Genomic DNA, 231,858 nt, shown 5'->3' on the forward strand with positions numbered 1-231,858 from the left:
TGGAGAGTACAAGTGCTATCTTCAAGCAATAAGAGTAAAACACATTAGTAATGTGAACCTCAACCTTCATCCCTTTATCAAATTCATCTCACAATCCTTTAAAATGATGACTGGACTTTTTGGTAGAGGTCAAGAAAGGTTTAGCTGACTGAAGTAACTGACACTAATAATATAATCATCTTACATTTTTATCTGGGGAATTGCAGATGTTGCACATCGAGGTATTCTTGTTAGCTCGTGATTAACAAGGTGACATACCTGAAGCAACAAGTTCAGCAAAATTCTAAAAATAAAGTTTAAAGAGTACTGTGTCAACAGCAAAAGCATTTACTTGATGCTTTCAGTTGTTTTTGTTTTCTGTCATTGATGGTTTTCAATTTGAGGATTTTGTGGGTTTCCCCCCCAAACACATTCCAGATTGTACACATAATCCACAGTATTAGCCACAATTATAGCCAATTTATTACAGATATTATTTCCCTGATATTGAAGTGTTATATATAAGCATTTCTACAATTAACACATGCAAAATAAGTCATAGAAGTCTGAATAAAGAATGACTAAACTTACAAAAGTGACAAATTGTGAACCTTCCAATACTTGCAGTTAGAATTATCAAACTATTCCAGCTCCAATCCCCATCTGTGAAAAAGTTCTCACCATCATTTTCTGCTTTGCACAGAAAAATCTGTCAATATCATTAATCAATTATATTTTTAATATGCTCACAGGAAATAGATTTTTTTCAATCCATTTTACACATTGTATGAAACTTAAGTCTTTGTTTAAAGGAGTAGTAATACCACAAAAGAGGATTTTCAAGTCCCATGCACAATAAATTGTTGATATACCAATCTAACTTAAGTAGGAGAAGGCAGAGGCGAAGCATTAGTGCCTGTCTTTTATCCTGCAACTTCTGCAGGTCTCTTCATAAAAAGTGACAGCAATATATAAATGAGTGGATCTACAGCATGTAATAGAGACAAAAGTAGCTTGCATAATACTGTTTTTAAGAAAGGGAAATAAAAATTGGCCAAGTTTCTTTATTTCATATTTCACATCTTCACTCAATACTGTTACTGAATGTTTGAAAAATTGTCCTGTACACCATGAATATACAAAATTTACCTGAAGCATTAAGTCTGTAAAAATACAAACAATCCAGTCGGACCAAGCGTAACTGAAGACACAGCAGACATTAAAGGGATTGCTTATCTGGGCTGAAGATAAAGTCAAAGGAAGACTTATCTAAAAGAATCACAAATTATTAAAGAAATACAACTATGTAAATTAAGATGTTACCACTTTGTTGGAAGAGAGAAGAGAAAACTGATGGATTTTATTTTTTAACTCAATAAACAATGTCACTTTTTAGAGACACCTTGGCGGTCAAATTACATACAACTAGAAAACTCACTGCCTTCAGGCACCCTCATACCAAGTGCAAATCTGCGCAGTTATAGAATATATTTATAAAATATACTATATGCAAACATCTTTACAGAGCTTTAAATCAAGCCAAAAAGTAAATATACTTAATGGTACAACAGAAAAAAATGAAGAGATCCAAAACTTGGGTAGTATGATCATGGCCCTTTAAAGCCAGAAGAAACCAATTTGTCTGCAACAAAAAGGAGATGGGATTTGCACCTTAAAACTTGAATGCTAACAAAAACGAAGAAAATATCCTCTGTGCTTCTACAAATGAAAATAAAATTAGCTTTCAACTGACATTTTATGCATTGTCATTACCTTAAAATACCTTCTAAAGCACAATGTCAACCCCTTAGTAATCCAATAACCAATCACATAATTGAAAGGGGCTAAAATGAAATTATAAACTACATAATTCTAAGGAGTGCAGTGCTCTGGAGAAAGCTTTAAATTAAAATCATTTACTCATAAAGCTAGTGTTAGGCTTTTAGTAAGAAGAAGAAAACTGGAAGCAAGAAAGCTGCAAGAGTACAAATGGCAAAATCGTTCCAGATACACCAAGTGTAAGAGTGAATTACCCACTGTTGCAGACAGATACATCCATTTGCTACATTATTCACTTCCTTACTTCATTCCATCGCATGTACACACAGCTTAAGTATTAAAATGCAGGATAATAAATAAAACGGCTCAGATTACTAGCAAAGGGCAAAACACAATCCATAGTTGTGCTCTATTTTTGTTTCAGCAGTCTTTTCTCTTGTAGTTTGTAAGAAAAATCAGTCAGACTTCCAAAAAGAGTCATTCTTTTGTATCAGAAACTCAAGTTCATTTGCCTAGGTTTATAACCCAAGAGGTTTCTGTGAAGGAAGCACAGTGCAAATTATATGATACTAATAAAACTTGCTTACATAGAAAGAAGTTTACTTGGTTATTGTTAATTGGTGTCCCTATGAAATACATTGTAAAACAAAGATTAAATAAAAGGACAAGATTTGTTTTATTTTCTCAGAGCCTTTTTTTGTTTGCTTTTTTTTCCTCTAATCCCTCCTTTGGAAAGCTTACTGAGTTACAAAAAATCTTAATAAAGTTCCAGTCTTCAGCAGCTAACTATTATAAATGCTGCCAATCGATGCCAACTAGTGTTTGATTTGCTTCTTGTGCATGTCCAATCTCCTCTGTGATACTGTGCTGCTGCCAGAGTTTTTGAATCTTTTTAAATCGTTCTTTGCACAGATGTAAGGGGTTCCCACGTCTGAAAAGGAGATAACACTTATCAGGAATGATAAAACACAGCAACTAGCACACACAGTCAGACACTACACTACACACCCAGATAACCCTTATAACACTGTTCTCTTATCATGCCAAATCAACACACAACATTTTAATAAGGGTATTTTTGGGCACTGATGTCTCCCTTCCTTCCCCACTCAAGGTTCCCCACAGCCCTGGGGAATCTCATGCGCAGTTCACCTAAGTGTGAATATAGATTTTCAGCAAACTTTCCATGCCAAACTAACACTGCATGCTTTTGACAAAACTCAAGTTCGTAAGTATTTAGATATTAATGCCTCTAATTGTTCTCTCATAGGAAACAGACAAATTCAGACACAGAACAAATCACTTGCAATAATGTCACAGTATCTTCACTAAATTAACAGAAACAACAACACAAAAAAACCACACTCCTTATAAACACTCCTTATAAACACAGTTTTCTGCAGTATTTTCTAGGAAACTTCACAAACAAGAAATATTTAAGGTTCCACATTTTAGGACGACTCCTTATAACCAGAAAGAGATCTACCGTTATGTTTTTAACATTAATACACATGGTAACATTAAAATCTTTGAAGATATCAGACAACAGCAATATCAAAATATCAATTAAAGTAACAGGGTTTATTTTATAAGCTCTTAAGACTTCCTTTACTAAATACATATATACATACATATATACACTTTAAATATTTACCTGAGACCCTGGTCTGTCTCTCCATAGTCATCAAGGTAAGGAGGAGGATAAAAGCAGCCCTTGGTTTTTCCAGCTAAAAATAGCACCTGACATTCTCGTACTCTAGACAGACACACAGAGAACATTTGAGCCATTGATTTTAATGGAATAGTTTCTCATGCTTTCATGGATGCTGCTGTTCTATTTCTCAACTACCTTCATTTTGTATAATAGGCACATATAGTTCAAGGGTAATTTTTTGAATTAGAGACCTTACTTGCTAATGCTAGTTAAATCAAGATAGTTCCACATGTCCTCTATTATTTGCCATCTGTGTAAATTACTCTACAAAACCACCACAAGAAAATACAATTTCATTTTTCACTGCTCTTTGCCAAGGTGAAAGCATACAACATCTAACCTCCTCTTGCATACATACAACACAACCTACGAGAAAATTATGAGAAAACGTAACATTATGATCTGACACATTTGAGATAATTGTGGATTAAATCTTCTAGGGAAAACAACTAAAATTCTCACATTTTCAAAGGAAAAAAAAAACAAGGAATTTAGCTTCACTATTTTGTAATACTTCAGTAGAAATAAAAAGCACATATAGAAGACATATCCTGCTTAATATGAGATTCGAATTTTCCATGATCTTCCCTTTAGAGAAACAAGGTCAGAATACGCTGAAGCGTAAGGAAGACAAATACACTCTAGTTTTTAAGAAATCCTGCTACACTAGTAAATCATTTGCTAGTGTAACTTCCTTCACAAAAAGGCCCCCCCACAATTCCCTTCTGGAATGAACTATTTTATGTCTGCCCACACTATCTACCTTAGCAACATCGGGAGAGATGTTCAGCTCCTTACCTCAGGAATATGCCCACGCCGGAACCGCAAGTGTACGTGTGTGCAGTGCAGGCTCCAACATCTTCTCCTTCTAATTCGGTTTGACAACAGTAGCTCTGAGAACACAGCATAGTCCCACACACAAGGCACAACGTTGGGGCTCTGCTTTTATCACCACCTGATTTCGGACACCTTTTGTTAAGCAAAAACAGAAAATCCACTGTACGCATACTCTCTAAACAGTAGGCAGATGCAAAAGCATTTTTGAAAAACTATACAGAGTTTATATGCTGCAATTTTTGTTTCACAGAAACACACAGATTTTTTTGCTAGAAAAAATGACAATCCATAATTGCCATTAACTCCATGAGGCTATAAACAGTCTTTGTGAGGGTTTCAGGCTAGGGCACTTTCCAGTTCATCAGAAACAACAAAAGGCTTTAGGGGTCTTCATTATAATTGCATACAACTTACGAGAAATTAGATGCTTGATTAATGAGACAGCTGTAGTCATCTGGAAGGTCTATTAATTTGTTGGATTCTCTTGCATAGCTAAAATGAAAACAATCAAATTAACCACTCAAAGTTCAACAAATAACACACACTGATTTCAAACTCATTCATGACTTCCTAAGTGTCATCTAAACAGCATCTGTGAGTAATTAAGACTTTAAATTTAAGCTTTGACATCTTTCTTAATTTTTTTCAATGCCAGTATAGGACTCCTCAGCTGTAACAAAATAAATATAAAGCTACTGTGGTACAATGGACCCTAAAAATTCGTATACTTTGAATTAGAATACATTTATAATGATTATTTACTAATCTTTGTTATTTCCTAGTATTTTTTACTGAGCATACTGGGAATATTTCGACCAGGGTAAATTCACAGACCAAACTGTGAAGAAATTTTTGCAAATACCTATTAGCTCTCTGAATCATACAAGCCAAATAGCAGAAGATTTTCAAGGCAGAGAATGTCACTGATAAGGTACCATCGATCCCTTCAAGTACTAGTCACTGGGAGGGGTAGGGGAAGCTTTTTAAAATTTTCCTCTTCTCTGCTATCTACAGGAAAACACTGACAAATATGTTTCTAAATATTACAAAAGGAGTACATGCTCATCTAGCGCACACCAATCTTGTCTTACATTATGTTGCATTTGTTACAAATTTTGGAGAATAAACATAGGTAGAACATCAAAACAACATGCCATATCCGTGCTTTTAGCAATGCCTGATAATGAAATTACCATGTTTAACTTATTATTTGCCAATAAAAAACTGTATTTGTAACTGAAAACTGCAGCATTAAAGCTTCTACCTCTTTCCTATTTAGGATATCTCCATGTTTACCTGATAGCATGTCTCTTGCCTTCCAGGTATCTTGTTACTTCACTGTTACTACACCAACTGTAAGAAAAATGGAATTTTAGCTTCAACAAATAATACTTTCTCAAAAGAAATATGTAAAAAAAAAATCTTAGGTGCATCTACTCAATACTTAAAAGACATTATTTCAAAACATCCCTTTTTCCCCCGCCCCCACACTTGTCAAATTTTATCATTCATTTCCACATATGCACTCCTGGGAAAATACTTGTATTACTACGTAACACAGAATTAGTTATATTTAAACGAAACATGAAAAGCTGGCTTACCTTTCTATTAAGGTGTTCATAATGTCACTATTTTCTTGAAAAAGGCAAGTGAGGTTGTTTGGCAAGGAGAGATAGCTACATAAATGTTCAAATTGGTTTGTTCCACTGACTGCAAATAAAGAAAGAAACGTGTAATTCTTTTTTATATTATGCTTACACAAAAAAGTATATTTTTCCATTTATTAAACACCAATCCACAGTAAATGCAGTAAATGCACTGCATGCCTAAGTGGAACAACCATCCATTTTAATATATATATATATTTTCTTTTGTTTAACTGTATCCCTCCCCATTCAAAACATGTCATGAGGGAGTGCTGGTCAAGGCCCCAGACTACATTTGCAGTACAACTGCAGGCAGTGGCAACAAGCACCTTCAAGCCTTCCCTCGTAGCAATCTTCAAGTCTGGTGAGAAAAGCAGCACAGCAGAGGGCTCAATGGCCTCTACAACTCAGTATGTTTTCCTTTTAATGTAAATTAAATGGCTACTTCATGTCCTTGGTCTCCAATTTTGTCATGGGCTACATGCTCAGGCAGCTGCCATCTTGCCCTCTCCATGATCAGAGAATCATAGAATCGTTAAGGTTGGAAGGGACCTCTAGAGGTCATCTAGTCCAACCCCCTGCACACGCAGGGTCACCTAGAGCACGTGGCACAGGACTGCGTCCAAGTGGGTTTTGAAGATCTCCAGAGAAGGAGACTCCACAACCTCTCTGGGCAGCCTGTTCCAGGGCTCTGTCACCCTCACTGTTAAGAAATTTTTTCCTTAAGTTCCTGTGGAACTTTAGGTGTTTCCGGCCATTTCCTCTAGTTCTGTCGGTGGCCACCAGTGAAAAGAGGCCAGCACCATCCTCCTCACTGCCTCCCTTCCTTGAGGTACTTATAGACACTGATCAGGTCCCCTCTCAGCCTTCTCTTCTCCAGGCTGAACAGGCCCAGCTCCCTCAGCCTCTCCTCATAGGGCAGATGTTCCAGGCCCCTGATCATCCTCGTGGCCCTGAGCTGGACTCTCTCCAGCAGCTCCACATCCCTCTTGTACTGTGGAGCCCAGAACTGGACACAATACTCCAGATGTGGCCTCACCAGGGCTGAGTAGAGGGCCAGGATCACCTCCCCCGACCTGCTGGAGACGCTCTTCTTAATGCACCCCAGGATCCCATTGGCCTTCTTGGCCACGAGGGCACACTGCTGCCTCATGGTCAACTTGTCATCCACCGTGACACCCAGGTCTTTCTCTGCAGAGCTGCTCTCCAGAAGGTCAATCCCCAGCCTGTACTGGTGTCTGGGGTTATTCCTCCCCAGGTGCAGGACCTTGCACTTGGCCTTGTTGAATTGCATGAGGTTTTTCACCGCCCAGTTGTCCAGTCTGTCCAGGTCCCTCTGGATGGCAGCACAGCCCTCTGGGGTATCAGCTACTCCTCCCAGTTTGGTATCATCAGCAAACTTGCTGAGGGAGCACTCTGTGCCTTCATCCAGGTCATTGATGAATAAATTGAACAGGACTGGACTGAGGACCGACCCCTGGGGGACACCGCTAACTACAGGCCTCCAACTAGACTCTGCACCGCTGATCACCACCCTCTGAGCTCTGCCATCCAGCCAATAATGCTTGCCCCCTGGTTTGACTCCTGGGCCTCAGCTCCCACCTTCCAGGACAAGGAGTCCCAGTGCCTCTTCTGAGGGAAACTCTTTTGCTCCAGAATAACAGAGTGAGGAAAACCAAGAGGAAAGCTGTGCCCCTCACCCTCCTCCCATGGTCAACAGGAATCCCTTCATGCCACCCTCTCCCCAAAGCCTAAGATGGGTGCAGAGGGCAGCCCTGGGGTCAGTAGTGGGGCTGGGGAGTGCAGAGGAAAAGCAAGACCCCCTGGGACACCTTGGCCTTGCAGCCAGAGTGTGGACCATCGCTCAGGGAGGAGACCTGCCAGGCAAGCCAAGGCCCTGGGATTCAGGCATTGCAGCAGTGAGGCAACACCTCCCTCTGCTACAAACGACTCGCTAAAGCCCCACTGAGCATACAACGATGGGAAAAAAGGACTGCTTTCATGTCAGCTCAGCCAAGTTTCATGATTAGTTTTAAAATGGGAAGCCTGAAGCATGCAAATCTGCTTATGTGATATTTTAATTATGATCAAAATCTCCAGATTTATATTCAGGCCCTGCATAAGCATATGTGGAACACAGTAAAGAAAGCAAGCCACTAACACAGACTATTTATAGTATAATGTAGCATTTGGGTATCTGAAGATTTCCAAGAAATTCATTCAAGTAAAAGCAAGTCTCATTTCAAAACAGTAATCACCAGGAAATTTGATATAATTGGTATTTCTCAAAGTCAATTATTGTTTTAAGTCGTCTTAGATGATGGAAACCTGTGTTTGGTCTGTACATGTCTTTTAAAACTTTTTTTTTTTGCCTTTTAAATGCAGATACAATTCTGCAGTGGTAGCAATTCAAGATTTATTCAATTCAGCTTCCTGAGTTTACATGCAATTTTGTCAACTAATCCTTGTGTCTTTTGAAAAGCTGAGTTAGTAGCATTAGTACAAATAAGCAGACAGTACCTTCCATTTCTGAGGGTGCTGGGACTCCATTTAAGTAGTGAAAAAACAAAGCAGAACATCTCAAGAAAGGCATGATTCCAGCTTTTAGATTCTTCCACAGGTGCCAGCCCGAGGAAATTTCTTTCAAGGCACTTAAAAAAATGATAATGAAAAACTCTGATTTTATTTAATGGTTTCAGTTTGAACACTCTAGGTTCAAACTCCAAGTATATTTCATAATAAACAACTTAGCTGAAACAAGCATTATGTAGTGTTTACATCAACACTAAGACTAAGAACACAACTGAATTAGAGATTTCTAACAACATATGACACAACTGATAACAAATTTAAAAAAACTTTACATGGGCATTTTACATCGTAAGAAGTGCTCTGAACTCGAGATACGACCAATTTCAGATTCATGCACATTTGCAAACTGACTGAAAAATATCATTACAGAGCATAGTGCTGGACTCAGAAGTTACAGGATCAGTCGCTAGGAAGGCTATCTAGAAGCAGTGTGTAGGGAACAGGATGCAGAAGTTAGTGTTAGAATCTAAGCTTTGACAGCATTAGTATACAGAATTCTGTTTGTGGTTGGTGTTGAGTCCAGGAGGGAAAAATATTATCAAATATCATCTGAACATTTCATTTTACCTTCCTGTACACTGGCAAAGAAATTTATACAGCGTAAGCACAGCTACTTCTTCTTCACTGCTAGTGTTTTCTTGATCCATGCCATTCTCTTCTGAAGAGTAAAGGAGTAATAAATTACTTCCACAGTTTGTACACCAAGAATGTAATTTTTCCAGTTTTGAAAAAGGCCAAAACTAAGTGACATATTTCACTGGAAAGCTCAGGCTATGGTACAGCATCCAGGAATAAGTTATTCTGCTGCACACCTAACTGCCAGCTCCAGTGAGGCACTGGTTTGCTGGGCTGGGGTCTTTTTGACACACTACAGTTTATCCAGTTCCTCTTGCCAGAAGATGCATCGATTCTCTTCGTTAACTACAATCTATTCACCATGCAAAGCACAGACTAAGCTTTGGCTTTCAGGTACCTCTACACAAGCGAGAAAGCTAGGATTTTGACTAGCTATGCCACAAAAAGCCTCCAGTGCAAAAAATAATGACAGAGTGAACTTTCATGAATACCATTTATCAACAGTTTCTGGTGAATGAAAAAAGGAAAACAAACAATATCATTTTGCCAGTGTAAACTGCATGTATTCGCTAATAGCACCTTAGTGTTTTCCGAGTAAAGATTTGAGTAGACATTTGAATAAAATTGAAAGTTAGTTACCTATTGATGAGGTAAGTAAAATCTGTATTATGTGTGCCATAGTGACGAGACGGAACAAATGAAGATCTCCAGTGCCAAGACTAACACCTGAAAAATCCTGACAATGTATGGCAGGGAAAGAGAGCACCAAGTTTACCTGCAGAAGAAAACAAAGAAGCAAGTGCATTCCTTTTCCTTTTGAATCTCCTGATCTTCTCTTAGTGCTGCAGCTATGCCCTTTTGGGGAGGATACTTAATAGGGGTAATTCTGAAAATAACTGCCAATCACAGCTAGTTATTTCTAATCCCGAGTTAAACAGAACGTTTGCTATTAGATGGTTGACACACATTTAGGATGTTGCATATAGGATCAAAATATTAATACATGTCATGGACAACTTACCAGCAAGTGAAACATATCAATGTCAAGTATGCATGGAAGATTTCCATTTTTTTCATTAGGCACCAGTGCTGAATATTTTATAGAGAGAGGAAAAAAAATTATACATGAAAAGATTTTAATATATTTCAGTTACAAAATGAGACACATCTTTTACTAACATGCTTATAACACTTAATATAGAAATGTGAAATTTTTAGCCAGAAATACGTGAATACAAGTGTTGTTCAACATGACCAGAGAAGACCCTTGCCCTTCTTGAGCATACTGTACCGAAATGAAGCAAAATCTAAATACCTTACAGTAAAGCAAGCACTCCTTTTTCCTCTACTACTATCTGTCTTTTATTGCTTATGTTTGCAGAAGGAAAAAAAGAAACAGAAAATTGTATTGTTTTCTGAATTCTGACCCACAAAAAAGCTCCAGTCTTGGGTCGCTAAACTGAAACTTTTTTTTTTCTTTTTTTTTTTTTTTCTGTGCAGCTGCTCAGAAGAAACTTCTGCAATTGTCATTACTCCCTCAATTTGCTTCATGTATATGGACTCAAAAATCCATTGCTATCAAGTTCTTTACCATTTTGCTTCTCTTCCAATTAAGACAGAGAACGCATCTCTGTTGCATTCATATTCTAAATATGCATCTCTGTTGCATTCATATTCTAAATATAAACGCAAAAATTTTGAAAATATTAGCGCATACTTAAAACGCCCAAGAAGAGTCAAATACCTCTCTTCAAGCAAGAAAATTTCATTTACAATAGAAGTTTTTAATTTGAAGCTATGAGAATAGTTTTACAACGTGGGTAAACACATTAAGCAGCCAAGTTTAAAAACACTGCTTCAGTTACACCATCAGTCTTGTATTATCATAGCTCATACCTTTGAGGGACATAGAAGTTTGCAGACATGTTACAAACCTCTACAAAGACCCTATTTTCTTCCAATACTATTTTAAGCAATTTCCTCCCTTTTGAAGTTTAAGGCATTATTTTGGGTTTTTTTGAAAGACTACTTGCCCTTTCCTCTGCCCTACGTATTCGTCCTACAGAAGCAGGGATACAAATGCTGGTGAGAATCAATAGATTTCCTTCACAGCAAAACACCCATGCTTTTCCTGAAATTTATCTTGGAATTGCAGACTAAAAGTAATGCTGTTTTTCCATGCTGCAATGAAATATGTATAGCAGCTAGAGGTAAAAATACCAGCACTTTGTGTTTTAGTTAAAGCCTCTATATCCTCCATAAATCTGTGTGATCTTTTGGTTATCAGGACTGTAACGGTTTTTCCATAATTACATTTCTCTGTCCATATCTTCGGAAAAAAACAGAATAAGATAGAAAACTTACATGCTAAGAGAGTACAAAAGTGACCCTGTACTGCGGAAAGAGATGAAACTGTCCAATGAGCTGCTGCAAATCTTGTCAATGATGTAAGGCAGTCATCCTTCAAAAACAAAACAGAGACACTGCCACAGTTAAATATGGCCTTCAACATGAAAAGGTCTTTTCCCCCTTATGTTCATGCCACTTTGTTGCAAGTTTATGGGAGCAGAGAGTGTCTGCAATGTGACAAAAACACACATGTGTTTGCAAACATCTGAGTTTCTCTTAGTCTTCTTTTGATTGTCACCATGAGAAACTCTGGCCTTACTAAACTACACATGCATTTTATTTTTAAATAGATTGATTAAAAACAGATACCAGCTGGCTAAGTAATGGGATCCAAGGAGAACTGCCAAATAAATTGTAAGACTTCAGACACTGCATTGAAGATATACAGTTCCTGCTGTTCACTGATCCTCACCTGTCGGCAAGGTAATTGGCCAAATAATGGTTTGTCTTCATCAGCTAAAATCCGCTCTGAAAAAAGAAAAAGACATTTCAGTACTGTTAATTGAACTAAAGTCTGAAAACAAACATAAAGCGGGAAAATGAATGCATTTTTACCTATTGTCTGTATTGTATAAGCACAGCTTCCCCAGCACATTATAGGTACCCGTGGATCTTCTTCATTAGGATGAACTTTCAAGCCTACTTTGTATGTTGCTGTACCAAAAGTTGTTAACATTTCTTTAATGCTCTCAGAATAAGGATTTCTGAAGAAAAAAAAATATATATATTACTAATGCCTTATTCCTCTCACTGCCAGACTAGACTTCTGCAGATGAGTATATGCCCCATTCCTGATGCCCCAATTTTATAATTTAAGTGAGAATTTCAGTATCTTACTTCGAATCTACTATTCAAGAACTTCTTTTCCTGTGCCAGATACTCTCACAATTATTCATTACTGGGTTGAAACTGGTTCCCTTTGTTAGCTTTAAGAACATCCGGCTCACCCAGATCTGGTTAAGACTAAGAGAACTGCATGTGACTGAAAGCAAATTCTGTCATTAACTGGAATAGGTGTCCTGAGGTTGTGTGTGCAGTTGGCTAACGTCTGCCAATACCATGCAATTAAATTGTATCACTTTTTCTTTAAGACACGAACAGAAACATTCCAGAACATCTGAAATTACGTATTAATATACTCTCCATTTCACAGTCTTTGTTAACATACTTTTAGTGCTGAGCTGTAACTGTGAATCCTTAACTCAGTTGTAAGAGGGGTAAAATTCTTAATCATGACAGTGAAGTTATTTAAATAAAAAAAGGTCCTGTTGGCACACTTATGAACCACATCTGCCCCTGGAATTATATTGTGTTAATTAATATTCAAGGACTGGTCTTCAATATTTTTGCAATAACAGAAACAGATTTTCTAGTTAAATTAAAATTCATATTTTTGCCATAATTATTGAAATATTATAATAGCAAAGAAACATTTTAATGTATAATTTGATGATAAATTTTCCTGATGTATTAAGATACAAAAAACATACTTCGGTTGGAAGTCAGGTCTAAATCCTTCAGGTAACTGCAGCTCATCCATTTTTTCTGAACTACCAGAGTTACCTATATAAACAAAAGTAATGTACACTGATTATTCATCTATATGTAGTTTTCATATTATAAAAAGTTGTAGGCTCAGAACACTAGAAACTGAAACTCCAAGTTGTTCTCACCACTTTTGTCACCATCTCTGAACTCCATTGTAGTAGAAAAATAATACTGGGTCTGTTTCAGGAACGTTTTAACATTTTCACAGACAGATACACACAGTTCTTTCGACTTACTTGCACAGTCTTCATCTCTAAGTAAATATAGTGCTTTTATTTGTTGGCATACTGTTTTGATCCAATGAGCTAGGTTTGGTTGACCTGAAAAGTCTAACCTGTCCAAAAACATAAATGGAATACACCCATTATTTAAAAAGAAACTATAGTACAGGAATTATAAAAATTCTATCTGCTTAACACCTCTTGTCAAACTATAGGCAGATGACTGTGGGTAGAAGAAGAAAGGTGCAGAAGTACAAGAGGAGGCATCTAAGCCACCTTCAGAGACATTAAGTCTAGTTTCCTGCTCCAAAAAAGGTAAAAATATAGTTATAACTATCACATACTGTAAGGAAAGTGAAGTGACTACTAATCTGCTGCAAGATTGACTGGCTTACAGCTTCAGGAACTTCTCTTGTGAAAACCCATTTATTCCTTGATAGACACAATATTCCCCTGGTTTAAAGGGCCATTCAGACCACCAATTATATGGCTCTACTGAGGGACAGAATTTGTTTATTCTCCTCTTATAGTACTAATAAAACCCACGCAATTTTTTACTGTTATCCTAATTAACGGAAGCTAAAAGCTTGTAAAACTGAAGATAATTTTTTTAAAAAATTCATTTTTAAAAGTTTTTGAACTATAATTTATTTGCCCCCTTATCGTACAAGTTAATTCACTTATTTTCACTATAAAATATATATTGCAAAAATGTTTATTGGCTAGTATGCAATTACCATGATGAAATCTGAACATTCAAAAGAAGAAACTTCATCCTCGTAACACACGTAATTGCAACGGAATTTGCACTGACTTAAGTAAATATTTGTAATGTGGCATTTGATCTCTGGTAATAACTCTGATGTGGAGCTTCATTTTGAGGATTATTCTTATAGATGAAACCACAAATATACATTAGGATATCCTAGACCTTTATCTTTATTGAGTGTTTATAAGGCAAACAGACCTGTTGAATAAAACTCTTGGTGGAGGAAGCAGAGGAATAACAGTGTTGCTTAAACATTCACAAAGCGGGCAAAGAAATTCACCATTTTCTACATCGTAACTTGTGTGTACTCGTAATCTTTGCTGTCTTCGTTGCTCTTTTGCTTGGACAGCATCAAAATACCTTTAAGAAAAAAAAAGATATTAATGACTAATGATTAATCTGAAGGGAATGAGAATTGCCTCAGATTTTCTCATCTCAGTGAGACGTTAGTAAATGAAAATTATGTAACTCTCTACTATAACCCGCTTCTAGTTTTCTTTTAACCCAGAAAGCTTTCATTGCTTCATGACAATCCTTTTAAAATTTACTAGGTATTAATGCTACTTTTAATGGCAGAATTATCAGTACACTGATGGCACTGATGGCTGACACGCTATTTGAACTGAAAACCTCAATACAGCTTTTTACCTTTGCCAGCAATGGGCATGCATAATATGTCCACAGCTTCCTGTGTGTGTTCCACACGACAGATCGGGGTGCATGAATAAGGGGTCATATTTTTCTGTATTAACAAAAAACAAAACCCAACACTGACATAAGCATTTGTTTATCAGAAAGCTTAACTGCAGATAAACAATACTACATTATATGCATTATTAAAAACTTTAATGCTCTGTAGAAGTATTATTCACTTGATGAAAAATAAATGATATTTTTAATGCATAACGATTCTATCTGTTAAGCTGTGTAAAAAAAAAATAAAAGCTATATCATTTTGTACTGAGCATGTGAATTATATTTAAACTTCAAATAAAATATTTCAAGGTGCCAAGTCCCAGCAGTAGTCACCAACATTTACCTGCAGTTTTTATTGTTCAGCACCATTACGAATGCGACTAATAACATTTATCTTCAATATCAGAATGCAAAATGACTTGATGCAATATTTTCTATGTTTTAGTGTGAATAGCACTTACCTGGGTCTGGAATAGTTTTGTTTCTGTTTTTAGATAGCACAGTTGATCTTTGAATAAATGCTGCCAAGACCATAGCCCTGCTGTCCACTTTAACTTCTTGTTCTTCTTGACACAATATACACATGACAACCTGCCTGTGTTCAGCCACTCTGGTTTGCTCTGGTCCCAAAGCTGTGAGTTTTGCATCTGACATTACGGGGCTGGAATATTCAGAGAAGACTAATTAGCACAGTATTAAAACAAACAAGCTATACCTTAAGTGTCCTTCATACACATTTATAGGTTTATGTTAAATCACAGAATCCCAGAATGGGTGAGGTTGGAAGGGACCTCTCAAGATCATCTAGTCCAAGCCCCCCTGCTCCAGCAGGGACACGCACAGCACGTGGCACAGGGTGGCATCCAGGTGGGTTTGGAAGATCTCCAGAGAAGGAGACTCCACAGCCTCTCTGGGCAGCCTGTTCCAGGGCTCTGTCACCCTCACGAGAAATAAGTTCTTCCTCACATGGAGGTGGAACTTCCTGTGTTTCAACTTACACCCGTTACCCCTCGTCCTGTCACTGGCCACCACCGAGAAGAGTTTGACCCCCTCCTCCCTACAATCACCCCTCAGGTACTTGAACATGTTGATCAAGTCTCCTCTCTGCCTTCTTTTCTCCAGACTAAACAGGTCCAGCTCGCTTAGTCTTTCCTCATATGACAAATCCTCCAGTCCCCTAATCATCTTGGTGGCTCTAAATACTCAGACAAAAATATTTTCGTTGAGTATATAACTATATCCGTGTCCACCAAAATAGTTATGATTTTTTTTTTTTTTTAGGAAAACCCTTTCAGTAGTGCCCTATGCTTCATATCCTTATTTCTTAAGTTATATTTTAACAATTGTACTTATTCTAACAATTTTATTTATCATGCAAAGATGACAAGAATGCATCAATTAGTTTGTATTTAGTATGTTTGACAATGTTATCTCTTCACAAAAAAATTGCCTTTTCTTCATTTTCTCTTCTTACCACATTAAGAATTTTACTGGATAGCTTGAAAGGAAAAAGTTATTCATCTGTTTACACTGATCATTACAAAGATGAGAGAAGGGAGAAATCAGTATTTATCCTTCAATCTTGACAGTAAATAGAAGGCAGCATCTCCATTTACAGATCCTGTTTTAGTTTCAAGTTTTTGAATAGCCCTCTATCAAGTATAAGAAACAGTTGTTTGATTCAAACAGTAACAATAAGACAGCATGATGTAAAAGCTAGTAAAGTCTCATTTTAATTTTCCTTTACCTATTATCACGTACGCCAGAAGCTGAAGTGTCTAGTTCCTCCAGTGTCTGCTGAAAGAGCTCCTTATTTTCATTAATGAAGTGCCGCTGCATCTCGGACATCTGGGCCATGATCTTCTCCCTGCGCAACCTGGCGATCTCGGCTTTCCGCTTTCTCTCAGCTTTGTCTTTGTCACGGGAACTCTGAAATGGCATTGATCATTTAAAGCCTCGTTAAAACAATTTAATGTTATGCACAGCAGTAGGTAACAAACACTTAGCAATTGGAATCTCGAAGAGACAAAGATCCCAAACAACCAAGTTTTTGTCCTCTTTGCTTTAGCTCCTGATAAACCCCACGTAGAACCACAGAATCAAGAGTTCATTCTTTTCCCTCCCCATTTCATGCTTCTTCTCTCTGTGGGGCATGCATAATATGAAAAAGGAAAGAAAATAACAGGTTGCTAGGGCTGCTCTCCCTCCATCTACACTGGTTCTATTCTTAATGCACTCTGAGGTCTTGGGGTAACATCTAGAACATCATGTCAAGCTAAACAAAACAAGAGTTTATACGGAACGACCTGCAACATAAAAGAAATAGAGTCTGCAGAGCTTCCCATACAGTCTGAAATGATGGGATGAGCAGAGTCTTTAAGTGCTATAATAGTAAGAAGCAAACTTGCCAGAGTTTTGGAGGCTGCATCTAGTAGAGCAAAGCAGGGAGGGAGGAAGGGAGAAGTGGAGGAGCTGAGGGACTCTACCACTAGTAGTTCCTTCCAAAAAAGACTATTGGACTAAGCTACAAGAATTTCTCGTCTTTGACTTAATGCAGCAATTAGAAACATAAATTCATTGCTGGTCACACCCCACACCAGCTTCAGATAAAGTAACAACTAGAACTTTTTACCTCCTCCATAATATTTCCTTCTGTCTCTGCCACAGGACTTGTAGAGGAGCTTTCTCTTAGCTTCTTAATAGCATTGAAAGTCTGTAAAAAGAAACAAAAACAGAAAAATCCTTCTTAATTAGTTTCACATATGAATATATAAAAATTGTGCTTACTATCATATTGACCAGATAATGGATAATGGTGGGTTTCAGACAAGAAAACAAGTAGGGACAACAAACCAACATGGGAAATACCAACACCACAGTGTAGTGAGTCAAGTTTCAGAAATCTTCCTTCCAAGATGTTCATAAACTAGATAAAACAGATTTACCTTCAATATCCATCTGATCATGTCCTTGTGCACTTCCAGATGAGGTGCATTTTGCAGTGTTTCTAGCATAGCTAGTATACTAGGGGAATTGTTGGGTGCCTCTCCTGGTCCTGAGGAAAAAAGCAAACAAAAAGACAGTTACACCTGGCAATCCAGTCACTCATCAAAACTGAAAAAAGAAGCTTGCATAAATTTAACAGGTGAAGAATCTCTTCAACAAATATGGACAAGTGTATGTCTTTCATTCCCCTCAAATATTTACTTAAGTACTCTCTCAATATTGAAAAAATAGAGGGAATGGTCTTTTAAAAGTCCTGCTTGATGAGTCTTTTTTTCAAGACCACATAGCCCTTTGGCAGCCTCCATTTACAACTTGGAATATTTTATCTCCCACCTATTTTCAAAGGAAGTCTCATCAACATTCATGTTTTCCCAAAACTACAGGAACTAATCAGAAAATGCATGCGAGAGTCATGATTAAATAACTACTTAAGAATACAGCTATGATTTTTGCAACTGTCATGTTCCCCCATGTATTTCATGATGGCAGCAATCTTTGTTGAGATATTTCTTTACAAAAGACACTAAGAATTTGTTGGAAATTATTCCACTTTGATTTCTTTTCTCCCCTAAAATAAGGCATTCTGCTTTCTCCCCTAAAACAAGGCTCTCTGCTACTAGTAGAGTCTACACATATATGCAAAGTACATATACATAATGTTTTTCTTTTTGTAGAATTTGAGAATTCTCTTTTGCACACTAAGCTATAACAGTAATTTCTTTTTTGATTGGTAAACATGTTTTTGGCAAATGCTGTCTCAGAAGAAAATAACATATACTGGCATTTTCAGTTGTTTTAAGTTTGCTATACATTTAAAAAGACAGGCATACTTGATATTTTCTGAGTGAAGGTAAATGTTACGACATTCTCCTCACTGAGATTCTCTAGATGTTGTTTTTCTTCTTGTAGTGCCATTCCAAGCAAGTGCAAAACCTAAGTAAAAATTATCAGTTTTAGTCATTTTCTTAAAACACACATATATATAGCTTGAGTAATTCATTAATATACAGAGAAGTTTTACAGCAAAATTAAAATAACAAGAACATAAAGTACTTTCATAGCTAAATTTGTGACAACATGTGTTCAAAAATTCTTGAAATTTCATCAGCCTAAAGCATTTCACTGCTCATATGTCTTCCCTTGCTGTCCTTGCTCACTCACTATGAACTCTGTGCTTGGGGATAAGTTTCATTAGTTTCCCATATTTGTCAAATATCCCTAGTAAAGGCAAGCTACTATTACAACTCTGGACAGAAGCACAACGATATTTTGTTTGTGCTTGCAAATGCAATCGTGTATATTTAGCCATGTACAAATTTAATTCACGAAAAAATATTAAACCAATTTTAACACTCTAAAAGGTTTTTTAAATAAATAAAAAAGAATATTGACTTAACATTTAGATCAGTAAAAAGCTACAACTTTTTATTTTTAAAATACGATTACCTATCATGCCCCAAAATAGCCTGAGTGGCAATTTAAAACTGAAATACTTAAATGTAGTGGTTCACTCTCATACTGAATCAACTACCTTCATTATGACAAAAAAATCTGCCAGGACACCCCAGATAAAAAGCCTTATTGAATCCCTGGAATTACCAGCGTAGGAAGTTAAGCGCTAGAAAATCCCCCCAGCAAAACTGGAATGAAACACCCCAAGAAAATTAAGGTATCCATATACACACACAAAACAAAAAAAAACCCTGAATTTTCCTCTTGGAGGGTTTTTTTTTTTTTTTTTTTTTTTTTTTTTTTTTGAAGTGCCAGGCAGTTTTTCCTAGCTTCTCACCTGGCTAACAGCCTCAGCAGATGGAGGCCACCTCTCCCAGATGCCTCCTGTCAACCTGTACGTGGGGCACCCAAGCTCAGTGGCTTATGCAAGAAAATCCACAGCACCAGCGAACACGAAGCTCTGAGCAAATGCCAGATCCTTCTCGAATCCTCAGTTTGCAGAGCAATACAGAGGCACCCAAATGGCTGGGCAGCTTTTAGCTCAGATGCAAAATACCTTAAGCTACTCAAGTACTTATTTTAAAGTTTAACGTTCTTATGCTACTGAAATATGAGTTCATTTTCCTTTTTTTTTCCTCCTATGACTTATAACAACGACATACCTTTTTTCAAAAAAAAAAAAAAAAAAAACCAACAAAAAAAAGTATTTTGTATAGATTTCATGTCGATTTAAATTTAGCTAAAATACAATGAGTATTCACAGCTGGGACTTCACTTCCAGAAAAAATCTCTCTCAACATTTTCCAAAAGTTTGGTTCTGGAGGCCAAACATCAATCCCTACGATATGAACAGCCCCCTGGATGGCAGCTCGCCTTTAGCTAACACCTTTTGCACAACATCCGAGGACAAGGACCATCATAGATAACAAAACCTAGAGTAGCTCTCCTTGTTTCTAAAGATTATAAACGCTGAGGAACAAACAGTTCAGTTTACCTTTGCAATACTGAAACACTGTTACAAAGTCTTTTCCTGTTAAAAAAATCTTTTCTGTATTTTATGATTTTTTTTCTAAAATAGTCTACATTGAAAATAAGAAAACAACTATCTCCTCAAAAAGGGCTCTATTCTCTTCAAATTCAACACGTGACTACTCTGTTTGGGTTTGCTGTCACAGCATGCTAAAATTTCACTTGATCTGAGCAAAATTCTTCCTTCTTCTCTGCGACTGTTAGAAATTTACTTCTGTCTTCAATAAACTTTTAAAAATAAATTGCACTGGAAGCAGAGAGGTCTCCCCAGCCTGTATCTGATCATTTTCTATCAGAAAACACCACTTACTACTCAAACGTACATACATTCTATACATGTTAATACACCAAATAAACAACACACACAGTAATCAAAAATTTGAAACTGAAAAATAAATAACAATACTAAAAAAACTATAGATATTAAAATGCTGCAATACACATGCCTTCTTCAGCATAAGTCTATCACAGAACACAGAAACATACCCTTTGCAGCATGGATTCCGACCAGGCGTAGCCATTGTGCTCTACTGCCCACTGCAGTATAGTCCCCATAATGCACAACATGACATCAGACTGCAGGATATTAACCAGGCTTGCAAAAAGTGGGCAGAAGGGAGGCAGAGCAGGGGGAGGAAGTGCTGAAAGGGAAATTCGTGTTTCTCACATTTGAACATCTCTATTTGCATTACAAATAAGCATCCTGCAACATTCAGCATTGCTTGCACTTAACATAAAAGCTGAAGGAATAAGCTACTCAAAGCAGGTTCCAGGACATATTAAATTCCCATCTGGAACGAAGACAACGGGGGGAAAATTACTACATTTTCACCAATTTCTAGCTAGCCCAAGAACAGTCAGTCTAAAAGTGTCAGGGCAATAGGCACAGTTGTTCCCTTCTCCTCTCCTCCCTTAGAGAGGTTGTACCTGTATCTTCTCTGTTCTGTTTTCTCAGCTTTCTCTGTGCTTCCTCTGCCTGAAATAGAGGAATTATGTCCATTTTACTCAATATTGGTACAAATACAAGACTAATAAAAACAACATTTTTATTATATTGTTACAGATTCCTCTTCCTTTTCTCTAGTCTTCAATAATTCTAGCAAGCTTACATACTCTTTCAGTTTGTGTTACATCCTACCTGGAAATACCTCATACTGTTTGCATCTTCAGAAAATACCTTTTATCTTAAGACAGCCTGAATTCTTTCTAGTATATAATCAGAAGCCAAATCTGAGCTAAAACAGTAATTTCCACAAAAAGGAAATACTGTCAGTTAAAAAACTTTCAGTAAAATAAAGTCTAACAAAACCTAGAAGTTTTATATAGACAAATTCCTGAAGCCTCACTGATTTCTGTAGTTCTGTATAGGGTGCTATGTCTGATGGTACAGAAATTACTGCAAAGCCTCAGCTAAATTTTGTCAATATTCTCTGATATTAACCCCTTTTTAAAAAAAAAAAAAAAAAGAAAAAAGAAAAAAAAGCTGACTCATAATATTCCTTCACAAACTTGTTTCAAAAACAGAAAACACAAGGAAAATGAAAAGGAGAAAGTTAAATTACTAGTCACCTTTGATTGTTCTGCCCTTGAAAAGTGATAGAAATACAGATTGAAGTTCCTGGTACATTCTGGTTTTAGTTCATACAGCCCTCTGCCTGTTAGTCCGGGTTTTCTGCAAAGAAAAAATGAAGATGTATAAAAGTCATTATGTGCTCAGTGTTATAGCTATTGTTATGCTGAAATGTTAAACTAGAACAACTAAGAAATGTTGCTCAAGAGACAACCTAGAAATCAAATATGCAATAGATAGTATTTTGAGTGATGTACACAAGTTATGGGGAAAACAGTGACCTAGCCCCCTTCTGTCTTTTCTTTTTTACTAGTATAGGTATTTGGCTTTTAAAGCTGTAATAATAAAGTAAAACATACTTAAAACAGGCAACTTCTTCGATCACACTTTCCATTCCCGTTTCCCTGTTCTCCTGCATAGAATAAAAAGAGGCAAGATATGTAAGTATCAAAAATACCTTGTCTTCAAACGTATTTCTAATTATGTTAATCTTTTACTGTTTTTCCCTACCCTAGCAAACTTAGACGTAATAGAAAGAGAAATTTTAGTTTACTCAATATATATATGAGGTATGTGTAAGTCAATATTTCTGTTTCCTAAACTAAAATAAATACAGGAAAGTGTTAAAGAGTCACAGAAAAAATGACAAAGCCACAAAACAAAAGGTAGCACGAGAAATTAGCTCCAATATGTAACAAATTGACAATTTTAAATCACATCCCTTTCATACAATACACATTTGCAGCAGTTAATAGTTCAGGCAAAGTGTATTTTAGACTGACAATGGGATTAATTTAGAATTCTAGCATAAAATGTTTTCTTTCATCCAACTCTAAAACATATTTTTGTAAAAGATAGTTTAAGTTTCGATTTTTGATTCTATACTTTCTCCTTGAATCATGTTAAAAGTTTACCCTTTTTTAAATAATGACCTTTTGAAGTCATCTTGCCCATCTTACACAAGGATAGCACATAAAGAGAACTACAGAGGACTACAGATGATTTCACACAAATTTCATATGAACAAATCATTTATGTAACACTATGAAGCATCTTTGCTATAAGTTATTATATTGTGCCCAGTATTTTCAACCACTTTTAGGCTTCATAATAACAAAGTTGATATTTTTAAACAGCTCTGGCAACAAACTTCCATCTTTTCACTCAGGACTTATTATCAGAATACAGAGACTGACGGCCAGGAGACTTGATAAGAAATAGTATTAAAAAGAGGAAAGCAGCTCTCATATCTTAACATCTGAACGACGCAAGAGCCTTCTCCTTCTATTCTTCTTTCCTACCTCTTCCTGACAACTATTAATCTGTACCTGCACTAATCTTACTTTTCTTATAATCATGCTGCTCCCAGTCCTCATTTAAGTGCATAAAAATATTTAAGACAGACATTTGCGGTAATATAATAAGGCTGAAGTTACATTTTTTCCAAGTAACTTACATCTTCGGGTAATGCCTTTACCAATTCACTGTGAGCCATAGGCCTGATGCTCAGCTGATGGATGATCTCTCGTTTGATTTCATCTGTTGCATTTACCTGCCCTATTCCTGGGCTGAATCGCTCTCCTGTGAACAAAAGGTAACAGGAGCTTTAAGACTTTTAAAATACTACTTTCTTTTCTGTTCTTTTGCCACTTAAAAGAAAAGAGTAGAAAACAAATATTTTGGGGGAAATCCCACCCATTCACCCAACAGCACTCACAAATATCATTGAATTAATTTAAGCTAGTTTCAAGGCCCTAACATCTTTTTTTTCCACAAGCAGAATGAATTTGCAGGACTGATACTTGTACCTTAAAGGAATTAAAATTGAACTAAATTCTGCAAGTCTTTCCACATGGGAAAGTAGTTTAGGCTGCATTGAATATGGAACCGAATGAAATATGCTCATTCTATACCATTAAACAAATTGAGAAAAGGAAAAAAATGATTCAAAACTTACCAACAATCATTATAATGAGGTATAGCATTTCTTCTATAAGAGTGTTATTTTGTTGAACAACATCCTGATTTAATATAAAAAAAACATAAAAAACATTCATGCAAGAATAAAGAAATATTATTCCGTAAGCTGAAAATAGTATCTGTTTTGAAAATATTATCATTTTTCCACACTTACACTTCAAAATTTAAATTTATGAAATGCAGTCACAATTGCCTTAAAATTCTTGAATAATGCTACAATTATACATCAGTTTCTTACATCTATCATTTCAACATCTATATATATTTAGGCAAATTTCAAATTGTGAAACTAACATAAGGTATGGTTACTTCTCTATTTTTGTCAAGAAATCACACAAAGCTAACGCAACCGATTACGACATATTTTCAAAACCAAGGTAACAAATTTTCTATAATGGCAATATAAATACTACCTTGTTAGTATTCTCTGTGCTAAATCTTTTGCCATAGTCTGGAGTACTGAATATCTGATAAAGTTCAAATCGACTCAACATTATCATCAGGAAATGATTTGGATCCATCATAGATACACCTGTCTGTTAAATCAGGAGAAAAAGAGATTGGTTATTATAAATGGTGTTATAATACCTGGGGTTATTAAAGTATATATATATGTATTCCTTTCATTCACAGTATATTCCTTACGATAGTCATTTTTCTCCCTCTGTCCTAGCCCTATATATTTAACTACTTAAGCTTACCCTCATAGGGCTTCAATAATGCAAGTGACACCATTCATTTGAATAAACACCATTCTCTGCTTTATGAAGTTGATGCCCTTGCAAGTGTAAAATATTCAGGGTAATTCTTTACATCCCAAACAAAATTCACAAAAAAGTTTTTGGTTTTCTTCCACTACTCTTCCTGCTATCCCAGCTCCTGAGGGGCATATTAAATATGTGTTTAGCACTTAATATATACCATGTACTGGTTAAAAACAAAACAAAAAAAATATAAACCCTCACAGATTCTAAGTTGCAACTTTCACAACATTAGGAAGACTTTCCAAACTTTCCTGGAAAGAATACTACTGATTTTTAAATCATGTCATGCATTCGCTTCCATTTCTGAAAAATGAACTATTAATAACTGGCTAATTCAGCTATATTGCTACTCAACAGGTAAGATTTTAGCAAGTTTTTTTTTTTTGTAATATTTTAGCAAGTATTTTTTTCTTACTCATAACAGGAATATCTTGAGAGAATAATTTCTCACAAAAATGCTTATATCCACGTGATGGTGAACATCACAAATCAGGGATAGATCAAACCTTTGTGAAATACGTCTGACACCAACACACACACATTGTGCTGGGCAGAGCTAAGTCTAAGTAAGATTTGGAGGTCCTCTTGCGAAAGAGTTTTCTGTATTGGTCACTTGCAAATCTTCAGCTGTAATAGTTTTCATCAATTCAATTTAGATATAAAGCATCAGATCTTCTTGGGTCAAGACTAAATGCACCCTCAGTTTTGGGTTTCAGCAGAAATTTTACAATATAGCAAAACTGGCAAAACACTGTATGCACTTCTACCTTCTATCCAGAATTTTAAAGGTCAGTTTTGATGGAAAGAGAAAAACTGAGAAGGGGGTAACACAAGCAACGAACCCAATATTGAAGACTCATATAACTGCCAGTACAGCATCATCTGCTGGTTAAAATATTACATTTTTAAAGGATGCAGTATCACATAGCCATTACACAAGAAGTTTTACACTTTCTGCAGAATGTTTAAAAAAAACATACACAAGCAACAAATGAAGAACAGAAGTTCATCCACAAAAAAAATGACTTTTTTTCCTTGCCATTAAAGGCTTTTGATGTAGCTGTACACATACACACAAACCCTTAAAATGCCCAATAAAAAGGCAAGTTGGTTGGTATACGTGGTTACCTGAAGCATGACTATGTCCTTGTCAAACATCTCCCTTCTACACTTCACATTATGATAGTAATAAATCTGGAAAAAAAAAAAAACACAATATTTAATGAATACTATAAATATTTAGCAACTATTATATTTTTCCAAACTTTCTTTCTGGAAAGAAAACTCTCTTACCATATAGTATTAGTGACTCAAGATATATTAAAAGCCTGTAAAATTTATTTTGTTATGTTTGTATACAAAAGTATTTGTATTGTACTCAAGTATAATTTTCAAGCATCTGAAATTCATGGGAGTAAAAGACCGTGCAAGTGTTCTTTCTTTGCTGCACAAAATGCTCTTCCATGAGCTAAGACCAAATCTTTCAGGAGTTGCCAGTTTCAGAATAATGTTACAGTAGCAATTAGAGGAGAAAAAAAAAAAAAAAAAACACACACACAAAACAAACAAACAAACACAACAACCACCCACCACCATGAAATCTCTCACACACCAAAAAAATTAAAGAACACACCCAAAAAACACACCAAACAAGACACCACACAGGCTGCAAAGTTTCTAGGTAGGACTGAGTACTATCTCCGGTACGCTCTACCTTCCTTGAGTGAGTGGAAGGAAGTTTCTCATCACTTCTGACAAATATTACGTCAATTAGACAGCAGAGCTTGCCCTCTCTTCCTCCAAAAGCAAATCCACAAGCAAATACCCATCCCTATCTTCTCGGAAGGAAGGCTACAGTATGTTTCTGAACATGAGTTTTCTATAGTCAATGGAAAGAAAAACGCTTTTCTAGACCACAGAAGTCACTGTGCTCTAGTTTAGTCATTCTCTTAAATTTAAGATTCCCAAAATCAAGGGAAGTTAACACAGAAAGTATTTATTTCTCCATCAGATGTTGAAATTTCACAGTTCATATGTGTTTATAGTAGCATGGATGTTGTTATAGTGGTATATAGCACGGTTTTTGCTTTAAAAATGAAAACGAAAATATCACCTTATAAGAACATATTCTTTAGGTTAAAAGGCAAGAGTGACAGATTTTAAGCTGTGCACACAAGCTGATTTCAGCCTCCAAGTACACAGAAATTGCAGCTGTCTGATGAAGATGGAGACTTGTGGGAGGGAAAGAATATTTTCACACTTAAATCAAGCTAACACCTCACAGAACTAAACTCTATTTCTGTTATGATTTGTCTTGCTAAGTCACTTACCATCACCACCCTGGTGGGTGGCAACAACACTACAGAATCCATCCTAGAGCTGTGGTACTCAAAACACTCAGGACCTCGTTCTTACAAAGGCAGGGGAAAAAAGAAGTCCAAAAAGGCTAGTCTCCAGAAGCATGTGCTCGCTCGCTCTTCCTCTCCAGAGAGGGAAAAGAGAAGAACCACTGTTTCTAGCATGAACTTAATGCTTTTTTACTATGTGATTTAAGGATTATAATTGCCTTGGAAATAGTAGTACCATCTTACCTCAGAGGTGTGTATTTATATGTTTGAGGCATTTTTTTTACGGGAAGATGATGAATGCATTACCAAAGAAATACCAGTCCAGCGCAGCACTTTTGCCACTGTTGCTGGACAGCGCGCAGTAAACAAGGTGGGGAGTATTCACTGCACTATACTTAAAAGTGTCTTTACGAGCAGAGGGTTAAGTTCACTGAACACTGCAGTAGTACCAAGATTAAAAAAAAAAAAAAAAAAAAAAAAAAAAAGCAACTGCTGACCAAGAAACCAAAGATCAGTTTAAAAGTCTAAGCATTCAAGTAATCCAAGCGTCTCACTCCCACTGCCCTTCCACAACCAGATTTGGAAGTCCACATTGGGTTTTGGGGGTTTTTTTCCTCAATACAGCAAGAGAAGCTCTTGAGGTCCAAAATCACCATTTATAAACTTATCAGAAAAGAGAGATTATAGAGCTATTAAGTACTTACCTGATTAACAAGAGAGAATCCATTTCTTCTCCACATTCCTGCATGCACTTGAGCACAGAGGACTAGGCATCGTAGAGGATGTTCTATCAACATAGGCGGGCTAAGTTCACTCTGCATTAGAGACATAATATTTTCATATAAATAGAGAAAAGTTAAAGGAAATGGGGTCAAAATAGCAGAGAAGAGAGAACATTTTAGTCATTAAATAATTTCAGGAACATAAAAAAGCAGCATGTTCAAAACACATATTACAACCATTTGATAAGACTGTTTAGCTGGGTTATATGGGTTTAACAAATCTGATATTTAACTTGCTCCAAAAGTACTCTGTGTGGACTTAATTCCTTAGTACTTTTCATGTTTCAATCCAGTAACTGATATTTTAATTTTTCTTTCATTTAAAGATTAATCTTTCAAAACACATTTTGTCAGTTCTGTTCTATCCTTTCTATATATTTTGCTCTTTTTAACACTCCCTCCCACTCCCCGTTAAAGGAGCAGTGTAGGAACATGCAGGAAGAAAGAAAAAACTGGGGAACAAAACTTGGAACTCCAAAGCCCAAGGTGAAAGTAGGAGGTTATGCCAGCAGATATTAAAAAAAAAAAAAAAAAAAAAAAATCTACTGTGAAAAAAGAAGGTAATGCATGAAACAAAATAGAAATCTTCTGAGTCTTAAATTATTTAAGAGGGCAATATTGACTGCTGAATGCCTAGCCATGACCACCTATTCATCCTTCAACAGGCAATTCTACCCACTACACAAGATTACTTCCCTAAACAGAATTTACAGCAGAAAGATAATTGTTATTTTTAATAATATTTACTTTTACATACTCAATTTCCCTTTCATGATATTAAAAGTATTAATTTGATATATTGAATAATTTCCACTTAATTACATACCAGGGGCAGCAGCTCAGGAAATTTATACGCCACTTCGGTTTTACTCAGCAAAACATGCAAGCCTATACGAACACATAGAACACAGACATTACATAGCATGCAATATTTTACATAATTTCAGTAGGATAAAAAAAATCCAATTTCATTGCAGAGAATCTGCAAACTTATTCTACTGTCGGGTGACTTTGCTTCCATTTGAACAAAAATTCAATCTTTTTGAACACAACTGTTGGACAAGTTAACCACAATACAAGGGAAAAGATTTTTTTTTAATATATGCCTAATTTTCTAGTGACACCTTGGTTTGTTATCAGTAGATATTCGATAGACCTGCTCTATAACCGGACTGTCAAGTAGTTTATTCAGTCTTACAGCTAACCATATCTCAAAGGAATCTGTTAACTACAGATTCTGTTTTGTTTGACTCTCTTTGAATCAGGCACATGACACAAAAGGAACATGAGCTGCCTGGAGCATCCCCTGTTGGGGCTTACACAGCCATGAGAACTTCCCCCAGGCCTGAAACCACAACAACTTCTCCAAGGCTTAGGAGCATTTTGCCTCAAGGCTGTCCAACAGCTAGCAAAGGTCTCAAGTACACTCTGCTCAGGCTGTCCACAACTGGTGTATAGTTCCTTATGTCCACATAAGTTTCAGGTACGTTTAGACAATGTTTTGGTTACCTGAAATATTTTAAATGAAACACTGTAAGCTAGTTCATACCTGCAAGTAAACGGGAAACTGGCAGATGAATGCTAACTTTTTCCTGAGAAACGCAGTATCTGATGGTCTCAACAGAGTGGCCACACATACTGAGGACGATCGGCTGCTCGCCATCGGTAAAGCCACTGTGACACTGCATCAGCACGGTCAGGCATTTCTTGTAAGCTTCAATTAATACTTTCTCCTGCAAGAGAGATTGTGGTTTATGCAGATTATGAAGGAAACAGAGCTCTGCAAAAACAACATAGCCATTATACAGAGATATCTGTATCTGATAGTTTTGATACAGTATTTTCAATTTTACCTTTATTAACAGTCCTAGAAGATCATGACTCCAACATAAGCTGAATCATTAAGAAGGACATAGATATTGAAACTTCTCTAGGTTTATCTGCTTAAGGAAAGGCTCACTAGCACATTTCTTTAACTGGTACCATAAAACCTTCTGAGCAATGATCATGTTCTGTCAACAAAACATACAAGCTGACTAAAAGAGACAGATTAAGGCCAGTTTGAATCTCCAGACTTTCTAGGGTCACCTGCCTGTTCCATGGCAATAATTTACTGTGCTGAAGCTCTACATGTAATAAAGTTTGAAGCATTTATGATATAGAAACACAATTTACAGTCAGGCAGCATAGGTAGATCCAGGGCCTGGTCCTCTACTCCCTACCTTCTCTAGCAATTATAATCTAATAGTGTTTAGACAGACAACCAAACACTAGGATGTTTGACAGAGCTTTCAGCAGTATTTCTGCAAAGGGCTTCTACAGACACACACACACACACAGCACTGGCTTACAAGGAAAGATTTTTGGCTGGTGGTACACTTATGCATTTTATTCCATTGTTAACATATATTACTTTCAACATATATTATTAAGTTTCATCTTTTCTCACATATCAATAAGGAAAAGATAACCCAGAAGAAACTTACATCCAAAGCACACCAGTCCTGCATCATTGAAATAACAAGTGTTAACTTCATCTGCAGTGTAAATGCTGCTTCCCATTCTGGTTCCATTTCAATGTGCTGTCCTACTTGACGAGTTATTGGATCCATGCCCTGAAACCAAAAGAATTATGCATTTCAATAACATACCAGTGAAAAACCCCGACAACATTACATGAAGACAGGGCAGTGGCTATCTATTCTTATTTACACACATTGCTACAACATGAAAAAGAAAATTGAGCACCTTCTGAAAGGAACCAAATAGGTTTAAAACAACAAGGAAATTAAATGGGAAGTTGAGCAGGTATGAATACCAGGACAAGAAAAGTTTCAGATCTATTTATTACTACTTTTAACACTGGGGAAAATTTGCCATCATGAGCAATCATTCCTTTTTGCAGAGACTCCTACATATAAGCATCAATGTGAAAAGACATCTCACTTTTCAAAAATGTATTTTCTAGAGACATGCAGATAAGTACTAAAGACCAAATACTAACATGCCTAACGCAGATAAGAACTGACTAAAGACCGAGCACTAACGTGCCTAATCGGATCTGGGCCCAATAAGATAAACACGACGTGTTCTGATAGTTGCTACTTTTGAATATACTGCAGTTACCTTTAATAGACTAACAAAAGATAGGTATTAAGAAGTATGTTCTAGCCAGTAAAAGCCCCAATGCTTTTCAAATAAAAGCCCCAAATGCATTCAACATAATTCTTAATGTAATACAGGGCATTAAAAAGCTGAAAAAAGACCACAGTGAAGATGCCTACTTAGATGTCAGGAGATTGTATTCCTTAACACGAACTGCAACTCTGCTGACACTAAAGCAGTATCTTGAGCACGCATGAAGAAAGAATGTTAGTTAAGATGGATAAGATTTGAACAATTAAATGCATCTTTTATGCCTGTACAGCTGCAAAACATGACCAATTTCACATGTTTCTATTTGAACTGATTTTCCTTTTTATTGAATTCAAGTTATCATAAAATAGAAGTTATATTAAATTTCATCAATTTCTAAATCATGAAAGCTAATCTCTTGTTATAAAAGAAAAAGTTCTGCGTATTTCGTACTTTATAGATTTACATACCTGCATACATTTGAGTAACTCTAAGAAGGCATCAAAACCCTCTAGAAACTTGTGCCTCAAGTCATCTGACCACTCAGTTGGCTTACTTATCAACACATACCTGAGTGCATTAGAAACAAATACAAATGTTAGTTCCTTTTTTTTTTTTTTTTCTTTTTTTTAATTTATCAATTTAGCACACAATTAGTATACTTACTTGAGATCCAAAATAAGGCTCTGAACACGTCTGAATTTGAAAGCCTGTAGAGCAGTGTATCGTTCAAACTGAAACCTGCCTTGGATATCACGGTGCCTTAAGTGGTCCATAAAAGTTTTGATGATAGTGGTCATGAGATTTTCTTCCGTTATCAACATTCGAGCCTATGCCAAAGTAGATTGAAATTTGCTGTAATTCAAACATACTGGTAACAAGAATAAGTTTCATACATGACATTTTATCCAAAACAGTGGTAATGTCAGTATGCTCCGTTTTAATTATCAAAAGTCAAGCTTGCAAACATTCACTGAAAAAAAATCTAACCAAAAATCAACATAATTCAAGATCTCTTTTGTAACTATTTTGATGAAGAAAAATTCTACAGAAGTTCAGCTATTGTCAGGCTGTTGCTAATCTACTGTATCATTGTTAACTTGTACCTTCCTTTAAGTAACTGTTGCCTCCTAATAATTTAAGTACAAGTTCTTTATGACAGGGACATCTCTTCTGTTTTCTGTCCATCACCTATCAAGCCCAATGGCAAAAAGCCCGAGCCTCCCACATTCCTAAGAAACTGCACAGCTGGATTTCCACAAGAAAATTATGCAAGATGCCCTATGATTCCTATGGGGGGGGGCTACAACACACGTCCATGTGCTGCAGGAAGGGGCCAGCAGGCACCGCAGAAGCTGACGTTGCGGGACTGTCTCCTGTGCCCTGCCTAAGGCAACCCAACCCTGCAGCAGAACAGGGCGCCCCGAGGAACCCACTGCTATCTCCTGTGGAGGAGCACTTCCAGAAATCCTCCCTTCTGTTGGCTCTCCAAGGAAAACGAGATGGGTCTTGTGGCGCTCAGGGCCAGTGGAGATTTTATTACATGGCTGGTAAATTCAAGATTGGCCCCCTTGATCTAGCACAATGCTACTGTGGTTGTTGACTGCAGCTTCTGGACTCTACACTTGCTAATGACACTCCAGACTAAGGTTCTGGAATGCTCAGGGTAGGGCAGGATACAGGGAAAGAAGAGGAGGAGGAATCTAATGCTTAACATAAAAAGGGAACAAAACACCCTCTAAGACAACTGCCACAAAGCCAACAACATCAGTTGATTTAAGAGTTAGCTGTTAAGCAAGTAAATAATTTTTAAAATGCTGAAAATGGTATGGGGCGGAAAGTTTTAAATAATTTCAAGAGCCTAGTAAAAAGGGAACAAAAGTGCTCCTATATAAATACTACAATCATTATGAAAGCCCTGAAAAATACCCAGGTTGTCTGTATTATTACACATCTGCTAGACATGTGTAATAAAGCAAATCTAGAAAACAGCACCATCTAGAAAAAAGTACTTTGCTCAGTAGCATAATTGCTATGTTATCAGTCAATTATAGATTTCAATATTTGAAAGATTCAGAGGCACTCATTTTGAAACATTTCTCACTACAAAATTGTATTTTCACTTCCAAAATCTCCACCTCTCCAAAAAAAAAAAAAACAAAAAAAAAACAAAAAAAAAAAAAAACACAACTGTGTAGTTAGTATTACTGGGTAAGAAAGACTTATTTGGAGGTTGGAAGGAAAAAAGGGCTTTCCCAAACACATATAAGCTGGTGAAAGACCAGCAGACCTAGTGAACATAGCCTGAAGCCCTGAAACAAAAACTAAACAGAAGCATGAAAGGAGGTTGTTCTGAGTCTGTAAGCACCACAGGAAGTAATACCATAAAAATAAGCCTCATGCCCACAGTTAACCGCACCAGGATGGTATGCTCTGAAACTGTAGCATGCAAGTTACATGGTCTTATTTCTACAGATAGTAACTGTGACCTATTATGAACAGAAATTAAAGCATTATGTGTGTGACCATGCATAAATATTTAATACCTTAAAAATAAAATCTCAAAACTGCTTTAGGAAGGCGGATTCAAAACTTCATGACACTCACGTACTTAGCCTTGTAATCCACAGCAAACTGTGAACAGTTTGACTACTGCAATGTCCTGCTTTTCCATTGCAATAATGTTAGAGAATGCTCTCTGGGTTCAGTAGCCTCACGTGGCTTTCAACAGAAAAAGATTTCCTTTTTTTTCTTTGGTCTTTCAGTACTTACAAGAGAAGGCACTGTGAATATCTGTATCGAGAGGTCAGCAATTGAGAACTCTCTGTCGTGGTCATCTTTCATAAAATCACTCTGCAATCGCTCATAGTTCTATTAAGGAGGCAAAAAAAGGCAAGGAGTGCCAACTATCAGTTTTTAAAAGAAAGACAGGTACTACTCACCAGAGTAGGTACAGTGAAGAGTTGGACAGACAGAGCAGCCACCGATACTGCCCGTTCGTGATCATCCTCCATATAATCTCTCTGCAACTGCCGGTAATTCTAAACAACAAGGGGAAATTCACCTCTAATCCACACTGACCTGATTTTTTTATTTAAGGGTGTGCTCTGGGAAACTAATGCTGTGATAAAGGGACAAGTAACTCTATTATTGAAATACGTTATATAAAGAACATGACACCTATCCAGCTTAGGCATGGGATCTACTCACTCTGGTTTTCTTAAGTAGCAAGTAAAATACGAGCCTTTACTGTGAAAAAGTTATTTTTAGCAGTGAATACAATTCCGCAGTGCTGACAAAGCATTTCAATACGAGTTACTGCAGAAATACTAATCAGCATTACTGCATTTCAAACACTATTTCCAAGCACTGCTGGGACAGATTGCACCTCAACAGTGGGGAACAATTAGCTCTCAAGAAGTGGCATCCTATATTGACTACAAAAACAAAAAGTACATCTCAACTGCCTTAATTCTGGGGAACTTGTAAAGCTCATGTTCTTCCTGAGAGGTGAAAGGCTGGCATAACAAAGGTTTTGAGGACAGAAATAAAGCAGCCAGAATTTAATTTCAATTTATCACCCCTCCCGCCAAAAAAAGTTCTGGATAGCAGCTCCCTTGAGGCTCTGCATACTGACTAAACTCTCTTGGCTGAACTGTTTAAGCTTTCAATGTCTTTTTAAGAAAAATACTTACTCGTGCAAAGCGGATGGCAAAAAGTTTCTTGTATTTCAAGTCCATAAGCAGACTGCTCATAAATAACTGATGATAAACATTTCTAGCACCTATCAATAAAAATGAAAGACTATGAACAACCGCTTTGTCGGAACATCATGGCAACACTTACAAATACGAATTCTTACTACATGAATGAAGTCTGCAATTCAGAGCTGCTCTGATTTCTGGCAGCTGGTAGTAAAAGACGAAGAGCAGCACTTAGAGACAACATGCAGGAGTGAGCAAGAGCCCACCAAAGTGCTTGAAAAAGAGTGCAAGAGAATGGGCCCCGTGGCAAGAGAGCACAAGAAAGCGAGAGGAAGGGCATGCATGCATGTGAGAAAGGGCGCTTGTACAAGAGCGATGATGCATGATCTAGATACTGAGACCTTGTAAAGCAAATTCACTTTGCTATTCACTGGCATTTTCACCTGCATATCAAATTAGGTCAGAAATTCATGCTATGAAAAATTGGATACAGAAAAGCTCCAAACAGCATCCTTATGTTTTTGTCCTCAATATATTTTGAAATTCACAATGAAGGGACAAATTATAATTATACAGGCAATTTCATCTCCAATGTACCATAGCAAAAATGATCAAACTTTGACAGATGCAGCAAATGGAAAATATCGTGCATAATATCACTCAGCATTTTCCTGAACTTGGAGTAAACTTACCTTTCCACAGTTTAGAATCACTCAGCATCAGCTTATCCACAAGAGAAGAATTCTCACCATCTGGCCCTTCCTGTAAGCCAACCTGACACAGTATTCGACGAAGGCCATCTTATCAAAAAGAAATAATTAAACAAATTTAAAGTTAATTATACCTTCAAATAAATAGTACATTATTTTGATATACTGCAAATTTTCATAGTACACAATATGCATATTGGTGAACATTTTAGTTCAACAAACTTTTTTAATTTTTGAATTGCCTCTCACAAGAAGAGCAAGAGACGCACCATACTAATAATAAGCAATAAATCAGGTCAGGGAGGGGAAATCATCAAAAAATGCGTATAAGATAAGAGACTTTCCTCATTAGGAATGAGAGAGGATTTGGTTATTGGTTTTAAGTCAGGAGATTCCTAATCTGCAGATACCTGCTATCTGGAATTTCATGAGTACACTCTGTTTCTTATGAATACTGTAATTGAAAGATATTGACCAAAACTGATGTTCAACACTCGCTCTTTAACCCATATTTTGGCAACCAGATGGATGTATGTAGGCTTTTTGGAAAAAAAACAGTTAAGTCCCACCAAAATTGCTAAGTATTACACAGCTTCATGATACTTTTTGGATATTTTGAAAACAGATGAGTTTTACATTGCATATATGACTCATGTTAAAAAAAAATAATGTGTCAGCTTAGTCAATGAGGATACTATATAAAGGCTAGACAGGGCCTTTCAGCAAACATTTCAAATGCGAGAATTGTTACACGGTGCACTTTGTCATGTGTGCTATTGCAAAGAAGCCAAAGCACTCCACCAAAACCATGCACTATCAACTCTGAGAAGTTTCAAAAGCTTGAAATGGGAAAACTCTGTTGCCTCTGTCACACACATGTATAAATATCATCCACTTACGCAGAAGAAAGTATTCCTTTCTAAAATTTTCTAATACATGGCTAAACATGTTAATAGTAAGTTGGATGACCATGAGGAAACCTCCTAAAGCAAACACTTTACTCATAACTGCTTCACCTATATGTGTACAAAATCCTGAACATCAAAATAAACAATGCAATGAATGCAGAGTACGAATGCTCTTTCTCATGGCTCTGTTGTAAAGGAAGCCACAAACCCTTTTCCTATATCTGACTGACTAGTAAAGCAAATATAACTAGCGTTTAGCCTGGACAGTTCTGCACTGCTTGGTACAATGCTACATGTATATTCTGTGAAATCTTACTCTTACTTTGCCTTCAGAGTTCAGATTCAAATCTTTTCCTGCTGTTAACAGAGACCCTGCCACATTCTTCAACAAATGGTAAAGAGACCCTTTTTCACAAAGAACTGGTATTTGCTATCAAGGATGCCACAGTCAAGCTTGTGACAAAAACCCCATAGTAGAGTTTTCCCTTTATTCACTGTCAAGAGTTTAACATTAATTTCTCCTACCAGTATGTCAAAACAAAATGCAAATATCCCACTGGCCAGGATTTACAGAGCACGTTTCCTTTAGCTCATCTTCCAGAAGAACAGACTGGTTAAAAACAGCCTGGATGGCCTGGTGGTTTGTTACCATTTGTCAAAAGATATTTCTTTTTTCCCCCCAGAAGTATATTTCACTTCAAAGTATGTTGAAAGACTCTATCCCAAGGTGCACAAGGCAGTTAAAGCAGCCGGGCACGTAGGTCACAGATGTAAGCACACAAGCATAATGCTTACCATCAAACACTTTCTTGCCCTTCTGAATCATAAAGGAAACCAAATTTAATGAAGTGAACTCTACAGAATTTTAGAAACATCACACACAGATGAAGCAAACTGAATTCAGTGTTTTCATTAGCAAGTTCAAATTGCCTTTTCACAGTGTTAATTAGGTGTTGAAAATCAGTGACTTGAGTAGCAGCACAAATGACTTGGCACAAAACTGTATCCAAAGAAAATTAGAAAGACTGGGCCTGGCTGAAAGGCACATCAAAAGGAAAACTTACCTCAGAAATGAAGTATCCTCATGTCTCTCCTTTATGCTCATATATACTAAATTTATATACAGCAACACCTGCTTGAATAAACTGCTACTGTATTTTCTCAACTTCTCAAAAAATGTTAACTTATACAAATATAAATTACCTATCTTTCACAAAAAACCTCATACAGAGACCCTGCACCTGTCACCCTGGCTAGTTCTTCAGCTACAAGCCTAATATACAATAAACTCTGAACAAACATTGTACCTTCGCAGGAGGATGCATATACAATGTTACAGTGAGATTCCTCCACTGATAATTCTTAGCAACACTTACAGCTGCACAACAACATTAAGTGCTTTGGAACTGTATCTGCACTGATACATTTTCCTTTTGTTTCTCCTCAAGGTCTGTGCCTCTGCAACTTCATAATTCCTAAGGACAAAGGAGGACTCAAAACCAAACTAACATGTAGCCTAAACACACATTTTGATTCCTTCACAGAAGCCTCTTTATAAATATCAATTAACACCTCATTGGCTTTATATTTTTCCAAAAGCCATAATGTCCTTTTGTTTTCTCTGCTGTTCCACTTAACACTGCAGCAAATCTGAAATGTTCACTTTCAACGTCATTCTTCAACTAACTTCTGAATAATTTTTTTTTTATCTATGCAGACTAGTTATTTTTAGCTTACTGCATTCATTTAAAAAGGACTAAGGGCTGAGAACTATCTTGCCAGCGTAGAGCATTTGACAGCAATTCTCAAACAGATTCTGCTCAACATCACTTAAGCACAAAGCAGCAACTGAGCACAGAAAGCAGGATGGGCACCACTTTCCAATGGAATTTAGAGCTCAGAACAGCACTCCATAAGCAGAAAACAGAACGAAACTTGACAAGATATTAATAGCTTAGCTTTATGCATATCACATATTTGAAGTAAGTACTTGAGACACTACTTGAAGTCAGCTTGCCTCACACACCTTCTCTAGCTTGTCTTGACAAAGTTCAAGTTTGCCTACCTGAATATCCTATAATACTGCCAAGCCAAGTTAGGAGCTTCAGACCAAAGCTCTGGTGGGCAACAATAGACGAATGCATAACTTGAACCTTCAGTGGCTTTGTCTGACGACTAGTATTTCTCTTAAAAAGAAAAGGAAAAAGGTATTAATGTTTACATGAGTAAGGGCTAGCACACATTACTGCACAGCAATACAGTATTCCTGTAATTAATCTAAGTATTTTTAATATTAATACACACTCATTCTAATAACAAACATCACTACTGAGAACAAAACAAAACCAAAAAGTCTTACTTCTGTCCTTTGAAGGACATTATTAGTCAATATTTAGGCCAAACCATTTCCCACCCCCATCCTCTTATCAGCGTACACATAGATCTACTCTGTGTTACCAATAAGCAGCCTCATGCCCAGCTTAAGGGACCCATGTACATTTGCTCGTCACAACGTGATACACAAGTGACACAGCTGTCTAAGAAGGAAAAACTGCTCATCTATGCAGGGTTTCCAGAAATAAACAGTTAAAGCATGAAAGCATGGAATGAAATGGAATGTAGTAAAACTGAAATAGAAGAATTCTGTCACAGGCAAGTATTATGAATATATATAATGAATTTTTTTTTTTTTTTTTTTTTTTTTTTTTTAAGTTTCACATTTGGATTCTACCAGCACATCAAAGCTTGTGACTGCCATAAGAAGGCAACCAAATTATATTACAGGGAAAAAAGAAAGCAAGCAGCTTAATTTCATTGATCTGAACTGGCATGCAGTTACAGAGGCTCACATTTGGAACTCCTGCTCAATGTCGGAGACTCCTAAATTAATGAGACATGGCAAGCTATATATTTTTAAAGCATTTATCAGGACTTCACTGGAAAAGGTTTAGAGAAGCAACGTTATAATTCAAACCCTGATTTAACTTTTTTTCCATTAAATGCTATTTAAAAAAAACTATACGAAAACATCTCTGTTACAGTAGCTCATAGGTATTACAAATATTTATACAAAAACATTTGTTTGTAAATCTGTTTGTAAACATCTCTACTTGTAAATATGAAGTATTGTTTTATTAAACTGACAAACGATATCAAAACAGAAAAAATACCTACGAGCTACTGTAAACCATTTTGACCCCCAGCATTTTTTTTATTATGAAGAGTCAAGGGTAAAAAAAAATTAAGAAAAAGTTGTAAAACCTTTTTTTAAGATGAGACAAAAAAGTATTACTTACCACTATTACAGATTTTGCTTGATCACAGTACTGAAAGTCTCCATACCGAACAGATCTGCGCCCCTTTAGATTTATAAAGTAGCAATATTACCACCAACTTCCTAACAAGCAGTTCAAATAATATCTTTTACCTTACCATAAAATATAAGGTAAAAGTTTCAGATACAAGCTAATATTGTTTCTATTCCATTTTCAGAAGTACTGTATATAGCTATACACCTGGCTTCCCAAAAAGCAACCTCTACACTTCGTTTCATACATGACAGTATCTTTTTTAAAAGATGGCACTAAAGCTGAGTGGCCTTCTTATCTGACATAAGTAATTACCTAGTTTGTTTCAAAATTGGAAATTTTCACATTCTGCAAGTCTTTCCATACTGCCAATACATATGCTGAAGCATAGATAATTATTTTATTTATGCAGTACTATATGCACACCATAGCTTACTCAAGCTTTAGCTCTAGTCTGATGCCAAAACATAATTTCAGGCAGTATCTTTTCATTTATTTTCAATAAACAAACTTAGAAGTAGTAGAGAGATCTATTGTAAAGAAGTATCTCTTGGTCTCCAACGTGCAACCTACGATGAAGACCATCAAATCCAGCTAGCACACAATGAGGGAACAGTAGGAAAAGTTATAAATATTTACTAATATCACAGACAAATTAGTGATTGTACACAAAAAAAAATAATGGAGTACTAAGCAACATAAAGCACTTATTTTCCATCTACTTCCTTCATTTTAACTCTTAAAATTACAAAACGATGGTCATATTCCATTTAAAAAAATCTTCTCCAAAAACATTAACCACAAGCAAACAAGATCTTAAAGGACATTCAGTTTCAGAGCAGCTGCTTACAGGCTCATGCGTAAATAATAAAAACTAGTTGGGCTTTCAAAGTTGTCCGGAAGGAAAGTGGCCTCTTCTTAAAAACACACACAAGCTAGAAGACAGCTGGCAGACTTTTTTTGTTTGTTTTTTGTTTAAACTAACATGCTAGTTAAAACTATATTGAGTACATAGTGGTTTTGCACTCAATGTTCTTTTTATATGTAAGAAATGCTTTACCTCTTCCTGCCATCTTCTAAGAAATATCGGGGGGAAGCTAGATTAGAAACCACATAACAAGAAGTTCTACGAGCACTGGAACGAAAGCAGCTCATTATGGATTTTTCCTTTTACAGTTGTCTGGTATTATTGTTTGAGAAGCTCTTCCCATGCTTGCAGCCCATGCAGGCTCTCTTCCAGGTTAAACTCTTGGGTGTATAGTAAGGGATGAGCTAAGGTTGCTGGTCTGTCCTTGGTTAAAAAAAGGAGGTGGGGGAGACACCTTGTCATCCACCCTCTCTGGAGCACAGCTGCACTGACACACGGTACCACTGCACTGACACACGCACCCTGTATTAACTCTGGTCCGAATGGGCCAATGAACTACAGGATTTCAGGACGGCCCGACACGCAGGGCGTGCTTGCATAAACCACACTCCTTTGGCACACAGACTAGAGTAAGTGTAGTCATAAAATAAACATTAAGTTTAATTAAAGGTTCCAGCATGGTATTTACTTACATCTCTATCTACGGTTGTTGCAAAGCCAATAGCTTCTTTCTGTGTGCAGTTGACAGCTTTCTGAAGAGTATATATAACTTGTTCATAGGTGTGGACTTCATCATTAAAAAGCATGCAGTAGTAAGTGTCACTCTTCTCGCTTCAAAGCGAAATTAAATACAAAATAAGCAAAAACCTCATGGCATTAGTGCAACAGTTTAGCATAAGCATTACTTTGGAACATTGGTCAATTCTGAATATGTTGTTTCCCACTACGGAAAACAGATTTCCTTGTAGCATATTCAATGTTTCCCAAAACCCCTGAAACGTTCTACTGATCTACATTTGCTTCCCCAATCCTACATAAAGGTCTCTATTAAACAACAACAACAAAAAATTTGGAAGTCTTAAAAAGCCTCAAAATCATTGTTTAAACTTAAATAGATTTCAGTGCTATTTTCAATGCAATCTTTTGAGTCCCATTATTTTTATACATAGTGCTGTTCTTCACACATCAAAGTTACTAGCAGAACACCACAAGTGCACCCATTTTAGCTATGCTGCTACAATACACCTCAATCTTCTATCTAGTATCTAATAAATGGATCACTGAAGTGTAAGACATTTTGACCATCATAATTTCAACAATTTTGACTGGTCACAAGAAATTGACCTTCCACTTGTTTTGGGCAATTGCAACTTATTAAAGCTTCTCTTAGATTATTAAGAAAAAGAAGGTATCAGAGACAGTTTCACCACTACAAAGAGAAAGGGGTTGTGAAGACACAAGATAACGGAAAAATAAATTAGAAATGATTTTAGACTATGTCTAAAACATACTTGCAATGGAATTTTAGGAAAGACAGAAAATATGCTTGAAATAAGAATTTACACTTCTATTGTAAACACCTACAAGCCTTGCAAAGGCAGAATACAAATATTATACTTACGTCATCTCTAGACCAGGCAATTCGTTTTCTTTTTCCCATGTTAGTATATCGACTGCATATTTAAATGTAATAGCAAAAATATTATAAGCTCTTGCTACCATATCTTCTGATAAGTGCACAAGGGGATCCTGAAAAATAGCAGTTGAGAAATGAAATGGCTCTCGATGGAAACTTTGTCAAATCTATAACTCCTTTTGTTAAAGATGATATAAGCATCTTCAGTGATGTATTTCTTTGAATAACTTCACATTTGATAAGACATAATAGGATCAATGATCAAACATTTTCCCCTAGTTCTTCACTGACAAACATCAAGCATAGAACCCAGCATTCAGTATCTAAACGCTGACCTTCCTCTGATCACTCAACTTTTCAAACACCATCATGTTTTCACTTTCATGGTTCCCACTTCCACACACATTGCAAGAGATTTTGCTTTCAACGCTCATTTGCATCTAAACCTGTTTTGTCTGTGCCTTCAAAAACATATTTTGAAACCACTGTATCTTTTATTTCACTTACCAATATTAATATACAGCAGAGTAGAAGAAAATATTGCCTTGTTTTATATTTAACATAAAACTTGGGGACAGGAATCCTATCTGACCTTGTACAACACCTGTCTTGTGATAATGATTTATGATGCAAGTTCAAAGGTGCAGTGATACATAAATCATTAAATGCATGCAAATATTTCATAATGATGAACCTGTGTTTCAGTCTTGTTCACAGATAATTGTTACCCTGTCACATGGGGAGCACACATCCCATTATGTGGATTTTGCACCTTCCAGGACACCCTCCACCCAGAGCTACAGCAGCAGCCACTAAAAAAGGTCACGCTTCTCTCCCTGCTGCAACATAGTAGCTACTGCCATTTCTCTCTCTCTCTTTTCTTTATTTAAAATGTACTTCAGATACCCAGAGCCATCAATAAAAAAAAAAAAAAAAACCCCATCTGATCCTCCTTCTTTTTTTTTTAAAAAAAAAAAAAGTGTTTTAGACATATCTCAATGGTTATTACCTCTTCTTCTGCAGTCTCTGAAGTGTTGATTTCATGCTTTTTACAATAAGGACCTTCTTTCCAAGCTTCTGTATCACCACAGTCGCAGAACCCTCCTCCACCTGACGTGGTCATCTATAGTTATTTAAAAACAAACCAGTTATGTGAATATATCTAAAAATGTATGGTTTAAATGTGGCTACTCATAGGCTAACATAAAAGCACAATCACAAGTTTAACATCTGACCTAAACATTTTTGCTATACCAGATTCCCATGTTTTAAATTAGAACAAAGACAAATCATTTCATGCAGCAGTGCTGTATAATGAGGAAAAGATGTGTTGTTTGTAAGAACAGGAGTTAACAGACAGAACTTACAAGTTTTCCACGTTATCAGTTTTAGTAATCATAGAAAAAAGTATCTAGATAATGCAATTATATATTTACACTGTTTCAATAAAATTGAATTTTAAAGCTAAGAACACCTGAAGGCAATAAATGTAATAATTCGGAACAAAAACTATTAAGTAATTCAGAGAAAGGTGTTTTTTTTCCACCTATTTTTGGCAAACAGGTACATATCATCTTACTATCAATCAACAAAACCAGATGGGCATTAGAGAACATTTTCTCATACTTTTGAATGTCAGCTAGTCTTGTTAATTCACTAAGCAGGCAGACTAAGAACCTCCAAGAGGTACCAGTAAATCATGTCAGGGAATTCAGAGAAGAGGGGGAGTTGCACTGGGTTTCTCCAGGGCCTTTTTTGTTTTTTTTTTTCCTTTCTTCCTCCTCTCCTTCATTCTAACATTTACTGTAATTATGCAGTGTTTTATATTTGCAACAGGGCAATAAAATATTGTCAAACAAATATACCAAAAAACTCACAGATTTATGGAAAGCCTGTAAAAAGCCTGAGCATTTCTACTTATCTTCCTAACTTATAAATACAACAAGCTCCTTGCATTTTTGTCCCTACTACTAATAATCTATACTATTGTTAGTAGCACAAACTAGTAAAACAAACATCTAAAGCTTTATAAACTTCTTTCACATTTACAAAAAAACCTCACTATTATACAAAGCTAATAATGATGTAGTTAAAGGAAGTTTTTAATATAAGTAGTTTCTTCAACATTTTTTCTATACCTTTTAAAATAGTTAAATATTAGAAGTTGTTTACATCCTTAAATTACAAGCAATGAATTTTGTACAAACATAAAATAACTAGCAACTACATTGTAGATTTAAATCACATTACTAACCCTGTATCGATGGTCTTTATGAATACTTCCAAGAAAGCACTCCATGCACAACACACAAGTTGGGTCAACTGCACAGTCTCTGAAAACAGTAAGGAAAAGGTATTAAAACAAATATTTTCACCTTTATTCCATATTTTACAATAGGTAATTTTCAAGCAGCCCCAATGTGAGTTTTTTGACAAACATATATATTATTCTGAAGATGAAATGGAGGGTTTCCACAGAGAAAGCAGTCTGGAAATGAAGAAAAGAAAATTCTGTTCTCAACTCCTGGAGGGGGGGGGCGGAGCAGGGCTATAAAATAAACGCTTGACTAACACACTGTGGGACAGGTATATAAGCAAAGAAATAACTGAATTATAGAACAATGTACAAATTAACTGTAAAAGCTCAAGCAATTTCTCTTAAGAACAGAGTACAAGCATTGCCACGTTTTAACTAATCAGAATACATATTTTCACTGAATATTGGGAAAAAACTGCATGCAACAGACTACATCAACCTTTCACTTCTAAGTTTAGCCCTATACACTCTCTGAAGAGGGGACAAAATTTCTTCAACCAGGAGGCCAGGGAGCATAAGAAGGTTCAATCTATAAGCACACCTGTAGTTAGAGAGAAGCAGCAAAAGGGGCAGAAAGAATCAGTGGAAATTATGCATTACGTGTAGATGCCTACCCAAGAAATATTGAAAAAACATAGCTTCTGTAAGGCAACTGATTTCAATAGTCTAAAAGTTGAATAGTCTAATAGACTGTATTCTTCCTTGTTTTCATCATACTTGAGGATACACTTCAAATAAAGATCTGCTGATCTTGAAAAAGCAGGTGTTTAGAAGATAAAAACAGAATTCCCACAACTTCATCAGTTCAAACAAAGTGCATTTAATACTTAACATATCATTACTTCTATGCTGGGATGCAGTTGGACTTGCATTAGAATTGTAGTTTCAAGGTTTGTTTTTCAGTTCTTTAGGTCCAGATTAAAAAAAAGAAAAAAGTAGAAATTCCTTTCAGTCTCTGATACCTTCAGCCTTCAATCTCAAAAGGAAGAGAAATATGTAGCTAATGATATCTAGATCTCTCTACTCTTCTTCACATTGTGAAGGAAGCACCTGAGAACGCGTATGCGAACAAAGTGAAGAGCTTTCTTGGCAGTTGCAGGCATCTATGGCATGCCATCAATTCAAGATCATTTACCTCAGGCCGAGAGGCTTCAAAAAATTTCCAATACTACTACTACTTCTGACTGCTGAAATGGAAATGCAGGAGAGGCAACTTGATGAATAAGTATCTTAAGTCCATTCTCACCCAGAGCTTCAGTCAATAACACCTGGTATCAAGTTTCTAAAAAGAGAGAGCACTAGAGTAAACTTCTTCTACAGGTATACCCCCCCCTTCTAAATGAAGGGAATGAATAGAATCCAGCAAAAGCACCGAAAGCAGGAAAATAAACCTTCAAAATAAGACAGAGGTCTCACCCACACCAAAACCTCAGCTCTCTGAAAAAGGAAAGACAGAAAATGAAAGAAAAAGGCTCACTATCAGAAGTAAAAATTATTATTATTGTTGGAGTTCAAGAATCGAAGAGCATGACAAAAAGCACACAGGACAAGAAAAGGCTGCGCTAGAGGGGGCACAAGCTAAATGTATCAAACTACTGAAGGTTCAAGAAAGGAAGAATAAAGAGATTACTGTACATTAGTAATAAAAATCTTATTTTTAAGCCAGTATAAAACACCTGCAATTGATTAGTAACTTACAGTACTCTTCAAATTGTATATGCTTTTGAGAAAAATGGTACTTTGGGGAGAGCTAGAGAAAGGGACAAGGCAAGATAAGCTGATAAAACTGTTTCAGCATCCAGTGTATTAGTTGAACAGGTCAAGGAAAGAGATCCATATCACAGGATCAACTCTAATAGCTAATATTAAACACCTTAATTTATATGCACATGTACCTGCCCACTTATTTTTGATCGACACCATGTAATCGCATTGACAGTTCACCCAGCTGCTTTCTTCATCTTGCATTTCTTTTGTACAGAAAACACTCTATATTAAAACACTACAGATTTGTGAACAGAAAGGTACTAGTTGGTTTAATTTTCCTTTAATCCCACCCTCCACAAAGCATTGTAAGGTAGCTATAAAGATACATTCGTGCTATGAACATTTTTTTTTTTTTTTTTAAGGACAGTATTTTCATCTAAACCTGCTCGCAAATTAGAAATGCTGAGTCTACCTGCAAGAGTATGTAGGTTCTCCCACTTTAAAGACACGGCCACAGAGATGGGAAGGTTTGTTTGCTTGCTCAAGCTTTGGAAAGCCAAACGCAGGATCTTCACCACAAAGATACCACTCCATTGGTCCCAGCAAAACTTGTTGTGCCAGCAGGTCTTCTCTTTGAGGGGCAGGGTTAGGACCTCTGCAGTATATTTTTGGTACATAATAGGCCAGGTGCTGGTATACTTCTTTCTGAAGGTCATTTGTTTGCAGCCATTTCTTTTAAGTTAAAACAAAAGAATAAAGAGTTTATTCGTTAATAGAAATAGAAACAGCAACCACAACTCTATATGAAGAAGCATTTCTTGCCATGCTTTGCTCTGTAAAGGTTAAACCTACAAAATCATGCAAGACAAACAGTAGGAAAGGAATCATTTGTTAACCAGCTTGGACATTTTATCCTTTTGGCATACAAAACCAAAAAATTAAGAGACCAAATTCTTAAAAATTCCTGTAGAATGCACTACCCGGAAAATGCCCCAACATTAGCAGCACTTGTAAAGTGAGGTCAAAACCCACACGGGTTGTATTTATTTGCACTGCAAACTGCTGCTGCCAGCTGGGCTCTCAGAGAGGAAAGGGAAGCCTGGAGCTGGCAAGGGACAGGAAGAGACAGAAGGCACAAAGGGATCAGCAAACACACCATTATGGGACATGCCACAGCCCCTTGGTTTCAACAAACTTATCTAAGAAAATGTGGGGGAGGGAGGGGACACTTCAGGGGAGTTGTTTCTCCTACCTCAAAAATAACTTACATTATCTGAATTTTATTATTTTAGGAATGACATTAGATCTATGAATTAGTCGATTTAAAGAGAATTTGTGCTGACATCAAGTTTTTAAAAAGCCAAACTAATCTACCTGCTGTAAGCCACCAGAAAACTCAGACCTTTGTTTTCTCCCCCCTGCATGTGTACACATACACTCACACATAGAGAGTAAAAAAATAATATTCAAAATAATATTTCAGCTGTGTGCATTACAATTTTATGAAGGCCTAAATTGTCAATTAAGCCTACTAGCTTTCTATAATATGGGAGCAAACACATCTTGCAAAGGTGCAGTGACTAAAACACCTTACATAAACAGCCTCAGCCTGCTAATTTTACTATAAACATGACAACATGACATGAATGGCAAGTAAAGATTCAAATATCAAAGTAAAACTATACATGAAAAGGAAGATTTAGTTATACCAAAATAAATAGTTTTGGTAATCAAATGTTACAGCTTAATTTACAACTTAAGAACTTTTATATGAGAAGACACGATTGTGGTAATTCCTTGAAGATACAGGCACAGAGTTTGCACAGCATTTGCACCATTTAATACTTCTTAAGTATACATATACATACATATATATATATATTTTAAAATCTACAAGACTACTTTCTCTAAGTCAGAATTTTGTACCAAAAAAAGCTTATGTGTCAATACAGCTCTTAGACAATGGAATAAAATGCCTCCCTCATTTCCCTTTCCCTAAATTTAAAAACATAATCTAGTAACTGTTTTTGAATTGATTAGCTTTGATGCTTACAAAACTAAGTTTTTTTTTCCAAACAAACCCACGGAAAATGGTTTGTTTTTTTTTTTCCTAAGAACCAAGAAGTTTACAGTTAATCCCAATGTGGACTAATCTCACACCAGGATTATGAGAATACTCCATTTACACCTTTTTTCCTATCTCATGAATCTTTTTGTCTTTCCATCACACTTGTGCCAAGGCTACCACTGCATGAGGAACTGACCTAATTGCAGTGGAACCAGCTTAGTCTCTTCCATAATCTCTCTTCAATTGCATCATTTTTGGATCATTTTCTAGAGCACACATAAGTTACAATGTTTGCAGTTTTTGAAAAATGTCTTTAATTTCAAACTTTTAAATCTGTAGCACACTGGCAGTTCTATCTAGAAAATACCTAATGCTTATGAGTTTCACTACAAGCTCAGTCAAATATCTAGCCAGAGACACTTCTTGTTCCTCAGGTAAACAGCTTTCCCTTCCCAAAAATTTCTGGGAGTACTTGCCTGAAAGTTAGGTGTGGCAACACTGAATGTCATCACACCACAGTCTCCTTGCAAATAGAGCTCTATATCTGCGCATACTGTCCTGAATACTAAATCCTAGCTAAAGGAATAAATACCAAGAGAAAAGAAACATTGACAGGCAGGACAAGGTTCCTGATACCTCTTAGGGAGCATGTAAACCTGAAACAAACAAACACCAACCCAAATCACACACACATATATATGCTATGCTAACTTACTACAGGATGGATGGATGGATGCCTATGAGGCACTAAAACTTCGTTTAAAAGCAAACAAACAAACAAAAAAACACTCAAAATGTTGCAATTTGTTCTCTGACATAGGTTTTTCCTGCTCAGACAAGTTCTCAGTTAGTATTCGTCTATCTTCTATCCTAAATTCACACATAAGGAAAACTGGTGTTCTACTCTCTCATAAGATTCTTTTAATAAGAAGGAAGAATGCTCCTTCATTTCTTCCCCTTGACTTACTCTCCTGCAAACAACTTTTGAGTGCTCCCCCTAAAGAAAGCCCAAAAAGCATTTTTCCAATAATATTTATGTAAATAAATATCAAATGATCCATCAGAGTTTCCATTAAATCATATTTAACTAAGAAACAAAATAGCTGGGAAGAAAAAAGAATAATTTAAAAAAGTCATGAAACAAGCTACCATTCCAGAGCTAAAAGGCATAGTTATTGTATTTATGGGTTTGGTTAGTTATATACATTAATATCTGAAACGGGCTTATATTCTGTTACAGCAGGCAGTAATTTTTCCTTTTGCTATTGTTCTCTGGAGTTTTGCAGTTATATTATTGCAATATATAACTATTGCTTCCAACAGACATTTATTTTGTTAGCATTGTGCTATCAGCAAAGTAATGAGAATGGCCAAGAAGGGAGAAACACGGTGCTAAAGACCAACTCTGCTGTTTACTTTTGCATTTAGAGGGAGTGCCAGGAGCACTGAACTGCTGGCGCACTGTGGATGTGGAAACAGCTCCTGTCCAAACTGTAGCTTATGCTGGTGATTATGAGGATTTAAAATATGAGAAAGAACTAAGTTTAAGGAAGAACTTGTCCCTTTGGCAAGTACCTAGATGTGAGCTATTTGGTGCATCTTTATCTCAAGTTTATCCACACTGTGACCCAGAAAAAGGGCAGCCGCTGCACACCAAGGCGTCCAGTTAGAAGCTGGCTGGGGCTCAGCTGGGGCCATTTCATGATGCATTTGATGGAATTACTGGGTTTGCAGAACCTGCACTGCTACCCACGCTGTACTAAGCTAGCTAGGGTATAGCCAAATATGCAATTTGCCTACCTAATCATACCTTTACCTGCACCATGCATATAACCATCATAAGATCTGAGGATAACCTGAGTCATAATATTGTCCTTTATTTTTTTGGGAAAAGAGACACTATAGTTCTTATTAAAATACACCAAATATCTTTAACATCTTAGTCCACAGATATGCTCACAAAATATCCCACTGTGTTCCAAAATACAAACATGCAGCTCCCCAAATGCACAAGTGCCTGTAAGCTCAAGTAGCTACCTCAGAAACAAAATAAATAAACAAACAAAAATGTTTCCCTGAAAACTTTACCCTGAAGACTCCCCTTCTCTGACCTTCCTGCTACTCCCCACAAACGAAGGAAGAGCCTGTGCAGGAGAAGGAGACGATCTCAAACATTAGCTCTATTTCACCTGTTATTTAACCTATGTGCTGCCACCCCAACAGCACCTAATTTAACTGGGACACGCTTCTACCAGGTCTGCCTGTTACGGACGACGGGACAGTGGGAAGACAGAAAAAAATAAGGGAAAGGGAGCAGCGGGAAGAAGGAAATAAAGCCTCGACTTCGCAAATACAGGCCGAGATTCCTTCCCCGCCGCTGCCGGGCAAGGCCTCTCTGCTGTGGCACCCCGGCGCAGGCCCCGAGGGCGCTCCGGCCTCACCGCGGCGAGCTCCTCGGCGGAGCACTCCAGCAGGCTCCGCTCAAACGCCGGCACCTCCGCCTCCAGCTCCGCCGCCATCTTCTCCCCCTCCTCCGCCTCGGCGACCGCCACCGCCGCCGCTGCTCAAGGGACACCCGGAACCGGGCCCGGCCGCCGGCCCTGCCACAAGAGCCCACTTCCGCCCCGCCCGCCGCTGCGTCAGCGCCTCTCCGCCGCCCGGGGCACTCTGGGAGTTGTAGTTTCCGCGCGCCGCCTCCCCGTCTCCTAGGAGACGACGGCGGCGTGGCCTGGAGCGGGCCCGGGCCGCGGGCCCAGAGCGGGGCCCCGGGGCGCAGCTCGCGCAGCCTCGCCGGGCTCGGCCCAGCGCTCCGGTCCCGGCCCGCACGCACATTAAAAACACTGCTTGGTTTTATTTGCTTTCTGGCAAGGCTTTTTTTTTTTTTTTTTTTTTTCCAAATGTACTTTGGTCATCTCTGGCAGGCAGTTGCCATACAGAGGGAAAAAAAAAGGCTTTATTAAAAAAAAATCTAATAAATCTGCAATTTGCACAAAGCTGCAAACCGCTCTGCTCACTGCTCCCAGCTGTCTTGGGTCTCCGGGTCGCTGCCAGCAGCCAGGCCGCAGCCCCGTCGGCCCCTCTTGTGGGGCCGCAGCCCCGTGTTGGCAACTCAGATGCAGCCCCCACCAAGGTAGCATCCCACAGCAAGCCCATTTTATGGGAACCAGCAAAGGTGCTCCGCTCCCGGCAGGGCCCCTGCTGCCACACGCATGGGCATGGCCGGAATCCCCCCGGCTGCGGGGTGATATTTCCCCCGTGCCGGCTGTGCAAACACAGGACCAGCCTGCAAGAAGCACCATGTCCGGGCAGCCTCCGCTTCGGATGCTGTGCACGGACAAACGCGGAGCACAGGAAGGGAGTGGGAAGGCAAACGGCACCGTACTGGCATGAGGCATTAGTCGGAGATGGTCATAAGCGCTGCCATCACCAGATGATAGTGGTTTGCAGCAAAAGCAAGCATTGAAAGTGGACTCTAAATAGCAGCCTGTACACACTAACGACTTTCAGAAACGGCCTGGAACATTTGTCCTGTTGTTTTCTCTCTTTGCCTCTTTTTATTTTTCTTCCTCCTCTCCTTATTCCTCTCCCAACTAATAATTTAAATATTGAGCTACCAGGATACAGACATTACCTTATCTCTGTCTAAACAGTAACAAATACGCTTACAGCCAAACACGAGTGAAAGGAAGGGCCAGGGCAGCGTGCCCTTGGCTGGCGGCCCGGAGCAGATGCAACATTCCCTGCATCAGGGGGCAGCAGTGCTTGCTCGCATGGTAGCCATGCTGCACAAGCACTTGTTGCTGAAACCTCGGGGATTTGGTAATCACAGCCTTTGCTTGCATACCCCCATTTGTTTCTGAACTGGGGTTAGCTTGTGGGGCAAGAGGAGCATACACCTCTGGAGAGACTGTTTGCAAGAACTGAAAAATATGTTTGTAGCAAGAGCTGCAAGAGAATCATAAAAGCATAGCCTTTAGAATAATAATTTCACCTTCTAATATTCTAAGGATAGTCGTAATTTCCTTTTGTCGGACTGTATCTTTACGATATAAAGAGTATGCCTTTTTGCTGCATTTATTTTTATATTGTTTGCCACTTTTTGTGTAATTGTTCTTAGAACACAGAAAATTATTATGTATTCCTCAGAAGATAATAAGATCTTCACTGCTTCTTATTCATGTGCTGTTGATGCATAAGGAATGCAGAAAATAATACTTCCCTAAAAGAAAGTAGAGGGTGAAAGAAAACCATATGATTTAATGGTCTCATGGGATGCATGTAAAAAATATTAGGAAAAAAAAATTAAAAAAATACATTTGGTTGTCATGTGAAAGGTACCTTGTTTTACTTAGAAGGAGGGTGACTCAAAAAGAAATTAAATTTGCAAAGCCATTATTCCAACCTAACAACTTCCTGAGTATAATTTTTTATAACTTCATATACAATTTTTCATAACTTTTAGTCTGTGCCAGTAACTTCATAATGCTTAGATATTATTCATGTTCAGGAACAATAATTAAAGTTGAGGAGCCATGCTGCCTTTATCTTCTGCCAAAAACCCCGACTCTTCCCAGGGTTATTATCAGATAGAAACTGAAGAAAGTAAATCCACTGGGTTTAATGTTAACAGAGTTATTATTAAATTTTCATAGCATTTTCCCCACTTTCAGTGATATATTTCTGGATTGCATCTTGCTCTCAGCACACAAGATAGTCCACTGAACATTATAGAATCTGGACTTGAACGATGCAGATATGTGCTATATGTCTGTGATCTTCTAATGTACCTGAGGAAGCACTAGCTCTGCCATAAAAAAAAAAGGTCACCAACGGCTGACCCCCCAATCATATATTCCAGCATTTTTAATAAAAGCTGCATTCATTAAAAACAATTTAAATACATGCAATTTATTATATAACAATAATTATGCAACATTAATTATGGCAGTAGAGACTGGCAGTCCCTATCTAAAAGCTGTTTTTGACACTAAAAAGCTGCCCCTTTAGTGTAACAGAACCACCAGCAGCGGCCAAATTGAAATCTCGCTGTTTTGAAACAGAAAGGGCCTCCAGTAGAGCATGCTCTGAAGAGCTGCTGCAGCTACAGAACTTACTGTCTGCCTGGGAGAATATTCCTCGAGCCTGAACGTTTTCAGGGCACATGGCAACGCGCCCTCCACGGCATCTGAGAACAGGAATGGAAGAAGTCATAAGGTAAAGAGATGTTGGATGGAATTTTTAAGTGGCTGGTTTTGCAGTATTTTGACTGTGCCTTAAATGCAGTCATTTTAATCTCGCTGTATTCATTTGAATGTAGATAGGTAAATGTGCATCCAGACTGTAGGGATAGATGTGTTCTTTATAGACCCAGACCATCTTTTCCATATTGATGGATTCTTAGGGCTATCATTACAAACCTTAAATACTGAGAGATGGACAGGGAATCACACTCTATTCAGTTTGAGAGGTTAATCTCCCGGGACATCAAAAAGATATTCAAAAAATGTATTTGTCTACTCTTTAAAGCAATGCTGTAGCTGTAAGATAATTTTGAAGGTTAACTATTAAAGCAAACGATCAGCATTTTGTTGCTTTATTACATACCTATATCTAAGAGCATAACCTTGAAAAGACGTTTGTATCTCCTTAAACTTCCATATGTCGGCAGCCCTTTCCAGCAAGTAAAGCATGAGTCTAAGAGTAGGATTCAGGCTTCTGTTTTCAGTAACACTAATTTTGATAGAACAGTTTGCTTAACAGATACTGAATGGCCAAAGCACTGATTTTTACATTGCAAACATACAACTTTTAAAAGCCAAAGTCATTTACACGGTTTCCCGCCCTTCCTCTTTAGTGCCAGTTAAGGTAGCCTGGTAGTAGTCACCATCTCCTACGCTGCATTCAGATAACTTCAGAAGGTAATTCTTTTATTTCTGTACTGCCAGTTCCTCTGACAAATTACACTGACCAAAATAGAATTTCACCCGTGATACTGTTAATTAAAAGATGAATTGTGAATGAGGCGAACAATGACACCCAGCACTTGGTGGATTGATGAGATGCTATTCACTAATAAAGACATTATTCAGAACAAATGGCCACATGGTGATCTGCAAACACAGGTTATTTTAAAAAAATTCGTTCAAAATTAGAATATTAAAAACACTACATGGCAATCTGTGTAGGTGACACTTTATTTCTTGGAGGCAATAATGCTGTGGTATCAGTCTGTTCAGCATTAAATCAGAATAAGCATATTTCTCTACTTTGTCTTTGCAAGGCTATGATCATAGATATTGGTGTGTAATATTTTAAGTATGCTCTAAGAATCGACAAAGAATAAAACGCTCGATATTAAGAGCAGAGTATATTACATATAGCAGTGAACAGGAGATACAGTGGAAATCACAAAGATACTGCAGCCATCCTGCCGTCTGGTGAATGTTCCATGAATGTCTAGCAAAGGCAGTTACATAACTGATTTTTATTGTATTAGGCAACAGCAGTATTGCTAAGCAAACTGATGTGCAGAATTAGAAAGCCTCTCCCACAGAGAAAATGAGGGGAAAAAAACAAAGACAGTGGAAATGTTCTCAATATCCAGCAAGAGGGTAGCATAAAAGGGGGTGAATCTTCATTAATGTATCACATCAGAGTGGCACATGAATATGATTTACTGATATCATGTCTTTAAAAAATACAGTGCGAACTCAGGCCATAGTAATTTTGCTGCTTTCTGCAATTTAATATGCCAACAATGTACAGCTTGAGCTGGTAAGTTAAAATGGAACCTCTGCAAGAGATTTAGCAGAGGCTAAGTTAATAACAGGCAAAGAGTTATATGGGGGCGGGGGGAGAATTAACATAGAAGTGAAGGAAAAAATACATACAAAAAAACATGCCTGATCTCAACTGTTTTCACTGTAAAATCATAACAACACTAACAGATATTAGACATACTAGTAAAATAAACAGCTCCAAGAGCTGGTGCTAGGAAAACCTCAGTTTGTTTCTCACAGGTAATCAACACCTTAAAAGGTGCAAGCTCCACTCAGCACGTTTAATGCAGCTAATGCCTTTTTCCCCTGCTTACTCCCTGATACCTAAGAACATACTGGTTTACATCGCAACCTTTCCCCTGGCAGGCCTTCCTTTTCTGTAGCTGACTTTTTCAAGATCACACCAACTTCATTACCCTTGAGACTCCTACCAAGGTCACGAGCAAGGCAAACCAGCAGTTACCAGAAGGAGGGTATGTGGGCAAGTATTTGCCTTAAGACTCCACTTTTTAAAAGCCCTCTGTGCTAGAAGAAAGAAAGAAAAAGCACATATTCGGCACGGGTGCTCAAAGCAGGTGGCAGTGAAGGCTCTAAGCGGGGCGAGCTAAGCTGCAACCCCGCACGGCAGGCAGGACTAAAGGCGGCTCCAAGAGCCCAGGAGCTGCTCCAGGGGAGGAGGATGCTGTGACTTGCGGCCTCTTTGGTGGCCACCGTGGAGGCCGCCTCCCGGGAAGGAGTTTCACCCTGATCACAGGGAATTCTTGCCTTTCCGTATCAGTAGCACTAGGTGGCAATACCTTGCGCGGCCGTTTCCGTGCGGCCGCTTCCAGTCCGAGGCCTCGCGGCTCCCGCTCGCTCCAGCCTGGGCCGGAAGGGTGTGGGTGGTGGCACTGGAGCTGCCACCCGCTTCAGATCTACTCTCAGTTCGGGCTTTAACCGCTTACTGTCTGGAGCTAAGAAAGTTAAAGGCACTTTTGGAATGAGTCAGGCAGTAGTAGGAGGAGAAGCGCCTTGTGTAATCGCCAGGGCCGGCAGACAGGGCCTTGGGCAGCAGGGAGCAGGGCCAGCCTAGAGGCACCTCCGCTGCACAGGCCCTGATCCAGCAGCGCAGAGGAGCCCGCAGCGGACGCGGGAGCACCCAAGACACGCGAATGAGACCACACCGTGATGGTGACGCTCAGCCCCATCGCCCGCTCCCGGCCGATAGGGCTGCGAACTGGCCCTGAGCTGGTGGATGAGGCGCGCTCGGCTCTCACTACGCGTTTGTGCAGTTACGCAGGGGATGCGCAGAGGAAACGGGAATGCTGCAGCCCACAAGCAACGGCGCGTAGATGAAATATTTACTACGTGAACATTTTAGACAAACTAATTCTCCATTTTACCCATTTTCCTTTCATTTACACAACAGAGGCATTTTGAATGAGAACAGGTTATAAACAGATTTAATTTAGATCACCATGGCGCTTAGTGTAATGCTACTGCATTTTCTAGCTTATCTTTCCCCCTGATTTTTAAGAGCTAAATAGTTTTTAAATTGTGAATGTGTAATAGAATGCAAGGCTGCTGGATGGTCCTACCCAATTAGCAGATTTTTGCTGCAACATGATTAATTTTGTTAGATAAAACTCCTGAAATACAACTGAAGGTAGAAATAAAAAGCATTTAAGTACTGCACGTCCCTGATTTACTCTTCAGAGATGCATTTAATGCTGTCTCCAGCAGAACAGCTTCATCCATTTTCCAAACATTCATTTGTTTATTTCAAGATTAGTCTCAGTTATAAACAGACATTAAATCACCTCCAGGCCCTAATACATTGTAATGAAGTATTGTAAACCATGTAGTATGTTGGTTTAAACAATGTAATCAAAAAGCAACAAACCCATTTTCTTCCAGCCCTCGCTGGCTCCCTGACTCGGCCCAGCGGCTCAAAGAAAAAGTGCTTTCTAGTTTGCAAATGTCAAGGTCGACCAGGGGTCAAGTTCGTGCTTTTGAGCCATGGCTCCTTTCAGGTTATTGGCTTTGTTTTATTGCTGAAAGGAACCATCCATTGGGGCACATGGAGCAAAGAAGTCATGTAATCCTATTAAACACAAAACCAACATGTACAAATAATGGTGAGGGCTTGACAATCGCACAAAAGCCCCCTTTTTTTTCCTGCCCCCGGTTAAGCCTGCACCGAGTAATTAATGGGCCTTCTATGAGCCAGCCCACACTGGGAAAACTGCCCAACTAGTCTCCAAATGGGTGCCCGCTAAACCTGGTTAGAAACACAGCCAAGAGCCGCTTGCAGGCAGCCTGGCTCGGACCCACTACAAACCCAGGAATGGGGCACGAGAGGCTACCTGTCAGGTGTCACCTCCGAGCAGAAAACGGGAATGGGCACGGAAGGAGACAAGCGAAATCCTCGGCAAGGGATGCTTGAAAGGAAAGGGAGAGACTTGAATTAACAAGGAAGAAGAATGGAAGCATCTGTGGAGAGTTAAGGATAAAAGGAGGTATTTGAAATTACTAGCAAATAAACTTGCTTTGCTGGCAGCAGAGAGAAGAAGTGGAAAGCTGGAATTATGGCATGCAAGTTGAGATGTAACTAGATCATTATGTACTGGGCACAAAATCTAAGACATAAAAAATTAACTGCAAATATCACACAATTTCCTTAGTAAGAACGTTTGTGCATAGTACAAAGTGAGTAGAGAAAAAAAAAGGGGGATGATGAAAGAAGGTATAATCAGTGGTAAAACTGGAGCAAAGGCAGCATAGGTTAATTTAAAGAAAAATCACGCTCCCAGTGTTATCTACACAAAGGTAACTGAGAGAAGTCCTAAAGATTTTCATGTTTGATTAATTATGATCAGATAGATCATTCCCCACCTCCCAAAAAAAAGGGATTAAAACACTGAGTTCTACTCATCACTTCTTTGAGGACAACGAAATACAGTATGTGAAAAGTACAAAAACTATTTTAAAAAGAAGTTATCATAAACAACATTCATAAAATTGCTTTCAGATCCCTTAGGCAGATACATAGGTTATCACCATCTTAAAATCTGTGTGCTGGCAAGGCAAGACGTTACCATCCTCGAGCGTTGCACTCAAAGCGTATGAACTGCCTGCATCTATTACTAATAAAAAGAGATGAGCTGATTGAGAGGGCAGATAGCAATCGCAGATAAGACGAAGAACTAGATGAAAAATATAGAAACCAACACCAAATGTGCAATCGAACATAATAAACATTACCGAGGTGGAAATGGGAAGCGGAGTAATCTGTGTTACCCAGATTGTGATACAAGTCTTACAGAAGAGCAGACAGAAAAAGTTTCTGGGCTATCATATTGCAAGGTCATATAGACAACAAAGATGCTTGAAGTTTGTAAGTGTGGAGCTGGCCAAGAAGTTAATATAGCCTTGTAACAGGAAGGGAAAGGCACTGGCCCACGGGTAGGAAAGCACACGACTCACCCTTACCCACCAACTCGGGAGGTTGCAGCAGACCCTTCAACAAGATCAGCTCAAATGGCACAAGCTTAAAACAGGTCTGGTGCCTCACACAACCCTGGGTTCACTCCCTCCGTTGAGTGTATTTTAAGACGGTCACAGGTTCAAAATTAATAATCAAGAGTTGATTTTTGTCCTCTTTGGTTCCCAGTTTGGTTCCCAGCATCACTCAGCTTGGGCAAAGAAAGTGAAATACACCCACAACTCCCCACGAGGGGATTTCCTCAACTGACAGGCAGCGACAGGAGGTTAAATTAGCTCTTTTGCCTCTCCTTGCGGTTCAGAGAAATTATCAATGTCTCAGTCTTCACCTATCACTAGCCTAGAGATTATTCAACTGGCGTGGGACTTAGAAGAAGAAAGTCATGGAGTTGTACCTGATCTTCTGCGGGCGTATGGGAGGTGCTTGCAGAGTCTGAGGACATAACTGCTGCAAAATACATACCCTTAAAAATGGACATGTATGTTGCTATTGTTGAATGAAGTAGATTCCACAGATAACTCACCAACTAAGGGAATTTTTAATCTGAGAAATCTCTTTTCCTTCTCCTGTGCACCTCCCTATATTTCCCCAAGGCTTTCTAGCAAGCTGGCAACCCTATGGGTACCACAGACTAGAAGATGTCCCCAGTCTTCACTGGTGGCTTTGCAGGGTACTCGCACATACATCTCAACAGGAGGGCAAGTTAGTACTACACATGGCTAGAAGAAAAGCTTGGAGACTTTACAGGAAAATTCCACACTATAGCAGCCTAGAAAAGAGTCTATTTTTCTCTCCTCTGAAAAGAATCACATTCCCAACTTGCATCATTAGTTCTCAGCAAATAGACTTAAAAGTCTAAGAGATTAATTCCTACAGACCTAAGATTGCCCCAGTCTTTCACATCTGGAGCTCTACACAGAAATTGTTTGGGGGAATCCTGTGTTTAATATCCAAACTTCCATATTGGCTTGGGGAGTTACAGGCCATTCACGTAAGAAGGAAGTATTTTCTTCATCTTTAGAAGCAAAATTTGTCCATCATGAAACATAAGACTCCGTATATTTACTTATCTGTGCATTTATTTGTCATCTGTTGCCCTTTGGCTACTGCTGGCAAAACTTCCACAATTACAAATCAAAAGATTTTTCACCTACTATTAATTAATTATCTAAACCTGCTTTATAGGGCTCCCTTGGAGTTCCCAGTCTCCCTGCAGCTATAAAGTAGCTCCCTCACATTTTCTGCTTTCTGTTTTCCAATGTAGTTCCCAGTTCCTTAAGTGTTTTGGAGTGAACAAACAAGAACACTGACACAGAAATGTAAAAGGGCCTAAATGCATTTCCATCACTATAAAAATATGTGAAACAATACAGCTTATTTCAACTTGATGATGCCTAGTGCCTTATAACACTATAAACAGAATGTATTGTATATATAATGAATACACAATTAGTCTAGCCATGTTAGCTGATAGGTTTTCTTTTTAATTATGACAGCTGTATCCTTACATTTTAATGTGTATTTGCTTGTAGTGACATACGTAAGAAACAAATAAGTTGAGTAAGAAGCAGCAAGACCTAAAGCTGACCAGTATATATGACTATAGCAAACTTCTGTAAAAATTCTGGTCACAGGTCTCTGAATAGCAAAGTTCAGAGCAGAACACAGTGCTGTTTTCTTTTAAACTCTCTCAAAAAATCCTACCTAAAGCACATTCAAATTTATGCAGAATCAGCAAAGTCATTTTCTTGTTCTGTGTTCCTCAGCACAGAAGTAAAACAATAAAATGTTGAGGGAAGGATGCTATAATTATTGTGATAGCTCTGCTGAGATGGCCTCAGCATGTGGTGTGCTATATGCAGTATAGCACAATATAGAACACACCTCTGATGGGCAAAACCTGGGAAATAATGCTGCTGTGTTTGCACTGAAGTTCATTATATTTGAAAGAAGTTTAATCTTGATCTCACCTATCAGCATGGACTTGGATGTGTTACACATTGAGAGGAACCACTATGGCTTAATCATACCTATATTTTGGTATTATCTTTCTATTAGAGGAAATAACTTGGATTCACTGCAACTTCAACTAAGATGTCAGTCCTGTTCCCATCATCCATCTTTTCCATAACTGCTTACCTTCTTTTTTTTCCTGCAGATAATCTGTGTAATTGTCCCTTCCTTCACTCAAAAGGATCATTTCTCTCATTCAACAAACCTTATGAATTAGTAGAGCTCTGTGTAACATGCTGTAATAAAGTCTCTGATTATCACTTTTTTTTTTTTTTAAGCTAGGCAAACATAATTCACAACGAGTGACAGGGGAATTCAACAGAAGTCATAGGAAGCACTAGGCTACATCTATTGTTATATTTCAGTAAATTTCAGCTTGATAGTGTCTCTGCAAAGGCAGTTTCCACTGGATGAGCAGTACAAGGCAAGGACATTTAGAAGATGGTGCGTTTCTTCCTGCAGCACTTTTACCACCAGGAGCTCACACAGATGGATAACATTTACTCTTCACATGTCTGTCAAAGCCCCAAGAACTTTGCGATGGGCATATAAATATAGAAAAGACTAATCTGAAAAATAATGGCCTCTCTTCGAGGCAGAGTCTGGTGCCAAGACTTCAGGGATTTGGCTTCTTGTTTTAACTTGGCTGCTAGTTTTCTGAATGGTCTTTGACAACTCCAGCTCCCCAGTTTACCCATCTTTAACATGGGGACAGTATTACTGCCTTGAAGTTTAGGACAGCTGAAACAACATCATCAATTTAAAATTTGAAAAGCATTTTTAAAAAATAGATGAGATTTTCATTTAGTTTCACTTCACAGAGATTAGTGTGCATTATGTAATTGTTTAAAATTTATAAACTCGTATTTAATATATAATTACCATACATTTATATATTTTATATGTATTATAAATACATATTTGTGTATTTTTACATACATTTTATGTACATGTGCTTATATATTTTGCAAGTTAACCATTTTCTCTTTTCCAGTGTGTGGAAAAGCCACACAAGCTAGAGAGCTACCCACCAGAGCCCGATCCTACAGGATGGCCCCCGTCATCAGCCCCTTCTATGGGCATGTGCCTGCCCACGTGTTATTCCTGACAGCAGGGTTTTAGGAATGATTCTCCCAACAGAAAAGGGAGCTGACACAAACCAAGCAAAACTGGAAGAAAATAAAACAGGAATTTAAGAAGTGAATGCCTCTAGCCCATCTTCCCCGCTACGTACTTGCAGAACAGAGCAATAAGGTCCTTGGAAGAAGGGGAGGAGGAGAAAAAAAAAAAAAAAAAAAAGGCACTCTGACTCAGCTCTATTTCTAATTTGCATATCTGCAGCTTCTTTACCAAAACGTTTTTAAGTGCCCGGCAGGCTTCGTTTCACAGTCCCCTCGCACAGCAGCGTTATAAGCCTTTGCAGAGAAGGGATTCAGGACACAGGCAGGTTAAGCCCAGGCTCTGCCAAGAGCTGCTAAGTGCTCCTATCACAGCTCCCTGACTCAATCACCCCTCCTTCAAAGGCCAGGGTGCTGCTCAGGCACCTCTTTCCACTACCAGAAAAACAGCTGAGCAACATAACTAACATACAAACAGCTCTTCACCATGCTTTTATTTTTTTTCCCCCCCTTTTATTTTTTTAACCTTCCCACCTATGATTTAAGTGAATTTAAAACTAGAACTTTTCAACTCACAAAACCAACCAAAGCAGGCTGTATTTAGGGGTGCTGAGGGCTCCACTCCCTTTCCTTCTCCTTTTCTATGGTAGCAACTTACTTCCTGGGCTGACCTTGTTAAAGAGCATCTTATCTGCCCAAAGTGATAGCAGCTGCAGTTTCACAACCACTAAAGGCAATTTAAAGGGGTGCTGCACCAAATCTTACTTTTGGGTACCCAACAGTGTCTTCTTAGCTCTGTTCCTCATCTGACTGTGAAGCAATTTGGTGCAAAATTAAAAAGACTTTCTACAAGGTACATATGCTGGTCTAGCTCTACAGGGAACCTAGATAAGTGTCAGTGCTAATTGGAGGCAAAAAACTGTTGCTAGAGGAAGTAACTTGTGAAAGGTGTATGGGACTATAGCTACCTAATTTAATTTGGTTTTGGGCATCTTGGAAAGGCACCTGCAGGGCAGGGCTTTCGCATTTGAATGACTGTAGCATGGGTTTGTACTCCTTTCTCCTCCTTGCATGCTGTGCTATGCAATCAACACACTGATTTTTGACTTATAATTAAAAAAAGGGTTTTACTTCTATTGTTGGTTTTCAAATGACAGCACAATTTGAGACCAGGTTAGGCCGCTGTGACTTCCCCACACAACTCTGCTCCATCCTCACATCTCCAGCCAGAGCAGCAGCTGAGATAAGCAAGTCTGAGACCACTGCTGGTCCTGTGTGGGTCTGCCCCTTACCGAGAGGACTTCTTCCCTATACATTTCCATTAGAAGTTATTCAGCTCCATTTCAAACTTGACTGTTTTCCTAAACTGCAATGGAAGTACCAAGAACTGACACCAAAGAGTCAACGCTGTTTTATCCTAGAAGCTCTCAGAGACCTTTGCTTACTGGCGAGAGGTGGAAAGAGTGAGAAACCCTGAGTTTTGGCACAAATGAAGACAAGCACGAGAGAAGGGTTGTGCACGCTGCCTCCAGGCAAAGCGAAGAAACAGAGTTTCTTGAGCACAGGGGTAACTGGAACTTCTCCAAGCAAAAACATCACCAGCACCCATTTATTTTTCCCATATTTAGGGATACAGGGTGCTGCGGATACTTCCATTATGACACACTGTGAGCAATTACAGAAAACACGCCTTCTACTTCGTAAACTATTCTTAGCCTATTAGCATCAATCAGTAAGGCACCAGTGGTCCTTATTTAGCTTATCAAGGCTACTAAACGAATCCAGGAGAGAAAGGACAGCAGAACTATGCAAGAAAACCAACAAATGAGAATGAAAAACCTAGTCTAAATACTTAACCATGAGGTCATCAACAATTAGATTAAAGCAACCAGTAGCAGGAGGCGCATTCGCCATTTCTCGAAACCTACGCATTGACTGCCTTTCTTCTGGGAAGGAGGCGTTAAGCAAGCTCCAGTCTTTGTTAAAGATATTACGGTCCATGTTTTGGAGGAGGTCAGACCCTGCAACTGAAATTTCTTTTGATCTTAATTCCTGCAGTAGACACGGCATGGACCAAAAGGCCCATATTGAAACTCAGCTAAAGCTATGGTGAGTTTTGTCCAACCAATTTGATAATGGAAGCCTGATTTATTAACTTTTTATTAACTTTTTAAAGTATAACATATGTCCACAATTTGAAATTCTGTGCGGAAGCAGGCGTCCAATACTGAGAAAGTGGATGGACAGCCATATTTTAGCTGTCCATTTGACCACTAAACCACTTAAAATACATTTCATTAAGGAACCTTAAAGGATTTTATTTTAACTGCTGCAGGTATTGAACAAAGTTATGTTGCCTTCTACCACAGTCTTATGTTTTCTTCAGCATCATCTTCCTTGGAAATCCCACAGATTCGAGGGGAAATCCTTCTAAGAAAAAAATAAGCTGGCCAGGGTATTTGGGAACATAAAGACAACAATCCTGTATCAGAAAGGAGTTAACCAGAAGGGTGATCAGAGACCTCTGTCATTTCTAGACTTCTGTAATGCTTTCATTTCTAAAGCAACCCTGCTCAATAAAAAAAAAAAAAATCAGTAATCTCTAACAAAAATCTGACAGAGCGATGGCAGTTACCATAAGATGTTCACTGCTTTACTGGTACTTGTAAGTGGTGGGAGGTTTCGGGAGACAGCGCAGCCAACGTGACGGTTCGCTGGTGCTGCGAGAGGCTGTGTCCCTGTCCTCCCCCGTTCCGCTCCCAGCTCCCTGCTGCTGACCCTGGTGCTCAGCCCATCACTGAAGCGGCTCCACATTAACCCAGAAAGAAACGGAGCCGGAGCAGAGAGGAGCATCGTTGGGAGGGCTGGGCAAGGAGCGTGAACCTCCCCTCCAGACAGCAGCAGCTCAGCCAGTTTTGGGCTTCACCCGTGGTGCCGGGCTCCTGGCACATGCATTTGCCTTCAGTTACCATTACCAACATTTTGTTAAGCAAAATCATGACTGAGACACGGAGTTATTCTGAGTTTTAATGTGGTAAATAATAACCTCATTTGTTATTCAAAACCGGGAAGCCTGATGCTCAAATTCTCGAAGATTACAAGAAGGATCAGAAAAATTGAGAACATAAATTGAAGCTTCTTGCTTTTGATGAAGAGCAATTCATAAATTACAGAAGAACAAAGAATGTAGTCTAGCTCTAGTCAGCCCCCACGTTTTTCTCGAAATATTGCCCAATGCTAAGAAACTACCTCATACAGAAGAGATTTGTGTACCTAAATGAGCTATGGCAGAATAACACGGGTAGAATTTGTAGCTTGTCGCAAAGCTGCTTGATAAGGGCTCTTTGTTCAAGTTGAGACTATATGACACATTTGCTTCTATTCTGAACATTGCAACAAAACCCTGCATATTTTAGGTAATTCAAATACCAGCATCAGCCCGACCAACATAGACCTGTCTGTATTGATTAGCCGAGATGTTGAGGGAAACCCATTAAAAACTGTGTTAATTTATATTGCTTATTCTCAAAGGTCATTTTGGAAATCACAAGCAAGGCAGGCTATTCTGGGTTTCAAACTAGGCACATACACACACACAATCAGGAGGCAAGGCACAAGTTGAGCTGTGGTTTTAATTCTATTTTCAATGTAGTTTACATGTCTTTGGATGCCAGCAAGCAAACACGTCTCCCATTGAATCCCAAACAGCACCAATTCTGCACAGCTCAGCACAAAGAGGTTACAATATCCAAATGGTATTTTTCACTTAAGTAAAAATAAAATTAGAAAATGACTGGTTGCCTGGGGAAAAAGAAAAAAAAAATGAAAGAAAAATCTTTCTCCGAACACTTTAAACAAGGGTGACCTTTGCATACAGCAGAGCAGTTAAATGGGCAGTTGCGCGATGGGCAGAGCTTCCTCGCTCTGATCCATACTGTAAATCAAAACAATCTCATAAAAGGTTAAATTACTAAAAGCAGTGGCCCAAGGGAAGTGCCATGCAACCAGGAAACCAGCATGACCATAAAAAGAAAAGGAGGGCGACGGTAACTGTCGTAATGCAGGTCCGAATCAGGAACGCCAACACCAAGGACTTGCTCCTGCTCAAGTTATAACCCCTTGTGGTGTTTGCCTGCCCTTTCTCAATTTTTCCCTCACATTTTTGAAGGTACAAGTAGGCCCCGCGTCCAGCCCTGTTTCAGTTTCTCTCTCTCCAGCTAGGGTTTCTGACAGCAAACTTGTCAGTAGCGTGGGGAGAGCGTCGGGCATCCACATATCTGCCCCAAGATGCAAAGCCCTGCCCTGCAAGAGGCCGTTTTGCCGCAACCCGAGTCACATTCTTAGCTCCGCGGAGGCAGAAGCAATGAAGAAGGGAGCCCCAAAACATCTGCAGAATTAAAAGAAAATGAAAGGAGGGGGGCACACAGCCCGAGGCGGTCCAGGGCGAAGCCCCGCGGCCGCCGGAGCAAGTTCCCACCCGGCTCCCCCCCGCACGGCGGATCCAACTTCCACAGCGGCCCCGGGCGCCGCGGGGCTCGTCCCGGGCGGCGGCGCCTCGCCGGGAGGCCCGGCCTCGCCCCGCTCCCCACGGCTCTAACGGTCGCGGCGCCGCGCCCCCGCCCCCCTGCCCGCCGGTGCCCGCGCCATGGGGCGCCCCGCGGCCGCGCTGCTGACAGCTCCTCGCGGCGGCGCCGGCACCTGCGCCCGCAGCCCTCAGAGGAGGGGCCGCCGCGGCCACCGGCGGCGGCGGAGGAGGAGGAGCGGCAGCAGGAGGAGGGGGCGGCGGCGGCGGCCGGGGGCGGCGGGCGCCCCTCGCCCCGCGGCGGGGCCGGGCGGCCGCGGCGCCGCCGATACCGCCACCGCCACCTTACTTCCTGCTCCGTGCCCGGGGCAGGGGCGGCGCGGCGGAGGGATCCCGGCGCCGCCGGCAGCCTCCTCCCCCTTCTGCTTCTGCTTTTTCATTTTTTTCCTCCTCTTCCCTCCTCTCTCTCTCTCTTTTGCAAGAAAATAATTTGACAGGGATTTGCTGACACTGGGATTTTTTTTCCTCTTTATTTATTTATTTTTTTCCGCGTCGCGGGCGGGGCGGAGCGCCGAGCCCCCCGCGGGAGCGCCGCGCCGGAGGCCGAGCCCGAGGTAAGCGCCGTGCCCGGGGCCGCCCCCACCCGCCCCGCGTGCCGGTGCCGCCGCACCGGGGGGGCCCGTGCTGGGGGGGATGAGGGAAGCGTGTTTCCTGGCGGAGCGATATTTGTTTACAGGATGGGCGCCCTACTGTAAGTAAAGTAGCACCGAGCGAGGGCAAGCTCCGGAATACGTTAATTTTGCAATTGGCTCCAGCAGCGCCGCAAAAAAAAAAAAAAAAAAAAAAAAATCCATACGTGCATAGGTGTAGAGATATCTATCTGGCGCCCGGCCCCGCCAGGTCCCGGCTCCCGGCTGCTGCGTGCACTTGTTGCAGACTTACCGCCAGGTAGGCGAGCGCTTGACGAGTTTCGTTTTTGCATTAGCTGGGGCTTCGCTTAAAGAAAAATTTGGAGAAAAAAAAAAAAGGGGGGGGGGGAAAAAGTTTGCAGCTACTTTCGGTCTGCAGCGCCGAGCAGGCGAGGCGAGGCCCGGCTGCCGCCGGCCCCGAGCGCGCCGCGGCCCCGGGGCGCCCCGCTGTGAGCGGGGCGCGTGGGGGAGCCGCTCCCGCGTGGCCGCGTCCCCCGCAGCCCGCGTGGAGTGACTGCGGGGCAGAGCCCGGGGGCTGTCCCGGGGCCGCCTCCGCCCGGCGCTGCTGCGCGTGGCCTTGTGGCAGTGAGAAATTCCCCCTCCCCTCCTATCCCCTTCCCCGGCGAGGAGTGCATGGGGCGCAGTTAAGCACCCCAGCGCAGACAACTTAGTTTTCTCTTTCCTTTCCCTCCCCCTCCCAGCCCCCTTCGAAATACGTGGGATAACGAACAAAAAACTGTTAGGGAGATGTTTGAATGCCAGGGAGGTGCTTTGCAAGTGAAATTAATTGGCAGTTAACTGGTTAATAAATGGATAATGCCTACTCATCCTTGTGCTGACTTCACAGAGCGCATTCTCGGGTCTACCACTCGACTACCTGGGCTTGAATAGGCAAAATGTAAACTTACTGTGTATTGATCTGATAAAATCTGACCTGTTCTTGCTGTCTCCATCCACAAACACTGACAAGATTCCTCTAGCTGCTGTTGGGGCTCATGGATCCTTACAGACTAAAACAGTAGCAGCAGAAGTACTAGCAAATACGATGACCCATAACCAAACTATTTACGGAAAAATGTTGCAAAGTTCTCAACTGCATAATTAATGCTGTGATCCCCAGTGATTACCCGCTTAAAGTTTTCTATCTATATCCAGCTGTAATTTTCCTGCAAGTATCTAATGGGGGAGTTCCCTCAGCAGGCCAGGGCTGCCGCGCTGGCCGTGCGTGTCCAGCCCGTGGGCCTGCCGCACTGCTGCAACGGGGTGGCCTGTCCCCCCAGCGCTGGTGCAGCTGCGAGTCGCTGCTGCGTGTGCCTTTGGTGTGCGTGGCTGTTGGCCGTGGTTAGGGATGAACTTGGAGGCATCTTGTCTTGGTGCTCAATTGGATCAGAATGGAGCCACGTCTTTAATAAGATGGAAGATACAGGTGCATGCTAAAGATTCACAGTGCTACTTCGTGCAGGCTCCATGAACACGCATATGGCACAGTGCAACTTTGTACCAAACAAAAATATGCAATGGTAAATAGGCTTATTCACAAGTAATGCGAGTTCAGATAAGTAGCTTTTCCTTTTTGCATGGAAAGAACACAGGCCTTACATGTTCTCTTCTTATATAACATAGCCTGGCGGTTTCTATTACATGTCTACTTTGGAAAAACTAAATGCTTGCATGTACCATACGTACAGATTTTAGCACAATTAAGTACTTTTATGATCCTTCCCCCTATGATTGATAAGCAGCTTATGTTTCTGGAGTTGGGAGACTCCCAAGAAGGAACTGAGCAGCATTGTCAGTGCAGTAGTCAAACCAGTGCCTCTTGAAAAGCCAAAAAACCCTCAAATGCAAGTAATAAGATTTTAATGGAGAAAGCAAGTAAATAAAAATTGTGCCCGATGCGTGATCAGGCCCTCGGTGCACTGAAGTGTCCTGGTAGGAGCATGTGCAGCCACCGCTCCGCAGGGGAGGGCCGGGGTGAGGGGAGCGAGGAAGGGTCCGGCCTCTGCCGCCGTCTGCATCACTTGCAAATGGGCCAATGGCAGCATAAATAACCCACAACATGACTAACCTCTCTATCTGGTACTGACTCATGTTGAGATAGACTCAACAAGTCTTCATTGCCTATCCATTTAATTTTCTCGACCTTTATGTTGCTATTGATCACATGTCTCTGAGAGTATTATGGGGCGTATTTTAGGCCATAAAACCAGTCCTCCTTTCAGGTTAGTTTGACTTTTGTGCAGCACTCCCCAAGCCTAGGCAAGAAGAAAGAATTCCTGGGTTTAACTCTAAATTCTGTTACTTTCACTTCTCAGGTCATTTCTCCATTTTTCCAGTAGTTAAGTGGTTTGCTGTTATAAATTGAGATTATAATTTAGCATTGGGTCGGGAGTATGAGAAAAGCATAAGAGCAGCACTACTGTAATGCACCATGGACTTCATAAAGCTGTATGAGATAATATTTTGCTAGGAATGTTTTAAAACATTAATATCGTGTTTGTTTTAATCTACCAGGAAATGGGTCGTTTAAAGACTTGGCTGCAAAGTGTTTGAGAACATTTTCTTTTCCCTTTCCCAGTTCTGTAGTGGGACAGTAACAAACCAAAGAAGACAGAGCCTGGGATCTGTAATGTCATCATAAGATTATGGTGTTGGAGGGTGATTTTACGTCTCTCTGTGATGTGTCATAATAATTTGCAAGATAAGGTAGTTTCATTTCAGCTTCCTTTTTTTTTTTTTTTTTAAATCAACAAGTGTTTTGTAGATATAAACTAATGGTTGATATGGAAACAATATTTTCCCCCTGCCCTTCAAATGGAAAATTAGATCAGAATTGTAATTTTTTTCTGTATGAAAAATACTCTAAAATACTGTTAGATTCTTTTCCCTGTCCTCCACCGGTCTGGTGCAGATTGCACCATCTCTGAGTGCATCAATTCCGTCTGCTGTTGCTTGCAAGCGCTCAATTACTTACATAAGTCGAGCAGCATGAGTAGTTACATTGACTTCCAGGGCACTATTTAGAAGAGTAGACTTAGTGTGCATTTGAATATTTGTAGGATGAAGGGGTCAGATTTGCAACAAAAGAATTAAGGCAGCAAATTCCGTATGTTTTGCTGCATACTGAGATAGAAAAACCTCTTCTGAACTTATCTGGCCCTGAGAAACGTACTTTTGTAATCAATTGCAGGGCTGTGAGGGGAAATCAGGCCTTCTAAGATAAAGACAAAAATAGCACATTCAAATATATTTTAAGAAAGACTGCTCTTCCTTCAAAGACTGTGTCTGAGCAGAGTTCAAAGAACAGTGGCAAAAAAAATCTCCTTTCCCCCCCCCCCCCCCCTTCTATGCTTAAAACCAAGTAGATTGAAGAGATGCATTGGATTTGCTTTTGAATGGCATGTGCTTGTGCACAGCGTGGTTATCCAGCAGTATTTGGGAGGGTCTCCTGGGATCCCTTTGCTCCGAAGTGCTGAGCGCCTTGCACCCTGTCCTTGCATCTGTAGTCTGCAGTCTGGAGGATGAATTAGGTAATGTGCTCAGCCAGTAAGTCGTAGTGCTACTTGTTCATGTTGGCTGTTAGTTGCCATATGCAGAAAGAGCAAAACATTTGTCATGGCTGTGTGTTTTCTCTGCTTCTACCCTGGCTGCCATGTTATGGGCTCCCAGAGCGAGGCCTTGAGTGGTGCCCAGGGGGGTTGGGTTCTCCTAGGCCCACTTGAGGACGGGGCCTCAAAACAGCATCAGCCCCCTTGTTCAGTGCCGAGCTCCTCTAGACAAGCACAAAATAGACCCCCAATTCTGATTAATAGTTTATCCTGTAAAAATATGTACCTAGTATCGATCAAAAGAATCGACTTAAGTCCAGTGACATTTTCCTGCTTTTTTAAAAATTCTGTTTCTGAGAGCACTATGTACAGGACTGTTAAAAGAAGAAAGACATTGATTTGTTTGAAGGAAAGCTAGAAAATGTGATGAGGTCACAACCTGCTGCTTTAAAAACTAGAAGGCAAATCTGGCGTTTGTGTTACTTTCTCCTGAAGAGAAAAATGATCTGGGTGATCCTGGTGCATGCTTCTAATGTGTGCGATATTGATGGTTTTATAGAGTGTTTTTTTTTTTTTTTTTTTTTTTAAATTAACCTGTACATACTACAGTGAGGATGTTGGAACGTTTTGGGTGATTTCTGTAGTGTTAGGTATATTTTGAGGTTCTGAGTGAAGTGAGTCTTGTGGTTTTAGCTCTGTAACAAAGTGTAATATGTCTCATACAAGCAGCCCACCTAAGTTTTCATAATTGATGGATAAATTGCTCTGGAAAGACCCAAGATGCTGATACGATGTAGACTCAAAAAGTTGTTGATCTTTTTAGTTTGTCTTTCTCCAATTTACAGTTCACAATTTGTTAGAATTTTTTTCTCAGGTCCCTGATCTTGTTTGTTGTACCACTGCGTGTGCTGATGGCTTGCAAGGCACATGAACGCAAATACTGAATTTACCTGCCCCTCCACTAAACATTTATGAAATAGCCATTGCGGGACTTATTTTGGGACAGCTAGAAAATGGTTGCTCTCTCTCCCCTCCTCCCCCCTGCTCAACTGCTTGCTGTAAGATTTTTGATAGAGCCTGCACTGTGATGTGTCCTTGAAGCGCTGTGCTGAGAGCTTCTGTTTTGCTTTTGTTCTTCCTTCATGTTTAGACTTCTCTGCCTCCATAGCAAAGCAGATTGTTCAAATGTCTTTGCTAATGAGGAAGAGCTTCGTCTCGGATATGTTAAAACTACAAAAATAGGGATTGGGGAAAGATTTCCCCAGCCAAACAGGTACATGTGAAAAATGTTAAACTATCAGCAACTCTCTCTTAAAAGATGTCTGATGGTGAGAGATTTTTTTGTTCACGTTGTCTAGTTAGAATGAGTCCTGTCAGGACTCTTAAAGGATTGGACCTTCTTGCATTGCAGAACTCATATCAGTTACTTTCTCTTTAAGCAGATAAATTCCTAAATAATTTCAGAGTGGGGCTGTGAAAAACAAATCTTACCCAACCTATGTAGCAAGGGGATATTTAATTTAAAATTTGATAATGATCAGAGTTTTCTACCTTAACAAACAAACAAAAATATTGTTTGACTCTTAGTTGGCTATAACAGATACTGTGCAGACCCACTTTTGCCTTTGGTCTCTCCCCCCCTCCCTTTTCATTGATGGGGAAGTTTCATTTCCTTTATTTATATATTTTTAGTGTGTAGGTTTGGGGGCTGGGGGAAGGGATGGAGGGAAACTTGTGTTCTCGTTCATATATTTAAAAGAAAAAAAAATCATGTTATGTATTTAAGCATGGCCTTAAATACATTCTCCCCTTTAAACCAAAAATTCTTCTGGTAAAACAGTTCATGTTAGGAGGGTATGGTGTTTTGCAGCAGTTTTGTGTGGGTAAGAGTCCTCTCTGAGCTCCAGTTATACTGGCAGAGTGTGCTCTTCCCAGTATTGTCATGTTTTGCTTGCCAAATCCAAACTAGAAATGATTTTTCCTGGAAGGGGCTCTATTTACACTTGAAGATAAGGTTATGTCTATTACAACTGTATGAATAAAACTTTTTAAAAATTCCTACACTTGATGTCAATATTAACTTCTTTCTCTTTCTTAGCAGAACACCCACTACAAACTTTGCAGGTACTTTTGGACAGATCAGTGTGGTAAACACTGTGGTCCTATGGTAGAAATGTATATGGGCACTCCTGTGGGATTAGGAGATTCTTATGTTCTTAACCAAGTCCTGGTGAAATGAATGCTGGTATTGATCAAGTTTTCCATGGGTTGAAATAGCCCTCTGCTCTCCCTGCAGAATTAAATACAACTTATCGGTGAGCAGGAAGTACGTTATAAAGTAAACTGTTTATATGCTAAGCTATTTTTTCTTAATTAGTGATCCTATGCACTTTCATTTTGCAACAATTTTAAAATCCTGCAGGTAAGGAAATAGAAAATTAATTGGTGAAAGTTTGGAGGCATGAAAGAGGTTGCGGTTGCTATTAATATTAATTTTGGTCACAGCCAAATATTATTTTTTCTCTTTGGACAATCTAGCAGCAATGCATGAAGAAGGAACAGGTAAAGGGGACCTTTTTTTGAAAGAATACATCACTCCTAACTATTTCAATAGGATCTTGTGATAGGATTGTTGCTACCAGTTTTGAAAATTGAACTTGTACCATCAATACTACATCTTTACTACTCTGCTGTCTCATTTTCTGGTGATAGGGAAGATAAAGTGGTGGAAGACCCTGTCTGTACCAGAAAAAAAAAAACGAGTAAATAATATCATAGTTATTTCACATTCCTAGCAAATTTCCTCTTTATTTACTTGTTTTATGAAGTTAGAATTTGCTTTGTTAGCAACAATAGTAGTTTGTTAAATAAAAAATAGATGCTGACGACTCTTGAAGTAATTCCCATCTGCTACAAGAATTAGTACTGCCATCCTCCAATGCTTTGGGCGCCTGCTTTGAGTTCCTTCATCGTCTTCCAGCTGTCTCTCGTTGTCCTGCTTGGTTGCATTTGGTCCTGCCCGGAGCATCAGAGGCGGCCGTGCCTTGCGGAGAAGCGGCCCCCTTGGAGCTGGGTGCAGGTCGCTGTTAGCAGACACAGCGGTGCATGTTACACTCTTTCTGAAGGCTGAAGTGTCACCTTTGCAATGGTACCTTGATTACAGCGAATCTTTAAATAAATACGAATTCTGTGGCCTTGACCAAAGCTATATCTGCTAAGTATAGGAAGCTATAATCATCTGAACCACAAGTTTGCATTATGTGTAGCTCAGCATTTAGCACTGCTGTTTTCTTGCTGCTTATACCCCAGTGTATCAGAGAGGGAAGAGGAAAGCAGTTCCATGGCTAAACCATTCACTCCTTTGGTGCTTCTCATTTATTTGTTTATTTATTTATTGTTACTTTTCAAAAGCTTATACTCCATGTTGCCAAGGAGCCCTTATGTGTTCTGATAGAGCAAAATAAATGCTTAACGTTACTGTGCGTTGAATGGTGCGGCTTTGCAGGAGCACTGGTGCTTCACGTGGCTCTTCGGCATGCCGTGCAGCTCAAATTCAAGCAAAGGTCTCCCACGTGGGGATTTGCATGTGTCCTCCTATCTCTGTTTTGTATCTGCAATTTCAGTATGCGCTTCCAGAATTATTTCTGTGCATTTCCAATCATTCTTCAAAGATAACTGGTAAAAACCAACAGGCTGGTTGTGATTTTACAGTAGAAGGGAGACAACTTTGATCTCCTTGTTAAATGAATTTTCTTCATGTGTGGGCTGGGCGTGTAGTGTGTTGATTTAGTTTTTATTGATCAGTGTAAAAACGTGAATTCAGCATCACAGCAATGATAATAAACAAGGACTTGTAGATATTCTAATGAGTTCCTGGCAAAAATAGGGCAGAAAACCATCTCCAGAGATTGATATGCTTTAATGGTGAGGTGCTGAACCAGGATACTTTATATAAGAAAATCGAGTGAAATCGTTTGAAGTTTTTATTTTTTTTGGCAACACAACTGAAGTAAGTGGTAGCAAGTCAGGCAGGGCTTTTATCTTTTATAGCCATTCAGGTGGCGGAAATGGCACTCTTGCCTCTGTCCACCATCCCGTTCATGGATGGACTTCCACCATCCCATTCATTGCAACATAGGGCACATTGTAGGAACCACTTGTGTCCCTGAACACAAGCAACAAAAGCCCTAATTTCCTTTCAGACTTTGTGTATAGGAGGGTCCTGCAAACCATCCACGCGTGTTCAAGCCTCATGGCAAAGCAGCAGGTACAGTGGGGAGCGGGACGTGAGCAGATCACATGTACCTGGAAAGGCGAGATTCATATTCATAACTATGTTAAACCTGTATTTGATTGTGATGGGGACATATCTCCATTCAGGAAGGCAATAGTACTTCTAAACTAAAATGCTTGTAGAAACACAGGCAGGTAGCTTCTCCCACATTGATGCTGTGTGTTTGCAAGGCTGGAGGAGACTTCTGCCTGATGGTGATGGACAGTAATTCTCTATGTTTTTTCGTCAGATAAACTTGCTTTATGCTGTCAGAGTTCAGTAAAATATCTGAGCTGCATGGAGCATGATGAAAAAGTACTGCTGCCCATGTATGTGTTTGATAAGTGAGAAGCAGGATATACCTGAAAGAAGAAAAGTATTTTTCAGGAATATGAAATTTTGAAAGAGCTACATTATAATGAACTTCAATAATTTTCAAAAGGTACTGCTATTATAATGAAAAAGCATGAATAAGAGAATATGCCTTGCAGGTAAAGTGGAAAAAAAGCTTCCCCATTTAGGTGCTTGAAAACCAAAGATGCATTGCAGAGGATGAATTTTACCCTTCATTTTGCTTGTAGTAAAAATTAGCCTTTGAAGTTAGAAACAGCTTTAGATTTAAAGAAATAATACACCTAAAAATGGAGGTGCACAGCAAAAAACTATGATGATAAAACCAGTTTTGTTAATGAAAAGTCCCTATGTTGAGCCAAATATGGTTACCTATATAGTGAGGTACTACTAAATATGAACAGGGGTGATAAAATAAGGCTGTTGCAGATTTTCGTTTCAATCATTTTCAAATTGCAGAAGAAATTTTAATCTGAATATGGAATGCACTTACATAAATGATAGACTAATACCACAGAATTAGAATGACTAATGAAAGGAACGATATTTTCTTGCTGAAGATCTCTTCGCATCCCTAGGCTAACTACATGATCGTTAGTTAAAGTAGGGGTTCATTAAAATGACATGGGCTCATCGGGTTTTGAAGACTAGCTCTCGGCCAGTGTACGATGCTCCAAAACTAACAGGGTTGCAATGCAGACTTTGTGGCAATAGTGTGTATATTATTGCCTTACTGTGATTCTTGGAAAGGCTTGCGTTGGAATAAGTGCACTATGTATTGGGCCAGATTTTTCAATTTTAAGTCATCTGTGGTGATGTCTGTTCATACTATGGACAGTTGAACTACTTGTGTGACTATTTGGGAGGCAGTACAAGATGGAATCTTGGTACTGATAATCTCTTAGCTTTAATTATATTCCCTAATTCTTGTATTTGGCTATTCAAAAATTTTTAATCACAAAGTGGACAATGTGCTTCAGTCATGTAAAGAAAATCCTTATATTTAAGCCTATGAATTTAAAACATAACTTTTTTTTTCAGGTAGAACTTTTACTTTTTGGTTATTTCTAGAAAATCCATACTGCTAATTATGTAAATTGCAAGAAATGAAAAAAGAGAACAAAAGTACCAGGCAATTTATTTTAATGTTTCCTCACATGTGAAGTCAAATGTGCTCATTCCTGTTATCTGTAGTATGTGCCTGTGTTGTTCTGCTGCTGTTTTTGTTACCAGTAAACCAGATCACTTAAACTTGTCATTTCTTGCCCTCTTTCTGCAGTCAGATTGCCCGACCATCAGCCAAATGTGGGAACTGGGAAGTTTTCTCAATAGCAGGGTCAGTTTGTGCCTACTGGGAAGACTGTCTTTGCAGGCTGCTTCCTTGGAAACAAAAATTCGTGGTGAACGAAAGTGTGGGGTGTGTGTTTGTTCTAATTTTTATGGTGCTGTGTAGGCAAGTCGCTTTTGTTTTAGGTCAGTACTGCACAATTGCACCAAGTTCTTACCTGCACCTATTACCTATTAAAGCGATAAGAATTTCTCCTTGAATTAAGTGAAGCTGGATTTCTGATCTGTCTACAGATCAGAACGAAGAGAATGGAAGATGAAGTGGTGCTCAAGTGAATGAACAACTTTCAAGCTGACTCACTGATGCACGTATAGTATACGCCGTGCAGATTAGTCACCACTTACTGTAAATCTCTCTTTATGGTGCTTGGAGGACGTGTAGCTCCACCAAAGAGCAGTTAGCTGCCTTTGTAGACTGGGAATTCAGGTGAATGTTATTTCCACCGTGTTCACACATTAAACAACAACAAAAACATAAAACCTGAAGACATGTAAATTACTGAGCTAAGGGCAAAAGGAGTCTTTTAGTTATCTCATGGTGTTGCTATCTTTCTTAATCTGTGAAACTAGTAGGAAAGTGAATAAATTATGCAACAACTTTTTTTTTTTTTTTTTTTTTTTTTTTAAACAAGCCTGTGCTTACATGTTAGCAGTACTAAACAGTGTTCTGCCCTGTTCTGTGCAGGTTTTATTTATTTATTATGCTTTTTTCCCATTATTTCCATTTCATTTTTTTTCCTTTTCAAGCTGCATTGGCGTAAAGCACCAATTTACATTATGGTAAAAGAATAACAATTACAGGGAGGGATATTTATCTATTAAAAGCTCTATTTTCATTTGCCAAGCAAAAAACTTATGGAAAATTACCCTCCAGGTTGAATTTTCTCATAAAAGTTCTCAAAGTTCTCAAATTATTTACTGGCATAATAGGTATGCGTAGCACTTAAGGCAGAGTTCGTATTTAAGAAGTTACTTTGGAGGGGGAGGAAAAGTGGGATTTGTAAAGACTCGGTGCAGCCTTTTCTCAGTATCCAAATAAAGTAACCATATATTTTGTGCTTTCTATCTTTTCTTTCAGTGGCTTCTTTTCTATTTGACTGAAGTTTATTTCCCTTTTTAATTCTTAGATACCTTTCCTCTCTGATCTTAACCTGTTTCGGTTGACTCTTTTTAGGTGTCCTGGGAGAATTGTTACTTTCAGGCGCAATTGTACCCAAATTCCTTTGGAGCTGTTACAGCAAGTTGGTTTTTTTTTTTTTTTTTTTTTTTTGATAGTTTGTTTAAAATTACTTCCTCCCAAAAGAGAAAAGAAAGGAGCCTCTTCTCGGTGCCGAGTGAGAACCAGACCGTGCTGGCACTGCTGGGTGGGTCTCCGCCGAGGCTACGTGCCTCTACAAGTGGTTTGGCTCTGTGTTTGTAGAATGATCTGATCCGAAGTAGTGCTCAAGTCCTCTGAAGAGCAGGAATGAAGGCTGAGAGTTATTAAATTTCAGATTATCTCACACCGTTTATTTGAAATGGAGGCCAAGCAGTTTGCATATCTCTGTATCTTGGATCTGAAAAAAAAGGTTTTTTTCCCTTCCCCTAGCCTTTGTATGGAAATGACATCACGGTTTATGTCAGCCAGGCTAAATTCAGACCTATTTCTCCTCCCTGCAGGATTTTTAACAGAGTATTAGCTCTGTGCTATGGTTCTTTCCCTGCTGATTCTGACACATTGATAACTTCATCTGAAATGCAGTTATGGACTTCTGAGTTATGTAGAATGAAATGTGAGAAATACATTTCTGCTCTAAAGCCTTTTGAAATCAATGGGAATGTAATTTAATTCATTTCTACGTCAGAGCCCCCAGATGGAGAGCATATATGGCAGGGACCCTGAGTTGTCTTTTTGCAGATTTGTTGGCCAGGTGATGTGATCTTGAGCTTGCTGTGTTGTCGTGTGGGTAAGAAATTCCTGTATGAGGCTGGACTAGTTTTTGAACTAAAGCTAATACTCCTAGATTTTGTCTCTATTTTTGCATATAGCAATATGCAAAACCAGGCTCTATAATCTGGAGTTAGTTCTGCCACATCTCCACAAAAAAACAAGAGTGTTTTCAGGTTTCTTTCTGGGATGCAGACTATGGCTGCAGCTGTGGCACGCATGAAATGGAGACATGAGGGGTTTCTGAAGTAGTTTGAGGAGCTGGGAGGAGGGAAACAGATCAGTTTGAAGTAGACGTTTTAAGATGATGATTGCTACCTTTTTTATTCAAAAAGCCATTTTTAAAATAAATCACTTTCAATAGAGAAATAAATATATTAAGAAAAGGGAGAAGTATGATGTTAATGTTATATACTCTCATGTAGCAGGTTTGGTGCTAGGATGATGATAGTACCAAACGCACGCAGAGACAAAGTAAATGAGTAATGATCATCCTGGCTTTCATGCGTCTAAAATTCCTGTTATAGTGTCCTATATGTGGAATGTCTTTATCCTAACTGTTTGGGGAGTCCTAAAACAGTAAGGGGGAGACTGATCCAAAATACAGTGAAAATAAAACATCCAGGGCTACAATGGGCATGGAAAGATTTCCTTTCACTTTCTGGGTTTCACCAGCTGTGCTCCACTGTGGGAGGAGGAGGAAGAGAAGGAGGAGTCTTCCTCCTTCAGGAGTCTTCAAGTCTTGCTCAGTACGAAGGGTTGCCACGAATGGTTTTGGATCAGGCTCTTGGTATACAAAGGTTATGGATATCCATTCATGTGCTTTGTATTTTTGGATGTCTTTTCTTGACTAGCTTTTCTTCTGTAATAGTCACCTAGAAATGTCTGCAAAGGGAAGTATGGAGAGATGTCCATGAGAGAGGAGGAGTGTGCACGTGCACTCAGCTGAATACCAGAACCTGGCACTGCCCTGGAAGAAATCTAGGCCACGTGCTGCCCATAGCCCGTGTGTTTGCTTGAGTGGGAAGTGATCACGCATGCTGTGGGTTGGCCTGCTAGAAAAATCTGGTAATAATAATTGTCTCTTACGGAGTTTGAAAGCAACACTTCACCGCTTCAGTTGTTTGTAGAGCCATATGCTATTCCTTGTTTCTTACATATGTTCTCCTAGTTGTCAGTAGCAGGTGCTTGCTGGTTGAGGTAAAGCAGTGTTTAAAAATCAGACTTCTACTTGGGGGAAAAAATTGCATGAATTTAGTGCCAGCAAAAAGGTCAGGTTGAATATTTTGGCCTGTAAAGTTCATGTTTGTCACAGAACAGAAACACAGTTGGTGGCAGTGCAGGTTCAGCTGCAGCAATGTGACTTTTGAGAAAGAGTGGGTACTTCTGGTTTGGGGTCTATGTACCTGGTTTGGCGGAGGTTGGGACAAAGCTAGAGGAGCCGTTTTGCACGCACGCTCGCCACTGCTAGTGCCTCCTGGTACGGGTGGCTGGGAGACATGAAATGAAATCTCTTGTTCTAGTGTCTGCCACTGCTTGACCCTGCTGCTTTCTGCATGCGTAGGCGAGCGGCCTGATGCGTTTTGGTCCTATTCCCAGTTGCCATTGCAGGGTGTGTGCCTGTGTTAGACCACCATTGGTTACCACCATGGTTGTGACTTTTGATCTTGCTTCTCTTTCACCATCTGAAAAAACAACCACAGAGAGGCTGCTGGTTGCTGCACTCTTGCAGGAGTGCAGCTGTGTTCCCTGAAAATCATATTTGGGTATTCTGCGTCCTGAATCCTCCAGTATCCCTGATATTTTTGTCACACTGTCTTCATGTCTCCATAAACAGCTCTCTTAATAGTCATTCCCTCTGAAAATTACTTGGAGAAATTTTTGCCAGGTGTTAACAGATTTCTAGCAGACAATTCAGAGGTGAAGTATGTTATGTTTCAGTGTGTCAGGCACACAGTACCCTTAAGAATCTTCTTTGTTGTGTGTGTGTGTGTGGGTTTTTTTTTTTTTTTTTTCATTTCTGGTTAAGAACTAGTAAAATATAGAGCACATATGGAAATGGCAGACCTTGTTGTTGGGGTTTGGAATTTTTTTTTATTGTCCTTGTTTCTAAAATTAAGCACCCAGGAGTTCGCAGGATCCTGCAGAGAATTCAAATTATATTGTGTAGTTATGTACTCAAGGAATCTTTTTAATCTAGTCATATATTTATAAGGATCAGAATCCATATATATATATATATATATATATATATATGTATGTTGTAGGAAGGAAAGATGAACCAAATGGGATAAAAACATAATATTTCTAAATATCTACTTTTGTAGTGAGTGAAATGTCTAGGTTTTGCTGCCTGCATTCTATTGTGCTTCCGTTTTTTCCCGGTTGTCCTTCTTGTTCTTTCCTATGTAAGAAAATATCTTGTGGAAGAAGCCATTCTGCTTAACCTTAGAAATATGTTGGTAACAGAAAATTGGATCCCATGACTGAAGTATTCTCTCTCTGTGTTAGAAAAATAGGAGTGTCTTTTGTGTGTAGGTGGATTAGAAATCCATCGCAGTTGCATCCATTTACACGAGTAGTGGAATTATTATTCCGACAGTGCAATATGTTTCTGAATGCAGTTGTAGAAGGAGTAGTGATCTTACAGCTTGACCACAAGTGTTTTGGGTGATATTCACACGGGCGCAGTTGGTTACTGAAATTGGGTCAGCAGAACGATTTGCTGATGAGCTGTCTGACACGGGACTGTAGAGGCTCTAGGGCTTGCTAGCCATATTATGTTATGTTAGCTGTTGCTGTATTCACCACTTAAAAACCATGACAAATGTACTGAATGATTTTACATTTTAGTCTTTTTAGCCTAGACCTTAAACTGCTCCAGGACTTGCTCCCTTTTGAGATAATTTTGGTGGCATGTCCCATACCATTCTACAGCAAGTTTATTCCACTCAGACACTAAAGTTTATGCTTTGTAACTAAAAACGATGTACAGCATGTGGCATACTTGTATTTGATATTTCTGTAGTTACTTCTGACAGTAAATCTTTTAATATGTATGTTCTATAAAATATTTACATTTTATGTATATAAAATATATACATATACCTTGCAGGTATGAAAAACAATGTACACAGATATGGATTATTGCAATAGTTTCCCTCTCTTTTTGTGTGTGTTATTGTTGTCCCTCTCACGAATTGTGAACCTGTAATTTTTCATGTGCTGTTCTTTGGCCCTTTCTGCCAGAGAGGCTCAATCTATCATGTTAAAAAAAATCAATAAAAAGTCTAGAGGTTTATTTATAAAGTAGAGTATGGAGACAGGGTGCAAAAAATCCATTAAAATGGCCGTTGAGCAGTAGCTATATCTCTTTGGGACTAAGCTCATGATATTTTAAACTTAAACTATTAAAATTGTTACAAGAGTACTTTTAAAATACCACAAATCGCAGCAAAGCTTTCCAGTTCAAACTTGCCTTTATATAGTGCACTAGAATTCAGCTTTTGTATGTTTTTGGAATGTTTGATGCTGGCCTCAAACTCCATTTTAACATCCATTTTAGAGTTTTGTTATAGTAATCATACAAGTTTTTGCTCAAAAGAAAATGCAGCGATATAACAAGTCAGAATTTATTTTCCTTCAGAAGGGTGAATGTGTGTATGTCTCTGTGCATTTGTAGCTCTGTGTAAATTAATTATTTCTGAGAAGTCTATAAGTTTCTATTGTAATTCATCAGAATTGCTTGGCTTGGCACACAGTACTTTGTTAGAGAAACTTATGGGTTATTTTATTTCATAGCAGTTCTCACCAGTGATATGGTGGTCATCTACTTCATGTTTCCTATTGCAAAGAAATAAATGTGCTCCTATGCCCATAAATGTGATGATGAAGGGTTTATGGGATAGTTTATGAAATTGTATCTGGATTAAACCTCTCAAATATTAGAAGCAGTGTACCTGAAGTATATCCTCCAGCCTGCCAAGACTGATCTTGAAACTACTGAGTTTTAAATAAAAAAGGCTGTACGTGGGTTTGTGTTGTGGCAATGTTTTTTTTTTTTTTTTTCTTGGGGTGGGGAGAATTGTATCTAATGTAAAATACCCATTGTTTAATTCAAACAAAAACAAAGCAACCCCCCCAGCCCCTTCTCCTCAAAACCCTAGCTGAGCAAACATGTCTCTGAGGTATAAGCATGTGCCCTGTCACATGGTGGCATCCCTGCATACAACTGAATTGCCCAATCCATCATTTCTGCATTATTCATTCATCAGTGTTTTCATAGTAATTCCCAGTCTAGTACCTCACTGTTTGTCTGCCTTTGCTTGTGTATGTTTTCTCTTTCTTTTCTGTACTGAGTTGGAGCAAAGTAATGGTTCCAGACAACTCAGAAAAAAATATTAACATGGCTCTTTTGCTGTTAAGTAGCATGGGGATTTTAATCTGTGTAATTACCATGTGGTAGGAAACTGTGGAAAATTCCTGCTGGTGTTTGGGAAGTGGAGACTTTAAAAGGAAGACCATTAAATCTTGAAAAACATGAATATTTTTCTGCCCATTTTTTTTTAAGTGAAGGAAGTTAAAATCTATTCCGTAAGGTGTTTCTCCATTTGAAAAGGAAAGAGTTTAGCTGTGTTGTACAACTTGGAGTATAAATGATAGGAGAACATGAGAGACAGTAACACAACCAAGTATTGGGCTGAGAGCTTCCCAATGCAGTCACTAGGCCAGGGTGCTGCAGGGCTCTGCTATCACCCAGGATAATTTGGGAAGGATGATGTTCCAGAAGGGAAATCACGGTGGTCTTCTCTCCTCTAGGAATCCTGCAGCACACTTTCTCTACCCTCAGGACTCTCTTAGAAGTCCTTCCCCTCTCTACTCTTCCAGCTGATCAGTTGGCAGAGTAGCCATCTGCTAAGCTGTTAACACATTGTGTTTCAGAGCATTAATTTCTGTTTCTCCTCTTTTTCTTGTGTGTGGACACGCGTTTGTTCTAGCAGTGGGATTTCTTGCATGGTTTCCTCACAGTTTCATGGGTTTCTTTCTTTTTTTTTTTTTTTTTCTGTTACTGTTTTACGTGAGCAATACGGAGGTGTGAGGAAGGTGGTCTTTCATAAAACGTTTGCACTGGAGTTGACCTGCTGGGCCCTGTGCAGGACAGCACGCGGTGCGCCGGTGCCGCAGCGCCGCTTCAGGAGCGGGTCCTCTTTTTCCCGTAGCAGCCGCTGCTTTGCTCCACTCCTTTCAGCAGGCAGGCCTCAGTGCCGTGTGGCTGTGGCGCTCCTTTTCTCTCTGTGCCTGCAGTTGTGGTGTCTCTTTCCTGCCTCTTCCTCCCTGGCGCGACATGTGGGACGCATTGAATACGGAGAGTCTGGGCAGCTTGTTGTGCCTACTATGGCCTGAAAAACTGCCATCCCAGGGCTTTGTTCGTGTTGGGAAGCTGGGCAAGCCTGGCAGGGAGCAAAGGAAGTCCAAACGGCCCATGAGGGAAAAGGTGCTGCTTGCCTCCTTGCCTGCAGGACTGGCCGTTTGCAAGTGGTTCTGCCTGGACACGGGTTGCTCGCATGTGGTCGCTGTGGAGAACAGGCTTGCGAGGGGTGCGGGCCCAGCGCTGTGAGGAGCCAGCCCCTGCCTTCTGCACTCGGAAAATCTTGTGGATTAGAGTTGGGCAGCTCTGATTTAGCTCTGGATCAGAGCCAAAAGGAGCACTTCAGGTTCACCTGTCAGGGAGCTAGCAATGGCTTTAGCTTCTGAAATTCCTTCAGGAACAGTGTGGCCTTTTGCTTGCTGCCCACAGGGCTATCCACCATAAACCACGTCACCCTTCACTAGTTACAGTATTGCAAGCAGATGACAAATCTGCGGTATATGGAAGGAAGCTTGTCTGTAGCAACTATGCCTGACAACTGCTGTTTGTGCATCTTGCACTTCATTTATGTTGTTTTGGCCCTGTACTTTGGGAGAGGCAGCAAAAGAGTTGTTATCCTTCCTTAGCCATTGCTGCACTGTCTGGCTACTCAGTCCTTGTCATTTCCTTTCAAAGGATCAACAGATACCCCACAAGCGGGGACAAGATGATGAATGAGGTGTACGGATACTTTCAGTGGTGTTGGTTTCTCTAGCTCAAGCACTGAAGTCCACTGATTTTTTCTCCTCTCCCTTACTTTCAGATTTGATATCAAAATAAGATACCTCAAAGACAGGGACTTTGACTTGATTTCTATTTCACTGCATAGTCTTACTTTCTAGGGTGGAGGCATGGTCTGGCGCCTAGAGAAGTTGACTGTTCCACTAGCAATTTGTCTTACTACAGAGGTTTGGAACATGGTGATTCCCTGGATCTCTTCTGCTTTCTTGGTATGAAAAACAGTGTTTTTTGTTGTTTGTTTGTTTGTTTGTTTTGTGGCTTTTCTGTAGGCGGGTTGTGCGTGCCAAGATGTTCTATTCTGTGTTTTTTTATTTTTTTTTTAGTGGGCCTTGATGCTCTCTGGACCCTCATGAACTACCCAGGTATCACACAGTAGCTGGTGACTGCAAAGGTCCAACCCTGTCATAGTCTGAGCCCTTCTAGATCTGTGTTTTTATTTTTGTGGCACAGACTCTGCAAGACATTTGATAAAGTCACTGTTTAACCAAACTAGTGAAGCTCTGTTTCTGATTTTGGGGAGTTTCCCTCACCAAATCTGCTTGTTTTGCCACTTTTCCCAGTTGTGCATCTGCACCAGCACTGGCTCTCTGCTACATCTAGGGCCAAGTCTGCACAAGCAACACAGGACTCTGTAGCCTATGTATATGTATATGTGTGTGTGTGTGTGTGTATGCATATATATATATATATACATATATATACACACATATATATATGTACCTTTTTTTTTTTTTTCTGAAGAGAGGAAGTGGTAGATGCCGATCTTTCTGTCTCACACATCCTTCCAGGCACATCTTGCTGGTGGCCACCCAAACTGTCCCCTTGAGATGCTATTCCACAGTGACTAATTTCCTGGCTTTTAGTTTGCCAACGTAGTCATCAAAGCCCGCACAGATCAGCTGATGCAAGTTCCATTCTGCTTTGTGTAAGAAAACCTAGAAAGCGAGTTCTGGGAAGAGGTACTGGAGATGTGTTTTGTGATAGAAAGATGAGGAGGGAGGGAGAACATTCCCCTGGAATAGGTGCTCCTCGTCTTTTAAACTTGCTAAGCCTGAGAATCTGATAGTTTGGGATTTCTTCAGTTTTGTTAAGTTTTTTGAGCTGCTTTTGTATGTACAAATGGAAAATTCTGGTATTGCTTCATACGTGTACTCAAGGTCTAGAACACTGTGGCATAACATAAAACCAATTCTTTGGTCTTGAATCGGTCTCAGAAGGGGAGAGAAGTGAATATTCAGGGCTTTAATAATTTAATGGGTGTGTCTTGATTAGAGAATGAAGACTGAGTGCACTGGGAATAGTAGATGCACTCTCTGCCAAGTATGAAGACTAGCCGAGACTGTAATTGTTAAAAATATGTGCTTTTAATTATAATTCCATAAATCCTCTGTGTCTGATTTGCGAGGTGATCCACCTACATAATAAATATTGCCATATCTTTCTGTTGCTTATAATACAAATGTTTGCATTGGTAGCTTTGTGGATGCTATTCTTTCTGGACTATGCATCTTAGATATAACTCTGTTGGTTAAACTTTCTTGAAGAAATACTTCAACTGACAGAAATAGATCCTAACACATGAATTTATCCATTTCTTGGGCATTGTTTTCCCAGTTATAAAATACTCATGTTAAGAAAAATATTAATTCTTCTCAGAAATTAACTACTACTCCAAGAAAGTGTTTCTTTTTTCCTTTATTCTTGTTCCCTTTTGTTTCTTTGTTTTTAGGAAAACTACAGACTGAATAAAAATCCTTATTTGAAATGCTAGTGATTTGGTAATGTAGTATCAGGTATTATGTTTGCTTTAACATGTGCTGCTTGTTTAAAAACAAAAGCCTCATCCACATTTGGTACATGTGCAACTGTAGATGCTGCAAAGCACAAGGCACTGTGCAGGGCAGCAAAAGTAAAAGTTTATTTACTAAAGCAAACTTTTACTTTGTTTTTGTAAGTTTGCAAAAGTAAACCTCAATAGATGCTCTCAATTAAGTGAGGTGACTGAGGAAAGGAACGTGATGAGTGCCTCCCTAAAGTCTTGGCAGTTCATAAGGTGGCAGAAGTCTACTAGAAGCATCTTTTAAGGCTGGTACAACTTCAATATTTGAAGACCTTTGTTAGTGAGATTTGCATTTATTGACAAAACTGTAAATGCAAACAATTCTGCTGCACTTCATGGAGTTAATTCTGATCTCCATCAGGCCCAAGAGCTCTCTGTGGAAGTGAGTAGAGCTTTACTGATTGGAAATGCCAACATGGTTCTTAAAAACAGTGGGGGAAATGAGCTGTGCATTAATCTCAAATAACTGAATTCTTATTAAAAAACAAAACCCCAAACCCTCCTATTCAGACAGATTGTTTCCTAGGAATTCTAAGAGAAATGAGAAATGGTTAAATAAAGGGCTTCCTGTTACCAATCTTATTAGTCTTAGCATTTGACTACGACAAAACAAAACAAAGCCCACTAGCCTCTTAGAAGCCCGAGCAAATCCTTCAGATAGCCTCTGCTTTACTGCAGTTACCCTAATATAAACAAGAGTAAATGAAGTTCAGATTTTCAGACTTCTGGAGCAAAAAAAATCCTTAGGATTTTGGAAACTGAAAAAAAAAGGCGGGCGGGGGAACTGCTGTTTCAGTGTGGGAACTGAAAGAGAAGCAAAAGGATTTGTTCTGAGAAGGGGGTCAGTAAGTTTCTTGAGCCTTTGATAGTTCAAAAGTAGCTTTCTTGCAGTGAACAGATTTAAAAAAGCTTAGCTCTTTAGGAACTGGTCCCTATCATTGAATGTGAGGGAGAAGTTAGTAAGTCAGTAACTTAAACCACCATTTTGTTAAAGCCCTATGCCAGTGTAAAATATTTTAACTGTTTAAAAGGGGTGGAAGAAGCAGTTAATATTTTTTTTCTTCTTTTTTGCTAAAAACTGCCTTGCAGAGATATGACAGGAGGCTGTGCAATGGTTGCAATATTTACTATCTTGACTTGAGGCTGTATCGAGATTCCACTGCAGGGAGTGCAACCATGTGATAAGCTACCTAGTCAAATATTTCTTAATTGCAGCATACTGGATTTAGAAGCTTTCTGAGGCATTCTCTTGGTGAGATACTTTGTAGGATCATTATCCATAACCATGCATTATTTTCTTAATATACTATCAGTGATCCATGCCTGAATAAAGAAAAAAAAAAATTACATGCATACCCCTAGAGGCATAGCAAAATAAAAAAGGTACCTTTCATTTTAACTATTGGCAGTATAGGTTTTATGAAGTCTCACCCAGGCCGTTCAACAGCAATTCAAACAAACACGTCCAAACTTCCTCCAATTATCCCAACACCTACATGCCGTAATGCTAGTAAAGTATTTCTTTGAGAAAAGTAGAGAGGCAGCAGGAAGTGAGGATGTAAATGGCATATACTTCTGAGGAACAAAAAGAAAATGACATGACTGTTTTTTTCTGACTTCAAGCAATCTTAAAATTATGTAGCAGCTTTTGCTATATGAATTTCATGAAGGAAAAAATGTATTATGTCCCACAGGATTGATGTGGTCATATTTCTAACTTTTTACAGTGATGCTTTATACAGACACATTATAATAACTACTTTGAAATTATTTCTGTTGTATTAAAGACCTGAATAGCTAGCAAGGACTGGAAATTATACATTTTAATAACATCAAGTACTGGCAGTATTTCTTTTTTTCCCTGACCATTTAAGTATCTTCTGTTTTCTTTTATTTATTTTCATGTGAACTTTGTGTGTGTATTATTCCCTAAAATCTTAGTTGTAATTTAGCATTTTTTGTAGCAATCTATTTCAGCAAAAGTGCTGTGATTATTTTTATCATTTAGAAGTAAGCAAAATAAATGTTCTAAGTGTCCTGAGTCTGGAATCCCATTATTTTTCTTTTCAAGAGGATCTGCTTCTTTCTGAAAAAAATGATGCTCAGTGAATATCATGGGATAATACAGAGCCTTTGTAAGATGTGTACTGACCTATCTAAGAAACCCAGGAGAGATAATTACAACCTTTCTTTCTCTACATGCAAATGCTCTTTACAAACATTTTTTTTCCATACAAAGAATCTGAACCAGTTACATTTTGGAAACTATAGGCAAATGGAAAATGGGCTGTAAAATAGAAGCCTATTTCAGGAGATTTTTGAAGAGTTCCAGATATAAGACAAATATATAATTTATATTATATGTATATCATATTAAATCATTAGGCATCTTTACTAGTGTGTAAGGAAGATTTATGCTGTAATGAAATACTGCTGTAACCTAATTTAAAACTTGACAAATCTGGTTTTATAGGGCCGAATTATAAGGGATACCTCATTATTAGAGGGGAAAGCTTTTATTGTTATTTTTGGCATCCTGTTCTCCTCTGTGCTTGGGCCGTGCTGTGCGGGAGCTGCTTTGGGCAAGAAATCTCAGCTGATCCTTTTTCAAGGGGACTGTGCAGGATGGAGTCATAATGAAGGATCACATCCTGGCAGGCCTTCCTTACCACATGTGGTCACTGATTTCGAGTTAAATGCTTACAGTCCCCGTTGCTCTGCTGGACAAGAAATGTACATCTTTGAAAAGGCACCAAATTTGACTTTATGCTCAGATATATCTTAATAATGCTCTATATTATCATCAGTAGCACACAGAATTTTGCTACACAAAATGAGATGTGTGTTGTCTAAAAACAATCCTTCCTTCTGAAAACAGATCTCTTGATTGCCTCTCATTTTAAACCTCTCATCCTAAAATATTCTAAGTATGACCTCACTGGGACTTGCAGCACACAGTAGGGAACATTACAAGAAAATGTTATTTACTAAATTTAGGAAGCCAACACAGAATTTTGGTAGCAAATACCTCTTTGAACATCTTTTAAGACAGTCTGCATTACTGCTGTGCTGCTGTTTACAGGTATTATCGCAACTGAGAAGCAAAACTGAAAACAGAAGTTGTGCACTTAGCTGAAGTAAATAGCAAATTTTAGCTGGAAGTAATATTCCTTTATAGAGAAATGAGTTTCTTGTGTGCAGGTTGTTGTTTCCCCTGCTGCCCTGGCAAAGAAAGTGGTTGACTTCAAGCAAATTGCACCTCCTTGAAACTACAACCATATATGCACACATAAGAGAGCATGTGACAAAGGAAAACAAGATGTGCAGTTCAAACTCAGCCAGTAAATCTTTTCTGAAGCCTTTTCTCCCCCTTCCTAGGAGAGGAAAGTTTGGAGCTGTGATGCTGTCCGTGTTCCCTGTGACTCCTCGGCACTCCTCCCTGTGGTTGCTTATCGAGTGGGAGGAGGGAAGCGCTGCCACATCATTTATGTGATCAGCTCTTAAGCAGTGAATTGAATGTTTACATTAAAAGGAATATTCCGAATAACTTGCTCGTAAGCAAAGGTTTAGAAGTCCGAATATAAGCAAAAACACTCGGTTTGGTGTGCAGTGAATGTGTGCGATGTTAGTTATGTGATTAGCTTTAGCTATAAACCATTTGCTGAATTTTAGTGACCCTGATGTTTAGTCTTTGCCCCCCTCCCCCCCCCGTTTAGACATCAGTAGCCAAGTGTTTTGCCTCTGTATTTAGCCTTAGATTGCTCTTTTTTTTCCTGATGTAGTCACCAGATCAAATTATTTATAAAATGAGGACATCCTTTTGGATTTCATATGTAAACAGTCTTAAATATGAGCACAGGCAAAGAAATTCTTGTCTGTTTATCGATGGTTGAAGCACAGATATTAACAAATAGTGCATCTTCCTCTCAAATAATTAATGTGCTTTCTCCTCAGACTTTAATCTTAAAGTTTTCTCTTCAAGGCTCAGGCTTCTTCTCCAGATGCCTTGCAGCAGTATTTCCCCCTTGGCCTTGATCAAGCTCTTAGTTGCAGCCTCTGTCAATAGGTTGTTTGCTGTGAGCCAGGGCATGGGGTGAATTCTTCCTGCATGGCTCCTGCCAGGCTGGTAGTTGCTCAGTCAAAACCGTGGCCATGTTGCTGTCACTGGCGTTTGAGGACAGGGTCTGTTCTCCTTCCCTTAGGGTGATAGGATGGCTCTGGGTCTCAGTTTTGGAACTACTGGTAAAAGCCAGGAGCCTGCTGCCAGCCTAGCTGGGGCCTCTCAAACCTGGGAGCTGTTTTGGTGTTACGCCTGCGGAGCCCTGCTTGCCTCAGGCACCCACCGAGTGCCCTCCTGCCCTCGGGAGGGAGCTGCTCACGGGCCCCAGGCCGCTGCGCCGTGGGCGCTCGTGTTGCTCCTTCTGCCGCATCTCCGTGGACGGGAAGCGCTGCCGGCCTGCGCGGTACCCGGCAGCAAGGCTGCGTGCGGGAGGACAGGCTGTGGGATACTGTGGCACGGGGGCTGGGAAACGTGCACCTTAGGAAGGTCTTAAAGGCACTGGCTGCTGCCCGGGCAGCTTCACCTCTGTGGTAGTGTCCGTTCAGGCTTTTCCTTTATAACCAGACTCCAAACAACCTTTTGGCCAATGCCAGCAAGGTTTGCAAATCAAAACTAAATCTGAGCACAGCACTACGCTCGAGTGAGCCGTGCTGATGTACAGCGAGCGTCTGTTTCCTGCCCCGTGCTTTCGTTTGGTGCGTGTACAGCACTGCCTGCTGAAGGGCACTTTTTAGGAAGGAATTAGTTAAAAAAAAATATCTGGTAGCCCCTGTCCGAGCTCACTGTTTTGGGCTGATAATTGAGAGAGAGTAAAACCTACTAGGGTTTTGAACTTAGCTGCTTGGAGTCATGCAGATTACGGGAAAGAGTCTGTTGTTTTTGAGTTAAAATCTAGACTAGATTTTGTGTCCTTTCTGGATGTCACATGAATTTCTGTAATCAGGCAACAAATTTCATCTGTCAATAATAATCATAATAATATATAATAAAATATGCCTTTTCTTTCATAGAGGAAGTCATAAAGTGCAAGTAGCGCTTGCAATGTGTAAGCTGAATGTGTTATGTAGCAAATAGGTTAAAACATATTTAAACAGTTACAATCCAGAATAGTCCAGCTCAGCTGCTTGCTTAAAAGCAGCCCTTAAAGATGCTGTGGTCTGGTCTTCCCCCAGGAAATCAGCGACTGCCTTGCACTTTCCTCACAGCAAGGGAACTGCAATAGAAGGGAACTCACCACCAGCTCTGAATCTGCTTTATTTTCCACACACTTTGGCCTCCACACATTGTATGGCCTCCCTTTTCTCTGCGTGGGAGAGCACAAACTGCTGCTGGAGGCAAGGAGGAGACATTAACATTCATCCGTTCTTTTCTCACTCTCCCTCCCGTGGGCACGGGGGAATTATGAATGTGCCGCTCCTTCAGGGAGCCTTTCTCCTCGTGGCCCTGATGAGCAGACCACAGAGGAACTGATAAGGCCGTGAGCGCTGCTGGTTAGAGGCACGCGGGAAAGCCGAGCATGGGCTCCTCGGAAGAAATCCGAGTGGAAGATGGAAGGACTGACACAAGTCTGCTGTGGTTGGAGGAGGACTTCTCTTGGGTCCCTGCAAGAGTGGGAGCACTAGCTGGCCTATCCCCTTCTCCAGAGTCTGTGCATGTGGAGGGCTTAATGCAAAGTTTGTCTCTTCACCAGTCTCTGATGAAAAGTGGTATAAGATTATTTTGTGTGAGCTCCGATTTAAGCAGAGGTATTTGCTTCTTTGGTTCCAACTTTGATTTACTGCTGCATATATACGCAGAAATACTGATGACAATGCATTTCAGAAACAGAATATATTTATTTAGCTATTCGTTTTTAAGTCTTTACTGGCATAGAAACTAAAGCTCACTGTCGCAATTGATAAGACTTGATTACAAGACCAAGAGATTTTAGTTTCGTTTTGTGGGGCTGCCGGGGCCGGGAAAGGTCTCTCAAATACATAGTGTTCCACGTCATGTTTCTGCAGGGGGGGCAGGCTTTCAGCCTGCATTGCCCCTCAAAATCCTTTTACTTCAACAGGAGGCAGATACTAAGGTGCGTGCACCCTGTAAAGGGGGATGTATCTGCAAACGGCTGCTTCTTCCTGCACAAGCTCACTGATACCCAAATTGCCCGACAGAAGCAGTGATAGCTCACTGTGCCCAGGCTCTCCTGGTGCTGTCAAAATCATCACATTTATCTCAATTATCAGCCACACATTTGTTCTTTCCCCCCCTTTCTCAAGTCCTGATCGGAAGCAGTTAATAGTTCGCATTTCCTTATCCAGGAATCTGGGAGACTTGTCTCCTGACTCAGGAGCTCTCAGTCCTGCTGTGGTCAGTGGGCCCTGCATTGGGAATAAGAGAGGCCTCCTGTCTGTGTCAGCTAAGGTGGGCAAACACCATGAGGGCCGGGATGCTCTGGATAAGCTGCTGCATTCCCAGGTGGACCATGGTTGTGAGAACCACAGAATTTGGCAAGTCTGGTGTGCATGCAAGTAGCATCTTGTCTGAGGTGGCCCACAAAAGCTGTAGCTTTGGAGGGATGTGGCAAGGCTTTACCCAGAGGATAGCGTGTGTATTCCTGACAGTGGCAGGGAATTTTTACGGAGTTCCTTGTTAAGTTTGGAAGAATGTTGCTAATAAGAGTCAAATGTGGCGAGGTCAGTACGAGAGGAAGAAAACCTCCACTCGGACAAAAGCAGGGGAAGGGAAACATTACCACGCATGGGACTTATTCGGAACAGGCCTTGCAGTAGTTTCTCTAGCTGTTCCACAGTGTATTATGTCGGTTGAACTTTTCATCTCAGTCACCACACTATTTAGGAACCTTGAAGATATAAGTGCCTCAGTGAAACAGGCATGGAGTAGCTAGGAGCTGCTGCATTGCCAACAGGCAAAAAGATAGTCTGAGCCTTCTTTGCTTGTAGCCTGGTCATTGGGCTGTTTTGGAAACTGTTTCGGTTGTGGTTTGCTGTAAGTTGGCTATTAAAATAGGTCCACTCTTGTGGCAAGAGCTAGCGTGAGCCCTTAGCCTGATACAGGAAATGAGCGGACTTGTTTTTCTGTCATTCTCCTCCTCCTGGATCCCACCCAGCAAATATCCACTCACTTTTGATTTATTTATGAATGTGCCTTTTTGAAGCTAATCTGTCTTTCTGTTGTACTTCTCTGCCTTCTTTTCCCTTCCTCCTCCTGCCCCTCGCTATAGACATCAAGTGCTAATTTCTGCTTTCCCAGAGCTCTATGAATGTGAACGCTAGTAGGGCAACAGAGAGTTAAAAAAAAATTCATTAATTAAAAATATTTACATTGGAAGCTGCAAAACATTTACTCTTTGAGTAAAACAAACTTCCCCATTGTTCTTGTCCGATTGCTGCAGTTTCTCTGAAAACAGCCCAGGAAGAGGTTGTGCTCTGAGGAATTTTACTGGGCTGGCAGGGGAATAGGCGTGTGGGAGAGCTCGACTGCTGCCTTGGGCAGGGCTTCCATTCAGTGGCTCTGTCTCTCAAATCTTTCTGTCACGTGGTCGGAAGATCTCGTCTTCATATGGAAAAGCAGAATGGTGTAACATTGCGACGGTCTTTCTGGTAACGCCAAAAAAAGAAATGATCCATGGGTTTACAAGTGAAGGCGTTCCTGAATGAAACAAACTGCAACTAAAAAGAGGAAATAACAAGAGTGAGTAAATTGTGTCAGTGGAAGATGAGGAAATGGTATTTGCTATATGAAACTTTTTGTTTTAGCACTTAAAATGCACACTAACGTACACTGCAAAGCATTCTACAAAATGCTTTTAAGAAGCCAGCTCTCTCGGCAGCTCTTCTGGATAGGTAAATGTGCCCTAGTGTTCCCATTTTGGTGGGAAGACTGCAGCGTGGCTTGGTGAAGGATCTAACCTCCTCCTAACCTAATTGCCGAGCACCCGCAATTCCCATTAGGGTCCACTGGAACCGCGGATGCTCTGTGCCTGAGCAGAAATGAAGCAAGACTAAAAATCAGAGACCCACGTCTGACCCTCTGTAGTCTGTGCACAGGAACACTCTTTGTAGTGTCACTACAAGAAAAATAAGTAAACATGAAAATAATCTGCTTTAAATCTTTTCATTCCTGCCATATCTTCCACAGATAACTGGGTTGAAAAATGAAGATTAAAAAAATATATAGTGTGGTCTCAGTGTCCTATTTCAGTTAAGAAGTTCTGGTCTGACAGTGGCTTCTGGGTCTTTTGGGTAGAATGCTGAACTCCTTGAGATAAAAGGCTGTGTGGAGATAGCAGATCTTTTACTTAGTATCATAGAAAAAAAAGTGTTCTTTCAAGCCCAAGTTTATCATGACTTCGTATTTTTTTTTGTTAACGGTTTCAGAGTTGCAGTTTTGTTAGTCAGATGCTTAGCACGTTTTCCTGTCATTCTGTATACGCTAAACTGTTACTGCTACAACAAAAGCCTTTGTTCCATTCAAAGTTTGGTTTGCTAAGGTCCTGAAAAATTAAATGTGCTTGATCAGGGTAGGCATAATTTAAACTTGTGCATGAGAGCCTCGTGTCATCCATTTCTAGCATGCTTTAACCATATTTAACAAAGACTGTTTGGTGACAGTTTCTTGGCCTAGGGATGAAAGGTGCTGTATTTCCAGGTTTGATATGCTGACAGAAAATCGTCTCCACAATGTATAGCACTGCTATGATTACTTATAGCTATTACCATTGGTCTCATCTTACAACCATTCCCATTATATAATTTGATGTTCATTCAATTTAATGAGGGGATGCTGCAGACTTATTTATGACTCAGGTCAACCTGTACAGTTTGGCCAAAGTGCAACTTTGGCCATGTTATCCATTGCAAAAGAGGAAGAGATTTTTTTAATTCATTTATAAAACATATTGCAGCCTCTTGTATCCCAGTTTCCCAGATGACTGCAGACAAGAGGATGACTTGTCTAGGGTATAGATTGTAATGAATTGGGAGTAGAAATTTAACTTTTTTCTTGAAGTTGTAATTAACTTTTTTGTTGTAAGCTTATCAGGCAATATTAATGTAGTTTTCTTTTTATTGCAGATGGAATTTTATGACTTGTTGGATTCTGAATAGAGTGAGGAAATGCATCTGATAAGGTAAGAGAGATGGTAAGATAAAAATGTTCTTGCACAAAATACAGTCTTGTTTGGTTTCTTCTGAATGAAAGCACCTATTTCTTTGCCTGCCTGATGGAACCCTGTGAAGAACTGAGATATTTATTTGTATGTTACATCTGTCTCTGATCCTCAGAATGAACAGTTGGGTATTGGCTCTACTCTGCATAGCTTCTGTCCCAATCCTCTCTGCCGATGAATTACAATGCACAAAGTCTAGGGGACAAAAACATCTTGCAGATCTTTCAAGCCACTATTTTAACCAGATGGGTAGACTTATCCTAGCATCACAAGGGTTTGTTAAAGTAACAGATGAGTTAAAAGATTTTTGGGAGGCGGGGGGGGGGTGGGAGGGACGGATTTTTTTTTTTTCCCCGAGACATTTGAAAAGGGAAAAGGTCTTTGAGATCCTTTAGTTTCTGTGCTTTCAAACCCGTTTTTCTTGTTTCAGTTTTCTCAGGTTTGAATTTGAAACCTGTATTTACTGTCATAAATGTGCTCAAGGAGGTCTAATCTTTGCTGATTTTTTAATAGCAATGTTTTTAAAAGGCAGTGTTCTGATAACTGCTTCATTTCTCTTTCAGTGTCTGATTCAGGCACTTCCATGGGCTGAAAGCAGATTGGAGTAGCCTTATTGAAATGGCAAACAGTTAGAAGCAGTGTAGTATGATGTAGATATTAAGAAGACTGTCACTGTAGAGCGAGTCTGTCACTCTCCAACTCTATCATTTATTTCATTTTGTGCCTTGTCCACCTCAACACTGGCATGTACAGGACTCAGAACTTCCTATTGTTCTCTTGTGTTGTGGGCTGGTATATGTGGTAAGAATATACATTGTGTCATTGTATGCAAATGCATTAGGTCATTGTATGAGGATCGGGAATGAAAGCCACTTTTCCTTGGATCCAGTCTTGCAGACAGTTTGGAGATTGTTTTTCATTTCAGGTTAGTTTGCTTAATAGGGTTGCCCTTTGAAGGGTGGCTATCCAAGCAAGAACTGGAAACTTAAATGCCACTCAGTACTGCGTTGATTATACAAGAGCTAAACACCTGCTTGCTGCTTAATTTTTCACAAGTGATAGGCGTTCTCCCATTTATCCATTCAAACTTCCCTCTCGCTTTTGTTGAATTCTGTTATGAATATTTTATTTAATGCTTTACCCACTATCCAAACATGGCCTTGTATGTATATGACTTTTAAAATAAAGCTCTTCAGGTGAGAGGTCTTGTAATCTAAAGTGCTATTATATAAAGCATCTCACATGCATACCTCGCTCATTATGTAAACGACCTTGTTCACTTGCACGTGTTCGAACCGGTCCCCATATGTTCTGGGCGCTCTTAATGGAAATTACTTTTGGGAGCCCTGTGCACGTGCCCAGGCTGTGCTGAGGTGCTTCAGCTACGGCTCGTCACGCGCTGGTGCGCTTCCTCGCGCGCTGCCTCGGGGCTGCGAAGGAGCCGCCGCGGTGCTGCTGCTGTTGGACGTTGTTGGTGTGTTATGTGCTGTCACCTAACATCAGCATGGGATGCGGGCTGAGCTGAAATTGCTTGTGCTCGGACTAGATTGGTATCGTGGGTTCTGTCAATTGAAAAGAATGTGTTAATGTGATATAAACACAACTTCTTGGCATGCTCATGGAGCAGCACCTTAGTGTTTGTTGAGCTGCTGATACTTTTCCGAAGACGTTAGTCCTCATAATTATTTGATTTGCCTGACCAAGTAGTTTCATTTTGTTCAGGTATTGTTGTGCTTTGCTGTGAAGCGCGTATTCATAAACCTGTGTGCTTTAACATGGACAGTTTTTTTGTAGTTCAGCAGCTAGTTCCTATTTTACAGCCTTTGACAGGGTGAGCTCATTCTCTCCTTATCTCATAAAACAACCACCTAGGGAGCTCTGCATCTTGAGCAAATTCTGTGCTTAAGGACTCAACACCTCTCTAGCTATGGCGTTGAGATTTTTGCCAGCCCAAGGCACGTACAGATCATGAATCAAATCCCTAGAAATCACAGGACTGGATATAAAAGGAGATTTGAAGACGAAGAAGTGGGTGGGTTTTTTTGTTTGTTTCTTTTTGTTTTTTCACACTGGCTCTTGCCTTTCGCCTTTAGAAGAAGAGATTCTGTCCTTGTTTTGTGTGAGATCATTTCAGGGTTGAAGTTAATCCTGAGCTATGAATATATATTTCATATGTTCTGTTTTTTTCAGCGTTCAGAGGGGATTCTGTTTTCTCTTTCTGTCGTGGCGTGGTGGGGAGAAGTGCCCTCGTCTCGCTCACTCTCCCCTTGTGGAGCAGGAGAAGCTGATGTCCAGTTTATGGTCTTCCCAAGGCCGCAAACTGTTGAGTGTCTCTATGTCCACCTACCCCTTGCTACCTCGGCAGTACTCTCCCCTTTCCCCGCAACCTTCTTCTCCATTTTTGCATTCCCCCTCTTCTTTCACACTTGGATTCTCATCCTTCTGGGCTCAGTCTGGAGCCTGCCCCAATCTTGCCCAGAAGCCTTGGATTGTGTTTGGACCTCATGCTCCAAGTATTCCCCTGGTTGTCTACAGTTGTGGTTGTTTCTTGACCCATTCCCATGGCTTCTTTCTGTGGAATTGGACTTCTGAAACATCTGAATGTTTATTGGTGCCATTGTGGTAAAAGGGATTCTAGCTTTTAGTCTCATTTAAAGCAATGAAAGATGATCCTGTCTTTGCAGGGAATAATCTTGCTTTAATCCAACAAAGATTAGTCATGGTGACCGTCTTGTAGTGGCCAGCTTTGGGCTAAAATCCTGTTGTTCATGTGACAGCTTTGAACTTTAAAAAAAAAAAAAAAAAAAAAAAAAGCTGTTTTACTATGCCCAAAGACTAATGATGAAATTGCGAGACTTGGCAAGTTTGCACTGATCTCTCACCCAGCACTTACTTTTCCTTACCCTGTATTTACCTGGGCCTTTGTCCTATTTTCCTTTAAGAAAGTGGGGCCCTTACGAACTACAAGTCAAGTTTCACATAGGATGTGTCTGATAAGTTGGCTCATAAATACAAAATCATTCTGTAAGATCTGATCTTTTTTCAGAGATACATTTATGCGATGAAAATTATTTGATCACTGAAATGTCATTATGTCCTTTTGGAAGGAAAAGACAAGAAAGTAACTGTTTTCAGGCCTATTTTGTACCCCTTGTTTCCTTAGACCTCATGATTTGCAGCTCCAAGGTCACCTGTCTTAACAGGTCCAATTAGATTGCCAATTAATATCAATTATTGGAAAAGCAGTACATTGATGTATATTCTATTATTAATGACCAGGGCATGCTATGTTAATGCATTTTATAATAGCAATCTGCTTTGCAAACATTTCCTGGTTGTTCTTTTTCAATGAGTCTTGGCAGTGAAAATACCATTTTAATACCTTCTGAGCTACAGAAACTCGTTGAAGGTTTTTTCTTTTCTTTCTTTTTTTTTTTTAACTGGTAATAACACTACTGATTTCAATGAGACCAACTTGAGGCTTAGTCAAAGAATGACTTCTGTCTAAACTGGTGCGTTGTGGCTTCTTGTTATTTTAATACAAACAAGTGCACAGTTCTTCTGTCACCATTGTATTAGTTTTAATAATTTTCTTCAGCAATGCATATCTATATTCTTGCTTCCACAGAAGCCATCTTAGAAAGGCCTTCAAAGTAAGAATTCTTATTTCAGTTAAGAACTAGCAAGTAATTTCAGGGTTTTTTTCTGGTAGTTTGTCAGAGTAGGGGGAAAGTAAAGTACCTGGAAAACATTAGGAAAGAAAAAGGGAGTCATGGGAATCATTCATGGATATGGAGAAGCCTTCAGATAGCAAAGCTTGCAGAAGGTGTAGCTGGTTGAAGAGAAGGTCTGCCTAAGAGTAGATATTAAAGTGAATGCTTTCTTTTCTTATTTTTTTCCCTTTCCTCCAGAAAATGGAGCACATTCTGATGTTGCAAGTCATAAATGCCTAACATTTCTGAAAGAATAAATTACCTCACTGCCTAAATGTGTAGATAACTGTCAGCCTCAGAGGATCAAGTGAGTAAGAAGGAATGTTTGAAGAACTCCAAGTTAACATTAGGCAGATCATAGGAAGTAGGGGAATAGATTGAACTAATATAACAAAGATCTAGATGTGAGTTTATAATTAAAGCTAATCAAGATATGAAAACAGAATTTCTTTGGTTCTGCTTTTAATGTAAAAGTGGAATACTCACTTCCCTGTTGCCATCTTTGTTGCACTAGGTTTCCCAAGCTTGATGTTATAAGAATTGTGCTTTTTTTCTATAAAAGTCACGATGGAAAATTAACCTGGGTAATACTTGTCAAACTGTTTTTACAGAAAGGCCAACTTTCTCTGTGGGTTGTCCAGTCTGGCTACACTGTGAACTGCTTGGTTGTGTAAGATATATGCAGCTCGTTTGCGCTCTTGGCCAAGGACTTAGAGAAACCGAAATCAGCATTGTACAACACGCAGTTAGCGCGTGGGGCTGGAACAGAGAAAGTCGCTCTTACAGAGTGAACTGATGTGCAGTTCCCCTCTGAGTACCTAGAACACAAACAAGGAAGGGTGTAGTTTAGCATCGCAGTCTCCAGGATCACGTCACCCAACTCTCACCCCACCCCAGTACCAGCTCTGCTGCCCCTCTGGCCTCGCCTGCAGCCTGTGACCCCCACACAACTCCTAGCTTTCCCTTTTCCTCGGAGATAGATATCTGGACTGAGCTCCCTGGGCTCCCCGGGCTGGCAGACACAGGGGAAGCCCATGGGGAGCCCTGTGGGTGCATCCACAGGACGGCGTGGGTCTCAGCCTGCAGTGTCCCCAGGCCTGACCAGCCGTTTGCACCTGCCGCTCCAGCAGCACGCGCGGTGACTCTGTAATTCAAGTGTTCGAAGTAGGAGTTGTATAAATACATTTATCTTTTCCATCTGATGTTGCTGCTGTGACTGGAGGTGCAGAAGAAGCTGTGGGTCGTTTTGCAGAGCTGGGAGGAATCAGAGGGTGGTCTCAGGCAGCGAGGCTGTCCGTGAGAAGCAGGTGACCGTCCTACCTGGCCCACGTGTGGTGGGGATCACCTCTGCGGCTGTAAAGAGGCAGAGAATTTCAGTGGATTGAAAATGAAGTTGGAAGCCAGGAACTTGTGACTTCTAACTGCAGCTCTGCTAATGACTAGCCTGTGGTTTTGGGCAACTCCCTTAGTCCTCTTTGAGTCAGCTCTTCTGTCAGTAAAAAGGGGATAATACTCCTTTCTTTGTAACTTGTTGTAAAAATGATTAATTATTGTGCAAAGTGCTTCAAACTTCAAGATTCTGTCATGTAGTGTTGCTTTTAGTATAGAGAGACCTATTTAAATTTCTGTTAAACTGTAGGTCCAAAAGCAAAAAACAGATTTTGGGGGTTGGGGTTCTCCTCCCCTCTCCCTTCCCCTCCCGTCCGCTCCCCTCCCCTTTTCTTCCTTTTAATTTTTGAGGCAAATCAGGTCGACTATACCAAAGTGTTAACCACCAATGCCAACCATTTGGAGAGCGCCTTCTTCCTCTCCCCATCTCCTTCCTCAGTGCGGCCCCTTTCTTTACTCTTCGTATCAGCCCCTTCCTAAATAAACTAAGGAGAAGGTAATGAGGAGTTGAAAGGGAAATTGTATTTGAAATGGAAGGTGAAATCCTAAGCTAAGTCTTTCCTGAGGGTGGAGAGATATGTTCTGCCTTTTTTTTTATTAAATACTCATTCCGTATTGATTCTGCCCTTAAAAATACAGCTTGCAAGGTATGGCTTCTGTTTTGAGGTTGAGATTGCTTAAATGTACCAGTAACCTACTGGCTGCAACAACAAGAACAGCAAAGATTTCTAAAAGTAGTGCAGAAGATGCAGAAGGAAGACCAATAAATAAAAATGTTAAAATTTGCGTAGAAGATTAAACTCAACTTTAAAAAGTGGATATTTATTTTAAAAGATATTTAAATTAAAAGAAATATTACCTAAGATACCCAGCTGAGTTTATGTATGTCTGAAAAAAAAAAAAAAGGCTTGTTTTTTTTTCTGTTAGTCTTGCACAAAGCGCGACTGACCCAGTGTTGCATGTGGTGATTTCCTGCCTTTGGTTAAAGTGCTGGTGCTTTAGGGAGCTGAGGGCTCTCCCCGTGCCGCAGATGTGGGCCGTGGGGCTGCGCAGGGTGGGCAGCCGTCACCTCCTCACTGGGAGAGCTACTGTGCCGGCCGTCAGGGAGGCAAAACTAACTATGCCTTTTGGTTACTGGCTGGTCATCATCTTGGTACCCCGCTCATGTGCTGTGCAATTTCAGAGGTTATTGGTGATTGTTGGAATTCCTAAGCCTCCAAGAATGGGCTTGCATTTTGGAGAAACCATTCTGTGAAATACATTTGTAGGTGTTTGCCCCCAGAAAGATCCTTTGTTATCTGCTCAACCCATCTTGTTAGTGTAGGCCTTAAACTGTCACTTGGAAATTTCTACAGTAAGTCCTTGACTTCTGTTGTCACATTACCCAGATGCCCATTCTTGTCTGTTACTGACATAGAATGCAACTCGTTCCAGGTGTAAATTGCTTTCTCTTCCCTCCAGGAGAAATTCAACCATGCAATTTTGTGCTGTGTAATTTCTTACATCGTGGTTACGGTGGTGGCAGTGGAGGGTTTTGTCAAGAGTGACAGAGCACTGTGGGCAGCAGCGTGTGCTTCTGAAGAGACGTGTTCCAGGAGCTCTGCTGGCTGCGCTGACCTGCATCAAAACGTTTGCGTTTTCAAATGGATTGCATGGCTGCAACGTGGTGAAGGTGTAAATAGCTAAGGGGATGGGTACATTTTTAGTCAGTTGGATAAGATAGCAAGTGGATTCTGCGTTTTGCAAGCTTTCTGTCAACCAGTTTCAAGCATATTGCACATCTTATCAATCAAGTGTGGCTATGTACAGTCTGACAAGGAGATTTATTCTGAACTCTTCACAAGGTTTTGCTCTGCCCAGTAGCATATTTGCGGGGCAGAGTTTTGGCTAAGTGTGTCTTATCTTCCAAGTACGCTTGTGAAGGGATGTTGAGCCATTTTGTAAGTCTTTGATCAGCCAAACAGGCTGACTTTTTGACTTGCCGAAGTATGCTGGGTTTTCTGCAATTTTAGCTGTTTTTGTGGTGTTTTCTGAAGTGAAGGGATCAGAAATAGATGTCATTTTCCAATAATGGTCTTGCTGTTACTGTTTGTAGCTAATAGTCTCCCTCCCTGCCTCATACCAAATTATGTTCTTATCCATCCAGAGGCTGCATTTCCTCACTCAGCTGCAGAATCACACAGGAAGTTTGCTCTCTAGATGCTGCCTGCCATGACCCACGGTCATTTTTAAAGACTGTTACCTTCCAGAAGGCAATCCTCCAAGTGATTCTTTTTATTCCTAGATGTTTGTGACTTTGCGTTATTGCAGTATTAAAATCAGTTGCTGAGATAAATTATACTTTGCAAAAAATACAACTATAAAGTAATCTGCTTCACTTCTTTTATTTTTTTATTTTTTGCTGTAGCTCTGGATCTTGTATTCTGTGCAGGTTACGTAAGAAATGATTGCATATTTTCATTGGTATTGATTATTATATTTATTATTATTCTATTGCATACATCATTGTCAGTTATCATTCATCCTTGGAAAAGCTTATGGAAAGATGAGGTAGGGTACATGGGTCACTAGAGATCATTCTTAACGGGTTTCTTGTTCAATTTAGGTGTGGGTTTGTGCAAATGACATAATTGCAGCTATAAAATCTTGCTTTTAAATATTGTGTTTATGTATGCTTATGTATAGTTTTTTGTTTGTTTGTTTTGCCAAATAACATTTTTCTAGGGAGCTGGATTCATATCATTTGGAGGCTTTTCATTGTTTAAGGTATAATTTAATGTTGATAACTTCTTTTTTTGTCTAGTTATTATATGGTGATTAAGTACCAGACAGTTGCATATTACTTTCAGTTGAGAGTAAAAAGGAGCAGTTTGGCAAAGACCAAAGACTTGGCTAAAAATAAATGAATGTATTTCAATTTCCTGTGGGGCTTTTTTGTGCTGCTTAATAACGAGGAGGAATAGAACTTTTTTTTTTTTTTTTTTTTTTTTTTTTTGCTTCTGCTATAGATGTATTTCTTATTTTTATACCATTGACATTATCAAGAAAAATGCTAAAGAAAAATAATAAACTGTTAAAACACTTTTTTTTTACCTGTTAAGTATGCATACTAGTATTTTTTTTCTCCTCTATTTTATCAGCGAAAAAAAGTAGGCTATTACTTTGCTACTGTGTAAGATTTTTGCTTTCAAATGCAGGGCTTAATGTACTTATTTCTTGCTTCATTATTCATTATTTTATGCTAACAGTTCTCTGTAAGTATAGTATTTGAACACGTTTTAGACATTAAAAAGGTCAAACCTTTAACTTCCTTAGGGATGTTGTACACATCCCCATTTTATGCACTGGTAAAATGCTCTGCTCATTTGTAAAGTGACTTGAAAACTGCCTAAGGCAGCCCAGGAAGTCTTTGAGAACTGCAGGTAATGGTGCCTTCCCACCAAAGCCATCTTCCCATCGCTGTTGAATACTTTCCTTTGGGGTTAAATGCTAGTGGTGTCACTTTGGTCCTAGGAGTATTATAATACTTGCATGCTTTTTCCTCTGCAAAGGAGAATTGTGTGCTCACTGTCCCTTACCATAATCCATGTTATTAAGAAAAGACAGACAAACCAGGGGACTTAATTTGTTCCTTCAAATTATCTACTCAGTAAATGCATAAGAAGATCAAAGGGGACACATATCATCTCCTGCCTGTTTTTTGTCTAAGCCTTTTTCTGCTAGCTCGCAGCTCAAAATATCATCCCCTTTGGAACTTTAAGAGGGGGTGATGAAGTCTTCTCCCAAAGTGTTCTCTGAAGTGGAAGCAGTTACACCCTCAGTCCCACTAACAAATCTCAGATGAAGTAGAGCTCTTTGACACAGGCTTTCGCAGACTGAAAAAAATGTGGAAAATGTGCATGGAATGTGCCTCTTCAGTTCATGACGCAACTCTTGGCTCTTCTTTTGGATGGACTGTGCTACCCAGGAAACTTCCACATTATGCCAAGGTGCAATTGGAAGCTTTTGCAGAAGCCTTCGGAGTCATCAGCGTTCCCTCTCCAGCAGTGAATGCCTGCTCCACATATGAGGAAGCATTTCTGCAGCTCCACAAATGCTACTCAGAAACCAGCCATTCTTGAGTTTTGGGTTGAGGATGGGATCTAGGTTAGGCTATTCTTGTTTCTCTGATTTCTGGGCATAGTGCTAGGGAATGAGAGAGCTAAAATGACTTACGCTGAATATCTCAGGGAAGACTGGAGTCTTGAGCTGCTTTGTGCCTCCAAGACCACTCGAGAGGCAAAAGGAAGTGAAACCTGTTTTTCAGTTCAGATTGGAGAGGTGCTTACGGGTCATCTGAAGAATGACATGAAGTTCAACCAGTAGTTTCTAAATACTGTTATTGCATGAGGTTTGGATAGAAGTGGTGATGGGCACCCGTTCAGCAAAGCCATAGCTGGAAGTTGTTAATGACAAGATAGTCTCTTGGATATTAAAGTACTTGCCATTGAATGGAGAGCTCTGTGTACAGGTGTCGTGACGATGGATCGCAGTGTGATAGTCTAAACCAGTAACGAGTCACGCAGAGCTAGAAGCTCCAGTGCTTCAGGTCTGCCAGAGACTTCAGTGAGTGTGGTAAGAGAAGACAAAAGGGATGACTTTTTCTCCGAAGTTGAATGTGGGGCTTGAGTGTTGGCCCAGAAATGCCGAAGCACAGAATGAACTTGGGGAGGCAGGACGTGGGTTCTCCTCCTGGTTGGACCAATGACTGCTGTGCCTCTGAGCTTCTGCCTCTGTGGAATGAATTATAACATATGCCTCAGAATTATTGTGAAGGTGCTAAATTAATGCTTTCAGTGGAAGATCACAGAATGCTTTGAATAAAGCTTTATAAGGTGCAGAGTGTTCTTACTATTAATACCAAATAGTTTGTGTGCATCTCTTAAATGACAAGGAAAATGAAATGTGCCAGATTTGTGGAGCTGGAGAAATGTTTGCTCATTATTTTCAAAGAGCTAGAGAGTGCAGATGGAGAAGGGAGGGTTGAAATCTAGGTACGGAGGAAAAATCCCGTATACTGTCATCACAGAGGTTATTTTGAAATCCTTCATCTTGTTGCCTCCTATCTGTAAATCCGTTTTGTAGATGGCTCCGTTTTTCTGCGTATGGTAAAAGGGAACAGAATGTTCACCAATATAGAATAATACATCATAGAGGAAGCTGCTGCTGAAACTTTTTATTTGAAGAAAATGTAACAAACCAGGAACTGGTATAGTCCTTTTTTTAAATAGGAAATACATGAAACCACAGAGACAAGTGCAGTGCTAAGTGACTGGCTGGAACCTGTATTAGAAATTCAGCATTAGAAGAGGCAGTCCCATGGCCTACTTTGTCAATAGGATCCTACTTCAAAAAAAAAAAAAAAAAAAGGCCAGTATGTAACCTGCCAGCAGAAAAACAATTAGCAGCATTTTGAGCTGTTCCATTTATGTGCTCCACTTCTAAGCTGTGTCCACTCCTTTTGAGTCATGCCTATCTGCTCTGCTCTGTGAAACTGAAGTTCAGACACTCTGTGTAGCAAAGAGCAAAGAGGGACCTTTGCTGTCCTGAGTCTGGCCAGAGACATCCCCCTTTCCAGAATTTCTTTTTCTTTCCAGAAATTCAGAAGCACCTTGCTCAGACTCTGCTTTTCCTTTGCTTTGGGCTTGGTGTTGTTTTAGTGGTACCATTGTGTTCATTTGAAACCAGACTGTAGAGAAGGGCAGAGATGAACATTGTTTCAGATGGCTGGAGCTCCTTCTTGCCTTTCAGTTATTTTAGTTACAGTGAGGTGTGAACTTTCAGTGAGCAGGTGAGAATTAGACTCCCTGACTTTTTCTTGCTTTGCATACTAGCACATTCAGAAATGAGGAAACTGTTACCCTCTAGCTTTATGATGGAGAGCAGAACAACAACAAAAAAAACCTCTTTCTTAGAGAAGCAAGTCCTTTTCTTGGCTCTGTATGAATTGCTGCATGATGATCTAGGGGTTCTTCTGACTGGCAAGTTGGTGATCCTCTGAACTATGTTCAGTTCTGATTAATATGGTTTTAATGACTTCTAGTAGGCTTGTTCTTAGGTAGTCAGTCGAATGGCCTAGGGAAGGTTCTGTGGCTAGCAATTAATTCCCCTAGTCCAAAGACCTGCCCTGGTTTAACTTCTGCGGTGCAACCTGAGAAGATTCATTGAAACCTGTTTGACCTTTGCTAAAAATCTAAAGCTCTGTTAAAATTTGACCTAGGAAAAGAACACTTCTATCTCTACATTATGATGTTAAGTCATTGTGATGACTTAAATAAAACAAGGTGGGCAAAACAACACCAGGCGCTTGAGTCTTGACTCTAGATCCCAGCTCTTTCAGGGAATCATGTCAGGTAGCCTGTAACATCAGCTGACTTTAAATTCGTTGTAGCTGTGAATTTGTACTTTCTGCTCCTCCTTATCTACGTGTTTTCTAGTGCAATATTGCATAGGTGGTGCCATTTGTCTAGTAAGTTTTCTTACCATAGAAAACCATGAAAAGGATAACCCTCCTTTTCTGAGCCAAAAGCATGGGTTTTGACAAGTTGCTCTGACTTGTATCACAGATTTTTTTTTAATATTCGTAAATTCAGTATTTTTTTAAAAAAGACATTTTTATATTAGAAGAATGAGTATCTGAGAAGACAGCAGAGAGCAAAAGTTTATTATGCATATAAAGATGAAATAAGTTAACTTGTTTAAAGTGTATTGTAGATACAGTGCTCCCTCATTTGAAGAAGTTTCATGACTCCACGTAACTATATCAACATGTTTCCATAATTAATTTCCAGCCTACAATTGTATTATCTTTTGTCTAATGGAACATCATCATATTAAGTAAACTAATAACCATAATGTTAATGTTGCTGATGCTTTATTAGATACTAAGAAAAAAAAATAAAACACAACAAAAAACAAACAACAAACCACAATCCTACATTCACTTAACCAGGATATATTTTAACTGATGAAGCTTTTGTGTGAGGGGAAAGTAAACATAGTATTTAAATACTGTATCCAGTGCTCAAAATGGGCCAGGATACCACAGAACGCCATGCTGCTGCCCGTGGGGCCGTCAGACACAGCGGTGCCCTTCAGCTCTCCTCTGCAGCGGGGACCGAGTGCCAGAGCAGCTCTTCTGCCACGTGTGCCTATGTCTACATGTATGAGAAAGCAGGAAAGTAGTGGCCGTGAGTACAAATGGGTATTGAAGCAATCTAATTATTGGAAAAGGCAGGGAGAAGTAACTGCAAGCCTTTGGCTGGTAGAACTGAGATCATTTTATTTGAGAATCACCACTAGTCATGCTGAAAAAGGTTGCTTGTTAAATTTGCAAATGGCACCAAAAATAATGGACGTGGCAGATAATTAGGTTATTTCTGCCACAGAGACTGGATTTCTTTTTTTTAAATATGTTTATTGGAGTGAAACAAATGTTAGCACAGACCAATGCAAAGAGTTCTGCATTCTGGGAGCAACTTATATTGGGGTTGGGGTGATGTTTTTTTTTAAAAAAGATAGCAATATATACTTAGCAAAAGCTAAATATGCCCTGCAGATGTATATAGTATTACCAGTGTATGATGGCACAAAATTCTTACTGGAATACTGAGTCCAGCTCTTATGTGCCTGCTTTAGAAGAAATGCTAAAAGAGGAAAAACGTTTGGAAGTGAGCTGAGAGATCTACGACAATTTGAAATCCTGTTTTACTGTGATTTTTTTTTAATAGTATACTTATTTAAATAAAGTTGTAAGGTTGTATTTTACGAATTCTTCTAGAGGGGAAGAGAAGGCATAGAGCTTTTCAGTTTAGGAGAAGGTATAATGAAACCGAATAGCTGGAAGTCAAAACCAGATGCATTTCAGCTAGTTGTAACACTTATATTATTAAATAGAATAAATTACTACTGAAACAACTCCCTTTGGATATAATGGATTCTTGATCATTTGCTTGTGAAATGGAACTAAATGTTTTTAACTAGGGAGATTATTGCTAATGTATATGTTCTGGACTTGAACAAATAATATATCTGCATGCAGTTCCATGGTGCACAGTGTGAAAGAGGTCAGAACGGTGATTTAATGGTTTCTTCTGCTTTTGGAATCTATGAAGGACTGATAGAGACCACCTAATCCTGTGAAATTAAATACAATTGAAGTCTGCCATTTCTGCGCATTTCTTGTCATGCCATCTATCTGTCTTGTTATGCCTAGCATTGTTTTTTTGTTTTGTTTTGTTGTTACTATTTTCTCTTTGCCAAATCTGCTTCTTTTTTGTTCACAACTTAAAGATTTCAGTTTTCACCTTTGAGTCCTGCCTACACATCCACGCAGAGAGGGGCATCTGTAGTGAGAGCAGCATGTTAGGTCTGAGGGATTTTTGGTTTGTTTTCAGGAAGACAAAAGGAGTTGGGCAAACTAAATTTTGCATCTCTCCTGGTAAGAAGGAGAACTGTCCAAGCAGAATAGAAAGGAAACTGAAGTACCAAACCTTTAAAGTAGCAGCTTTTCCTGAACAAATTTATGGCAAGGCAGTTTTATACACTTTTTCCTTGGTCTTTTGTGAAATATATGGTAGTTGCGTGGGTCATGAAAATGAGAAGTTACCACACTGAGAACCTTTTATCTTTAGGTAGGTTCTTCAGATTAATTTCCTCTCAGTAGTATTGGGAATGTTCTTTTGGCAGCTGCTTGGTTACCTGTGCAAAATGAAGCTTGTTTTAATCTAATCACAACTAGAGATGTCTTTCCATCACACACTTGGAGCCCAAAGCAGCGTTGCGCTGTGTCTCCCCAGAGAGGCGGAGGTCGCAGCAGTTCAGCTTCTTGCCTGTTCCTGCGTTTGGGGCTCCAGACCCGTGCCAAGAACACGAGGGAGAGCAGCACCAGCTCCATGGACCTGAGCTGCCAGGCAGCAACCCTTGCTGGGGGAAAATAAAGCTCACAGCAAATAGAATAATCTACAGAATATTTGTAAAAATGAATCCGGTATGACAGGGCATCTGTATCTGTGCTCGAAGTCCTGTGCCACAGAACTGGTTTTCCAAATGTACCTCGTGATTTTCACTCTCTTTCCCTTTTCTCTGCCCCTTGATAAAAATCCTTTTATATTCCTGCTGAATATATTACCATTTCAACTCTACCTCATAGCTGCTGTATATCAATAAAGGTTTGTACCGGTCGTTGTGAGTTGACGTGCTATTAGATCATCTTATAAGAAGCAAGTATTTTAATAATCTTATCTATCTGATGATTTTGGGGTTATATAAAGTCAAGTTAATGGAAGGCTTTTGTGCCATGCAAGTTAAATTTGCTTCTTCCAGCTTTTTGGAAGAGTGCATATTTTTGTAAGTAGTTTAGTTCTTATTAAGGAAAAAATTGTTTCTAGTTTTGTCACTGGCTTGTTGAGATAATTAAAATGCCAAATGTAGTGCAGAATTCAGACTGGTTATAAAAAGCTGGGTGCTGATTGCCTGTTTGGCTTTTCAAATTTGGAACTAACCTCCTCACTTGCTTATCTGTAAAACCAGAATGGCATATAATTGAAGGCAAGATTTGTGTAGAGTCCTCCTACAGTGTAAGCTCCCTGATGAGAAACTAGTGAAACTTCTCAGGGTTTTTTAGGGTAGTTGGTAGAAGCACCAAGCGTAAGCCATGGCCTCTCTGTCGTCTGCAAAATGCTAATGCTGCCCTTTAAACATCCTGCTGAGCTGCTGCTTGGAGAAGGGCTGCAGAAGAGACAACTTTCCCTGCTCCTTCTCTCCCCGCCATTCCCCAGCGGAGTGCTGAGAAATGCTATTTCCACATCTAGAGCTGCCCGTGCAGCTGGGGCCGCCCAGTTGCTGGTGCTGTGACCCTTCGTGTGAATGCGAGGAGCGTTTCTGCCATCACGGGGTCCATGGCTTCACCACTGAGCAGGATCTTTGCATCTGCCACCTGAATCACTTGTGCACTCCTATATATCAAGTCCCTGAAATGGTCCCAGGCAGAAAAATAAATTTATGTGGGGAAAAGCCTCGGTTTCACCCAGGCCATTGTAGTGGTCCAGCTTGCCACATGGGTGGCAGATAGTTCCTAGTGACTTTGTGAGGGGAACAGCTCGCTGCAGTCTGGGCACTTGAGCCTTGCCTGCAACCAGCCACTGCAAGAGGACGGCCTGAACCCGGGACAGGTGGGATGTTGGTGACATGAGCTGGGGATGGCCTGGAGATGCGTTTGGAGCAACCTTGGGAAGAGCAGAGCGCTTGCTGTCTTAGCTGTGGTCTCTGCGTGGATAAGAAATGGGCTGAGAGAAGAAAAATGTATTAGTTCTGATATGGCAGAAGGTGAAAATATGTTATATTTTCCTTTTGCGAAGGGAGGGGGACAAAACTTCCACTAAAATACTACCCGTGTAGTACCTGTGCCCTCCCTTGGGCGCACAGCACCTGGAGAGCAGCCCGCGAGCCGGGTGCCCTGCTGTCCGCCCAGCTCCCCTCAGCGCTTCCAGTCCTCCCCTGCCCTCCTAAGTGCTCCCAGCATCTTGGTACCAGTTACCCGTTGTCAGTCACCCAGTTTTGCAGTTACTGCGCTACTAAGCCTTTTAATTCCTTCAAAAGAGAAACAAGTTAGTGCTTGATGCCTGTCTGCCCTTGCACTGCTACAGTTGCCTAGCAGCCAGTGGGAGGCACAGAGAGGAGCAAATTCGCCCTTAGTTGAATCATCTGTGAAAAGAAAGACTAAGACAGTTATTACTGGTTAGATTCGCTAACACTTTTTTCTTTCTTCCCTCTTTTATGGACATGTGCATGCACATGCACAGTTACCTGCCTCTGTTCAACAGTTTCTTTCTTCCAGTTTCCCGTAAGCTTTAAAATGGAGCCCTCTGAGCTCAGACAGCACTTACTGTTAACAGGTTAATGCCAGACAAAATAGTAACCATAGCTGGCGACTGTGCAACCCCAGTCCATCTCGTCACAAATGTGTTGCATAAAAATGTTTTAAAGGCTTTTGAAAGAGCGGCGTTGGTTAGGCCCGTCAGTTGACAAGATTGTGGTTTTGCACATCAGTCTCAAGTCGAAGCTTTCCATTTTTGGTTGCGGGGTGCTTAGTGCTTTGAATGGCTGTTTTGTCAGGCCTCTGACATAGCCTGGCTGTATTGAATCTTGCCGTGGTAGTTTAAGGCACCTCGGCCTTCAGCCCAAGGCATCGTAGTGTCTTCCTCCACCAGATGTAGCAGAAGGCAATGACTGCCCATGCCCCAGTCACGCTGATGTGGGACAGTGAACTGTGAGGAGGAGCAGCTCCAGGGAATGGAAACATCTGGAAAAGCTGAAAGGAGGCCAGGGACAGGCGGCTAAGGGCCCTGTCCATTAAACTGCCACAGCACCTTTGCTGCATGAGAAGGATGGAGGCACAGCCCTCTGAAAGAGGATGTGAAATAGCTGAGCCTGCCAGTGCTCTGCGCAGGTGCCCAGCATCCTTCTTGGCCTTCCTCTTGATAGGTGCCCTAGATGCACTCTCCACAGTGAACTGTCTTTCCTGTTTCCCAAATTTGTCTCATGTCCATCTTTCTCTCTCTTTAGAATTAGAGCAATCTCGGGCAGAAGGGATCTGCGGCACCTAGCCCACCTTTGAAATAACAAGAGACTCCAAGAGAGGCCACCACATGGTAGAGCAGCTCCTACCATTCTCGTGCAACCCCTTTTGTCCTCTTTCGCACTTTGTCCCCTCCTCATGCCTTGGAAGAGCTGCACACAGGCTTGTCCTCCAAGTCTGTGGGCAGGAGTCAAACATACCTTCAACATCTCAGTCAAATGAAGGCAAATGAAGGCAGACTGCTGTGTTGAGCTTTTGTGTACCAAAGGGTCATTTGTGGAATTGGTTCAGTTTTGTTCCAGAGGGCCTTCTATGCATTTAAATAGAGGAAGAAAGAATGTCTGCACTTCTGCTGTAGGCACAGGACCGAGCTCACTGCTTATGGTGCTGAGGTTGTGAGTGCTGCAGGAACGTACTGTTCTGAAGCAGGGACCATCTCTGCAGTGATACCTCTGCGAGGAGCTCGGTGCAGCGAGATCCTTCCATCCCAGAGAACCTCTATCTCTCACTGAGGCCTCTGACTTCAGTGCAAATGAATAATGCAAACGGAGAAGCTGCTGCAGTCAAATGTTAGCCACTGTTTCACGTGTCATTATATCTTTCATATTAAGACAGGCCATAAACCTCGGAGAGAAGGAGCACATATATGATTTATAGGAAGAAATACATTAGATAGTGTGTGGATTTTCTTCTGAAAAGGATAATTGTGTTAATTTGCTTGAGAGACTATTATCTCAATGGGATTGATTTGTTTAATTAACTAGGGATGCCTGCAGGTTAAATAGTGAGTATAAATAGGAGAACAAGGGGGAATGCATCATTAATGTTTGTGTTGCAGAAGGACTGACTCATATGTAAATGTTGGGCTGCAAGACTGCCAGGCTAACCTAGTTCTGCTGTGGTTTCTAGATACAGAATCTCTCATACTGCTGTATATAACATGGGGCTCATGCTCTCAGAAATAAGGTGATGAAAAATGTGCGTCGTAATTTTAATGATAAAAATACCTTGCTTCTGTTATAAATGCTTTGTATATGAGCTTTGCTGAGGCGTACTGTCTGAGGAAGCTGGCATGTGCCAGACCGCCCCAATGGCAGTTCCCTGATGCAGCCCAGCAGCTTCTGCAGTATGTCAGCGCTCTCCTGAAAAAAAAAAAAAAAAAAAAGTGAAGTTTCTTGTTCCAAAAACTGCAGACTTCGCTTTTGAACAAGCAGAGCAGTGTCTTCAACTCCTCTAACCTGGATCTAGCATTCTGAGATTGAAGCCCCACATCAAACCTTTATATGGCCTCTTGTTCCCAGATTTCTCTGCTTTGCTGTGTAGAATTTCCTTTTCAGAGGACAAGGTACCTTAATGGACCAATTCTGCAACCCAGGTGTGTCCTTTGCACACCTGCCATTTGGGAAGGCAGTGCCTGATGCTTTGTTCTTTGTCCTAAGGTGAACAATGAAATTGGAAATCCCATGGGGAAATTCTGAACCTACTTTGTTAGTGTTTCCTCCTGCACCTTTAAAAATCTTATATCCTGGAAGCACAAAGAGAAAGGGAAGATGTTTCTGATATTTTCCCTATCTGAAGTAGCTTAATGTTCTCGTTATGAGCTGATGGTCATCTTCATAACTTGTGGCAAAAGATACTCTGCATTGAATTAAAATAAAGAACGGAACACCACTATGGAACCAAACCAACCAGCCAACCAGTTGTTTCCTTTTAGGAGCTTTTAGTGCATTGCCATTTCAAAGATGCCCTTGTTTTTGCATTAAGAAATAGTAGGTGTGTAGAAGCACTGTTGGCGCTTTCACAGTTCTTTTTGTGTATATTCCTGCTACTTTGTCCATCTGCTGTTAATTGTGTCCAAATTTTTGGTCTCTTTCAGCATGGAAATCTTTCTTCATCCTATTCATGTTTTCATTTTCTGAACCTTCTACTGTATCTGCTATCTCTTCTTGAGATCAAATGATAAGGACTGAATGCAGTGTTACGATGGAGAAATCCTACTCATTTATACTGTGGTATAAGTTGTTAGTGTTATCCTTTCCATAATCATGTGAATGTTTTCATCTTTAAAATGGGGGAAAAAAGACTATTTCTAAACTGCATGGCTGTACAGTTAGTAATGCTGCACAGTTTCAGCATTAATTTGCTGAAACCTTGATTTACATATTAAGTTGCTACAACATTATTAAACCCAACAATGAATCTTGAGTAGCTCATATTGTTCTTTTAAGTGCACGTTGCTTTCTATTGATCTGCTGAAGATTTAATTTGCTCCTTGGCCTGGCCTTGTGTGGTTCCTGTGGAATTCTTTTCGTTTGTCTCTGGTTTTGACCAACTGTAAATGACATTGCGTTCTGTGGATTTTAGCTGCTCAGGTTTTCAGAGAGAAGAGGAGAGAGGAGGTGTTGCCCTCATCCCTTTTAAGTTCATTCAAGAATATACGAAACATTGCGCTGCCACATACAGACCTAAACATGTCCCTCCCTTAATCTTCTCTTTTCTTGACTTACTGAAAGCTAATCCTCTCGTTCTCATGTATCTTCTATTTCTCGCTGCTAGTCTCAAATCTGCATAAACGTTCTCCCTAATAAAACTCACTTTTTCTTAGTATCCTTTCAAAAGGATTTTGTCAAATACTGTTTGCAAGTCAGGTTCACAGCCTTTTTAAATTCCTATTTTTGTTAACAAGTCTCAAGTAATTTTGAGCAACAAAGAAAAAGGCATAGAAGTGTTCTCTGTTGGAGAAGCCAGGCTTGGAAAATTTTATCTTGTTCAGAAGTATTTGAATTCTAGGCATCAAAGCTACATCTTTTCCATCTTCAGGACACTACTGCTTGACCCTTTGTTTGCATAGCTCTTTGTTATATCCTTACCTTCGTTTATGATTAGTGTGTTTTGAATGCGCTGAACTTTTTTTTCTCCCCTCTTTCAAACTCTTGCCATCCATAGTAATTGTTCGGCCTTATTTCTCTACCTGAAGGAGAGTTGTGGCTTTGTTGTTGTTGTTGCTGTTTTGTTCTGCTAGCAGGTCCTTCAACTTTTCCTCCCTGTCTTTCTTCTAAGAAAATTCCCATTCTGCATCCTTCATCTGAAGCTAGGACACCTGTCTCCCTTATAGGCCCCTTTTGCAAATATTTGGCCTTTGGAAGAAGTACTAGACTCTGGCCATGAGCGCGCTCCATGTTGTTACCCACTCAGTGCTATTACCCTGTTTGCAAGGAAGGCCTTGACTCTTTTGGGGTTTAACATAGACACTGTTCTCCCTATTGTAACAGTATATTAAGGGACTAACATAGTTTCTCTCCCCCAAAATGTATAAATGTATGTTTCCCTCCCATAAAGTGTGGTTCACTAGGCTTTTGACTATAATTAAGTTTGCTGAGTAATGCCAGGGAGCTTTTTCATCTCCTCAGCATGAGTGATCTCCCAACATCTGTGTTTGTTATGAGATGTTTTATTTCCCTTTATATTATCCTATTGTTTGGGTTAGTGTAAGATGGCAATACCTAAGGATAATTTGAGTTTTGTTGAAGGTAACATTACATAAAACACATGAAGGATATCTTTGAGTGCCTTTGAAACACATGAACTAAGTTATAAAAAAAAATTTCTCACAAGACACAGTTTCTGATCAAATCTGAGTACATTTTGGGTAGATAATTTCATTCATGTAGATCAATGTTGATTCTGCCTTGAAACCACTGTGGGTTATGTTCTTCTTAGGAAGCAACAGAGGCAAAGGAACACAGAAGAGAGAAATGGACTGTGTTGGTGTAATTGAAGATTGTCTAATACTGTGTGATTAAAATCAGGAATTATGAAGTGCCATTATTTTTATAATGAATGTATTTAATGTGTTCAAAAATGCACTCAGAGACATACTAAAAAGATATTCTTCCTGTGGATCCTATTTCTAAATTACAAATCCCTTCCACAAGAAAGATGAACTGTACTTTTCTACAAGGTTGTAAGAATTTGAATAGTTCTTCAAAACTCAACTGATGGTTAACTAAGTACTTTAGTCTTGAATGTTGTCTTGAAACAGGAAAAAGTGTCATTGTAATTGGTATATTTGAAGGCCATTAAGATAGGCAAGGTTAGGAAAATTGATTATGAAAAAGTAGTGTTCCAGCAGAAGTCTGTTTAAAGTGGAAATCGGTATTTCTCTTAGAGTGAAGCCTTACAGGGGTGAAAACCGAAGAATGCAGTTGGATGGGAAAATAGGAGGCACCTCTTGGAAGGAAGAGACCTATGCAATACGTGGCAAAGGGGCCCTGGGGTGGATTAGGGAGCACGTTGTTTGGGGTTTAGTATACAAAAGTCTTCCAGAATACGGAACAGTGTAAAGGGCCATCGGGAATGCATGTGCAAAACTGAAAAAGACATTGGGTAGAGGAAAAAAATTCAGGGTGCAAAGATAGTTTGGAAGAGGTTCAAGGAGACTACCTATGGATTTGAATATAACAAAGGCTCTATGTTGGTACTCTTGAAGCAAGCCATGCAAAGTCCCTTTATTTTACTGGAGAAATGTCATTCCTCTGGTATCGCAGAAAGCCACATGTTCACGTACAGTGGGTTTGACTTGCTTTTGCTGTTTCTGCATGTGCAGGGCGGTTGGACTAGATGATCTCTGGAGGTCCCTTCCAACCTTAACGATTCTGTGATTCTGTGATTCTTTACGTTGTCAGCATTGAGTCATGTTCTTATTGGATACAGGCTCATCTTGAAGGCCATCTAAGATGCCACCAAGGATGGTATTCTTTAAGAAAATTTTCCATGTGATCCTAAAATTAAACTTTTGAAACTGATTTTTTTTTTCTGTATTATTTTGGGAGAATTTAAATTCCCTGTCCCACACCCCCTCGCCCCCCATTTCTTTCACTAAAGTGCAGAACATAGGTTTCCTGAAAGGCTGACTTTTAAGAGTCATAAGAAATTTGTGCATGTTTTAAATAACTTATCACATTGAGTTTCCAGAGATTTTTGTCCCCCCATTTGCAGAAATGTCAAAGAAATTTGTGTTAGCCTAAGATTTTACCAGAAAGATATTTCAAAAATGTATGCTTTCCTTTCACCCCTTCTGCCGTTCTGTGCCAAGTTGTGTCTCCTCCCTTCCCTTGGTACTTTTGTTTAATGCTTCTTGCCCCCGTGGGTTTAGATTGGGGTGGACAGGCTTGTCTGCTTCCAACAGGCAGCTGTTACACTCCTCTGTGTGTATGGATTTATGTTTGTAACAAACCAGTGTGGTTATCGTGCCTGATTCGCAGAGATTTGAGAAGCTTCTTAGCGCTACATAATATTCTGTGCAAGGGGAGGTTGTTACAGTTAGGAATGGCTAGTTCATAAAGTAGGACGAAGAAGCTGTTTTTACAAGAAAACTCTCCTTTGCATCTATTTCTTTTGAGTGATGAGTGAAGAAAATCATGTTTTTTTGCTTTTAATTCTGTCAATTCCTGTTATGCTCACACACAAAAAAAAGATGTGAATAGAATTTACAAGATTATTGCAAGATTATGCAATGGTCCCATATCTGTGAGCAGTTCAGTGAAAAAAAAAGTCACTGTTACTTGTACTGTCACTTAAATGCGATATGAGAGAGAGACACTTCCCTCCCCTGCTTCCTGCCTCCTTTTATGTTCTTTGCAATATGAATATACTAACATCTATTTGAAAGTTATTTTTGTCACCTAGGCCTTCTCTTTCACATCTAGCTCAGAAGCAATGCATACATCTCAAGGAAGAGCAAAGCTCATATTCAGAGGAGTGCAGAAGCAGGAACAATTGTGTATCTGAAAAGATGGTGGCATCCATTTGTTTTTTAACGCAGCTGTGAGGTGTTTTGCTGTCACTTTTTTTTTTCTTCCAGATCCAAAAGATAATTTCCTAGGAGATAATAGTTAATAGATGCAAATACTGTATGAATTATACCCACATCACTCACATTGTGCTACAGCAAAGGAAGAAAAAGAAAATGGGTGTAGGTCCTCATTCTACAGGGTGCTGAGGGCCCTTGACTTGCCCTGAGGCAAACAAAATGGATAGATGCAAGAGAAAAGAAATTCACTTTTTCTCCTTCAGCTCCTCACTGCTGCTGGTTTTGCATAGATGTGATGGAACTGTTGTTTTTGAGTGTTAAATAATATACATACTTATATAAGAAGAAGCCCTATCTCTTTTTTGTGGGAGTGGTACTGTGCGTTAAGATTTTTTTCAGACGTATGACAGCAGCTTTAAGGGCTGCCGAGATTCCTACAACAATTCCCTCTTATAGTGGCATCCAGGGAAAGCGCTCTGGTGCTTGGTGTCCTGGACGTGCTAGCGCTGCGGCGGGGACGCTCAGCCTTGGCTACGCCTTGGTATGTTCAGAGCTCCTTCCAGTGTGGTTGTTCCTAATGGGTGGTTGGTGTGGGCGGGCAGCTTTACCTGCTTGGGCACAGGGTGTGTTGGGGGGTTTTTGGGCGGGTGGGTGGGTTTTGTTTGTTCTAGCACGGAGTAAAATTCCAGGGGTGGCTCTCTCCTGGCTCTCCAGCACAACCACAGCAAGGTATTGCGTCTTTGATGTTTGCTTTGCAGAAACTTTTACCTCCTTTTACCACTTGCAACCTGCCTTGTCACAGCCTGCTTCCTTGATACCTTCAGGACCTTGTAACTTGTCTCCATTAGCAACGTGTTGCTGTAACTGCCTATGGATAAAGCCAAAAGCCAGTAGAATTTATGGAGCAAATTGCAAGACAGCAGTATTAACAACACGATGCTTGAAATGATAGTCAGATATAGTTGTCCCAAGCTTCCAACCTGGTCAGGTGGCTTCATTAGGCTTCATTTAAAATGAGTAGAGACAGGGGAGCCCTTCTTCAGGGTGGCTCAACAGCAGCTTAACTTTAGTGCTCGCTTGCTCCTTGGAGCATCTTTCTCTTTACACTGGCTCTACAAGAAACCTGGAGCCAAGCTGGTGGTGGGGTGAGGTGAGAAATCCTCAGAAAGAAATACTGAAGGTACCATTTTAAAGCCCTGGTTAAAAAAAAAAATTGCCCAGTGCATAATGCTTTTTACAACAAAAAAATAAATACCCTAGAAGGAATGCTTACAACTTCAGGCAGTGTATTCCTGCATTCCTTACTTCTGTAAATGCAGCTGACCACTGCAAGTACATAATGATACCAGATCTATAGCTAACCACTGTTAAAAGCAAAATACAAAGTAGAACTACTCATAGTCAAGTGGGGTGCAGAAGGTAACGCATTATTTTTTGTACTCCTTTCAGATAAGTCCCAACTAGTGTATGAACATCTGTGTACAAAAAAAAAAAAAAAAACTCCAGTGCTAACAGCTTCTGATAGACATTTCCTACAATCTAAGAAATTGATTCAAAACATTCTATTAAATAAATGCTTAAAATGTTATTTTAAGTTTTTCTTAAATGACAATTCAGAGAGCAGGGGAGCATTTGAGACAGTATATGAGAGTTTGACACAACCCTGTGAATTTCAAAACATGGAAAATTTTGTATCTGGAATGAGAAACTGCTGCTAACATGGACAAAAAGTATTTTGTTTCTAGTTTTAAAATTGAATGAAAAATTGCTGTAGGGATTTTCCCCTAGAAAGTTATATTTTTTCAGTAAAGGTGTAACATCTTGGACAGGGCTGAGCAGCTAGCTGATGGAGATCTGTAGTCTGTAAGAGGCTCTTCTCGTTTGGAATAGTTGGGAAAAGTAACGTGGTGAAACCGTATGCGATTCTCTTTACTGCATACCCATATCGGCTCTTTAATACTGAGGTGGATTATTTATTGCAGACGTACAACAGTTTTGAGAAAAGTCATAGATTTGTCACAAGAGCTGGAAATAAAAAGGACCTGTTTTTGGGGGGAAGGTTGATTCTTGTTTTTGTTTTGGTGCGTATGTGTGTTTACTGTCATTTGAGGACTGTGCAATGTGGTTTGCAGATTCCCCACATGGAATCTAGCTGCAAAGCTGAGGCCTCTGCTTAAGAAGTTTCTGTTTGTACAGAAACCCAGTTCTTGGTGACCTGCTCTGGAATCAGAGAGACATTTCAACCAGTCTTTAGCACCTTACTTGCATGTGACCTGCTTATGTGCAATAGTTTCTCCCACATACACACTTTGCTATTTCTCTACTCCATTCCCCCCATTCACCTCTCATCCTGCTCTGGCTGCAGGTAGTAAAATGGGTTCTGTCTGAGCAGAGCCCAGCATTTCCCCTTAGAGCTCTGGGTCAGCTTCTCTGAAATCAGTAAAAGTGGATTTGCTGAGCGTCTGAAACAGATTTCTATCTCTAGTGATCTTTTATTGGTTTTGAGGGTGTGCAGAATGTGCTTAATTTTATACTTTGATGGAATAAGTAATTTAAATTACTGCTAAAATTAAAAGTGTCTATATCGTAGGAAATGTGCTCATGTATTTATTAAAAAAGAGCTGTTTTAGATGGTTCTTTTGTGCTAACTGTACTTGTCACAGGAACATTTCTTTTTAAATTAAATCATATGCTTTGTTTCAGAGAGCATCTAGCATGATCATCATTCATTTGTACCATTTGTATCTTGTTTAATTATATAAGTTAACAAATCACTCCAGGCTTACCTTCACTTTGTTTGCATTAGAAATTGCATCATGAGCAATGTTGTCATTGGCCTGCCCACTGCTGAAGCAAGAGCTGTAAATAAAGTGGTTTCTAATTGAAATACAGGAGAACCACAGAACCACTATAATTAATGTGCTCTGTTCTCTCTGTCTCCCTTTTCATTTCCACATATCTTCCTCCAGGCTTGTGCTTACCCTTAAATAGTCTCTTGCTGCTGCCCCACGCAGCGGTGTGCTGCTCCCAGCCTCCCTTCGACATCCATAGACTTCTGCTCATATGCCCCTCTCTGCCTTGCTCAGTATTTTAGTACACTTTTCTGAGCAATTGGACAGTATTAGGAAGCATACCTGAGTGCCTCTTTCCTTCTTTCCTCTTTCTTTTTAATATAGCATTCATGTATGGACAAGAAGGTTTTTAGATGGCAATAAGGAAATGGTGTTTTGTGGGGAAGCATCCATGTGAGCATCTTGTGATCTGCAGGCAAATGTTACTGAGAATTGATTTGCTGTTTTTGACTAGGAGGGTGGGCACATTTTGCCACTTGTGCTGCAATGGAAGACTCCATCTGCTGTCTAGCCAAATTGCTTTCTGAATATGAAGATTTTGTGCCAAATCTGACATCAAGAGAAAAAAGGTGGTGTATTTTCTTTAGTTCTCTGTAAATGTTAAAACCCAGTGTACCAGAGAAAATAGCCAAACCCGGATCTTTTTGTGTATCTCGTTCTTTGTTTCCTTCACAGTGACAAATACTTGTAATTCCAGTTCGTTGCTAATTTGGAAACAAATAAGCAATGTGTTCTTTTTATTTGTAAAAGGGTTTTTTGTCAATTTTTTAGCTGACTAATTTAATATTATCTGTTTTGTTCATGGAATTCTCTCATGTCTCTTGTGAAGAATGCTATTTTTATAATTTTTGCAAAGGCTGGTACAGTGCCACTATATATATTTTGTTTTTTTCCTGACATTAAGGAGGTGCAGTCACTGTGTCATCCATTCTTAAGACTCGAGATTCATGGTGCTTGTGCACTTTTCTCTAATTATGTGTAGTTATTTAATTTTCTGATTCTGTTTACTGACACAATATTTTTGATGCAACATCTAGGAATCATGCTGCAAGTTACTTAATTCAAACAGATTATTTTTAAATGCATACTGTGAAAACAGGAAAGGTGGGGTTTTTTGTTTGTTTTTTTTTCTCCTTCACAAAATTTAGGAACATGAACTATCAACATCTTCCTTCCTGCTGCTCAGTAGAAGCAAAGCAGTGATTAGCAATCATGTGAGGCCATAACTGACCCTCTGTAGTGGGCTTTTAAGCATGGGAATGAAGTTAAAGCCTGAAATGTGTCAGAATTTCCATCTTATTGAAAGCCTTTTAGTTTAGGATTACCCGAAAAACATTAACTCAATGGAAATTGCAACATTCTGAAGTCTGAAGGCAAGTTGGCAAAAAATTAGAACAAAAATGAATTTGCTGTCTTGTTAAAGACTTTCGTTTTGCTGAGCATCATCTTGTTCTTAAGAGCCTATAAGAAATTCAGAAATAGACCTGGCGTAGAGGAAGAGGTAGGTGACTGATTCAATGGATCTGGAAATTTTGGGTAGTGTAAGCTAGAAATCTCATGCTGCCTCAGTGTTCAGTGCCTAGGGGTGGAAAAAATCTCTTGTGTGTGTGAAAGTTCGTAACTTTTTTGGTCTGTGGTTCAAGGTAATGTCCACAAGGTTATGCTGTCAGTTTTTCCCAGCCTAAATTAGTTGTGTAATTTCCTAAGAAATAAAAACAGTGACCTAGCATAGGATGTGCAGTGAAGGTGTGTGGCAGTTACCAATGGTGAAGTTTTATGGCGTGCAGTTGGCATGAAGCAGGATGAAGGCATATGAGCATTCTCAGATCTCTCTCTTGACAAATTCAACAGAAATCTCAAATTACTTAAGTCAGATTGCAGAGGTCTACAGTCTATTAGTTTCAAGATTTCATGATTTAAGTAGTTATATGTTGACCAGAGAATTTATCTTTTACTGTAAGAAATACTTTTTGGTTCAAGACTTTCTAGGTCAGACTACTGAATACTCTTTGTAGGTTCATAAGTCATCAAATCTCCCTTTCAGTTCCTCCTCAGCGGAATGGACATAGCTATCAGAAATATACATATAGTTGTTTATCACATGGATAATAGAGGCCATGGTGTCTCCTAGGCCTTGGTTTACTCATGAACAGAGACAGGCCATCTCAGCAAGGCATGCACTTAGCCATGCATGGGGAGTACCAAAGAGTAAGAGATGTTTTACCTGTTTTGTAAGACTATCTCATCCATCAGCAGCTCCTCATGCTGTTCCTGATATATTCATGGCCTAGGATGGTTCAGTTGCATATGAGATCGTATCTTGGGGTGGACAAGTGACCCTGGATTTCTGTTCAGGTGTGAGTCCTGGTTGGGTGAGGAACTTCTTCATATTCCCAAGTGAGGTGTTTTATGAGAGAACTCCTGAGTCGCAATCACTGCCATTTATTGTTCCTTGTGCTGCAACTTCACTGGAACAACAGGGGCATAGCCCAGATATCAAGGAGGAGAAGACTGGAAGAGGCTGGAATCAAGGCGTATCAGACCAGGTCTCCTCAGCGATCAGTGACTGTTTGCTCTGCATCCTGTAGCTCCACTGCGCCTGGGTTTGAGAAAAGGCAGTTTGCTCTGCACGTCACTGGTCAGCTGAACCAGACTACTTGTCATGGGTCAATGGGAAATGATGCCTCAGAGCTACAGAAGGTGTCAGAAAGTTTGATAACTCAATCATAGGTCTCTTTTCCTCAAATAACAATGGAGTAGCCTCTTCAGGGAAATAAGACATTATGCCATCCCTTGTGCCCTTTTGCGACAAGGTTAGGAGAGCTCCAAAACACTGAGCGATAAGGACAGCCCATTCATACCGTTCTGACCTTGCAGATCTCAGTACCTCGAATTAATGAGATTGCTTACTGAAAATTTCAGTTGTAAAGGAATTTCAGTAGGTTAGAATCTAGATCTCGGTAAAACTAATATGCGTAAGATGGAGAGATGCAGCTTTTGAGATAGCTGTAGATTCCTGGAATACATGCCAGCAGGATGTTATGGGGTCACTTAGAATCCTTTGGGGTAAAAACTGATACCTCCACTCCTAGAGTTACACTGATTCAGGGGAAAGTAAGTTAAATACTGCCTTAAGAGTTTCTGAGAGATGTGCTTCCTCCAGGCCAATCCTGTGGAGGGAAGCCAAAATGAATATAAAATATAGTAAGGATTTCAATCAAAAGAAATTGTATTACAATTCTTCCCTATTTGAAAGCATTCTTTAGACTACCATGTCATTTATAGCATAGTATAACAAAGAATATAGTCTCTGGTACACAGACTTGCTTTCAATAGCTTGAATTTGCAGACCAAAATGTTAAGAACACAGTAGAAAATAAAACTTTTTAAATTATCTTTTGTCTTTTACAGTAACTTCTTATCTACAAGAAGCCTCATCTGTGAATTTTCCTTTTTTTTTTTTTTTTTTTTTTTTTGGGGAGGCTTGGTCCATTATTTGTTAAAGACAAAAGCACTGTTTTGCACAAACCAAAATCATATTACTGATTGTTCTGGCCTAATCCTTAGCATCTGTAGGAAAACAAATGTTTGTAAATTGGATATTTGGAGTTGACCTAAAATTGTTTGCCCGGTTCCTTTATTATGCATTAGCGGTCTTTCTTCTTCTTGTCTTTCATCTAAAGCATGATAATAAGAATTCCCCAGTGCAAGATAAAGGAATATCTGTATTGCTGAATCATATAGATAGTCTCGAGAAAAATCCTAAAATAATGTTGTAGCTCTCCCCACGAGGTCTGTGCTTGAAATATATGTCTGCTTCTTGATCTCCAGTCTTACGCTGATGTAGGTTGATGTTTCCTCTGGCAGACGTAGCCTTACGGGGGGCTATTTCAGAACGCCCCAGCTCTGGGGCTCGGTGGCCGCATGCAGGTTGGGAGCCTTCCTGTTGGCTAAGAGTGAGCCCTGGCTTGCAAATGGCACAGTAATGGTACGTGACCTGTATTTTTTGAGAGATGTCTTTTTTATCTTTTCATTTCTCTCTTCAGTGTTACTGCATTCATTTTTCATGTAGCTGTTCAGCTCATTTTTCAAATAGGTGCTAAATAGATGCCTTTCTTGAGCTATTGCAGCTTGCTTTGATGCTAAAAAAAAGGGCAAAACAAAACAAAAACCAAAACTTTCTTGAGACAGTGTTACAGCCAGCTTGTAAGCTAAGGACCGTGAGACTTGACCAAGAGTAGTAAGGTTTCCTTAGCTTGGAGCACAAGTGTTGTGCTACTGGAACTAAGTGCAGAAAAACAAATGCGAGTTGTAGCATTTCTCTGAGTCTTTGAGGCCCCACAGCAGTAATGGCAGCCTTTGTTTATCAGTGTGCCACTGATGCCTCCTCTGGGGATCCCCTTCACAGTGGGAGAGGTTCCCAACGCTCCTGTTCCTGCTGGCATGAACATTTGAAGGTCCCACATAGCTTCTTCTTAGAACTTCAGGGAGATCTTTAATTGCTTCCTCTGGACAGCAGAGGCTGAAGCAGGGCCTGTGTATGTTCACTTGGTCTTGTGCAAGTTGCTTTTACTCTGACTTGTTCACCATGTTTGTGATGTCTCCTGCCATTCATTTCTGTTGCAGTTGATTTTGCCTCCTGTTTTAATTGTGGTTTTGAAATTGACTCAAAGCACGTCCTCCCCCGTCCTTCGCCTCCCCAGTGCCAAGTTTTCTTTGCTGGTATTTGCAGCGACGAGGGCTGTTAGAAATGGCATATCTGTTACATACTTCAGTCATAAAGAAGTTCGCAGTCAGAACTAAACATACCTGAGGATCGTGGCATCACTTCTCAATCTTTGGTCCCGTTCGCTTGTAGCTGCTGCATTTTAGGCAGTTTCTGAGGGTGCGTTGGTGGCAAGGGTAGGGAAGAGAGCCCCTCACCCTGCTCCAGCTCACAAGTCTCAATGTCTCTTCCAGACAGATCTCTCGGTAGATAGAAACTCCAGAGAACCTTGTGTCTGCCGTAAGTGAAATGTGAACAAAAGGGAAACCACGCGGGTGTCAGCACCACCACCACCTTTCCAGAATCCCGTGATAAATCAGATAGCGCTGTTCTCAGAATTGCGTGCTTACTAATTATTGAAATAGCATTACCTTTTCTTTGTGATCTTAATTAACATTTCAACTCAAGTCTGGTGATAAATGAGCCTTGAATTCCGTAGGTTCAGTAAATGATGCAAAACTAAAGTCTGTGTTTGCTTACTCTTTTCCTCTATAAAACAAATGCAACTGACCTGTTCTCTAAGCAGAAATGAGGTATTCTGTAGGCGGAATAAGTCCAACATTAACTTAGAAGGGTACAAAAGGACCTTCAAGGTCATCTAAGTGAGGAGAAAATACATCTTGTAGAAACTGATAAAAAAAACATAGAGTAGAGCTGTAAAAGCATGATCTGGAGCAGCCTAGATATTCAGATAGCGCACTCTGAAGCTTAATAGCCACATAAAATAATTAATGAAAAATGTCGTTGCAAAATACTCTGTACCCCTTTGAGAGAACAATCTGTTGAGAAAGTTGAAAAATGAAGGTGAGTTCTATAAAACAATGCTGAAGTAGCCAGTGCTCCCCCGATGAATGGTTCTTTGTGCCAGACCGGCTTTCAGAGCTTGAGACTGCACTGCAGCTCAGACCTTGGTGTGTGGGCATCTGAAAAGCTCTCCGTCTGGGCGCCGGGCTTATCGGGGAAGAATTTGTCCTAGGCATGTTATTTAGTTTGTTTAAAGATGGGAGAGTTTGTTCTCATGTTTTGTAGAAGCCTCTTTAGATGACGGCAGATGGGAAATCACAGATTTTAACAAAGTTTGTTATCTCAAGAAGAAGAAGAGAAACTGGTGAGCAGAAAGTAGAAGGCATTCCCGAAAGGAAGCTGAATGGCTCAAGTAAACAGGACTTCAGATGATGCAGTGTTACCTCCTAGCAACCAAAACTTTTATGAGGCGCAGTTGGCACAGATCCACTTGCTTAGAGGGCGGTTATATGTCATTCCTGCTAGAATCAGGTCACTGTGACCGCAGGCAAAAGCGGGACTTGGTATTAGAGATGATCCTTGAGCTCTCTGCTGCGGAGCACCCAGGTCTGCACCTTCGTGCATGACCCTGGATGGGCCTTGAAAAAATGCAAGCAGAGCCTTCCGGTTGGTGGGGATTGTCCGAGAGGACAGGCCAGCTGCTCCGTAGTGGAGCCAAAAGTAGTACGGAATGGCAAGGCACATAGTCATTTCCATTAAAGGTGTGATGCTTGGCCACTTTCCAGGAACTTGGGAGGGTGATTTGATCAACTGGTATGAAAATTGAGTTACAGATGACAAGTAAGTTTATTGATATTGTCACCTTTTATGTTTTTTTCTGGCGTAATGAATTTCCAGGAGAATATCCTATGAAACCATACTGTGCTGGCCATTGAGACAGTTTCCTTCCTGATGCTTGCTAGCTCCTCTCTGGAAACACCTTTCTGCCATTCTGCTAAGAAACTAACTGGCAGTTTTGTCAGTAATAAATTTATTTAAAAGGGCTCTCTTTAGCTCTTGTTTTACTCAGTTGTCCAAAAAAAAAAAAAAAAAAGAACATAATCATTGGGAGGGAAAGAAAAACATTCTCCTTAGCCTACCTGGAGAGAAAGGAGAAATTGTTCTCATTTGGTTTTCTCTGCTTATACTTTTGCTCAGGATAAGTGTCAAGCAGGATGGACTTGCTCCTTACAGAATTATCTGTGTCATCTTCATTGCTTTAATATCAGCAAAATATTCTTGTAAAGTGCCGTGGGTGCTGTGTTATCATTTGGCAAAATTTGAGTGAGTGCTGTGCTGCCGGACCGGGTCACAGCTTCTGAGCTAAACTAGGAAGGCTGGGAACATGCAAGCCCTGCGCTGGAGAAGCCCATTTCCTAGCCTTGAAAGGCCACGTGTCTGTGCGTTTACAGTAACCAAGCCAAAAAAAATGCAACTTAACTAGAAGACTTTTTGGTATCATTATTTTTTGAAGTATGAATTGCAAACTCTGTATGCACTTTAATTTGCTCTTAACCATTCTTCCTTGCCTGCAGATTAAAGGCACTATGCTATTAAAAGTCATAGTCCTTCTCCCTTTTTTTGTTACTTCTAGTTACATGACACGCTAGGAGAGGAAATTGAGGGTGAGCAAATACCAGCTTCTCTGCAGAAAAATCTCTACAAGGGCAAACACATTTGGGTAGGCATGGTAGGAGCTTTGAATGAATAAGAAGATACTGAGTGGAGTTAATACTTGTGGAGAATAAATTATTTACGGAAAGTTGAAAACATTTCTGAGTGTCAGTGTTCCTCTGAAAATGGCAAAAATAATTCTAAAAGTTGTATAGTATGGCATTTAATTATATAAGGAACCAAAGGGCTAAAAAATAATAACCTGGTATATCAGAAAGCAATTTACAATGTAAGCTAGGGAAAATGGAATATTTCTGTCACAACAAGATGAATTTCACCACTGGCTGCATTGATTTAGCATCTAAAGTTTTGTTCCAAACAGATCTGTAACTATGGAGGGGGGAAAAAAAAAAGTACTCTTCTTCGCTCAACCTTCCAAGCCAACCGATTCCCCTTCTTGGCAAGACTAGTGATGAAGGTTTGGATAAATATAAAAACAGAACTTAAGAATTTAATTAGCTCTGCTGGTTGTACAATCTCCAGTTGTCTACTTTAATTGTCCCTTTCAAAGGGATCACTCGGAGCAGAGCTCCATATGCGAGGTGAATGTCAGTAAACGAAGCTTGTTAGTGTACAGCACGAAGGCCAACGCTGAATTCTTGTGGGTATTCGCTGCCTTTAATAAATAGTGTGATGCTTCTGAGGAGGAATCTTTCTTTACGCCCACTCACCCTTTAAGATGTTTCCCTTCAATTCAGAAATGAATATTCAGTTGAAAAGTTATTATACATCTCATGTCTTTCAAAATGTTCTTAGCACTTCATAGGATTCTGTCTGTAAGGGGGGAGGCTTTTAGTTCCTTATTCCCCCCGCTTTTTTCTTCTTTCTGCTTCTCTCTCTGCACAGAGCATCTGGAACCAAGTAGTGTCTGTTAGAGTTTTAGGTTTGATTTCTTATTTTTGGGGGGTTTTATTTGGGGTGTATTTTTCACTGTCGTTATTGGTGGTGGTTTGGAGTTTGTTTGGTTTTCATTTTTGACTGGCAATCACATTTCCTGAACTGTCGCTTTCCTGCTCCATCTTCTTCGGGGTGGAGTGGCGGGGGCTGCTCAACACTAACGTGGCCCGATAGGTCCAAGCATGAAGGTACCAGGGCTGTTAACAGAACATCTTGGGTTTTGAGGAGTTCTCAACTCTGCCAAGCTAAAAGGATGAGGGGTAAAGCTTGTTATGGGCAGTGGCGGCTCAGAGGGGGCTTGGTTTGGTCTCATGACGGGTTCAGCAACTGGGGAACTTCTTGCGGAGGGGTGGCTGTTTTCCAGCAGTTTTGCTAAAGGAAAGGATAGGTTGGAGGAGTGGTGTTCAAGGAAGCAGGGATATTTGCTGAAGCCAGTTTTGCCAATGATTTGCCTGAACAGCTCAGCCACCTCATAGTCCGAAGTAAGGAACTGGCATTTTGGAGGAGTTTGAGTTTCGGGTAGTTAGGATGGAGAAAATAAGAGCTGGCAGAAATGTTGCAGGAGAATTCCTCGTACTGAATGATTGGATGATAAAATGTCAGAGGAAATTACTTGTAGATAAATAGAAGTAATGTGTGTTGGAGGACGGGGGCCGGTCGCTTTGCATACCCCATGGTGAATTCTGCACCAGGTGTTGTGGTTTGGGAAGGTCATTCTGTGCTTAAAATAGTTCTGTAAAAAAGAAATGGCAGCGTAATGTTCAGTAAAATGAGTGTCAGGGCTCAGTAGTGAAGGAACAGAAAACAAAACAGAAAGCGTGTACGTGCCACTGCGTAAATGTGTGATATTCTCCCACTTTAACAGTGTGTGCAGTTCTGTTTCCTTCTTCTTTCTCCCTTTTCTCCCTCTCTCAATCTACTAAGTACACAGAGAAAATAGACTAAAAAGTTCGCATGAGCAAAAAGGTGCTGGGAGTCTTCAGCTGTAAAAATGTTTCATGCTGCAGGAGAGCTGCAGAATCACGAATGTTGTGAAGAAGGGAGAGGGGGCGGCATGGCCAGGGTCTCCTGCGGGAGACCTGAAAGGCCGGGGAGGAAGAGGACGGGTCTTTGGGTGACTGAGGCTGTGAAACTGTGATGAAACCCGATGGATGCTCATTGTCAAGTGGCTTCAGAAAACAAAAGCTCAGGTTGATGAGCTGCTAAGTTCAGAAAGGTGCTGCCTTTCACCCAAAGAGGAACAGGTCGCTAGAGGCTAGGAAGGCGTTCAGGCAAAATATTGTTAGGTCTTTACCTTTTCTCCACACTCTAGCGTCTAACATTGGCTGCTATTGGAGACTGATTTTGGTGACGTGCGGGCTTTATGGTCCTTACCTTACCAAGATGATCACTCCTGCATTCTTTCAGTCTCTCAGAACATAGGTAGGTTTTTTGCCTGCATGCAAATTCTTGAGAAACCTTGCATGGTGTCAGATATGCAAGGCTTAAAATTTGGCATCTTAATTTAATAACCATCCTGGAGGAGCGAACGTTCTCTGTCCCTCAGTGTGCTGCGGAGCTGAGCTTCATCGGCACTTGCATCACGTCATGCCCTGCTGAGACGGGGAAAGCTTTTCTTGTGATCTTAACCTTGTGCCTAGAGTGGGGCGCAGACCACAGGCGAGGAGGTTGCCCGAACTCAGTGTGGAGTGGCCAAGTGGGTGGAGGCAGGAGGTAGCTCGGAGGGAAGCCTGAAGGACAGCTGAGTAAAGACCGAGGAAAACCCAGGACTTGCTAGTGAAGGAGTGGAGCTTGCTATTGAAGAAAAAAATGTATCTGGGAAACAGAGTCAGCTTTGAAGAAAGGAGTAGGTTAGGGAAGAAGGGAAAAGCAAAGAAGCAGTCCAGCACAGGAGCTGTAGAAACAGTCAAACAAACTTCTGCCTACAGAAACGCGTTTGCTTCCGACATGGGGATGGAAACAGGGTTTGTGGAATCTGCAATACCACTGTCAGCAAATACTTGTCAAACTCGGAGGAGCCTCCCGCCTGTGCTCCTCTCCCAGCGGATGACAGCCTGTTACTGCTGTAATTGACTCTGCTCAGCTTGAGTGGCGTGTGTAGAGACCCTATTACAGACTGCTTGGAGAAGCGTTCCAGCTTTCAGACAATACCATGTAATGGAATAGCCTATCTACGTGATGTCATTTAAAAGGGATATTAAGCCACACTCTTCAAGATTAAATGCCGGAGTGAAAGTATGGTTTGTAACTTCAGTTTGGCCTTCTTTTACATAAGTGCACTTTATGAGAAATCCTCAACTGTATATATATTTTTTTCCTACAAAATTCCTGTCCTGCTTGGCACATGTGATAGATTTGCTGTGGATATAGATGAGACTCCTGGAGAGGGAGGCTGTGGTGGATCCCTGATTGATTTTCTGCTCTTGTTTGAAGTTATGTGGTGGAAGATGCAGGGTATTGGAGAAAGAAAGAATATTTTCTCCTGGGTAAGAAGCTGAATGCTGCCCAAGGAATTATATCCTTATCTTTACCATGGAGTGGCCATGTAAGGCAGTCTTTTAAAGCAGGCTTCTCCAAGGTCATCCATTACGTGTGGGGCTTTTTCCTGGGTTCCACTTTGAACACGCAGTTGCTTTACATAAGTGGTAGACATCTAAAGAGTGCCTCAAGTCAAAACTGGGCTTTAAATGTGACCCAACATTGCGCAATATGTTATGTGAAGAACTGGATCCTCTCCGCAAAAAAAAAGCAATATTTTTCATATTCATAATTCATCTGTGCCATTGCATCTCAACTGTAAGATGTGCTATTTGCCTAGGATATTGCTGTGCTAGTAAATGTAATACAATATTCCTGAAGCATTTCAAAGCTGTAGAATTGAGTACATAAAAGGAAATAACTTGCATGCATGAAGAATCCTGTCCTCGGAAGAGAATTCGAGTTTTCCCTAGGAAATAAAGCCCAGCCAAAAAGCTGAACATGGGCTAGGGGAGGGCAACAAAATCACAGAGGTGATTGAGAGGAGTTAGGACATGTGGGAAGAGACTGTGTTTTGATGAAGCTGCAGAAGTGAACCACATTAATCGTACAAAGTTGAGGACTATAGCTCTAGTATTTTCTGTAATTTTAGATGCTGCATTTGCCATTTTATATTATTGTTCGTATTGACTTGTTTGTTTTGACATATGTGCTCTGTTATTTTGCTTTGTTTGTCATCTTAAGGTGGCATAACTTTTTTCTTTTTTTTATCTGTTTGGAGAACAATTTAAACGCTATTTAATCATGATCAACCAGTTTAAATGACAGGATGTTCTCAGTAATAGAAGTAATGAGAAATACAGCAAAGAAAAATCTTGTGCCTCAGTTAAAATAGTTTAGGTGTCTTCAATTCATGGGAAGGCTTCCAGCTGGTATTTGTATGTGATTGGATAGATGGGCTGTCGCTAGGCAGGAGAAGAGGAGAAATCCCAAATGACTTGTTTGCTTTGTATTCCCACAGAAACACATTTTGGGTGCTCTGATGATATACAGGGAGTTTTCGTTTCTAATTCATTTACTTCAGTTACCTTCCTAGTGTTAAATGATATGTAAGTCCACCCTATTTTAGTATATGCAGCTATTCCAGAGGGTGTATGTCCAACACTGTTAGAAGTATTTGTTTTTCTTTGGTAGCTGGTATTTGTATCCTTGTCTTTGATCTGTCTTGTTCTTTTGATATCCAAAATCTGCTACACAGTTGTAGCAGTAACTGTGTTCTCAGGTGTATGTGGTCTAGGACAAAAGTGCAGAGCAAATGGGGCATTTGCCTTGCTCTGCACAGAGTCATGGCTTCTCATGGCAGGAGCCTGTTGCATCTTAAGGCTTCTGGACAAAGCTTCACCTTGGCTTAATCTTCTGTTAGGCCTCAAAGCAATTGCAGAAATTCGAGGAGGAGATGAGTGTCTTGAAGCACCGTGTAGCGACGGCAGGGATGGAAGTTGCGCTTTGCTGTGCTGTGCAGCTGAAGGCAGCCGAGCCGTTGCAGCAAGAGCGCTGCCCGGGGCTGCGCCGCAGCGCGGGGAGAGCCTCCCGCCGTGCCCGTGCGGCCGCCTCCGCGGGAGCGGCGTCCCCTTGCCTGTCCTGGTGTCCCGTCTGCGTGCGCCGGCCGGGCTCCGCTGCAGGGCTCTGTGCGGCGCCCTGCAGGGCCGTCCGGCAGGGTGGGAGCTTTGATTTTCTGACTTTTTTTTTCCTCTGAACTATAATACGACAGATTTAAGTGAAGATAAAATCTCTGACCTTTGACATGTTGCCTAGAGTGAACTGCCAGCGTTCTTTTCCTCCCTTTCTTTTTTTTTTTCTCCCTGGAAAAATACCTCATTTTATTTTGAGGATGAAGCTTATCAGATCGATACATTATAAGCATAATAAAGTTCAACAAATTGACTCCATTACTATCATGAGATGAAAAATTGATTTAGTTGCATTCTCTCTGTATTAATTCATTGGTGCTTTACATTCCCATAAAAGGTATTATATGCTCCTTATTTTCCAATGGTGTCATCAATCCTAATGAAGAGCAAAGAATAAAAATTTATATTTTGTGTAGAGGACAGCTGATGGTGCCTTAGCTCGTTGTTTGTAAATGCTGCTGTAGATTTTACCACTCCCCTGCTCCTTGGTGTGCATAGGTAATGTACAGCATCTAGAACTGGGATATTAACAAAATAGGAGAACATGGCAAAGGAATGTAAATCTAGATTGCTTTTAATAAAACAACAATGGAAATTTTATGGTAGCTATTGTCAAAGAATTAAAGTGTTATTTGAGAACTATATGTGTTTTTGCAGTGTTTGGTTCTGCATTAGTTACATTTGGACTACTTGAAGTATTCATCAGCCATTAGTTCACTACCTCTGGCTCCCTAATGCCTGCTGACATTTTATTCTTAGACTAAGTTATTATATATAAGAGCTTTGCACATGACTGCTAATTGGCATACATTGCATACATGAACTTTTGCAGCTCTGACAGTAAAGGTGAATGAACCTGAAGCACAAGTGAACTCAAAAGTGGCATAGTGGGAAAAGCTGCCCATAGGGGAGAAAAAAAAAAAAGAAAGAAAAAAGAGAGAGAGAGAAATAGAAACGGGCCTTCTTGGGTATTGCTGCTATTGCTTTTCCCCCCATCTCCCTGCCTGGCTGCTCTTGGAAGCTGCCAGAGTTGGTCCATCTGTGGCATATCTTGGAATTTTTTTTGTTTAATGCCAATGTTCCCTGTTCCAGAGCAGATAGATCAATTCCGAAGAAAACAAAGCTATGTACTGTGGTTTTAGTCGCTGCTTGTGATACAGCGGTTATTTCTTAATGAAGTTTAAACAGATTGTGGCAGGTTCTAAACAACCGTGCTAAACTGGAGATGTTTTCCCTTTGGCTTCCCCTGAGTTAACCTCAAGTTTTCTCTGTCTGTCTGAATGTTTCCTATTACAAGCACAAGGTAATATTATGCCTGTCCGTCATCCTGAAGGTCCAGGGTGCCTGTTGTAAGTTGAAAGGTGTTAAATACCAGCGTGATAAAACAAGTTAGGCAAAGCATTAAGTACATGTGACCTCTTTAAAATGTATCTTGTTTGGATGCACATGCAGATTCGTTGAAGGAGTTTAGCAGAAAAGCTGGAATTTATTGAGAGTGAAATTACTGGAGCTGGAGCCTGCAGAGAGGCCACAAGCAAGTCCCAAGAGCTTCACTTTCGGTGACATCAGTAGCGTTTCAGCTCCCATCAGGAAGGAGACATGGGCATGCCCCGAGCAGAGCTGCTGGCACTCAACCTCATTGACTCCTAAGCAAGGCCTTGGTATCCAAGGGAATCCATGTCTGCCTGCGCAGGCCTACCGGAAATACCTTCAGCCAAGGTCTCCTGTAGAAGTAGGTTAGGTTTCATCATAAGGAGCTTTATCGCCTGAGGTTATCTGCACCTTGCTCCCACAAAGGGTTTTTTATAAGGTTATATCTTATGGCTGTAATGCCTTTTCCAAAATCTATTAGAAGGGTCTGACACGAAGGGAAGATTTCCCTCTGATGTCAGTGGGGCGCGTGTGAATCACACCTTAGGCTTCCAGGCTTGTTTCATTCGGGGTCTTCCCTAAAAGCCGTTTTGGCAGTAACACCTACAAAAAGAATGTGCTGTTTTCATTTAAATAATTTAAGATGCCTTGTCTAGATATCTGTTCTGAACTAGGTGACAACCTGATTGTATCTCCCACACCTTTGACTTTCATTAATCCCTCCCTTCCTGAGTGCTGAACCTTCTCTTGTTTGTGCAGCGTTCGGTGCGTAGGTTGCGGGTTCTGGGCCAGCAACGTTGCCCTCCTGGTGCGAGCATCCAGCGTGTCTTTGGGTTTGGCAAAGCCTCGGAAAATGCTGTGAAGTCTTTACAGCCTGTGCAGCAGAGGCACAATCTTGTTTTATTTATTGCATCAACATAAACCATTCCTTTCTTTTTATTATTATTTTTTCCAGTAGATATCAAACTGAGTAATAAGAAAAGATGAATTTACTGGTATTTCAATATGTAATTTGAAGGAACACCGAAGTTTCAATCTGAGAGGTTTTGATAGTGAAGCAAACTCACTATCAATATGGGAAAGAAGTTTTTATTTGTGTGTGTTGATTTTGAAGGGAGTTGCAGTGCTAATGGATGTCTTCATGCTACTCATTTCCTCAATTCTCTATTTCAGAAATTGCCATATTGAATAGAAATTCATAACTGGTTGTGTTACAGTAGAAAGCTCATTCTTACAGGTTTGTTCATGACTTGGGACAAGTTGATGATATTTTATAAGGTAATCACACGGGAAAAATAAATTTATGTTCTTTTGCTTTGTGTTTAGACACATCACTTTGAGATCAGAGAATGAAAGCAGCATGAAATGTTATGGCGAAGACAGCACAGCAAGAAACAACAGTCTCACAAATACTCACAAATCAGGTAATCATAGCATCATATGTCCACTTATTTTGAGGCTGACTTTTTAAATGAGGCTCAGCACCTCAACCATCTCCCATAGGGCATGCTTCTACATCCTTCTAGCTCTGTTGATAGACTTCTCAAATATAACTGGTGTATTGGCTTCAGGTCCTGTAAAACCTTATTTTATGTATCCTTATGTGTATGCCATAGGAGATGCCTGCACTATAAAATCTCTCTTAAAGGTCCAACTTGGCTCTGTTGTCTGCTACAAGCAAAGCGGATATTACCTTGATTAAAAAAAAAAAAAAAGAAAGAAAAAAAGAAGCCATGATGTTCAGCGTACCAAAACTGTTAGAGTTGAATCCTTTTCAGAGTGGTCCTACAGCTGCATTTCTAAAACACACGTTTCTTTTGGGGAGGCATTGGCCTCAAAATAGCTTGTCCCTCTCTCCTGAAAGCTTAGCCGTATGCTGTTTCCCACACGCTATTTCTTCTGTTGTTTTTCCCTTCCCTTCCCTTCCTTTCCCTTCCCTTTCCTTCCCTTCCCTTCCCTTCCCTTCCCTTCCCTTCCCTTCCCTTCCCTTCCCTTCCCTTCCCTTCCCTTCCCTTCCGTCCCGTCCCGTCCCGTCCCTTCCCGTCCGTCTCAGGATGTTTCCTTCTTGCCTGTTCTTGTAAATCCCAGCATATGTCCTCTAACTGTTTACAACATTTATAGTTACAGCAAAAGGCAGTCACATTGCAAGCTTTGGAGCATAAACACTGTAGAGGTCAGGAAAAAGCTGGGGGAGAGTGTTGTAAGGGTGCTCACCTCATACTGCGTCCATGTTGGGCATCGCTGCGGTCTCAATAGCAGCTGATGGATTAATGTTTGTGTGGAAAGGCATAAAAATCCTCCCACCCCATGCCCTCCACCCAGCATCAACAGCAGTGAGTGGAGATGGTAATGTAGCCTGTATCTAACCTATCTGCTTTTAAGTTCTTCTGTGCCAAGGTCTTTGTCAGGTCTACATCTCTAGGGTCTTGCTGAGGGAAGACAAATCACTCCGTGCAATCAATTCAGTAACAGAAATAAACCAAAATCTGAAAGAGAGGGCACTTTTGATAATAGAACAGGTATATCTTCCAGGAAACATATGAAAGTATTGCCTTTGATCTAAGGCTTACCAGAAGGTACTACAATTTATTTCATAGAAACAGTCAGTTAGCTCAGATCAGTGGAAGACTTTTCAGAGAAAGGACATTCCCTAGACCATGTCAGCCTGGATCAAATATACAATAGTATAGTGTTGCGTATTAAAAATCATGTTTTTATCACAGATAATCAGCACTTTTGTCTTCTGTAAGCTTTTCAGTTATGTAGTCATAGAAATTGCAATTCAAATGCTGTTCCAGATGTAGTAAAGGTTTTTTTTTTCTTTCATACTGTGAGGTGATCTCATCATTTTATATTTGCCATTTTTACAGAGTAATGTGATACATGCCTCAGTCACAGTTCTGAGAACCCTTCAGAACGTCTTGAAACTGTAGCACTGTTTAACTGACAACAAAGATAATCAAATTTACAGAAACAACCTTCTTAATTTCTTTGGAATTCATGCAACTTTATCTCTCTTGTGCTATGTGGAGTTAGTGATTTCTTTTACAATCAACCGCTTCTTGAATAACAAGAATTATGCTATTTTGGAAGGGGGAAAACATTAAATTACCAGTACCTGAGAATGTATTTTTTACTTGGAAATTGCAGGAAAAGGAGAAGAAAATATGTCTGTCTTCCTTTCTTCTCCCCTTTTCTAGGGGCTGAGATGATCACAAACCCTTATTTTTTGCTGTGCTTTTCCCCCAAACTTCATTGAAGTGGAGAAATGGCTTGCTTCCCCTCCCTTTTCCTACATTCCTTTCCCTTCCCCCAAATCCAATGTGTTCTTTATTAAACTGAATTAGGACATTGTAGTCTCTCTTAAGAGTAGAAATGGGAACAGCTTAAATGAGCAGCCACATGAGATTCAGCAGCCTTTCCAACTGCACTGCAGAAGGAGCTCAGCTGCAAAGGGAATGATAATTTCTGAAGGATTTGTGCAACTGTTGAAGACTTACCAGTATTAATATTAAAAAGGAGATAATCTATTTTCCTTTTCCAAGACTGCATAGCTTTCCTCCAAGCCTTGCTATAAAATCATTGTACTAAACATTTTGCTTTCCTACCATACCCTTTTCATTCCTGCAATTATTTCACTTGCCTATATTCTCATACACTGGTGGAGCGTTTCTGACATTGGGATGGATGTACAGATATGGGCATGGATTTGAGACCTCTGCCATGCAAAGCAAGTCAGCATTGAAGTGCAATAGAAAAATGAGGCATTGTATGCAATATCGGAGTGAAAGTGGCTTTCTGCCCTAGTTATTTGTTCTTCAGATTTAAAAGAAAATCTCATTGGTCCTTGAAATCCATGTTGTTGTTCTGGGATTCGTTCTAGCTAAAACAGCCAAAATCCTGACACTTTTTCACCCTTGTTTCAATTCTTGCCTCTCTATTGTTGCATCAGATGTGTCTTCAGAGTTTCTATCTGAAGAAAATGTAGGTACGTGGACTACCTTCTTCATACCTATCTTTCTTCTTTTCTCTCTGATAATTCACATAATCACCTTGCCTGGTATTAGAAATTTCTCATTGTGTTTCAGTACTATGCGGTTTCTTCTACATGCTTATTTCTTCTGCCAGAAAAAGAGAACTTTGATTTGAATTGTGGCTACCAGAGGAGTTACAGAAGCAGGTAAACCTGGTATCTCCAAAGCCTGCAAGAGCAGGGCTCTGAAATGGACCATTTTTCCTCTTTCCCACTGCTGCACTTCTCAATCATTCAGTGTTACTGCAGTCTTCAAATCCAAAGATGCAGTGTTAGTTGTAGCTCTGCTCCTGCAAGCTGAGGTTCAGTAGTGTTGGGGTGTCATTTTTAAGTAATTCTGTGTTGATTTTTAAAGCTGCTCATCTTGGTGGGTGCTTGGTGGTGGTTGTACCTGGGTGGAAGCTGGAAGTCATGCCCACCTGTGCTGCCGCGTTCCTAAAGGCTGGACTGCAGTTAGCCTGTGCCAAAGGGGCTGCTGATACTGTCAGCGTTACCGGGACGGTGTCTCTTAGACAGTGAACAACTGCTTGGTTGTGCATCTGTCCTAAGGAAAATCAGAGAGAGAGGTGATGTGACTGACAGTTGTCTTGACCTGGATATATCACATCAATATACCTCACAACTCTGAATGAACTCTGAACAGGCCAGGAAAGACATTGTAATAAAAGCGGCTAAAAACCGAATATGGTAAGTCCTGTTTTGTTTCAGTTAAAGCTGAGTGGAAAGAAAATTTTAAAGAAAAGGAATAGGAAGACAACAGAGAACTCCTTTTCTTGGATTTTGGCCTACCACAGTTAAAAATGAAGCTTTGTGTTCTAACAACAAAAAGAGCCACTTGAGAAAGCCCCGTATCAGCCTGCCCAGGTAAAGGGCAGTAAGATGCGATTAAAACATGTTAGTGAACTGTTCACAGGGCTTGGAGAATACACAACAGGGACATGCTTCTATAAGCAGACATGCTTAAAGTTAAGTGCCATAGGAGTATATTTTAGATTGCTAAAAGTGGCCACTAGTTTGAATTGATAACGTGTTACAGTTTCTGACAATGTAGGAAGGAATTTTGACCCGTGAAATGAGTAGTCTTCAAATACTAGTGCTTGTGAATAGCTTCAGGTCCTCCAGGAACCTATTGAGTATTGAGGCCTTTTTCATGTTGCCTTCTTAATCATGGAAGTCAAAGTCTTTGTCCAGTCCTCGTCTTTTTTTTTTTTTTTTTTTTTTTCAGGCTGACTCCTTAATTCAGGTATAGAACATGCAGTTTTTTGATTAAAGTGGCTGCTGAAAATTTTGGACTACGCTGGATAGAGTATAGGATCCAGCTGCACTCTGATTCACAGGCATGCACCATACTGAGGCAGCTTAGATCAGAGCTGTAATAACTTTATGGCCCATTAATGAGTCTGCTTCCTTCAGTCCGCTCTTCTACAGTCTTTTGTCATCCCTCTCTATTAACTTAGTTGCAATTGAAATTGGCTGGCATTCAGGCCTGCTTCTTGAGCTCGTAGCCAGCCCAACTTTCAAGCGCTGACTTCTGGGAGTGATGTTTTGCTCTGAAATTCATGAGGGTTCAGATAGTTCAGCAGTGTAACTGTGGCTGTTGTTGAAAATTCTGCAGGTTTTGTGTTCTGTGTTGTATGATGGAGCTTGGGAGATTTTTTTGGTGAGGGGAAGGCTGTGTTGTAATTACCGCCTCTCTGATATGTTGCTGTCCTTTTTCTCTAAGATTCTGACTATCCAGCTTTATTAAGGATGGAAAATGTATCTTCTTTAGTGAAGACTGATAACATTAGAATATCCTTGTGTTTTATGTGTACCAGAATGAAGCTGTGGCACGGTTCCAGGAAATATTTGTATTTCCTTTTGGTTGCTTATGTTTGAAGAGGGAGGCAGTTGGACTGTAGAAAGGTATTTCAGCAAGCTTGGCATGTCTGGCTTTCAGTCGGGAGACTGGAGCTTTGCAAGATGCAGAGGACCACACTGGAATGATGAGACAAGAGTTGGAGGAGTGAAATCTTGTCCCTGTTGAAATCAATTGAACTCCCATTAGCTTGAGTCCAGATTCGATCTATTATCTTATATAGGGTATTTCTTTTTCTAGGCAGTCTAAAGAAATGCCTCTGTCCTTTTGTGTTTGTTTTCATGTTTCTTTGTAATGATTTTGTAATTGGGATATATCTCTAATGTCAAAAACGCAATAGATTAAGTAGCATGAATGACGGCTGGAAAGACAATAAATGTAGAATTGCAGAAATGTTGTTGCCCTAAAATTTGTGCTGATTTTAGAAGTTGTTTGATTAACCATTTAGTAGCAATAGTTGTTATCATCATTGAAAGAAACAGAAATCATTCAGTGTACTTCTTAGTTGGGCAGAGATCAAATGTTGTCCCTCTGAAGCTTTAAAAATGTGATGTACAGCACTGAAACACTCTTTATTAGTTTTAATCCAGTGCAATTTATTTAACCAATGCATGCCCTTAGCATTTTATTAAAGTTAGTTGCAGATGTGTTGCGTGTATAGCATCAAGTTCTTGAATTTAAATCTCTTCAAGCTGTTATGTCAGGGACTGGTTTATTACTGATTATGCTTTTGTCCATATGCCTATTTGCTTTATTTTCGTCCATTACCTGAGGGCAGAAAAAAATGGTGCTTTCAGATGGGTGCAGTTTTCTCCCTCTATCTCAGTGATGCTATTGAAGGAATGTTTCCAACTTTGGGTGGTTAAAAAGAAAAAAGTTCTGATTTTTCACAGATGTCTTCTGTAGTGACTGAGCTGTGTAGTTTTCTGTTATCCCTTGGTAGGTACTTCAATGTAATACTCTATTAGGGCTTCTCGGATTTTTACAGTTGCCTTCTTTCTGGGGAATTGTGGTGACAACTCTAATCTACCGAAGGGACAGCTTGTGTCCCACCTCCCAAATGGGCAATGAGTTGGGGAGAGGAGGTGTCTCTGAGCATCGTTTCTTTTGAGAGAGATTTGTGCCAACAGCTCAAATCCAACCTTCTTGCCTGTGTGTTAGAGTACCTTGAGAACCCCCAGGTGGAGGGGTGCCATGAACGGAGTCTGGCACTTGTCCAAGGGCTGCACCATTCTCTGCTGAGCACAGAAGCCACTGTGGCCTCTGGACAGGTGGCAGGTAGCATCTGCCTCCATGGTGCCCCTACAGGTGGGAAGGGTAGGGGCATGGGGACCTGACTGGCCACACACGGGGGTTTTTGGGTGCAGTAAGTGTAAGCACTCTTGCTGTCCTGATCCTGAAACTCTTGCGGTCTTTACATTATCTCCTGTAGTATTTATTCTCACTTACTGATTTGTATCACTATTATGCTGTGTCATTAGTGATTAATACTTATCACTTCAAACAGAAACCTTACAAAGAAGGGCTAAGCAACAAAGAATGAACTTCCAGTAAAGTTAATAAATGAAAATAGGGATGCAGTGTCCCTACACAACAAGCACACCCTTTATGGCAGACCCCCTAGGGCCTTGTTTCCTTTGGACGTCTTGTGGAAAAATGTGTTCCCACAATGTCGCAATCCTTGTATACGATTCCCCTCTTGCTCTATAAGCTGATGGCCTTTCAGTGTGAAATATCACACAGTGCTATTTTTAGGCCCTTAGAATGTTTCTGTAGGCTTTGTTTAGCTTCTCTTCATAATTTTTATAGGAAGTGTTTGAAGTTGAGTTGTGGCTGAAGAACCTTGTTGGTACCCTGACCATCCATCGTGGATTGATAATTTTTTTTTAATTTACATCTGTGGAAATCTACAAAGGAGCATGTTCAGAGAACAAAATGAAGGAATGTATGTTTCTGGAAGGGGAAATAAGCTTAAAATTATTCTCGGCTCTTATTTGTCACATGAAAATATTACGTGTTAATGGTTACAGATGGCTTACACATGCCTGCGTGTACACAGAGAAAGTCCTCTGCATTGGGAGCTATGATTTTCTGACATACATTATGCCAGAAAGAAAAGTGGGATTTGTGTGTGTGCGCGCGCGCGCGCCTGTGGCTATGTATAAACATTACTTGCACTCGTTAGCACAAAGCTTGTTAACATCCATCTGGCAATGGTTAAAATTTTCTCCACCAGTGACTTCACGTTTATTCATCCAGGTCAGGGATTCTCTTAAGTTTAACAAGGTAGGATATCAGTACTCGGGAATCTTTGGAAAGCGTCACATTTAGGAAGGCAGATGTGAAAGATCCATAGTTTTGGTTGCGTTTTTTGTTCTTCTTAAATCTCAGCATCAACCTCTTTTATGTTAAAATGCATTTGTGTGTGTAGGCACAGGGCAACTGCATGTATGTGCATGGTGGTCATTTCTTACAGTGGAATAGTAAAATGAGGCAGTAATGTGCCTGTGTATTTTTTGCTGTTGTTTTATTCTTTAAAAACAGTACAGACATCTGTAAAATGTTACTTTAGATTACAATTTACACGGGAGGAATGATAAATGATTGCATTTAGCATAAATTACTCCATTAAAATAATGCAAACTGAAGAAGTGTAAGAGTCTAAAACAGAAATTGAAATTCAACGATCCCTGTGTAAGTTATATACATAACCATAAAATAATCATAAAAGATTTCCATGAATTGGTTTGATTTTAGCATTAATCCGATTCTATACAGAATATGAGCAAATCAACCTATGTGCACAGCTGCTACAATTCTGCAAGTGATTGGTTTTCAAAGTAGGAATCTTTAGTTTCCTGTGAGACCATAACCATTTATGTAGCAAGCCAGCACTTACCTTTCTTTGTCTTATTCCACAGGTGCCTGGTGCCCTGAACCTATTAACTGTGCAAGATTTGTGCTTTGGTCCTCCTTTGAAGATGTGAAGCAACGTCGAGTCTGAAATTGGAATTACTCATAGACTGGAGGAAATCTTAGTCCTTGTGATACACATGGACATGCTGAATTATAAGTAATTCTAGCTTCTTTTCCCCTCCCCTCCCCTTCCCTTATTCAGCTATCTCAGGGTTCATAGAGATTTCAATGGTTTGTGTGCCTGTAAGTTTGGAACAGAAGTGATCAAAAATGGGGGACCAGCAATTGTATAAAACCAACCATACTGCCAACAGCAACGAGAACTTGTACTACCAACAACACCAAATGAACTCCCTTCCATCCATAAATCACAGTTATGGGACATCTGTTATGGATGCTCCTCAGGCGTCCCCGCTCTCCCCGCAGTTTCCCCAAGATTCAAGAGACAGTATAGCTTTGCCTGTAGGGTCAAAAAGTCTTGGGTCAATGGACACATCTAGACAAACAAGTTGGACGCATTCTGTCTCAGGAAACCATGTCTCTTTAAGGAACAATTTGAATAATCAAAATGCAATGTGGAGCCCACTGGGCCAGGGGGAGTCCCATGACGGATACCAATATTCTTATTCTCAACCTGCTGAAAATCGATCGCAAAAAATTACCAGTGGGGTCCTGCATAAATTGGACTCCTTTACACAAGTCTTTGCTAGCCAAAATCTGAGAATTCAAGTCAACAACATGGCTCAGGTTTTGCACACTGAGTCTTCGCTAGCAGATAATTCTGGAGATAGTGCACTCAGGCAGCTGCTCTCTCAGAAACCAGCAGTTGAGCAACAGCCTGTAACTTCCAGCGTGCAACGATACCAACCGGTGCCGCAGCAAACACACCCGAATTTTGCAAATGCGCAGCAAAAGCAACAAATGCAAGTCATGCAGCACCAACAGCTGTACTATGACTACCAGCAGCATTTATCACAAATGCAGATGCACTCTGCATTTCAGCAAGGACAGCCACATGTTCAACAAATGCAGTCTCCGCAGCTCTTGCCGCAGCAGATGCAGCACTTGCCGCAGCCTCAGTACTACGCTCAGCCGCAGCAGGGGCATCCGCGGCTCTCGATACCGGAGATCCAGCAGCAGCAGCAGCAGCCAGCTCGGCAGCCACCACAGAGGCAGTGTCCAATGCAAATAGCTCAGTATTACCAAACGCAATCTGTCATGCAGCAGCAGCAGCAACAGATGCAATTGCAGCTTCCTCCATACCACAGGGAAGCCGACCCAAAGACTATGCATGAACCACACCAGTACTCTCAGGATCCAGGTCATCCTGTGCAGCTCATCCAGTTGGGAGCAGTGCCTCAGTATTGCTACCAAGATCCCCATGAACAGTACAGGCATTTGTACCCACAGAGTTTACTGCAGCAGCAAGAGGATCAGCAAAAGCAATATCCGAACGAGAGCCGAGGTCCCTCTCTGAACTCTCACGTTGGCCTCACTCCACCAGAGACAGCGGAGGATCCCGCACAGCAGGAGGCTAATTCTGTAGGTAACACTGTTCCTCATCGAACTCTTCTGCCACTGTCAGGAGCTCATCTGAACAACAAAAACTCTCAGCAAGATTCTCCCAGCACCATGTGGCCTCAGGTATGCAACATTTCTGTTTCCCACCTAGGCCAACTTGTTTTGCAGAAGAGTAGCAATATACAGAAAGGAAGCAGTTGCAAAAGCCCGGGGAAGCTGGGGTGGGAGCAGTGGGAGTTGCTGGGACGTTTCAGAGAACTGTGTTAACAGACTTCTGGCTGCATTGCTTGTTTGGCTTCGGGCCAGGCTGGCAGAAATACACAGCTGCCATGATGGGGGCTATGGGTTCCCTACCAAGAAGGAATTTGGGACGTCCCGAGTTGGTTTCTGAGGAGGAAGAGCCCAGTTACAACTGGGTGCTCCTGCTAATGTTTAAGCACCTGGAGGCCTGAATGTGCATGAAGATACAGTCAACAGTTTTGTTTTTCTTACTTACAAAAGTAATTCCTTAGAGTCAAAGTGATGGCTTCAAGCGGCAGGTGAGTGTAAGCAAATGCACTAGCCATGCGGATAGAAGTGCAGGTGTAGTAGATAAATACAAAGCTCTCAATTCAGACTTTTTTAATATTAGCAAAATCTTATGCAAAATGCAGACATAAAGCTGTGAAGGCCTTCGTTTATGCATTGGTATTTCCTGAAAAATAATTTTCTCTTTTTTCACCCTTTCTACCTATTGATAGCAGATGCAACTGTCAGATGGCAGACTGCAGCCACTGTCCCCAGAACAAAGGTATTATAGGTTTTGGTGTTTTTAATAGAAATATGAGAAATACAAAGGAGTGTTGCGGGAGGGAGGGCCAGGAGGGGAAAAGTAGGTCATAGATGCTATTCTTCTGGAAGCATCTCTAGTTTTGTCCTTTGTAGATACAAATTTGCATGATTTCCCCTATCCCCAGCAATTAGATCATACTATTAAGTGCTTTAAGTATTAAGAAAAGAAAACAAAGAAGCATTGAAGCCTAGGGAGCACTATACTTTTAAAGCTCTGTGGCATCTGTGTGAGAAGGGATGATGCACTATTTAGATTTCTGTCTTTGGCAGCAGGACCTTTTCTGAAGGTGTCACCTCTGTGGAGGGCTGAAGTGTCCTCCAGCACTGTCATTTCCCATAAGTAGGGACTGTCACAGGTAGACCTTTTCTTCTAACCCATGGGCCCTCAGGCTGCCCCAGGCTGAGGACTATGTTTTGATGAGTGCATCTTGCTGAAAACTTTCCTTCTCTCCACCTTGGATCAGCTGATCTAGGTTATTGCCCACGTATTTCACCCTATGCTTACTTGTGGCTTCCTAGTTATTTAATTGTAAAACTTTGTTGACATCTTCAATTAAAAGGCTTCCTTTGTGTCAAAGGGAACATGCCAACTGATGTATCCTCTTCTGTTTCATGCTGCAAAAACGTAGTGGCCAGAGCAGAGAAGCATTTCCTGAGAGAGCCGATGCGAAGAACAAGCTAACATGTTCAATATGCTTGAAGGAGTTTAAGAGTTTGCCTGCTCTGAATGGTCACATGAGGTCACATGGAGGAGTAAGAGCATCTCCTAACTTCAAACAGGTACCTGCTCATTTTATTTCCATATTTGGCTCTCTCCTTTTCATGTGGATGTTTGCTTGCTTTTGCTATGCTTTGCTTTGCTATTAAAACCTGTTCTCCCCAATGCTATTTTGTTATGGCATGCACTACGTAAATAGAAGTATACATAATTCTGCTAATTTACAGTACAGAAGTCTTGCAAGGAAAAAGGGAAGAGAAGCCTATGTTCCTCTCTGTTTCTCTGCACATTACAACCCCCTCAATACAAACTCATGGCAGGAGCTTCTAATTTTTTTCCCTTTATGTTTGTTTATTATATTAGAAATATCAGGAACATCAAGTCTTCCTTATTTTCATTTGGGCTACTTGGATGACTAAGGGATGTTTATTGGAAGCATTCCCAGGCTTTAATTGAAGGAGCAGGATTGTTGAATCTTTGACAGCTTTCTTCCCAAGTGTTTTAGTTCTATAGGTATCAACAAATACCAGGCTAAAAATGTGAGTTTGAAATATTCTGAATAAGAATAACTTGCCCCGTCAATCACTTTTTCATTGTCCTAATATTTTAGAAATCCAATTCTAATGGGTAATACTACAGGAAATCAAAGAACTGGTAGCATTACCCCATCTGTGTCTTTTTGATTTTAGGTGGGTGATGGGGGAATTCTGCCTTCATAGTCACAAAAAGGGCACATGCTTGTTCCCCCACCTTTTGCGAGTTAACTTGTAAAGATGTTTTCCGTGGCTGTTTAGCACTGAGGCCAAATCCAACTTGGAAGTTGCCAACTTGATTCAAGGCAATGGTGGAACACGAGCCGTGGTGCTCCTGTGTGTCTCGTAATGCTGGCCACTTCTTTCCAGCCACGATCCTACATTGCATGGCATGTCAGTCCAGAAATACCTCCCTCGCTGGGGCTGAAAGCCTTTAATTGTCTGTGCAGGATGAAGGAGAGAAACCACCACAGCAGCCGCTGCCTAAAGAGGTGGAAAGCCTCGCGCCCATCGTCATGCCAGTGTCTGTCCCTGTAAAGCTTCTGTCGCCCGAGCCCAGCACGCAGCCCTCTGCCAACTCTGCCACAGTCAAAGACAAGCCTGCCAACCCTGTGTCAGATGACGAGATGCCAGTTCTCGTGAAGATGACTTGCTCTCCACCGTGCAGCCCCAAAGTGGCCAACCCCTGCTCGTCCGCTGTGAGTGCTGCGTTTCTTGCCACTAACTGTGCTGTGCTTCTTAAATCCCTTTGCTTTTAGTGCTGCTACGTTCTAAAATGTCCATACCTTAGAATATTTTCCAGAGTCCAGCATCTTAATGATGCCAAATAAACAAAAAAGGCCTGTAGCTTCTTATCATTTCTTCCTCAGTCCTTTGAAAGTATTAATTTTCTCTTTGCTGGGGAATCAAGACCTCAGCTGAGAGTAAATCATTTGAAATTAGAATGTGATATTCTTTTATCCCACTAGAACAAAGGGATTTAGTATCTTTTTATTGTTTTTGTTTTTGTTTTCGTTTTCAGGCTGCTTTGTTTTTATGTTATTGCTTTAATTCAGCAGTTTTTATTTCTTCCTGTTTTTTTTTTTTTTTCAAGTCAAATGTATGTGCTTCTCATTTCAAGGGAAGGTTCTGTGCGGAAGGTTCTGTGCGGTACTGAGAGTATTTGCTGGTACGAAGCAGATACAAAGCTTCCCTACTCAGAGTTTTGCAATGAAGTCACTTTTCCTTTGTCTCTGGGTGCGTGAGCCCTAAGGGTTAATTGCTGGGAATTCTGAAGCAGGAAAACCCGTTATGCTTAGCACTTTCATTTCACTCATAAAACTGAAGTTGTCAGGCAGTGTGGTGAGGAATTGATGAGCATTTGAATGAGATGTGTGAATGCTCTTTACTCTTTTCCTGAAAGAAACCTGGAGCAAACAGTGCTACTTATTTCTTGTTGTAGGGCAGGAATAGCTATTGCTTGCTCCTTCAAATCCGTGTTTGCAGAGCAGGACGTGAGAAGGGATTACTGGGAGGCACAAGTGCTGTGTAGTTCCATTGGTGTAATGCAGAGAAATACTTGTGTGACTTTATTTTTCTTTTTATTTTCTTTTTCTTTCACCCATGTTTGTCCAAACAAGGGGGCAACAGATGCCATCATGGGTGGTTCTCTATCATATATCTATATTTAATTTGTATATTCTTTATGATATTTGCATATTTGCATCACCCCTTTCTGAATCTTCACCCAGACATACAAATGCATTTAAATATATATAAAATCTTTTAGTTTTCAGATGAAGGTTTTAGGCATAAACTTCCACTTTACTCTAGTAACAACCAGCATCTTACAATACATAGCTTGTAACTCAGCAGTGCAGTTTCTCCTTTCTATTTCTGGTTTCTGGAGAGGAAAGGGGCAGTCTTTTGTGACTCCTTGAGCTCTGAGTGGGAGATCTTTGCCAGAGACATCAGAGTAGGTGGCTTGGGTTGTGTATTTCTGCAGCGTATATGAAATGATTTGGTTGATCTGCCAGTGTTAGGCTATATGTGCGTTCACTCAATCAAAATCATGCTTGCAGTCTGTGTTATTGCCCAAGCAAATTAAACTTGCAGTTTTCTCCCTGGATCTTATTTTGATATAAGCAGCAGCAATGGCAATATGGAAAGGTCAGATCATCTACAGCTTCCCCTTCCGTGAAGGGATTGTGCCACTGGAGACCTCTTTATCCCAAAGAACTGGAGCTGTGTTGCTTTTATTAATACAGTGCTTTGAGCTGTGCAGAAAAGCTCACACAATTTCACAGAAATGGTAAAATCAAACAACAGAACAAAAATAAATATTCAGCAAGAATAAAGGACGATGGGTGAACGCAGGCAGCAAGTAAGGTCCGGTAGGATCTACCCAAGGTGGATCTGTTGAAGTGGGACAGTAGGGCCCTGGAGGATACATCCATCTCTGGCTAGTGGGCATGGTTTCTGAAGATGCAGAAAGTAGAGAGGTGATTCTTCATTGAAAGATCCTGAACATCGAGAGCTCCTTAATATTCAGCGATCTTTTTTTAAGTGTCGTTGGCACAACCCCATAGCCCCACTGAGGCTAAGTTAACCGTAATTATAGGTAGAGTGCCATAAGGGAGAGAGGCTTATAGGATGTAATTTTGTCCCATAGTAGTGGGAAAGGAGTACTACCTCTTCCATATTTAAAGAGTAGACTTGGATAGGGTGGGATTTATTTTTAATTAGTTCAGTGTTCTTCCCTTTTCTGCTCTGTGAGCCATAAATGTCCACTATCATGATGGACTGTGTCTGTGATTACAGGTAATGACTTCACATGTAGTTTTTCATTGTTCTCAATGCTTGTAAACTACAAAACATTCTATAATGCTGCATTTTTCCTGCAGAAGGAAAACTTCCAAAACTTAATTTTTTTAGAGAGAAAAAATGTCAACAGCTGTTGGAGAGGATACAGCCATGATCTAACAGAGAGAACAGGACCTCTGTAATCAAAAACATTTCCACAAGCTGGAACGTATTAACATAAGGGATAAAGGGTGACAGTACTAATGCTCCTTTAACATGGTTTTTACTGGGCGAATGTGATTCTGAAGAGCCACCCATGGCGTAAAGATATATATTGTCTAAACATTCACTGTAATAATTTACTTTTATATAGGAGTAGTATTTACCAGAGGAGACAGACATTCTGAAATACCCTATCTGTACACAATTTTCTTCATCTTTCCAAGTTTATTCTAAAAAAAAATCTATACCCTGAACACCTAAAAGCAGTATGTTTAATACTACCAGCTTCTGTGTGTCCTTGAGGCATGACCCAAGCACCTTTTTTTTTTTTTCTTTTCCTTTTCCCCTAGGAAATCCGGGTTCCAGGTTAGCATAACTCCTGTACCTTCTGCTTTCTGTGGGCTGCAGGGATTTTGTATTAAATGCCTTTAACCTTCAAATTCTATGAATGTTAGAGTATCTATTTCCCTGCTTGCCATTTACTACTCTTTTTCCTCTAAGGAAGGAGGATAGAGTTAAGTTCAAGATTCCTTGCAGCTGGACTGTACTCAAGCTGATGGGAATGTAGTGATAAGAGGCAAAGAATTTGAATTTATTACTTTTTTTTTCTCCTTTCCTGCTGCTGAGTGCTGCAGTAATTTCACTGAGCTCATTTATGCCTTTCCCAGTCAAACAAAATGAATGCTTTGGAAAACATCTTGTGTAAAGCTTCTAATAAACTGCAACTGGTAATGAAGCAACTCCCCATAGCCTGGGGTTGTTAGGTGCAAATAGAAATGCCCAGGGTGTTCAGGTAGAGCTAAATGAGGGCATGGGAGATGACAGTCTTGGAAAAGCACTCTCTTCAAAAAGGTGCCAGCAGCTCTCTGTGTCATCCTGTGGCTCAACCCTGCCTCGACCTAGAGGGATCCATAAGGAAATTAGATTCTTATGGGTTTTTTTCTTTCCCCTGAAGCTTTTGCATAGGACCAGGTACTGGGCTTTTCTGTGTCTTTTGCCCTAGGGTGCAGGGGATAATGTGCAATACAAACCGCATTTAACCATGGCTAAATAATAAAGTTCTCTATATTTTTCTTTAGGAAACTAGCAAAAAAACTCCTCCAAGTGCTGCAAAATTAGAAGAAAACTTCAAACCATTGCAGGACAAGAAGAAGTATCGGCACAGACCTGAACCTCTCTTCATACCTCCTCCTTCCTTCAACTTCAGCATGTCCCACTCGGGTGCCACCCTGTACCAGAGTCAGCTCCGCTCGCCCCGCGTCCTCGGGGATCACCTGCTGGAGCGGACGCACGAGCTGCCCCCTTACACTCCGCCCCCCATGCTCAGCCCCGTGCGGCAGGGCTCTGGCCTCTTCAGCAGTGTTATCACCTCGTCTCACAGCACCTCTCATGCTCAGCTGCCCCTCACGCCGCTGACTCCCACTCCACGGGTACTGCTGTGTCGCTCGAGTGAGTATCACGTTTGGCAAGTGGCAGCCCCTCGTAAGCACCGTTGTGTTCTCCTCTGGTGCCCTCATGCTGATGATTTCATGTGCTCGCACGCACGTATCGTTCCGTTGCTTCACAGGAAAAGTCCATCTTTATCAGTCTGTTTGCCTTGGATTTCATAGAGGTGGTTTTAGGACAAAAAGTGAATAGAGGAGCCTGAGCAGCAAGTGGGACTGTGACCTTTCAATCTGATCTGCCTGCAGAAAGGAGCACCATGCCTGTCATTGCATGGGAGCCTTCTGAAATGGAGGGGAAAGACCTCGTTTGAGACATGGCTGGTTTAAAATATTTGTTATTTAATGCTTCACAAGAAAATGTTGCTGATTGTACGTGATCATGGTAGTAGAAACCTGTGTAGGTTATGACACTTCTGTTGTCTGTAACAATTTAAATTTTGCCCATATTAAATGTTGAGGGAAGATAATTTTTGCTAAATAGACTGGAGGAATTCTTCCAGTAGAGAAGAGGTTGTAACTGAATGCTCAGTTACTTCAGACATTGTCACCAGGGTTACAAGTTTTGCAATGTAAATTAACTGTGCTTTCATAGCAGTTCCTTCAGATTCCCATTGCAGCTCTTTCAATTTATTCTCAGCTTTGTAAAATGAGTAAACTGCATGTTACCAGCATGATAACTCAATCAGCAAGTTAAATTCCTATATACAAAATCACTACATATGTCCTGTAATCCAAAGAAAAGAATCTCATTTCTCCAACTTCTCTCTTGGAGATTGGTAACTTTATATTGTCGAAATTACTGACCTTTGTTGACCAAAATTGCTGACCTTTGAGTCAAAAACAACGATGTTACCAACTTCTGTAACTTGTATTGATGTGTTTTAGCCCCTTGTTTTTAGTTTTATGCTATCAGACCATACTAGTGCCCTTCAGATGATGAAAAATTTGCTGGGTGGCACTTACTGGGGCTGCCTCCAACAAAAAGCCATTCTCTCACCCATGTTCAGGCATAGGCATTGACTCCTGATTTTGTTTCACTCCTTCTCTATCTTCCAGTCTCCTTCCTGCTTGCTCTTTCTGGGAGGTGTTTAGAAATGGGGTTGGCGTTCCTGTTCAGAAAAGTAGTCCTTGCACAAGCTTTTTCCTGCTTTTGTAACTTCGTTAAGATCTAGTTGTTAGCCTCCTCAAAGACCAAAGTTAAAGGGGTACTGCTGACTATAGAGATTTGTCTGTGTGTGTGTTTGGATTTTGTGTGTGTGTGTGTGTGTGTTTGTTGCATGTCAGTGATATTTTAAAATTATTTAATCTCTCCAAAGATGTTCTCAGTGTTTTAGTAAAGTAATATGTTCAGAATATCTGTAAAACTACCAGACTTATGACTTGTAGCATTTACAGGTTAAAGTCAAATAACCAACACTGTAGATCTGCAGGTAAGATAGAGAGTGGGGAAGAGCTGAAACAATAGCTTTTTTGAAGAGGGACTGTAGAGCAAACGAGCCAGACAGTCCTGCAGCAATGAACGGAGTTAAAACAAAGACACAAATTTAGCAGATTCAGTCAAAATGGGTAGAGGGGTTGCAGGGAGACTCCCAGAGACAAAATTGTAAAATGGTGCAAATTTATGTCATGCTGACAGAATAGGTCTGTCCTGGCAGAGGTATGAAGATAAAGCTCAGGTTATAAAGGTACCTAAAGCATTGAATACGTTCTCTGTATTCAGCTACTTTACAGCCCAGGCTGTTGTTTGCCTCCAGACCAGGAGAGCACAGAGAACTTCTACTCATATACCGATGATACATACTTCAAAGGAAGCTTGCTCTAATCCCTCAGCTGTTACTCAATCTCCTCTGTGTAGCTGATTACTCTTTTACATGAGAAATATACCTGATTACCCAGGAATTAGGTAATCTTTGGCCAAATGTATCCCAGATGTGTCCTGATTCACTGATTTCTGCAAAATGTTAATAAGGAGGTAGCAGTACAGCTAGTGGATGTGACGTGTCAGCAGTGATATAATTGTGAAGAAAATGTGTTTTAAACGCAGAAACCCCAATCTCTGTTTCAGATAGTATTGATGGAAGTGTCATTCCAGTGACGCCTGGGCCTGGAGAACAGACTGTTGAACCGTAAGAAATGATTTTTTTTTTGTCACTGCTTTTATAGACTGATTCCACCAACTCAATCTCTCTTACCCAGAGTGGGTAACTTGAGCATTATTTGCCAGGTTCAAACACTTCAGCTTCCTGAAATCATGCTGGGCTGTGTGCAGCCCAACCTACAGCACCTCTGGGTGGGAGCTGAGGACTCTGGGCACAAGGGGTCTGTGGGAGATGTGGATGCCCTGGTTCAGAAATGCTGGGAAAGGCTTGGTAGGAGCTACTGAAGGTGAAAAAATGACTAGTAATGTCTGGAGAAAGGACTGCAAGGAGAATATATCCTGATCCAGTACTCTAGCTCTCAGCTTTTATCCAGAGGTTTGGAGAAGTGCTATTTGGTATGTTCCCGGGGCAGGCGACAAACAGTGTTGTCCCTTAGCAGTAAAGTCTCTTTCTGCTTTCTGCTGAAGAGGACCATGCTCTGAGCATGGAGCAGGAAGTTACCATTTCCTGTGTCTGGCCTCCTTGGTGTAGTCAGCCTTTGCTTTTCTTTAAGGTGTGATGTCTCAGTGGAGTCTACATTGTGTATCGATGCTTTTGTTTGCACCCCCTCAACCCCCCTTACCTCCCCATCTCCCCTGGAGACTGGTCCTCTCTAGTAGCCAAAACATCCCAGTGAGAGTAAAGCACTGCATAAAGCATTCTGACACAATTTCCTGCCACACTGTGTGATAGTTTTTGTTGGGGAAAAAAAAAAAGAATGTGACTTTTGTTTTTGTGCTTGTGTTTTGTTTTCTGCACATCGTGTAGTTAAATACTTATTTAGTTTTTCATCTTTGTAGACGAATCAATATTGGGTCCAGGTTCCAGGCTGACATTCCTGAGCTACAGGACAGATTGTTGATGGAGAAAGATGTGCACAAGGCTACTTTGGTTTGGAAACCATGGCCAGAACTGGAGAATAAAGTCTTCCAACAAAGAGGTACCATGACTTGCTCTTTTAATAACTCACGTGTAATGCTGTGCCTGTTGAAAAAAAATAGATTGATTTGTGTACTGTACCATGTATGCAAGAGTTATTAATTACCATGAATGCTGGGCAAAATACCAAAACAATATGTTACAGTTTCAGAGTAACAACTGGTGACCCTTTATGGTGACCCTTAAAGTGAGGCGAGGATGAAGTGTGTATGCTCAAACTAAGGGAGAAGGGTCATTGCTGGGAAGATGGCTTTGGGACACTGAACTCCCTCGTAAGGACAGAGATCAGACGTGAGAGGCAGCTGGTGGTTCCTGGGCCTGTCTTGGGACCATAACTGAGAGAAAATAGCGCAGTCTCAGGGGCTCCTACAGTCCTGAGCACAGTTTGCTCCTGCTTTTGCTCCTGATCTTAGCATCATTTATTTCATTCTTTTTCTGCTGTGACTGGAGCCGCCTTGGTGCCGCAGCCAATATCACTGACCATATTCCTGGCTCTGGCTGTGCTCTTAGGACCACAGTCCGTCCTAAGGATGCCCTTTGCAAGTCCAGATATATCCCCTCCATGGGGATATATCCTGAAACCAGGAAGAGGAGGTATGGAGGAGGGAGAGTATCCAAGCTGCTGCCTCTGACTGTGCTTTTGCTGAGAGGCTGTACATAATGCTTGGCTCTGCATGTTTAACTGACAGGCTACTGTGTAATGCACTCAAATGTTGTCTTGTTTCTAACAGTGGAAGACCTCTTAAATATGAGCTGTTCCAGTGTGTTACCTGGTGGAGGAACTAACTCAGAATATGCTTTGCACTCTCTCTTTGAGGCTAAAGGAGATATTATGGTAAGATAAGCTGGAAGGAGAGATATACTTCTCTTCCGCAGATAAATTAACATGCTTTATTAAATGGATTTAGATTTGGTTATACAAAAAAGAGATTACTGATTGATTAGGAGTGATGCTTTAAACATCGTGCAGCATTTTTGGGGAATGACTTCTTCCTTTCATTCTTTAATAAATTTAAATTTCAAAGCAGTGCCTCTCTGGAGGCTTAGTGCACATTTCAGATAGATAAGATTACTCAGTTTATAGCCTTAGGGCTTTGAATGTCTCCCAGTGCTTTCTCTAGCCCTGATATTGCACAGGCTTTATATTTAGTCACAAAGGGTTTAGTCCTCTTCTAACCCTCATAAAATCCTATTTTGTAGCAGCAATCACATCTGTTTAATTGTTCAGAACTGTGAGTAATTGCACACAGTTCTCATATAGATAATGCATTTAAAACGTTTATCAGTTTAGCAATGGGAATGTTGCCAACTGGGGCAAAGCATCCATTTCCTGGTGTTTAGGAAAGACAAGGGCCCCTATTTCTGAAAAGTCTGCTTAAAATGAAATGCAACCAAAGGGCTGGAATGGGTCTCCTGAGATTTTCTAATACAGTGGTTTTCAACTTGGGTCTCAGTGTCCTTAGGCTCTGACAACTCTGTCCAAGGGGCCTGGGACAGATGACTGAGAAAACAGACTTACTGTCAAGACTTGAAATTTGCTATAGAGGGCTCTATATCTTCAGAATTTCAAAGATCTACAAATCATCTGTCTCCCAGATCCAAAGGAGGATTAACTATACTTGCTGCCACTCCTGACAGATATTGACCTAAAAAACTGTGGCTTTTCCCAGAAAGCTATTCCAGTGCTTCACCATTCTTATGATTAAAACTTTACTTTCAAATCTAATTAAAATCTTCCCTGTTGCTGTTAAACCTTGAACCTATGTTCTTATTTGCTGTGGATATGCAGAAAGCCCATGTTCCCTTTTCTGTTTTACCATATTATTACCGTTTCCTCCTCACCCTGGAGTAGGTAGCTGAGAGCAACGTAAAAGTTGTTTCAAGTCTTTTGTAGGTGTGTTTTTCGTGTGGCAAGTAGGAGGGAGTGAGGAACTGGAAGTTACTGAGTACCCGTGTTTGTGCTGGGCTGGGCGGGTGCCCCTGTGTGAAGTGCACTGTAAATGGACCTTGGAGTAATTAGATGTGCCTTCATCTAACAGAAAAGAAAAAGAGGGAGTAAGCTCTCTCATATCATAAGGCAAGCCAGTTTTCTAGCTGCAACTGTGCGCAGCAGCTCGCTGCATGTGCTCATTCTGCTTTTCCCTGCTTGTTTGTTTAGGTTGCCCTTGAGAAGCTGCTGTTGAGGAAGCCAGTGAGATTGAAGTGTCATCCTTTGGCGAATTACCACTACGCGGGTAGGTTTCCTTGGGATCGTGTGTCCGTTGGATCGTAGAGCGCAGGGCTGGCATCCCAGGCTGGAGCGCGGGATCCCACTGCACTCTCTGCTGTTGACTACAGGGATGGCAGCCTCGGCTAGGTGATGTGGACAGTGCTGAGTGATAGGCTGAAAGTTTTTTGTTACAAGCTTGGCAGCTTCTTACCTGACTGATGATGTATAGAAACACTATGTCCATGATGATATTTAGGGTTCTGCAGATTTAAAAATACCGTGAAAGTATTTTTTTTTCTTTTTAACACAAAATTCAATATGATCTTTAAAAATTCTTCATGTTGATAGATCATAATTCACTAGCGCATACGTCTTCAGCTTCTGTTATATAAATGCCTGCTATCATGTCCTCTTTTTCTGATGTGATGGTGCATGATGAGTGTATGTAATAATCATAAGCATCCTTCTAAGGAGATAGTTCTGTTAACTCTCACCAGTGTTGCAGGGTGCTAAATTCTGAGCCTCTCTTTGCATGGATCTAGAATAGAAGCAGCAGGTCTGGAACCATGACTTTACCAAATACAGCCAGAACTTCCTCTTTTTTTATGGATTAGAAGTACTCTGTGAATCACACAAGATAGTGTGTCACCTAAGCATAGCAAGGTAGCAAATCTCTCTCTTATGCCCTTCTCCACTTAATGCTTTGTAGCATCTAATAACTGATTTTACAGACAGACAGACTTGGGTTTTGCATAAGAGACTTAAGATTTCATCACTATTTTAGGCTTGGTAGAAAACAATCCAAGAATTGATTTGGGTGGTCAGACAGTTGATCACAGTATCAGGAGTTTTCCCAAGCAGCAAAGACTCTTTAGTAAAGAAATTCCTTCATCCCAAGGCCTGACAACAAGAACAGAAACGTGGCTGATAATGGCTTTGATGGCACCTGATAACGAGTGAATAGATGCGAGATTCACATTTTGAGCCTTGCCTGGGGGAGGTGTCTAGGGCCTTTGAGAACAATTCTATTGCAGTCCAAAGGTTGGGCACTGGAGATGGGATGAGGAAGAGAGACTTCAACCAGAAGCTGTGACCAGGATGCCTTGGAGCTCTTGTCTGACGAGGTGGGACCAAGGCATAATTGTGAGATGATGCAGGGGATGTAGGCAGGGATGAGGACATAGAGATCAGGATCATACCCAGCCAGCCTCATCTTCAGTGAGGGATCAAAATAGCAGAGCAGATCGGGAAATTCTGCCTGTGTGACAGAAGAGGAAGAATAGCCTTTACTGGGGAAAAATAAATGCAGTAGTTAAAGGAAGTGTTCAAGGAAGAGCCAGAAGAGACTGCTTAGCTTCATCTTCTTCATGAAATGATGCTAATTCTGTTGAACTAGTATTGAGACCTGTGGTCATAAGAGTATTCCTATTTCTTAAGCACAAAAGGAAATTTAAGTCAGCTTACCACTGCACAACAAAATCTCATCAGTCTAGATTAAGTCCCATAAAATAATAAGACAAAGCATTCCTTGCTAATGCTCTTGCACAGGACATGTGATTGCAACTCGTATTGACAGCCAAGCGCTAGCACCATACAGCTCTTGAATAATAGCTTGTCTGTGGTTCATAATCAGCCACTACAGGCATATGGGCATTTCTCACAATGTGGTGCATGGAAAGCTTAATATAACTTGAAGTGGTGTTTGTTCAGGTTAACTCTTTGAGCTTTCTGCTTTGTAGGAGATTCAGCAATGGCAGCTCTCAGGCACAGCTGCATTTAAAGCTGGATAGACCCAAATAGAGCATGCTGCTGACTCATCGGAATTAATTGATAGTCCAAGCAGTAAATACCCAAGTTCATTCTCAACATTATACTCAAACGAGGGTACAAGGGAACAGCTCATCCTTGAAACCTGTTGGCTCATGAGGGAAACAAGTTTTAAAACTTAAGGATTTTCTGTTGTTTGGCGGAAGCGCTGAGCGTTCTGGCCTCGGCTGCTTGGCAGACATCCTCATCTCTGTGTCCTAATGCCTTGCCATCTGTCGAGGAAGAGAGAGAGAGCAAGAGCAGGTAGCTAACGCAGGAGGTGCCATCTAACAGATACTTGATTTGTTTTTCATTTGAAGAGTGGCATTTCTCAGGTCTGAAATTCCCTTGCAGTGAGAATTGCAGGAAAGAGGCTCTCTGAAATAATATGCTTCATGCAGTCCCAAAACTTCTGATACCTACTGTGATGGTTTGTGGATCATACCTAGCATTAAGGTGTATAATGGATCTGAGTCATCTCTCCAGGGTAATTCCCTGGGTGTAGCTCCCTTGAAACCTCCAGATTGGGCCCAAAGCCAAGAAATGCCATGTAAGGCATTTATTACCAGTTAATCAGTGCATTACCTGTATTTTAATATGGCAGATGAAATGAAATGTGGACAAAATGCCTAAACATAAAGATCAGCTTTAAAATTTGATCTGTATTCCAAAGTCCACAGTTCTTTCTTGCTGCATTGCAGATCCCTCTCTGCACATTCTCTATATCTCCCTCAAGCTAACAAGAGCAAAAGCTGTTTCCCAGCAACCAGAGTTAAAAACAGCTTTTCTTCCGTTTCTTTTCCTACACAGGATTTTTTCTGTTAATTAGGTTACTTCCAATTAATCCTCAGAATCTTATAAGGGTCTTTACTAATACCACAATTATTGGGAAACTCTGTAAGGCCTCTGTAATTCTCCATAGGTGTACAGTGAAATTAGCTTAGGAGCATGAGGTGAGGGCAGGGGAGAATGACCACTGTAACTGAAGAGGTTTGCTTAAAACATCTTTTTGATGTTTTCTTTGCTTTTTTTTTTTTTTTTACTTTATATTTTTGGTACAGTACCCAGGCCCCTAGTGAGCTGCCCTAAAGGGAAGGGTAAAGACAAATGAATACCAGATTATTATAAGAAGGGGGTGATGCTGGTTTGGGAGGGGAAAGATGGCAGGGCAGTGTGTCAGCAAAAAGATCTTTGGTAGATAACAGAACAGATAAAACTCACTGCTCAAAGCCACCCATCTATATACAGAGCGAGCTTTTGTGTAAATCTCAGTGGAAATAACTAATGCATGATTATATCCAATACTGGAAAAGCCTGCAGAAAAGTTAATTTTATAGTCTTCAGCATGTGATGGACTGGTGAGATACCTGCTCTAAGCTTGTAAGCCTGGGAATTGACAGAGAAAAGCCAAACACTTGCAGTTAATGAAAAATCTATATATTCTTTGTAGACATAAGTAACCCACAGAGTTCAATACCACACATAGTGCCAAGCTCAAATCAGTTGAATTCAGTGTGGTGGCAAGTTACTTATATGGAGAATGGCCACATTGGCAAGAATATCAGGAATTTCTTGTAGTGATAAAAGTTTCAGATGTTCTCAAACAGACTGAAGTAGAATCTTCTTATAGAGTAAGTAATTTCAAAGACATCTGCCCTGTGGCTTCTTGCAGATTTTTCTGTCAGGGTATATAATGCTGCCTGCTCTTACAAACAAGAGACTGGTTTGATGCAGCAGAGCAATTCAGTGTTCCTCTTGTTTGGCTAGTACTGCAGTTCTGAAGAGAAACACAAATTCATTTCAATTTGAATGTTGACATCACATTTTCATGGGGATGTAGCCTGGTGAAGTAAATATAGAATAGGAATATTTGAAAATTTTATATAGAGCTTCCATCAAATGATTAGAAAGCACTTTGCACTTACAGCACATTGCCTTAATGGGAGTATTTATATAGCACCTCTGTGTACTTGTGGCCACAGTCACGCAGAATTTAAGTGTCTCACCTCCAGTCATGCATGTGAAGAGCTGCAGAAGTGCCTCATGTCTGGAGAACAAAATGATGCAACTCAGCGCAGCCGAATGTAAAGTGGCATGTACGGAAATAGGCAACACAAGCTTTGCACATGCAGTGATGAGTTCTGAGATGATAGTTCCCATGTAGAGCAAAAGACACACGCTACAAATCCTGGCTGGCCTGGAGAGGATGGATAGAGATCGAGTATTTATTTTCCCTTCCAGCTGAAGAACTAGGGGTCATCTAGCAAAGCTATTAGAAGCTAAACAGCAAAGAAAAGGAGGTGGGTTTTTTGTGCAGGTTTCCTATCCTGTGAAGCTCCTTAGCAAAGGATGTTGTGGATGTAAGACCCTTAGCTGGTTGAAATGAAAACTAAGGAGCATTTTAAGGAGATGGTTACTGAATAAACAAATTGTAGCAGGCTCAGGAAGTCCACTGAATTGAAAGTGATCAGAGGTTAGGAGGAATTGAGGAGGGGCAGTGTACTTGCTTGCCCTGACCTTAGTGTTCTGGGGAACTGCCTGTGGCTCCTGCTGGAGAGACACTGTAGGGTTAGCTGGGCTCTCGGTCTGAGTCAGGAGAGCCATGCTTGTATTCCCACAGCAGGAGGCACTAATGCCTTGAGGATTTCACAGTTCTTGCTCCAGGTACTAAATGGACATACAAAAATATGGTGGGTTTATACTGTAAGAATTAATTCATTGAATTTTGTTGGGGCTGTTATTTTTTTTAGGCTCTGACAAATGGACACATCAAGAAAGAAGACTGTTCAAAGAGGCTTTGTCTACCTACAGCAAAGATTTTATATTTGTACAGAAAATGGTAAAGATGTTTTTTGTTCTGTCATTTTTCCCCATTTGCTGTGCTCTGTTGTTCCCTTTCCGTTTTCCTTCCAGCGACATCAGCTTACTGCAGGCATGGAGCCAATGAGGGTTAGAAGAGCACTGTAAGGAATGATATATTCCTTTTGGCGCACACATGCTTGCAAGTGCAGTACCAGTTAAAAACAGTTTTTCTTTTATTTATTTTTTTATTCTCTTAGATTTATGTATAAAATAACCTCACTAAGTGCCTCTATGTCACAACATTGTATGTGTGGAACAAGTATGGTGCCTCCTAACATCTCCATGTTCTCTGGCTGTTTGCTAAAAGGAGCCTGGATCACGGGCATCAAACCTCACTGAAACCTATTAATAAGAGAGAGAACATGTTTGGGCTTAATTTTCATGTTCTGCCACAAAGCAGAAAAGCCAAGGTGTGTATATCTCAGGGCAGAATTGGATACCTTACTTGTCAGTTCACATGTTGAAAAACATTCAAGTTTGTGGGAACCAAGATTTCTTGGCTGTACTGTACAATTAAGCCACAAATGCATATTCTCAGTCATCACCTGAGCGGAGTCTGGAGAATCCCAGAGAAATTACTGACGCTAAGATAATCAGCACAAATCTGACTGAAAAATAATACTTTTAAAACGTTGTTCTATGAGACTATTACTGTCATATTAAAATTGTCTATTTTAATATTTGAGAATTAAAACCAATATCTTGGGGTATAATTACACCATGTTGAATGAAAACTGAAAATTAAAGTTGGGCTATTTCTGCAATTACTTAAGGTTAAGTCTAAGACAGTTGCACAATGTGTGGAATACTACTATACTTGGAAGAAAATCTTGCGTTTGGGACGGAAACACAGAACACGCTTAGAGAAGAAAAGAGAGGAATGCCTGGTAAGTTGAAACTAATGTGTCATGCTTTACCTCTGAAGGTGCTCCTGCTCTGAGCGGGAGGCTCAGCTAGGTGACATACGTAGATCTCTTCCAGCCTAGCTCGTTCCCTAATTCAAAATGACATCGTATATGGTCGTTCTGTGACCCCAGCTGCACCAAGATTTTGCTTTCCTGGACTGTATGGGTTAAAAGTGTTTTAAAAATGCATGCACTAACTCTAGCCTAACAATTAGGGCTTTTGCAACTGTCAAAGCAGAAGAACCCCTGCAAATTATTCCTGTGCCTGTATCTGTGTATCTAAAGACTGCTCTGCCTTTCTGGCACAAATAGCATTTATGTAGACTGGTAATAAATTTGTTGTGTGCCAAGTCTCTATCACAAGCACTCAGAGCAGTCTTAAGAGACGTATTTTTTTTTTTTGTTAAGTCGTTTCATTAGTCTGTCGATATAATGTACATTGCCATGCTACAACTTTGTGGGGAAGAACTGCATCTTGGCATCTGTAGACTCCCTGCATTACAGCTCTAATGCACGTGCAGGGTGTTTTGAACGCTGCTGCAAAGCTTCTTGACTGCAGCTTGTCTCTTAAAGGCTGGTAATTTCAGCAGACTAGAAATTCATCGGAGATGGGGAAGAAGTGCTGAAACCTGGAAATAGGCTTTGCTAGACATGCTGCTTCCATACATTGTCTTTAGCCATTTTTCTAGTTTTTCTGAAATGCAGTATTTGTTTCAGACAAGTGGAGAGGAGGAAGTTCTAGAGGAAGATGAGGAAATTGAAGAAGACAGAAAGGGAGAGAGAGAACTGCAGAAATCTCCTGACCCACCTGCTATCCCTCTTGTTGGACCTATAGATCTGCCTGCCCTTCAGAGTCTCACGCTTTCTTCATCCTCCTTCATCTGTGAAATGCCAAACTGTGGCGCTGTACGTGTGCTTGCTCTCTTTAAATAATAGTAGGGAGTTTATAGCATAGTGAATGATATTTTTAAACCAGATTTTGTACTTTTTTTTTTCCTGCCAGTGGTATCTCTTGGATATTGATGGAAAAAATCACTTTGCTTATTTGCTTTGAATTCCCACACCACAAAATATGTGCAATATGCTAGTAGTTACATAAAAGTGTTTCCCAAGGTGTCATATAGATGAAAAGCAGTATATAGTAGTGGCTGTGATTGTTGTATAACTAAGAGGTAATGGGGTAACATAACTCACCTTGTTATGGTTATTACGAGTAAACTTCTTTAGTTGGGGACAGCATTTAATTAAGTGGATTGCTTGTGTATATCTGAGGTGTACAGATTTTTAAAAATTATTTTAATATGCATTCAGCATATTTCTATCTGTAGTTCCTGTTCCGGTGCCGCATTATTTTTTTTTTATTTGTATTTTGTCCTTCCCTCCACCCTGCCCCTCGCCAGGTGTTCAGCTCCCGGCAGGCGCTCAACGGCCACGCTCGCATTCACGGAGGTACGAACCAGGTGACCAAAACGCGATGCCCCGTTCCAGGCACTAAGCAGAAATCCGGTACGCAGAGCGGATACTGCTCCATCAAGAGCTCGCCTGCCCACAGCACAACAAGCGGCGAGACTGACCCAACGACAATTTTTCCTTGTAAGGAGTGTGGCAGGTAAGTGAATATGTCTGACTGTCTGCAGTGCAGCATCAAATTTACCAATTTATTTTCCAAATCAAAGCGTTGCAACAAACTGTTTTTGTTGTTCTAATTGTCTCAAAAGAGCACTGTTCTCTTACCCAGTCCTTCAGAGGTTGGTTTGCATGGCATTTTGGGTGCTTGCCCTGCAGTGTTTAACCTCTTTAATTTTCCCAATTTCACAACCTGCTGGTGATCCTGGCTCTGAGACTCCAGGCTCCTGTTGCACAACAGACTTGCATGTGGCCATGAGCAACTTGCTCAGTTTCAATGTGCGTGAGCTTCTGCATTCTAACATGGGGCTCCCTCATTTTCTCTCCATTTAATAAGATTGTAGTGAAGCTAAGTACAGGGAGAATTAGGATGGGTGTAAATATTGAAGCAATTGCGGGAGCTGCAGAATCCCTTCAGCAGAGTCGAGAAGGACATTTTTATGTTGTCAAGATGCGTAGCCTGATAATCGGATAGCCTGTCCCCAAAACTCTCATCATGGCATTGCAGACTTCACTGGCTTCTGTTTCAGGACAGAGAAACAAATGTACTAAAATGTTGAGTCTTTTTTGACTCCTCTCATCAAAAGCAATACATTCTTATCTGTTTTTTTTTCTTTGAAATTTTAGGGTGTTTTTCAAAATCAAAAGCCGTAACGCTCACATGAAGACTCACAGACAAGAAGAACAGCAAAGGCAGAAGGCTCAAAAAGCTGCTGTAGCTGCAGAAATGGCAGCCACTATTGCAAGAACTACTGGGCCCGTTGGGCATGGTGTGATCCCTCTGGATCATATGGGTTTGGTTAAACACATTGAAAATGTAGGTGATGTGGAAGATGACGTTGTTCCGGAGTTAGGTGATGTCATGGAAGAGAACGAAGTCGTGGATGCTGACCTCTTACTAGATGATGAAGATGCAGATCTACTGCAGGATGATGCCGAGCTGTAAATAAGAGTCTTTCGATGGACAGCTACTAAACACAACCTGAATGCATCAATCAGGAAACTTGGACTGCTTGTTTATTCCCCACTGATTGTAAACTACCTGTTGAAAAATGGTAATTCTTTATCCAGGTCTAGAAAAGAAATCCGCTTTTTTTTTTTCTTTTTTATTAATTTGTGTTTTGGGGCAAAATAAATAATTGGTACAAATATTCTTATAAAGTGTTTTTATCTGGGCTTATTTTGCTGAGATCTTCCAAGGCCACTATTTAGAGAAGTTTGTGGTTCTGCTGTCATTTCCCTCCAGCCTTGCACAGTAGGGTCTTTAGTCTTTAATTCTTCCAAGTTTCATTTTACCTCACTTAAAAGAATCATATTCACACACTTCTGATGGATTTTATTGTTTTGTTTTTTGGCCTGCTCTGGATCACTTCCAGCATCTTTTAGAGACTAAATGTCATCTCTGTAAAGGAGGTGATTATGTTCTTTTTCTTTGTGCTGTCATTTTAAGGGAGGCGAAGGAAAAAATCTAAATGCCAAGTAATTACAGGAGTGATTGTATCGTCCATAACATCACAGTACCTTTTCAGTTCTGTCTTGCCTTAATGTATGTGTGAGGCAGTTGGTAAAGGTATTGGTTGTACCATACACTTCAGAGCTTCCGTTTTTAGCAGGGCATTGATCCACTGATTCTAAAATGACCTGATTCAAGGAATGAAGAAAGAAGATGACTGTGCCGTGGCTCCCATCATCTGTTGGGAACACTGAATGAGGAACACTGCCTTGTTAATCTGATTGCACTGGAAATATATTTTGCTGTGACAATAAATCATACTATTGAATAGCCATCTCAGTAGGAGGACATATTCTCCAGCAATTGAGGAGCAGCTTCTCTCATCAGGCAGATACAGGGAGATGTTCCTGCCCAAGGGACAGACACTGGGGGGATATGTGCCTTCAGCAGCACGTGTCGCGAATACTCTTAGGCATGCGATGTGACTGTGCCATGTTCTGTCCTCCTTTTCTCATCATTTTAGATTCAAATCTTGTTCATTTAGTAAAACATGCACCAAAGGTGAGATGATGCTACTGTTTAATTACTCTTTCTTCCCCCTTAGGCTCAGATTTACGTGCTGGGTTTCTAACTCCGTTTATATAAGTTTGAATCTGGTTCTCTCTGTAAGTTGACTCTCAAAAGAACTAGACCTTGCAGTCTTAAATCACAGAAAAGATTGGAGTTAGGTTACATGGACCTTCAGTTACAAAATAAGAGAGTACAAATTTTGCCACAGGTAACGGCACTGATTTTCTTGTGAATCTTGTGCAGCAGAAGAGCATTGCTAATTTTATAAAGTGTTTTGTAAGACTGATTTCAGATCTTCCAATTTTCAATTTTTTTTAAACAGGATGGTGTTTTTTTTCCCCTGCATTCCTAACATCTTAACCGGAATCTGAGAGATGGTGGATCTTATTTTCTACTGCCTGTCCTTCTTGCGTAACTATGCAAAATGAGGGTAAACCACAGCACTTTTAGGAGTTATGGGACCAGTGGCACTGGTGGCAGAGAGTCTCTTCTAGAGCCAAATACGGGAAGCCAAATGACCTGATGTTTCTGCTTCAGGTCAAATGATGTTTAAGAACAGACCCTTGAGGAGAATGGAAATCACTTCTCAGTTTCAGGTTAGTGAGGTTCCTGTGTGTATGATCTGTTTTGCTACGTTTGGGGTTGTTTCCCATTTTTTGTTTGTTTGCTTGTTTTAGGGTGGGTTTTATTGGTTAGTTGGTTGGTTTTGGAATTGCCTTCCCCCGCCCTGGAAGGGATGATGTTCCCCGTCTTTGCACCTGTGAGTTTTCGGGAGCCCAGCTAGCTGCACCAAGGTGGCCTGTTTTGTAGACCGTGCGCGCAACATTTTGCGGATTCGTGTGGTTTGCCAAGCGGGGCCTTTGTGCAGGGTTTCGTGTTGGTTCCTGGTGGCCTGTGGTAGAAACCACGCAGGAGTGTTGCTCGCTCTCTTCCAAACTACTTCCATTTTGAAAAAAAAAAAAAATCAGACTGGCCTGTTGGTAGGAAGAAAACTGCATATTGAGTGAAGTATTAATTGAAAACAGGAAGAGTTCAGTGTGGAGAACAGAGCGAAACGCCGCGGAAACTTGTGAGCTGGACTCGAGAGCAGCTCCGTGTTTCTCTGGCAACGATTGCACAGGTATTTGTATGTGCCAAACTATACATAATATCTGCCTGGATCTCTAACATTAATCAGGTGCTGGTTTACTGTATGGCCAAGATGATAATAGAAAAAAAAATAACCAAAGAAATTTATTCCGAAAGAAGAAAATGCACATTTCTTAAGCAGTACGTGGTTATAATTTAGGCTCAACCATTGCCTTCGTGTTAAGTGTTGCATTGGCTGGTGTCAAGCAGATGCTGTGCTACCTACTTGTACGTAGTCGGACCTAGTTTTACTTCAGAAAGTTGTTTTCTTGCTAACGGTTGGCGACACAAAACTGTTCGCTCTTGAACTTGGTCCTCTTTGATAAAAACCTGTACATATAAAAAAACATATTTTATGAGAAAAAAATCTTATTTTCAGTATTTAACTGTTATTTTATTAGAAGAAGGTTGTAAATATTTTAGGTGCTTCAGTGTAAAAAAAAAGAAAAGAAAAAAAAAAAAGAGGAGTCTGTAACTGCAGGTGGCGGAGAGCGGTGAAATAAAAGCGATGCCTTTGCGAGCCGTGTGCGCCCTGCTGCTTCCGCCTTCCCGCGCCGCGCGGCCCCGCCCCCCGCCCCCCTGGGCCCCGCCCCCGCCGCCCTGGCCCCGCCCCCCGCCACCCTGGGCCCCGCCCCCGCACAGCCCCGAGGCTCCGCCCCCGGGCCTGGCGCCTGCGCGCTGCGGCGCTCGCGGGACGGTCTCGCGGGGGCGCGCGTGGGCCGGAAGCTGGCGCCGGCGCAAGATGGCGGGCGCGGCGGGGCTGTGGCGGGCGCTGCGGCGGGTGAGCGGCGCGGCCCGTCCGAGTCGCGGGCGGCGGGGCCGGGGCCGGGGCCGGGGCTGGGGCTGCGCGGGCCGGAGCTCCCTGCCGGGCCGGGCCGAGGCGCGGGGAAGGGGCGGCCGCAGCGCCAGGGCCGCAGGCAGGAGGCTGCCCTTCCCCCGCAGCCCCGCCGTGCGTCACGCAGCGCTTACCGGGGCTTGCGCGGTGAACGGCGAGAGCGGCAGGGCCGCTTCAGGGGGCGGCTTCGCTCCCGCTGGCGCGTAATGCGAGCCGGAGAGCTGCAGGCCTGCAGCTGGGCTCGGGCGTGCGTGTCCGCCGGCAGCTGAACCAGGTGTCCCTGGAGAAGCAGCGTGTCCGGGTGGCCTGGCCGCGTCGTGCCGTGCCCTCGAGAGCTCGGCCTGGGGCGGCCGTGGAAGGGCTTCGCTTTGCCCTTCTTCTGCAGCCCCGAGTCTCTCTTCAGCCAGTCCGAGATCTGGCTTCGCTATTTTTTTGTAGGATATTTTATTCAGTAGCTTTGACAACAGCAAGCCGTTGCCAGTCATGACTGTTGACACCTGTTCTGCTAATAAATCTGTGTTGTGACTGCTCCTCGGGTGGGCGTCTCGTACTGCTCTGTTGTTCCCGTAATATGTCCCGTATTAAAGTAGGCTTCTGGGTTGCGCTTTTCCTTGTTTTCCATAGAGAAGGCTTTTTAGTCTGTCCAACAAATGTCTAGGAATGTGTTCAGTGCTGGCGTGCATCAAAGTAGTTTTGGTTATCCTGTATTAACTGGCCAGTTTCCAATTTAGGAAAAAAAAAATCAGGGTAACGATTTATTTTATACAGGGGTCAGCTTTTCCTGTCAGTTATGCAAGCAGAGTCATGGGAAGACAGCATTGCCTTCTGTAAGTATAAAAGATCCTCCTTGTTTTCATTTCTCCCCCCACGTCCCCTAAAAAATCCAACTTTAGTGCTGATTTTATACTTTCACACTTGTTTAGAAACAGTGACTTGATGGGAGTTCGGCTGGCTGGATCCCAAGTTGGTATTCAGGAGACTAAGACTAATCCTTTGGTAAGTGTTTCATAGGAACACTTGTATGTTTGATATGATCTTAATTATAAAAAGGGTGTATAGAAAAAACAGGTTTTTTCTATTTCAGCTTTTTTAAAAAAAGCCTGTCCTAGTTTGCAGTAGAGAAAGGAGCAGTTTTGCTCATTCATAACTGAGATCTTTTCTTCAGCAAGATTCCTGTAGCTCATGGTTTGCCACGAGAAGGCCAGTCTGGGAATGCACAACTGCTTTTGCATTGGGCTCTGTCTCTTGCACAGTTACTTGCCTGCGTAGCCGATGCCCTGTGAAATACCAGCTTTTTGGCCACACTGAGGGTTTGGTGTGTGGAAAAGCCCATGAAGGTTTGTGGTGGACAGAGCTGAGCACCTCGGTTTTCGCTTGGCCTGGGGAGCGCCCTGTTAAATCTGTGTCCAGCACATCTGAGCAAGGCCAGTCCTGCACAGTGCGAGACCTGCGGCCTGGGCCCTTTCTCGTGTGCGTGGCACCTGCGGAGCCTGTCGCTCTGCAGGTTCTGGGAGCTAACCGGGTTGCTAGAGGAGCGCTGAGCCCAGGCCAGCCGAAATCAGAGCTCTCCCTAAAAGTCCTAAGTTCCCCCTGGACAAACAGGAGGGATGATACGTGTGTCTGGGGAAACCTGCCATGTCTTAGGAAATTGCTTTCTTTCTTAGGCAAGTGATAACTTTGGTCTTTCCTTCCAAAACACAGGTATCTATTTCAGATGAGCCAGAAACTCTGTACAAGAGATTGTCCCTTTTAGTGAAAGGCCATGATCCGGCGGTGCTGGACAGCTACGAGTACTTTGCGGTGCTTGCAGCCAAAGAACTTGGCATCTCTATTGAAAAAGTGTAAGCAGTTGATCTCTGGCACAGTGTGGTAGCAGCTTCTTTTTACATCATCTGCTGTAGTTATAATTCTGTGTTAACAACTACGTCTTTCTTTTTTGCATCTAGAAACAGTAAGTGCTTTCCGACAGCATTTCTTCTTAGGTTAGAAATCTAACACTTAGTAGATGACAGTGCAGTGATCAGAAGGCAGCAGCAGTTACACACTCAGTACTGTCCCAATAAAACTTCCTTTTAACCATGCTTAAGGGTATTGACAGACCTCTAATTAGAGCTGTCAGTGTTCTGGTTTATCTGACCTAATGCTAGTTAATACCAGAGTATTAACCATGCACCTACGGGTTAAAACTGAGCTGTACCAGTGCCTAATACTGCCTTGCTTATATTCTCAATGTCAAAAAGGAACCAGCATCTTAAGATAATCTTTCAGATAACTTATATTTGTATCCTTTCTATAAAATACAAAATTTTCTGTTTGTCCTTTTTCAGACACAGACCTCCAAAAAACATAGAACGATTCACGCTTCTAAAATCCGTGCACATTTTCAAGAAACACAGAGTTCAGTATGAAATGAGAACACACTATGTCTGTTTAGAGGTAAGATGTGTGTGTGGCGAGGGGGATGCATGTTGTAGATGCATAATTCAAAGGCATTAATATATGAGTAGTTGAATAGTTCAGGAGTGAACACAAACTCTTTGTTATCACTTAACCAGACTAGGGATAAGAGTGCTGAGAACAGTAGAGAAGAGCTGACCTAGGTGCATGAAATAGCCTGACAGTCAGAATGACTTGTGTCTGTGTAGACTTTTTTAGACCAAAAGGCTGATTTTGACCACTACTTGTAAGCTGGCTAGAGAGTGATTAATAAGTAGGGTAGGCTTTAAAGTTATTGTTGTGTATTTTATGCTTTCAGTATCAGTGGGATAGGAGCTTTCCCAGGAGGAAGGTGCAGCTAAATCATTGTCTTTAGCAATCACTGGGAGTTCTGTCTTCCATTTGCTTTGTCTGACACTTCTGAACGTACTTCAGCCATGTGCAACATCTTGTGGCAAATTTCAAAGTGCGTGAAGGAAATACAAGGAAGGAACCACGTACAAACCTTTGTACAAATCGTTGGCTCCACGGCTGACAACCAGAAAACCCCTGTGTATGGCTTAGACACAGCTGTGGTTGGTTTGCCGTGAGCGGGTTGTGGCCTCTGGGTCTCTTCCCACGTATTTGCACAGTGTTCAGCAAAGCAGGACTTTGCCTTAGGCTCCTGGGCATTATTGCAGTCCTCGCAGCGCCTGACTGGACTAGTCCTGAACTGCAGCACTTTTGCCATCCACGACAACTAGAAGATCAAGAACACAAATCAATTGGAGCTGTAGGACTTCAAATAAGCTCTTATGTGGGGAGCATACAATGGCTGCTAATTCTTGCACAACCTGTAATTAATTTGATCTGCAGCTTTTTGTTATCCACCACTTCCATTGTAGCCAACGCCTGTGTTCACAGACAGCCTGTACAATTCTGTGGTGTCAGAGCTGTGTGCAGCTCGAGTGCTTCGGTAGGGTGTTATGGAAGTTGCTGTCCTGTGAGCTGTTTGATTCTATAGCAAGAATTAGAGAAGTTAAAGTCCTTTTTTTTTCCTTCTTTCCTATTCCTGTTCTGCTTGAAGTGTTAACAGTAGTGGATCATTAAAAAGCATTGTTTCTGTTTCAGTTAAAACACTTAACAGGCAGCACCGCCGCTGTGTATTTGGAGTATGTTCAACGAAACCTACCCGAAGGGGTTGCCATGGAAGTAAAAAAGGTAGGTTTGCATCCTGCATTATCAGCTGCTGGGAGATCAGCAATTGTCAGTACTTGCTTCGAGGCTTGGAGTCTTTGGAAAGTCAGAGATGATGTGTGGGAGTTGTCAGGACCGTTTTCCAAATACTAGATAAAGAGACTACTGCTCGAAAGTGCCGCTAGGTGGCATTTTTAATCAGAAATACCTCAAAACAGGAAAAATAAAGGCCAGTAGTTAGATGTTAAATGGTTGATATAATTGACATCTTTTTTTCTTGCTTTACTTTTAGACTAGGATAGAGGCAATACCTGAGCACATTCAGAAACCAGTTTGGGATACGCTACCTCAAGTAGAAGAAACTGACATCAAGTCATGAACTCAGCAGGTACTTGGCTCCATTAGTGCTGAAATTACTTGCTTCTATCAGTCTAATTTACTGAGGTATGCTGTTAAATAAACTTCTTTTTTATAAAGTAATCTCATAAAATCATGATTCAACCACTTCTTAATCACAGCTTCAACACATATAGACCAGTTAGAAGATCAGATGTTCAACAGCAGTCTGTATCAAGAACTTGTGATATGCTTGTAAAAAGTTCAAAGCTTTCTCACACACACACGTTTGAATTCTGAAATATCTTGCAAAATTCAACTCGTGGATGAAATGTGTTTAGTGTTATGGATGCCAGTCTGTTAGACACTGTCTGCTATAGCACCCCTGAAGTAACTGTGCCCCAGGTATACACAGAGCTCACACATTAACTTGTAGCAAGTCAGCAAACAGAATCTTTCAGAGCACTGAGGTAAATTTGGACCTGTGTAGTCTCTTGCAGTTGCAGTAGCCTCCTTTGCAGTCTTAGTAACTGCTTGCCAGCAGAATAATGCAGGGACTGCAGTATAAAGCTGAGACTTTAACACGGTTAAATCCCTGTTTTAATGATGTGCTTTCAGAACAGTGACGGAGCAAATGGATGCTATAAAATATCATTGTGGAGAGGACAAACAGAACAAGAAATGTGTTACTATACTACAGGGAAAGGCATAGCCTTCTTCTAAAACTGCCTGGATTGATTGTTCTATAAATCCCTTCTAGCTGGACATTAATTAAGCTCAGAGAGGAAGAATGCGTACAGTAGTGAGAGAGGGCTTGGTTAATGTGAAGCTTAGTTCACAGTGAATCAAAGGCAGCAATAGTGAGAGCAGAGCCAGCATGGGGTTCACTCCTGAAACGAGTGAATCACTTTTACTGCTGCTAGCTTGGGGGAAGGACACAAGTGCAGGAATCGCCCCAGACCCATAATACTGGTCAGTTATAAGCAAGTTGCCTTGGCAGGGGTTAAAAAAATTTAGGGAAGGAATGCACGACTCGAAGGAATGCACGACTTGGACAGCAAAAACGGGCCTGGGCTGAGTTGTACTTAGCAACAGCCCTCAAGGGCCTCTCAGCAATCACAGAGGAAAGGAAACCAGTGTCACTGCAGGACAAGGTGGACTGTCTTAGTGGGAAATGTCTGAAAGACAAGCAACCAAACTGTTTTGAAGAGCAGCTGCATTTTCTAGCCCAAAACTATTTTAAAAGGGGTATTTCAAGATAGTGATTGGACCACTTGAGATAGAAAGGGAGCTTTCTGTGCCTCTTCATAGCATGCCTCAAAAGGGAGGTTGAATCAAACCCCTCTTGGGAAGATCCACTAGCTGGTCGTCACTTCAAAGTGCTTGCTTTCTGTAATTTCAAGCTACCCCTCCTCTCCCTAATTCCCAGTATTCAATCATGCTAGCGTTTATTAAAGTCACATCAAGCATTATATAACATTTAAGGAAGAAACAGTGAACTGACCTGCTTAAAGCTGGTGCTTCAAAGGGATGATCTCTTTCAACTCTGCAGTGTTTTTTTTCATGTTTTTTTAGAAGCTAACAAGAGTACTTTTGTAGCAGTGTCTTTTTTTTTTTTTTTTTTGTTAAGCTAATCTTGGCTATAGACAACATAAGGATTCAGGCATCATCTTATCAGCTGTTGTACCTTGGATCTTTTTAAAATGCTTTTATTTTTTCAAAAATTCAAAAGCTTTTTGCTATCTTACTCCCCATATTCTGTATTTTTTCCACCTATAAATAACTTTAGTAGTACTTTAAAGAAAACTAAGTTTATTTTAATGCTTTTACGTTAATAATACAGCATAGTAACCACAGTAAAAGGAATTAATGATGTCAACTAACACCATTTGCTCCCTGAGCTCAAAAGAACTTGCAGCTTGGTTTTCAGCCCTATTACTCAGTTACCCAATATCACATATTCCAGAAACTGAAAATATAGGTCACAGTGCCAAAAAATGAATAAAGCTGTTTCTAAACTTAGTTTCTACCATCAAAATAAAAATGTCAGGATTAATATGGCTATTTGAGAACAGATGCAGAAGACAAAATCACCCAGCAGTTCTATTCTTGGCTAAATTTGTTTTACTTAAAATAAACTAGTAATTTGCATACATAAGAAAGATATTTGAATAGTTTTGTAGTCAAGGTATTTCAAGTCATTATAAGATAACAAGAAACAGAACAAATATGCAGGATAATTTAAAGAATAGTCTCTTTAACAGCATCTACCACCTGGTGATCCAAGCCGCTCCAGTCCTATCGCAGTGATGAAGAGGATGGTGTCCCCAGTCTATTTGAAAGCTCTGTAAAAATATAAAATCGTGATTGTTCCCCACTGTCCCTAAGAAAATAGCTTGAAAATAACAAGAATCACAGCACTGTACTATAGTTTGGATTTAACTTTGGTTGTAGCAATCTTATGCATACTTAAAAGGCTTCGACAGCAGTTAAAAGTACCACCATGGAATCCGAAATGTTTCCTTTATTTATTTATTTATTTATTTTCCAGAAGAGTAGTACTGTTTACTGCAACTTCTTGGGTTTCAAACATTTTTTTAAGACCTGCTCTCACTTTTAGGGGTGGAAAATGGCTTTTTTCCTCAATGAGGAGGTGATCTACCTCTTAAACTCTGTGGTCCCGGTGTTCATGGCAGGGGCAGGAGTCCGTATCTGCACATGTAAGTCCTGTCATACAGGAGTTCCCGCCCCATAGTAATACGACGCATGTTAGAAAGTAACTGATTCGCAGAATCCCAGAATGGGTGAGGTTGGAAGGGACCTCTAGAGATCATCTAGTCCGACCCCCTGCTCCAGCAGGGACACCCAGAGCACGTGGCACAGGGTGGCGTCCAGGCGGGTTTGGAAGATCTCCAGAGAAGGAGGCTCCACAGCCTCTCTGGGCAACCTGTTCCAGGGCTCTGTCACCCTCACTGGAAAGAAGTTCTTCCACACATTGTGATGGAGCTAGAAGAGCTTGTGGTATTTGATGAATGTGCTGATACCTGCAGACTCCCCACCCTCTGCCTTCAGAGCACTGAGTGTTCCCTAATTTGTGCTGGAGGTGGGGAAGGAGACCTGCTGTCGAGGGTGAGGGTGGAAGAAAAGGGGTCGAGGCATAGTCTCATTCCTCCTACCCCTTGGCCACAATGATACCTGGCAGGGTATTTTTCCAGATACATCTGAAGTAACAGAGTATAGCTTAATGCCATCATATATGCCAAATACACCCACTGACCTACCTGTGTGAGAGAGACTCCGTTACAATTATGCGAGTTAATTCAGGAAACATCTGTTGGTAAATTGCAGAGACCCAGCAATATAAAAAACATCCTTCGGGGCTACTAACAGAGAAAGAGTAAAGTAAAGGAGTTTCTTTTAACTCTTAGAAAACAAAATAACCTTTAGCAAGGACTCTTGCTGTTTTTATTGTTTCATCATTCTGTACTATTTTATTTTAACTCAAATTTTTCTATGGACTTTTTTTTAAGATGAGGTTTAGATCTCTATTTAATACATTAACATTTTAATGTACATTTTATCAGATTACCAGTGATATTTTGTGCTTCATTTCTCTTGGTTGATGTTCACCAATTTGCAGTTAACTTTAAAAGATCTTATTGTTTCGTAGCATTTACCATAAGCCTGTATATGAACCACTTTTTTTTTTCTGCATAAAAGGTAATAACCAGTAGTCATTAAGTGTTACTGAAAAACTTTGTAAAGTGGATTCATTATAGGTCACTTTCTCGCTGCCAAAAGATTGTATTAAACATAGTTTTGCAATCATATACAAAAATGCAGACAGATTAGCTCCTTAATACAATATTTTAATAATATCTTTCTGAGGAAGTACAGGACCACTAATGCTAAATTTCCAACGATTTTGAAATTCCTATCATACACCAAAAAGGGTAAAGAACTTCACATAACTTATGCCTTTTTAAAAAAGAAAGGTATGGTGAGACAGGGCTTAAAAGCTAGTCCATAGCCCCTGCAGGGTCCTGCGGGGCACTGAGAATTGCTACGAAGGGAATAGTTGGAGTTGAAAGACTGGTGTAGGACCGGGGCAGACTGGGAGTGGAGGTTCTTGCAATCCACCTCCGCTCCTGTGCTGGGAGAGAGCTCATGTATTACCTTCGTTTTTCAGATAAGATGTGGGGTCTGGAAATAGCAGTGGGCCCTGTGTGGTTTTGCTGGGAGGAGATGATCTACGATGGTGCAACCCTCTCTCCAAACTGACTCTCTGTGCATCTGCAGGGGAAAATTCTTTCAGCTGCAGCAGTTTCCCTGGCTGCTGCTTCTGGTCTCTATCACAAAGATGGGGAGATCCTCCTTGAAAATATGAGAATACACGCTGAAATGAGGAAAAAAAAATCGGCCTCCCACGAAAAGAAAAGGCCAGATTAGATAACTACTCAAGAGAAAATGGCACAAGTGGCTACTGCACTGACAAATGAAATGAGACAAAAGAAGGAAGACAGTAAGCTTGCTGAGAGAGAGGGGTTTTGTTTAGAGCAGCGCAGGTCTCTGAAACAACAGAAGGAGGTTTTGCAAGCCACACATCTCATGTCTCTGGAGCACACCCCGCAGATGAAAGCACAGTGAGGAATTGCACAGGTAGCAGCAGCAGCCTGCTGCTGACGGGACTTAACCACATGGCCGCTCACAGACTAGGTCAGCAGAAGAGATTAAAGGTGATTCCAGCATTTCCTATGTTAATGTCTGAATGAAACACGTCTGCAATACGAGACGCTTGTGAGTCGGAAATTGAAACGGGAAAATTGTTGGTTATCTGTTGCTCTAGCAACTAAAATCACCAATTACATAGTTTAATTTATTCGTAAGTGCAATGCATGTTTGCGATTTATTCAGCTTAAAATTTGTGGTTCTCGGAAGCAATTGCATATCATTTAAGAGCAAAGTTATGGCAAGAGCTGTGAAGAGACACCCTCCACCACGTGCTTGTTCAGACTGCGACGTGAAGCCAGGCCTTGTCTAAGAACACAGCATTCTGCAGCTGCCCAACAGGGGAAGAGCAGCTTTGACTGCAGAGGTTAACCTGTTCCTCACCTTGTGCCTACAGATCTACCGCCCCATGCAGGGTTAAGGTCAGTGCTGTTTTGTCACCTGTAGGTGGTCAATGAGGAGCCAAGATGCTGATCTGCTGCGAAGGGCACTGCTGTGAGCGAGAGCACAGCGTTTTAAGCAGTGTGGAAACAGTTCAATCCCGAGCAATAAACCCTGCCCCAGCATGGTCCTTCTCGCACATGGTGTGGGGAGAAAGGAGTTGCAGCAGAAAGGAGGCAGCGGTCCTGGGACTGTAACTATAACCAGGCTGAAATATCCTTCTCCAGCATGCATTGAAACGAGTCACAGTAGCTACTAAGCTACAGCCCCAAATCTTGCAGTTAGAAAGACTTCAAAACTTTTTTGCAATAAATCCTCTTCATATACTACCCCTAACGATTAAAGCGGTTTCTGCCAAGTTAAACAGAAACAAGGGTAGATAAAGGATTTCTAGAAAGAAGAAACGCATGTTGATAAACATAATTTCGTGATTATAAACAGGCATTTGTGTTTTCCTTTAAAACAAGGAAACTGCTTGCTTATTTGAAACATTGAAAAGCGTTTTCTGGGGATCCCGATGCGCGCTAAACGCCAAGGCGGCGCCTCGCCGCGGCGCGCAGGCAATGGCCGTTAAACGGCCCCGCCCCGCGAGGGGCCGTTGGGGGCGGCCGTTAAACGGCCCCGCCCCGCGGCGCTGCCGTACGGCGGCGCTTTACGGCGGCGGGAGCGGCATGGGGAAGCGGCGCGGCGGGCAGGAGCTGCTCCGCGGGCTGAGCAAGAAGCAGCGGCGGCACCTGCGCGACTTCGGCGAGCAGCACCCCTTCTACGACAGGTGAGCGGGGCCCCTTCTGCGGCAGGTGAGCGGGGCCGCCGGGCCGGGCCCTGCGCCTCCGCGCGCCCTCGGCCCGCGCCGGGCCCGCCTCTCCCAGCTGCGGCCCGGGGGCCTCGAGGGAAAACGCTAAAGAAAACTTCGCTCGTAATAAATCAAAACGGAGCGCGCCGAGGCTGATTTCGTCTTCCCTTACTCCTGCTTCCCGATAGTCATCTCGCCTAGGCCACACTGGTCCCGTTTCTTCCCCAGCTCCGGAGATCCTTGCAGCGTCTCTTGCTTCCATGCTCCTTTAAACGTGTTTTTGCTGTCCTTTCCCTGGTAGCTCTGGGCTGCCCTTTCCACGTGGCTTTTATTTTATTCTATTTTTTTTTCTCCTCCTCCAGTTCCACTAGATACTATATAGAAAATTTCTGAAGCTCTTTTTCAGTTTTCACCTCTGTGATTAGATCCTTTTTAACACCTAAGCTTATGATTAAACTGGAAAATAACTGGAAATATTTTTCTTCTTGAGCAGTTATAATGTTCAGGGGCTTCACACTATAGGTTGTTCCCTGGGAGGGTGACCGAGAGGTGAGTCCATTTTCTCAGTGTAGGGGAGCGGCATGGATGAAGATTCTCTTTTAAAGTGTAACTTCATTAGGACTTGTGCAGTTTGACTCTTCCCATCCTCCTGCCTGTCACCTATTCCTCCCATGTGTAACACCATCAACAGAGTACATTATTTCAGTGCTTTCTTTTCAGGGTTTCTGGAAAACCAGAAGCAACTCAAATCTGTGACCTGGTAAGAGTTGTGTTTTGTTCGTTTGTTTTGTTTTGTTTTTTTCTCTCCTCACTTCCCTCTTTTCACTGAACTGACAACCGAACAACACTTAGCATTTCATGTTACTGATTATTCAGACAGATTTAATTGTTACATTTAGAAGATCTGCCTTTAGGAGGAAAAAAGAGTGGTTCTTAGTTGTTCTGTACAACTGTATCAAAACTGTGATACCATGAGAGGGCAGGAGCAGCAGGAAATAACACTGCTGATCTCTTTTGTTTTTTGCATATCACTTTTTCCTAGTGAAAAGTAAATCATGTTTTTAAATTATTTGGAAAAACGTGAGTGAACTTTATTTACACAGACTGCTTTAGTGTTGCATGGCTTAGGAAAAATTGTTTTTCTGTGCTGAACGTGAGAGTTTTCTATTGTGTGAAGGAGTGTTTTAATGCTCACTGCTTCAGAGGCCCAGCGCTATACCTTGTGGGTCAGGGCTTGTTACCCTCATTTATCATCAAATTAATTAAAAATTTGGAAGCTGTTAAGAGACCTTGATTTAGCTTTGAACAGCTTCAGAGTTTTGGTGTGGAAAAAATTAATATTCCAGTTTGTTTATTTCTTTTAGCTTTTTTTAGTTAGTATTTTATATACTGATGTTCACTTTGGGATGAAAGGAAGCAGTAAGGACTAGTTGGGTATGTGTTTTTTTTTTTTTTTTTTTTCTGCAGTCCCTGCTATGTGTGTGGTTTTCTTAGGCAAATCCAGCAGCACTTTAGTAACACCATGGAGTTCATGTGCACTGACTTGGTGAAGAGTGAAAGAGACAAGTTTTGTGCTGCTCTGTTTCATGTGCTGACTGAAGAACAGTCAGTGCAGAACTATCTACTAGTCAGTATTTAAAAAAAAAAAACAGTAATTTATTGGAGATAAGGAAGGGTGAGCAGATTCTTGTAATTGGAGACTATTTTCATTCATAGAGAAGTTTAACAATACTTCATTGATATGACATACCAGTGTTTATAAGGAACAAAAATATGGCACCCATAAACTATGGTTTTGCTAGTAGTTTGGTAATTTAGCCTAACACTATGATATTAGGAATATCTAAAATATTTGCTGAGGAAGGTCTTAAGATTACCTCCAAGATTTATTATGTGGGTTTTTTGTTGTTGAAACTCCTATGTGCCTAAGTGTACTAAGGTATTTTCAAAATCTGGATGGAGGTGTCCAGTATAGCCAGCTGCATAAAATAGAGTATTTCTTGAAATTCTCCTTTGCATCTAGGTAAGGATAGGCTGGGAGAAGGAGCTAGAGGAGGTGTGTTGGTATGTTGTCTGTCAGCCAGGTTGTTACCATTGTTGCTCTGAGGCTTTTGTTTTCATTTTCAGTCTGAGAATTCAGATAAATCAAGTGCAGAAAGTGATTCAGAGACTGAACCTGAGCAGGCCTCAGTGTATCACAAACTGCTGGCTACATTGAAGACCTCTCCTGAGTCTGAGAGTGAAGATGATGATGATGATGATGAAAGTGAATCAGAAGAAGCTGGGGAAAGTGGAACAGAAATGGATAGTGAAGAGCACCAGGAAAATGGAGAAGCAGAAGTTGGTGAAGAAGATGAAAATGATATGCCAGACAAAAAGGGTATTTGTCTTCTCCTTTACATGGGTAAAAAATATTTCAAGTAGAAATTTTGGAAGCAGCTGTCTTAGCAAGGCTCCTGGTTTAGCCTGGCTTGTTGGCTGGGTGCTCCTCTACTCTGGAGAGACTGTTGCTCTGCTGCCTCTGTGTGGGTGGCAGCAGCTGCTAGAGGATTTAGCAGGGGAGAAGCTGGTTCTGCTCATTTTCCAGCAGACAGCCCACTGATTTTTCCCTTGGATGTTGTTTGTGCAGCACCGGAGGGAATCCACAAGGAGCAGAATACCAGGGGATCTTCCTTGCTTGCTGTGAAACGCAAGCTGTTGTCTCGCACAGCATCTGGTTTGGCTACTGCCGCAGGGAGGAGAGAAAGGTTTGCCTTGTGGTAGGGGAAAGAATATTTAAATTCAAAGAAAAGCTCCTCCTTTAAAAGGAGGGAGCCTCATTTTTCTGTGGAAAAAAATATGGGAGAAAGGAGTCAACTTTTTATAAAAAGTTAGGATCTTTGACAACTGAAACTTCTAACCTCTGAATAGGATATATCTTAAATTCTCCTCTGGGGCAGTGCATGTCGTTCTGTGTAACATATAGCCGGCGAGACCAAAGTCTGTGTTACTGCAAAATGCACTATACTTTTTTATGTGTTGTTGTTGTTGTTTGTTTGTTTGTTTGTTTTTTGTTTGTTTTTTAGATAAATTGAAGAAAAATAAATCTAGTAACTAAAAATCTAGTAACTAAAAATACAACAAAAGGTGACTATAGGTAGCAATTCTTCCAGGAGAATTTAACTTACTTCTGTTCCCAACAAATCACAGCTACAGCAGAGCAGACACTTGGTGAGGAGCAGTGTGATGGTGAAGACGTGTCTTGTGACCCCAGTCATGCAGTAACTGAGGAGTTTACTGATGTGAAACATGAATCTGAATTCAGCTTGGAAACCAATTTCATGGAAGAGGAGAGTGGAGATTGTGATGTAGATGAGAAAAGGAGCAGTACCTTGCAAGCCTCTTCAGAAGGTAACACACAGTATGTTTCTGTTTAGTGACATGTCTCTAGGGCAGCATCTGTAGACAAGTATAAGTTGTGGAACTCCCTAATGACATGCTGTATAGCTTCTGAAACATTATTCACTGTATCTCCCACTTGGGAGCCAGTTACATATAGGATATTAAAGCTAATGCAGTGGGTATTGCATTAGCCCACTTAGACCCACACCCAATCGCTTGTTTTCCACAGCCCCCACAGATGGGATCTGTGCGTGGCTCCCATCTCGACTTTTAAAGACGAACTACCAGGTACTGTGAATGTGGGAGAGAAGTCTTACTGAATGGTGTGGTGTGCTCAGGGGGGCAGCCTGAGCCCCGGGGTTGGAGTTGTCCCCCGTGCACAGCACAGAGCTGTGCGCAGTGGCCTGGGAGCTTTCTGTGGTTCCAGCATAGGCTGGTGCTCGCACAGCTGCTCTTTGTGTTTTATACTGTGCAGCGTTCGCATCGGGGGGGCATCGTGTGTGAGAGGGGAGTATGTCTGCAGCATCCCTCGTGGTGCTGGCTTGTCACCCTAGAGCAGCAGCTGACATCAGATGTGGGAGGCAGCCTGGCTGATACATGAAGTGAGTGGAAGCATCAAAGGGCTGTGTGATAGAGGGGAAAAAACCCAACTCGTCGTTACCGTGAGAATATTACTTAATGCTGTTGGCGTTGCATTTTAATGAAAACCACAGCCTCCAAATGCATGTTAGGTGTCACACAGCTTTGTTCAGCTTGCAAAGGAGGCAGTGCATTTCAGTGGCTTCATGCAGCTTGCAAATGGCTCTAATCATTTTACAGAAAATGAATAAAATAGTAGAGGTGATAAACTTACACTGTAGTTCTGGTGTCCCTAGAATCTCTCAAAATACTTTACATCATTCCTATTGCTTTATCTAACCAATGCTGGTATCAGTAAAACTCATTGGAGAATAAGCCTATATTATAATTAAATGATATCTCTCTTATCTGCATTCCTGGGGAAATATTCTTGGCAATGTGACTAACAAGTGTCTTGACTTCTGCCTGGACAGCTTGTACGTGGGCTGGGTACCAGGCATTAGTATTCTTATTATTTTTCTTGATGCATGTGTATTTTCTCTTAGCAATCAATACACAGAGTTTGGTTTTCAAAATAAGCTTTGCGTGTGACTTGTGCATACCTGTGCATGTGTTTTTTTTAAGTCTGCATCAGTCTTTCTCTTTTTTTTTTTTTAAAGAAAAAAAAAAGAAAAAGAAATGCTGATTAAGTAAATCAGTTTTTTACTCAGTTCAAGCAATTCCTACCTCCCTTCCCTCAGCCCCCCTGATCTTTATCTGTTCAAACTCTGTTGTGATAAAAACCTGAACTTGGCCTAAACACCTAAACTTGACCTAAACTTCGAAGCTTTAGGCAGAACTTTCTATAAATCAAAAAGGGCACTAAGCTCACATAGGCCTCTGTTATTGACTCTCTGTTATTGAAGGATGGAGGTGCTAGCTGATGTTCTCGGGTGTCAGAGCTTAAGGCTGAAGATCACTGTGGTCTTCCACTGCACACTGCTGCAGCACTTTCCCACTGCATACTGCTTTCCTGTCCAGCACTTGTTTTGTGATTGAAAATTACAGTACTTCCAGAGGAACATCTCTATCTAGATTAAAAAAAAAAAAAAAAAGGCAGTCTGTCAAATCTTTCTTTGTTTTTTGTAGAGAGAATTTGCCATCCTGTCTCTATTTCAAAGTGCTCTGGAATAACTAGTTTTAAATTAGCCAGCAGAGAAATACCGTCCTTCACAAATCCGTTTTGAAACTCAATTATAGTATTAGCCGCAATAGTTTTGTGGGGTTATTTCGTTTGTTTGGTTTTGTCTTGTTTTAAACAGATCCATTTAAGCAACACATGGACAAAGAAATGGAAGAAAAAGAAGTAGAAAAAATGTCTACGCTTTCTAAGTCTTCAAGTCAAATAAAGGTAATAGTTTTCTGAAGCTGTCCAGATCCCTTAAGATTTGGGAATTAAAATAAGCTTATTATGCAAGCAGATTTCTAATTATTAGTAGCTCTTGGCATTGTCAAGGTTTTGTCAGACTATCTTTGCTCAGCACTAAGCTAGAGTTGAAATCTCAAGTCAGCTGTAATGGAGGCAAAAAGTAACACATCTGAGAAACTTAGGCATGTAATTGTGAAACCACAGGTACTGCTTTTGAGCACAGACAGAACAGATTGGTTTGAAGGGTAGCAGCACACCACCAGCAACTTGCTCTGTGACTGAACTGGAGGTGACCATGTGTAGGCCTTTTGTTTCAGGATGGCTGTATCTTTGTGTATATTTACAAGCAGGTAAAGGTAAATTCCGATATTAAATTATTCACTTGGGGAGTTAATGTGTCAGTTACTGTACCAGAAAAGCATTTCGCTGCTTGAGAAGTAATGTTTGAAAAATAATATTCTCTTTTAGACAAACATTTTTTTCCTAACCTTTCTGTTTCTGGTTTTGTTTTGGAGGTTTGCCTTGCATTCTGGTCAGCCATATGCTGGGTGACATTCACTGGAAGGTATCCAGTGGTTAGTCAGTCAGAGCAAACTGTACTTATTTTCTTTTGCTTCCTCAGTGCCACCTGAAGCAATGTGCTGTATATCTTTGGTTAGCTTCATGTAGCTATTTTACACCAATAGGTTGAGACAGCTTAGATGGCAAGAAGTTCCCCCCACTACAGCTTTCACCCTGGAAATTAAAGTTTCCATCTAGACTGGCATTGGCAATTGATTCTGAACTTCTGGGTTTAGTCCCTAATTATCTTTTTTTCTTCAGAGTAAATACCTCGGAGTGGCTGATGTATAAACAGAGCCAAACTCCTGTGTTCTTGTCTTGTCCCTGTTTTGTGCCACTGATTTGCGGGCTCATGTTGGGCTCCTTCCTTCTCTTGAGGTTTTTTTTTTTTTTTTTTTTTTTTTTTTTTTCTTCTCCTTAATCTATAAAATGAGTGCTGTGATTGCAATATCTTTTCTCCTTTAATATCTACTGTGGAAAATAACAATAAAAGTGAGACAGCATAGTGAAGGAATGGTTTCAACTTGTGAAGAGATTATTTCTCAAACTTCATGAACGTTATTAAACTGCCTGCAGTAGTGGTGTGCTTCTAGCTGTATGAAGTTTAATACCTTTGGCTTTTCTTTTCTTTTAGTGGCCAAGGCTGGGTCAGTTAACTTTCTCATCCACTTTGGAGAAACAGGAAACCTTAAAACCGGACAAAGAAGTTGATGTGAAGCAGCTTCATCTTCACAAGCCTTTAGAAGTCACTTGGCCGAAAGTGAACAAACAGTTGCTCTCCTCACTGAACAAATCATGCGATTCCTGTTTTACTCCACTACAAAGAGAGCTCTTCTGTATCATGAATACCTACAGGGACTTGTTCTATCCAGAAACAACTGCTTTAACAAATGGAGAAGAAATACGCCTTGCTTATTGCCTGCATGCACTGAACCATGTCCTGAAGGCAAATGCCCAGGTGCTTAGCAATAATGCTAAACGAAGGGACCGAAAGCCAGGGGTTGATACTGATGAATACAGAGATCAAGGGCTCACTAGACCTAAGGTAAAAGAACTCTTTCTATATGATCTCCCTCTGCCTAGGGTGTTTGGTCAGGCCACATAAAAATCATGTGTTTTTGTGGTGAAATATATTCACAGCTGCTCTGCTGTGTGGCATGTTTCCAGGCATGTGCCTTTACATATCTGTTGGTTGTGCCTGGAAGCTGTCTGCGTTTGGACAGGGCAAAATACCCTGTCAGAAGTAGTGAAGTAGAGAGCATAAGTTTGTCAGTCAGCCTGTTTCTGTGTTGAGTTTGGCTTGTTTTTCTCCATGTCCTTTTATTACTGCAGACTGACATGTTGCCTTCTGCTTCCATTTCTGAACCTGCCAGTACTGAAAGGGTCTCCATGTTCATCTTCAGTATTAGTGCAGGTACTGGAGACTGTTGTCCAATGTGGGGTGCCCCAGAGGATTGTTTTCTTGTCCTTATCCACTTGTTAAGGACCGGTTCGCATGGCCATGGTCTCCTGCCAAAGCTCAGCTAGTTCCTTCTGCCTTCCCTTTGTACCAACAGGTTGTGCTTTGCTCCAGGCGCTCCTCCTCGGTGCATGGTATTGTATGATGAGAACTGTGATCTCTCTCCCACAGTTAAAAGCATCATTTTAATGATGTACATCTTGCTAACGCACAGTATCCTCTAGTTAATAACCAGGTAGAGTCAGTTTGGGCTAACCTGTCACAGGAGGTGCCTGTTTACCTGCTGAATAGTTTAAGTTGGGTTTCAATATTTTCTGCACCTCTGGCAAATGCTTCTGGTTGTGTTTTTTTTTTTTCTCTCCCCAGTGGTAACTTGTTAGTTAAACCCCCCAAATCATGGGGGGGGGCATGATGAATGGCTGTTGCCACACACTCAAGAATCAAACTTTGCCCTTACCCACGTATTGTGCAAGCTGGTAGAGCTGGGAGACTGAAAGTGCTCCCACTTGCCTATGTGGGGAGCACAGGAGGATATGCTTGGTTGCAAGTTTCTGGTAGTGGTGCCCTATGTGTGAGCTGGAGAACCGGACTGAGCTGCTGACAAGTCCGTGTTACTGTGCATTTTGATTGTCAGGAGACCCAATAGGTACAGGTCTGAGTCAAAATAATTACTTAACACAATAGTTATTTAGTATGTGGATGTTTGTATTCTGTGGGCTGATCTGTTGTCACACGCTGGTCTGTATGCAGGTACTGATGGTGGTGCCCTTTCGGGAATGCGCGTTGCGAATTGTGCACAACCTCATCAGCCTTCTGGAAGTGAAGAGTGACAAAAAAATAGATGTGAGCAATAAAAAGCGCTTCAAAGGGGAGTTCGGCTCTGACCCAGAAGAGAAGCCCCCCAACCTGAAAAGACCTGAAGATTATGAAGCTGTCTTTGCTGGCAACATCGATGACCACTTCAGAATTGGTACTGACCTACTAAATGGATCATCTTTTACTTGTAAAGAAGCCAGGAGTCATCTAAATCTAGTTCTTCTTAGATGACTGAAAGCCACCATCAGGGCTGGAAGTTCTGGTGAGACTTGAGTCTCAGAGGAACTTATGCTGTCTTTGCATTGGCAAAATATTTCCTGCCTTGCCAAAACTTGAAGAAGAAACATGAAACAAATGATCTTTTTTCCCATCAAGTTCAGGGTCACTTAAATCATAACTTAATGATTGCATTATAGTGGCAGGATTGCCCATATCTCTAGCAGTCTTGATTATGCAACAAACTTTGACATTACCTAAGCCTTTCAGGCCAAATGAGTTTGCTTACAATTTATTATATAGTCCATATTGACTGGAACAAAATTTGAACCTTGGTACTGAGCAAAACGATTTTCTACAGTACTGCCTATGGCTTTTTTTGCACGCAAAGAGTGATAGCGAGCAAGAAGGACCATTGAATAAGTAGCAAATTTAAGCCTATTTCATAATGTTGTGCTTTCACGCTGGCTTGGTAACTCAGTATGCAGAGAATTAGCTAGGAGCTTCATTGCTGGAGGTGCCAGGATGAGTAGGCAGTTTTTCTAACTTCTCTTGACAGATAAGAGGCTCTTAGAATTATTGCCCCTTGAAACATAAATTGGCATCCCAGGAGATTTAATGATATAGTGGAGAATGCAAGCAGTTTCCACTCATTCTTTCTTTTCCAGTGAATATCTGTCTTGCTGAGAGCATCTTACTTTCTGTAGCAAAATAACTTCTTTTCAATCCCTTCCCATACTGCAATCTGCTTCATCCACTTACTAAGTGTGAAGAAGTGCTTGAAAAAACTTTCTGTGCTGTTGCTTGCAGAAGCAAAGTAATTATTCTCTCTTTGTGCCTTGTACCCTGTGAATTCAGCACTAAAATGTAATTTCAAGTATATTTCTTAATACTTTAAATGACCTTGCTGAAGTTACTATTACACATTCTTAACAACAACAACAAAAAACTTGTTCAGCTTAAACTCCGTACATGCTAGTGTGTTCTGCAACCAGTGGTATCTTGGAAATTGAGCCAATTGTGACATTCTTAATGTTTATCATTGGGTTAAATAAGATAGTGGGAGAGGTAGTTATTGATGTCTGTGTGAAATTCTTAAAAGCAACTTCAGTTGTGACCATGACAGCTGGCTCCAAACAGGAGTGAGAAGTTAGAGGTGCCTTTGCTGGTTGTAGTGGCTGTTTCAAATATGATCTGAAACATCTGGTTTTTGAGATCAGAAAATCCTGGGTCCCAGTAATGCTGCCATGTAGTCATGGCAGAGGTAACGAACTCCTTTGCTTCCTTTTTTTCTTTTATTTCTCTAATATAGAGATCACTCATAAGCCAGTTTGATGTGTATCACAGAAGCAAGACCTTTGCTGGCATCACATTCCCTGCGAGAATGCAAGGTCTAAGCGATAGTCTCTGTCAAGTGAAGAACTTTTTCCTTCCTGTCTTATTAGTGACTCTTGTGGTCCTGTGAATGAAAGCAATGCAAGCATAAACACACATTTATGTTTACATCTTCAGCCTGCCTTTCCCCAGGCTTTCAGCTGAAAGTCAAGGAAAATCTGTTTTAGTTCACCAGCATCATTCTGGATATGAAAAATTTTGGGGGAAAATGTTGCTGAATTTACTGAACTTTACGAAAATCTGTCCCCCCTGCCCTGAAGGAATAATGTGAAGATGGAGTATGGTGAGGGGGACAGGAAAAAGGAAGAAGAGGGCGCATTTTCGGCAAAATAAGAGTTCTGGCTAGGATGGTTTTGTTCAGCTCTTAGTATGTGTGAAGGGAGAGGAAATGTAAGCAGTTACAGAAGCCTCTAGAAGAAAACAAGTTGGTGACTGACTTTACTAAAACACTGTTGTTGGCTTTTGTTGGACAGGGGTTGCGATTCTCCAAAAGAGCATGAGGTTGTACGCGCCATTTTACTCCTCAGACATCATCATTGCCTCTCCCCTGGGTATGAGGACTGTTATTGGGGCAGAGGGCGAGAAGAAAAGAGATTTTGATTTTCTGTCATCAATAGAAATTCTCGTAATTGACCAAGCAGATATTTACCTGATGCAGAATTGGGAACATGTTCTGGTGGGTTTTTCTGTATATTATTTTTGTTTTACTGTCTTGTTGTTCTGATGCAAGTGTTTTTTTGTTTTGGGGGTGTTTTTTTGTTTGTTTGTTTTCTAGAATTGAACAGTAGAGGTATTTTCTTGCTGATGCTCTTCCTGATACATACCCTTTCCTCCCTTCAACCTGGTGTTGTCTCAGGATAATCTACCTGTGGATTTTGGTAGTATTCATCACCTAAACCCTGTAAATCTTGGTATTTGGTGCCTTACTAGTAAATTTAATCAGATATATATATATATATATATATATATTTTTAAGACAGCTCTAATTACCTTGCAGGATGAGATAATGATGATTCCTGTAATCACATCTGGGAGAAAACATGCCAGTTGTCTGAGTGCCCAGTGCCTCAGTTAATTGCAGCCGTGTAGGGAATTTGTACAGCCTAATTTAGGCTCCTCTGGTCAGCAATGGGAGCTATTGCTTGTCTCCGTTGATCATAGAGGGATATTAAGCATTAGCCATGGCCCAGCTAGAGCATTATGAGGACTTTTCTGTATGTGTAAGGAAAGTATAGTCCAAGGATTCAGATAGTATGGAGTAGAATCCACATTCTTGACTCCTGGTTAATCAGACTTCCAAAGATGAAAGGTTTCTTTTCATATTAAAACCTGAGGGGACCTGGGCTGGGCACTTTGAGAGCATGATATTACTGTATATCTTGAATTTAGAGTCCAGAAGGTGTCTTGTTTTCTTGGGAGTCTGAGGAAGGGCAAGTGAGCTTGGCTAATATCCAAAGACTGTGTCCTGGAGCTTGTTTCCTGCTTTTTTTTTCCTTCTGGGCCCAAGAGGTACAGCAGCCTAGATACCACCGAGGCCAAAAAGCAGTAAAGCAGTGACTTTATTTTTATTTTTTTTTCCCACTTCTACCTGAATTTTCCCTGAGTGCAGAGAAGTGCACTAGGGCTTTCTTCAATATCTGTGCCAGGTGGGAGAATATTGGAAGCTAAGACTGTACCAGAGTGTAAGGCTGCCCAGGCCAAACTGCTCTTGCTGTTGCCTGCTGGTTCCAGTCGTGCTGGGAGAGGTCACAGCTGTTGTTGGGTGCTGCCTTGCTCGCCCCGGCTCCCTTCCTGCTGCAGGGGAGGCTCTTGCAGTGTGGCTGCAGTGGTACCAGCCTGTGTTTCCTTTTGTGCAGCACCTGATGAAGCACATGAACCTCCTGCCCCTGGATTCCCATGGGGTGGACTTCTCCCGAGTGCGCATGCTCAATCTCAATAACTGGTCCAAGTACTACCGTCAGACACTGCTCTTCAGCGCTCTTCAAAATCCCCAGATTAACTCCATCTTCAACAAGCACTGCTTCAATTACACGGGACAGGTAAGTTCACGTGGAGCCTGAAATCCTTCCCTTAAATGCTGGTTTAGTGGACGGGGAGAGGAGTAGAAAACCCAACATGTGGAAGCCTTCCACATTCCCTTGTACAAAGATAAGATTCCCTTGTACGATTCCCGTGTGTTTTGTGGGCCAGCAGGTTCCATTAGCCAGTTTTTTCAGGTTGAATCTCCATGATGATGCACAGTATTTCTGATGCTGTGACAAAAGTAACAGTACTTGATACTTTTGTTTTATGAGTAACAGTTGCGTATCAAATTAGGTTTGATTTTGTTCATAATTTTATATTCTTGCATAAATTACCATGTTTCATTTGTTTATTAAATGAGTGGTTTTCTTGCTTCCTTTATTTCCTAATATTAAAAAGGAAGCTCAAAAACATGTTGCTGCTTGGAGAAGTAGGAAAAGTGAGAACCTGAGTTTTCCATCTTAGACATATGGAAGAGAAGACATAACCAGTAGTCACATCTATTTAATAGATCTGCTATGTTTATATGTGTAAATATAGCTTCATTTAAAAAAAAAAAAAACGATATTGCCTGAAGATATAAGTCGCTAGCAGCAAGTGCCCTGATTGACTTTTAAAGCATCACTTACTGCTTCCCTAAGTGTCTTATTTTATTCTCACAGGTAGCCGTCCGGAACATCCCGCAGATCGGCTCCATTAGCCACGTTGTGGTACAGCTTCCTCATGTGTTCCGGAGGCTGGAAGCTGAGAGCTTAACCTCAGTGATAGATGCAAGGTACTGGGCGTTGCAGGCTCTCTTGCTATGCCTCCTTGACTGCAAATCCAGATGTGCTTGGCAGGCAGAGCGTGCTGCTTCCTGCAGGATACGAGGCTGAGGTGTATGCACAACAGAAGTGTGCTCTCCTTAGCCTTCAGGTGTTGCTAGGCCCCTGGTGGAGAACACTGAATCCATGCCCAAGGCACTGGAGAATAAAGACTGGGAGAAAGAAATATCAGGCTGCCATATCTTTGTAGTACCCATGTAGCCTTTCCTTTTCATTTTGTGCAAGCGTAGAATTGTAAGGAGTTAAAGCAACAAAATCTAGTCGAGAAATTCAGTGATCCTGTATGTCTGGTATTTCTCTTTGAGACCATATCGCATCGGGAAGGTGGGTGTTAATTCTGGCTAAGACATTTTTGTGTTCGTTTCTCAGGTTCCAGTTCTTCATTGACAAAGTTTTGCCCGAGTACCGCGATGCCATCATGTCGCACACGCTCGTATACGTTCCGTCGTATTTGACTATGTGCGTCTTCGAAATTACTTCAAGAAAGAGGAGCTGAATTTTGTCCACATTTGTGAATACACTAAAAAGGCTGGTATCTGCAGAGCAAGACGTTTCTTCCTCAAGGGAGAAAAGCAGTTTTTACTGCTCACTGAGCGCTTCCACTTCTACAAAAGGTGAACTGTGGGCTGAGTTTTCCTTTGATGTGCATGTGTGCTCTCGTGGAGGTCGAGTCTGGCATTAGTCACAGATGGGCTATATTGCTGAGTGTCTGGAGGCTTTAACCAAAGTAAGATCTTTTCATATAACAAGGAATTTTTAACATTATCAGCAGTCCTTTGCAGAACTTGTAATGCTTTGATGTGTGTAGGGCTTTATTCAGGAACATAAGCATTGCCAAGTTCCACTGATTTCAGGAGACCTGCAAACTGGGATTCATTGTGCCTTTCATTAATATTTGTGCCAGAATAATTACATAACATCTCAAAAACGGCATGGCATTGGTTCCATAATGTGGCGGAACACAGCCAGCACAACTGGGAAAGACAGCTTGCCTGGAGATGGAACTCTTTTTTCCTACTAGATATTTTCTTTTGTCAAATATGAAATGTTCTGTAAGCCTCAACCAGACCAGGCCTTGCTCTCTTGCAGTTCAAGCCAAAGAAGCTGAATTCTGTAGAAAATTGTGGTACTCTGTACTCAAGAAAGAGTCCCGGTACCTGGTAGCCTTAGGGCTCTTAATTCTGTATCTGTGGCAAACTAGTCTTCTGTCCACGATGCAGAGTTTGTCAAGTTGAGCTAATGACTCAAATGTGCACTGAAACTGATGGAAATTAAGAGAAGTGAGACAGGTTTGACTGTTTTAACTTCCACATTTTGTAGAAATTTGCAGGCCGATGTGATTTGTTTCTTTCCTCCTACAGGTACACAATAAAAGGCATCAAGAACCTCATTTTCTACGAGTTACCAACCTATCCCCACTTCTACAGTGAGATTTGTAATATGATGAAGGCCACAGACAGTGGAGTGGATGCCACTTGGACCTGTACTGTCCTCTATTCCAAGTACGATGCCCAGAAATTGGCTGCTGTTGTTGGCATAGATCGCACAGCTCAAATGCTGCAGTCCAAAAAAAATGTGCACCTCTTTATTACAGGAGAAAATGAATAAACAATGTTGAAATCTAGAGTCTGGATGAACCTGGGTTTTGCTTCTTTGCTTCTGGATAAGACACTTTTTGGTGTTGCTTTTTAACTGTTGTGTGTTTTTTTTTTTTTTTTTTTTTTTTTTTTACTTCTTTTACTATCTTGTTGAAATGATTATTTATAATATTAAATTTTACATTTATCCTTCTAGTCCAATGAGAAAAGGGAAGATACCATGCAAAAAAAACCAGTAGGTAGCCAGTTTCTTCTGTGCATAAACAAAATCAATCCAAAGTTACCCTTCACTGGCTACTTCACTCTTTGTTTTATGTTAAAAATACTCACTGTTGGGTGAAGATCTGTGGTGTTAAAATGCCTTTTGATTTGATTGTTCTACTGCTTTCAGGTATAGTAAACTTACCTCCTTTCATCAAAGGCAATTTTCCTGTTTAATCTAGGGAAAAATTGTCCTCTTGCACAATAAGCAGTGCTTCAGTAAGGGAGGTGCAGGTGAAGCCTCAGCAGCCCCGCATCCTGTTGGATGAGGAGGTTCCTTTACCTCAGCTTGACTGGTGAACATGCTGGGGTGGGAACTGGGGGTTTGCCTTTTCCATGAGCAGCCTAAATAGCTGCTTGCTGTTTAAAATGTTTATTTCCGTCCCACTGACGGGTCAGTTTCAGTAGAGATACAGATGAGTTTATATGCATATATAAAATGTATAATATATACACACATATAACATGCAAATATATATAGCAAAATATATGTTTTTCAGAGGAGTTGGAAAATGAGTCAAGCATGACAGGTGGAAGAGCAGGTGCTTACCTAGTCTCAGACTTATCAAAGCAGTGCAGTGGAACTGATGGAGCTGCAAATACCTGTCATTTTCCCAAACACATGTGTGTGCTTTTATATATATACACACATGTTATATATATATACACGCTGCTCTTAATCTTTACTTGTGGAAAGCACAGAAGTGTCATTGTTCTTCCTCTTTCTTTTTTATCCTCCTAAGAGCTGAGAGCCATTTAAAAGGGGGCAGGAGTCATTCCTATAGGCACGTGCTGGAGCTGTTGGCAGATGATTCTGCAGAGGAGGTTGGTGAGGCCCATGTGAGCCCAAATACAGAAGAGAAATATCCATAAATATCCATGCTGGGATAAGCTTTGAGGAGATTCTTGTGTGGAAGGGGCTTGAGGAAAATATGTCAAAGGGAAATAAACCCCTCAAGTAAGTGCACAAGCCCTTAACTTGAGCCATTTTGAAAAATCCTATTAATCCTGTATTTTTCAGGGAGTGTGAACTTGTATGGTAATTGCAGTCCTTAATTCAGTTAGTGGATGTGCAAGTTCATGTAGTTCCGTGCCTTAAGTTAACGATGGTGTCTGTTAGTTTTAAACACCTCTGTTATACACACAAGGATTAAAGCCAGGCAGAGTGAAGTTCCCTTTGGAACCTCTGACATAGAGCAGAGGCAGCAGGAGCAGCAGACGAGGATTTTCTTGTATGAAGCAAAGGCTTGAGGGGGGAGAGCTGTGGAAGTGCGTATAAAAGCAGACACACAAAATAGGATTAAGGATTTGGCTTCCCACACCGGATGTACTTATCGCGGATGAATAGCGGCTGACCTCTGGAAAAGCTAAAGCAGGAGCTACTCAGCGAGATAACAGGGTGCAGCGCTGCCCCGGGCTAAGGAGGCAGCAAGGGGGTCGTGCCTGAAGCGTGACTGCACGTTTTAGACCTACTTGATGGTGAGACTGTGCCATGAGCTGGGTATAGGATTTGGTCTTGTTGAAAATTCCCTTGCCTCCTTTACAAATCAGGTAAATACCCTTGTGTTGAGTAGTTACTCTTGTATTGAGTTACAAGGAAAGCAAAATCTCGTCATCTCCACAAAAAAGACTTGGCAAAGAGGGAGAGGCCTGAGGGGAAGTGTGGAGCTCCCCCCGTGTACTGGTGCTGCCCGAAGACCCACAACGGGGAGGCCTGGGCGAGGAGGAGGAGGGGGGCTCCTCCTGCTCTCTTCAAGTTGCTCTCTAGAGCCACAAACTCCCACAAGGAGAAACGTCTACCAGGTTTGAGCAGCTGCTGTGAACCAGCTCTCAGAAATGGAGATATTAAAATGGTCACGGCATGAGTGGTAGTCAAGAAGTAAATATTTAGTTGCATAAAATAGATTCGTGAGTCTTCAGTAAAGGACATGATGAGAGATCAAGGTAAGACACAGGGAAACAACACGCAGGCCAAAAATAAGTGACCTTGGAGCAGCTGACAGCATAAGGATGTTGCTGCAGCCGAGGCAGGAATTTGGTGTCAGCCTTGCAGCTAAAAGAGCACCACCACACCGAAGTCTTGCCTTCTCCATGCAGCATGACAGGCCCCGGGTCAAACCCTGGCCACTGGCAAGGGTGTATCAGAGCTAGAGAGGTGGTGCTGAAATTGCTAAAGTGAATATTATCAGCGTGTAAGCTCTATTATTAGCCCTTCTTTTATGCACTATAAAAGGAGAATTTGGTAGCAGGGGCCTTAATTGAAAAACTGTTGCCGGTACCTTATTATTACTGGGTATTAGGCAGTAATCTCCATGTTACCTCCTTGTCTTGGGTGTCAGGCTTAAAGATTTCCTTGCCGTTTAATTAATATGTTTAAAAAGAATGAATATTTAGCTCTAACTGTGCATTTTTTAATAAAGCAGGAAAAGCTGAATCAGTTTAGTATCAAGTCATGAGCACAGGCTTAAAATGGATAATTAGGAACCAGTTAATACAATTTATCTGCAATTTTGCAAGGCCTTTGATAAGTTTCTTCTTCAAAGGCTTCTAAAGAACAGAAGTGCCAGGTGAGGCGGGAAGTATCACAGCTGATTATTGCAGCGAAGGGTTAAGAGTAGGTTGTTTGCTCTTCTTCTGGCTATCTCTGTGTCATAAACTGTAATTTAAATTTTCCTCTGCAGTGTTATTCCAGTCCTGGACACTCCAGAGCCCATTCCCTTCAGGTTGCCTTGTGGGTTAGTCCTCATCTCCAGCATGGGTGTTGTGAGTGGAGACTGGTAAAAGGCAGCTAAAAAAGGAAGAAGCCCCAAAGGAATAAAGTGGTGCCTGAATTAATTCTTCTTACGAGCCGTCAGGTTTCCAGTAACCTCCAAGGCTGTTTGCTGCACCACCAAGGAAGGAGATGTTGCTCCGGGCTGCTCCTTGTGGTGCGGTAGCAGTCGGAGCGCCCGCAGGCTGGGGAAGGCTGTGTGTGTGTTTGGTGGGATCTGCTCCTGGGAAGTGGGGGTGAGCTAGGCGTGAGCTAGGCCGTGTTGTCCATCACCGTGGGCCGGAGGAACAGGTGTCGGAGCACATCAAGAGCTTGTTTCCAAAGAGGTATGTCCCGGTGATAGAGCTCAAATCTGAGTACCAGAATGTGCTGCACAACCGACCTCATGTGGGAAAATACTCTAGGAAAGTCCGTGTTCTAGTTACTGGAAGAGCTCTGTGAGTAACCGCAGTGCTGCAGGGGCTGGGGAACGTGGTGTTTCTAAGAGTGTCGAAGCAGTTGGTAACATAGGCATAAAGGGAGAAAAGCTTCTTGACCTAAGCTACGGTACAAGCTGCCAGTGTCAGTTCTCCCACTGTGAAAAACCTCGATCCTCGATGCTGTACCTTCTTTTAGAGATGCAGAATACATACAGAATGGAATAAAGTAGGTCTATTTATTTATTTCGGCCAAAACTTTGCATGAGGCAAAGTGAGCAATTCCCTTCCCAGCCGCTGGACGTGCTTCCCTCCTGCTGACGTGTCCTCAGGAGAGGAGACCTGTGGAAAACATAGGGTCAGGATGTGACGCTGAAGGAGCTGCTGGAGGAAGGTGCCCATGGAGCCTCCACCCAGCTGGGCTGGAGCTGAACGCCCACCCTCCGTGTTAGCCAGGCACAAGCATCGCTGCCAGCCCGCGCTGTGCGGAGGGATGCAGCACAGCTCCTGGGTCTGCTTTGGCTTTTCTTTCCGTTTCCCTCTTGTCTTCTCACTTGTCTTCCTGCAGGAAGAGGGGTCAAGCAGACTTTCGCAACGTGCAAAGAGATGTGGTGCACAAACTTTGCCCCAGGTGTCAAACCCACCGCGGATTTGCTCACTGTACAGTGACAGAGAGGAAAGAGCAGCAGGACTTGCTCATATGTTTTGCAATAGGAATATTTTACTAAAGTCATTAAAATAAAGAAAATATATCCAATGGGTTGCAGAGAACCATCAGTGAACAAGGTAAGATAAAAGCTGTCTCCTTAAACTTCTGCCCTTACACGGTAACTTGCCAACTCTTGTCGTCTTAGTTGAAAGAAATGTTATAATTGAGAACAAATGTACTCGATGGGCAGGATGCCAACACCTTCCTTTCCCAAGTGACAGGCAAAGCGTCAGGGCTTCCAACAAAATATGGAGCATCAAGTAAATTATTTTATTAGGCACGTTTCAGTGCACTTGGACCTAAAGGAAAGTTCTTAACCTGGACTCACATCCTATATGAACTCTGCAGGTTTTCACACACACAGGTACCAGTAAATTAAATATATAAAAAGTCTCCCAGTGTATAGAAAAAGTTAGATGCTTGCAAATTCTTTGACTGTGTTGGTGTGTGTTTTGTTTTTTGGTTCCCGCAGAACGAGTGGAAGAGGGGGCAGCAAAGCCCTGCGGCAACAAGGCTCCCTGCTTGTGGCTCTCGGATATGGAGGCTTGTTGGAGGCTGGTGGAGTTGGTCTGTGGGGCAGCCTCAAACAAGGGTGTCCCTGGGGTGGCTGGTGCTGAGCAAGGGACAGGCTACAGATGTGCTGCAAAGTGCTTCCAAAACGTTCAAGATGTTTCTGCCCTCCTTGTGGACATGGACAAGTAGAGCAATGACCAGGTCCTGTTGCTCCCACCCCTGTGGTTTCTCAGCAGGTTTATCACTGCCTGTGTTCTTGTGCTGGGAAGTTCTAGTGCAGAAGGTCGTGCTGTGCTTAGGAAACAGTTTTAATGGTTAAAAAGTTGAAGGTCAGGTGAGCTCTTTGGGGTCTCTTGTTGCCAGCAGGGTACTCTGCTTAGGGGTTCCTCGCAATGCGTTCCCCCTGCTCCCGCTCCTCCCGGCCCCCTTCCATGAGGGCATCTCCGAGCAGCCCCTCTCGGTGACTCACCGCGCGGCCGTGCAGCGCGCTCAGCTCCTGCTCACGCTGCGAGGCAATTAATGCAATTTGTGCTGTTTGGCTGAGCGAACAGTTTGAAATGAACCATTGAGCCATCTGTTCCCCCAGCTGACGGGAGGCATGTCGGGAGCAGCAGTCAGCTTCTGCTGGGAAGAAAAGAAACATCTCCCTCCATTAAGGAGAGCCCAGGGAAGACAGGCTTTTTTTTTTTTCTTCTTTTTTCTTTTTTCTTTTTTGCTTTTTTCCTTTCTATCTTTAGAACAAATTCTTTCATACTTGCTTCTGGCTCAGGTTATGTGTCCTGGAGACTTTTCCAGCCTCTTGTGGCAACTTGGAAGAAGTGAAAAGGAAATGATGGCTTCGCCAAACACCTCCTCTCATTTCACGTATGATTTTGATGGGACAGGGTAGTATTCATTAGGATCTTTTGTTTTTATGTAATGCAGTTTTTTAATGCAGTTATTCTGCCCTTGATTTGCTCTGATATTGCCTACACATTTATTTTCCAAAGCCCTTAGCTCAAGAGCCTCCCTTGAAAGCAGCTCTTGGAAGGTTTTTCAAAAGGCCTTGTGGAGGTCGTATTTCATCCCCTGTGATGAGTAAAAGATACCTGCTGCAAAAAAAGAGGCACCATCGCGTTAATAACAGGAAGATCAGGGAAAGATCTGGCCCACTTCTCCGTGGAGAAGAAGAGCTGTCTACAAACAGTGTGGAGGAGCTGGAGATGTTGAGTTGGATATTGGACGTCTGATGCCTATTTTGCACCTGTCTTCACTCCAAAAAGTTATTGGAAACAGATGGCTAGTACAACTAACACTACAGGCAGAAGGATAAGGTGAGCCTAAAATAGGGAAAGAAAAACAGAGAAGATTTGAGCTGAGTGCTTTGAGACTACCCAGGCCCAAGGAATTGTCTCCTTCAATACAGAGAACTATCTGAAGAAACCTCAGGAGCTTTGGCCAGAATTGCTGAGAACTTGCAAACAGGTAAGATGCCAGCAAACCGAGGAAAGGCTAAGAGGCTTCCTGTTGTTAAAATGCCCATGTTTAGCGGGGAGGATGAAGGAAAAGAGTGAAGGTAAAGCAGTTTGCATCAGCTCAAAACTTGTAGGGTAAATGCCCCAAGCAATTTGAAAGCACCAAAAAGAAAAGAACAACGAGAGGTGACGGATCAAAGAAATTACCTCACCAAGCTGATTCCATATAGCAAACAGCCTCTGTAGAAGTCATGGGTGTCCTTCATATTGATTTGCAAAGACATAAATGCGGCATAACATTCCTGTTACAAGAGTGAGGGAAGAGCAGAGTCAAAGGCATGGCAAGGGGGTTTCTAGAGGGAAGGTGGCTTAACAGATCTTGCATGAGAAGTTTTCTGTTTGAGCCTTTCCTGGGCCAGGTTGTTTCTCAATGATTCTATTAATAACAGTCTAGTGCTGGACTGAAGGTGCTAGTCACAAAATCATGCTTCTGATGTGGAGGAATTAGGGGTAGGAATAGGGAAAACCCCTCAATAGAGATGGCCCCAAGGCCTGGGTACACTTGGCGAGAGGCGATACCTGTATGAGCATCTCCTCCTTTGCAGGAAGGGAAGCAGAAACGCTGCCGCCCGCGTTGCCGCGGGAGGGATGACCGCAGGTGTCTGCACCCAGGCGTGCAGCGAGGTGGGATGCTGAAATCCTCGGAAATGTGTCCCAGCCCCATCCTGCCTCTTCCTGTCCTGCAGCCGCTGGCGCTGCAAGGAGCCCCAGGGCAGGGATGGAGGCAGTACCGAGGGCCCAGAGCACCTGGAGGTGACTCAGCCTCCACAAGAGGTGGGTTTGCTCTGCTGGTCATGACCAGGCTCCCGAGGAGCTGGGGGTTTGCCTTGAGCAAAGGCAAATGGATAAAGTGTTTTAAAATGTTCCAGGAAAGGCTGCTCTCTGAAGATCTCCCTTATCCCCCATCACTTGGGAATTTCTTCAGCGATGTTTTGTTTCTAGAGAGAACAGTGGATTACATTCCACAGTGCTCACTGTATTCTTCTAGGAAAGAATAGTCATTTGTAGAAAAAAAAAAAAATAAAACTATTTGCTTACCCAATTGCCCAGGTTTATTCCTTGACTTTGGAAAACATTTATGCCAAATCGGCAATAAATTAACAAACTTTATGGACCATTATCCCACATAGCAAAGGAAAAAGCTATCACCTGAAGGAATAGGTGCTATATAATGAAATAATCTGTGTTATGCAGTATTTGTGTTCCCTAGGCCCTGTGTTTTTTCTTGTACTGTCATATTGCTCAGATACCAAGAGCTGGAGCCAGCCAAGTGGCTCATGTCTGTGTTGTGATCATTTCATTTGTTCGTAATTAATGTGTCCTACATCCTGCAAACCCAAGCACGAGCAGCTGAGGGGTTTGTGTTTTCCACTTGCTCAGTAAACAGGCGCCCGGCTGAGCGATGCCTGGTGCTGTTTAGCCAATAGACAGTTGTGTTTTATGGGCTCGTGGCACACTGGGCCCAGTTCCATCCCACGGGAGAGCCCTGGTCCTGCTCCAAGGACAGCCCAGTGTTTTTATTCTGGTAGGTGGATCTGGCCATGCTTTATTAACCACTCTTTGCTGGTGTATGGGATGATGCTCTAAAGCTGTTGCTGGTTCTGTTAAATGGATTTACGTACATGCACTATGCCAGTGATCGGGAAAATCTGCTAACTAATTTGTTAGCCAAAGGTGCTGTTTTTAAATAGCACTTGAAGATGTCTCAGCTACCTCTGTGCTTGGTATTTCTTCTGGGACAAGGATCACTTCTGCCTACTTGTAGAGCTGGGCAGGTTCCCTAGCAAGCTGCGTCATGGGCAAAGCAAGGAGGAGGCCACCTGGGCAGCACTTCCATCTCGGGCAAGTCGGGATCAAGCTTCAAAAGTGTCCCTCTATTTTAGTTAAAAAATAAATAATTAATTTTAATACTATTCCCGCTACTTTGGCATGTATTTTCACTTATTCATTGAGCTCAGCAAGGCTTTCTATCATGTTTTATCTATTGAAGGTGAAAATGCCCTTGCAATCTACTTACTAACCAACCTTTCCCAAATCCTTTGTGGAGCGTCTTGGCAGTAACGATGCAGCTAAGATGTTCTCCTCCTTGAGATGAGAGCTCTCTCTTCACCCTACGAAACATCCGCAGGGCAGGACTCTTTGCCCAAGCAGCAGATGGGCCCGCTGCAGCGAGCGGGGTGGCTCATGAGGTGACGTCCCTGCTGGTGGCGAGCGTGGAGGCCCAAGGCCTGCCGGGCGGGTGGAAGAGGCGCTTCTTCCTCCTCCTTCCCATGTTTCTCCATTGCTGGGCTCCAGAGCTGCGCTTCGCGTTTGAGGGTGTTAACAAAGCTGCTTCATTATTCGAAACTCAACTTTTAACGATTCCTCCTCCTCCGGAGGAAGGAGGCTGAGACGAGACCCTGGGCTCGGAGCTCTCTGGAGCTCCTCGGGCTTCGCCAGGTTCCTCCGTGCCTCTCCGGGGGCGAGTGTGGTGGTGGTTACTTGCCAGCTCCGTCTTCCATGCGCTGTAGGAACGCTCCTGTGCGAGGGCAGATGGGACTTAGCTTGAAGGTAGAATAATACATGAGCCACGGAAAAGATGTGGGTTGCTTAAATAATTAGCATAGTGCGACATTCTGCAGCTTGAGTGCGACTTCCAGGTGGGTCAAAGCGTTGGTCTCTTGCACCTCCTGCTCCCCTTCATTTCTCTCTGCTGTTGTGTTCGCTCCAAGGGAAAGCTTTGAAACAAGGAGCGAACCCCCTCCTGGGTAGAAAATACAGGCGGCTGCTGCTCGGCACTGCAGGCTGAGGAAAAAAACTAATATTATAAAAGAAATTGCATTTTTGCTAAATGAATTTAAGTTGCCAGGCAACCAACTGAGCGCTGTTGGAAAGGAAAAGCCGGGCGCGTGGAGCAGAGCAGAGTTCAGACCGGGATGGGTGATCTCCCAGGCCAGGCCGCGAGCGCCAGCGGGAGGCTTCGAGGCTGCCTTTGTCACCATACGTACCCCAAGAGCAGCTGCCTTGGGAAGGTGCTTTCCTGCTCCGCAGAAGGGTAATCAGTTAATCTGATCCACTCTTCCCCCTTCCCGTCCCCCTGCTCTGCCGTTGTGCCGCAGTAATAATTACAGGCGGTTCTCTGTCAACTGCGGAAGAAACATGGAAAAACATGCTTCTCGCAACAGGGATATCATTATTCACTCCCTAAACACAACCCACTGAGTTACTCATCCTCCTCTCCAAATCCTGTCATCTATTCAGGGTTTCATGGAGTTTTTCTGGGAACAGAGCTGAAAGAAGTTGTCCCACTAATAAATAGCTCTCCTGTAGAGCACTAGTGATGCCTAGAAAGGCAGCCCTAGCCTTGACTGTTGTGTAATCACTGGCCATGGGCTGTTGTGCTGCCTTGTGTGTTTGCTTGTCTGAAATCTAGGATGATAATCTGTCTCAGTGTGAATAAAAATGAAGGAAATTGTTCCACAAATAAATCATTAGCTTGTAAAGTGTTAGTGCAGTTTCCAGAGCAGTCTTTGGGCTGCCACCAGCACTGCAGCTCCTGTAATGTCCAGGGAGAGTCCCATAGAGCAGGCATGTCTTGTTTTATTATTTCGTGCATGTTTTACATTAATGTATTCCTTCCTGATGTCAGGGCTGGAGATAATGCTTTAGACATTATGTTTGGTATCAGTCACTGACTTTCATCAGACTTTCAGCAGGACCTCTGGCCCGGCAAATGGACACTCTGAAGGAAAAGTGCATGTAAAGAGAAATTATGGACTTTGAGATTAGTATTGGGAAAGAGGAAATGCTTTTATTTAATGCAAAGGAATTAACTGTGCAACCGGTAGCTCCGCAGGGCTGATTTTCCTCCTGCCAACGTCTGCAGGGCGCTTTGCTGCTCAGGGCAGGGTGCAAAGAGCAGGACCTGCTTGTGGAGGTGCCCGCTGTCTTCCCGGGTGCTGGGAGAGCTGCTACATGGAAATCACGTTCTTCCTTTCCCGTCCTAACCTGCTAGTGTCAAAAGGCTCTTGCCTTTTGAGCTAACCTGTTGCTTTACTCTTCACTGTGAGCAGTTAAATCCTATCGCTGGGAGAAATTATTCCAACATTCTCTTGTTTTTCTTGCAAAGCCTTGTACAGGTCAGTAATTTTAGCAACTGTAGTCAGCTATTGATATTATTATTTAAAGTAACTTATAGCACTTTTGACCAGGAGATGAGTTTTGCTGTAAAGCAAGTTTTGTTTTGTTGTAAAGTTACACCAACAGGAGGCCTGACCTAATGGACTGACAGCATGAAGAAATTCCTCCTTGTTTGAATACAGAGACCCCCAGCTCCATTTCAACATGTAAGTTAGATTGACTTAGATGGCATATCTTAGATTTATTTAATCACTTATATAAAGTACCTTGAAAGAACATTCAAGGAGGACAAGCAGTTCAAAACTGGAGTCCCTTTAGCTCAGTCACAAGCTGCACATTAACAGCACTCCTGTAGTTCATCTCCAGCAGATGAGTTATAGTATTCATTTTCTCCCTCACCTAATGGGAGGAAGAAATCTGATTGCATTTGGGATCTTCAGCAGGAGCAGGTATAGCTCGTCAGCCAGTTATTAACATTTGCAACTGTCCTCAGAAGGACTGTCTGGAGAAAGAGCAAGTTCTCCTTTCTTCCTGACCTCTGGAGGACTAGGAGAAAGTTTTCTCTAGCACTAAAACATGAACAGAAATGCCTAGTTTTATTTATTTAAATATATAATATGCATACTTTCTTGATGTAGACAGTGAAGAGGAGAAACTGTGAGTATAAAGCAGATGATTCTGAGTAAGAAGAAATTTGGAAAAGTGTGTTTATGGCTTTCAGCTCTGATTCTTGGAGACTGCAAGAGATTTGGATACTCAAATCCAGCTGAAAGTCTGTGGGAGTGGTGGCATGATTAGCACACTGATTAGCACTCGCAAAGGCAGTGAGACTCATAATTCTGTAACAAAAAGAAAGAGAGGAAAGGGAGCATACAAAATTACCTTATACAAAATCCTTATAAAGATCCTGCTGTAACTCACTATGGCCTCACTCTCCTCATTTTGCTTTGTCACTGAAAACACATCCTTACAGGGCTAGCGAGCAGACCTTGTATTGGTGGGACATGGAGCGACTCAGGACTAAATGTCCTGTCTTGGTCTGAGGGGCCCTGGAGACACGCAGTGATGTGGTCCAGGCCACAAGGGTCACAGGGCAGGCAACCACCCTCAAGGGCACAGAAGTTTGCTGGCCGAGTGCTAGAGATGTGGCACACACATTTACTGTGTGCTATTGAGTAAACTTTCTTGGTTATCCCCCCGCTTAATCCAAAAAAAGAGTATATGCAAGGGATGAGTGACAAGCTCATAAGCATTTTCTTTATGGTACACATTTGCTTTCAGTTCTGGCCAACCTCCTTTTTCTTCTTGCTTCTCCACAAATGTCTTATAAGTTAATCTGTTTTACTGGAGACCTGATCTGGAGATTATTTTCTGGAGTGGGCAGGGAGCAAAATAAATAAATAAATAAATAAAATTATATTGTAGCATAATATTGTAGCTCCTGGAGGACAGGGACTCTCTCTCCCATACTGTGTGCAAGTTATCCTTAAAAGGAGTTTGTTTAACCATATTGTATTTGTATATATATTTATATATTATTTTATCATTAGCTTAGTGTATTCTTGTCCAGCTACTGCAAGTGTTCTTTACTTGGTTAACTCTTTCTTATTTCCACTTAATCATTTGCCAGCATTGCCACAGACAGCTCACCCTCTCTTACTATTAAAAGTGCTTGCCCAGCAGTATCAAGCAAGGTTCCATTTGGGATTTTAGGACCCATCTGACGTAATGTGAAGACAAAAGATGTATATGAAGCATACAGATGATATATTGTTCTGAAAGATGCTGTGACTAGAAATGCTGAATCACAAGATGCTGACTCAATGGGAAATTTATATATACAATTAAGTATTTCGGGGTTTGTTCCAGATAATGGTGGGATTAATTTAAATAGCTGCTCCTTCTAGAAGAAAGAATAAAGACTTTAAAAATGTCTTCAACTTGCTGCCTTTCTTTGATATTGGCAAATACCCATTTTTTTCCTCAATTAGAAGAATAAAACCCCCCAGGTGTTTAACTTAGGCAATAAAAAGCTATTTTTGAAGGTCTCATTATGCAGAAAAGGATCCCACTTCCTCTCAGGCCCAGCCCCACCTCTGAGAGGAGCTCGATAGTCCCGAGGACATGTGGAGCGGCCACCGAAAGCCTGTGCAGGGAAACCTGATGCTCCCAGACATTCGTCAGCTGTGTGCAAGTCTAGAGTCATTGAATAATTTAGAGATGTTTTGAGTTACTCTCCCTGCAAATGGCCTTGATGAGCAAAAGAGCTGGGTCCCTGCATGGTCCACACTCCTTCCTCCTCCGCTGGTGGAGGAAGGATAACACTGGACTTCCTTTGCGGGCTACGCTGGGTTTTGGGTGCTCTGGCAATACCAGGGCGGAATATAGTGCATCAGGGTAGATACACAGGTGTCTGGAGACATGACCCTCTGAGGCTGTGCAAGGCCTCGTGGCGTCGAGCCATGAGCACCATGGGTGTGCTCCGTGTCATACCTCAGCCTTCCCAGTCTCTGTTCCGTGCATTGCATTTTTCGTATCAAACTAATCCAGTTTGTGACGTGTAAGTTGAATTCAAAATGTTAGTATGTAGACATAATAGTTTCTGTGGTCAAGGGGAATGAAGTGAGAGGCATTTAATCATGATAAATAATACCAAAATGGATAAATATATTTGATTTTCCAAGGCATAGTTACATTTTTTTTTTTACCGATATCTTAAATGCAGTCTTAATAATGTATGTTTAGCATCCAAAAAAACAAACCAATTTCCATAAAGGATTTTAGAGATTTTATCTTAAATCTCTGCATGTGAGTGGTGTGATCGGTGCTAGCGCTGTGCTGGAGCCAAACTGATGTTTGAACTTGTAGAGTGTCATTGAAGGAGATAGATCAAAGCCCGAGGGACTGACATAATTGAAAAGGAAATTTTAATTCAGTCATACATTACGCTTATGACATCTCATATCAGTAGTCTCAAAGTTAAGCGTATAACAATAAAATACATTAATAAATCTGTATCAATCAAAAAAATTGGCTATGGTTTATTTCTCATCATGATAAGTAGTTTTAAAAATGATTAATGGCCTAAACCTTTGATTTTCAAAAAGCCAGGCATGCAAATATGAGAATTGGGTGAGTGAATTACCTAGACGGTAGCTGCAACTTTCTGTGTTCTGCATGGCTGAAAAAATAGACTTTCACTGCCAAGGTTAACTGATTTCCAAAACATGATTTCAACGTCAGTTAGTATCTACGTGTGGCTCAATAAACTCAATGCATATAGTGACTGGAGCAACAGAAGTCTCTGGAAAGTAATATGCAGGATGCAGCATTTGCAGGATGCTTGGAATACTGAGAATTGACAAAATTTTAAGAGATCAATCTTCCCATAAATCCTTAAAGAATATTTTAAGATATTTTTATTTCTTCCTCTCCATAAAGCATTTAGTGGAGATCTTTTTAGCTTGGGACAGTTCTACTGTTCATGTTGCCATCACTGATATACCAGCCCTTGGCACTGAAACTGGTGAAGCGAAGGGTGGAACAGTAACAGCCCATGGCCCACACTGGAGTGCAGCCACAACTAATGAATCCACACAAATATTTGTCTTCAATAACCCTCTGAAACGCCCAGGTGTGTCTGTGGCCGAGGGGAGGCACAAGCAGAGATGCACAGAAATAGGAAGCTGGTGGTCTGACCTTCTCACAAGCCCTTTTAGAGGGTGAAGACAGCACCTCCTGCATATCCTACCTGCACTAACTGATCAGCTGCCTCCGTGTATAACAATGTAACTTAGCCAAGGAAGTATATGATGAGATCTAAAGTGAAAAGGTTACAGGGAAAGAGAGAAATTCACCTCAGTGTGACATAGCGAAAAGCTTTTGTTTATGAAACCTTATCTTAAGCATAAATATGCTATGATGTCGTTCTGGAGGAACAGTCTCTGCTTTCTGTTCTTTGTTTTAGACTTCATGAACTGCATTGTATTTGTAGACAATACATAATTCATAGGAGGTAATGAAGACTTGCTATCTTCCTGGCGCGCTGTGCGTGCTGTTGGTAACTGCAATAAACCATTTAGCAAAGAACTGGAAGGTGCCACGAGAGCTGGAAGGCGCCAGTTGTGTGAAGCCCACGGACGATGGGAATTGTGTTTCCACCAGCATGGCTACGTGTCAGGGAAGAGTCACTCAGGGCAGTGCACCAAGGGGAGCACATGCGGGAGAGACCTGCATCCGAACACATAAACCAGGGCCATCTGCTCAAGTGAAAGATGGATTTCTAATTCAATACAAGGCTTTTGTCTTAAATACTGTATTTGCAATCATCCCAGTACCTGTGAATGGTAAGAAGCCTGTATGGATCACACTGAGCAGTGGTGCCTGTATCACAAAATTGCTTAAATGTGTGACATTTGCAACAAGTAATGTAAAAGAAAGACTTTTGTAGCAAAGTAAATGAAAGGCAGTTCAGATTCAGGTATGGATAACTCTATTATCCCATGGAATTGTCAAGATTATTCTTTTTAATTTTTTTGTGCCCTTTAATTACAAGGAGAGCTATGTAGAATAACATAACAGAGCACAACTCTTTTATTAAAAAAAAAAAAAAGCTGAACTTAGGATTTCCATAGGCACCCTGTAAGTATAGTCTTCCCCCTGAACTTATATGATGGGGTGTTTGGAGATTCTCACTGTATATGCAAAACCAGTTGTAGTTTTGTGGTGGTTCAGCAGCTGCATCACCTTGTAAATGCTGTTATCTCCTGTAGGAGAGCTGGTGCTCAGAAACTTGTGCTCCAAGTCATTTTTCAAATGCCATGTGTCGCTTTAGGGTGACAGCCACTCAGCAGCCTCATGTTCTATGCAAAGTTTTCTATTAGGAAAATATTTACACTCTTAATTCTTTAAGCGCTTTGTCTGGGAATTTTCATGGTCACTAGTTAGTTCAATACTGATCATGAGAACATGAATATAATTTATCCCCCCCAGTGTTAAAATTAATCATACATTTAGAGCTAAATTTAACCAGGTGAAACTGGCCAATGCCTACATTTGTGATTAGACAGAGTTTCCAAGAAAACCTTCATCTACGTGATCCACCTGGGTTGCCGGAGCATTTCAATAATTATCAGTCAGTAATGGACAAACTAGAGGGTAAAGAAGATCCAGTGCTGGCAGTGCTAAGGAATCACTTCCTCTCTTGCACTCCTGCATGCTTGTGTTCCAGCCCTTGCCAAACTGAGGGAAGCAAAGGGATCTGCAGGGACGAGAGGGAAGAGCTCAAAATCCAGTGGCAGCTGGCGTGAGAAAAGCTTCTTGCCCGCAAGCCTCATCATGTCGTTCTTTTCACTGGAAGTGATGAACTGGTTCGCTGGACTTACTGGGAAGTTTAACTGGGGTGAACCTGATCTCAAATAATTGCTAAGCTATTAAATAGCTATTAGCATGTCCTGTCTTTTCCAGTTGAAGAAATGCAAACATATATCGGCAGATCAGTTTGTGAGAGCACGTATTGGAAGCTGATCAATGCTAGTGCATTCTTGCTCAACATCTCAGAAAAACTCTTTCTGTTGATTTCCATGGCAGGAGCTCCGGATGTCTGGGAGATTTTTTGTTTTGTTTTACATTACAAAGCACCACCTTTGTGGCAACCTCTGTTAACAACTGTAACCACAGTTGGGTGTTGGCAAAAATATAAAGACATATTCCTACCGCATTTGCTAAATAGATTTACCTGCAGTGAAGCAAAATGGAATAGAGCCCCAATTAAAACTTTATACATTTTTTACATAATAATGATTCCTTCATGCTTCCTTTCATGAGCCAAAATTATAAGGAGTTTTAGATGAATGAGGTATTTTGACGTAGGTTCTAAAAATGTACCACAGTCTGAAACATGCACAGTATTAGAAGTACCTGAAGGCAAATGTAGCATTGTGTAAGCCTTTTGCAAATGGGCTCCCGTTTCCAAGTGCTTGGAAGTTGTATATTTGTTAAATTTGTCATTCCAAGTCATAAAAGGGTTCCATAATGGCAGTTTCTTTCTGTTTGCCAGGCCTTGAAATTTACTCTATAAACCTGTATCAGAGATCATTTAAAAGAAAGCAGTATGTAAAGGCATTATAATTTTTTACTATACACATTATTATATTCTATACATCATTATCTTATATATGTTATACATTATTATACATAATATACATTATTATATCGCATATATATTATGCACATTATTTACCTCCAACAAGAACAGAGTATCCCACAATGTTTTGGAGTCAAAAACACACCAGTTTGAGAGATTCTATAAATTACTGATGCAAGGATAAAATTCAGGAGATAGACAGGTTTAATCCACGACAACTTTACCATGGGGAAGTCCTTGGCTTTGAGAGTACTGTCACAGCGTATTGCGAGTGTGCTAAGATTTGTCTCTTTAAAAATCACATTTCTTTAGACGTGGATGAAATTTCTTTTGTCAGTGTTTGTTCTTGTGCCACTCGTTTCGAAACAGAAACTGCAAGTGCTGTGATAGAATAAGGGAAAAACTATTTAGTTTCTATGCCTGCTGCGGAAACAGTGCCGTAAAGGGCAGCAGCCAAGCCCCGACACCACAAAGTTGTGTCATAACAAATGTGCTGGTTATTTCTCTTCATTCATATCCGTGGTCAGTGTTCCTGGAGTTTAATCCTGCCTGCTGCCCCAAGCAAAAAGGAATGTATTTAGCGGAGTATTACACTCTCTTTTATTTTTTCCTTTATGATCTTATTTAATGCACATATGAAAGCCAAGCACATTTTTTTCCCCCTTTCTCTCCTTGACTCTTTCCTATCCAAAGCTGAAAAAGTCAGCCTTTCTCCTATAAATTTTTAGAAGTGGTTTTTGAAATTGAGACGATTTGGAAAGAAAACCCATGGCAATGACAAGAATGGAAAGACTGCTCCTACAAATGTTTTCGAAACAGTGAGCTGTATTTTTTCCTTCCCTCTTGGATGTATAGGGTATATCTGTCTGAAGAAAAATTGACTCATCTAGCACGACGGATGTGCTAGACGAGGAGTGCGGTAGAGCTGACACTAAAACACATCTCTCTCTTGCCTAAGTCCAATTCTTTTACAAGAATTACTTTTTTTCTCTCCCTGCAGCAACTTGTTTCTTACCTGGCACATCCAAATACCAGATATGAGTTTTACGGAGAAGTTAATAAAATACCACTGGCTCTGCCTTTGGAGCTCTGTGCAATCTGTGCTCCAAACCAGGGAAGGCTCTAGTGAATGCAAATAAATACTAGGGATACAAGGATCCATTTCCTGTGGTTTTGGTGTCTTTGGTTGCTTTGGGATAATCTGGGCACATGTGATGAAATGTGCCGACACTTGAGGGGAAAACTTCCAGATTCTGCGGCACCTGTGGAAATGGCAATTTTCTGTGTCTCTTCACAGGGGACAGCAAAAGATGTCTTTGATTTAGATTTGTGCTTTGGCTTGCTAAAAATCCCTGTATTGAACCGAGAAAGTAGTAGAGCCTCAGGGGAAAGATAAGCGTTAGCTTGGTAATGTTTTTGAAACACTCTTTTCCCCTAAGCCCACTCTCACAAATAGAAAAAAAAAAAAAAAGTCTGAACTTCCCAAAATGCTGGTCTTAAAGCTGAGAGAAGAGGTGAAAAATGTTGAGCAAATGTTTTAAACTTGGCCACTCTATAAGCAACTGAAAACAAGACTCAACGGGAAGAGTTGGGCAGTTACAGTAATAAAGTGCTGAGGACCACCCCATTAGAGTTATTACTAAAAAAGATATATGGTCATCCTCAGACAGGGATGAAAAATGTTTACTCATTCCCTTAGTAGAACCAGAAAAATTGAAAAAGTTTGGTGTTTAACTTGAATGTTAACTCTGTGCATTTTTGATTCACTAGTACATTTGTCAACTGCAGTCAATCAACACTGTTCTCTGCCCACAGAACATCAGGACAATTGCATTCACTTTCTGTTCAATTACATATTGCTGGCTCATTTAGGACACAGCATACTGTATTATCTCTAAAAGTAAATGATCATTAACTCTGAAGATAAATGGCATTCATTTAGATGATCAGATTGGACTGATATGGAGGGAATATGCTGGCATCAAGCAAATTTAGACATTTAGGAGAACAGTATATTTGGGGCAAATTTTTTGAGTTAGACTTGTAAAGCGTAGATCTTATTTAGCAATAGAAATGGATTAGCTCTACCCCTTTTCACCTTAATTATACCGTGTGGACATGGAATATGCTAAAATTCCCCAGCATAAACAGAACCTGCAAAGAAGGCATACAGGAGTAGCATTATAACTGCTACTTCACTCCAAGAATTCGGTTGTTGGAACTGTAAATCTCTCCTTCTCAAAATACATGAAAGTAATTTTCTGGGTAAGCAGGATGATGTGTCCAAAGGTGGCTAATTATCACTTCAAAGTAACTGAATCAGAGTGGTTCAAAGACTCCCTCGTGGTCCTACTGCAAGTTAGTGGCAGAGTGGGAATACCAAGATGATGATTGTGTGCCCAGACCGCAGCTGTCTTGTTTGTATGCCTGCTTTTTCTGTTTTTAATTTTTTTTTTCTTTTCTTCTTTTTTTTTTTTAATCTGATGCTTATATATTAAGTTGCTGGATGTAATCACAAATGTATTTCTCTGACTCTGGCTCACAGCCAAGCACATTTTTATTTTTGCAGCAGGACAGCCTGTTCCTCTCATTCCAAGGAGAAGTCAATTGTGAGCGGCAGGAGGGCATGTTGTGATTTTGTTATACCCAGTTGCCCTCTGTTGTATCAGTATCACAAAAGGCAATTAGTTCCATAATCCTTGTTTTGGATTTTGCAACTCCACTGACTTCAGTGTGCTATAATTTTAATACACTGATAAAACCAAGCAGGGTAATACGACAAAGCTGGTCACCAACGGGAATAGATAATTCCAATGGATACGGTTTAAACTGAAGAAGGACTAAGAGAAAAAGAAAATCACTGTTTATACTTTACTAGAGATGTGGGGTTTGGAAAAACAGTGCATTTGTTATGTACTTTTTTTTGTCAAAATATTCTTTGTTGTCTGTCCTTGTTAAGGGTTTAATCATTGCATTAGCTGGATAATACAAAGAGTGTATGTAACGAGAAATACTTGTTTTACATCAGGAAAAAAAAATCAGCCTATTCCCTGAGCACCTTGCCAGCAACTGCAGCTGAATCTATTTAGGCAGAATATTAAACAGGCAATAGATTCCAGTCACTAATATCACTGTGGATCAGAGATTGAGACAGGAAAAGTATACACTGGTTAGCAGCACGCTCATTATTGATTGAAAGCATGTGCAAATGAGTGGCCTGTGACTCATCTCAAGGGTTTTCATCGTGCGCCCGAGCTACAAACCATTTTTTCACCGAATAACCATATTTCGTAGTCAATCGTCTATCACTTTGTAGGAGCATAAGCTGGAGACTCTGTTGTCGAGCCCTCCTGGTGACAACAAGGTTCCACTTTAATGCTTGTCTTAACTGCAGGAATTGTACTGTGTACCCCAAGGGGAACATCTAGTGGCAGTGCTTGCTTGGGGGGACGCAACAAATGCGCCGGGCTGCTAGATGCAGTTTGCTGGGTGCTGCGTGTCAGAGAGCTGCCTTGCAGCATCAAGCCCCACATGTTGTCTGTTCTTCAAGTCTGTCTATTAATTCATTTAACATAAGTTCACGAATGCACTAAAGTTCATTAATTCAGCTTGCATATTAATTCAAAGTTCACGATCGTGAATCTTCTCAAATGATTTTTAATAGGTATGCGAACAGGTACCTGTCTCCATTTCAAGCTGTTTTTCAAGGCTGGAGACGTGCAATGGCAATACCAACGCTTTTCGCAGAGATACTGACCCAGGGGAACTCAGCCACCGGGGATGCACCGCCTAAGCTGTGACCATTCCCTAAACAAAGCAATATTTCCATAGAGAGCATAGACAAAGCCTATTTGTTTTATGGCAATATCTTCTTCCAGGTTATGAGCTGTCATCGTGTTCTCCATTTCATGGGCAGCACCGACAAATCTATCCCAGGTCCCTGTTCCCAGCAGGTTTTTCACCCTTCACTACCTCTTTGTACCCAAAGGCAAACAGGTTTGCTGCTCAATGGCAAGCAACACATACCATGAAATGCCATGAATATACACACAGCACACAGTTGTTACATTACTTCAGAACTGGAAAAAAAAAGTCATGTACACAAGAATAATCATATTTTAGGGCCATAATGCGGCATTGAATGAAGCTAAAAACAAACATGGGGCCATTGACTACACAGCGTGGGCACATCCAGGCTGTGTCAGCTGACTTCAGGGCCACAGGGTGCTCCCTGGCCTTGTTTTATTGAGCGGTGTAGATAGAGCATGTGTATCGCTGTTATTTATCTGCAAAATAAAAGAAATTATATATCTCTACCTTGCAATACTATTGTAAGGATCAATGTGAAGAAACTAAACTATAGAATACTGCAGATACAAGGTAAATTCAGTGCAGATAATGCTACATTTCCTCATCCAACTACTACCTATATTTAAGGTTTATTGTATATCTGAGAGATACCCATTCATATCTTTTTCCCATCTGATTTAAGCTGTTACTGACATTTTTATTTGACCAATAAATAATTTGCCACGTAATCCTTTCCTAGTATATTTTTTACTTATTTAACAAAGTTAAGCCTTCTAAGACACAAACTCCAGATTTCTTTTAGGATGACTAACATTTCTACTTGTTTTTTTAGCTAATGAAAAATGTAAGGAAATTCTGATGAAAAATAACTGCTCCTGCATGTAGTGTAGGATATAGACAATGGAATTTATGTAGATGGGCAATCATTTATCATTTTAATGACAGTAAATGCTGACTATGAGATTAAAAATATATATATAATTCTAAGAAATTAAGAAAAATAGCAAGCAAAAAGCTTGTAGTATGTCTGCAGTTATTGTAAGCTAAGGCAAATTCTTAATGAGATTTCAACAGAAAGAACTTGATTTCTCTTGGATTAAAATATTCTATTACGGTACAAATGATTAATCAGTTAAGTATCTCATTAAATAATTTAAAGAGGAAGGGCCAGATCCTACCCTACATTACAGTGATACAGTTGAGTACTTTTGTTTTCTGGAGAGTCAGGCAATCTGCTGTTGGAAGCCTGTCAAAAATGAGGCTTGGGAAAGGGCTCAAATGAAATGCAAAGCCAAAGAGTGACCTTCCAAGGAGAGTAAATGCACGTAGAGGAGAGGGAGCGAAACACGGAGATGATGACCAGGATCAAGGACCAATGACTTTGGGAGGGCTGGCGCTCACTTGGGCCACCTCTCACCGAAAACAATTTTGGGAGCCAACAAGGACTGCCAAGGCAGAGCACTCCTGCAGATTGAGATCAGTCATGGAGAGATTCCAGCTAGGGATAACAGGTAGCGAGGAAGTACGGAAAAGAAGGTTAATGCTGATAAGGGATAGAGAAGGTGGGAAGTTAGAAAGCATCATTCTAGCTTGCTCTTACCTCATAGTTTTCTCAATTTTTGCAGTGAAATATCAGTAGAGTAACTATTTTGGGGGGGTAATTTCTTAGGTTTCATAGTAGAGCTTTGAATATTTTTCTGAATTCCCTTGAATTTTCCATTGCAGTTTTTCCTCAAACTAGTTGTTTATTTGCCTCTCTTAGAAAAGACATTAATACTAGGTGAACATTGAATAAATCTGAAAAATAACTTTTTTTTTCAGTATGTCTATTTTGGGCTTTTTGGAAAGCAGAGAAATTAAAATACAGCTTTTTGTGAAAGCCATTTAGACGGCTAATGTAAATTTAGGCCAACCTCATATCAAGCAGAAGTATATTTTAAAGCTATAAAGCATGACGGGAGTCCTTGTCATACATTTCCATACACACCTCACCCATTCTGCTCCTAAATCCATCCCACTTCAGTACCACCACAGCACAGCCCTAGCACTTCTGCTTCATGCCAGCATCCCTGGGGTGAGATGGATTGTATTTACTTGTCTGTTGTTCTAGGACGGAGTTATTTCCCTATAGGCATCCTCTGCCGTTAAGCATACGTTGGCAATAATAGATTTTTCTGTTGTTATAATGGGGCATCAGCAGGATCACAGGGTAATTCATGCTGGAAGGGACCTCAGGAGGTCTCTAGCTAAACCATCTGCGCAAGCCAGGCTCAGCTGCGAGGCCAGACGAGGTGGCTCAGGACTTTATCCAGGCGGGTCTTGAAAACCTCCAAGGATGGAGAGCGCCCAGCTGCTCTGGGCAGCTCACTCCACTGCATGACTGCTCTCCCGGGGAAAGTCTTTCCCTTACGTATAAATAGAAAAGCGTTTTGGCCCTGATATCCTGAGACTGGAATATTTATTGATTTGTTTCTCCTAATGGAAAAATCTGGGAAAGGAGGAGAGAACAGATTGGTTGTTGGCTTTTGCATAGCACATTTTGTGTACCTCGCTTGCAAACTTCGCTACAGATCACTTTGTTATTGAGGGATTTGTTTTGTTTTTGTTTTTTAATGCAACTGCCTTTAGTTTTATCTATCTTACATCTTTTCAGTGAAGTTCCTCATTGATAGGTATGCACATTTCAGAAAGCAGCACTGCAGTTTCTGCGAAATAGGAAAACTGGTAATTTGCAAGAATATGTGTTAAACTAGTAAATAGAAAGCACTTTTAATGAGCTATTTCAATAACTTTTTATTAATTATCTTAAAATATCTAGGTAAGGCCTGAGTGCTTCATACAAATAACATTTCATGATTTCCTGTCCTTCAGCATAATTCTTAATGTTATTGTAATTTTATGAAGAAATAATAATTAAGTATACTTTCAGGTCACTCATTATACCATGGAAGGAATTATTTTAATCAGCTATGAAGATGTTAATTGAAAAGGTACTTAAATAGGATCCCATTTTTAACAGTGATTTTTTTAACAACTCTGCAGGTTGAACACATTTTTAGCAAAAAGTGTTTCTTTAAATTCAGCAGTGTCATTAATGCCTCAATAGAGTATTTGTGGTGGCATCAGAATGAATGACATATTCGGGTAGCTATTTTAAAAGTTAGAACAGAACATATGTTCACAAATGGCATTATGAACAGCTTTGTTAAGTCCAGAAATCAAAGTAGATTATATTTTGCTGCATACCTATGAAACACTCTAAGAAATTCAAAGGCAAATTAAAGCTTTTCTCCATAAAAGGATTGTCAGTTTAGATGGAGGTAGCTTTTTGAACTTCCATTACTTTTAAAATACGTCTTACAGTGCTGCTCCTAAGGGCTAAGTCCAATGGCAGTGGAAAGTCCTGACTGCTTCACAGGCCTGAGCTCCTCTCTGCTGCAGGAGCCTCCACGAAACAAGTCACTGCAATGAGAAAGTGATTAAACGTGGGTGCTGTGCTCCGGGCAAGCATCCCTATGGGAAGAGTTAAGACTCCTGGTACGTTTGAGAGGGCCCGTACGAGGGCTGCTGCCCCTCTGGGGTTTATCCGGCTGCTAAGGGAACAGCGTGTGTTACGCACTCCATCTTGTGAATACACAGATGGATAGACGGGTAGGGGAAGCTTGTCCACAGGGACCGGCTTCCCCTCCTTTGCCTGCGGAGCAGCCGCACGGCAGCAGTCGGAGCGATGGAGGAGGAGGCCCCGAGCCACACGGGTTATGTGTGGCAGGAAGGCAGAGAGAGGCTCGGCAGCCACGGAGAGGGCACGAAGAACTGCCCGCGAGGAGCGAGCGCCGAGGGAGCCCCGTCCTGGCGATGGCAGCAACGCAGTCAACACCGGCCACCTTGGCCATGGACAGGTCTGGCCAAGGCTTGTCCCTGACATGGGGCTTGCCCTAAAGTTGCTTTGAGGCTGTGTTGGCATTTCCCTTCCCTGGGAGGACAGCAACTCCGCGCTAGCGTGACAGGCTTTACACAGACCACGTGTGCAAGCCACCTGGGCCAGCAGGAGGGCCATCTCCCCCACTCCCGCATTGCCAGCACTGCTTGGGGAGCTGTCACCTTCAGGAACAGCCTGCTAGAAAAACATTGGTACTGTCGAAAGCACTTTGAGACAAAAAGAAAAATAATAATAATAATAATAAAAAGACTGTCTCTATGTTTCTGGGTTGGATACAACTCAGGCTCCCTTCAGACCCTCTGTGGTCTTTGCCTTCTCCTTGGGTCATAAGAACAGGGTTATTTTGTACTGACATTACCTAGAGTGGGCAACTCTGTTAACAAGAATCTTGTTCTGTCTAAAAATAGCCATGCCCAAGAACAGGACTATATTGTCACGTTCCTTTCTAATGTTTTAAATATGAATAATGGAAACTGAGTTTGTGTTTGTTCCATGGTGGCTTTTTGGTTCCCTTGGTGGCTTTTTGATGAAGAAAATTTATTCTACAAAAGAACAGATATGACTTATGAAATGGTTGAGTGTTCATACAGTCTGTTTGCCTATCATTACTGTATGCTAGTCTGCCTAATTGGAAGTCCATAGAATTACTCTATTCTGTAAAAAGTACTGTAATTTCAGTCACCTTGCATGCTGAGAGATATGTATGTGATACCTGTCTTTGAAAAAGCAAGCATTTTTGTTTCTTTGTTTTTCATGTAACATTTTTATTAAATTGTGTTTATTATTTTGAAAGTATGCCTGAATGTCTGATTTTTCATATTTTTATTGGCGTTGTGTGCAGGTTGTTTGTTGGTCTACAAGATTTTTAGCCTGATTTCCCAAGCGAATGAGGCTTATGTGAACATGCTCTATTTGTCAAATTCCTCCCTCCCCTCAGCTCTCGAGAGGCTGACTGGCTTAATCGGGATCCTGGAGATACTTAGGGTCCTCCTGGTTTCATGGGCACTGACCACTGTGCAGAGTGGAGAGAATGAAATTAGTGTCCCCGTGTAAGAAAAAGCCAGGAGAACTCACCAAGCATAAAAATGTATCAATCACTTGCATACCTTTTCCTTGGCAATGTCTCACTGGCCAATCATCACACACATTTTGACCGTCCAAGCCAATAACTCTGGAATTATTGCAACTTATGTTGTCATCTGTGGGGATAAAACAGGGAAACGATGGGGTCAAACTATAGTTACCCCACTGAGGAGGGTGGGAGGCAGCTGGGGAACAGCCATGTCTGCAGGAGACCCACTGTCTTAGCTCTGCTCCTCATAGAACAACCGGTATGGCCATGGGGTTTGGGATCAGTTTGGCACTGGTTTTGCTGGCACCGTTTTAGTTTATAATTTCTGAAATTTGTGTGAGAGCATGTGCTCACTAATGGAGACTTTTTCTTTGGAATTGCACTTAACGGTTGCAACTGTAACTTGATGATGATTTTGTTTTGGAACACTGCGAGGTAACACAGGGGAATAATGCTTGCTTTGGTAACTTGAGCAGGCTGAGTTTTATGAGCGTACTAATATGTGTCGTTGTCTAGTTTATCCAGCCCTAAAATTTGTATATGACTCATGTGGCTAATTGACCGTCAGCTAAAATATTAGGCACCAAAAATTTATGCTTTTAATTTATATTTTATTTCATAGTCCTGTGAAAGATGAAATACTCACAGGTGAACCAATCTTTGTCCTCTGCCTTAGCTCATAGGAAACTGTTAACCATATCCTACTTGGAAATCTGACCTTGTGGAGTACAGCATTTGGCAGAAGGAAGGTGCTGCTAGAGGTATTCTTTTCCAGTTTTTTCAATCATTTATTCATGAATGTGATGTTATACACTGAGTGCTATTCAGCTAAATCATTTTCCTGAAGAGCCAGGTTATGATCCTCTCCGGCCACTGCAGAATAGAGGGTGCCTGGTGGATCCCTCTCACCAGCTGCAGCTGTGCAGTTTGTGTCAGAGAGCCCAGCCTGCCCTTTCTAGCTCCCAAAAGCTGTGAGAAAAAGGCTAAGAGTCATAGATTATTCACTTAGTGCCAGCAACCTAGTAATGCAAACCTGCACATGAAGAGGTCAGGCATTTGGTATCCTAATAAAGAATATTTTGTGTGAGAAACTAATCTGGATGGTCATAAGTTTCAAATCTGATTGGCAGTGCTCGCAAAACTGCTGCCAAAAAGTCTTAGGGAAAGCCGTAAACTGATCTCCCAAATCAGTTAGGGCATGGTACTGTATTATAATTCATAGCCGTCTTTTCATCTGCTGAAGCAATAAAATCTCCAAAAGACATTTCAGAGGTCATCTGTTAACTTCACATTCTGGTATAGAGCTTTCCTGTTTGTTTGTGCATTTTAATTCTGTTCCACCAGATTTTTCTTTTACCTTCCTATAAATAAACTGCAAGAGTGGGGTACCTTAGAACTGCACATTATGTTACTTCTTACTGGAACTTTTGTAAGGGAAAAGCTTCTGGTAGAAACCAGAATTTCAGCTTTGTGGGAGTTCTGATCTTTCAAAATCTGTTTTTATTCCAGATTGGAGCACAATTGGACAAAATGAACACACACATGCATGCTTGGAATATCCTACTAAGTGGAATTTCAATAAAACATTGAGTTTTCTAACCGCAACATTTTATTTTTAGAAAATCAAGATGGTTCACTTAAATTTCAATGTTACATTTAAAAATGCAGTATGAAGTAAAATGGCCAGAAATGAAAAGTTTTTCTGAAATGAAAGACTTAGCATATGTTCCTTATTTTTTCTCCCCAAAGGGTATTTCAATGAAGCCATTATGTTTCAGCAGAGCACCTACATCTGAACGGGATGGCAGCATTTCACTGCAAAATCTACATCCAGCTGTTCGTAGCTTTCTTCTACTGTTTATTTAATTGTGAACCCATTTTGTGCACATCCTGGCAATGATAGATAACATGTCTGCCTGGCATCTTAATTTGAACATTACTAACCTGGGCATTCTGGTTACTGGAAGCCTCTATTTTGTAACCCCTTCACTTGCTCTTTCTGTTCATAAACACTATAGTTTTCATATAGTCAGTTTTTAATAAGTACTGACTCCTTGCAGTTTTTGTTTAATTTTATCTGTCTCATATTAAGATAATTATGACTGAGATACAAGAGAAAATGAAAACAGGTTTTGGTGTGGATCATGCCTTTAATGTGCAAAGTATCATTTCATAACATGAATCAGTTAATTTAGAGAGAGTTATGAAATAAACTCTCCAAAAAGTATTTGTTGGCTCTAAGAAAAATCGGTGCAGTGTTCTGTTCAGAAAAAAAAAAAAAGTAGAAAGAAAATACTTATATATAACATACATACACACAATAAATGTAGATAACCAATTTCATTGAGGCATGCTAAACAAAGATTTGGTCTTCAGATGTAATTGTCACATTCACTGTACTTTTATATAATATCTTATCTTACTGCTTTACTGAGACCTTCACGCATTTATTCTCCTCTTGGTCTCATGCCAAAGTTTCCAGTAGCTTTCAGTTTTAATCACCAAAGTGGCTTCACACCAATGCAGCGGGAGAAGTTTCTCCAGAGATGGTACTTTGCTGAAAACTGTAGGGCTTACAGGTTAAAATATACCCTGTAAATGTCAGTAAACTAATTATTGGCAAAATTGTTGTCACAACAATTTGTTGTTCCCTTTGGCAGGAAACTATTGATAAGCTATGAGCCGTTTGCCACAGTCACTTAAGGTCTTTGTGTGCAGCTGCCCAGCTGTAGAAAAGGCAGACTGGTAGCCTCACATGTAAATGCTTTCAAAAGAGTGAATTTCCCTTGGATTTAAAAAAAAAAGTATATAATGCTTTCAGAGCTCATCAGTTGTGTTCCTTTTATGAAGGAAATGGGTGAAGCTGTAGCTTATCCTGTTGCAACTATTATATGGGACCAGAAACAAAATAGCGGAGTTATCAAGTTTGTTCAAGGTTTGTCCCTCGTGGTAATGTTATTGAAAAAATAGACTTTTATGGTGATGTGCATAAGTAGCTGATAATTAAATCTCAAAATTTAAACACACGGTTAAGAAAATAAAGCACACATAAAACAGATCCAATTCAACCTAGATCTTAAAAGTGACATTTTAATGGTTCCTCACACATACTCGTCATACCATCTTTTTGTGGATGTGGAACTGTTTGTTATTCTCATCCTGAAAATGCTTTTCCAAATAGAGCAAATTTCTGTTATATAGGAAAGGTGTTGCTTTTGTATTCTGAAAACTGAAAGCCTGGACTAAGAGTTTCAATCTTGATTTTACTGATTTTTTACAAAACATAGGGGTTTCTAACCTTCTAAAGGACTTTGCCCAGCAACACAAACTTCTACAAAATATCAATTGAATTGCACAAATGGGATCACAGGTGAAACTCTCCTAAAACTTTAAATGACTCCCCCCCAACCTGATTTTGCATGGGTGCCTTGGAAAGTTTTGCTGACCTCAGTGCTTGGTATTTCCTCAATGCTGGGTTGCTGCCAAGAGAAAAAGAAAAGAAATTTAAAAGGAAAGAAGAATAACACCTCTAAAAGTCCCCACATACTTGGTCCCACAGGAGTCTTAATTCCTACATTCAGGACCAGCAGTACAACACAATAATACAGAGAGAAAGATGGCGATCAAGACAAATTGTGCAGAAAACTCTATGGCTGGAAAGCTGTCTAGGAAGAAGTAGAAAATCCTAGAGGTATCTCAGGTAAATGTCATTACCGGCACAGAGAAAGATAGTAAGCTTTCTTGACATTCTCTCTTTTAAGATCCTTTTCACAGTTGCTTGTCATCAGAACATCTCCTGCCTAGCATTTGGGACTCTTATTTTTCCAAGAAGGCCATTTTTGTTCATGTTGACTTTTCTTACAATTTTTAACATTTAAGGTGCTCTTTCTAGCTGGTTATATAGTCCCATATCCCAACATGTTGTGTTCCTTTGCGGCTCTGAATATTAGTGAGATTGCACAACGGCCTTCCTGCACAGCAATGGAGTTTTAAAGGCAATTTGCTGTCTTTAGTAATGAAATGTCAATCTGCTCCCCTGTCTTTTGTTAATCATGGGGAGCATTCACAGCTTGGCTTGGACTCCTGTTTCGGGAGTCCTTGTGCTACAGACAGCAACTGGGGCAAGGAGCTTGTATGTCCTCTGTGAGCACCGGTCCTTCTTACACACTGGTGTTTTCGGGAGGGTTCAGGTGTTTTGGGGAGAGATGAGCATCAGAGAGTAGAAGTAAAACATCCTGCAGCCCCTCGGAGGCTGACAGGAGTGTGGGGAGATGCGAAGTCTAGAAGCAGGGATGAGGAAGCGTAAGGATAAAGTGCAGGAACCAGCAGAAGGAGCTGTGCAAAGTGGGTCAGAAGAAGGAGCAATCAACTGGGGCAGGAGCTGAGGCGTGGAAAGGAGAAAATACAAGATAGGAGCATCACGAAAGTACTTGAAGCCACCAGGTTGCAACTAGACAACCACCTTCTCCTCCTTCCCTCCCCCAGCTTGTCTCTTCCGCCTCCCCCCCCCCAAAAAAAAATAGCCCAACCACCCTGTTTAATTACTGCAATTTATTTAATGCCTTCTTATCCCTTCTAACACAACTTTTAACTGAAGACTGTGTGCAAGATTGTTATAAATGTGAGGGTTTCAAGTCCTTCTGAAGATACATAGTGTGCCCAGAAATATGGCTCCATGTAACGGAATGTTGTTTCGGTTATATATACCCGTAGAAACTATACAAAATGGAGCACTATAGTTACAAGATGTTAGTTAGAAAGTGAAGTTATGGCAAATGAGAACATACTGGAATTACGGTAACTTTATTCACTACCCAGTCTTGATTCATTCTCAGATGCCATCTGTCTTGTGCACCAAGCCACTCGAGAGGCACCGTGGAGGAGCGCGGCCGCGATCACGTAGCGGTGCCGCAGCATGAGGCATCGTGTGCGTAAAGACTACGCTGCTCATTTTCATTTTGACGTTTCCCATCTTTCCAGCTGCTTTGCTTAGCCAAAGAAGGCATGTGGCTTATACACCCTCAGGGATGTGTATTAGCTTGCTGGGCGTCCATATAGATATATATACACATACATACGTATGTATACGCAGACAAATAGAGTCTCTGCATAATCGACTGTGCGTACAAAGTTGGGCAGATGTTGATGGAATCAATTTGACTTGTACCGAAAGCCACTAGTTTTGTTTTCTGCTTCCAATGACTTCATTTTCCCTTTAGCAACATCACCTTTCTCTCATAAAACTTGAAACATGGGCAAAGCTTCCAGGCTGATAAGCCACTGATGGCATCCATCGTGGATGTGGAAAGCCCCCAACACCCCTGGGGAAGGAAAGGGCAGCCTCTCCTCCCAACTACCTCATGAATTATGAGGGAGGGAGGGAGGGACCGCACGTTCCAGCCCTTGGGACCACCGGAATTCATGGAAAACCCCTGACAACCCCCGGCCTTCTTGGGGGCGGTGAGGGCGGGGCCGGCGCGCGAGGGGGCGAGCGGCGCCCGTTAAGCGGCCGCCGAGGGGCGTCGGTTAAACGGTCGCCAAGGGGTGTCCGTTAAGCGGCCGCCGCGCGAGGGCGGGGAAGGGGGGAAGGAGGAGGAGGAGTCACGCGCTCCGTCCTGCCGCCGCCGCCGCCCGTCCCCGCGCGGCGCCGCTGTCTCGCAGCCGCGGCGCCCGGCAGCGCCTCTCCTGCGTGCGCGCTGCGCCGCGCCGCGCCGCCTGGCACGGCCCACGGCGGCGATCATGGCGATTGACGGTAAGTAGGCCAATAACGGGATCCTCTCGGGCCCGGCGGCTCCCCTCTCCCGGCCCCCTGCTCTGCCCTCCCCCGGGGGCGGCGGCGGAGGAGGGCGAGGGGGGCTCTCCCTGGGCTGGGGGTCGGGCCCGTGCGTGCTGCGAGGCTCCGGGGAGGTAAATAATCCCCGCGCGGCGGCTGCCATCCTTCCTCCCGCCTCCTCCTCCTCCTCGCCGCCCGCCCTGGGGGCGGCGGGCGCGTGCCCGGGGGCGCTGCGTCGGGGCCGGGCTCGGCACGGGCGAAGGCGGATGGTCCCGGAGCGTCCCCGCGGCCGCCGAGGCCGGCGCCCGTGTTGGGGCTGTGCAGAGAGGCGGGAGGGAAGCGGCGGCTGCTCCCTACGTCCGCTGGGGAGAGATGCGTGTCTAGGGACCCTGGTTGTTTTCCAGACCTCCTGCGCGAGGGGGTGTCTCAGAGCAAGGCAGAGCGCAGTTGCGAGCGATGGGTCTGAAACGTGCGTAGCTTAATCCTCCTTCCCTGCAGAAGGGACTTTGGCCGCTGTCTTGGAAGTAATCTTCCCCTCTGGCCCTGAAGTCTATGAAAACTAATTCCTTGCTCAGGGAATGTACCCTGTGCTCTCCTGGTTGCCCTGTGCTGAGAGTTAGCAGGCTGCATGCAAGCTGGTCCCCTCAGTTCCCTCTGCTCATCGTTTTTATTGCCTTTTTTTTTTTTAAAAGGAACGAGGCAGAGTAGACACTTGTTGGGTCTCTTTGGAGAGGGTTATCTTTAAAGACAGGACTTCAAGCTTTGTTTTGAAAAATATCTCTCTAGAATTAGAGAGTAATTTTACACCTCTCTTAAAACACACTCTCTTAAAAAACAAAAAGAAACCCTTAAATTTCCATCAAAACAAGGCTTAAAGGTATGCCACTTTCTCAGTGTTTCTCTCTGAAAACAACTGTTTTTATAGCCAAAAGAACATAGGAAAACTGTGAAGAGAGGAACTGTTGTTGTTTATTTTGTATATGGGATGTTTCTGTGTTGTCAGTTTCCTTGGATTAGCAAATCAGGCCTCTCTGTGTGAGAAGTTGCCCTGCGCACGCAGAGCTGCATGTTCGCCCTGCCTTGGAAGCTGCGCACACCAGGAGTTAAGGTTGGACAGCTTTAAACTGGCTAAACTCTTCTCTGCTGAAAAGTCAGCTTAATAGTGTAAAGAAGGGAGTAAAGCATTCTGCAGAGTCTGCACTTATTAGGTAGCTCAAAGCTGGGAGAGACAATTGTCTGTCCGTCCTTTGAAATCTGACAGTATTTGCAGTTTAGGCTGCCTTTTCCCAGAAACCTGTGAGAATTTCTTATAGATCTGAGCATATTTATATAAAGATTTAAATTTTATTATTAATATTCATAGAGGATTTAAGGCATTACTTCTTAAAGATTAAAACATGTTCTCAGGAATGGATTAAGCAATTCAGCCATTCAAAAGAACATGGCACTTCTTGTTAGGTCCGGGGCAGGCTGTCAAAATAGCCAAGTTCTCCTGGAGGCAAGTAATGAAATTGCAAAAACAAGAGCTCTGTTCTCCTGAGGATTTGATCCATAGATTGCAGTTAAAGGTGAGGCAGGACACAAAAATCCAGTCATGAAACTGATCTATGTTTTCATGTAGTTCTCTTCCTCAAGACAGAAAATAGAATGAAGGTTTCTGCTGTAGCAGGAATGTAGCATCCTCACTTCTCCCTCTCCCTGCCTTTCAACTGAGTATCTGATTGCTACAGGTATTTTAGCAGGTATTATAATCTTTATACTTCGTTTTAGTGTTCTCCTCCTGTTCATGTAATAGTATTTTCCTTGATTGTCCTGTTTAGCTGTACTGCTTCCTGGTCAGCAGTGTTTTAAGATGTATGATTTGGGTGACTACTGTCTGCCTGAAATCAGGATCAAACTGCAGGACTTGCAGTCTAAGGTGTCAGAATGCAGAATTCACATCATGTCCAAGTAAATGTTTGCATGATTTAATAAAGTAATCAGAGAAAATACTTCATTTTAAAGACCGTTGAACAAAACAAGTTTTTTGTTTGTTTGTTTTGATAAAGCCATAGGAAATAAGAAAGGTTTGTAGACTTCTAACTGAAGAATAAATATTAAGCAGTTCAAAACTCCTTGTAGTGAAATACGCATATTATATTTAAAGAGTGCACAAAATTAAAACAGCTCACATTAGGACATGCCGACTGCAAAGAATTAAGTGCTTTTGGCTGTTGGTTTAAAAATATCAGCATACCATTTACATTAGTTTTAACTCTCACATTTTTGTTTTTAAAGTGAAGTCTTTTGTAACAAGAATTGTAAAGAATGAAATAAGTGAAGTTAATTTTGGTAAATGAAAATACTTAATTACTTTTGCATTATGATTACTGACAGACTTTTTTTTTTAAATATGTGGTATATTTCTTTTTTCCTAAACAAAAATGGGAATGGAAAGGAAGGCAAGTAGGGTTGTGTTTAAAGCAAAATTGAAAATGGAGATCAGAATAATAGTCAGTTTCTGGTAGAAAACTGAATTTGCTCAACTCCAACTGCCTAAATTGGAGTCTTGAGGCAATTTACTGGTATTAGAAAGAGACAGCGAGTTGCTTCTGAGACCTGGCTGTCCTTCAAGATGGCTCTGTTTTCCTGTTGCCATGACCAGGTGAATTTGATTTGGTTCTGCTCTTCTCTTTTTGAGCAGTATTAAAACTTGGGGACCTGCCTAAACAACCTTGCTAAATTTAAGTCCTGGTGAAGAGCTTGTAATGGAAGCCCTGTTGTATGGGGAAGGGAAAAGGCATAAAGGCACCATGCTTTATAATGTATGAGAATATCGAGTTTGTCGTCTTAAATCTACTTTTGCCAGATTTGGGGCTGCACTTGGACATGCAGTAAGATGATATAAGACTATACAAAACTCTACATCCCTAAGAGAGGGGAACGAGTGTAGCAACTAAGTTAATTCTTGATCTTAAACACTTCCGGGTTTCCATTGTTAGGAGTTAAGTGTTTAAAAAATGTGAAGTTGCATTAAAGAGAATGATAAGTAGTAAAAGGTTTGTTACTGGAAAAAACGATCAAATTTCTTATTTGGTAGAGCAGTAGAGGAGCAAATGAAAAGTAGATGAGTAGGTGAAAAGAAAGAATTGCAATGTAAAGCTGTATTTTATTAAGTTATTCCATGAGCAATGGGACTAAGGAACATGACCACATGACCTCCCATATTTTTCCCCTGTAATTCAATTTCTGTAGTACTTTTTTTTTTTTTTAATGGTTCTTACTGCAGTATGCGGAGGTCTTCCTCATGTACCTAGGCCTTTGAATAACCTTTGTTTAATTCTGCATCTCCTGAGTCTCTCTGAGGTGTCCTCTGCTGGGTGATGTTCCTGACAAGATTGTCCTTCTCTCCACTTTTGTGCTGGCTGCTTGGTTGGGAGCAGACCCTGAAGCCATTTTCCATTATGCATGGATTGCTGGGCTGGTGGCTTGTGCTTGGTGAGAGCAATGGTCAGTGGTTCTGTTGTATGTGGCTGCTAGTTTTCAAAAAATTCCGCGATCTTGAAAGTATGAAGTTCCTACTTCTTCCTGACACTTCTGGTCTGAAGTAGCCATGAAATCAAAAGCAATGGAGAGACTGGGCAGGAAAAAGACTAAATTATGTAACCCTCGTTTTCTTGGGAAACAAAGACAAAAATTACTAAGTGAATTTTTATTGTAATTTATGGATGTAAGAATAAAAAGGAATTACATAAAAGCTATATCTAATAGCATGCATCATAATCCAGAAAAGGAAATGAAAATAAAGAGTGCTAACCTGGCTACTGTGCTCAGGTCAGAGTATCATATGTGGCCTCTAGGTTGAAGCTGGCCCATGGAACAGTTTTTATCTTGCTTTCCAAGTTGCCCGAATATTTCGGGTGTCACTGCAGTGTGCCCTAGAAGAAGGAGGTAAGATGATACAGAGATCCTCAAGTTAGCCCTGACCTGAATTGGCTGTAGTGCTTCCAAGTGCGAGCTGGTACAGCCAGGGCAGGTATTGGGAGCACCAGCAGTATTACATAAAGGCTAAGTGTAAGAACTAGTATTCTGTACCGATGTCTGCTTTAAAAAATTTAACTGTGATGGGGATCATATATCAGGATATCTGATTTGGGCATCCACGCAGACTCTGTTCAAGACTCGGTGTCTTATCCTTGTTCTTTGAGTAGGGGACTCTTTCGGGAATATTATTTGGTGTTAAGTCTCTCATTGTTGCTGTTGTAAGTATGAGTCCCCGTGTTATTTACGGATAACAAGTAAAGCTGTGCTGTCTACAAATTAGAAAATCTCTTGTTGGTTTTGCAATGCCATGAGCCTATTGAATTGGAAAGCCATTAGATCTCTATCTTGCTTTTGACAAGTTGAAACTATCATACTACTTATATAAACAGTTGATTTGTTCAAAGTGGAATTCTTTCTGAACTCAGATTAAGCTTAGAATTTTATTTTCGCTTTAGCAAATTGTGTTCTGGCACTCCAGATAACTATATAGGTAAACAAATACCCAGTGGCTACCTGATGAATATGTTGGCCTGTATTACTTGTGCATCAAAGTACAGGCAATTAGAACCAAGCAGGAAAGAGTCTTACGGTCTTTAGGAAAACTTTCAAATGCTTTCGCTGTGAAGTCATATTTTCTTTTCACTTTAGTCCCAGACTGGCTCACTGTGATTCCTCCAGCTTTGACAATAAATGATGCAAAGATGATGGTCTTCCTGAATATTGGCTGGGCTTTAGTCTGAATCAGACAAAGGTCTGATTTTTTAGATCAAAACAGATGTGCATGTAGGGACTGAAATAAGGATTTCTACTCAGCAATTAATCATTGCACTTTGTATTCTTTAATTATTTAGCTCTTGGAGGTGGGAGAAATTTTCTGCTTTCCATGTAAATCTGCCTACAGAGAAAGCTTGCCATGTTTTTTAAGGCTGCTTTTAGACAGGAAATGCATTTTGAGACTGTAGACTAATAGGTCAGATTCTGCAGAGGAATACATCCTTAAGTGTGAAAAGTGGTAGATTCAGTATGACTGGCATAACATCTTACAGGTAGTTTTGTTTTGTAATCCAAAGTAAACTTTTTTCCTAATAACTAGACTATTTTGAAATAAAAATCTTGAGAGTAATTTTATTTCTTATCAAAATTTCATATTTTATCTGAAATATGAGAAATCCAGATAATGCATTATGAGAAAAATATATTCGTATAAACATTTTTGATTTAATTAAAATTTAGATGTATACTTTTAAAATAAATTATATACAAGTCCATAGATTGAGTCCATAGTCCATTTATCATTAAAAAAAATTGCTTCTTAGCTCACTTTCTTTTCTGAAACTTTGCTCTGGACCTCCCTTTGTCAGTAACATCTTTGTTGTCAACACCTTCCTGTTTAATTTCCACAGCATTTGCTGTCAGTATCCATTCTTTGGTTATGTATTTTCTAACCTGTTTTCATTTTCAGTGAACTGACAATTAGTCTTGTAGTTGCTGGTTCTCTTTCTACTTTTTTGTTTTGTTTATTTTAAATGATGCACAAGGTTTATGTGAGGTCCGACTTAAATACTTTTTACCGTGTGTTTCTGCTGCTAGTTAATTTCCTGTATCTCTTCATTTCCACCACTAATACGAAGAGGTATTTGAGACCAAGCTAAAGTAATTTCTAATCATTTCTTTTAAGTATTGTTATTATCATTATTTTTAAGATTTGCAGGAAACTGGAAAAAGTCTTGTGATCCTGGGCAGAAAGGAAGCTGGTATAATATTATTTTCATGATGTGGGGAGGAGGTCTCTGCGAACATCTCATTTCAGTGACATAATAGTCCTTTTTTTCTTTCTTTTTTTGTCTTCTGTACCTCAGTGGAGGTGGTTCTACTTGGTTCAGTGGGAGTTTCAGGCATGCTAATCCATGCTATACATTGTGTTAGGCTTTCTCCCTCCAACCCCATTTGACGTTTCTGTTCCCCAGCATCTCTATTTTATGCATTTGCTGCATGGCACTGCTGCTGTACAGCCCTGCACAACAGGGGCAGCCGAGGAGACCTTCCTCAGCTCTGTAGGCTGGCTCGCTGCGTCCTGCGCAGCCCTGTCAGTGCTGTACAGGGACCCCAGCTACTTTTTATTTGTTGCACAGCTAGGTGGACTTTCATGACCTAGCAAGCTACATCAGCTTCATTAAGGACCTGCTGCAGCAGAGAACTGGCCTGTGCAGCTCTGCAAGCTGAGAACAAACTGGCCAAGAGCTGCTCTGCAGAAAAGAGCCCAGGGGTCCTGGTGGGTGCAATTGGCCATGGATGGGCAGTGTCACTTTGTGGCAATGTGGGCTGAGCTCGTGCTGTGCTGCACCACCCAGGCCAGGAACCACGGGAGCTGTTGCCCAGAGGGGTTACAGCAGGTCCTTGCACGCTGGCTGGCTGGGGCCCAGAACAAGCTGCTTTCAAGAGGGCTCTTCTCTGAGGTCCCACTAAGCTCTGGGGTAATTACATTATTATAGGCCACTTATTTTTCAGAACCACATCCTGACATTATGGCTGAACTCAAAACACAATAGAATTTTAAAATTTTGAATTGCGCTCATTCTAAAATGCTATCTTTTTTCTATTTAATAAATTTAAAATAGGCTTTTTTTTATATCCAACTCTTTGTCTTTATGGTGCAATGAATTGTGATAGTCATCTTCGTAAATAGAGACTTGGTACAGTAATCTCTTAAATTGTGAAAATTAAATTTTATTGGATGTTTCAGCTGCCTCTTGTTCTAGACAAAACTTATGGTCATTTTATTGCACTGTGTATTTGAATGATTTACACTTTTAGGTACTCTCAATGGTCCTGCTTTCTTGAAAAAATTCAGATGTAGTGTTGAAAGTGTCATTCTGTGATGACTTAATCTTTTAAAGTTTCTATTTTTTTTTCATTTTGCATAAATCCATGTTCCCAGTTTTAAGTTCCATTGTTCAGCAATTTTCTACAATGTTTTGCATAATTTTATATGAAAAATATCTTAAAACTTTAAAGCATTAAATAAGAGATGTGTTTATAGATAGGATAAAAGAGAATCAATAACTTCTTAAAGTCTAAATCAGACTTGAGTTTTAATGAAGCTTGCAAGTATGGTGACCTACCACTATATTAAAATTGATTACATTAAAGGAACACTTCAACCCTGTAAAATTTAAGATGGTCATAGCACTGGACCTGTGGGAGTGGTTGGCTAACCATGTTGCAACCAGACTTGTCACCTCCTAATTTAACACTTCAACAGTCTGAAATCTTACTGTTTTACAAAAATGTGTTCACATTTTCAGTTTAGTTCTTTCCTTGGGTCATTCAAAACTGAAACTCTCAGGAGTTAAAAAGACAGGAAAGCTTGTCTTCCCTTGCTAATCTGTGAGTAAAAACAGAGTTTTGAAGATGTATTAGTTCCTCAGTTTTGAGGAGCACTGGGGAAAAAGAAAAATCAGCTCAAGTCACTTGAGGATAAAATTTATTTTGTTTAATGAATTGGTTAATTTAAATTACAAAAGATTTTTTTTTAAGCTTTATTTTTTAAAACCTGTAGCTCATTATGTATTTTATTTAACGGTTGATTGGGTTACTATTTCCATCGAAAAGCAGTTTGGAAAAAAAAAGACTATTAAATAAAAAGTACGATTTAAGATTTTTCTCACCTATTAAAAGCAAAAAATAAATGTAGAATGCTTTCATGTTAGATTGTATATGTTTATATAATATATAGCCTGTGATTGTAAAAAGTAACATTGGTCTTAATGTATAGACTATTTAATTGGAAGATTATCATGTCTTAGCATAAAAATGATTGAGAAGAAAACTTCTAGAAAACAAGCTACCAGTGCAAAAACTAAAACTGTGATAGGTATTCTAAGCTGAGATTTCTTGCCCGTTCAATTCAGTGGTGATTGTAATATACAGTTAAAATCTTTTGCTGCTTGCTATCCTTTTCACTATGATTTCTTGGTAAATTTTTATGTGTCACGTAACTTATCTAGCACCTGCGCAATGACAATTTCTTTTCTTTCAGTAATTTTTTTTCTGTCTTAACTTCTAAATTTGAGTTTATTGTGGACAAAAGAGAGGGAGAAAATCCAGGGAGAAGTATTGCAGTTGCATGTTAAACTTCTCATTTGTACTTTCAAGATGATCATAATGACTTTGAAAAGAAAAAAGTAATCTTCCTCCAAAGCTTTTTTTTTTTTTTTTTTTTCCCCATATGCCTTTTTGCCTTAAAAACAGAATTGTCTTCTGCGAGGCACAGTGGTAGCACATGCATTTCCCAATATCAGATATTTTTAATATTGTTGATACTCATTTAGCAGATTTTGAATTTATATATGAAAAAAGAACCTTCTGTTTGCATTTTTTCATTAAAAAGGTTTTTATAATTTATTCTTTATAAGACGTACTAAGAGACCAGATACATTTTATTTGTTAATATTTTCTAATAATTTGTTTCCATATAGGTGGAGAACGAACTTGTGGTGTACATGAGCTAATCTGCATTAGAAAAGGTAAGTAGTGGTTTGTGAAAAGTAATGTTTAGCTTGTGAAGAGTACAAATGAGAAAGCTGGTTACTATCTTATATTTTCTAGAACACTGTCAGACCTTTATGTTACAGGGTCACTGATGGTGATACAATCGATGAGGAAAAGAAAAATAATGCAATAAACTGGAAATTTGAAATTCCAAAATATTTTTTTCACAAGAAAATGTGTTCTTCCCAGTCTCACTGAATTACATGGAAATTCTGAATGTTGTCCAGCTGTGTTTGGGGGTTTTTTTAGGATGATTTTTTTTTTTTTTTGGTAGTGATTGAGATTTGTGATGATGCCTTAAATAACTGATGTAATAGACTGGCAATCTTGGGCTATTTTCTTCAATTCAGGTCCTCATGACAGAAGCTGCTT

General features: G+C 40.8%; 4 protein-coding genes across 12 annotated transcripts; 3 read left to right on the forward strand and 1 right to left on the reverse strand.

Annotated features, from left to right (window-relative positions):
* Positions 1 to 1,405: 1,405 nt before the first annotated feature.
* UBR2 (ubiquitin protein ligase E3 component n-recognin 2) lies at positions 1,406 to 50,639 on the reverse strand. Of its 3 annotated transcripts, XM_088531686.1 has the most exons (48): positions 50,500 to 50,639; positions 46,463 to 46,722; positions 44,221 to 44,299; positions 42,976 to 43,089; positions 41,952 to 42,079; positions 41,023 to 41,161; positions 39,451 to 39,513; positions 38,220 to 38,340; positions 35,229 to 35,336; positions 34,528 to 34,616; positions 33,775 to 33,873; positions 33,605 to 33,703; positions 31,499 to 31,662; positions 31,303 to 31,402; positions 30,184 to 30,312; positions 29,247 to 29,430; positions 28,524 to 28,585; positions 27,620 to 27,730; positions 25,696 to 25,761; positions 24,217 to 24,339; positions 23,781 to 23,844; positions 23,280 to 23,404; positions 22,183 to 22,235; positions 21,823 to 21,925; positions 21,181 to 21,229; positions 20,740 to 20,894; positions 18,603 to 18,705; positions 17,712 to 17,821; positions 17,399 to 17,479; positions 16,514 to 16,695; positions 15,228 to 15,427; positions 14,719 to 14,812; positions 14,269 to 14,430; positions 13,317 to 13,414; positions 13,023 to 13,095; positions 12,088 to 12,236; positions 11,945 to 12,000; positions 11,488 to 11,584; positions 10,145 to 10,212; positions 9,763 to 9,898; positions 9,115 to 9,205; positions 8,476 to 8,606; positions 5,911 to 6,019; positions 5,606 to 5,662; positions 4,724 to 4,801; positions 4,271 to 4,441; positions 3,413 to 3,514; positions 1,406 to 2,689 (listed from the first exon to the last, which is right to left on the reverse strand). In XM_088531686.1, exons 1-48 carry the CDS (start codon positions 50,575 to 50,577, stop codon positions 2,548 to 2,550), a joined length of 5,355 nt encoding a protein of 1,784 aa, XP_088387812.1. In that variant the 5' UTR covers positions 50,578 to 50,639; the 3' UTR covers positions 1,406 to 2,547. The 3 variants fall into 3 exon arrangements, with proteins under 3 accessions (XP_088387812.1, XP_088387821.1, XP_088387829.1); XM_088531695.1 differs by lacking the exon at positions 33,775 to 33,873; XM_088531703.1 differs by lacking the exon at positions 33,605 to 33,703.
* Positions 50,640 to 66,509: 15,870 nt separating this feature from the next.
* TRERF1 (transcriptional regulating factor 1) lies at positions 66,510 to 164,866 on the forward strand. 6 transcript variants are annotated; one of them, XM_088531721.1, is made up of 17 exons: positions 66,510 to 66,922; positions 95,236 to 95,303; positions 135,699 to 135,796; positions 143,185 to 144,823; positions 145,441 to 145,490; positions 146,161 to 146,311; positions 147,232 to 147,480; positions 150,865 to 151,234; positions 153,296 to 153,356; positions 154,169 to 154,308; positions 155,039 to 155,142; positions 156,466 to 156,541; positions 161,073 to 161,161; positions 161,958 to 162,071; positions 162,807 to 162,995; positions 163,490 to 163,698; positions 164,343 to 164,866. In XM_088531721.1, the coding sequence occupies exons 4-17, from the start codon at positions 143,450 to 143,452 to the stop codon at positions 164,659 to 164,661; spliced, it is 3,495 nt and encodes a 1,164-aa protein (XP_088387847.1). In that variant the 5' UTR covers positions 66,510 to 66,922; positions 95,236 to 95,303; positions 135,699 to 135,796; positions 143,185 to 143,449; the 3' UTR covers positions 164,662 to 164,866. The 6 variants fall into 6 exon arrangements, with proteins under 6 accessions (XP_088387847.1, XP_088387840.1, XP_088387864.1 ...); XM_088531714.1 differs by having other exon boundaries at positions 95,236 to 95,291; XM_088531738.1 differs by having other exon boundaries at positions 95,236 to 95,291; positions 145,444 to 145,490.
* Positions 164,867 to 168,472: 3,606 nt separating this feature from the next.
* MRPS10 (mitochondrial ribosomal protein S10) lies at positions 168,473 to 174,066 on the forward strand. 2 transcript variants are annotated; one of them, XM_088531497.1, is made up of 7 exons: positions 168,473 to 168,528; positions 168,625 to 168,697; positions 169,403 to 169,542; positions 170,029 to 170,137; positions 171,248 to 171,337; positions 171,606 to 171,701; positions 173,914 to 174,066. In XM_088531497.1, exons 1-6 carry the CDS (start codon positions 168,506 to 168,508, stop codon positions 171,690 to 171,692), a joined length of 522 nt encoding a protein of 173 aa, XP_088387623.1. In that variant the 5' UTR covers positions 168,473 to 168,505; the 3' UTR covers positions 171,693 to 171,701; positions 173,914 to 174,066. The 2 variants fall into 2 exon arrangements, with proteins under 2 accessions (XP_088387623.1, XP_010222130.2); XM_010223828.2 differs by lacking the exon at positions 173,914 to 174,066 and having other exon boundaries at positions 171,606 to 171,803.
* A 3,400-nt stretch (positions 174,067 to 177,466) lies between these two features.
* Positions 177,467 to 191,896, forward strand: UTP25 (UTP25 small subunit processome component). The gene is given in 13 exon segments (XM_088531762.1): positions 177,467 to 177,590; positions 178,332 to 178,371; positions 179,739 to 179,991; positions 180,801 to 181,001; positions 182,873 to 182,961; positions 184,175 to 184,585; positions 185,750 to 185,969; positions 187,900 to 188,102; positions 189,283 to 189,465; positions 190,111 to 190,223; positions 190,642 to 190,721; positions 190,724 to 190,886; positions 191,634 to 191,896. Coding segments are annotated over 13 exon segments (2,304 nt in total). The 5' UTR covers positions 177,467 to 177,489; the 3' UTR covers positions 191,881 to 191,896.
* Positions 191,897 to 231,858: the final 39,962 nt, after the last annotated feature.

Source organism: Tinamus guttatus, unplaced genomic scaffold (assembly GCF_059628265.1).
Source record: "Tinamus guttatus ecotype Peru unplaced genomic scaffold, ASM5962826v1 Tinamus_guttatus_pri_ptg000033l, whole genome shotgun sequence".
NCBI lineage: Eukaryota > Metazoa > Chordata > Aves > Tinamiformes > Tinamidae > Tinamus > Tinamus guttatus.

Excerpts from the sequence above, each read along its gene's own strand:
- UBR2 (XM_088531686.1), bottom strand. The coding sequence starts at position 50,577 with ATGGCGGCGGAGCTGGAGGCGGAGGTGCCGGCGTTTGAGCGGAGCCTG. Across the intron at positions 42,080-42,975 it reads CAGAGACTGCAGAAGAAGAG|GATCCCCTTGTGCACTTATC; the intron begins GTAATAACCATT and ends GCTATTTTTCAG. Across the intron at positions 39,514-41,022 it reads CAACAACCGTAGATAGAGAT|GGGCGCAGATCTGTTCGGTA; the intron begins GTAAGTAAATAC and ends ATAAATCTAAAG.
- TRERF1 (XM_088531721.1), top strand. The coding sequence starts at position 143,450 with ATGGGGGACCAGCAATTGTATAAAACCAACCATACTGCCAACAGCAAC. Across the intron at positions 144,824-145,440 it reads CCAGCACCATGTGGCCTCAG|CAGATGCAACTGTCAGATGG; the intron begins GTATGCAACATT and ends ACCTATTGATAG. Across the intron at positions 154,309-155,038 it reads TAAAGTCTTCCAACAAAGAG|TGGAAGACCTCTTAAATATG; the intron begins GTACCATGACTT and ends TGTTTCTAACAG.
- MRPS10 (XM_088531497.1), top strand. The coding sequence starts at position 168,506 with ATGGGAAGACAGCATTGCCTTCT. Across the intron at positions 169,543-170,028 it reads GGCATCTCTATTGAAAAAGT|ACACAGACCTCCAAAAAACA; the intron begins GTAAGCAGTTGA and ends GTCCTTTTTCAG. Across the intron at positions 171,338-171,605 it reads TTGCCATGGAAGTAAAAAAG|ACTAGGATAGAGGCAATACC; the intron begins GTAGGTTTGCAT and ends CTTTACTTTTAG.